The following is a 288,358-nucleotide window of genomic DNA, read 5'->3' as shown; positions in this document are numbered from 1 at the left end:
TACATGTTTCTGTAATCACCCGCGTTGGGGGAACTACGTCTTTAGGCCAAGAATTACCGTCGAAAACTGATACTTCAACCAAATACATTTTCCTATTTCGTTTGCCAAGTTAGAATGTAACCTGGGTGGGAGTCATAACGCGGTGAGAGGACAAGTGAGGTCTTTGAAGATAATAAACATCTTCGTTTTCATTTCCCTTTCTCTTTATCAATCCCATCTTTTGGTTTTTATGGCATAAGGTACTTGAGAATTTAGTATTTTTGTCTTGCATTCTGTAAAGTAAGAACATTTCCTATGGTCACTAAGTACTGACCGGTGTCTTTCAATCTACACCCATCCACACACATACATGCACACACACACACACACGTTAATACAGATATTCAAAAGCGAATATATGCTGTTCGTTTTATAGGAAAATGTATTTGGTTGAAGTATCAGTTTTCGACGGTAATTCTTGGCCTGAAGACATAGTCCCCCAACGCGGGTGATTACAGAAGGTCTAATCAAGGTTTGGTAGTCAATTATAAACAAAACCAAAATGTAAATTATCTGTTTACAAAGTTACAACTTTTTCTGTATGTAGGATTAAATTTGTTTTATATGTATATAGTATTAAAATTGTGTTAGATGTGTGTGTAGGATTAAAATTGTGTTATATTTGTGTAGGTTTAAAATTGTGTTAGATGTGTGTGTAGGATTAAATGTGTGTTATATTGATAAGGTTTAATTTTTTTTATTAAATGAAAAATGGAAATATTTTCATCCAAAAATTTTCAATACACATTTTTGTTTTTAAATATCTTAAAACATTTTTTTTATTTCCAGGTGAACACCGTCATTTTAATAATTGTGCTCAGTAAAATGCTTGGGACACGAGAGATGATGCAACAGACAATTAGAGAGAGAGTCAGGTTGGAATACTTTTATCATGATATCATATTTTACTTGCAGAACAAAAAGAATTATGACATAATTATATAAGAAACTAGAAAAATACCCGTCCCAAGACAGGTAAAATTAATACTCTGGACAGAACTTTTATGTCTCCTTACAAAAATTAAAATCAAGACATAATGATGCTGAACTTTATGTCTATAATCCCTAATCCAATTTAGTTAAAAATTTATTACTTGATTTTTATTCAAGAAAATGTTTCAAATTTAAAATTTAACAAGTGTTAAGGAAAAATTAAAATTCAAGAAATTTTAATTAATTAGTTTCTAATCACTATAGAACAAATTACATACAACTGGAATTACTGCCCCTTCTTTCCAAAGAACATTCTATGAGGCAGATTGAGACACGTCAAAATAAAACAGTGCCGACAATCCTCTACAAAAAATATAAAAAGAAGTAATAAATCCTCTGATACACAATCATTTTGTAGTAATCATTGTTGTAATCCTTACAAAAACTAAAATTAAAACACAGTGATACGAAACTTTATTCTTGATCAAAATCCATTATATGATTTTGATTCTAGAAGACGTCTGAAATTTAAAGCTTACCCTTAAGAGGTTTTTAAGAAGAAATTGCAATTCAAGGAATTTTACTTAATTGATGTCTCATGAAAATGGATTAAATTTAATGTAAATCTGAAATATTTGTATTTTCAAATGGTAAGTTGCGCCCATATTATGCCCCTAAAAACCCTTTAATATATTCCAAATAAACTGAAATTTGTGAAATTAATTGATGTTTAATACCTATTGTTAAAATTTTACAACAATCGATGTTATCTGAATTTCCACAAAAAGCTACCATCCCTTTGCATAAAAGTAAATTAAACCAAATATAATTCATATCATGATCTCTTACGTCTGGTAGATATGTTCCAAAATTCAAAATGATAGCTTAATTAGTTTAGGAATGAATCATATATACATAAATATATAAACATATACACACACTTAATCTATTATATAAAGAGCAGTTGTCTGTGTGTATGTGTGTTTGTATGTTCAGTTAAAACTCTAAAACAGCAAAAAATACTCACAAAGTTGGTATTTTCTTGATATGGCTGAACAGATTTTCTTTAAATTTACAGAACTTTAGTGTATAAGTCTGGGAGTGATCTTAAGTTTTGTCTCAGAATACCCCCAATAATTACCGATAATCGAAACCGTTATTTTAATTTATCATCGGTAAAGCCATCTTTTTCATGTCGTCGCTTAGCAACAATGACAGAACAACGTGGATAAGTTGATAGCATGTTTTTTGTTTTGTTTGTTGTTTGCATGATGAGGTCTGTAGGTCCAAACTCCGCACGTAAATTCTTAATTTTTTTTTCATTAACTGCAAAGAATTTTATAAGATTTGAAAATTTATGTGTTTTTTTTTTTGTTTTTGTTTTTTTTGCATGGCGTGGTCTGTAGGTTCAATTCCTGCACATAAATTTCTTAATGTTTTTTTTTTTTTGTTAACTGGAAAGAAGTTTATACAAAATAATTTTATAAAAGAAACAGTGGGTTCTCTAGATTGCAATGTAGAATAACATATATTTTGGACTAAGTTACTGCATGGAGGCATGTGAAGCTTCCTCCTAGGCGATTTCACGGATTTCGATGACAAGAAAAATATAGCAGTGTTAAATATTCATTGATCATCATTCAATCTCCGAGCAACATAAGGTCTCTCTGCTAGTATATATATAGCCTTGGAAGTTTTTAACCTTTAAAACTATACAAAAAAAAATATTTTTTATCATTCGTTAGAAAACCATCTAGTCAGTAAGTCATTTAATCACCTGCAATCACTGCATCAACTCGCTCTCGAATTTACTATAATACCAATAATTTATTTTTTAAGGGATCATCAGTTGTTTACTATGAAACACTGTTTCGGGGATTTAAAAACAAAACAGTATATTACATCATGGCTCCCCAGCAGTGTTGATCAAACACCACCACCCTTAATCTTAGGAAGAAGACATGTTTCAAACATTTGATCCAGTTTTCTATTCTTAATTGCAATTACTAACCTTTTCATACTATAAAAATGAATTTCTTACCTGTGCGATTCATCAATTTCCACATTTAAAATGGATACAGTTTTTAATTTTTTAATTTATCAGTCTTGTATTTATAAGATTAGGATGAATCCATTTAACTACTTATCACCCCCACTATGATTAGTATTTAGTATATTGACATTCTTATTTAAAATTATATATATATATATATATATATATATATATATATATATATAGAGAGAGAGAGAGAGAGAGAGAGAGAGAGAATGAGAGAGAAAGAGAGAGAGATCTTATTTGTTTTTGTTTTGCGATACTTTCTTGTGAATGAATTCAATTATTTATATGAAAGTACATTTTTACCTAAATGCGAGTTGGGAATAACTTTCCGTTTTACCAATTTGGTGCCCCTAAATGGAGAGTGGCATATCGTTTTTAACATGTAATTCTCCACTATTATATATATATATATATATATATATATATATATATATATATATATATATATATATATATATATATATAGTCTTTGAAGTTTTTAACCTTTAAAACTATACAAAAAAATATTTTTTTATCATTCGTTAGAAAGCCATCTAGTCAGTAAGTCATTTAATCACCTGCAATCACTGCATCAACTCGCTCTCGAATTTACTATATATATTCAGCACGTCTAATTGAATACGATAGAGTTCTTCTTTTTTCCGATTTTGTTGGATAACTTTTCAATTCTTTTTTTCTTTTCTTTCAGCTGGCATGTTGTATATTATGGTTGTATATTGTTGTTCGGCCATATTCTTCTCAAACACTTTCAATCGATACATCTGATCCTCGCCAGGAGCGATTGTTGTTGTTGTCATTTTATTTATTGAGGCTTGGTGCATTTATAGTTAGTTCTATTTATTTATTTATTTATTTATTGGTTATAAAGGTGGGTGCAGGATGGGTAGGGCGAATTATTTTATTTTTAATTTTGATTTTCTTATTTTATATTTTATTTATTTAGTTATTTATTTATTGTTAGTTATTAAATACTGTTAGTATATTCGTCCCAATATTAAATGAGATCCGGTTAATAAGGGGCTGTAATTTTTTATTAGTATGGCTTCTAGTAATTTTAGTCTTCGTGTGCAATTGTAAAGGTATCGAATTGTAATATTGTTAGTTAAGGTATTTCTAATGTCGGACGATTGTAGGTTTTTATCATGGAATATTAGCTATTGTCTGCTAAATGTTAGGTTAATCGTCTGGAGAGTGTTTTCGTGGTGTGACCTATGTAAGCATTGTATGAGCTTAGAACCAATAAATAAATAGAACTAACTATAAATGCACCAAGCCTCAATAAAGAAAATGACAACAGCAACAATCGCTCCTGACGATGATCAGATGTACCGATTGAAAGCACTAGAAAAGAATATGGCTGCACAACAACTACTGGGCGCCATAATATACAATATGCCAGCCAAAATAAAAAAGAATGCTTGGTGAATTGAAAAGTTATCCAGCAAAATCGGAAAAAAGAACTACTCCATTGTATTAATCCGACGTGCTTGAATAATAACTTGCTGCCAAAATATACAAATATATATATATATATATATATATATATATATATATATATATATGGACATACACTTTTAAATTAGATAAAATAGAAAACTTTCTGGGGAGTTAAAAAACTATATAAATAATTAGATTGCAAACACTGGTAGCTCAATATTCAATGGAATAGAGCTTAATATATACAAAATCCAATTTTGTTTATTCTCACTATTTTCAATCCTCTCATAATATTCTTCAATCGTTCAATTAACAATCCATCTATCACATTAACCTTTATCTTTGAATGGCTTTTGGCTTTGGTAAGTGGACCTTTTAATAAAATAAATCCGCCTTGTCAGAAATACAAACACAATGAAATCAAATTCTCTCCAACAAGTGTTAAGATACGTACATATATGTTGGATAATCCAGATCCCCGGAAATGACGTCAAAAGAAAAGATGCGGGTACTCCCAGGAATGACATTAAAGAAGTCAAAATGGAGGACATATAATCCTCGGAGATTAGGTCAGCGAGATTGGCCGACATTTTCAAGAGAATGCATGTTGGAATGTTCACATCATCTGGATCAATAAAACAGATGTACAGACAACGGGGTGGGGGGAGCGAACATGACGGATGAGCTAAGCTACACACACCAACCCGGCCCTGCGCACTATCTGTATTGTCCAAACGTTTATTCTGAAACGAAAAAGGTTATTTTAAAATAAACAAAATATTTTATAACTAGCTCTGTGTGTTTTTCTTATCACTGCCAAGTGTATATATCGAGACAATAACAAACTTTGATTTTTTTTAGAAATTATATAAACTGAAAAACATTTTGGACCATCAGCTTCAGCGAATATATAACGTATAGAATATTATTTTTTTAAGGAATATTATATGAATTTCATGAATATAATGAATACAAAAACATGTTTTTTCATTTTCTTTCCAGGTGTGGAATACGAGGTATTGTTTTACTTTCTCCAGTTCTTGGATTCACTTGGATCACAGGAATTTTACTCATCCACAAGAATCCAGTAATGGAATATCTTTTCATCATTGGCCATGCTTTCCAGGTTGGTCAGATGATTTGTTCTCTTTAGTATTTTGGTTTTTGTATACTACCGATTATATGGTGCAACAAGAAATATCTTCTTACTCATCCTGCAACTCAGAACAAATGAACACAGTCATCTGAGTTGCAAAAAGAGTACATACGATTTAGGAAGTGACCTTTTTCATTTTACTGATTTCCACCCCAAATAAGGTGTAACATTGTCCAGGAACCAACACGTTGTAGCCTTAGTCACAAAGTAGACAAAGAATAGAAAAGAACTTCAACTCGTGTTTTCTTTGTAACAACGACATTTATTTTTCATTGTTATGGCTGTGCTATCACCAAGATTTTCTTCACAAAGGTCATCCACCGCCTCTCACGTGATTGTCCTCCTCCTCCTTTTTGTAGGCTTTTTTCCTTAACTGGTGACGTCATTTCGCATGCATTTGCTTATAGCCGCCTGCGCTGTGTTAAAAAGGCATACTGTCACTTGGATGCAAAGGGCTACTATTTAAGGCCAAAGCTATAGTGACACTATGTAGAGAGTTGAGCTGCAAGATGTCTGTTAACATTAGACTTGAACTTCTGCATGTCAGTACAGTCAGGGAAGCAGGGACCTGGGAGAGAATTCCAACGTCTAACAGTTCGATGGAAGAAACATTTAGGGATCTCTACAGTGTAGAAGTGGGACGTTGTTGCTTTTTGGGTTAGTCAAGGTATTTACTTCGAGGGAGTACAAGTGCTTCCAGTTTGTCAGAGCACATTCCATTAAAACACTTGTGAAACAGGTATAGGGATGCAATATTTTGGTGATGAGACAGGGGTTGGAGTTTGGTTGATAGTGCAGGACCTATTTGATTGGAGACTCTTTTTAAGAACCTGTCTAAGAGTGAAAGTAGTGCATTCAACAGTGCAGACGTGACAACAATACTCCATGCATGGGTGAATGGTTGCTTTGTTTGTTACTCTCAGGTGTGGGTATATTTTTTTCCTCTTCTCTTTCTTTTAGATCGCTCAAGAAAAATTAGAAATAGTGATCAGGACTAAATATAAAAATCGAATAAAGCACTCAAAGTATTTTTTGTTGTTTTTAGATCAATAGGCGGTGTTATTTGCCAGCGAAGCAGATTTGTAGAATATAAAGACAAAATTTCATTCTAAAATTTAAAACAACTTTATTGAATCATCTTCATTAATGTGTAAACAAAAGAGGAAACAGAGAGGAATGTAGGTAATAATTTCATAAGTATGGACGGAAACAAAAGGTCAGGAAGTCCGGATGATGTTAAACAAATGTTTTGTTAGTTCATGAGAAGTTTTGCATACAGTATACTAAAGTGCACACGTGTTGAAGTTAGGGCATGTGTAAGTAGTTATATATACGTGGGCGTGTTACATTAATTAAGTTCACGTGCATCCGGCAGTAGTCATGAGAGATTATTGTGTCATCTTGGCCAAGTCGAACCCAGGTCCAGAGGCAGAGTTGGGGTTGGGTGGTTGTGTTGCATACCAAGAGAGAAGTTTGGTGGTTGTTCTGAGTCTCGTGGAATCGTTGAGTAAAGAGTAAGCAGAACGTATTTATTAACTTCGGTAGTGTCCTTAGTTTGTCTGAGAGCTGGCTTCTGATTGGGCAAGCCAGAAAGAAAGTTGAACGCTTGCACGAATCAGTGCTGAGCTTAAAAACCAAACACAGATTCAAATTGGTAAACTGTAATTGATGCTGTCGTGGTTGTCAGTAATCGTTACTACAGTTACAGATTTATGTACACGACTTTTGCTATTGAAACTATCAAGCGAAAAACTCACGTTAAGTAAAAGAGTACTCATTCCCAAATGAGTAAAATTCATTTCCTGAACATGAACAGTTTGGCATCACTATTATGTCCTCTTACAAAGATTAAAATCAATATATAATGATAATAAACCTTATATCTAGATCTCTCATTCTAATTTTGATCAAAATCCATGATATTTTCATTCTAGAAAATGTCTAAAATTTAAGGTTTAAGGGTTCTTAAGAAGAAATTGAGATTCAGAGAATCTTGTTTAATTGGTATTTCATGACTATGGATCAAATCCAATGCAAAACTGATATATTTGAATCTTCAAATTAGAAGTTGTGCCCATATTATGCCTTTAAAAACATTTTAAAATACTCCCCACCCCGAAACCCTCCTGAAATTTGGGAAATATTTAATTGATGTTTAATACCTATATGATTAAAATTTCACAAACGTATCAGAGTTGTTTGAATTTTCATGAAGGGCTTCCACTTCCATTTTTGCCCATTTGCATAAAACTAAATTAAACTAATTATAATCGACATTTGGACTCTTACACTTAGCAGCTGTGTTCCAATGTTCATAATGATCGGCTAATTAATTTATAAATGAAACCTGTACTTATAAATATATAAATATACCTAACTTAAAGATATATTATTTTCTGTGGAAGTTTTTCAGTGACAAAAGACCACATATTATTTTCTTATTGGTTTTTATTGTTAAATACAATTATAAAATTACAAAAAAAAAATCACTATTTCTGTTCTCTCTTCTATTTCCAGGGTATATTTATCTTCGGTTTACACTGCATTTTTAGCAGACAAGTAAGTTTCATTCATTTTCATTTCGTTTGTGTAAAACAAATAAAAAAAAACTTTGTAAATCAAACTCATTTTTCAATATCATCACACACACACACACACACACACACACACACACCTTCACACCCGAAGATGACTAGTCAGAGTTTCAGTGTTCTAGAATTTCACGTCCAGTATTGAGTTGATAGCCAGAAAATAAAACGAGTTATTTCTACTTAAAATTTATTTTATTTTAAGCGTCTAAATTTAGGTAATATTGTTTTTTTTTAAACTTTTATTTAAAAAAAAAGATCTTATGTACATGGGGATCCACAAGAAAAATTGAGCTCATCAGAGGATTTGCACCTGTAAAAAGATTGAAAACTGTTGCTCTCAGGTGCCAGAATCAATATCAATCAATGAACCAAAACGACAAAAATAAATTAAATTTTATTGATGGCAGATAATGGATTTGAAGAAATAGCCAAATATATAGTAACTAATAAGAAACGAGTCTCACATTGACTCTGAAAAGAAAAAAAAAACATTTTGGTACAAGAAATAGCTCGTTAAGCAAATGGGGGAGATGAGCAGTAACCAGATAGCAAAAAGATAATGCGCCGTGGAAGATTTGGGGCAGATTGTTTGGGTTTAACTTAAGTATCAATTTAATAACTTCTAGTACAATGTTCCAATGTCTATTTTTTAAAAGGTGTGAATGTGTAGATTCTTTTTACGCTTTGATTGGCTGAAATAAAATTTCTGTATTAACATTTGTGCCCAATCAATATTAGTTGATTTTTTTTTTTTTTTTTGTTGACAAAAAGCGTTCGCTTTTTGATTGCCTGAAATAAAATTCCTGTATTAATATTCGTATCCAATCAACGATTGATATTTTGACAAAAAAGTATTCGTTTGCTGCTGCTGGTTGAACAAAGTTCACAAATTTGCTTCCTCTCTTTCAGGTAAGAGACGGTTTTAGGCAGTGGTTACACAAGAAAAATTATTTCACTGAATTTTCAAATTCTACTCTCAAATGTGCGGTAAGTGTTCTATTTCCTTTATTTCAATTCTTTTGATGTGAATACAATCGGATTGACTATTCTGTTCGTTTGCCAATGTATAGGTTCTTTATCGCAACCTGTACTATCTCTTGGATGTGTACGTTGTGTACAAACGCTCAAACTAGCATAAACTTTTACAGACAATCAAAACGCTGAAGCAAGGCACATTTTATGCATAGGTTTATAGATCATCAACATAGGTCAAACTAACAAAAGAATGAAAACACTTTCAAAAACACACATAGATACAAAATGAAAACGTAGCAGAAATAAAAAAAAAAAATACTAAAATTAAAAGAGGTCAATAGACTTATTAAAGTTACAGAATATAAAGTATTTTATGTTTCTGAAGTTTTGAGATGAGTATTGATAATTTGTATTATTTGGATTATTCGAACTACTGTTCTTATCTTGAGTGTTACTCCCACAACGCTCCGTCCGATATAACTTCTGACTTGGTTCAAGTATATCTTGTCGAGCTTAGAAATCTTGCTGTCAAACTCAGGAATCTGGATGGAATTTTGAACAGAAATCCTTATTTAATTAATGGGAAGTATCATACTCTCATTCTGTCAGACATGATCAGGTAGAAGTCTTAAATAATCATAAAGTATTTTAAGCATAAAAATAGTGTTGCTTCACAAGCAAAAAGAGAGCATAAAACAATATATTTATTTATATCACACGTGACAGCATGGTTCTGAACAAATTCGTCCACGCAATCCTGATCAATACCACCGAATCGACACACTATACCATCGAACAATATCATGGAATTGACACGCCACATTCCCGAGCAACACTGTCGACCGACACGACACGCCACTGAACAATCTCATCAAATCAACACATCACTGAACAATATCATTGAATTGACATGCCATGTTTCCAAACAACATCGTCGACCGACATGATACACCACCAAACAATCTCGTCGAATCAACACAATATGAAATGCAGTAATGTGAGACACGTTGTCAGAGCAATATTTTCCAACTACTCCTGAATGACTAATCGGCCCATTTTTGTAGTTGTCATGCGAAACTCAATCATCGCTTTGGGGTAAGATGGATGCAGCTCATTAGCAGACTTTTGATTTGCAATCTAAAGGTCCTGGGTTCACTTTTCGCCACAGGTAGGCCCGACTCATACACTGGCACACAATTCTTGTGCACTTCCGTGCATGCTGGTCACACTCCTCCTTGATCTCGAGATCACATAAATGACAATGCTTGGCAGGTCATTTCCTCCTGGTACTTTGCCTCAATGATACAGGTTCAGGAACTGCCTCAGTGGTGCCTTCGTTTACTGCATCATCAAACTCTTCCTACTCTGGATCCTTGGGTGCATCATCTTCCGAGGAACTTTCTTCATCTGGTTGTTCATACAGCAGTGGGACTTCGTCATTCATCACTGATTATGCAATTATGTCAGCATGCTGGACGTACGTCCTTTATGTGGTGCGGTGTTCCATCAACTGAGATCAAGTGTTGGCTATTTATTTTTGTTATTATTCCTGTGCCAAACTGCATCGTACATCTTCCCCACGGACTGTTCACCCAAACCGCATTTCCCTCCTTGTTTGGATTAGCAACTGTAGTGTTCGACACCATCACTTCATCAATACTCTTGACATGGATCTTATAATTGTAAGCACATTTGCAGGTGCCGTCATGGCCGTCCTGTCATCCTTAAGTGTGACCTTGTACCAGTACACTGCATCTAAGATCATGCACTTTGTTCTTGACGCAATGTGTTTTATTATGTGATGGAACCTCTCAATTATTCCGTTTCCAGAGGATACATGGCCACACTGAAATCAATGTGCACGCCCCACATCTGTGTAAAGTCAGCAAATGGCTTTCCACAAAATGCAGCACCATTATCCGTGAGCAATTCAGTCGGCAGCTCCCTTTCACAGAATATACTCTGCAACTGCTTAATGATGCTAGCAGAATCCTGTTGGTGCAACTGCCTCGAAATAGCAAAATGGCTAGGGCCATAGTCTATCAACGTCAAGTACAATTGAGTGCCAAAATGGGTTATATCCATAGCAGCCCTACCCAAGGTTTCCAGGACATGCAGCCTACCTGGCTTCCAATGTACCTGGACTGGATCTATGGACTGGCATTCTTTACAATCCCCAACTATCGACTGCACTTCAATTTCAGTTATTAGTGGGTTGACTAACTTCACAAAGTAACATGTCCTTTTCACACTGGGATTTCCACTAGACCAATGAATTGTCTGTATTTGAGATACGTGTTCATGTTCTGCGACCAGAGCACACACAAGTTCTCTGGGTTCTGTTGCTTTACGAATCTCATTTAATTACTGCTGAGTAAGTTGGTCAGCTCTGTTATCATGAGCACTACATCGATTGTTAGGGCATATTCTGAGGCCAAATCTTGGAGCATGGAGCGCCAATGCCTAATTAACAGTTCCAAGGCTGCTTTGGTGTGCACTCTTGTCTGTCCGGACAAGGTGTCAGTTATTCACTGATGCATACATTCATAAATGTATGGTTTTTGGCTTTCTACTTAATGCCTCGCAGCACAGAATCAAGCTCAGCTAAATTTATGTGCTTGTATTCATGCACTGTTCAGAGCCAGCTTGCGCCCTCTGCCTTGGAACCATTGCTTTCCACAACCACACCTGTAGCAATGGAGCTAGCGTTCACTCACACTTTAACATCTTCTCCACAGATACACCAGTCACCTTTCACTGGATCATTCTGGGCTGCTCTCAAACAAATGTCTTCGATCATCCATGTGAGAATAGGGTCTCACACTTTGTTATTCTGTCCAGTTATCATCATATTTGCCCTTTGTTTTACAAATGCTGTGGTGACGTATAACCAGCCACACACCGGGAAATGGCCAGTCAGTTTCCCGCACACTGAAAATACAATTCGGTGAGTAAATCTATCAGGCACTGCTGGAATGTCACTTCCACACCACCATAACAATTTTCAGTGCTCCTCCTGGATACGTAATTCCAATACGTATGAGCCTAGTCTCAGCTGTTCTGGGAACTTGCTTTCCAGTCCAAACATGGATTGTAGAACACACACTTTCATTCACAAAAATGTTGTGTTTATAGTCTTATCCTGGCTGAGGACAGTATTAACAAGGCTCGTAATATTAAAGGGGCAACATCAGCTCAATATCTCTGTCCATTCATCTCTACTGTTTGGAATGACCACAGAAATCGCTCCCAATAATCTATACCGAGCCGCACTTTCTGTTTGTTCTCCTGCACAACAGCCATGAGAGGGATTAGATCTTTTGGAGGGCCAAGTTCATCCTCAGGATATGGCAGCAGCCAACCATTATCGATCCACACCTGCAGTTTGCGATCATATTCCTCACGAAGTAGATATTCTGCAAGTCTATTTCTCAACGTAAGTGGAGGTTAATCAGCAGCCCATTTGACAATGTGGTCCCCTTCCGAACGTTCTGTTTATACTCTACGGAGAAGTCAGGCTTGGTAATGGTGATAGTAGCAAAATTGGTCTTGTCACCTCACCTACAGTAGACACAGTTACTCCTCCATATAGGTTGATGCATGTGGAAAAGTTTGTTAGATAAAAGAAATATTATATATATATATATATATATATGATTAGTTTTTTTGGAAAAAGAATTCCAGCAGAGTGCTCAATTAAAAGGAAAATCCAAATTTTAAGAGCGTACTTATATTTTGTGTACAGAAAGTTGTTAGTTGAGACAGGTCATTGGTACCGTCGGTTTCAAGCCCGATAATAAGGCCCGTTTAAGGTATCCTTATCGAGCTCTCTTCAGCCAATATTCGTCTATCTTATAACCGGAAGTGTGAAGTATATATACCTCGCGAGTCCACGTTCAAATCTCGTTTTGTTTAATACCCCCCCCTTTTTTTTTTTTTTTTTTTTTTATCTATCTATATATATATATATATATATATATATATATATATCGGGTAATGTAATACCTAATTTTCAACTTTGAATTATTTAAATTTAAGATCTAATTTCGAAAAAATGTTTTTTTTAATATATGAATCGATTTTAATTTGAACCCCATTTAATTTTAAAATCTCTTTCCTTATGTATAAAAACTTTAAAATCTGTATTGGTATCGGTTAAAAACTTAAAAATTCGTTTAATTATATCGAACATTTAAAAATTTCCAAAAATACGTTTAAAGTTTTAAAAAATATATTTTTAATTATATCGAATCACGTTTAAAAATTTCGAAATACGTTTAAAAATTATTTTTTAAAAACCCAAATCTTTCAAGGTTTGGGGAAGTGAGTATTTATCTATCCTAAGTGATTTCCCTAGTTTATTAACATTATTATATTTTTCTATAGTTTTAAATTCGAAATAGATTATAAATTACATTTATAAAATATAATATATATATATATATGACATTAATTAAAAATCTATAATATAATTGCGATTAAAATCCAAGTTTACCGACTAATTATTTATGTATTTACAATTTTTTTTCCTTAGCCTTCTAGACAAACATTTTCCAAGAACACATAGACTACATAAACTTTTTAATAGAAACACGGTGAAAGTTAGTTACTCGACAGCTCCATCAATAAAGTCGATAATATCCAAAGAACCAAAAAAGATAGATAACGCAGGCTGCTCTTGCAGGACCAAAAATAGCTGTCCATTGGAGGGTAATTGTAAAGCTGAATCCCTTGTCTATGAGGCCACAGTAACGGAACAATCCACAAATATACCGGAAATATATATAGGTATGACAAAAGGCCAATTTAAACAAAGGTATTATGCACATATGAGCTCCTTTAGAGCTAAAACAAGGATGAATACAGCATTAGCTACCCGCGTGTGGGAGCTTAAAGAAAAAAATACACCCTTTTCCATAAAATGGAGAAAAATAGAGCATAGACCAGCCTACGTCCCGGAATTAAGTCAATGCTCACTCTGTAACGCAGAGAAATACTACATCCTCCGGTCCATTCATGACCCAAAAATAAAATGTTTAAATGTGAGGAGTGAAGCTTTGAAAAGTTGCATACATAGAAGGAAGGGTCTCCTAATAAATTGGATCAATGAAAAGAACAACACTTAGATGTTGTTTTTATATATATATATATATATAAGGAAAAAAAATTGTAAATACATAAATAATTAGTCGGTAAACTTGGATTTTAATCGCAATTATATTATAGATTTTTAATTAATGTCATATATATATATATATTATATTTTATAAATGTAATTTATAATCTATTTCGAATTTAAAACTATAGAAAAATATAATAATGTTAATAAACTAGGGAAATCACTTAGGATAGATAAATACTCACTTCCCCAAACCTTGAAAGATTTGGGTTTTTAAAAAATAATTTTTAAACGTATTTCGAAATTTTTAAACGTGATTCGATATAATTAAAAATATATTTTTTAAAACTTTAAACGTATTTTTGGAAATTTTTAAATGTTCGATATAATTAAACGAATTTTTAAGTTTTTAACCGATACCAATACAGATTTTAAAGTTTTTATACATAAGGAAAGAAATTTTAAAATTAAATGGGGTTCAAATTAAAATCGATTCATATATTAAAAAAAACATTTTTTCGAAATTAGATCTTAAATTTAAATAATTCAAAGTTGAAAATTAGGTATTACATTACCCGATATATATATATATATATATATATATATATATAGATAGATAAAAAAAAAAAAAAAAAAAAAAGGGGGGGGTATTAAACAAAACGAGATTTGAACGTGGACTCGCGAGGTATATATACTTCACACTTCCGGTTATAAGATAGACGAATATTGGCTGAAGAGAGCTCGATAAGGATACCTTAAACGGGCCTTATTATCGGGCTTGAAACCGACGGTACCAATGACCTGTCTCAACTAACAACTTTCTGTACACAAAATATATATATATATATATATATATATATATATATATATATATATATATATAATATTTCCTTTTGTTTTTTTTGGAATCCTTTAAGATGAGGCTGCATAGTTTGTGTATTTATTCTTTTACAGACTGTTATATTCATCTTCATAATTGTTGTTGTTTTACTACGTTTCGGCCAACTCATCCTCTGGCTTTCTTCAGGTGATTAACTGCAATGGGATAGGAATGCTGAGTCGTGTATCTGTGTCGGGCATTGAGTCTTTACGGTTCCAGATGAGCATTGTCTGAAGATAATGGTTTCAAGCCTATCCAAGCAAGCTAGAGTGTTAGTTTTGGTCAAAACGTGGTGAGACGACAACTATGGAAGGCAGTGATTACTGGAGACACAGTTACAAAACTCAGCATGCCTATCCCGTCGTGGTTAATCTCCTGAAGAAGGCCAGAGGATGAGTTGGCCGAACTGTGGTGAAACAACAATGCCTATGAAGAGGAGGATAACAGTTTGCAAAAGAATGAATGCATAAAAGAAATAGTACTAAAACATTGACACTATTAAATTCTGTTCTAAGGGAGAAGAAAGGCAGTATTTTGGCAATGCTCAAGTATTTAAAAAGATAGAACTCTCCATGAGGGTTGTGCAGTAGGTAACTGCATAGAGCAGAGGAATGGCACTGAAAAGAATTTGCTGGTAATGAGTCTGATGGAACTCCTTACGAAAAAATGGATTGCTAAGGGAGATAAATGCTACATAACAGAATGCAAACCACATTTGGGATTTATTTCTTTTCTTCTTTATAACAACAATAAAGTTGTTTCTTTTGATTAAAGATTTTATACATTTTCCTGCTCTGGTCTCAAGGTTCTCTCATCTTGATCTCAAATTATTTAACCCCACCCCAAAATAAATCGTTTTGTTTGTCGTTTTGGTATTTTTAGGGACTGGACCAAACTAATGTGACACGGACCATGAGTACAGCTCAAAGTAAGTTTGTCACATTTTTTTTTATTTTTTTTATTTTTCACTGATATTTCAGTTTCTAAAAAGGAGTGACACAACTTGGCAGATAAAACATTTTTATTTTCTCTTTATTCACGTCAAACAATGCTTACTCCTGCTTGAACCTAAGCGGCTACTATTTGTGATTGTTCTAACAGGGGCACTATGTAGGAAGGTAAACAATGAGATGTCTGTTCATATTAAATTGAAATTTCTGCATCTTGACATAGTGAGAGAAGAGGGAAATAGGGAGGGAATTCCAAAGTTTAGCAGTTCAAGAGAAGGAACTATTAGAGTAGAAGGTTTGGCATCTCGGTATCTCTACAGTGAAGAGGTGAGATTTTGCTGCTTGGCAGGTTTGTCAATGGGTTTTATCGAGGGGGCACAATTTACTGCTACTTCATCAGAGCACATTCCATTAAAGCACATGTAAAATAAGCACAAAGATGCAACATTGTGGTGATGAAACAGAGGTTAGAGCTTGGTTGATAGTGAGGGGCCTATTAGATTGGAGACTTTTTTGGACCCCGTCTAAGATTGAGAGACTAGTGGTAGATGCACCAGCCCAAATGTAGCAGCAATACTCTATGCATGGTTGAATAGTGGTTTTGTAGAGGTACAGGATACAATCATGTGTGAGTAATTTTCTAGCACAGTAGAGGTAGCCTTTGCAGCAGCCTTAGCAATGTCTTCAATGTATCTATTCCAATTGCAGTTGCTTTTTTCCTCATCAATATTAGCGATTACACTAGCCAACACATTTTTTTGGTGCTCAAGGTTTCTAAACTGATTTAGACTAATTTGGGGGTGCTGATTCCGAAAATCATATTAATATTTTCTCATCAGGTCAATTTGTCGAGGTATTTGCTATTTGAACCCCTTTTTATCTTAAAATTAAGTGTTCTGCCTCCCTATTTTGAACCCATTATCTCCTGTTAAGTTACTTTCTTTCTAATTTCCTCTTCCGGTTAGTCTTAACTTTCTTTTTACAACCATTGGCAACACAGCATGCCTCTTTATTCTTTATCCGCCTCCATCCCCGGCATCAACGGCATGTTTTACTTATTTCTTATTCTTAACGATGTGTCTGTTTACTTTGTCATGCAATGTGACATTTACGAACTTATTCAGTTTTTCAATTTCTTTAACTTCATTTTCCTACCCTCGTTTGTTGTTATTGATTTTACTTTCTCATATCCATCATTTTTTCTCTTTCAGTATTTGCTTTTTCTCTTTAAATAAATATACCTGTGCATTATGCACTAGTCTTCAGAGTCGTTATTTTTTAGCATATTTTGCCTGACTGTGAAGTGTAGGTGCGTGCGATGACAGTACATTAGGCATGTTTCTATATGCATTCTAGCTTCATGATTAAAATTGTAGGTTGCTATTGTGATGTATGTTAATTGATTATGACATCACAAACCTTAAAGTAAAAGTCAAATTTGCTATACAATGAGGTATGTAGTTGGTAAGAAGTAGACACTGAGTAGTAAATAGGCCTATCGATTGTGGCATGTTTTTGTTGATTTCTGGGTTAAAGTAAGTATTCTCTTAATGTTAGGAATCCATACAGGAAATAAGTAAGCCGCATTATTTTACTTTCGTTGCAGATTTTTGGAGCAAAAATTAAGCATGGTTACATCATCTCTTAGGTGACATTGTTGACACAATCCAAAAGTGTTTTGCTATTTTTGCAAGGAATATACATTGCAATCCAACAGGAAATGGATCAGTGAATTTGTTAAGTGTGCTTATCTTGCTTACTTCAATATAATGCTGACTGATCGATAAGACATGGGCACCCCATATTGTATGCAAGCAATGTGTTGAGCATCTTCGATAGAGGATAAAAACGATAGAAAGTCTCTTTGCTTTGGTATTCTAATGGTCTGGGGTGGACCAAAAACCATTTCGATGATTGCTATTTTTGTGCAGTCAAAACGAAGGGAAGAACAGGAATTTGTTGGTTTATCAAAACCTGAAGTTTGTAAATAGACCAATTCTACATTGCAATGAAATTCCTGTTCCAGTGTTTAAATGCTTGCCAAAATTGGAATTGCCTGGTTCTGAAGAAGACCAAGCATCTGTTCTGTCCACTGACAATAGTGGAGCCACTGTTTCAGATATCGGTTTTCCTCCTTCTTCACTACCACAGCTTTTTTCTCAAAGAGAACTTAATGATCTGACTAGAGATCTCAACCTTTCCAAAGAATCTTCTGAACTTTTAGCTTCAAGACTCAAAGAAAAATATCTACACCAGCTTGGAACTCTCATAACCTTCTACAGAAAACACCATATTGAATTCTTGCCATATTTCACCCAGGAAAATGGCAGAATACGTTGTCGGCTTGCTGCAGCATCTTGGTGTCGAACAGTATTATTCTCAAATTTGGTGCCTTTTTATAGACAATTCCAAAAGAAGTTTAAAATGTGTTCTTCTTCACAATGGTAACCTTATATGGATCAGTTCCTCCAGGCCTCAAAGAAAAATATGATGAAATCAAATTTATTTTGGAATAGATTTTATACAGACAGCACCAATGGATCATATGTGTCGATTTGAAAATGGTTAGGTTTTCCTTGCACTACAAGGTGGCTACACAAAATTTCCTTATTTCTTGTATTTGTGTGATAACAGGGCACTGGGTAAAAAAAGATTGACCTGTGTGCAGTGCACTGATAGGTGTATCAGAATTTTTGTAGGAATTTTTGACACCCCTAACACAAAACTGCGAATAAAATATAAATACTCGTAATTTCTCTTTTAAAAGTGGGTTGTTTATTTTCTTTATGGATTATACTTCCAAAATAAACTATTGAAGTTGTATAAAATGTAATAGAAATATTATTTTTTATTTTTTAAAAAACTGTTATGAAATTAATTGATTTTATGAGTTCAGTATTTTTCAATTTTTAAACTTTAAAAATTTATCCAAATTTTTCTATTAATTCTATTTTTACGATATTTTCAGGGTCAATGTGAAATGTTATGCTCTTTCCAATAAACCGAATATGATATTTTAGACAAACGTTTTTTTTTAATTCACGCCTCCCCCATTTTAAAATGTCTATTAAAAAGTAAATAATTAATTTACTCACCAAAGGTTTATATATCACAAATTGAAGATAAAAGATCAATAAATAATATATTCAAATTTAAAACAAAAAAAAAAAAGAACAGTGTTTTTTTAGAAATTTATCTTGGAAAGACAGGGGGTCAAATTAATTCACGCCCCCCCCATTTTGAAATGTATATTAAAAAGTAAATAATTAATTTACTCACCAAAGTTTTATATATCACAAATTGAAGATAAAAGATCAATAAATAATATATTCAAATTTAAAACAAAAAAAGTAGTGTTTTTTTTAGAAATTTACCTGTAAAGTCCGAAGTTTAAAACCTTTTTTTTTTAAATAACTTTTTTTTTTTTTTTTTTTTTTAATGAAACCTTGGTCCTTGTCCATTTAAATAAAAAAAAAAAAAATTAGGGTTTGAATTACATTTTTCGAGTAGTTATAAGCTTGGAAAGACAGGTGGGTTGAATTATTCAATATTTTTCACAAAGTTTCGGACACACCTAGCGCACTGATTCTTAGCTCTCTTAGTGTTCTGGCTTTTCCTTTGGTGGAGCATCCCAAAATTGTGTTTCCTCCTCTTCACATAAAACTTAACATCATGAAATAGTTTGTGAAGGCTCTTGAGAACGATGGCGACTGTTTCAAATATATTTACATGAAATTTCCAGACCTAACCATAGAGAAATTAAAAGTTGGAATTTTTTATGGACTCAAGATTCAGAATTAAATCAATGACACAAATTTCTGTAATTTTATGAATCCTGTACAATTGAGTGACTGGACGGCGTTTACAAATGCAGTAAAATTAACGACAAAGCGCTTGTTGAAGCATTACTAATAAGTTTCCGTCAATTGGGTGCAAATATGAGCATCAAGTTACATTTTTTGCACAGCCATCTTGCCTGTTTTCCAAAAAATCTAGGTGATGTGAGCAACGAGCAAGGGGGGCGCTTCTAAGACATATAATTTAATATATGAGAAGAAGACGAAAATAGAGGGACTGAAGTTTGAACTATTCTTGTTTAGCTGTTATGAATAAAACAAAAACTTACTTTCTCTCGCGAATCAATGTCCCTGTTGAGCGATTTGGCCACACACTGACCAATCAACTTGCAGGGTTCATTGATTCCATCTGACTCCTAAGGAACTAATTCAGCTCCTTTGGGAATCACGGTCGGTCAGCAAAGAGAACCTTGGAAGCAGTGAAGAAATACCCTTTCTCTTTCTCTCTCTCTCTCTCTCTCTCTCTCTCTCTCTCTCTCTCTCTCTCTCTCTTGTCTCTGTCCAGCATTGACGATCTTCACCAGTAGATAACTGCTGGCCGACCTTCAACAGCCCAAAGAACTTATAATTTTTCCTTTTCCTCACTCGGACATAATTCAACCTTCTTCCACGTAAATAAATCCTTTCGTTTTTTTTGTTTTTTTTAAAGAGGTTTTGTTTTATCTTTCGTGCAACGTTTTCATTTACTACTAATATATAGAAATACATCTCACATTTCTAAACCTCATCTATTTTCGAACGTCTGTCTTTGCATCACATAGTTAAACCTATATTTAATATTTGGCGCTTCTACACTATTAGGACGAAATTTCACAAATCTAATACTGAATTTCACATGAAAACAATGACATCTACGTATTCCTCATATTTTTAAGATGATCATATCCAAAAATTATGAAAATCGATAAGGTAGAAAATTATTTATTAAAGAAAATAATTAAAAAAATATTTGATGAAAACGATCGTAAGACACAGGAGAGTTCAAAAAGGGAAGTGATTTTCCGTTTCGATTTAAACAAGATGGCCGCAATTTTTCACATGCTAACACGATTAAACTTTTTTTTAATAATTCAGTAATATGCAGGTAATTTTTACTGCATAATTTGGAAGCTACCATTGTAATTTATTAGAACTGACAAAAAAATCAGTTGGGACTATTGTTTTTTATCTGAAGAGTCCATTTACCGACTACAAAATTTCGTACTAATAATGTAGACTATTCTATACATATATCTCTATTGTCACTGCTGATTTAGTGTTATTAAATTGAGTTAGCGTTCAGGAGTAGTTAAGAAAAATTTTAAGTCATTTGGATCATCCAAGGATCAGGGACTAATTACTTAGATTGGAGAAAGAAGTACAATGTTTATGAGACCTAATTTTTGGCGACCCCCACCCCCCACCCCCAGGAAGACACCACTATCCCAACCTCTGTCCCGGTGCATTGTTCAAGTGTATTTTGATAAATCTCGTTAGGGAAGATGAGAGAGAAAAATTCCTTTATAACTGTCTTTCTCTATTCTTTCAATAAATAGGAAAAGTTAAAGAGGATGAGGATGAGAAGAGTATATCAATAAAGGTGGAGGATTTTTAAATGTATCCAAGCATCTCTATGAAAGAGGGTCTTTCGATTAGGCATGGTTAAGTTTGAAATTATAGGAAAAAAATATTTTTACTAAAATTTCGCTATTTGTTAAAGTTAAAAAATAGTAAGAGTAAAGACCAACGGTGTAAATGTAATTGTGATAACTTTTTTTTATAGGGAATAAACATTTTTTATAGGCAATAAAAAAATTTTATAGGCAAGAAAAAAATTTTATAGGCAATAAAAATTTTTTTATAGGCAAGAAAAAATTTTTTTATAGGCAATAAAAATTTTTTATAGGCAATAAACATTTTTTATAGGCCATAAAAAATTTTATAGGCAATAAAAATTTTTATTAGCAATAAATTTTTTTTATATGCACTAAAAATAATTGCTTTTTTCTTAAATATCATTAAATGAGGAACCATTTCAAGTTAAAATCTATTTAACATTACGAACGTAATCTGAAGAAAACACGTTTAAAATATGTAAATATGTTACAAAATTCGTGCTTGTCACAAAATGGAGTTCTATGGGATGCCGCCATATTGTTTTTGGTATCTCTCAAGACAAAAATGTATTAAAAGTTTTTTCCCACTATTACTATATAATCATGCGTTGATTTTAACTTGAAAACGTGCTTTGTGTCATAATCTTTAAAACTTTCACGAAAAACACTCGTCTGGCTGAAACCACAATCAATAATTTCCCCCACTCGTTATCTGTGCCGAAACCTAAATTCCATGAACAAAGCTTCTTTCTTAGAACTGCACGCCTGTAAAACTCTCTTCTGTTTGCCTGCTTTCCAGCCTACTACAATATGGTCGTCTTCAAGTCCAACGTAAACAAGTTCTTGATGAACCATCTCCTTAAGTAATCCAATTTACCAAATTTCCACTACTAACGATTACTACAATATTTTCCCATTGACTACTGTATACCCATTAACCCTTATCCTCGAATGGCATCCGGACCTTGAAAAGTGGTAACTCTTTATATACATATATATATATTAATGCTTATATGCTAATTTTATTCGAATTTTTTACTTTCTTTTATAGACATGTGTGTGTGTGTGTGTGTGTGAGAGAGAGAGAGAGAGAGAGAGAGAGAGAGAGAGAGAGAGAGAGAGAGAGAGAGAGAGAGAGAGACTTATTCTTTAGTTTTACCGTTCGTCCGTATATTGTAATTCATTTTCTCTTTTGTTTCAGGTTTGGACAACTTGGATTCTTACCAACCTAAACTTTCCGATTTTCAACCACGGAAATCTTGTGACTATTTAATTCCCGGGAAATGAACGCAATCCCATTAAAGTGCAAAGAATAAACGATTGGAATATATGTATATGCTTTATTTGGGACAAACCTCACCGTAATAATTGCCAAAATCAACAGAAAATGTGTGTATGCGGGCTATTTCCCAACTTTTATTAAATGAACCCTGCCAAGAGAATTCAATTTCTTTTCTGACTTTAAGGAATGATTTGTGTTATTAATAAACTTCGCGGAACTCGATTAATTTTATATATTAAAAACAATAATCTCCATCTCTCAAATTGGTAAAGGGTAGGTTTTTGTTTTCTGCCTAGATTTTTTATTTATTTATCTCTCAAATATTTCGTCTCATTCACTTCTGCAATCTTGTTACCTACAATTTGAACTTTCACAATGATAACAAAAATGAACATTTTTAGAATCTGAATGCAAATAGCAATAAATTCAATTTATACAAATTGAGAAATTCGAAGTGCTGGTTAAAAGTTGACAGATCGATTTTCTTTTTAAATATATGGTTTTAAGCAAAAATTAATGAATAAATAAAATCGGTACTTACTTGTCATTGCGAAAATAGTACTATATCTAAAAATTGCGAAAATTCATCGAATAGAACAACTGCTATTGTGTTTTTAGTAAAAAGTCTATCGCTATGGTTTGAAACACTATGTCAGTCATTGAAGTGGCGAAAAGGGAGATAAGTATGTCCCCTGCATTTTTTAATTTTCACATCTAGTGAAAATGCAATTTCCCCAATTTTCCATGAAAATCACTTTTAACTGTAAATATTTTTCTATTCAAATTTTCGTATTTTTAAAAAATATATTACTATTTTCGATATGACAAGTAAGTACTGTTGATTTTTTGCTTAAAACCACATATTTAAAAAAAAAGTCGATCTGTTGACTCTATCTTAACAAGCACCAAATTCGACAACAGAAAAGAAAAAAAGTTCAAATTTCAAATGCAACTGTAAAAAAAAAATAGTTAAAAAAAAAAAAAAATCAGAGATTATTTTTATGGTGCGGTAAAACGATGAGATACAACACTCTTACTATTGATTACAACACCATTGTCTTTAAATCTAATGTCAACCTATTCTTGCCATAAACTTTCCCATGAATAATCAAATGCAGTTCATACCATTGATCAAGGTTAGTACTTTCATAGTGTTCCTCATCTTTTGATTGAAAATCATTCAATCTTATTAACTCTAATCCTCGAATGGCTTTTGGACTTGATAAGTGGTGATGCCAAGATTAAAAACAACAAAACAAACTTGAAAACAATACCATTTCTTTCAAATGCAATGACTGATTTTCAAGTTATAAAATTCATTTTTTGGGGTTTGTATTACTGTATACATAGATTCGAAAAAGTTGTCAAAAAAACAAATATATAACAAATAAATGTTATCAAAGGCAAGATAAGTTACTTTTCTACCAAACTGGATATATTTTTCGTGTTTTTATTCAATGTAACATGTTTATTCAGCTCGAAAACCATACAGTGTTTACCGATGTATTGGAAAATTCAAGATGGCGTCTAATTTTCTCTTTAACACGGTAAGTTTCGGAAAAGGTGTTATAAATTAAAAAAACTGGATAAAATACTGTTAAAACTCGCTCAATATATGTTACCGTGACATAGGTTGACATATATTCGGCGGGTTTTTAACCGTATTTTGTCTAGTTTTTTATTTATAGCACCTTTTCCGAAACTTACCGTGTTAAAGAGGGAGTGAGGCGCCATCTTGAATTTTGCAATATATCGGTAAACACTATATGTTTTTCAAGCTGAATAAACATGTTACATTGAATAAAAACACGAAAAATATATCCAGTTAGGTAGAAAAGTAACTTATCTTGCCTTTGATAACATTTATTTGTTATATATTTGTTTTTTGACAACTTTTTCGAATCTATGTGTACAGTAATACAAACCCATTTTTTTTAATACTGATCTATCATGATTTACCAAGGCGAAAAGCCACTAGAGGTTAAAGGTTAATGAAATGGATAGATTGTGAGTTGAATGATAAAGAACATTATGAGAGGATTGCATATGATGTTTAGAATGGAAAAAAATTGATTTATTAAATTTTCATTTTTCACCCTTGACTTGGATTTATGAAAAAGGTTTGATCTAAAGCTGATTTAACAATTGTCAAAATTCTGATCAACACAAATTGAACTATGAAACTACCTCAACTATTATTCATACCAAGTAATTATAATTGATATTATTTTATGAACTTGAATAGATACACACATAAAGACACATCCACAGAAATGTATTTTGTTTTTTCAAGACTCATCAGTGTGGCTAGACACAGCAGGCTTACCATCCCCTAGATTCGAACTATCTCTAATGACAGTCCAAGATTATACCCCCTAAGCTTACTTGCCTACTGGTAAATGGAAGAAATGCACATTGCTTATAAACAAATTATTTTATACATTTGTTTATTTTATTTACAATGTTGTTACCAGAGAGGATTCAATTATTCTTATCATAGCATTTTACTTTTACGTTTAAATGGAAACTTTCATTTCTGCCATCAGAGTGCTCTATCTATAGAGGAGTGTATTTAAAATATAGTCATTCATAATTATGTTTCGTCTATATATATATATATATATATATATATATATATATATATACTAGCAAGGCTACCCCGGTATTGCCTTATTGTAAAATACGCATGAATATTGTAATTCATGCAGAATTCTTATTTATTATAAACAGAAATACCGTAGGTATTAAACGAAACGTTAAATTCCTTTAAGAAAAAAGGAAGTAAAAGAAATAAAAACGGAAAAAAACCGAGACATGTGCATGCGAGTATTGTTTTTTCTAAATAGTTCACTTCTTGTAAGTAAAAAAAAAAGTACTCAGGCTGAGATCGAAACCAAAACCTAAAGACATTGAATAAAGTACGACAGCCATTAGGTCAGCTTAATACGATCTTTAAAATGTGTTTTCAAATCTACTTATTCTTAAAATGTGAACAATTCACGCATGCAAACAGATTGTAAAACGTTGACAAACAGATAAAAATTTGATGAGCCCCCCTCCCACATACCAATTTTTCAATTTTTACTCCATAGAAACCTTTTTTCTGGATGAAAACCGATTAAAAAGTTTTCCACATGTCTGAATTCCCTATATACCAAATTTCAAGTATGTAGATCAAAAGTTTATTGAGTATAAAGGCTAAGAAGTGTCTACACGCGCACACACATTCTCACTTATAGTTAACAAACTAAAATGAAAAAGAAAACTAACCACTGAAGCTATTACACACACACACACACACACACACACACACACACACACACACACACACACATGTCTATAGTATTTACCATCACCCCACTCCCTGAAAGCCTACATGCAAAACACAGTCGATGGATGGACACTAATCCTCAGCCAAAGTGCTGATTCATCTTCTTCTTCAATGGTTTATTTTATTAACACACAGGTCAAGGAGCATTATGCAGTGAGGAGAGGGGGATTCCAGGAAGCTGGCTTGCCATATGCATGGAAATATCGATGAAGGTTTATCTAAAGCAAAAGTTATACAAATGATGCCCTTCCTTGCTCAACGTTTTTCATGATCGGCGCTAAGTATGCGTTTTATGGAGATATACCACATGCACATTCTGAGTAGACTGCTAGTTGATTCAGGTCAGCTTATTGGTATTTATTTATAAACGTCATATTTGAAGGCTATTCCTCTATCTGTCACCTAGAGACCAAGTTGATAGGAGATAGTCAGGTTCTTATTCAAGTTGACACTTATGGCAGCATTTAAAATTTAAAAAAATACAGAAATGTCTGTATTTTGTATGTACCAGTTACGGGACAAAGATGAAAATTTCCAAAAATCATGTAATTTGATCATATAGTTTGTTTTTTTATCCGAGAAAATCAAATTTTACTCTGTTTCGATGAAGGTGAAAAAAGCATCCAATGAATCGAAGAACAAGAGCAGACAACCCTAATGCAGAAACTGATGGAAACTGTCAAAACAATCACTGATTATTTCCTCTTATATTCTCTATATGGCCACATCTGTCACTTATTGGTAAAAAATGGCAAGTTTGTTTTTCATAAAAAAAACAACCACTTGATCAATTTTTTTGATTTTTGGAATATAAAATCTTCAATCCGTGACAAGTGGGTACAATATAAAAGTTTTTCTTCGTTTTTGTTTATCGATATAAGTGCAAATCTGAATAAGCACCGATAGTCATTATATACCAGAAAAAAAAGAAGAAAATTCAATAAGCTTTTATATGTAAAATAAAGATTGAATTTGTAGCAGTGGTACTACAAAAAGCAGCAACAACCCGCCATTACAATTTTAAATCTATGCTGAATTTCTATACTTTGCACTGATTGATGCAAGTATTTCGCTTCTTTTCTGGCTTGCCCAATCAGAGGCTGCCTCTCAGGTGAACTGAGTACACAAACCAGATGATAAAACAGAGTGCCCGCTAGATTCTTCCTCTTTTCTTAGCCAGGACAAGGCACTCCAGAAAGGAGAATGGAAGCTATATTGGAGAATTCCTTCGTAACAAAAGATATTTTGGAATGCTAAATCTTAACAATTATAAATTCTTTTTTCTTTACTAGGATCTCAAAGGCTTTCGAATGTTTACACATTATTTTACCGTGTGAGCTATTTGTATCCAAGACAAACACCAAACTTTTTCAAATCTGTTGACAGTGTTTTCTTAAGTATTACCCATACTGTAAACATTAGGGAGTGCCTGGATTTATTTGCATAAAGCACTTGCAGTTGTGTGGGTCGATTCACTCCACTTTGATAATCTTGCTTGAAATATAGAATGAAAAGCAGGCCTTTGCAAACAGAATGGGAGAAACAGGACTTTTGATTGGGAAAACAGAATTCCCCAAATTCTTCTAGTTTGGAAAATTCTGGGGTTTTACTAATTATGTTTGACAAATTAAGGCACGACAGATGTATGACAACTACTATTACTGATTCTCTATTTATGTGATATTTAGGCATGTCATTCGAGCAATCTGGGATTCTCGTGTCAGGAATAGGTAGAAACTGATTTTAATTTAGATGAATTTGCATGCTGTTTTTTTTTTTCACTAAAAATATTTATAAAAGTATTTTGTCATTTTTTTTCAGACTAAAATGCCGAGATTTGGTGGAATTAAATAATTTGTTGATATATTTACTTTTCATTGTCATTTTTTGTTTCGTAAACATCTACTATAAAAAACAACAAAAAAACACACTTACTCTACAAAATACAAAAACATCTATGATTTAAAAAAAAGCATAAAAAAATAAGTTTTTCCTTTTAACTTAAAGGAACACTTTTTCTTTTTATGTTTGATTCGTATTTTTTTTATATTCTCCTTTAGTTCTTGTTTACTTTTTACGAAGATTTCTATTGAAAACAAAACAAAACAAAAAAGCAAGAGAATTTGTGCCTTAATTTGTTTTGCATAAATTTGTTGTGCATAGATTTGTCGTATCTAAATTCCTTGTGCCTAAATTCGTCATGCCTAGATTTGTTTTGCCTAAATTTGTCATGCCTAGATTTGTTGTGCGTAAATTTGTCATGCCTAAATTAATCATACCTAAATTTCTTGTGCCTAAATTTTTCCAACCTAAATTTGTCATGCCTAAATATCATATGAATAGAGAATCAGCAGGAGCAGTTGTGCCTTGCAGTACATTTTTCATGCCTTAATTTGTTGTACATAAATAAACCATGTTATTTATCATATGAAAAATGTACCATTTATAGAGAAGTGTATTACAAAAAATTGACTCCATTCTATCAGACAATTTCTTATTTTAAACATTCCATCATTTTTCTTTTTATTTCTAATATATTTTTACAGCAATTCTACAATAAAGATTTTGTCAAATTATTGTTGATTATTCAATACTTAATGAGTATGTTCATAGGAATGAACTCGTTGTAAATTTCTTGCCATGTGATACATTCAAAAGTTGATGAAATCTTTTGCAAATTTGTATTTAAATAAAAATGATTCAGTTGATTATTTGTTTTATTTCTTTTGTTTTTTCAATTTGGTTTTACTGCATATCAAGCATTTATTTATAATGATGAATCCAGTATTTTTGGTAAAAAATTTTTATCCTTCAAGTTTTCATTATCACAATATTTATGTGCATACCAAGTGGATGCAATTCCATGTTTAACTCAGGATAAATTATACCTCATCCGGAATGGTAGTATGGTTAGATGACCTGTATATACTGAAGTCTATGATGACACAGTGATTGCCTCCTTACAAACTAAAGTATAAGAAAAAATACATTGTGTAACACCATTCAGGAGCTTCGGGAGAAATAAAACAAATACACTAGATGACAATCTCTTAATGAATATAAAAAATGAAATAAAAGAAAAACGCAGACAAATCTCAGAAATGTATTCCATTGTGATGAATGATTATTCCTGGAGCATCACCTTAAAGAATACAAAAAATTTCATGTCGGTCACTCGAGATCCAGTTATTTTGGTAACATATTTTACGGTTCAAGTTCTTAGTATCTTCAAATATTTATATATGGTGTTTGGTTTTATGTGTGTACTAATTTGATGCAATTCCATATTATATCGAGGACAAATTAGATTTGATCTGGAATAGTAGTATCTGTGATAGTTCTATCTACATGTTAAATGAATTATGAGGATTCCATCTGAGTTGGATGACCGTTGAGGGTTCCATTTACATGTTGGATGACCTGTAAAGGTTCCATTTACATGTTGAATAACCTGTAAAGGTTTCATCTACATGTTGGATGACCTGTGAGGCCTCCATCTACATGTTGGTTGACCTGTAAAGGTTTCATCTAAGTGTTGGAAGTGTTGGATGACCTGTGAGGGTTCCATCTACGTGTTGGATGACCTATGAGGGTTCCATCTACATGGTAGATGATCTGTGAATGTTTCCTCTTTTTGGATGACTTGTGAGGGTTCCATATGCATTTTGAATGACTTGTAAGGGTCCTATCTACATATTGGATGACCTATGAAGGTGCCATCTACATGTTTGACTTCTATATATTGTATAATCTGTGACGGTTCCATCTATGTGTTGGATAACCTATGAAGTTTCCATTTTTTTTTTGCACCATATAGTCACTGCTTATCGAGGCCCAGAGGCCATTCAAGGATAAGGGTTAATGGATACCATGATGGTCTGTGATAATGGAAATTGCATAAGTTAATTTATTTTAGAGGATGGTTCATCAAGAACCTGTTTTCATTGGTCTTGAAAACGACCATGTTATAGTCAGCTGGGAAGCAGCTCTGCAGTATTGTGTTACACAGACGATCATTTCTGGGAAAAACTCTGCTCATGGAATTCAAACTAAGAAAAAACTCTGCTCATGGAATTTTCACTTAGTTTTAGGCACAGATAAAGAGTAAGGGAAATTACTGGTAGTTGTTGTAACTAGTCGAGTGTTTTCTACAAATGCTTTATAGGGGGGCATATAGTGAAGCTCAGTCAAGTACCTGTCATGAAAATAACAATAGAGCAGAGATAGGCTCACAGCAGCTATTCTTTGAGAATGAGGTTGAAGAGAAGAGAAAAGGACATCACCCACTAGATTTTGAAGTCTGTTTTATACCTTGTCCAGGCAAAAAAGGATGCTCTGAGCAACTCCTCTCCAGATGTGGCAACAGTGCTCCATCCTAGGACATGCTTGGCTCTCACACAAGTAGAGGATTGTATTGGGAGTGAAATACTTACTGGAGCAATAGAATGATCCAACCATTTTTTCTGACCATCTTGTCAATGGATTTGATATATGTGTTCCATTTCAGATCAGGAGTGAAGTTCAGTCCCAGAAGATCGTCAAAACATGGTGCTTTCCCAAGACGAGAGCCATTCATTTCAATTAGAGAGAGATGGGGATCAAAGTATTGGTGATGGAAACTGTGAAGTGTGGTCTTAGATGCATTAAAATTAACCACCAATTTTTTTCATAATTGCACCACGTGCTCGTGGTCAGAAGAGAGAGAATCAGAAAGTTCTTGGCTTTTAAAATGTTGCCATAGGTATAGATGGTAGTGTCGTCTACATAGAGGGAGAATCAGAAGGTTCTTGGTTATTCCTGGCTTTTGAAATGTTGCCATAGATATAGATGGTAGTGTAATCGGCATAAATGTCTACGAATGATCTAAGAATGTGATTTGGGTGATCATTGATGAAGATCAGAAAGAGAGGTGTGCCCATGACGGAACGCTGAAAGTGTCATGCATTGACATTATGAGCGTCTGATTTTTGCCCATCGATGACTACTCTTATAAACCTATCAGAGAGAGAGAGAGAGAGAGAGAGAGAGAGAGAGAGAGAGAGAGAGAGGATTAAATAGTTGGGAGGAAATTTCTAGATATCCTGTAGCTGAAAATCTTGTGAAGTAGACCTTTCTGCCATACTCTATCAAAAGCCTTTAATATGTCAAGAGAAATTTCTCTAGAAGCGAAGCCCCCATCAAGAGATTCACCAATCCTGTGTGATATTACAATTAGCACACCAGCAGTAGATCTAGAAGGCAGAAACCATAGTGAATATCACTGAGTAGGTTGTTTTTGGTGAGGTGGTTGACTACTTTTCTATTTATCACAGATTCAAGCAACTTACTCATGATGCACAGGAGACTGATTGGTTTGTACTGAGAGGCAGATGACCGCTCTCCAAAATTTTTAAATACAAGGAAAACTGTGGAGCATCTCTCCTTAAAGCAACATTTAAACTGCTTTGCAAGAATAGGAGCTAGTTCCAGTTAAAGCTTTTTGAGCACCATGATTGGAATGCTGTCAGGGCCAGTCGCTTTACTGGAATCAAGGTTTTTGATAAGTGGGGCAACATGATGGACATATACATGGATGTTGTACAGCATATTTTCAGTCATGGGCGAAAATACGGAAGGTAGGCAGCCCTAATTGCAAAGGGTGACAAAATTGATAATGGTTTGGATAGAGGACATTCATCTGTTCAGGACCCTGTTTGTTATTCACCAAAACTCGTGGGAGCTAAGCTGCTGCTCAGCTACTTGAGACTTGATCGACTGAGCATATGATTCTCTTGTGCTCTTTATTACACTTTTGCAGTCGTTGCTGGCAGTTCTAAAGGCAGCTTTAGCTTCAGAAAATCTATTTCATTGAAAGCAATAGAAATAGTAATTTCTGTGAGTAATGGTGACAGCACATTTTGGAGTGAATCATGGTTGGGTGTTTAGTATTTGGTGGAGTTTTGTGAAGGGTATGAAGGAGCCTATACCAACAGTTAATCAATCAGTTAGGTCTTATACTATAGAAGAAAATATTTTAAAATTTATAACGCAGGGGTATATCAGATATAAACGTTCAGAAGCTATCCCAGTCAGCCATAAAATATTGATACACTTCCCACTAATATGGCATCGAGAGGCCCCACCAAATGGTTCAAATCCATTCACCAAATGGAAATGCAGCAGTCCTAGTACTTTACAATTGCTGAGACGATGGTCTCCTTTAGGGTTAATTCAAGGTTCAGGTCCCTGACTATCAGGCGGGTAATATCAGCCCAGGTAAAAACGTTTATCTCTAGCATTCTTATTAGTAGGGCAAGACAATATTCTTTCATTATATTCTTTTCATTATTTTGACTCTCGACTATATATCAGTTAATATCTTATATGTTTTTAGATAGAGTGATGTGGTTCTCAATTGATTAATTGTGTCGGATATATACTCGAGAGTCAAAACAATGATAAGAATATTCTCTTGTCATAGCCCTACTTATTAGTGATATGAAAACAAGCACTGAAATAGAAAGAGAAAATTAAGTCATCTTAAGCGACTACTCAAGGAAAAACTACTGACTGAGTATACAGTTTTTTCTTCTCTTTTTGTCAAAAACATCACTCACGGTTAATGAAGACTGAGGGATAAATAGGAGAAGCGAGAGTTATGAGAACTGCCGAGAACACATACACATACGTTTTCTGCTCTCCATTAAAAAAAAAGAACTAAGTATTTTCTCTTTTTTAGGAGGAAATGGTGATAAGTCCCCCTCCCACTCACAGTCTATTAAAGAGAATAAGAAAGGACTGTGAAGGTTCTATCTGTATTGGATGACTTGAGAGACTTTTATCTAGGTGTTGGATATGCTGTGAAGGTTCTACCTACATATTGGATGACCTCTGAGGACTCTCTCTATGTGTTAGATTACATGTGAGGGCTCTATCTACCTGTTGGATGACTTGTGAATAATTACAATTAAGTGGTGACTTCAGACTCCCCAAAGCCTCCAAGTTGAGGCTTCATCATTCTTTCAGCATATCTTTCTTATTGCAAGTGGAAATTAAAGTTGTAGAGAGTTTAGAATTCTTGGTTTAATTTTAAAAATATTCTGTAAATTAAAATGTTAAAAATTTTTTAATAAACAGATTTATTGAATCTTTGACTTTGTGTAGAAGCAAAGTCACTTATTATTTTGTCAATTTTTTTTAAGGACCTCACCAATAAAAAGGTGAGATTTTGTTGTTAAGTGTGTTTATCTGGGGTATATATGTTTTGTTTTTTTCTTGCTTTTTACTCACATTCACCCCAAACAAGGCACATCACGATTTAGGCTACTATTTGGGACCATGTTTAGGGAAGATGAGCAAGATGTTGGCTTACGATACATTTAAACTTATGCATATATATATATATATATATATATAGATATATATATATATATATATATATATATATATATATATATATATATATATATAGATATAGATAGATAGATAGATGGATAGATAGATTCACCTGTCATTCTGTTTTTTGAGAGATGGAATTGTACAATTGTCGAAGACAAGATTCAGGCAAGCAAGCAAAGAAAGACTCCTGGATGGTCCAGAGTTTTATATTTATACAAATTTGTCCGATTTAGTTTTATGCTCAATTGATAAGAGCAACAAATTTAAAAGGCGATCTTGTAACATGTTTGATCTTAAATGAGTTTTAAGTTATGGTGCGCTGATGATCTAGCCTATTTTGATTCTTCTACACGTATAGAGGAGCTTACAAAAACGTCTTGAAGCAGTCTCAGAGAAGTCTTTCTATAACATACTATTCTCTACTTCTGTAAATACACACTAAAGCAAATATATTACCGGGGTTTCTTATTTATTATTGTCCCTTCAAGGTCACAACAATTTAATAAGCTTTCATTTTGAGAAGTTTCTCTCTGTACTGGCAAAAGAAACTATATGACTCAAAAATAGCCGCAGAACAATCACAATATCTGACACTATATCTTGCCATTGCCTCTGATGGATTCATCTCAACCATTCAAATAGCACATAAGTTAGTTACCACTGTTAAAACTGGCCAGTCAAAATCAAAGCTTGAATTGTCAGCTTAAGTGCTATTTAAGTCTAATTTTTAAAATCCAGCAGACATAATTTTAGATGAGATTTCAGGTGTGTAGAAATGTATTGGAATTTAAAATAACTTGATCATTAAAAATGCAAAAAGGTGAAACTTTGCAATCTGATAATTTACTTTTACCTAAAGTGTAAATGTTAGCTTTTTATGTTGAAAGTGGTTTGCAAATATTTGAAGTGCAGGTTGTTTTTAAATGTTGCTTATTTCAAGATAGTTAGTAATTTGATTGGAGAAGAAGTTAATGATATTGTGCAGTTTGCATTCATGCCAGGCATCCATAATCCAACGCAAGCAATTTTTTGTTGAGTCTTAAATGATCAAAATCGATCCAATATATATATATATATATATATATATATATATATATATATATATATATATATATATATATATATATATATATATATATATAAAATAAAAAATTGCAATTAAATTTACCAAAATGATCCAAGATGGTAAAACTAAAGTATATTATAAATATTAAAGAATTAATATTTATAAAGTTATCTCAACCAGATGTAAAAGCTTGATAAAACTAAATAGGAGATAGAGCTTATAATACGAGCAAACAGTTAATAAAACATGTTAAAAAACACTTTGAAAAAGAGTTAACAACATATTTAATCTGAAAAGGAAACACTTGATAAGTGGATAGTCCTTAATCCGCAGAGTTTCGAAGAAATACTTTCCTTCTCATCAGAGGGTAGGAATTAGCAAAATGCGGGATTGGATTTTGCATACAAAAGTATTTGATGAAACAACAAGTAAGTCAAAGATCTTACTTGATAACAAAAAAGTGAAGCAGAGGGAATATGGTGAAGAAAAAGGTGATTACACGTGAATGGATAGTCTGGTGAAAGATAAATAATCCAATGACGGTAAAATCCAAAAATATAACTTCAAGAAATTTATGTCTCCGTAGCAGTGTGAAAAGCATATCTTATTTTTCTTTTATTAATATTATTGGAATTTTTCCTCTTTTCCCTTGTACATATTTGTGAATTATTCCATGAATTTCGGCCTTTGGATTATTTTGGACCATCTTCCAATTACGGGATTTCCTTGGATTTAACTTGTGCAAATGGAAATTCAATTAACTTTCTTGAAGTTATATTTTTGGTCTGTTGCACAAGAGAAGGTGCTATTGTTTTGCTACAACAATCTAAAGTTTGAAAAGTGGAACAAGACATCAAATCCTGGCTGAGAAGATCAAAGAATCTGAGCTCCTTGAATAGAAAATATATTTCGTTGTACAGCATAAACTCCTTAACTAATGAACTAATGAACCAATCATTATGAATTTTAGAATATATACATTCAGCAGCCTGGTAACATAGGGGGCGTTTTTTTTTTTTTTTTTTTTACATAGGCATCACTACTTATCAAGGCCTTGAGGCCACTCGAGGATAAGGGTTAAAGAGTGTATAGTAGAAATTGGACAATATAGTAATCGTTAGTAATGGAAATTTGGTAAATTTCTTAACTTATATGGAACGGCTCATCAAAAACTTGTTTACATTAGACTTGAAGACAACCATATTGTAATCAGCTGGAAAGCAGGAAAACGGAAGACAATTCCATAGGCGTGTAGTTCTAATAAAGCAGCTTTAATCATGGAATCTACGTTTAGGTTTAGGTACAGATAAAGAGTGGGGGAAATTATTGATAGTGATTTCTGCTAGATGGGTGTTTCTTGTGAAAGTTTGGTGAGGGGGGACCATAGATTGGAGTTCAGCCGAGCACTTGCTATGAAAATAACGATAAAGCAGAGACAAACTCGCAACATTTCTTCTATGAGAAAGAGGTTGCAGGAAAGAGAAAAAGACATCCCCTATGAGGTTACGAAGCCTATTTTGAACTCTATCAAGGCAGGATAAGTCCTTTCTAGCAGTTCCTGCCCAGATGTGGCAACAGTACTCCATCCTTGGAGTAAACTTTATTATTTAAGGGATGCATCCAACTAAACACTTAAAACGAATTACTCTACATCAAATTTGGAGTTATATTAAGTAAAAAAGATAAGTTTAAAAAGATTTATGTGTATATGAGATTGTCAATTATATGTATGTGCTTGGTAAAATCCTAAACTATTAACCTAATCATTATGAAATATATATTCTAGGCAACACAGTGAATAACGTGGGTATATAGAACAGGAGAGGGGGGGAGCAAAACAGTACCATACCCCCAAAGAAAGAAAAAAAAAACTAATACTATATTGCTTATAATAGTCCTGTGTATTCTTCTAGTAATATATAAAATAAAGTCAGTCTCTTTATTGTTTCTTTGTTCTCAATAGTTTTATTCTGACAAAATCAATACTTGATTCTTGTTTGTCAGTTTTGTTTGTGGATCATTGAAGCTTGTTACCAAAAATAAAATTTAATTGGATTTAACTCCCTTTTGAATATACTTTGTCTGGGTTGGAATCATTTTCAAATGGTTGCTATTATAAAAAAGGGATGTAATTCTGTATTACTCCATACAGAGCTACAAAAAATATTTTAAAAAACATGTTGCATAGTTTAACAACAACAACAAAAAAAGCAAAACAAATTTCAAGTACCGAGCAATACTGAGTCAGGACAGCTAGTTTAATATAAACCAACTAAAATATGTTGTTTTCTTATTTGTTATTGAATGTAAATAAAACATTCAGAAATGGTGATATGAAGTTGCTTAAAAGATGGCAGATGGGAGGATAAGAACAAAAATGTCTGATTTTTTTTCTTTCTTTTCCTGTTGAGATTTGTTTTCACTCTGTAAAGGCACCATTATAAAAGCCTTATGATGTGGGCAAAAGGATTTCGGGCTTGATTCTATCAGGAAATGATATCTGCAAACGCAGACGAGAAATTACAAACTGGTCAAAAAAGGAAATCCTGAAAGGAAAAACAGAAATATTTTTTCACACTTGAGGTTTATTTTTAAAACTTTTAATTTCTGAATGTCAACAATGACAAACCTAATTGTGTTACGTTACCCCCCCCCCCACCTCTCTACGATGGGTGGAACCTGCTGATTTTTCAAGTAACAAGATGATTTGTCAAAGAGAATTAACTATTCTTTCATATTTGCAACAGTCAATTTATTCTATTGCTTACACAGTTATTTTTAAATGAGTTAAGTATTTGTTATCTAAGTGAATAAATGTGAAATCTATGGTCACCTCTTGCCAAACTTTCACACACACACAAAAATACTCGTCTAAAAAACGTGATAAAGAACACAAAAGAGTTGTATGCTCAGTCCATCAAGTCCAAAGTAGCTGAGCAGCGGCTTGGTTCCCATCAGTTTTGGCAAATAGCAAACAGAATCCTGAACAGGAACGTGTGCTCTATTCCAACTATCATAAATGTACCTGAGGTAATCTTGTCAGCATCAGACAAAGTCAAACTCTTTGCCAAGAACTTTGCAGCTAATTCTACCCTTAACGACCAAGGCCATCAACCCTCAGCATTTCCTCATGTAACTGAAAACAAACTATGCGACATACAAAGATCTGTACGTGATGTTGCCAAGCTAATCAAAAACCTTGATTTCAGTAAAGCAACTGACCCTGATGGCATTCCAATTATAGTGCTAAAAAAAACAGAACTAGCAAAGTTTTTTAAGCATTGTCGTAAGGAGGAATGCTTCTCAACCCCATGGAAAATCTCATCAGTATACCCTGTATTTAAGAATTCAGGTGATCGTTCATCTCCCTCTCAGTACAGGCAAATAAGTCTTCTAGGTGTCATGAGTAAGTTACTGGAATCTGTGTTAAATAGAGAAGTAGTCAACCATCTCAGCAAAAATAACCTTCTTAGTGATATGCAATATGGTTTCCATTCTGCTAGATCTACAGCAGATGTGCTTACAGTTTTATCTCACAGGATTAGTGAATCTCTCGATGGACACTTCCTCTCCAGAGCAATTGCTCTTGACATATCAAAGGTCTTTGATAGGGTATGGCACAAAGATTTACTTCACAAGATCTGTAGCTATGGTATAGCTGGAAAGGTCTTGTCAATTATTAAATCATTTCTCTCTGATAGGTGACGGGCAGAAATCAGAAGCTCTAGGTATTAACACTGGGGTCCCCCAGGGGTCCATTCTTGGCCCAACTCTCTTCCTAATCTACATCAATAATCTTCCAAATCACATCCTTACATCATTTGTAGACATTTATGCTGATGACACCACCATCTATGGTAGCACATCAAAGACCGTAAACGACCAAGTTCTCTCTGATTCTCTTTCCTCTGATCTTGAGCGTGTGGTACAATGGGGAAAGAGGTAACTGGTTACTTTTAACACATCTAAAGCCAAGCTTCTATCTTTACATCATCAACGCTCTGATGCCCCCTGGCATCAATTGAAATGAATGGCTCTTGTCTTGAGGAGGTTTCCTGTTTTGACAAGCTTCTGGGCTTGACCTTTACTCCTGATCTGAAATGGTACACATATATCAAATCCGTTGCCAAGGTCGCTGGGAAAATGGTAGGATCCTGCTACCGCTCCAGTAGATATCTCACTCCTGATGCAATTCTCTACCTATATAAAAGCCAGGTACGTCCAATGATGGAGTACTGTTGCCACATCTGGGCTGGAGCTGCTAGAAGCAGCTTATCCTGCCTTGACAGAGTTCAAAACAGACTTCGTAGCTTAGTGGGGGATGCCCTTTTCTCTTCCCTGCAACCTCTTTCCCACAGAAGAGACATTGCGAGCCTGTCTCTGCTTTATCATTATTTCCATAGGTGTTCATCTGAGCTTCAATCTATGGTTCCCTCTCGCCGAACTTTCACAAAGAGCACTTGTCTAGCTAGAACCACTACCAATAGTTTCCCACACTCTTTATCTTTGCCTAAACCTAAATGTAGATTCCATGAGCAGAGCTTCTTTCTTACAACTGCACGCCTGTGGAACTCTCTTCCGTTGGCCTACTTCCCAGGTGACTACAACCTGATTCTCAAGTCCAATGTAAACAAGTTCTTGATGAACTGTCCCCTATGTAATCTAACTTACAAAAATCCCAGTACCTATGTTAAAAACGCTATAATCACATTGACTATTGTATACCCATAAACCCTTATTTTCCTAGTGGCCTCCGGGCCTTGATAAGTGGTGATTTCTGTGTAAAAAAAAAACAACAAAGAACACTATCAACAATTTCGCCCACTCTCTATCTCTGCCTAAACCGAAATGCAAATTCCATGAACAAACCTTCTTCCCTAGAACTGTCCCCCCTGTGGAACTCTGTTCTGCTGGCCTGCTTTCTAGATGACTACATTGGCCTTCGGGACAAGATCAAAGTGTAGTATCTGTTCCGGCAGATACTGCACTTAAGATAATTTGTACCAGTCAATGGAGGGGAAACCCTCTATACTGGGACAATTATTATTTTTGGTAACCAGAGTGCCCCCTTTTAGGGGAGCTGGTTTTTACCTCACATTAAAAACGGCCTTGTGCCTAATTTGCTCAGTGGGGGAGCAAATAAATACCATCTGTTCTTCAGATGCTGCACTTCTATTTCTTGTTCTCTTTCGGTGGAGGAGAAATCCTTCACGACTGAGACAATTTTTATTTTTGTACCTTTTCTCCACGTTAAAAAACGACCCTGGTGTCTAACTCTGTCCCGTGGGGAGGCATAGTAAATAGGTACAATATGGTTGTTTTGAAGACCTATATAAACAAGTTCTTGTCGAACAAGCCCCTCAAATAATCAAATTATACCAAATTTCCACCACATTATTTCTACGTTGTTGTCCCGGTGACCACTGTACATTCATTAACTCTTATCCGTGAGTGGCCTTCAGACCTTGATAAGTGGTAACTCCCTTATTAAAAAAAAAAAAGGTTTTTCATTTATCACACCTATATCATCATAAAATGGTTCAGTATTTAAAACAATAGTACAATGTATAGTTTTTAAAATACTGTATATACAGCAGCAGGCAAAAACCAAAATACAGCTATTTGTATGCATAATTTACATATGTTTAAACAATTCATAATAAACTAGTGCGATCTGTGAAAATTCCACAGGGGACTTATTCATATGCAATATATGATGCTGGCATTCTTTTGATATTCAGCATAAATGGAGACATATTGTAGCTCTTTTGTTAAAACTGCAAAAGTATTTATCCAAGCTAGCAGGGATGCCTGGCGTAGCCAGGTCGTAAAATATGCTTAAATATGATTCTTGCAGATTTCGTATATATTATTATAGAGTTAATGTTCTATCAATTTTTATATATATTAATGTTTTGATTTCAAAAATAAAAAATATATCTATATGACTTGGGTTCATCAGCTTGAACCGAAACCGACTCCCAAATTTTATATATATATATATATATATATATATATATATATATATATATATATATATAAACTTTAGTTCCTTCAGCTATAAGTGAAACCGAAACCAAAACTTATGAAGAATTCTTGATAAAATTATTTATAAAAAAATAGATTATTAAGCTGCCATTAGCTAAAATCGAAACCAAGACTTATGAAGAATTCTTGATAAGATTATTTTTAAAAAATAGATTATTAGAGTGCCATTAACTATAATCGAAACCAAAACCAAAACTTATAAAGTTATTTAATATATTCCAATGTTGAGGAAATTTAATGTAGATGAACATAGGCACTTAACTTTTTAATCATTTAATTTCAACCATTCTCATTTCTCTGCCTTCGTAGTATCGTGGTAAGTTATAAGGCTAATCACCTCAAGGCTTTGGGTACGAGCCTATCTACCTACCAAAACTTTTTTTTTTTTTTACTTTTGCCCCCCTGCTCGTCTTTTATATAAATCTCACTTGTCTGTTAGTGTGTGTGTATGTATATATGTTTGTATGTCTCGCTAAAACTTTTGACACATGTAACCAACACTGACAAAATTGGTATCGTTTGAAAGCTCAGTCTCTTGGCCGACAAATATCCAAAAATTGGCCAAAAACATTCATTCTTTTACCATCAACTGGGCCATTTTCTACAAGGAGGTGTCAATTTTTTAGTCGACACTTTTGCAAAGTCATTCATGCCTTGTGATATCGACGTACGGATAAAACATGTTATTTCGAACACCTGTGACATCACAAGTAACATGAGCAAGACAATAAAATGGTTTCCTTTTGTTCACCTCCTTTTTCTCTTAGCATTACAGGTTCGTGCCTGCCTGCTTGCTTACTACTGTTTTTTGTGCTTGCACGGGTACTCTCTGCTATTTTCATTTTTCTTGAGGGGGGGGGTTGAACCATTTTTTTAATGCTCTGTTTATCAATACCCTTACCATAAAACCTCTCCACACCCAGGCTATGCCGGGTACCCCTGCTAGTCATCTATTAAAGTAGAGAGATGAGGGATAAGTCATTTATCAAAGCAGAGAGAGGAAGAGTTGGGATGTATTATTATGTCTTATTTCATTTGTTAATAATTTTTGGTGAATACAATTATTATAAAGTTAAAGACTTTCATGAAGTCAAAATACATTATAGCCTTTTTTTTTTTTTTTTTTTTTTTAAAAACAAAGTTGTCACCACTTATGCCACTTAAGGATAAAGGTTAATGACTACAGTCATTGAGACAATAGCATACTAATCGTTAGTTGTGGAAATTTGGTAAAATTTGATTATTTAAGGGAACAGTTCAACAAAAACTTATGGTCAGTTGTCTGTATAGTCGTCTTCAAGTCCAAAATGTTAGATTTGAAGAAAACCATCTTGTAGTCAGCTGGAACGTAGGCCAGCAGAACAGAGTTTCATAGACAGGTAGTTCTAGGAAAAGTGGGGGAAATTATTGATAGTGGTTTCAGCTAGACGACTGTTTCTTGTGAAAGTTTTGGCAAGGGGGCAGGGACCATAGATTAGAGCTCAGACAAGCATTTACCATGAAAATGATAAAGCAGTGATAGGCTAGCAACCTTTCTGTGGGAAAGAGGTTACAGGGAGAGAAAAAGGCATCACCTAATTATTCACATTATTCTATTTCTCTCAACCTTTATTTTATCATTCATCCATGCTGTCTGCCCTTCATCTCATTATCTTAATGTAGAGATTAACTGTGCATGATTACAAGCAAGCAAGATAACAAAATACTCAGTTTTAGTGATATACTAACGTTGGGTCAGTATGTTATATTTGCTATGGAATTCATGTATGAGCGTGACACTTGTGACATAAAGAAAATATTTTTTTTTACATAACAGAAACATTTCTATGAGAATATATTAAAATGAAAAAAGAATAAAGATAGATTTCTAGGAGTCGTTCTGTTTATTATAATTGATTATTTTTGAAAAAAAAAAAAAAAAAAAAAAATTACAGTTACTGAATTATAAGTGGTTGGCCATACTTATAGGTAAATGTGCACTGAGCAGATACCATAATATAGTTAAATTCAAATTTTGATATATATCTGCTTTTTTTTTTTTTTTTTTATATCGTTCATTTCTGTATTACGTTTAAGTTATTTTAAACCCCACTCTTCGCATGTTAAATAATAATTTCGAAATAATAGCAGTAATATTTCAGTGTGCAGGTCATGCGCGCATGCGCAACCAGATGTCGTAAACCAGAAAGTGGGTTACATACATCGTTACAAGGTCATTTGAGTTTTATAATTATATAGATTAGTAAAAACTATCTAACTCCCACCATTAGAGGCAGCAATTAATCTATTTTCATTTTACATTTTGATAATTTGGAGAAAAACATAAAAAAAATGTTTGTCATAAAGTTATTTAATACATTCCAATGTTGAGGAAATTTAATGTATATGAACATAGACACATTTTATTAATTAGGAAAAAAAAGGAACAAAGTGCTTATTTTATATGTTTTTTATGATATTCAAAATCATTGGATTTCATTTTGTATAAGCATAAGAATGAAAATATTGAATTTAAAATAAAACTAATGTTATCTAGCTAATTGTCATGTCACAGTAATGAAAATATCCCAAAATTAGGAAAAACAATAAGGTTGAAAATTAATTATCAATGAAAATAACTTTCAAAGACAATTAGCGAAAATTGAGTTTTGCTAAAAAATAAACAAAAGAGTTTGCATTGTACCAGGGGGGGGGGTAATTATTTTCTGAAAACTTAAAATCTTAGGCCACTTTAACAAAACTAAATTTTTGCTAATTCGATTTTTGAATTTTTCTCCAATAATGAAGAAGCACCAAAACTTATATGATGAAATGAATAAGCAAAAAAGCGTAATGTCGATTGGTTAAATAAAACAATTATTTATTACTGAGTCATTTGAAATAGTTACTTTGTGTTTTTCACTTTTAATACTTAAGATAGGAAAATGAAAATAAATTAAATGATGATTTTTAAAAATATAAATCTATTTTTGTTTTTGTAATTTAGAAAGATGTGAGGAGGAGGGGCTTTTCTGTTTTTCTTTTCATGTCAAATGGCCATCATCAACGTTATCATCACAATCACTAACAAATTTACTTTAAAAAATAAACATGTTTATTTAATTATTAAATGAAATACTTTGTTAGTCATTGCATTCAATTCAGAGTTTATATTTTTAAAAATAAATTATATTAAAGCAATTGAAGTTTTCAATATTCATGAGTAAACATAATCGGAAGTTGTTCATAGGATTTCAAAATAATGTGAAAATTATTTTTTTTGAAAATTTTTAACTTTTTAATTAAATCACTACAATTTATTACTGACTAGCGGTGGGGTGGGCTCGTTCGGGCATAAAATACACTTAAATATGATATTTTAATTTGTCCAGATTTCATACATATTATTATAGTCATGATTTCAAAAGTAAAAAAAGAAGTATTTAGGTGCCATCAGCTAGAATCGAAACTGAAACTAGCATTCAAAGCTGGTGATGTTACCAGTGTACCAACATGACATGCATATAAACCGATTAAAAATTAAAAATAAACTAAGATAAATGCAAAAAATGTTTAACGACCTTTTCAATTTTTACCCATTTTTGACACCTTAAAAACAATTTTAACCAGCTAAAGACCCATAAAAGAATAGCCCATAAAAAATCCAATCATTTGAGGCCCCTTGCGCCACTCTACAACTTTTAGTTTCCGGAAGAGATAGAGTTTGAAAATATGGAAACAGACAGACAGACTAACAAACATATAGCCGTTTATACATTAGATAATAATATTATTATCTACAAAAATATTGCGTATACATAAGAGAATAAAATTATAAATGAATTGCACTGGATATTAATTTATTTGAAACTGCTTATGAAATAAATATGCTGTTTCAATATTTTGGGTATAATTAGAAGGTATGATTAAAGGAAGTTGAAAAGTTCTATTTATAGACACGATAAAAACTGACCAATCAAATGGAGCCATGTTCTGCTAGCAACCAATTAGAAACCGGAATCACTTCATAAAAATACTGGATCTTTTAGAATTCCTTGCACATAATTTTTTGTGTCCACATGAAAAAGATCATTGCTTTTCATCTGCAAACTTTTAAAGTTTAAGACTTATGCGGATTAGCTACCTATCAGAAACCTTTCTAAACTTAAACATGGCTTTCAATGGGTTTTCAAAAGTTTATATATATATATATATATATATATATATATATATATATATAGCATACTTGAAAATATTTCGTTGTATCATTGAATTAAATAAGTCTAAGACGTTTTGATAGAAAAATAGTTTGGAAAAAAAATGGAAAACCATTTATTCATTTAGGTTACCATCAAATTATTAACAACTGTGAAAGAATCATCTAACAAAGTTGTATTATCAGATTTTTAAAATCAAACCCAAATAGCATTTATGCTAACACATTGATATTTGATTCAAACTAGTTTTTTTTTTCTCTTGACTATGTATTGCCACAAATATATTTTATTTCATTTTAGTTTTTCTGAAAATACTTATTCCAGCCAAGAAAATTGTTAGAGAAGAGACATTTTGCTAACTTACTAAAACAGATTAAAGAGAAGTTATCATGTGCAATTATACTGAATTCTCTCCCTTGAATTCTCTATCTATCTCTAAAAACATTAAATGATTCTATCGATTAAAAAAAAAAAAAATTACGAGCAGGATGTTTTCAATGATGTGGCCAATAACTTTGATTCAAAATTGTACCAACTGTGCAATACAGATCAGTTCGAGTGGGCTAGCCCTTGTGATTAATACCAGCAAAATGAAAAGAAAACAAAAAGAAATAGAAAATATTCTTTGAAAAAGACGTATAACATTGAAAGTCTTAGAAAAGATTTAAATAAATGATTCTATTCATTTAATATAATCAAAAAATTATATAAAATTATTTAGTGTTCTAACTTTACAAAAATGTTTTCAATATGACCAATCTCTTCTAATATATTAATTAAACCATGCAACTTTGAATTGGCATATGCATTTATTTCTCGACTTCTTCGTATGTGTGTATCTGTATTTCTCAATTTGTGTGTATGTGTGTATATCTCCATTTCTTTGTATGTGTGTGCATTTCTCAACTTGTGTATATCTATATCCGTATTTTTCAACTTTTGTGTATGTGTGCATATCTGTATTTCCCACCTCCACATTAATTACACATTTGCTCGTTACTGTTAATTTGTGTAAAAAAAAAAAAAAAAAAAAAAAGAACAAAAGAAAAACAAAACGAACATAATAAAAATTCCTATTCCACAAAATAATTTGATTATGAAATTAAAGAAACAAAAACTAATTTCCACTTTTCCATAAACAAGCCATTTTCCTATTACTCTGAAATGTTAAATATAAAATTGTATTTTGTCAAAATTTAAACACATCACATTAGAACTTGTTATTTCTGTTTCCTCATGGATTATCAATGCATTTTCAACAGACCCATTTTGGATTTTTCCTGTTCTGGATTTTACCATCTTTCCCTTTGGATTTTTATTTTTATATTCTATTTTTTTTTTTTTTCGTTTCTTGCTTTCTCAATCTCCTTGAATCCCTATAAACTGTCTCAAACTGTTAAATGACTTTTTTTATGCAAATATGATAAACTTCATATTATTTGTTTCCCGTAATGCATTAACCTGCAAAATTTATTGTTTATTTTGCAAACCTCTTCCCTCTGATGAGAAGAATTGCATTCTTCAAAACTCCATGGAATAAGGTTTTTCTTGTTTTATTCGTACTCCTTGAAGAATAATTAAAATTTTGTATATCTTCCTTGCAGGTTTATAAGTATTTTTGTTGTTGAAAATTTGAATAAATTTTCAATATCAGGATTTATATATATATATATATATATATATATATATATAGGAAATTTATTACTGTGAGTCCAGAATGAGTTTACAAATTGTTTCAACTAGAGGAAAATCCTCAAAGAGAGGAAAAATCCAACTAGCATCATCAGAATTCATAGATGGACTCCATCTATGAATTCTGATGATGCTAGTTGGATTTTTCCTCTCTTTGAGGATTTTCCTCTAGTTGAAACAATTTGTAAACTCATTCTGGACTCACAGTAATAAATTTCCTATATACTGCTCTGACTACACATTGAGCACTTTAGTCCGGTTTTTTTTTTCACCACTGGTAAATATATATATATATATATATATATATATATATACACACACACACACACACACATTTATGAACAATGTATAAATTCAGTATCCAAGACAGCAACACAAACGTATGCAAAAAATAGAACACATTCAATCTGTTTTAAGAATGAATAAAAGAATTCACATTAGATGCATATTTGTCTATAAAACATGTATAATTGAAAATGACTTTGAAGAAGAATAAAAAAAAAAAAAAAAACTTTTTTTTTTTATATAAAAAGATTTTATGAAAGACTGAACAGGAATTCTTCTGGTTAGAAAACAACCAAACCCATATTTGGATTTTCTGTTCTGAATTAAAAAGAAAATTTATACAAAGATAGAAATGGTTAATGAGATTTGTGGATTTTAGTTGAATATAAATATAACACCTATTATGGATTATCATGGACGGAGGATTATTAGTTAATTCACAAGATAGGATTTACCAGATCATTGTTGGAGTCAGGAACCATTGTGGTTCATTGACAGGATTTTTTTTAACATTAAACTCTACTAGATTAAATGCTACCAGGATATATATATATATAAGTTAAAATCAATGCATATGTTGAAAATAAAACCAGTTAACAAGTGGTTATTATACTTTTAAACAACATTTTAGAGTAATAGCTCTTTATCAAGTTATTTAGAATAGTTTTTTTTGTGATTTTTTTTTTCTTATTTTTCATTTCTACATATCTATTTTTTCTGGATTGAACATTTTGAAAGCTGATTTTTTTTCCCATTGTAGAAACAATTCTTCAAAGATAACAGTAAACCAGCTTTGGCTAAACTGAGATAATAAAATGTTATGGTTTACATTGTGGAACTGGACATCATTTAAAAAGATATATCGATACATATATTGAAAATGGAACCTCGTAACAAGATGTTATATGGTTATCACTATATTTATTCACCTTGTTTGTATTATTCAGACTACAGTTCTCATCTTGAGTATTACTTTCATGTTTCAACAGATGTAATCTCCGACTTTCTTCAGGCATATTTTTCTGAACTCGGCTATCTTTGTGTCAAACTTGGGAATCTGTATGGAATTTTGAAGGGAATCTTTTATTGAATCTTATTTAATTCATAAGAGAGTAGTATGCTCTCATTCCATCAGCCACAACTTAAGTAATTTGCAATCGTATTCTTAGCATCACCCGCAATAAGGATTGATGATGAGAAAAATGATGCTTACAACTGAAATTTATCAAGTACTTTTTAACGCTTCTACACTATTGGGACGAAATTTTGAAAATCGTAAAACTGAATTTCACATGAAAACAATGACATCTACATATTCCTCGTATTTTTAAGATGATTATATCCAAAAATTATGAAAATTGATAAGGTAGAAAAATGATTTATTAAATAAAATAAAAAATAGAATTTGATGAAAATGATCAGAAAACACAGAAGAATTCAAAAGGGAGATAATTTCCCGTTTTGATTTAAACAAAATGGCAGCAATTTTTCACCTGCTAACCCGATTAAAGTTGTTTTGTTTAATAATTCAGTCATATTCAGGTAATTTTGACTGCATAATTTGGAAGCTACCATTGTAACTTATTAGATTTGACATAAAAAATAAACAAAAAAAAAAAAAACAGTTGAAACCATTGTTTTATTTTCTGAAAACACCATTTATCGACTACAAAATCTTGTCCCAATTCTGTAGAAGTGCCTACTTTTTCTGTTAAGCAACAGGACCTTGCAGTGGAAACATGAAAATTACACTAAAGATAATAACAGTAGTCCAAATAATACAAATTATCAATCCTCATCTCAAAATTTAGAAACAAATTATTATATTTAAGTTGTTAAAAAATGTAATAATGACATAACATCTGCAAACCAGATTTTATTATTATTTTTCAAAAATATAATACCAATTTCCACAATAAACCTTTTATTATTGTGTATGTGAAAAGTATATTTGGCAGTCAACCCTGCTTCATACATATTTAGTTGGAAATAATGAGCAAAGAATGATGCACATGTCATCATATGAATCTTTGATAAATTCAACAAGACAATACTTTCCCTTCACAGGATTGTTCCTGTCATGTTGGGCATAATTGTTCATAATGTTCAGGTCAGAACTAAAGTATAATATCCGTCTTATTCTTGATTGGAGAAGGAGAAATCATCCTCAACTAGGGTGGTTTTTATTTTTCCATAGCCCTTGAGCCCCTGGAGGGGCATAAACCATCTACAACTTTTGTAGATGTTTTTGTAGCGAGGATTTTCTTTTTTTTTTTTTTTTTAACAGGGTGAGGGTGCTGGCCCCATGCCCAACCTTCTCAGAAGGTACATACAGCACCTAGCCTTCTCATCTGGTACTGGCCAGACTCAACGTTGCTTAACTTCAGTGATCTAGCGAGAACCAGTGTGTCAACGTGATTGTGACGTACGGTTTTTATTTTTACCCATCTTAAATTCCCACATCTTTAGAGTTGAACATCTTCCACATTGAACTGACCTTGTTTCATATCCAAACTTCATGGCCAGGTGATGAATAGAAAGTGTATTTGATTTACAAAAATAACAGTAAGAAATCGTTAACTCATGTATTCTGTAAGCTAATCTTTCTTATGTATTTAACATAAGGGGGTATAGGGAGCTCTGGTAGAGGTAGCACCTTTCGATTCCTAGCTGCTGCGTGCAACAGGACTGACAGGGGTCACTGGTCCTCACTTATTCCCTAAATCTCTCACATGTTAGCTCCAAGAGCTATACCCTGGGTACTGGCCTCAGCAGGCCTGCCAAACCTTATGAGGGGACGGTGCTGGTGCAGCACTGTTGGGCAGAGAGTTCACCAGACTGGATTAACGGCCAGGACTGAACTTTGTTTAGAGTAACTTCCATGCATCCGTGACCAGGGCAAACCATCAAGGAGGAGGAATTTGGCTGTGGACCTTGGAGTGGAACCCCGTAGGCGGTTGGCTGGCATACTCATCTCCTTCTGGCAGCTCCTGCATCCCTACCTGGCCCTCAGCTGTCTCGACTCTGTCTTGCTGCTGGATCAGGCTGGTTTAGGACAAGAGAGCGAGGCTGGCTCTGCGCAAACCAGCTTCACTTTAAACAAACTCTCAGCCCATGTCATCCCCCCCCTCACTTCCTCCAAGTCCTGCGGCTTTTGGTGAGTGACAAAGCAATAGGTGTAGACACATTGGAAGTTGTAGCCACAAACCTGAACACAGGCGGCTCATGCCATAGGGCCGCTCTCCACTAACGGGAGCAGAAATGGAGTTCGGCAGCCGTCTGAGCAGCCTTCTTTAGAAATACAATATTGACATTACTGCTCTAACTGAAGACTGGCAGGTGAAGGTGAAATTAATGAAAGAGGTCAGTGCTATACCTTCTTCTGGAGTAGCAGAGGACCTGAGGAGAGGTGTGAGGCAGGAGTTGGCTTGCGGTGAAAAATGCACTTGTGAGTAAACTGGCTGAACCTCCAAAAGGAGTGAATATCCATCTACTGTCACCGAGACTCCCTCTCTCCAATGGAAAGAAGTTTGCTACTCTTGTCAGTCCATATGCTGCTACGATGCCAAACCCTGATGACATCAAAGACAAGTTCTACGAAGACCCCAAAAATGTCATAGGTGCAATAGTAAATCTGGACAAACTCATCATATTTGGTGATATGCAAGAGTAGGCTGTGACATTGCTGCCTGGGAAGGTGTGATAGCAAAACATTGGATTAGAAAATGTAATCGCAATGGTCTTCTCCTTTAAAGCTGCTCTGAGTATGACCTGCTGATAACAAATCTGTGTTTTGCCTCCCTATTTGCAAAAAGACATCATGGATGCACCCTCACTCAAAACACTGGCATCTAATTAATTATATCATCATCAAGAAATGGGACAGGCAGGATATATGCATCACCAGGACCATGTGTGGAGCAGAGTGTTGAACAGATCATTGTCTCATATTTGATTATCCAACCAAAGAGAAGACCTCAAGGAAAGAGAGCTCCCAAAACGATTTAATATCAACAAGTTGAAAATAAAAACTGTCAGAGGGCCTTGAACCTGCTGGAATAGACAACCGAGATGTGGAAAAATTATGGAAGACAATCCGCGAGACAGTGTACAAAGCCATGGAATGTCTAGAACCAGTCTCCAGGAAACACGAGGACGGGTTTGATGAGAATTGCCTGGAGATTACCCAGTTGCTAGAGGGGAAGCATTCTGCATAGAAAATCCATATTGAAGATCCATCCTCCAAACTAAAGAAAGACATATGGAAGAATTTGTGTAGCAATTTTCAGTTGAAGCTCAGACACATGCATGATTCTTGGCTATGCAAGAAAGCAGACGAAATTCAAATTTATGCAGATAGAAACGACATGAAGAATTTCTACGATGGTTTCAAGGAAATTTATGGTTCAACTCCATCCAAATCATCACCTCTCCTCAGTGTAGACGGATCCACGATCCTCACTAACAAAGACGTGATCCTGAGAAGATGAGCGGAGCATTTTAAAAGTGTACTAAACCGACCCTCTACCATCATTGATGAGGCTATTGACTGCCTCCCCCAAATTACCATAAATGAGGAATTGGATGAATTCCCAACCCTCGAAGAGATTGAGAAAGCAATCCGCCTGTTGTCCACTGGGAAAGCGCCTGGTTCAGATTCTATCCCAGCTGACACATATAAAGAGGGTGGCAAGACCCTGACTGAAAAACTCCATCAGCTTTTCCACATAATCTGGCAGAAGGAGTACTTCCCTAAGACTTCAAAGATGCCTCCATCATACATCTATACAAGCATAAAGTTAACCACCAGGCCTGCGACAACCATTGGGGAATATCCCTGCTACGCATTGCAGGCAAGGTACTGGCCAGAGTAATGCTGAACAGGCTCATAGTTCAATTGGAAAAAGACCTCTTGCCAGAGAGCCAATGTGGATTCTGTAATGATCGTGGTACTACCGATATTGCGTTTGCCGCCAGGCAGCTCCAAGAAAAGTGCCAAGAACAAAATGTAGACCTTTACTCCACCTTTGTTGATCTGACCAAAGCCTTTGACAATGTAAGCAGAGAAGGTCTCTGGAGAATAATGGCAAAGTATGGTTGTCCTAGAAAATTCATTGCCATCATACGTCAGTTTCATAATAGAATGATGGCCAGAGTGCAAGATTGTGGGGAGACCTCTGACCCTTTTGAAGTCACAAATGGAGTGAAGCAGGGGTGTGTTTTGGCTCCCACTCTGTTCAGCCTCATGTTTTTTGCAATGTTGATGGATGCTTTCGGAGATGCTGATGTGGGCATTGGAATCAGGTACAGATTTGATGGATCAATTTTCAACCTCAGGAGGCTACAAGCAAAATCTAGAGTTACATTAAACACTGTATATGATCTTCTGTTTGCTGATGACTGTGCCTTTAACGCTACCTCTGAGGCAGGCATGCAACACAGAGCAAACATTCTCAGAGGCTTGTGAAACTTTTGGTCTCACAATCGATACCAAGAAGACTGATGATGCATCAGTCTGCACTGGGAAAACCATATGCAGAACCCAACATTTCAATCGGGGGACAAAGACTCAATGCAGTTCACAAGTTCACCTACCTTGGCAGTACGCTCTCCCGCAATGTAGTCATTGACGATGAAAACAACACCAGACTCACTAAAGCAAGCGCTGTTTGGCAGACTCCACAAGAATATATGGGACAGAAAAGGCATTACCTCCATCAAAGATCAAAGTCTATAAAGCTGTCATACTCACCACCTTAATCTATGGATGTGAGTTGTTAACTGTCTATTAACGGCACGCTAGAAAATTAAATCGCTTCCACACCACCAGACTTAGGAAACTGCTTGACATAGGCTGGCAGGAAAGGATACCAGACACAGAAGTCCTCACTCGTGCTGAACTCCCAAGCATCCCCACTATTCTGATGAAGGTTCAGCTTTGCTGGGCTGGTCATGTATCCTGCATGCCAGACTACAGACTACCCAAGAAGCTTCTGTTTGCTGAACTCCAACATGGCAAGCGCTCTCATGGCGGCCAGAGAAAATGATTTAAAGACTCTGAAGGCATCACTGAAGACCTTCAACGTTGATGTCATCATGGGAGCAGACAGCTTTAGATAGAGCCAAGTGGTGGGCCGCTGTTCATGACTGTGCCTGCAAATATGAAAGCAATCAAAAAGTCGCTGCAGAGAAGTGCAGAAAAGACAGGAAGAATACTGTTTTGAAGCCGTCAACATCTGCTATGATTCCTTGTTTTTACTACAATAAAACTTTTCAAGCAAAGATTGGGCTTTTAACATAAGACCCATAAAATGACCATCTTGGCAATCTTTAATCATTAACTTCAACCAAATATGTATATGAAAGAGAAAATTATTCCTTATGAATGAATATAAAAAATCTGAAAACAAATTTCCAAAATAATTTCAGCCAATGAGTTTTTTTTTTTTTTTTAATGTGAAAATTATGATGGATGAATATTTTTTGTGGTTTGAGAAATTGAAAAAATAATGTTGAATAAGTAAAGTTTATTTTTGTCACTTGGACCAAGTAAAGAATAGATACCCTGTAACAGGAGATGAGAACCGGTGCACATTTCAAGTGACACCGGTGGTTCTACCTTGACATTGGCGTTGGTTGTTTGTAAACACGTCAAATAACATGGTCGAATGTTCTGCGAATAATATTTTTTTAAAAATATATTTACAAAACTTTAATTTAAAAGAAAAAATATATATTTACAAAACATTTTTTTTAATATTAAATATTTACAAAACTTTTAAGGATTTAAAAAAAAAAACTTTTTTCTATTTACACAAAACTTTTTACTGTAACAAAACGGACGTATTTAAAAAAATATATTTAAATAAATGGGTATCTTTCTGAGTGCATGTTTTTAATATATTTATGGAACTTTTAATAAAACTAATAATTATTATTAGTTGTAATAAAAATAAATAAATAATAAAAAAAAAATAATGAGCTATATGAATTACAAAACATTAAAAACCAACGTTATAACTGAGAATTTTGGACACTAAAACTTACTTATATTTAATTTGCCCTTGTGGAGAAGTAAGCAAATAGTAAGTTTTTTTAATAAAAATAAAAATTATAAAACGTTTGTATCATGTGATACTACACTTTATCTTTATGAAAATAAAAGTTATAAAAAGATATGTGAATAAAATATATATTTTTTAAATCTCAATTGTTTATACTTGTGATTTTATTATGCATAAAAACTGCCTCGGTCTACAAGGATTTCTCCTTCACTGACCACTGACATACATCACACTTTAAATAAATATTGAATTGCATTAAAAATGCACACAGAAAGAAAACAATTAAAAAAAACACACTGTGTATAAAAATTAATCTTGCTTACAAAAAACTGTGAAACATTCGCAAAAATCCAAACAAATCAGTTATTTTATATTTGTTTCTGCCATTAAAAAGTTTGAGTTAAATAATTTTATTTAAAAGTTTTTTAAAAAATTATGTATTTTTTAATAGACAGGAGAGATCAGTGGCCGAAATTCTCAGTTACAACATCAATTTTTAATGTTTTGTAATTAATATAGCTCATTCTTTTTATTTATCTTTATTATAATTATAATTTTTATTATTATTATTAGTTTTATTAAAAAATTCTGTAAATATCTTTTAAAAAAATCTTGCTTGCAAACATTCGACTATATCTGCTATTTGACGTGTTTATAAACAACCAACGCCAATGTCAAGATTGAACTACCAGTGTTGCTTGAAATGTGTGCTGGTCCTCATTTTCTGGTACAGGGTCTCTATTCTTTACTTGGTCCTGTCATTTTTATGACATATTAAACTTTTTTGAATATATAATGGCAAAATATGAACTGATTCTTTGGAGAGGAGATTCATATCTTCCCCCTCCTCATGGCATGATGGTATATACAACTGATTCAACTAGATTTGAATGCGGCAAAGCTGATATCATAGTCTGTGTTGTATTCATTGCACCATTGGTCAAGTCTTGTAGCTGTTTAATCAATTTCTCCATCTTTAATGGATGACTAGCATTGACTAATCAAACAACAGAAATACTCCATTGCTTGATTCCAAAGTCGATTCAATTTTTAAGTGGATCCAAAAGGAAGTTTTTACCTTCTTACATAAATCCAGTCATAGAGATTTCGATGAAGACAGAATGTTGCTCAAATTAAAAAAAAAGACGTTTCAATTCTTTCCCATTGTATTTAAAAAGGAAATTGCAGAAAATCTCCTGGAAGAAATCCAGATTCCATAATAGCAAAACTGACCAAAAAGACCGTTGGTACCAAGATTTAGAGATGGACGGTTATCCTAGTAAAAAGGTTTTGTTATCGACGCTTTTCAAATTCTTCTCTCAGCCACTGAGATTCTTGATAGAATTTTGGATCTCCCAATTTAAGGGCACTCCTTTTATAAAAATAATAGTACAGTACAGAACCTGCAATAAGAAAAAAGGAGAAATTTAGATTAGAAAAAACAAAAAAAAAAAAGAAACAATTTTTTTGAATAAGGAATTATTGCAGAGATATTTACAATAATAATAATAATAATAATAATAATAATAATAATAATAAACTAAGGAATTTCATGTTCAGATGGACATTATCACTTTTTACACACATTTAAAATATACAAGATCATCCGATATGACTCAAGGTAAACAATTCCAACTTCACCTATTTCAAAATAAATTGTTCCAAAATCACATTTACGCCATCCTGTCACATAAAACAATGAACTTTTTGTACAGTTGCATTTTAAGAACTGGATTCTCATAAATATCTGCTTGGTTTGTCTGAAAGCTGATGGAAACTGCCGGAATATGCCGAGCACTGATCCAGTTGACCAGCCAATCAAAAAGCAATAATAGACGTGGTTAGTCAATAATGAGCAAAGTAAATGACTTTTGATAAATTGGAAGGAAAAAAAATTTAAGGTTTTAATTTTAATCAGTCATAACACATGATAATGAATTTAACCAGCCTAGATAGAATATTACATATGCAGGAGCAAGTCCTAAAATATTGTCAAAAAAACAAATTAATATCATTAGAATTGAATTGAAGGAGATGTGGCAGGAAGTGTAGCATACCCCCCCCCCCCCAATGAGCTTCTGTTAGCGATGGTTCCGCTTAGAAGTGTACAAGCCTCTCCCGCAAACCGATGCGTAAGGTACAATAATAACTTAGTTTTTAAATCACATGAAAAAAAAAAAATGTTTCTACTTATTTACACAAAACAGAAAACAATATTTATTCACAAACTTGTTAGATTTTATTGTTTTTCCAGTTTGTTTTTGTTTTAATTGTAATTAGTCTCTGATAAACGATCTTATTTTCCATTTCCTAGCGTTTTTTTTAAATTTTGATCGATGCTTGGCATATTCTGGCAGTTTATGGTAGTTTCTGGTCAATCATGAGTAGACAGTTACAAGAATCCGGTTCTTAAAATACAACAGTATAAAAATTTTAAATACATTTAAAAACGTGACATTCATTTTATTGATTTGAAAACTATTGAGCTGACTATTATTTTTATAGTAAAAATATTTGTCTTTTTTTTTTTTTTTTTTTTTAATTACATTTCTACAATTGTAAATTAAGAAAGAAAGAATGTGAAATGTTTTTGACTCCTGATGGGGGGGGGGGTATGAGACCAATGATTTTGACGACCGTTTTTATAACCACAAGTCATGATGAGCAACCAATGAAAAGCTTCTAAAGTTACTATAAAAATTGTCGAATTTTGGATTCAATCAGTTTGCGCCATCTTTGTTACTGGCAATTACACTGAGGATCATACTACACTCTGTTCAACATAATATCTCAACACTTAACACATATTTATTTATTTAAAGAATAAATATGTCTATTTATTTATTTTAAGAATATTTAGCTCACAATGATAGTATTATAGTATTGACACTGAGAGACATTTATTATTTTGGGTTCTGCAAGTATAATAATAATATACAAATTTTGTTTAATATGGTAGAATAGAATTGTCAAATGAAGAAAATGTAATTTTTGTAAGCTAACAAATTAAAAATTCTTCATTTAAACTCATTTTCAATACCAGATTCTAAACAGTTAATTCTAAGCCCAGGATAACAATTTTCAGCTTTCAATTTTGCTTAGAAACAAAGATATGCTCTTTCAAAACCCTAAACATTTTAGAAGTGTTTTGTGTAAGCAAAAAAAAAAAAAAAGGACACAAATTTCTAGGTCCATAGCTTTTTTGTTTTTTAAACAAGGGAGTCACCACATATCAAGGCTCAAAGGCTATTTGAGGATAAGAGTTAAAGATTACTACACTACCACCATCTATTCATTAATTCTTATCCTCGAGTGTCCTCTGGGTCTTAATAAGTGGCGACTTCCAAATAAAAAAAGAAAAGAAAATACTTCATACAGTACTGCCCAGATAAGAATTTGGTCACTCCCTGCATTATCAGGTAGAGGTATACAGTTTCATGATTGACTTGTTCGTGTTTTATTTTGTAATAACTAGGTGACAAATTTTAAATTGACATCTTTTTTTTAATTGCAGATTTGACAACTATCGGTTATTTGGAGTTCAACTTGATTTGGCAATTCATCATGAAGAGACAAACACTCAAGTAGCAATTGCAAATGGCAAATGATACAATCAATTTACTGAGAGAAACATTTAATGAATGAATAATTTCACAAAATGGACCTGTCGATTGACGACCTTGCTAATGCAATTTAACCTCATTAGATCATTTTCTTTGAATATATCTAAAGTCCCATGTCTATGCTAATAAATCAGACCAATAGACTATTTTGAACACAGCATTCGATTCGTAGAGTTTGTGAAAATTCGACCTCTTAGATTATGCCATATATGTACAAGGCACAGAGCATATTCCCAAAATTGTATTTAAATTATGAATGGTAAAAATTATTCTTTGAAATAAACCGCATATCTATATAATAATAGTATTTTTTTTGCGATTTATTTTAATTTAAAGTTCATTACCTCTAAAAACACCTTATATAAATTAAAAATGTTTTATTTGTTTTTGTTAGCGATACTTTCTTGAATGAATTCAGTTATTTATACGAAAGTGCATTTTTACCTAAATGCGTGTTAAGAATAATTTTCCCCTTGACCAATTTGGTACCCCCTAAATGGGGAGCGGCATATATATATTACTTTTTTAATATAATTATCCACTGACATGTGTTTCGTCGTCTACGACTCATCAGAGTGGCTGAATCTAGCGAGATTCGAAATCGGGAGCTCGTGATAAGAAGCCTAAAGCTCTACCATGCGGTTAACCTAAAAGTTTGTATAGCAAGGGAGATAATTTTGTTTTAAGAATTATTTCCCTTGAAAAGAATTTGTTGATTATTTGATTTCCTAAGTATAAATAATTACTTGTGAGAATAAAAGAAAATATTTATGCAAGTTTTTTTTAATATATAAATAAATCAGTGATATAATTAAAAAATTTTCTTATCTATCTGGCGATAGCGCAAATGGTAAGGAACACGTCTGGAACGCTAAATGTTTTGGTTTTGATTCTGATCGCACCCAAGCCATTTTTTTTTTTTTAACCTTTTGAAATCAATACTACATATTATATACAATATAATATTCAAGATAGAATTTGTTCTGTAATAATAAATACTAAATCTGCATGAATTTAAATATATTTAAGCATATTTTATGACTGGGCAAGGCACAATCATAATTTTTATTTTTGTGAAGGTCTATATTTTTTTCTTTATGATCTTACAGTTGTTTCACAACTTATAACAAACAAATATGGATGACAGCTTGAGAATCTCCCATTGTGGTGTCAGATATTTTTTGTTTTTTTACAGGGGGAAGAATTTTCTCTGATTGTCATCTTTAGAGTGAGTTTTTCGCGTTTGCAACTTGCTGTTTTTCTCATCTTTTGTCATCACCTTGCTCTCTCTGTTTTGGAATACTGTGTCCGTTTCTTTTTAAATATTTGAATTTGATAGTCTCTGAAGAGTGTCCAAATAAACCAAAGACAGTATTCTTTGTATGCGTTGCGAAATATAGAAATATGTGTAAAACAGTAAAGAAAAAACATAGGTATTTACCAAAATAAAAATTACTATTGTGGACAGATTCTTTCCTTTGGTCAATGGGATGCAAACAACTAGAATATATATACGTGTGTATGAGTGTGTGTGAATTAAATCCATAAACAGAGGATGAAAGAATATAAATACTTACTACATCGTTGAAATATATATAGTGCTTGGATTCCTTTCACATCCCAGATATAGATTTTAGGATTATCCCAGCGTAGTGTCTACAAAAGAAAATCAATAAATCAAGTAAATAATAATAAAAAATTCTATTTTTGACTTTGGAAACTGTTCTTTTGATCGATGGTGTATGGGCAAAGCATAGCATCTGTTTTATTAGCATTTCATTCAATTTATGTTGGCACTGTACATTTCATTCAATTTATTTTGGCAAAAATAAAAGAAATTAAAATACAAGAGAAAATTTAGACTTGCTCAGATATCTAAATTTCTAAAGATTTTGAAAAAAAATTATGAAAGGATGAAGCTAATTATTCGAGTTTTATATTTTTTTAATTTTATTAATCATATTTATTTGTATTTACACACATTATCTATGATCAGATCATTTTATAGACGTAATCTATATAAAAAAGTTGGGAGCTTCTACACTATTGGGACTAAATTTCGAAAATTGTAATACTGTATTTCACATGAAAACAATGGTATCTAGCTATTCCCCGTATTTTTAAGATGGTTATATCCAAAAATTACGAAAATCCATAAGGTAGAAAATTATTTACTAAAGAAAATAAAAAATAGAATTTGATGAAAACGATTCACAGGAGAATTCAAAAGGGAGATAATTTTGAAAATATATTACCAAAGTAATAATGGATAATAATGGATAAGTAGATTTTATTTTTGATCAAAGAGAAACTAATAATATTGTATGAATCTGGCATTTGAACGAGACATTTTCTATTTTATTGTATTTTTAACTTTAAAATTTCTATCTATTTGATAAAGCTCGAGTTACTGTCTGTTCATAAATATTTCCAAGTGAAAGTGAAACAAACGTAAAATTACTGACTTTAAAAGTTTAAGATAATACAACAAAAGAAGGTAATAAAATATAGACAAGTCCTTTAAAACTAAATTTTTCCAAGAAACAAGTCTCATCATCAGAAAGCCCCCCCTCCTCCCAATTATTTAACAATAAAAGATTTGGTTTCAATTATTAATTTGAAAAAAAAGTTTATAAATCATGGATGAATTTTAAGTGAAAAAATATAAACATATACTTGAATAGCAGGTAAAAATATTTTGCAGTAATAAATCCACGGATATATTGTGAGATGCATTCATTGAAATATTAAATCAGAAATTGTCCAAAACGGATATATCTGAATCCGAGCAAAATTAGTGAAACAGTCAAAGTTCAATATATGTAAATATTTTCTGCTCCCAACATCTTCCTTAGTATTATGTGCAAAGTAAAAGAGGAAATAAAAGAGAAAAACCAACAATTAGAAAAAAAGCTAAAATTTAAAAGAAAAGAGGAAAATTACTATTAAAACGGTGTCTCAAATATACATATTAATTCTGAAAATATATTACTCCAACTACTTATATAAATATATACATATTTGATGCTAATTCCCAAACTGAACATTATGAAATATAAAAAAATAAGAATAAAAACGCATACAAATTTCTCCAACAGTCATGGTCTCCTGATCTCACAGGAGACCTTCAACAGTTTAAATGTTACAGTGGCTCTCTTTCTGTCATTTATAGTTATCCAATGTTTACAGATTGTATTGTTCCTACTTAGCAAAAACAAAAAAAGAAAGAAAAAAGGCAGTCTTTAAATGACTGCATTTGGGGCATTAAGGCATTAATTGAATTAAATCAATAACCAGTATTGGTCAAACATAGACACAGATATTGAACCATGTAAACATGTAAAAGGACATGGGGTTTCCTTACTCAATTCTGAGCAATGCTGGATAGCCTTTCTAGTTGTATAATAGTACTATAAGATCTTGAAAATAATTTCTACCATGGTACATTTCTTCGGGTGGACAAAATTTGAAAAAAGTTGCTTACAACACACACACACACATATATAAATATATATGGTACTTGTTAGCTGCTACCTAAAAATAATTAAAAAAAAAACGGGGTTCATCCGCCCTTTGGAAGATCTGGTTTTTAATCCTTCTGGAGACTAGCCACCCTCCTCACCAAACAAGTCTGGTGGGGGAACCAGGTTAGTCACCGGTGACCCGACTTTGAGACAGGTAGTACTGTGTTACATGGTACCAGTAGCACATGACATGACCTGACATAAATGTGTGTGTGTGTGTGTGTGTATATATATATGTCTCAAAGTCGGGTCACCAGTGACTAAACTGGTTCCAGACCAGACTTGTTTGGTGAGGAGGGTGGCTAGTCTCCAGAAGGATTAAAAACAAGACCTTCCAAAGGACGGATGAGCCCCCTTTTTTTTTTGAGTCAACGGCTAACAAGTACCATATATATATATATATAAATAAATAAATAAATGTCAAGTCAGGAGTCCCACTCCTGCTACTGGTACCAAGTAACCCGGTATTACTGGTGTCATGACATGCCAGAAGTGTTGTCCTCTTCACTAATACAGGCCTGGTACCCGGTGCTGTGCTGGACCTCTCAAGGGTGAGTTGTCCCTTCTGTGTAATACTAAACGGCGGATGAGCTACTTGACCAATTAGAGGCTATCACTTCACCACACGTTACCTGCATGAGTGTGCAGGGCACAACATTCAGTTATTCACTCAAGGAATCTAAGCTTACCTTTGCTACATGGAATGTCCGGACAATGACCACTGGAATGAATACCGATAATGATTCTGACCTTGATGATGCTCAAAAAACTGCTGTGATTGATCGAGAACTGCTCAAGTGTACTATTGATATTGCAGCACTGCAAGAAACGAGGCTCTCTGCAAGTGGCACCATCAAAAAAGGAAAATTATATATTTTACTGGTTTGGAGAGACCAGAAGGAGAAGTAAGAATGCATGACACTGGGTTTGCTGTAAAGAACAATCTCATTCAGAGCATTTGGCCTCCATCAGCAACATCTGATAGGCTCTTCTATCTGAGGCTCAACACAGAGCAGCATAGTGTTCTTGTCTAATTTGCTTACACACCAATTCTTAATACCAAAGCATCAGTGAAAGATGTCTTCTATGAGCATTTTGGTGCCTCGAATGGTGCTTCAGCCAAAGCCATACCATGGTTTGAATTCTTGTAATGCAGAGCCAACCCTCTTTTCAAGACCCGAAGAATGTTGATGGTTTCAGCGGCCGAAACGTTGTGCTAATAACACCTAAGATGAGAATAGTAGTCCGATTAATCAACATAACACATGTATTCACATCTCATCTCAAAAATCCAGAATTGCATTATTGAATAAGTAGACAAACAAGTATTAAATTTTTCTTAAACGAATTAATTATTGAAAAATCATCTGCACTATGGTGACAATAAAACAAGAAAAATATGGTACATAATTTTTTTGTGCAGAGATTCTCAGGATTGCTCCACTTACCTTTGATCCTTGTATTATAATGCTGAGTGTTTAGCGAGGGAGCATCAAGTATTATTTTTTAAGCATTTGGCATGATCTGACTGAGGATTGAACCCTGGTCTCTTGACTCATTAATGTACCCTCTTAGCATTATGCCATATAGACAGGTTAATAATTAAAAGGAATATATTATATGATATTTACCACCTGAATAATAAATGTAAAATGTGAAAGTTATGATATATAATTTTTTTTTTAAACAATTTATTTTAAGGGGCCCATACGGTTAAGAAGGATTGAGAAACGCTAGATTAAAAGATACACAATAATATTGTGTAAGTTATTAATTTTCTTTATTTGCTTATATTTTATTTTAAACTAGTTGCATCTAATTAGTATTGTATGTCTTTTTACTTTTAGTTTTGTTTCACCTGTTTTACACAGAAGGTAAGCTATGGAGGATCTGAAAGCAATTAGTGAAAAATCGTTTCATGTTAAAAAAGGACTGAACTGGAATAAATGATTTTTGAAAAAAACTCAAAATACATGTTTGTATATAAAAAACACTCAGTCCAAGGAAAAAAAAAATGTTTGGCTAGTTAGAATCAAATATTGATTTATTAGATTAATTGCTATCAATGACAAATCCAAAAAATTTAATAAAATAACTTTATATATTAGATGATATTCAAATGAGTGCAAGATGAAAAACGAACTTACCAATGCCCATCCATGCAATGTAGCACAAAGAATAAGATAAAAAAATGAGACAGCAATGGTAATGCGAAACTTTTTGACCAAAATGCTGACGAGGCCCGCTTGAAAGATATATGTGTAGAAAAATAGTAGGAATAGAACAATGAGAGCAAAAATAATGCCAATGGCTTGAAGTCTGAAAAAAAAAAAAAAAAGAAAAAATGGAATGAAAATTTGGATGTTATTTATTTTCAAGACAAGAAAGAAAAATAGTAAACAGATAAACTTATTTTTGGTAAGAATCTTTAAACCTTACTTTAAAGAATAGTATTTTGTATGCGATAATATTTAAATAATTCTAATAAAACATTAGTTGTAATATAAAAAGAAAAATATTTTCATCTGAATTTTTTGGATGAGAAATGATCATTAATTGCATAGTTGTTTTTTTCATTTATTTTTTTTTATTGTGTTTTGTCAATGTGACCTTTTGGCACAGCTATGGAATTGGAGACACATTCATTGGTCGGAATCAGAATCAAGCATTTTGACTAGACTCAACAAATCCATTAATGTGTATAAAAAATCCTGAAGTAACATAGTGAGGTGCATTCAATTCAGTGGTGGGCCTGGATATGACCTTAAACTATATCCAGTGGTGAGGTCCCAGCTTGCGGGCTTTGGGGAATGTGAAGCCACCCTTTCATTACTATTGCTCCCAGGTCCACTCTGACCCGGAGTGGTAGTACCTGTTAGGGTCCCAACTATGGGTTAAATAGAAACCGACTTGAAAACAACAAATATATTCTATTAAAAAATATTTCTTTAAAATCTTTGGATTCAGCATTAAATAACCTGAAAACGGTTAATATGCCATAAAACCCAACCAACCATCAATTCAGCGGCAGAATCAGTTGGCTGTATTTCTGTAGTTGCAGTTGTGAGATGGTAGCCAAAGCTTCTGATTGTTCTTCTATCATTTATCATCTCACTAACCATTTTTAAGGACAACATTAAAAAAAGAAAATAAAAAAATCCATTTAGTCTCTACCTCCAACCCCATGGGAGAGGAAGACGAGTACTTCTGGCAACTGTATTTATATCACGGCTAAATTATCAGCTACCATTAAAAAAAAAAAAAAAACAGTATCAAGTAACATATGTATAGGAAATTTGAGACATAACTTACTTGGACGGGATTTTATCAAGTTACTGTATCTTCGATATAACTTTGAATGCTGCACTCAAGCAGAGGCCAAACCATCTTCTAAGCCTGTTTTCAGAATCAAATTCCCTGATGCCATATACTACATTACCATTGGAGGACCAGGAAATAAAATGACTTAAAATGATGGCTATCATACTGGTAACATATTCACATTGTAATGATAAAGAAAGATGATAATTCAGTTTGTTTATGTGCTGATTTTTCAACTGGTCTTAATGCAGAATAAGAGGATCATAAATACTCATTGCCAATGTCAGATGATATCTATGATATTTACACCATACTCAATGGTGGCACTTGGTGTGAAAAATTAGATCTCACAGAGGCCTATCTGCAAATCAAAGTGACAGTAACCTCCAGAAAACTGCTTACCATAATTAGAATCGATATAAAACACAAAACAAAATCCAAAAGCATACAAATTTCTCCAACAGTCATGGTCTCCTAATCTCACAGGAGACCTCCAACAGTTTAAATGTTACAGTGGCTCTCTTTCTGTCATTTATAGTTATCCAATGTTTACAGATTGTATTGTTCCTACTTAGCAAAAAGAAAAAAAAAGAAAAAAGGCAGTCTTTAAATGACTGCATTTGGGGCATTCAGGCATTAATTGAATTAAATCAATAGCCAGTAGTATAGTCTATTGGTCAAACATAGACACAGATATTGAACCATGTAAAATTTGCTACTCATATCAATGGTTTTAGTTTCCTTGTGGCCAGAAATTTTTACTTATGCAATAGACTGACACTCAGATCTCACCAATTCTTCAAATTGTGTTTTTAATACATGTCTGGTCATCACTGTATCATCCCCAATCAAATGGGCAAACCAAAGGGGTTGTGGACATTAAAATAGGAACTACTTAAAGCAAGGGGAGAGGGAACAACAGAGGAGATATTAGTCTGGTTTTTCACGTCACCAGAAATCTGATTCTGAGAAACCATTTTGTTTATATCAAAATTGTATCAACATTTTATTTCCAATAGAGCATTCAAGTTACATACGAGTGAGTGCTGTTTTCTCGCCATATTTTCCAAAGTTTTGTTCTTTGAATGAGAGTTTGTATGTCGGAACAGCAAAGTATCTGATCATTCTATGGATGATGCACGATGCATGCTGAAAGTTAGTTTAAAGCGAAGCTAGTTTGTACAGAGCCGGTTTCACTCTCTTGCCTCCAACCAATCTGGTCCGATGGCAGGACTGGGTCAAGACAACTGGAGGCCAGGTGGGAGATGCAGGAGCTGTCAATGTCCTACTACATATAGCACCTGGTATTCCAAAAAATGGTCACCCATGTGATACTGCCAAAGCTCAATGTTGCTTAACTAAATGAGAACCAGTGAGTGAACATTATTATGCCATATTTTGTTTAAGTACAACTTTAATGTCTTCCAAGATTGAAGGATGTCAATGATGATACAGGAGAGAAACTAAAATCATCCAATTTACTTACATATACATGATGAGCAAGACAACATTTTCCAAACGAAGTAATTCCACAGATATATTAAAGAAGAAGTCTGCGATTAACAAAATGTGTTGCAGAAAGAGAATCGCTTTATATCGTGTAAGCAACATGGCCGAATGTACCTAAAATAAACAAGAAAACAAAGTTTTAATTAAAATAATAAATGGTTGATATAATGAATATGAGTACATCCGGGTCTTTCCGCCTTACAAAATGGTGATTGGTTGAGCCATAAATACTGACTGGGAGAGCCATCTATGAGAGGCATATAAAGGTACACAAGCTTCACATTAGGAACATCTGCTTTGATTATAATACTTGTGTGACACTTACGTCACCCGCGCATCGTCCAGTGGTGGAATGACCCCGGTTGTCGGTTCTGGTGTTTCCTCGGCGATGATGTCAACGGCCGGTTTCCTGAAACAGACTTGTCATGCAAAACAATTGAAAGGACCAAGTCAATAAGCGTTTCTTTTTGTACAAACTTCCTTGTATTTCAATCAGTACAATCGCAGTTAGCTGTTCAGTTAGGGACTGGCCACTTGTTAACTGCAAGGTTTTCTCTTCTCTCTCCGACAGAAAACTCAATTATCTACGTGACAGGGTCAATCGATGGGGGAATCTTCGTTCGTTGGACCCAAGGAAGCAAAGCTCTCTCTCTAACTAACTGTCAATCTTTCAAGGCTCGCTGCTTATATTGTGGGGGCGTGGACGGGGTCTCTTCCCGTTTCGGGTCGTTGGCCAATCAGAATTAAGGGATCGCTGTCCGTCAAATCTTCGCCAGGCGGCCTATACCCAAAAAAGGAGCTGTCTTTCTTCCTCTGTTGGCATTCGGGCGTTCTCAATTTCAGGGGCCTAATGGAACTTGACAGGTCGTAAAAACAGAGATGTCTTACTTAATTATTTTTGAGAGGACATAAAAACAGCTGAATCCGATTCCACAAAGGCCACGTGTCTTTTCAATAGGGTCACTTATCGCCCAGCTGTTCGTCGACACTGTTTGCTTTGTACATCGGAATTTTATTGGTATCCTCGCCACCCACGGGCTGTCATGGCCAATTTATCGTCATCATGTTCTCCCACCATAAGCTATGATCTTATCTTTTTTTTCCTGTCTTTCTTTCTCTTCCTTTCGTCGTTTACAGCTACCTTTTTTCCCTTTCTTTTTCCATGCCCGTTGTTCGGACTCACCGCTACTCTTGGCCTTTTGGTCAGGATCAAAGTGCAGCATCTGTTCTTCGGATGCCGCACTTCCATTTCTTGTTCTCTTTCGGTGGAGGAGAAATCCTTCACGACTGGGACAATTCTTATTTTTGTACCCTTGAGCGTCTCTCACTTGTTCCGCATGACAACTTACTAGATTTATTAGTGAAACGGAAGCAAAATCACTCAGCTACTTCAAACAATATATATTCCTTTCACGTGATCATATCAGGATCGTATGCCAGTGGTGATTAAGTTAGCTAGTGCTAATTTTGACAAGAGTCAAACTGAGTGCATTATAACCCAGATCTGTAAAACAGAATTGTCCCCAGGGTTAAATGAAGAATGTGCGACATAAAGTTGAGGCAGGGAGAAACAGGTCAAACGGTAAACTAAACAGGAGTCGAACAATAACAAATGACATGATGTTTTTTAAGTAGAGATAAAACTAAAGTTTCCAGATCAGTCTCTCCATGGAAGCTGTGTGAATGAGATACCGCCAATAATGTAGAACACTTGTGATTTAAGACAAGTGTTATAGTCCGTGTATGTCACTTCATTTCAGTAAGTTAGAAAGTAAAGTAAATAATTAGATAAAATAACATTAGTTTCTTTCTCTCCTGTGTAAATTCTTTCCAAATAAAACCTTGAAGAAAACTCAGTGAATGTCTCCTTGTGTCATCTTTCTTCATGAAAAGAAGCTTATTTCTGTAGCAAACACTAGATGAAACGGTAACAATGTGAGAGCATCATACAAGGATGCATCTTCTGTGTCTACTGGCAACAGTTTATCCTCAATAGTACAATTTTCACTTACTGCAAGGTCCATTCTCTCCAAAAATGTTTCCTTGCCAGATACCTTTGTTGGTTCAGTCATGCCCTTTGATTTTGATGACACCCAGCTGACTTCCTCTGTAAAGTCATCAACTCAGCACCATCATCAGGCTGGAAGAAATGTTGTGGTGGAAAACTCAAAACTTGGCTCAAAACAATGAAGCAGAATGCTGCATTGATTCTAGGCTTTTATCTTTATGGGGTCCTTTACTGAAACTGCAAACAGCTTGCACTTAGTCTTGGATCATTGTGCCTGGTCAGCCGGTGTTCAGGATATAGTGAACTTGTTCTAAAGTGCTGGCCCGACCAACCCAAGGTGAATGCCACAACCATTACCATGACATAAACACCCTTTCACGTGAGTAGAAAGAATTACAAGATGGAACGATAAATTTGTCAAGTTAAAGAAAACAACACTACAGCTTTATTTTAAAACTTTTATTGAAAAAAATCAATTCAGGTAACTTGATTATGCAGTAGAGCTACCTTGATATGGGTCCAGAACTGGGAGTATGCCTTTTCCACAAGTGTTGGCAGGAGCTTGGCAAATACTAGGTGGATGGTGGCAATCAGGCTGACTTTGGTATTGTGGGAGGTCATGTTGGTGATGTTCTTGATGTATGACCAAACAAAGTAGTCCAGTGGGTTCAGATCAGAGGAGATGGGGAGCGCCAGTGAGAGACAAGTACAAAGTCGTAGCACTCTTTCTGAAGCCATGCCTGGGTCTATTTTGACGTTTGACCAAACAAGTCATGCCTGTCTATTTTGACATATGACCAAACAAAGTAGTCTAGTGGTCTACTTTGATTTCTGATCAAACAAGCCATGTCTGGGTCTATTCTGATGTATGACCAAACAAAGTAGTCCAGTGGATTCAGGTCGGGGAAGCACCATTGAGAGACGAGTACAAAGTTGTAGCACTCTTTCTGAAGCCATGCCTGGGTCTATTTTGACTTATGGGCAGGCGCTGTCCAGAAACTTTGTTTTCATTACCCTGGGCACATCCCTGTTATTCATGGCAATCCAGTGATACATTTTGAAAGTGCTGGCAATAGAAATAACAAAAAAATAAACTAAATAAACTTCCGGAAAGAACCATGAAAAAAGAAAATAAAGAAAGTGAAAGAGAACATATATCCATAACTGTTTAATTGGAAATGTTTCGATTTAATTAATGAAAACGGGAAAGTTTTTCATGGAAACGTGTATATATATATATATATATATATATATATATATTTTTTTTTTATTAAAAACAAAAAATGAAATGACATATTCATAATTGGGTACTCTTGCATAATTTGACACGAATTTTCATGAATTCCCGTCAAGCATGGATCGGGCGAGACAGGCAATTAGCCGAACGTCGTAACGGACGCAGACTAATGAAAAAACAAAACAAACCGGAAAAAATAAAAATGCAAATAATTAAAAATAACAAAAAAAAAAAAAAACCTACCTTGAAAAATGAAAATATGTTTATTCCGTTTTAGAATTTTTTTTTTTTTTTTTTGCAAAATATTTATCAACAGAAAGTTTTTTTTTTTTTCTCCAAGACAAGATTTTTTTTAACTGTAGAAGTGTTAGGTAGTGTAAGTACAAGTTTTTTTGTTTTCTTTTTTGTAACCATATTTTTTTTCTTGCTTTTTATTTTATTTTCAAGACTTGTTGCTCAGACAAGTTCTTTTGGTGGCACTGTCCATTTGTACATTTCCAGGAGAAACAATCCTTTACACACAATCTTTTTTAAAGTAAACATTTGTGTTTACAATTGTTGCACCTCATTTTTTGGGGACAGCAATTTCTTCTGACAACATGAGATTGTCTGCATCGATGTTTTCATTTCTTTTTCTAACATGTATAGATTTATTTTCTTGCCTGTCATTTTTCTGTTTGGCGAGTTTGAAAATTTGTTTTTCAGCTTTTTTTTTTTTTTTGGTTTAGTTGCTTTCTTCCAATTGGAATGTCATCTGCTTCCATTTAGATAGCGCTTTTTCATTGGCTAATCAAACTCCCAAAAATTCAATTAAAAAATAATAATAAATGGTACTCCTTGGGCGTTGAGTTCCATGGCGACCAGCAGAAAAATTATAAAAAAAATCCTCCCCCTGTCCCTCCACCGCCATACCCCCAATGTAAACAGAATTTTTGCTAAAAATTAAACAATTCTTCTGCTCGGTGTATGTCGGCGCGTTACTTACGGAAAAACGGTAAGTTAAACTGCAGAAGCAGAACTGGTTCATTTTTCTGTACTTGTGCACTTATTGAACCGTGATGAAATAACGCTATTATTTCGAAAGCCATTCTTAACATGAGGAGAGGAGGGTGTTTTGTAACTATTCTGTACTTTCAGTTAACAAATTAATAAAATAAAAATATTGTAAAACTTTAATTTAACTTGAAAATACTATTTAAAAATAACACGGTTGAATAAATGCTGTGTTTTGCTGTGTTACGGAGTTTTTGATGCTTTTTTAATTGATCTAAAAAATTAAGTTTTCATGAGCGGTCTACAAAAGCATTTTTATTTTTCGTTTTTTTTTTGGAGGGGGGTATTTCAATTATAAAACTTGTACAACATTTAACAGGTGCTTAATGAACCACATTTTATTTTTGAAAACTTTCTTGTTATTTTAAATGTCTGCTAAAAAATTCTTCCGCGATGTGACACGTAACCTTACTACGAGCGTCCATGCGCGAACGCATCATGTAAGAATAGCATAAACGATGGCGGTGAGTTGGCACAAAATAGTGCGAGGGTTCAGGGGGTTAATACCATGCAAACGGTAAATTTGCGACGGATTTGAATATCAGATTCGTTGTCAGCGACCCCGAAAACCTCAAAAAAAAAATTATTGGTTGGTGTTCTGTTGTAGTTAAAATAAACATTTAAACATTTACCCATTAAATTTTTCTGCTGGTCGCCATGGAACTCAACGCCCAAGGAGTACCTAATAAATAACTAATCAGAAAATAAGAAGTCATCCCGCCCCCTTAATATCACCTAAAAAATTACTAAAAACATAACAGGAAAAAAAATTAAATGAATAAAATAAAAAGTCGAGTTAGCGTTTCAACATTTTAACAACGCTCGCCGCTCGGCTGACACCGATGATTGCCGGTCTCGCCCGATTCATGCTTGACTGGAATTCACGAGAATTCGGGTCAAATTATGCAAGAGTACCCACAATCGTTTAAACTGGCGACGAGCGCCATTTGAAAACCAAAACATTGTATAAAACTTTATCAAAATATAATTGTAAAAACATTTATATTTGTATATATTTTTATACAATAAATGTTTTGGTTTTCAAATGGCGACCCCCCCCCTCCAGTTTATGAATGTAATTTCATTTTCTGTTTTTAATAATATATATATATATATATATATATATATATATATATATACACACACACACACACACACGTTTCATGAAAAACTTTCCCGCTTTCATTAATTAAAATCGAAACATTTCCGGAAGTTTATCTAGTTTAATTTTTTTGTTATTTATTTCTAACTTCGGCCATAGTTTAAACTACTGATTTCTCCCTTGCATTTTAATGGCAGGTGCGTGAAATAAAATGGCGTCTCCAGTTTTGGCGATAACGTGTAGAACTACCGAAGTACCGTTCCCGGCGTTTGCCGAGCGAGACTCACGAAAAACGGGCACAAGTACTAAAATAAATAAATAAATAAATAAAAATAGAATGGTTACATATTTCCTTAAAACGCTATTAGGTTAGGAATTGGATTAATCCAAGATTATCATCACCACAGAGTCGCCCGGAAATGGTTGATTATTTTACGTTAAATCTGTATATACATATTTATAAAGGTTTTTCCACCAAGATTTTCATGGTGTTTACATGTAATCTCTAAAAAAAAGTAGAATCTTATTTTTACTTTTTGGTTGGCTTGTAAGAGAAAAAAATTACTAAAATTTAAATAAATGCAACCAAATTGAAAGTTTAAACTTAATAAAGCAAACAGTTCGTTCGTAAAGCATTTACCAAATAGTAAGTTGATTATTATAAACTTACCTAACAAGCCTCACAGATTCGGAAATAATTTAAAATCAAACTTTCAACCAACAGGTTTGCACTTCATGTTGTTTACGCTAACAACCAAATATACGGTGTTTATCGAAAAATGTTCCTTACCTAAAAAATATCCATCAAGAAAATATACAGAGGGGAAAAAGAGAAATAAAAAGAAATAGAATGGTTTAAATTCATCAATCCTATTAAAAAATGTATAATAATATTGATAAATTATAAATTCCTTTTATAGATTTTTGGTGTTTGTTTCATTTCATTACAAACGTTTTGATCAACAAAAAACAAAAAACGGCACCGTTTTCATCACGTGACCAAACATGGTTCCATTAAGGCGCGAAGGGGAACGGCCAAAGAAAACTAATTTTGAATTAACTTTTTCTTTCTTTCCATCACGAAGACTCTATTTTTTATGAAGGAATACCATCAACATTTCGACATTTTCACTATAAGCATCGAGGTGAGAAAATAATCTTAAACAAAACTTACTTTGATTGTATATATACTTTACTTCAGGTCAATAACTTTCTTTTTTTTTTCAATGTGTTAAAATGTCATTGTGAAAAGTAAAAAAAAAAAAAGAAAAAAGAAAGAAAGGATAATTAATAAGTTTTATGGGTTAAATTCAAGATGAATTCCCCGATGTTTACAAAGGTTTTGCCCGGAGCTGTCATCTGCAAAAATTTTCCGTTCGTTTGCTCATTTAAAAAAATATAATTTGAAAAAGAAAAAAAGCTCCTTCCATTTCGCACATGACAGCTAAAGAGCAAAACCTTTGTAAACATCGGGGGATCAATCTTGAATTCAATCGTTTTATTTTTAACTAGCAGCAAGTTCCGGCGCTCCCGCCGCTCCCTGTAGCTTTGTTGCAATGTTGCACCGAGTTCACAACAACCCTTTGCAATTCTGTTTTATTACAGTTACATTATTGTTCACTGTTCAATTTTTGAGGTGGAGCCTAAAAATGTATTTTGCATTGACTGGGTGGGAGATGTAAGTCAGGTAAGATTAACGGAAATGGATTTCGGTGAATTAATTTTCCCAAGCACACCCGGCGTTTCTGAAGACTTCTATACACTCCAGCTCTAAGTACTGATTTGTGATTTACATATGTATTCTTATTTTGTCATTTGGGTACTTGTGTAGTTTACGAACCGTTCTGAAATAAAAACCTTACTATTTAGAAAGCCATTCTTGACATGGACAGGAGGGCTTTGTTAACTATTCTGTGCTTCCAGTAACAATCCACCAATTGGTATTTTTTCAGATTAGGTCCACCTCCACAATTTTCTTTTAAATGACAACTTTTAAAGGTTTTCGACTATGCTGAATACGAAAATCGCATGGAAATTTTTCAGAAATAAGTAGTTATCGAAATATAAAAAGTTGTATTATGCATTGTATTCTTTGGCGGCCATCTTATTTACGCGCGTGTGCGCGCTATAAACAAATCTACTCATCTATGACTGACACTGCACGCACGTAAAAAAGATGGCCGCCAAAGAATACAATGCATAATACTTTTTATATCTCGATAACTACTTATTTCTGCAAAATTTCAATGCTATTTTCGTGTTCAGCATATTCGAAAACCTATTGTGGAGGTCGACCTAATCTGAAAATTTACCCACCAATTAAATATCAATATGACATTTATTTGAGTGAATTTCTATCAGTATTTTATTTTCGAGTTTTGAGCGATTATCGGGACTCCAAATGTGAGAGCCTCATGTCGCTATCTTTGTTTTCGTTTTAACGTAAGCGCTCAGGCTCAGCAGGCAGCACTACTACTTAGGTTTTAAACTTAAAACACACTTTAAAATAAGTTAAAGCACCAACATTTATCCAGCTAGGTAGGAGAGTAACTTTTCTTGCGTTTGGTAACATTTATTTGTTATATATATATTAACCAATTTTTCGTTCTGTCGTGTATTTTAAAACATACACAGAAATTGTGTCGTGTGTGCCTCTAGACTTTCTGGACGACTTTATAAAGATAGCGACTATATTTTCCGGCCCAGTTTCCATTTCGACGTTTCTTACGATTAAATTTACTATAACTTCATAAGTTGCTTGGGAGTAATGGCGAAATACATTTTACGTTAAATAATTTGACATAAATTATCTAATGTCTCTTAAAAAACAAAACAAAAAATCTGTATTAAAAAATCACGTAAATTGATCAAGTAATTTTATTTTTAACTAAAAAAATGAAATTTTATGAGTAATTAAAAAAGACTGTCTCCTGTCGCTAATCTTGAAAAAAAAAAAAAAAACACAAGGGCAGATAAATCCACAATAATTTTAATTTGCGAGATCAGCCTTGTAATGCTAACGATTTCCCATTAATCACTTAACATCGTTTAAAAATGATTTTCTTATTCAAAAACAAAACTATTTGATCAGTTTACATGATTTTTAGAATGTTATCTTTCCGTTCTATTACTGGTACCTACATTATACAGATTTAAAAAAAAATTGTTTTTAATATAGAAGGAATTCTGGACAACCTCCTTATTTAGAGTGAAATGTAAATCTTACGTGACTGAAATTGGAATTAACCAAGTTTGGAACAAAACAAATGACAATCTTGACTTAGGTTAGCGAACATTTCAAGTTGAAACACGATACGGTGAACTTGTTCGTCTTGATTGTCATTTTTGTTCTTTTAATTTGTTTGCTCGTTCTTATTTACTTAATTTGCATTTAGTAAGAAAAAATGAACGTATTTTGGAGTTGCTTTATTATATAAAAATAACGTAAAATGATCATCCACTTCCTGAGCAGAAAGTGTTATTAATCACCCAGTTCTTGCCCACAAAGCGTAGGATAGAACAAATAACCATTTTTTTTTGTATTTCCAAAATGGCTGCCAATTTAACCTCAACAATAACCTTATGTTTAGGTTGGCAATGAAAAAAAAAAAAAAAAAAAAGAAAAAAAGTGGGGTGGCAATGAGTGGGAGGAGGAATCTGACAGTTCTGAAAATTTTTTATTTTTATGTAGTTAAGAAATGGGGTGGGGTGATCATTTTAAGTTAAATTTATGTAATAAAATGAACCTCATTCTAAAATATTTAATTTTTTAAAAATATATTCTAGGTATTTCTAGGGTGTTCACATGTCAAAAAATAGGGTATTTTTTTTTGTTTTTTTTTTTTGTTCCATTTACAGCATTGGGATAACGAAGAAAATCTACAGAGATGCAAGACTCTTGAAGACATAGAATTTGCAAATCAGAACCCTTACCTTTGAATGGATTCCTTGATTCGATCTGTAGTTGCATAAGTGATTTGCCTTGTGTGCCCTCAGGGCTATTAGTTACCTTCTCCATGTAGTCCATCCTTCTTGACTGAAGCAAATCAACAATTTGGAAGAGTGATTATTCGTATAGCTGCATTGGTTGAAAATCTGTAATTTAAAAAAATTCAAATTCCCCACAATTAGGAGTCATCCACAGAAAGCATGCGTTTCTGAGAATGCTTTCTGCAGGAATAAGGCGAGAGAAGGCCCCTTGAATTAGACACAAATGTAACACATTCTTTCATTTCGAAATATAGCGGGAAACTAATTTTGGTGTGTCTTTTTAAAATGAAACAGTTCATGTCGCCGTGGCTATCGTAATATATATCGATGTCGGCATGGCTATCGTAATATATATCGATGTCGGCATGGCTATCGTAATATATATCGATGTCGGCATGGCTATCGTAATATATATCGATGTCGGCATGGCTATCGTAATATATATCGATGTCGGCATGGCTATCGTAATATATATCGATGTCGGCATGGCTATCGTAATATATATCGATGTCGGCATGGCTATCGTAATATATATCGATGTCGGCATGGCTATCGTAATATATATCGATGTCGGCATGGCTATCGTAATATATATCGATGTCGGCATGGCTATCGTAATATATATCGATGTCGGCATGGCTATCGTAATATATATCGATGTCGGCATGGCTATCGTAATATATATCGATGTCGGCATGGCTATCGTAATATATATCGATGTCGGCATGGCTATCGTAATATATATCGATGTCGGCATGGCTATCGTAATATATATCGATGTCGGCATGGCTATCGTAATATATATCGATGTCGGCATGGCTATCGTAATATATATCGATGGCCTAGCGACGACTATAATTTAGTCTGGTGACGTCATGAACATCGGTCTGTTGAAATTTGGTCACATGTCTCATGACTAAACCGGAAGTTGGTTTAAAGTTTTGGAGGGTTAAATAAATTTAAACATGCCGTCGAGATGTATAGTTTCAAAATGCTAAGGTAACTACGAAAATGGACCAAAACTTACTGTGTTTTCATTTCCCAAAAAAAGGAAATAATTTACCAGTGGATTAATGCTATAAAAAGAAAGGATTTTACTCTATCTAAATATAACAGAGTAAGTGTTAAAATGTTTGAGATATTTAAAAAAAAAAGTGCCTTTTTTTTTTTTTTATTTATTTTTTTAGAACATATTTTAAAATAAAAATGAAAGTATGTATATAAAAAAATGAATTTTACATATAATTTAAGTTATGTGCTGAAATAATAAATTATTATTTAGAAACTTATTTAAAATGGGGAGTATGGTGAAAATATTATGTACTTTCACCTCACAATTTAATAAAAGCGATATCGTAAAAACAGGATTCCTTGTTTAAATAATTCTAAATAAGAAAAATCATTTATCTTTTTAGTTCAACTATCTTACTGTGCAATATTTATATCAGCCTGAAATAGATTAAACTTTTTTTTTTAGTTTATGACCATTTTTGTCATCCCAAAAGCTTATTAATAATTATTTGTGGTAAATGTCGTGGCCCCTGTAGGTGTCAGAATTTTGGAGAATATACTTCCAAAATAAACTATTAAAATTGTTTAAAAAAATAATAGAAATATTATTTTTTATTTAAAAAAAAGTGTTTACAAAATGCTGGCAATAAAAAAAATAATATTTCTATTATTTTTTAAACAATTTTAATAGTTTATTTTGAAAATATATTCCATAAATAAAATAAACAACCCACTTTAAACAGAGAAATTACGAGTTTTGTATATGTTATTTGCAATTTTGTGTTAGGGTTGTCAAAAATTCCCCCAAAATTCTGATACTGCTAGTGGCGCTGTAAACAAAAATAACGTTTAAAATTACGGCAAACAAGTAGTTTCCAAGATATGAAGAAATGTTAGTTTAAAAAAAATGGGGAATCACTTTTCTATGAAAATTTAACATAAAATGAGCACCCACTTTATGGCCATCGTTATTTTTTTTTTTATTTTTTTTTTTTTAGGGCGCTTCTTTTTAACAAATAAAAGCGAAGAAAAATGAGTATGGCCACCTTTATGTTAGGGGTTGGGAGTCAACGTGCAATGAACACAGTTTACGTAAAATTAGCACCCCCTTTCAAAAAGTGTAAACAGAATTTTTGTCGGGAAGAGGGGGTCAACCGTAGGTGCTTATTTTACGTTTAGTTGTGTTCATTCCTACATCAAAGAAGCACTTCGCCATGTTTGAGACGAAAATGTAATTTTAAAAAAAAATTGCTCGTTGCCCATGTGAAAAAAAAAAAAAAAAAAAAAAAATAGCCATAAAGTGGGTGGTCGTTTTAGGTTAAATTACCCCCCCCCCCCGCTTTTTTTTTTTTTTTTTTTTTTTTTTTTTTAATCTAACATCTCTTTATATCTTGGAAACTACTAGTTTGCCGTAATTTTAAACGTTATTTTCGTTTTCAGCACCCCCGAAAACCTATATAAGTGGTAATTTAAAAGGATTTTTCGAGGGTGAATTAATTCTGCACATTTACCTTATTTTTTTTATTTTATTGTTTTTTTGTCATGTAATTTTCTTTTTTTTTTTTGTATTAAGTCAAACATGGTACGATTTTCTTTGAAATTATTTCTTTAGGTATGTGAACTTCATTTTCGACCTGAAGACATACAGCAAGAGGCATCAGCATTTGATGAAAGGACGTGAAAGACAATTAGTGTTAAATTAAAAAATCCCTATCTTAAGGATGGTGCTATTCCTCAAATATTACCGAACTGTCCCTCCTATTTATTGTCATCAACCACTTTTAAAGAGTCTCCTAACGCAAAGAAAATGCATTTAGAAAATTCTGCTCTTAAGCGTGCATTATATGGAAGTGTTGCTGACGAGTTAGAGTTATGGAAACGTAAAACTTTCCATAATATTGATGATTTAGAAAAAAAATTAACGTGTATAGATAAAAATTATTGGACTTCTATTAGGCAAGACAATACCATCATTATATTCCATATAAAGAGATGCCCATGCCCCAAAATAAAAATGTCTATGGTGATTGAACCGGACTTGGCCGTTAGAGTATTCTGTAGTGATGTGGAAATGAGTGCTATAGGGGAGTATAGAATTCCTAAACATGTAACAGAGGAAAATACTCTGCAGATTTTGATGGAAAACATGAAAAAAAAATGGACATCAAAGAACAGGAAATGAAAACTTCTAATATAAGTTCTTTATTAAAATTAATCTTATCGTTTTTGCTATTAGTGTAAGATGAATCATTCAAATATTTTAATGCCATTAAGTTCATATATGAACAAATTAACATAATGACAATGAATAAGGTTAATTATTCGAGTGAAATGATGGTATTTTCTTCCTTATTATATAACTGCTCCCTTAGAGGGTACAGACTGTTAAGAGACACTAAAAATGTAATTTTACCATGCTATTCAACCATTCGAAGATTAACCTTATCAACTTCTATGAGTCCTGTCATTGAACAACATGATAACAATTTTCTCATGTATATTAAAAGTAAGTTCAAGTTACTAATGCAGAATGACATCATAGTATCTTTACTTGTTGATGAAATACATCTCAAATCTTATCTTGATTATAAAGGTGGTAATATTGTTGGCTTAGCTAACAACACCAATGAACCTGCCACAAGTGCATTTGCTTTTATGCTTAGCAGTGTATTCTCAAAATATAAGGATGTTGTGCATGTTATGCCAACTAAATGTCTTCTAGCTGAGAACTTATTTGACATAATTAAACGTGTAATAATTGGCTTAGAAGATATAGGGTTTAAGGTATTATCTGTTATAACAGATACTAATGCAATAAATAAAAAAGCTATGTCTTTCTTTTGTAGCCCATCAAAGCTTTCAATTGTATATCCCCATCCAATTAGAACGTCTAGCCCTCTTTTCTTCTTATTTGACTCAGTGCATATATTAAAATGCATTAGAAACAATTGGCTTGGCCAAAAAAATGGACGTAAATGCATGATGTTCCCAAAGTTTTGTTATAATGGAAATCATGAATTAGATAACATCCAAAATGCTCCATTTTCTAGTTTACATAAACTTTATTCCCTAGAATCTCAATCACTTGTGAAATAAGTTGGTTTCAAAAGCTCTTTCTCCGACTACTTTTGAAAGGCAAAATATTAATTTGGTTTTGCAAATTTTCAACGAATATACTATTCAAGGTTTGCTAACCTTAGGAAAACAGGAATGCTTGCCAAATTATGCAGAAATCGCAGAATACATTCAAATATTCTATATTTGGTGGACAATACTGAATGTGAAAACACCATATAAAGGTTGTCGACTTCGTAATAAATATGCTAATCCACTTACATTAAATAGTGATAATTATAGTTTCCTAAATGTGTTCTGTGACTGGTTAGAAACTTGGAATAGCATTCTTGGAAGAACTGGTAAGTTAACAAAGGAAACATATACTGCTTTGCACCATACTACTTACGCAATTTTAGAATTGATTAAATATTGTAGAAATGTACTGAACATGGTGTATATATTACCAGGAAAGTTTCAGAGAGATAACCTTGAGGCAAGGTTTGGCCAGTATCGATAACTTAGTGGAGATCAGTATAATATATCAATATGTCAGGTGTATGAATGTGAAAAAAAACTCAGAATGTTGTCAGTTTTAAAATTGAGCTTACCAGTTAATAATCAAACTATTGAATTGAAAAATTTAAAAGAAACTAACTGGGATGGAATGACAAGGGAGCAAGAGTTACATGTTTATAAATTTAACATAGATGTAACAGAAGATGATGTTAATCAATGCAAGGAAGTACTTCCTGTTATATTATACTTAGCAGGTTATTGCTGTCATGCAGTTTTCAAAAAACTGAAATGCAATAGCTGCAAAAATTTAATATCCTGGAGAGAGGCTGTTAAAGAAATAGCTGAATTAAACAGCTACTTTCAGGGTATTAACAGAGGTTCTCTGCTATACCCAAATGATATAACTAATAATTTTGTCTTGTATAATTATACTAGCGAGGGGTGCCCGGCGTTGCCCGGGTGTTTGTAGGTGTGTGTGAAAAAAAACGGGTGCCCGTGAAAAAAAAAAAATCCTTGACGATACGCAGTTGGAAAATAGTAAAGTGTGAAAAAAAAAAACAGGTGCACGTTTTTGATTGACGTGACGGCGATAGCTATTTAGCAGTTACTATTTTGTGCGGGACAGTTTTTAATGAGGTCAATAAATCGGTTTGTTTTTAAAAACCCGCTCCCTCGTCTCGAAATGAAAGCTACCGTCTGATATGACAAAGTCGACATTGACCAAACGTTACTTAGCTCTCTAGAGACCACTGGCTCTGGGCCTGTGATTAGAGTCGAGTTTCGCTTTTTGTTTATACCGAAAACCGAATGTAACGCGTGCCGATGCGGGAAATGTGGAATAATTAACGTTTGAAAGTCAATAAAATTAAATAGACAGGCGAGCTCCGTGGTTAAGTGTGAGATATTACAATTTATAGATGATATAAAAAGTTTTAAGAAGTTGTGAACCGAGCGAGCGCTTCTCTGAAAGAAGCCTTTTGTGGACATTGAGGAAAAGCATACATACATACATACATACATACATTTTCGCTTTTATATTTATAGATAGTTATAAACAAACTTACGAAATGTGATTTTTTTTTTTTTACATTCGATTCATCAGAGAAAATTAGCCATATACATAACTTTAAATATTTTGGCTCATCAAAATCGATTATTTCATGTTGACTCTTGTGATGAGGGTCACACTATTCAGCAAATTGAAAAGATGCTGATATGGAGTTCATCGAATTCCCTTATAAACAATTTTTGTTGCAAAGAGAATGACAATATTAGTAAAAAAAATATCAGAAAAAGAAAAATTCAAACTTTTAATTAAATTCTACAACAGATTTTTGAAAAGTTTTAATATTCAATGTTTGAATATTTCTGCCTTAGTAACTTTATTTATACTAACATTTGTTTGAATTTAATTTTTAACTTATTGTTCGTTATTCAGTTAAACCAATTTATTGTTCGTTATTCAGTTAAACCAATTTATTGTTCGTTATTCAGTTAAACCAATTTATTGTTCGTTATTCAGTTAAACCAATTTATTGTTCATTTTTCAGTTAAGTAATTCATTGTTTGTATGGCTGTTAAACTAATTTATCGTTTGTTTTTCAGTTTTGATTTTTAAAATATTATTTTTTTGATTGAAAAAATATTTATTGTTCATTTTTATTTATTTCTATTGAATAAACTTCAGTTTCATACAAATCAAATTGTATTCCTTTTCTTTTTAAACTTCTTAACAACTTTTCTCCTTTCAATTCGTTTTTTATTAATATTTTTATTATTAATATTGGATGAGTTTCAGTACAAAGTATCATGTTTATCTTTTTTAATCCAATTTTGAAGTTTTCTAACGCTTTCTGTAAAAAATTTCTGCTCATTATCGACAGCCTGTGTTCCACTTATCTTGCTTGCTAGGACCTATGGCAATGACGTCATAGATGGCCTGTCAGCTGAAAAGCTGACAGGCCATCTATGACGATGGTCACGGTGTCGCGCATACGTATAAAAAATGCAAAAAAAACCAAAACATTCAAACTCACGAAATGCAAGTGTTCCAGATGATGTGGATTCCAACAATAAAAATTAAAATATTTTTTGTAGAGATTTTTTTTCTTCCCCTTTATTTTAATTTATTCAAATAAAAACAAAACTAGAGCAGCAACCATTATTTTGTGCTTCTTGACATAATGCTGGCTAAACGCATGTAAATCTAATATGTAAAGTAAAGTCAGTCTGTTTTTTATTTCATTGCTGTAGTATGAATAAAATGTAATTCAATTTATTTCCTTCGAGAAAATATGTTTTCTAGGGTGGTATTTTTTTCAAATAATTGCCATCTTTTAAAAAGCAAAGGGGATATAATTTCATATTCGGCGATATTTAGTTGTTTCCCTTTTATTGGAACAAAAATTAAAAAACAAAAATGTCTTCTTTTTCCTTCCAAAAATAAATTCTTTTGTTCCTATAATGGAACTGAACCACATTCCATCGGTTCCACAGAGATAACAAAATAGGATGGGCACAAAAGAACCGCTCTCATTCAAACCTGGAATCCGTCCAGAAGAAAGAAAAGAGAGATATTCAAATTGTGGTACTGTCGGGATTAAAAGTGACTGCATATAAGGATTGTTTTTTTGTGAGAGAGACGGAATGTAATCTTGTTGATGCAATCAAACTTAATTGTGATTTTGTGAAGAAGAGAAGAGTATGACTGTTGACTGTGTGGGCGGCGAAAGACTAGCAAGGAAAAGTTCTGACCCTTTTTTTTGTCTTCAAACTATTCTGGCACTATCAGTATGACGTTACGACAGTTCAACAATCAGCTGAATTCTGTGATGTGGTGACGGACACTCTAATAATGGAATGGTTGGATTCCACTTGGAAGATCTGGAGTTGACGTGTGAGCTATGCTAAATGACTAAGGTGAAATGAGTTCTGCCACTAAAATTGAAGGGTATGGCTCGAGAAATGTACTGGCAGCTCTTGGTAGAACAACAGAACGACATAGAGGAAATAAACATGCTCTTATAAAAACCTATGGACCTAACCCATTTGCGGACTTTGAACGATTCACCACTCACCGTCCATGTTCGGCAGAGACTGTAGACTAGTTTCTGACAGACTTGCAACAGCTGGAATGGTTGGTGGGCAAAATGCTACCAGAATGCTGGATGAAATATGCCTTCATTAGTGAGCTATCATGCCATATCAGAGGACTTTTGCAGTCGTCAACTAGAATGGGTACCCTGTCATTGTAAGAACTGCTCAAAAGCGCATGTGCTGTGTTAGTGGACAACAGGTGCGAGGATCTTGCCGCTACATTGCAAACTAGATAGGCCCCATGACACACCAACGCCTGGCCAGGGTAGCAGGAGTGGCTGTGTTAACTGCTTCAGATGCAGAGACCCATACCATCTGGCCAGAAACTGCATGCAGCGCGACAGTGGTAGCAATCAGAGATAGATCGACTATGTACTGTTTTTTTTTTTTTTTTTTTTTTTTGCAACAAAACAGGACACCTGGCAAGAGAATATCCGGGAAACGGAAACAGGGGCAAGACGTCAGCACCACTCTCTCCCCATCCAAATTAAAAGTGATGGAAGTCATTGTTTATGACAAGAAGCATGTGGTGTTGGTAGATTCTGGATGCTCTCGGTCTCTCGTGATTAGATCAGTGTGCGACCTCTGAAGTCTGTCAGCATCGGAGGTCCTAACAGTCGTTGGTGAAATCCTCCACATCAAGGGTGTTGAGACTATCGCATTGGTAATAGAAGACGCAAGTCCCATGAAAGTTGATGTTCTGGTCATGAACACATTGCTGTTACGCTTCAATATGCTAATCAGAATGGACGTAATTAAAATGTTGGGTGGAGTTTGCATAAACCGATTCGGTGATGCTACTTTTGCTAAAGTGGAGCTTTGTGTCTGCGCCGCAATCAGAATAGAGGAACCAGACTTCAGTGTTGAGTTCTGAGCAAACCAAAGCTTGGACGGCGTTGTGGCAATGGTCAAGCAATCAGCCACCCAATGGACTTACCAAAAATGCCAGAGTATCTGATGTCCGACTGAATTCAACAGGAGTACTGTTGTGAATTGGAAACGTGGTTTAGCAATGGATGGCTACTTCCCTATCCTGAGGAAAAGTCCTCTGAAAGGCCTGATTCCATTCATAGCTGGTTTCCAAAAACATAAGTCCAAGGTCTACCTGGTGTTGGACTTTCATGAGCTGAATGAACACGTCGAGGCTTACTTGGTGCACACCGATGTCTGTGCATAAAAGCTAAGAGAGTGGAGGAGGAAAGGCTCCAAAGTGTCGTTACTTGAGCTTCAAAGGGCATATCTACAAGTGCGTGTGGATAAATCCTTTTGGCCATACCAGACTATGATCTTCGAGCAAAAGAAGTACTGCCTAACGCGCGTGGGTTTTCGGCTCAATCCGTCATGCAAGCTATTGTTGAAGCTACACTCTCAAAGAAGAACGATATACAGCAGGCAACATCGATGTACATTGACGGTGTGTTTATCTACAAGGATGATGGTTTCCGTAACCACAGTGAGACAACATCTGGCTGCAGAACATTGCGAGAGTGCTTGGCCTATCAGCTTGGGAAAAGGGCAGTATGGGAACGAGAGAATGAGGTCCACAGTGTACCCTGTGTTCTTACCTGATGAAGTGTGTACTCATTTTGTGGAAAATTAGTTTAGCACTTCCCAGTGGTTAAGTGGCTCAGAGTGGCTGCAGTGTTTATTAAAAGGAGAGTAGTTGATGTGACAAAAGGCTGAGATGGCAAGGCGACTAATGGTCCTTTAACAACAATGTAGTTAGTTTGTATTTTGTAATTTGTGTTATTCCGTTGGTTATTGACACAGCTGAGCTGGAGCTCCACTGCACCCAGGCTTTCCAGTTGTATCTTGAAAGTGTTGGGGGACACTCTCCTTATATTTCTTATTGCGGCTGAATACAGTTGAATGTTCTTGTACCACTGTAGGTGAAGCTGTGGTGGATGAGGGACTTGATCCTCCGTGTAGTCTTAGGTGTGGTTTTTATATAGCAGAGCTTTCCTCACTGCTGATGGGTTATTTCTACTATTGTTGTTTGGGATCCTTCCTTCCAAGATTTTCCATATGTAGATGATACTATATCGTTCTCTTCGGTGTTGTAGTTACCGTTGCAGCTCCTTCAGCCTTCTTCAGTAATTCATTTTGTCTACTCCACATATTTTGGTGATAAATGTTCTCTGGGGTGTTTCTGTTTTGCAGAATTCTGTTACTTTATGCCGCTGATGACCTTACTTGCCTCTGATAATCTCCCTCAAATGGTTACTTTTTGTGTCCTATCCGATAGGAAGCTGTGTATCCATGTCCCAAATTTTCCACAAATTCTGTGCGAGCGAATTTAATGCAGGAGTATGCTGATGTCTACTTTGTCAAAAGCTTTTCCATAATCTATATAGATTATGCCTATGTTATGCCCAGGATTGAAGAGATTGCTGCCAGAGTGCACCAAGAAAACTATACGAGGAAAGTGGTGTATAAATCTGGCAGAGGTTGATGCTGTGCTAAAAGGAGTGAACATGGCATTGATGTGGGAAAACAACCGTGCTGCATTTTCACACTAACTCTGCCTGTGTGCACAAATGGATCACGGACACCCTCACGAGGAAGGCTAGGGTGCGCACCAAAGTGGCAAGTGAAATGCTTATCAGATGGTGACTTGACGCACTTGCAAGTTTGATTAAGGAATATAAACTGTCTGTAGATGCAGTTCTAGTGAGATCAGAACATAACTGAGCGGACGCTCTAACGAAAGTACCACAACAATGGCTTTATCTCGGCAAAAAAGTGGTTGAACCTTCGTACTGTGCGGGAGCCGTGTTGCCAAGTAAGTACGACCTTGACTGAATGAAGTTTATCCATCACCAAAGTGGCCATCCCAGCATAAGATGTACATTATACTTTGTCAAACAAGTGGATCCCATGATTCCCAAGGCGTTGGTTAGAACTGTGGTAAGAAATTGCAAAAAATGCCAGTTGATTGATCCACCACCCACACATTGGCAAAAAGGGAAATTAGACGTTAGTGACACTTGGTTCTGAGTAAGAATGTATGTAACTCACTACTAAAGAAACACTGTTCCATAGCGGAAACAGTCTATTAGTACAATGTTACCTCTAAGGATGATATGTCACCACTTACTGCCCTAGCTAACCTGATTCATCACTATTGCATTCGACTGAAGGACATCAACGTACCCTCTCCAGGCAAGCTCAAACAGCAGCAGAATAGATACAATGTGAGTGATCATGTCTGGGTGAAAACCCTAATTGGACGGTGCGGGACCCCGTTTACATGCAGACACATCACAGGAGTGAAAAGCCCCAAAACGTTCTTGTTGACCGGTTGCCTTGCCATGTAAGGGACTTGCGTCCCGTCATAGGCCTGGATACCACAGAAGATGAAATTAACAAAGTGTGAGGTTGATTACCATTAACGAGGCATGTGGCGATTCCTCTGAAGAAGATGACATGTCTGCGCCAAATAACACTTCTCCAGATGAATCATCCGAGGAGGAAGTACCATTACCTTGAAGGAGTGCTAGACGGAGAAGACCAGCTCCGAATCGTCATTTATGTGATCATAAGATCACTGTGCGGGGGTGTAGAGGAACTGAACAGCAATTTGTTGGTTCTGCAGAGATGACAAAATATGATTCACAAAAGAACTGTTCTCATTTAACCTGGAATCCGTCCAGTAGAAAGAAAAGAGAGATGAAAATTGTGGTACCGTCAAGATTAAAAATGACTACATATAAGAATTTTTTTGGGGGGGGAGGGGAGAGAACATAATCTCGTTGATGCAATCAAACCTAACTATGATTTCTGTGGAGAAGAGAAGAACATGACGATTGTGCAAGGAAAAGTCCTGACCCTTTTCATTTTTGTCTTCAGTTACAATCAAAGAAGTAACTCTAGACAAATGCAAAATCATCTTCCTCACCTCCATTTTTTTTTTTTCTTTTTGCAAGATAGTGGGCGTGTGAAAATAATTCTGATCTGGACATTGTTTTTTTTTTTTCTGGAAAGAATAATAAAAAAAATGCAAGTAAATTACACTAGCAAACTATGCCGGGTATGTAAAGTTAGTAAAATTATATTTTTATTTTATGCAGATTTGTTATTGTATAGCCAAGTAATTTAATTTATTTGACAAAAAATAAGCATACTTCAGTCGCCATGTAAGAAGAGGGTAGTAGAAATTGACACAGAGGAGGCTAGAGTAGTTGAACACCTGTCCAAATCTATCTTCAATTGTTGTATTGTCGGTGCATTTATTACCTCACTTGGAAGTTTATTCCAAGGATCTTAACTGAGAAAATGGCCCTCCATTGGTTTAACCGAAATCGTAGTGTCTGCATAGATCTTTTTCTGGTGCAAGAGTGAATAAGACCTGAGGTATATCATAATACTGATCACTACCAACCAACATTCAAAAGATTGGATTTCCAGTAGAACTATTGAACAGATGGATAAAACTGAGAAGAAAGATTGCAGTAACAATTCTGAGGCATACAAACGCCTATGCCAAGAAACCACTCACTAAGTCCCAGCGGATCACAACACCTACTGGTGTTCACTTGCTGATGATATGGAATGAGTGGCGTCAGTTGGCGACGCCCACAAGCTCTATAAACTTTTGTAAAATCGTGCATGGGAAACAACTTTGCCATCAATGAAATGATCCTCGCTCTGACTAGCAATGTTACCACTGCCCCTAAGGACCGTTGGAAAGGTAATTTTGTGACCTTACTCAAACATTGGTTTGTGTTTGCTCCAATGTCGTTTCATTTGAGTCTTGCACAGATACTTTCACCGTCGATGAAATGAAGCAGTATAATTGCTAAATTGAAGAATGGTAATGCACCTGATGAAAACGGTCTTCCTGTGTAAATTTTCAAGCACTGTCAAGACAGCATCACCTCTTATTGCATCATGTCATTGCACGTGTATGGAGTACCGAATCTCTCCCATAAGACTGGAGTGATATGGTTCTTCTTCTCTTTTTCACGAAAGGTGGTCAACACCTGTGCTACAATTACAAGGCATCAGTCTCATTGATATATCAAAGATCTTTGTGTGCTCATACTGCTGAGAAGATTCCAACTCAAATGTGACCGTAGAACCCGTGCAAACTTATGCGGAAAACACTTGAACAACACTAGTGCTACCAACAGTGTACAGCTATTTGTGGATTTTGCTGCAGTATTTCACTCTGTGAACCAAATCGCACGATGCGAGATGATGTATGCAGATGAATTTCCGCCCAGGCTGCTTAACTTCATCAAAGCGTATTACTGCTTCACGTGCACAAAAATTTGCTGCTATGGCCAGGAATCAGAGTTCTTTGACATTCACTCCGGAGTTAGATAAGGTTGTGGTCTTTCGGCCACACTTTAATTATGCCATTGACTGACTCAACTGCAATGCACTTGTGGAGTTTCCTGGTGACTCTAGTGATTGGAACTTTGTTCTAATTGACTTTAACTATGTTGACCATATAGCCATTCTTTGAGAAAACTTTACCGACATCCAGTCAGTCATAGACAAAATGCAACACTTTTCATCTAGGATTCGTATGAAGGTAAATGCTATGAAAACAAAAATCCTCTTTGCAGGATTCCTATCTTCTGAGAATAGCATGATTCTTGTCAATAGGGAAACTATAGATGAAATTGATCATTTTTTTTTTTTTTTTTTTTTTTTTTACATGAAAGTCACCACTTATCAAGGTCCAGAAGCCACTCGGGGATAAGGGTTATTTTGTGTACAGTAATCAATGGGACAGTGTTGCAGTATTCATTAGTATTGGAGATTTGATAAAGTGTCATTACTTGGGGGGGGCATCAGGAATTTGTTTATGTTGTACTTGAAGACATCCATGTTGAAGTCAGAAGGGAAACAGGCAAGCGGTAGAGAGTTCCACAAATACCTTGCCTCAATGTTTGTTGCCACAGGTCAGGAGTTCGATAACATCACAGCCCTGCTTTCAGTTTTGTACCACCCTGTCTGGTCTCATTCTGAGATTACGAATGGTACAAAAGTCCTGATTTATCAGGCACTTGTTCAGACAATCCTGTGTATCTCAAAAGCTTGGTAGTATACTGTCTCCGCTGAATTCTGCAGATCTGCTGGCACCATTTTGTCTCCAACAGACAAATTTGGATCCGATGCAAGACCATCCCTCTTAGCTAATCTCTTTTAAAGAGATTTCATTTAGAACACTTAAAAAAGAAAAAAAATGGTGATCTCCCATCTTGACATTCAATTCCTACAAACAATATAATGGAATAATCTTTCACGATAAACACCTGTCTAGTTGAAACCACTGTCATTAATTTTCCCCACTCTTTATCTGTGCCTAAATCAAATGTAGATTCCATGAAAAAAGCTTCTTTCTTAGAAGTGCACGACTGTGGAACTCTCTTCCGTTTGCCTGTTTCCCACCTGACTACAACTTGGATGTCTTCAAGTACAACATAAACAAATTTCTGATGAACCGCCCCCTTAAGTAAGACATTTTATCAAATCTCCAATACTAACGATTACTACGATACTATCCCATTGATTACTGTACATGCAATAACCCTTATCCCCGAGTGGCTTATGGGCCTTGATAAGTGGTGACCTCCATGAAAAAAAAAAAAAAATAATTATCAGCATAACATGTTTGTATAAAATTAGGATTTTATTTAAATTTTTAACAAAAATACTTTGATCTATTAATAGTGTCTTGCTGCACTAGTTGGGGAGAGTTTTGGAGAGTGCCTAGAGGTTGGTGAAAACCAATCCCTTGGATTCACTGGCCAGTTGCTTTTTTTTCAATCTCGCTTGAGCCCATTAATGTTACCTTAACCCATCCTAGAATTTTGACAACACATTCAATGTAACCCCCCGCCCCCGTGTTCAGTGCTGAGTCTCCTTTACCTGTAAGGTGGGAGATCATTAAAATTAATGCAGGTTTCTGGATCAGGTCATAACATCTTATCAAGACTAAAATTCATGAGAGGATTGAAAATGATGCATGTAGTGAACAAAATATGAGGACAGTTTAGGTTGAGTATTTGACGACATTCAATTTGAAGATGACCATGTTGTAACCCACAGAAAAGCAATCTAATGGTAACCTGTTCCATCCCATATTAAAAATAAAAAATAAATCTGTATAATGTACGTATCTGTGATATTTAAAAAATTATGTGGATTGATTAAGTTTTATTTCTATGAAGGAAATCGTTTTTTAATGGGAATGTGTAGGCATTACAACATAACTCAGTACGTGATATTTATCTCCCTTGTTTTTTTAAAAATTTTTTTCAGAATGTTAGACAAGATAGCCGCTCTCCTATTACTCATAAAATTTTATTTTTATATTGAAAAATAACACTACTTGATGAATTTATATGATTTTTGGAATATGATATTTTTGTTTTGTTATGAGTACGTACATCATGCAGATTTTTTCTTATGTTTTTTTTTTTAATATAGAAGGAATTCTGGACAAGAACAAAAAAAAAACTATTCATAAAAATTTTAGTAGGATTAGTGTTTTTTTTTAGGAGAGGTGAATGAAAATAAAAAAAATATAACCTCTGTTAGCCATCCATAACTATAAAAGTCCTATATTCATAAATAAATGCTAGATAGTTTTTTTTTTTTTTTTTTTTTTAAAGTCAATTTTATGTTTTGCTTAGTCATAGCATTTTTATGTTAATATCATATACTCTGACTCATTTTGTTTCTATCTTTTCTAGTAAGATTTGCTTGCCAATTATTTATTTTTTTCTTTTTTATTACTCATGTTCATCCCTTACAAAGCATATCACCACTTGGACGTAAGGGGCTACTATTTGGGGCCATGTCTAGGAAAGATTAACAAGATATTTGTTTATATTACATTTAAACTTCTGCATATCAGTACAGCCAGGGAAGCAGGCAGCAGGAAGGGAATTCCAAAGTCTAGCTGTTCGAAGGAAGAAACTATTAGAATAGAAAGCTTTCTGGCATTTAGAGACATCGACACTGAAGGGGTGAAATCTTATTGCTAAGCAGGTTTGTCAAGGATATGTACATCGAGGGGGTACAAGTGAAACAAGTTCATCAGAACACATTCCATTAAAATATTTGTAAAACAGGTACAGTGATGCAACATTGCAGTGATGAGACAGGGGCTGGAACTTAGTTGATAAAGTGGGACCGATTAGATTGACAACTCTTTTTTGAACTTTATCTAAGAGGAAGAGACTAGTGGTAGATGCACCAGCCCAGATGTGGCAATAATACTCCATGCATGGGAGAATGGTGGGCTTGTTAAGGTACAGGATACTCTCAGGTGTGAGTAGTCTTCTAGCTCGATAGAGGGAACCCACCTTCTTTACAGCAGCCTTTGCAATGTCCTCAATGTATTTGTTCCAGTTCATATTGTCCGCAAATGTTAGGCCAAGGAGTTTGAAGGTAGAATTCTCCAGTAGAATGCTATTTGTCATGGATATAGGCGGCTGGAGAGATGTATTGTAATTGTTAAAGGAGAGCAGCTTAGTTTTACTAGCATTAAATGTTACCATCCATTTGCGGCTCCATTCCGCTATAGAGTTTGGGGGTCATTTTCTAACAATTCTGCCATTGTCTTAGATTTATATACATATGTCCTTCCCTGATGCATATTATAGAGCGTTGTATTATCAGCAAATATACCCATCTCAGACACAATATTATCAGGGAGGTCGTTTATGAACATTAGGAATAATAATGATCCAAGGATCGACCCCTGACGCACTCCCACATTAATGTTATGCTGCTTGGATGTATGTCCGTCAATGACAACCTGGATGGTCTTATTGTCTAAGAAGGATCTAATTATATTTAGTATATGTCCAGTTATACCATAGGATTTAATTTTCATTAGTAGCCCTTTATGCCAGACTTTGTCAAAGGCCTTGGATATATCAAGGGCTTCACCCGCCTTATCCAATACATGGTAAATATGTTCAGAGATGACTGTTAAAATATCTGCAGTAGAACAACATTGCCTGAATTCATACTGCTTATCAGAGAGAAGATTTGCTTTTGCAAAGTGGTGAACTAGTGCTTGATAATTAAGGTCTCAAAGATTTTAGCGAAGAGTGGGAGGAGACTAATGGGGTCATAATTGAGAAGGTCTGTCCTTTCACCAGAATTCTTGTAGACATAAACACCCTTTTTCCTTCTTTAACTATGTATGATATTTGGTGGTGTCTTCTGAGTCTTTGGCTTATAAATTGAATTGAAATTTAGTTTTAATATCATTCATCCTGTTTTGCTGTATGAACAATCTTTGGAAGATTAATTATACACATTATAAGAGAAATTCTTATGTACATGCACTATGGGTTACTTCCCTTGATTGTAATTCTTCATTAGAACTTCATGCTATTATTAACTTCTCTATATATGTTAGTATGGAAGTGACGTAGTGTAGGTGTTGGGTTCAAGTTCTGTCAGGGCTACTTCATCATTTTTGCTAATACTCTTGAGAAAGATATGAATCCTTATATTTTCCCCTCAGTTATGGATTAAATAGTAGGGCAAGTTAGATTCTCAACCATTTTGGTTGTGCAAAAGAGAAAGAAAACTTTGAAATAATTGCAGTCTTCTGCTTATTTCAGCACTTCAGCACTTGTGACATTTTGCCACTGGACTTGAGTGATATCGGTTCAGAAGATGTGTGGTTGGTGATTGTACAATCCTTGCTTCACTATAAACTCTCTATGCAGACACCCTTACATCTCAAGACTCAAAAATGACCTGTATGTGTGTTAAAGAAACAATTTTGATTTGAGTTAGTTCTTGTCATTTTGGTGTATGTACTGTCACAGCCAACTTTGTATATAAAGACCTTTGTTAAAATATATTCTGAGTGGACATAAAATCAATATTGTCCATTTTTATTTACAACTTCAAATAAAATGAATAATGGGTTTATATATATATATATATATATATATATATATATATATATATATATATATAAATATTTTATAAAATGTTGCAATTTTTATCAACCTAAATTTATTTTGTTTAGTTTTCATAACATGAAATATAGGGGGAGGGGAGATACTACAAAAAAATTCCCCTCAGGTATTTAGTGGAAACTGTCTTTAGAATATCAGTTAATTTATAAATGAGTAAGTATAAAAAATTTCATGAAAATCTGACCATTAATTGATTTTTGCAAAATTTTTTAAACGTGGGTAGTTTTACGCTTTCATATTGATAATTAGATAGGAAGGTTGTTTTAAGGCGTTGATAATGCAAACACAATTTTAATCTCGCATTTTCATTAATTTCATATGTAGTAAAAATTTTAAATAAAATTACTAGTTTATTTAAAGCTTTTTTTAAAATGGTACAGAACTTATGATATTGAATTAGATCACAGTTACATATGGGGAGGGGGGGGGCTAAATCTTTCGCATGCTTTGGGGGGGTATCTATTGAATACATTACATTTTGAATCAATTGTAAATCGTCTGATTGAAACATGCCACACACCCACAAAAAATTTTTGCTTGTTATGTAAACAAAAATAGAAAGAAAATATTGAGGAATCCGTTCAAAGATTGGAATTACTAGCCAAGGAATGAAACTTTCAGACAAATAACGCTTGGTAAAACTGAAATGACTGCATTAGATATACATTCGTAACCGGTCCACATTCAAAATACATTTGATAGCACTTATTAGAAAATAAATCTGTTGACTTAAACACAACAGGTAATCAAGTCATATCTTCTTGTTGTATGAGGTTCGTCTGTCTGCAGATATTAGCCTTCTAATCTAAAATGCACGAAATACTGATATAACAGGGTGGAACAATAAAAGTGTCATCCTAAAGAAAATAACACAACATTATTTTAGAACTTTTATTGAAAAAATCAATTCAGATAATTTGATTCTGTAGTAGAACTGACATCTATTCAATGTAGTCACTTTCAGCTTCAATCGCTGCCTCAATATGAGTCCAGAACTGAAAGCATGCCTTTTCCACAAACACTGGTGGGAGCTCGGCAAATACTCAGTGGATGGCGGCAATCAGGCAGCTTTGGTGTTGGAGGAGGTCATGTTGATGTTTTTGACAGATGACCAAACAAAGTAGTCCAGTGTGTCCAGGTCGGGGGAGGAGGGGGCAGTGAGAGAAGGGTGCAAAGTCGTAGCACTCCTTCTGAAGCCAAGCCTGGGTCTATTTTGACTTGTGGGTCAGCGCTGACTCCTGCTGCCACACCCAGGGTCTGCCAGTGGCCACCTTATTGCATCAGGGGATCACAACACTTTTCAGTACATCCAGATACACTTTAGTGCTGACTTTCAAGCCGACTTCAAAGATGTAAGGTGGCATGATGTGGCCCTCGCTTGAAATCACACTAAAGACTATATGCTGAGCACATCCCTGTTATTTGTGACAATCTAGCGATGCATTTTGAGAGTGCTGGCAATGGTCCTGTCATCATAATTTGGATCGGTAGAGAGCATGAGTTGTACAGTGGTGCATCTCTGATCTTGCTCATTGAACATTGTGTCACTCCTATTGCTCTTGGGATTTGTACACAACTGGCTAACTAGTAGATGGTCTGCAACAAAAAAAAGAAAACCGGTTTTCATCAAACGGAAATGGAATCATGTCCTATCCACACACCCTCACTTTGCAATTTCACTTTGTAAACCTTGTAACCAAATGACATTTATAGTCAATAAATTATTGTTTTTATAAACTCTGGTGTGAAGCAGTTGTTATTAGAAATATATGTTTGTAAGATCTAAAAATGCAACTGAAATTTTTATTTACATTCAAAAACTCAACACTACCATCAACATGTGCAGTATTAAACAATTTGGTTGTATGCAACACATAGAGATATGTTAACTGCCCAATAAACTAGTCTGGCAGCAATGGGATTAAGTTCTCTTTTGCAATTTTGCCCAGATTAATGGAGGTGTAGTAAAAATCAACATTGCACATGTATTTACGAAATCTCTTGAGTAGAAAGCCATTATTGTGATAAAAAAACTTTTTAGAAATGATTAAAAAATGGATGGTAAAAGAAATAACTATCATAGAGAAAAAAAAAATTATCCAATTGCAAATATTAGATGTACTTGTCCCAAGCAAAGTTTAGCAATCCAGTCAGAGAGGGTTTGAATTGTAAAGAATTTCAAGTAAAGAATGGTAGTGAGACGACCTATATTTGCATATGGCCATTGAAATGTAAGGGATTACTGTGAACTAGGGGTTATACTTATACCTACAGGGGCATTGGCATCCTAAGTGGAGAGTTGTGCAGCAAGGTGCTTATTAACATTACATTTAATGCTGACAAAAATTGACTATAAAATATATATCCTATACAAAAATATGCAAAGTTTTTGGCATAAAATAACAAGACAGCTTGGCCTGCCTAAAACCAATAAGCAACCAATTAGTGAAAGTGGAGCAATAACCCTAACAGAACTTGAACATGGCATTCAAGTGAACAGGCCATGCTAGTAAAAGTTATGACTGAAAAATATTGATATATTTTATACAGTGATTCTATTCGACTGGTTTGTTCATATTATGAATATAAACATCCAAATTTTTGTGATTGTACCTAATATGATTGCTAAAAATGTTGCAACAAATAGCAATAGTTTCTACTATGCATTACTGTTGATAGATTGTGGAAAAGCCATGATAACTGATGTCTACAAGTTTGGCAATTAAAAAACCAGCAACAGTCATTTTGTAATGTGTTCATAATTTTCTTTCTTTTCATTATAAAGCATTAATAATTGAAGCAATTAACACCGTAATTAATTTGAGCTGAAGAACATTCCAGAGAAATACTTTTGTTTTTAACCCTTTTCATTCACTCCCAACCCACTTAGCATTTCCTTTCATTAACAAATAAAATTAAGTATTTTTCATCTATTAGGAACTAGTTGTACCTACCTAGCATTGTCAGTCTTTGGATTTTTATGGCTTTTTTCTTTTACCAAAGAACATTGTTTGGCCATTAAATTATGAATCTGATAATCATTTTTTATTTATTTTACACATCATGCTTATTCAAACACACACACACAATATCATTAATATAGATAAATAACTTGAATTGCAAAACAAAAGCGAAAATCAAAATGTATGTGATTTTCTTTTCACTTTTTTTGGGGCAGGGGGGTGATCACTCCAAACAAGGCACATTACCATTGAGACGTAAGGGATTACTGTGAACTAGGGGTCACACCTATAGGGACATTGACATCCTAAGTGGAGAGTTGCGCAGCAAAGTGTTTATTAACATTACATTTAAATATTGGTATAATCTGGAAAAAAGTGAGCAGGGAGGGAATTCCAAAGATGAGCAATATGAGGAAGAAAGTTATTAGAGAAGAAAACCTTCCGGCATTTAGGGCTCTCTACAGTGTAGGGGTGGAAGCTTGCTGATTGTTGAGTGAGTTAGGGGTATTTACATCAAGGGAGCTGAAGGGGGTATTTACATCAACTAGTGCAGTAGTGATGTTCCTTTTAAAACAAAGACAAGTGTCCATTCAATACGTCTGCTTAGCAAAGAATATGTTACCAGCTGAAGCACAACTGACCAAACTGACAGAAGTTAAATAGAATTTATCCATGACACTAAACTGCCTTGGACATCCTCGAGCAAAATGCTTATCTTCATCCCATTTTTCCACTCCAAAATCTTTCCGAACCCTTTCTATCTATAATCTGCCTATTCTATTTCTCTAACTCCATGAACTAATCAAGCTCCAACAACCCTGATATGGCACAAACTGTATCCAGTAATGAGGAGCCAATTTGGGAGGGAGCTTTTTGGATTGTGTATCACCTGTCAGTCTGATATACAGGTTTAGAATCTATCATTTATAGACTATTTGCTGACAAAAAATGACTACAAAATAAATTCTACATACTAATCCTATACAAAAATATGCAAAGTTTTTGGCAGCTTGGCCTACCTAAAAACCCAATAAGCAACAAATTAGTGAAAGTGAAGCAATAATCCTAACAGAATTTGAACATGGCACTCAAATGAACAGTTCATGCTAGTAACCACTGTTTTTTTGTTTTTTTTTTAACTTAAAAATTAAATAAAGCTATCAAGAAAAAATTGGAATATATGGATATTAGGTGCTTCCATAAGTAAAGTTAATAATAAAGTAGCAATTCAGGTTTTGTACATTTTGTTCACAAATGCCGATGTTTTAACAGGTGCCCATTTTTTTGTTAGTATAAGGCAGTTTTGCTTTTTGCAATTTTTCTAACAAGGCAAGGGATGGGGGAGCAAGAAGCTTTTTTTAATTATACATTAACACATTTTGTTTTTTGTACAAAAGTTTCGTAGTTGGTCAGTCTGTCACACTTTAATTTAGTGTCAACAAGATTGAATGTATGAATATTGTTTTAGCTGCAAAAGTGTGTGTCGGTTGATCTGTCATGCTCAAGTTTCAAATAGCATTTTCATTGATCTGTAACTCCAGTCGTCCACAACTGTAGTTGTTGATAATCATTTGTTGTTGGTTCTGGTTAACGATTCCTATAATGTGTAATCTCACACTAAATGTTATTCTAGTACAGTTGATTGTTGAACAGACACAAACAAGGTATCACCAAAATGAAGTTTCAACACAAGTATAATATTACAGTTGATTCATTTTATTGAACTTCAATATAACTTGTAAGAAAATAAAGAAAATTCCTTCCAAGACTTTTTATCCAATTTCTTTCAAAGTTGATGTTAAAGAATTTAAGTTTTTTCAGCTGTCTCTTTTTTTTTTCCACAACTTCAACAAGCAAAAAATAATTGTTTAGTCAGGGTTAATGATTATGAGAAAAAAAAATCTACTGGAACAACTTGATTTATACCGGTGACAGTTAATATATCGGAAGCATCAGTTTTAAGTACTAGGGAAATCTTATCTTTGATAATGTGAAGTAAAGCGTTTGAGATTTATTCCTTAATGTTTTTAAATGCCTTCACTGACTGGGAAATTAAAAGTGAGCTTTGATTAAGGATATAATCTTGGCTGAAAACTTGGATATCTATTAGGTTTGTTTCATGGCATATCAACCATCTATTATTACACTGTGCAGCACTCAAAAAAGTACAGAACATCTGTAGCCATTTTTTATATGCACAATGGCATAGAAAATCTATTTCTGGCCTTCTTTTTGCCGAATTAGGTAGTTTTTTTTTTTTTTTTTTTTGTAAAATTGTCACTTTTGAGAATTTTGAGGAGAATCTTACTGATGCGAGTGATGAATATGGTGAGATTCCATAGGATTCAGAATATTTCAGTGATGACAAAAAAAAACGTTTTAAAGAAAAATGGAACCCTGACACATGCTGGCAGACTAATGCTAGTATATAAAATAAAGGAAAGATGACACTTAACACACACTAGGGTGAAGAGGACAAATATTGTTTGAACTGACAATTTTGTGTTTTTCATTAATAACCAATCGAATCTAGAGAAATAAAGATCAGACTTAGTGCCAGGATACTTTTCTTACATGAAACAGGTCTTATGTAGCATGTACATTGTTTTAACTTTAAATTTATTGCAGTTTTATTTAATCTCAAATCAATTTGTCAAATATAATTCTATAAGTAGGATAATTATTTATATTCCTAGAGTACATTGATCTTAAACTTCATTGCTCTTTGAAATCATTAATCTTTGGTATTGGTGATTTTTCTTTGTTCTCAACACGACTGCCCCTCAGCCACCGCCTTCTACTATCTATTTGGAATGAAAATAAAAAGGAGAAATAAAGTTTTGATTTTTAAAAAATCTGATTGAATAATAAAGTTGAGAATGAATTTATAGATACTAAGGCACGATGTGACCAGTCAATTGATCATATCTATTAGGAGTAAGAGGAAAACAAATCAAGAACTCCGTGTAGAGCAGCTTCATCATGAATGATTAGTTCTTTAAGTGAACATAATCGTTCTGCACCAGTTTTGAGTATCTTACGAGATATAGTGTAGCTAAAAAAATTGAGGTCATCAATAAGGAAGACTTGTTTCTATTGAAAATGAGATTACATACTTTAGCTTAAGAAGTTTCTATTTTCTTCCTGTCTTTATAACAATATTATCTACATAAATGATATACGAGTTATCTTAATAATGTTGTCCATATTTACTGGAAGCAATGAACATTGTTGTTGCCTCTGAATTAAATTTGATAAAACTCGAACAGTTAACCATTTTCTTTAAATATGGTCTTTCCCTCAATTGCGAACACTTGGTGATAAACACCCTTCAAATCTAAAGTATAAATTTTATATTCAACGATTTCCAAAGTCAGGTTGTCCATTCTTATTAGTAGGTAAATGTCTCGTCAAGTGAATCTATTTACAGTTTTGCTATAATGTGGATAGGACGTGCTGGCTTTTGCAGGTGATGGTAAAAATGTAATTCATGCTAGCTGCTGGCTCTCTAACTGTTTGTCTCTTCAGGTTTTGCTCTTATATTGACATTCTTCATAAATCGGAATTTTAGTGTTTTGCATTTTTAGCAATTCCAATCTAGGTTAAAATACAGGTCATCCCATTGTTTCCGTTTTTAAGTCATTTTTCATGACTCCAACTCTTTGATCACAATGTTGATTGATTTTCTTTATTTTAATTGAATTATGTCAGCAATCGGATTTAACATCAGGCTTTGCCCAGATCCTGTATTTGCGTGTATGCAATACATATGATGTTTTCCCGGCATCGCCCGTCACGGTAGTTTTCCTTTATTTTTATATTAAATCTTATTTCGCTAAAAGTGAACTCTACTTATGGTTTCATAGGCAACTTCAGATAGAAACTAGGGTGTTAAACGAAAATAACATTCTATTTTTATCAGATAAGATATTTTTTTATTTATTTTCTTTGGCTCTTATTCATCCCAAACAAGACATATTGCCACTTAGAAGTAAGTGGTTACTATTTGGGATCATGTTTACAAGGGAACTATGTGAGAAATTGTGCAGCGAAATGTCTCTGTTCGCATTACATTTCAACTTCTATATGTTTGTACAGTCAGGAAGCAAAAAGACAGGGAGGAAATTCCAAACTAACAGTCCGAGAGCAGAAGAAGCTATTAGAATAGAAGGCTGTTTGGCATCCAGAGCTATGAGTTCATCAGAGCACATTCCATTAAAGTACTTGTAAAACAAACACAAGGATACAACATTGTGGTGATGAAACAGAGGTTGGAGCTTGGTTGATAGTGAGAGGCCTATTAGATTGGAGACTCTCTTTTTAAACCCTGTCTAAACAGAAGAGACTAGAAAATGCACCAGCCCAGATGTGATGTCAATATTCCATGCATTTAGCGAATGGTGACTTTGTAGAAATACAGGATACTCTCAGGTGTGAGTAATTTTCTATCATGGTGGAGGGAATCAACATTCTTTGCAGCAGCCTTGGTAATTTCCTCAATGTAATTATTCCAATTCATGTTGCCCTTGAAAACATTGAATTGCTGAAAAAACCTGACAGTGTTATGGTGTATAAGCTGTGCAATGATTGTTATATTGGTTCATTAATTGTTTATGATGAATTATTATTATGGGTCTATTGAATGGTCTGGCAAAATGTTTAAGACGCTTCCAACAATTTCCCCTAAATAAAACCAGTTTTTCTAAATCCCAATGCCTATTAATATGATTGATAAATTGGACAGGGTGGAACGATAAGTGTTGTCCTAAAGAAAAAAACACTTACAGCTTTAAAACTTTTATTGAAAAAAAAATCAATTCAGGAAACTTGATTATGTAGTAGAGCTGACATCTATTCAATGTAGCCGCCTTCAGCCTCAATAACTGCCTTGATATGGGTCCAGAACTGGGAACATGCCTTTTCTATGAGCGCCGTCAAGAGCTCAGCGAATACTCAGCGGATGGTGGCTATCAGGCTGGCTTTGATGTTGTATGAGGTCATGTTGGTGATGTTCTTGATGTATGACCAAATGAAGTAGTCCAGTTGGTTCAAGTTGGGGAAGAGGGGCGCCAGTGAAAGAAAGGTACAAAATTGTAGCATTCCTTCTGAAGCCAAGCCTGAGTCTCTTTGGACACACCCAGAGTCTGCCAGCAGCCACCTGATTGCACGAGGGCATCACCACACTCTTCAGGTTCATTCCATGGGAAGTTGTTCAAAATCAGAGAATTTTAAATCCAATATTTTCTAACATTGTTTTTTTTCTAAAAGACAACACCCTAAACTAAAAAATTTTTTTTAAATTTCAATTCTGATTTTTTCTGTGTTGTCTGTGCTGAGGCTATAAACATCGGCTATTTATCAAAGTCAGAAAATGAAAGAATTGCCTATTTTTCAGTCATTCATTTTTACTAATAAATAACATAGAATTATGTTTAATTATATTTTTCATGATTGAGACCTATATAGATTTCAAAATAATTGAGGCCCTGAGTTTCCGTTGTTAATCATTTTTACATCAAATTTTCATGAAGTTAGCCCCTATGTCTATGTAGCACACGTGACACTTAATCAACATTTTTTTTCTCATTCTTCAATAAAACCCCAGAGAAAAAAATCATTTCTGGTTATAAGCTAGTATATTACTGCAAACAAAGTAATAGTAAAAACAAAAAAAAAGATCTAGCTATTTTCTTCTACTTGAAAGAACACTTCGAATTTGTGTAACACACGTGACGTCACATGTGTTACATGCTAAAATATCATTTCAAAATCTATAATAATCAATGGATTTAAACATATATTCATACAATGCTATAAAATATATTTATTTATTGAGAAATTTCAGGGTGAAAATAATAAAGAACATTCTGATTTCTTCCAATATCTACCATTTCCTACTGAAACTGGACTCAGTTTTCTGATCACATTCTCGGGCTGGTATGCAATTACATCAGCTTTATCTGGCCAGTACCATTGGCCTTTTCTGGAATACTTCATTACTGCTACTTCTATGTCAGTATATATAATTGATAAAACTTCACTAGGAAATAAACTTTCTATTCAATTTTTTTTTTCTAATTGAACATTTAAAAAAAAAATTCCACGCTAAAATAAAACATTATTGAACATATATATATATATATATATATATATATATATATATATATATATAAAACCATGAAATTTGGACAAAACATGTGACTTTTCATTCAAAATGTTAGAACATCATAAAGTTGAGACTTTTTAGTACAAAAATAAATCAAAATAGAAACTTTGTTCAAAAGGTATATAATAGCCAATATACATTTTCTTTTTCTTTATATAATCACACACTTGTAATGTTTTCTAAATAGTTAAAAATAAAAATTTAAAAATGTGTAATTCATTGCTGTAAACCACTTTGTAAACAGACATTTTGTTAGGAATTAACTTGTGTGAAAAGTACTTAATCAATTCATTTCAAATTTTATAACAAGAAATAAATTGTTTTATTTGCTGATGATTTCAAACAGCAGCATTTGATAACTAGTAGCTTTGTTGATATGAAATGTTTTTATTTTAAATAGGTCCTTGTCTAAATGTTAAAAAATTATCGAAAAAAATTTTTTTAATTTAAAACTTTTCTTTTCATTACAAGTTAAAATATTCAAATGTTGAGAAAAAAAATGTCTTTATCAACCTTATGGAAAACTAAGCTGGCTTTGTTGATTTTTTGCACTAAGTCACCAACGTGGATTATTGGTGCTTGCTGCTGCTTGAAAAATAAACGCTCTCTGAAAAATTTCTATTCCAAAATTTTTATATATATGTGTTCGTTCAAACAGTTTAAAAAAAATACTTGTGGGAATACTGTTCATATCAGACACTGCTGGAGGCCCCCACCCCACCCTCTTGGGGGAGCTGGAAGCTGAAAGCTTAACTGGCTTACAGCCAAACAAGTGCGTGATTTCATTTCTTTACCTGGCTGAACTCATTCATTTTCACTTTCTGCATGTCAACTATTTCATCGCTAAATTAGAATACTTTTCAATTCTTCCCCTTCATTGCCGAGCGGTAAAATGTCACATTTTCTTTCACTTTCTTTTCACTTCCTTTTCCGCCTTCAGGTTCGAGCCTGCCTGCCTACTACCACTTTTTTTTTTTCCTCAACATACACCTCCAAACACCCGGAAACGCTGGGCACCCCTATATATATATATATAATGAGGGTCATTCCAAAAGTAAAGTATCCTATATATTTTTTTGTTTGTTAAAAAGTTGAACTACGGAGATGCGAGTGATACTATTAAAACTAGTGACCTTTTGTACCCCAGAATTTATTTTTCTACATAGTCACCACCATTCTCAATGCACTTTTGCCAGGAATTCAATGACACATCTCTGCTTCTGATGCATGTTCATAACAGGGGTGCTTTTTTAGAGTCTGACACTGTCAATATCTTATAACAGAAAGGTGAAACTTTCAGGTGATGAATGTATAAGTTCAATCATCATAACAATGCAATTTACAATTGCCTCTGATGAAAAAAAAAAAAGATGTCATTACTTTTGGAATGCTCTTTGTATTAAAAAAAAAATTGACCCCAAAATGGATGTGAACATTGGAATGTCTTTAAACTGAAAAATAAAGACATTTTCAAATGTGATATTTAAAAAAGGATAAGAATCTAACGGGACTGTGAGGGGGGAAAAAAAAAATCAAGAATTTGATGTGGATAAGATCATAACTGCCAGTAAAAAAAGTCTGACTCCTGACTCTGGAGTAAGTTATAAAAGACATGACGTATGGAATGATGTAAATACTTAAGGGAAAGAAGACATAACATCACAATGTATTCTGAAATCCTTTGACAGGTGCACTCGTTGAAAGATAGAAATTTTATTCATTGTCAGGGTTGTGGAGTTGGATGGTAAAAGTCTGACTCCAACTCCTAGAATTCTTAGGATGCTGACTCCTTTGATATCTTTGACTCCCGACTCCTTGACCCCTATGTGGAAATCTATTCTGAAGATCCATATACCAGCCTCCCACACCTATTCAGCAAGCATTTTATAATTACTTTTCATGTCTATTATTTTTTACGTTTAACATTCACAATAAGTTAAGATAACAAAGGGATAAAAAATTTACAATTAAATTTTATTATACTATCAGTTCAAAAGGGAATACAGTATTTAGGGAAAAGGAAACCTCTTTAGGCCATGGCATTTCGAAGTCAAACGCTTCTCATCAGAAGGGAGTAAAGACATTTATTATACAGAGAAGAATTTTTTTAAAAGACAATATTGCCTTTATGGAAAGAAGATCAAAGGAAAAACAACAAAAAGCTATAAAGGTCTATAGTAGCATGGGTTGCTTCTTATTGATTTAAACCCGTTTTTTTTTTTTTGATAAGATTGTAATTATGGATCAATTCCAGACTAATCCAATTGTCAAATTCCATTTGATTCAGGAACTGGGTAACTTTCGGATTACAATCCAATTGTTATCCGATATAATCCACAATGATCCTACTCAGACAGAATTTTCATTGATCCTGTGTGGCGTCACAACCAAAACAAAAACAGCTGTCCAGACAGGATTTGCAGGGATCCGATGGACCAAAAGTACAGTACAAAATATATCTCCCAAAATAAAAGCAAAACAATGCAAAAACTGCTAAATTGTGCAACTGAAAACCAAACAGGAAAACCATGTAAAAAAAAAAAAAAAAAAAAAAAAAAAAATTATTGGACTTAGGGAGTCGGATAAAAAATTCCAACTCCGACTCCTAGTACTCTTAGAAATCCGACTCCGATTCCAGCTAAAACCTCCAACTCCCTCTGACTGACTCCGCAACCCTGATTCCAGTAGTTTAATGAATGATGTTGTTAAACTTGTCTAACCTTCCACTTTTCTTTTTTCATCTATCAATTTAATGTAAAAATGTATCTGTGTTTGCCAGATGAGTCTTATTTAATAATCTTTAAAATCTTTCTTTCTTTAATTCCAGTGATTGTGGCTGAAAGCCACATCTGCCATTATCATCATGACAGAATACAGACTACACCACAATGTCAACAAACTCATTGAGTTGCTTGAGTAAGTAGAGTTTTTCTTTTATCTTACTCTTAACCTTTTTTGCTGCCTTTCAATCTCATAATTGGGTCTAAAACACTTATCGGGGGAGGGGGGGAAAGAAAAGGAAGTCATTCTAAATGCTAACACTTGGGTTAGTATAAAATATTCTGCTTTTGGTCTGAAGGAAAAAAAAAATTATTTTTGTTAATTGGAAAAATGTTACTTCATGAAGATGGATTTGATTATTCAAGGAATGAAAGTAAAAATTGAAGAATATATATATATATATATATATATATATATATATATATATATATATGTATATATATATAAACATACCCCTTCCTCCTCCTCTCTTTAGAAAATTAAAAATGGCATGTGGTCTTTTTTATCATTCCTCAGTTGGATGTGGAAAATCTTGACTAGCTCTTTCATTTGAAAAGACCCTATTGAACTGAAATAAATTTAGGAAATTGGCCAAAGTATATTTTTTCTTTTAACTTATATATTTGGGCAGCATTTTTTTCTTTGATGTATGTTTGATTAAACAAAAGTAAATGTTTCTGTTTGTTCCTTTTTCAATCCAATTTTTTTACTTGGTAGGCCAACAATCTAATGTTGTGCTCTAGCTTGAATAAGAATTCATCATATTTGCAAATGTTTTTGATTTGAAGGAATCGTTGTTGGGCATGTGATAAGGTTACAAAATTGAAACTGGTGAATTACAAAAGTTGATTAAGATTGTTTTAAAAACATTTTAACATATCCTCTCCCCTCCTGAATCAAGCTTGGTTGATGGTGTGTTTACATGCTTGAATAAGGCTTTGATGATTGGGAAGAGGAAGTTACAATTTGAAACAACAAAGATAGCAATGTTTTTTGCTAATATATTTTGGAAATCTTATTTGGAATTTTTTGTGATTAGTTGGAGCTGGTAAAAAAAAAAAAAAAGAAATTACAAAATTAAATCCACCAGAATACTTTTCTGTTTCTTTGTAAACGTGTCATCTATTCTGATTTTTAATTTATAATTAAAAAAAAATAAGGAAAACGAAAATGAAAATAAATAGATTCTCAAGCAACATGTTTAGTTTGAAATAATGACTTTTTTTTTTTTTCCGGATGATAAAATGTACTTTTGAGGTTTTCATCTGAGAGAAATCCTCATCATTTTGGAAGGTTATTCTTTTTGTTAGATTGTAGATACTTATGAAATCTTAGGTACCAAATGTATACAAATATTTTCTAATATTTATCCTTTTATCCCGACTGGTGTAAAATTTTATAATAGTGTAAATGACTTGAAACTATTTGTTGGAAATTTATAAACTTTTACACACACAATCGAATTGCATTATGGGATTAATTTTTGAGATAGAATTTTTTAATGAATATTTCTTTTATCTTTATTTCAGTTTTTTTTTTTTAATATTATTACTATAACTACCACTTTTAATATTATTACTATAACTACCACTGAAAAAAATTTATTTATTATTTTCTAAGATTGTTTGTCTCTTTGAATAAATATTTGATTTTGTTCATTATTTTCAGCATTGGCTCTACAGATTCCCTTGGGGCAGACATTTATGCAGAAATGTTGGAAAGTTCCAATGGTGCCACTTTACCTTCATCCGTGAGTAATTGCCATATTTTAAATTCATTATGATGTTGTGTTGGTGTGTCTGGTTATAGTTATATTGTGACTACTGCATTACTTTTCTTAATATCTTTGTAAAAAGTATGAACCCATATATTCTCCCTCTAGCTATGAGTTAATTAACAGGGTAGACGACTCGCAAGAGTTGATTCTGCAACTAGTCTAATAGAGAAGGAAAACTCCAAAATAATACCAGTCTTTTCTTTTTTTTTTTTTCCTGGTTTTGTTTCGAGTTATCTTGGACTTCTACCAGCCACTTAACTTAATTAAAGATGTAGTTAGAGATTATGCAACCCTTGCTTCACTATAGACTTTGCACAGAAAGTATTCATTGTTTTTTGAGAGTGAAAGAGGCATCCCAATAATGTGAAATGAAGAAAACATTTGATTTAAATTTCAGGTTCATATCAAATGTGCAGTTTTTATTAATAATCCGTTTTCAGGCATTTTTAATTAATAATCATATTTCAACTTTGAATGTAAAAAAACAATTGAATATACAATTGTACAGAATATCTAATATTTATTCCTTGATAAGGAATATATTGCAAAATAGAAATTCTGTGTGTTAAAAATTAATGATTTAGACTGCAACCTGATGCAATGCATTTTCAACTATTAATTTGATCAGGTTCGCAATTGAACCAGGATCTGTCGCTTAAGATAAGGAGACTAATAATAATGAAGAAACAAATTTATTTTTTCTCTAATGGCAGTGGAGACTTATATAGATGTTAGCTCTTGTTCAATGATGATGTTTCAGAAGATTTGATAAATTGTTTTTTTTTTTTTTTAAACGCTAAACCTTGCAAAACTGGTTTTAGTAATGTCTTTTACTGATATATGATAATATACATAAGCCATGCAACTGGTAGGAATAGTCTCTTCCCCTAAAGTTATGCTTTTTAGTAAAAAATGTATTGATATATAATTGAATCTGTGTTATTTGAGTATCGTAGACAAACAATACAAAGATCATGACAATATTCCAGCTATAGTACTCAAAAAGCTGAAACCGGAACTAGCACCTATTCTTACAAAACTGTTTGATTGCTGTACTAAGGAAAAATACTTCTCCACACCTTGGAAAACTTCATTAGTTTGCCCAATATTTAAAAATAGTGGAGATTAGTCTTTTGCTTTTTTTTTTTTTTTTGCATTAGTCTTCTGTTTGTCATGAGTAAGTTGCTTAAATCCATGTTAAATGGAGACAGTGTCAGCAAACAATATGGTTTCAGTCGTCTAGTAAGATCTACAGCTGATGTATTGACTAATTTCACATAGGATCAGTGAATCTATTGATGGGGGTTTTCTTTCAAGACTTAGATCAAATCTGTTTTCAAGGTTGTTGGAAAAATGGTTGCGTCATTGAACTGCTCCAAAAGGTATTTAATTCCTGATGCAATCCTCTACCTGTATAAGAGCTAGATACATCCTAAAATGGAGTACTGTTGCCATGTCTGGGTAGGAGCTGCTTGGCGCACCCTAACTTGCCTTGACAAAGTTCAAAATTGGCTTCGAAACCTAGTAGGTGATGTCCTTTTTTTCTTCCCTGCAACATCTTTCCAACAGAAGAGATGTGAGCTTGTCCCTGTTCTGTCATTATTTTCATGGCAAGTGCTTGTCTGAGCTTAAAACTATGGTCAGCCACTTGCCAAACTTTCACAAAAAAAAAACTTGTCTATTTACAACCATGTAAATTGTTTTTGACTACTATTTTTATAACCACTGGCTGTGCTAAACAACAAATGAAAACCTTCCAAAGTTAGTATAAAAATTGTCAAATTCCGGATTCAATCAGTTCGCCGCTAAATACGTCACGGACCGCATTTGATTCTTAGCCGCCATCTTGGTTACTGCCAATTACAGTAAAGATCTGATCTGAACTACGCCGCCATCTTTGTTCAACATAATGTCACAAAACTTAACAGGTTATGCGCCCAGCCATCGTCTTTTCTTTGACGGATCGGAATCTAAATTCGAATTGTGGCCGGTAAAATTTCTGGAATATCTAAGGATTCGAAAACTACACAAAGTGATACAATCTCCAACAGAGAATCCTAACGACCCCGAATTTCTCGAAAAGAATGCGATTGTTTTCAATTCTTAGACGATAGAAGTCTGTCTCTGATTATAAGAGATGCATTGGATGACGGACGGAAAGCATTGAACATATTAAGAGAACATTATTTATCAAAAGGGAAACCGAAAATTATATCACTATATACAGAACTAACGTCTCTGAAACGTAACGAGGATGAAACTATTACCGACTACGTTATAAGGGCAGAAAAAAACGCCGATGCCTTAAAACTCTCAGGTGAAATAATAAGCGATAGCTTGTTGATATCAATGACCCTCAAGGAACTTCCAGCAGATTTTAAACCATTTACAACTGTTATAACGCAAAAAGACAAACCCATAAATTTTAGTGAATTTAAAGCGGCATTGCGCAGTTACAAAGAGACTAATCGTATGCTCGTGGACAATAATAACTCCAGCAATATTATGAAGTTCAAAAATGCTTCTCGAAAACAGACACCACCAAATTACACACCGCACCGCAACGTGTTCCCCAAAAGTAATTTTCCCAAGAAAAAGAATAAAATTATCTGCTATAATTGTGGGTTACCCAACCACAAAAGTTTCCAATGTCGATATAAACGCTCTAAAATAGACTCTGTAAAAAACGTTGAGAACTTTGAGGAAGAACACACATTTCTATTCACATTTGACAATACCACAATGGTAAAAATCTCCTTGTAGACTGTGGTGCTACAGCACACGTTATCACCAAGGAATCTGATTTTATTAATTTTGATTTAAACTTTAATCCACAAAGTCATTTTGTCGAACTTGCCGACGGTAGTCAAATAAATCATATAGTCTTGAAAAGAGGCGATGCTAAAATATCCCGAAAAAATAATAAAGGCAAAATCTGTAACTATTCTAAAAAATGCTCTGTTCATACCTACATTTAAGCAAGACATATTTTCCGTGCAGGCTGCAATTAAACAAGGCGTGACTATAAAGTTTGGCCAAAACAAGTCAAAGTGATATACCCCAATGGAACTGTATTTGACATTAAAGAAAATACTGACTATATTATTTAAAAGCATGGTTCCCTCAAAAACTGCCTGTCACGACTTGGAAACCTGGCATAAAATTCTAGGACATTGCAATACAGCTGATATCAAAAAATTACCAAATGTAGTCGAAGGCATGAAAATAATATCTTCAGATTAGAGGGCGGCAGTACGAGGGGTCTATCTTCAAAAACCATTTGCACCTAGCTTAATCTCTTCATTAGGATGATAATAGATAGAGAAAAAAAGAATTTTTGAAAAAAAGTCATTTTTGGCATGTGGGGGGCTTTTTTTACGAAAGAAGGGCCAAAATGAGCCGAAATTTGCCCAAAATTACCCGAAACTTAAAAAAACGGCTATTTGGCTACTATGTTTCTCTACCCGGGTGGCTGGCTGGCGCATCACGGGTTATCATCATAACTACGTCCACCTCGAGTGGAAGTTTGGCGCCAAATGCATACTTCACCATTTTGGATGATAGCTGTAAAAGAAAAGAAAACCGAACATGATATCTGAAGGATCCAGTTGGTAGAAATATCCATTACAACAATGAAGGACCAAAGAGAAATGAAGGACTACAGTATACTGAAATGAAGAACCTGACAGATATAAAGGACCCAGTATAAAAAAGGACCCAGCATAAATGAAGACCCCAGTAGAAACACAGTGTCCTAGGGGGTTAGGTCCCCCACAGGTTTTTCCCAATTTTTCAGATCCTGCCCAAAAAGGCTCCCACCCAGCCTTCCAAAAATTTCATCCCCCCACCAGGGACATAAATTCTATCAACAGGCTTAAAAACCATTCACAGAAACTGACTAAGCAATGTAGGTATATGTGACATAACAACATACAATCCCCTGCCTTTAATAAGCCACTTATTCGAAACAAATTTTTCACCTCAATGTTTTTGTGTGCATAATTATTATTTGTCTCTCTGGGAATTTCCCTTAGGGGATTAAGTGAACATTGCATTGCATGGTATATTAACTGTTCTTTGGGGGATTTCCCTTTTATGTGAAATGGAACTAATTCCTTTCACAGTTTTGGTGTGGGGGAGGACACTAAGAGAAATGAAGGACCCAGCAGAAATGAATTTCTGTTGAATAGAATAAGAATCTATTGCAGTGTTATTATGAAGCCATTGCAGTGTTATCAAGAAGCCATTGCAGTGTGTTCTAGCCAACTAAGTCCACTCATAGTCATTTGGAATGTTTTAGGAGTAACATAGTAGCCAAATAGCCGATTTTTTAAGTTTTGGGTAATTTCGGGCAAATTTCGGCTCATTTTGGCCCTTCTTTTTATCCTAGGAACCCAAAAATGCCTCAAAAATGGCTAGACATTATGGGGTAATGTAAGTTTTAACCAACTAAGTCCACTCATAGTCATTTGGAATGTTTTAGGAGTAACATAGCCAAATAGCCGATTTTTTAAGTTTCGGGTAATTTTGGGCAAATTTCGGCTCATTTTGGCCCTTCTTTTTATCCTAGGAACCCAAAAATGCCTAAAAAATGGCTAGAAATTATGGGGTAATGTAAGTTTTAGCCAACTAAGTCCATTCATAGTCATTTCGGACGTTTTAGGAGTAACATAGTAGCCAAATAGCTGATTTTTTAAGATTTCGGGTAATTTTGAGCAAATTTCGGCTCATTTTGGCCCTTCTTTTCATCCTATAAACCCAAAAATGCCTCAAAAATGGCTAGAAATCATCAGTCTCAACTATCTATACCAATTTGTATCCATTTAGGACGTTTAGGTGCATGCAATTTTGCATAATGTAAATTTTTTGCTGCAAATGGTGATTTTGGGCCCCCGGGAGGGGGGGGCAATATCGTAAAAAAAGCCCCCCACATGCCAAAAATGACTTTTTTTCAAAAATTCTTTTTTTCTCTATCTATTATCATCCTAATGAAAAGATTAAGCTAGGTGCAAATAGTTTTTGAAGATAGACCCCTAGTACTGCCGCCCTCTATTCAGATGATCTCCCAAATTGTGATGTGTGTGCACAGGGGAAAATGACAAAATATATAAGCCGAACGCCAGACAAAAAAGCTACAAAAATTCTCTCACTTGTGCATTGTGACTTAACCAACTACTATCAACAATTCCCCCACTCTCTATCTGTACATAAATCTAAATGCAAATTCCATGAACAAAGTTTCTTTCCTAGAAGTGCTTGCCTGTGGAACTCTGTTCTGCTGGCCTGCTTTCTAGCTGACTACAATATGGTCATCTTCAAGTCCAATATAAATAAGTTCTTGTTGAGCCCCTCTCTAAATAATCCATTTCTACCACTAATTATTAATACACTGTTTTCTCAGTGACTATCGTACACTCATTAACTTTTATACTTGAGAGTGGGCCTTAGGCCTTGATTGCATGTAAAACAAAAAAACGAAATTGATGCACACTGATCCCATTAGCATAAATATTGGCTCCTATTTTTAGTTTTAGATGTTAATTAAGAAGACTTTTTTTTTTGTCACTTTCAGTTTGTCTTCTGATTTTTCTTATAATAGGTTTAACATTTTTTTATGACAATAGGCTAAAATGTCCCCAAATTCTTTTTGAAAACATCTAAAATAGGTTAGACACAAGGTCAGGTGTTAAGTTGATAAGCCACTCAAGCACTCGAAAATGCTTGAGCAGCCCCGTCTGACAAAAAGACGGGAAGATGGACCTCCTGAGACTGAACAGGACCACATATCAGCTCGACAGCAATAAAGTCAGTCAAATTGTTGAGAACGTTGCCTCAATGTGTCTGAAATAAGTTGGTTCCATTTATATTTGCTCAAAATCTACCAAAAGTTAAAATTAGATGTTATTTATAGAAATCAATTGCTGCTCCCCCCCCCAAAAAATAAACTCTATTTACAAATTAAAAAAGGAAATCATTAAATTTTTCACAAAATTCAAAAAAATGTTGTGCTGCCTGTTCATACAATTACTCAAGTGGTGCTGACATTTTACTTATTTGTTCTTCAGGTACCGACTTTACAAATAAAGAAGAAGGTTGCAGAAAAGGCCCCAGAGAAACTGTTTTTCTTGGAGAAATACGAAGAACTCAAAAGTCAGAAGTAAGTTTTATACAATATTTTTATCTGAATTCTTTTTGGCTGTTAATGAGGGATATCTTTTTAATGTTTGTAAAATGGACCAGAGAATAACAATCCATTTTGCTTGCTTCATCAGTTTTAAGACACAAAATTTGGTGGAAATGAATTGAGCTTTGTTGAAAAAGAAAACATTGAATCTTTTTCTAAATTAGAAATCGGTTTTCCTGTCAATGTGGATTTAGTTATCTACCCAGGATAAATCCTGTCAGATATTATGTTTCTTCATCTTGAATTGATTAATGATCAAGGTGACATGATATCTATAATAGGTCTTGCTACCTGTGTTCAATATATGTCAACCTAAATTACTACCAAATAAGTTTTTTTTAATAATTTGTTAGCTTTGTTCAAAAATTAGTTTAAAAATCCTATTTTGAGCTTCATTAATATTTAGTCTCTTATCCTTTCGTTTGCACACGACTGACACTATATAGCAAGTTACCTCTATTGAGTTAAAAAAAAAAAAAAAAAAACTCCAAAAAACTAAAGCATGTGATTTTAAAAATAAGATAAGACTCTTGGGTAACGTCATGTATATACAGCTAGTTAGAAAGATATTAATATGAAAATGGATGCAATATGTGAGTGTTAAAGACAGGTTTAATTCTGATGACCTCAGAAGCAAGATTAAATGTGCACAGCATACAGAGATGTGTGCAGAACAAGAGACTTTGATGGTATGGCCATATTGAAAGAATCTCTAAGAGTTCTTATATTAGTAGATGCAGAACAGTTGATGTAGCAAGTTTAATTCACAGGGAAAGGCCAAGGTAAACATAGAAGGAAGTGATACCAATGTATTTGAGGGATAAAGATCTGGCCAGAGATAAGTTAGTTTGGAAATTAATTTCTAAAAGTCGTCCTATGCATGCCAGCATCTGGATTGGATGTTAAACCAAATATGATAATGATCTTTGTGACTTTTTTAGTAAGGCATCATTAATTTTTTCCATGTGGCATTATTTTTATTAATGATCCTCCACAGGCATCAGTTTAACATTTAGTTTTAAATCAAATACTGCTAATGGACCTGGACTATAAAGTCAAAGGTCAAAAATTGTATATCATACCTAAATAACCTTTGGCAATCATATCTATACTTACAAATACTTCCTGTTCTTTTTCAGTGTCCGTGAACTTGGTGCTTTTGTTTATTTTCTTTCGGAAATATGCGAAGATGAACACGTGAGTCTATTTTTGCCCTTTTTGTCTTTTTACTTCATCCGTTTCTGTCACCTTGTGCAATTTCATTGAACATTTTCCCTTTTCTTTTTAACTATAAAAAATGAAGAGATGATGACGAGATTCTCATCTATCAATAAGTAAGCGTCACTGCCGATACCAGAGTTTGAACTTTTCTTTCTGGGTAATGAACTTTCACCATTTAATGTAAATAGAAGTGTGTGCGATTGACAGTAGTGTTGATTAATGTTTGACTATTATGTAACCGAAATAGTTAAGTAACAAAGCCGTCTGGTCAGGATGATTCAATAGTTTTCCAAACAATACTGGGTATGGTCCATTTATTTCTAAATAATCTTTTGTAACAGTGTAAACATGCATATTCATATTGCCTCCCTCCACCCCTCAAGTGTACTTCTATTGCAAGACGTATGCTCATATGCACACATACACACGTCATGGTATGACCCTTCATTTCTTTTGGTATATCATCCTTAGTTAAGAATAAAATCTCTCTGTAAATTTGTTATCCTTATGAAGAATTTGTGGTTTTAATGAAATCTTTTCTCTTGTTTTGTTAAAATCCTTTCTTTTTCATTTTCTGTCAATAGACGCCAGCCATGTTGCATGAGAATTTGTATGATTATGTTACCAAACTCCAATCCCAAAACCCATTGCTGTCAATGTTGCCGCCTTCAGGAAGTGAAGTCTCAAAGATTGAGCTGAATGAGGTAAAAACAATTTTATATCAAATCTTTGAAACTATAAAAAAAATCATTAAAAAAAAAAAAAACTTTTGTTGTTTTTTTATTAATTGGCAGTGAATAAAAAGTATTTTAGATTTTAAAAATTGAGTTTAATGAAATATAGTAATTTATCAGAGAGGTCAAATTTTTATGAATTTTTTTACACACATACATTATGTATGTGTACATATATATATATATATATAATGAATAAATATATAACTATATTCCAAGATGTAAGGTTTTATTTATCTTAACAATCAGCTCTTTCAATATTTTAAAACTTCAACACATTTTACAGACCTGCTTCGTTTTTATGTTAATATTGAATTTTTCCGTATGTGTACTCATCAGAAAAAAAAAAAAATTCATTTTAGAAAGAAATAAGCATGACTACATAATGCTTAAAATGAAGCCAAATAGAAGAACTTGATCGTCTGTTTATTTAGATTGCCATCCTTGTTATATATAACTAGCAGGACCCACTAACCGGCGTTGCCCAGTGGAAGCATGCCACTCTTGTCGTGTAGAAAAATTTTAAGTACAGTTGTTGTTGCCCAACACCCAACCTCCTCATTCTAAGAAAGACTTTTGGAATAGACACCCCCAACCTCCTCATGTTAAAAACGGCTTTCGGAATGGTCACTGGCAACATTCCTATGTTAAGAACGGCTTCCAGAATAGACACCCCATTTTAGTATTTGAGGTGACTGTCAAAATAGTTGTCAAAAATTTAACTTTGATAGTCAGTGTCAAGATCCTCACTCGCAAATACTATGAACCAAGAAAGACGTTAGGAGGTGGCAGTGTTAGTTGGATATAATTAGATTTGATTCTTGCCCGTGTACTAATTTGGCGGCCAGTGATATAGTGTGTATTACAGGCTTTATATGGCGAAGAATACTTGCATCTGCCAAATATAACTCAGATTTTCTTAATCAACATAGCGGAAAACCTTTAAAAGTCATAATTTTAAAGGAAAGTGTGTAGGTGGATCTAAGGTAAAAAAGTATATCCCACCCCCACCTGGGAACGGGAGTAGTACTTTTAATTTAGAGGGAAAAATAAGCTACTTCCGTTGTAGATCTTTGCGGTAGTGATGATCTTTCTCCTTGGTTGGGATGTAAGATTTTAATAAAGCAGATAAGTGTGTGTAAGATGGCGTTCAAAAGTTACATAATATACTTTTTAATAGTCTAGACATAATAAATTTGTATGTGGCCTCTTTTGGAGCAAACCTAGTGTACTTTGGTCCAGAGGGGAATTTCTGCAATCAAATTATTATATATATAGGATATATAGGTTACCGATATTATTTCAAATTTTAGTAAGTTATTATGGATGATAACAACTACCAGTTGTCAAAATGTCAGCTTTTCACAGTTGTTATTTCTAGCAAATATTAGGATGTAAAATTTTGTCCCTTATTTTTGGATGCTACTGTACATGTGACTGGGGACTGATTGGTAATTTGTTATTCCTCTTTCAGGGAAAGCTAGTTCAACTCGCCTACGGTGAATGTGGCTAGTTATTTTTGTTGGTTCTGTTTTGTGGAAAGACCCAAGAATTCTTGATTATTCAATAAAAATGAGTATAATATTTATGAATTTTACAGAAGTTTCAATCACATCCTACCAATGGTTTCCAATTGTTCGCGAAACCTATTCTTACTGACAAATGATGGCCATTTTCAGGGGCACAAATTTGAAGCCACTTTCTAAAGTTAGCCTCCACTTTCACTAAAGGAGAGCAAGGAGCGTTCTGAAAACATCCATTTTCTTGTGACTCACCCTGTATTTAAAAATACTGGGGATCGGTCCTGTCTGTGTGTCATAAGTTAGTTGCTTGAATCTGGTATGAATCAAGAAGTTGTCAACCACCTCAACGAAAATAATCTTAGTGACAAGCAGTACTGATTTAGTTCTGCAATATCTACTGCTGATGTGCTGACTGTGCATAGGATCAGTGAATCTATTGGCCGGGGGATGACTTTCTAGGGCAATAGCTCTTAATATATCGAAGGCTTTCGATAAGGTTTAGCACAAAGTTTTACTTTGCAAGCTTGTTACCTATGGTATATCAATGTCTGTAAATGTTCTCTCAATCATCCCTGATAGGTACATAAAAATAGTTGTTGATAGGCAAAAAGTCAAAGTACATAGCAACATTGTCGAGGTGCCTCAAGAATTGATTCTGAGTTTAGCCTTCCTCATATTAATCTTCCAAATCATATTCTGAGATCATTCGTTGACATCTATGCAGACGACGCAACTATTTATGGCAACACTTCGAAAAGCATTGATGATGAAAATCTGACTCCCTCTCTTCTGATTGGAGTACCATGGTGCGATGAGGGAGAAAAAATGGCTTGTTATTTTTAACACCTCTAAAATCAGGTTTCTTTTTTCCTTCACCAGTTTTTAGATCCTCACTGCTCAACAGTCAAAATGAATGGTTCTCACCTCAAAAAAGCTTCCTTCTTTAAGCTTCTAGTAATGATTTTCACCCTAGGTTTGAAATAGATGACCTACACTAGATCAGTTGCTAAGGTTGCTGGAGCAATGGTTGAATCCTTCTACTGTTCGAGAAAGTACCTCATCATTTACATGTATAAAAGCCAAATGTATCCTAAGAACATCCCATCTATGGAACAGGATACTATGGGGCTGCTTCCCAACCGACTACAACATGGTTGTCTTCAAGTCTAATATAAACAAATACTTAATGAGTTGCTCTCTTGGAAAATAAATTCTTCCTAATTAATCTTCTGCCCATCCCAAATATTGTTTTCGGTCCTTTCGTGTTGGTTGGCAATCATCCAACTGATTATCTCTTTATTCTTGAGCCCCCTCAGTTCTTGATAACTGATGAGTTAAACAAAAAAGTTCCCACAATATTCAATACTATAATGAATTGACAATCCACTTTTTACTGTAACCATATCTATTTTGCTGAGGAAGAGCTATAATTATATTTGTGGTTTCAGAAAAAATATCACTTTTTTACCAAAAGCAAGTTCCAAAGTATGACTTTATTATTATCACTCATGCTGGCTATGAACTTTCCAGAAATATTAATGGTTCAGTTATGTTTTGAGACTATGCAGAAAAAAGGGCTCGTGATACTAAAATCAGATTGTTTATTTGTTTAAAAACTTCTTCAGGCTTGTTATAAAAAAAAAAGTATTTGAGGTGATCTAACAGAGTTTGATCTCCTGGTGAATTATATGAAAAAAATTACTTTGTTGAAGAAGAGCAGGTCGAACCCCCTCTCCCTGTCTTTCTCTCTTCTATACCTCTCTCATCCCTCCCCTTTCTAGTCAAGAAGGATTTCTTTCCTCTGGCTGAAGACAGAACAGATATTACACTTTGATTCTAGTTCAAAGACCACGAAAGTATATTTTAGATGGTTTTAGTTCAAAGGTTGCTGAAAAAAAAATTGACTAATTTTGCTCCTCATTACCTTCAAAAGAATGGATATTAAAAACAAAAATTCTGCCTACATTTTGTCCAATTCAGTACTGAAAAAGAATATATCCACTTTTTTAATTAGACACACAAATATAACTTTCATACAATAATTAAAAAAGAACTGCACTCCTTTTCAATCTCAAATCCTTTAAAACATTTTAGGTTATTTAAAAATAAAATTTTCAATAATTTTTTAATATTTGAAGTTCAACAATAAATTTATGCTCTTATTCTTTTTTTTTTCTTATTTAAAAATTGAATTTTTCTTTTAGTTGAAAGATGAATTATTGAAAGCTCAAGGAACCAGTAAAGTTTATCCTGAACTTCAAGCAAAAGTTTGCAAGAAGAAAAGGCTAAGTAAGAAATCAATTTATTTTCATTTGAAACATTTGATATTTTTTTTTTTTTTTTTTTTTTTTTTTTTTTTTTTTAACTAAAAAAAAAAAAAAAATGAACCGAAATACGAATTAGTGAATTTTCTCTTTTAAAGATTTAAACTTGTTTAAGATCTGGGGTTTGTGTTACTATACACATAGATTTGAAAAAGTGGTCAAAAATCAAATACATAACAAATTAATGTTACCAAAGCCAAGATAAGTTACTCCTCTACCTATATGGAAACGTTTTTAGTGGTTTTACTCACTTTAAAATGTGTAATGTTTCAAAAATCATACAGTGTTTATCGATATATTTGAAAAAGAAAAATGGCAGCCTGCTTGCTGTTGAATACAGTAACTTTGGGAAAATGAGTTCAAACTAAATAATTATACAAAATACTGTTAGAAACCCATCATATATATGTCTACCTCTGTCATGGTAACATATATTCCCAGTTGATTGGTAATTCAATAATTTTGAACAAAATAAACTACGTTTATTTTTATTTTCAATTCAATTCGCCCTCTCTGGCACAAATCTTACAGCTTTAATATCTAGATGCTTCGCTACTGTAGATTTGGACAATTTCAACCCAAACTGGGCTTCAATCCTTTCACAGATCACATTTAATGTGATCCTAGGATTTTCATCCACTAGTGCTTGAATAAAATCCAAATGCACCTTTTTGACCATACAATTTCTAGGCCCTCCTCGTGTATCTTGATTTCCCTTACTAATCCAACGATAGAGGGTGGTTTTTGGAATATAAAGATTTTTCGCTAGGGCTTTCAAATTTCCCTCCATCTCGTATACCTCTAAGATACGTGCTTTTGCACTTCTCTTGTTATCGTGGTTTTCAGTTGACCTAATCATTAGGCTAAAAAAATTTAATAAATCAATACCTTGTTGTAGCACCAAAGATATTTATAAATTAAAATTTTTTTTATTTTAAATTTCTTATTTTGAACTGAACTATTCCCATTTTGAACTGGAAAAGGTATAGATACAAGATTGATTGTTAATGTGAGGAAAATCCAGCTTCCCAAAATGAGGTACTCTTGATTGGAACAAGAATAAAAATTGCCTTAGTTTAGAAGGACTTCTCCTTCCCTAACTAAGGACAATAAATACTAAATTCATCAGAACATATACTACACTTTACTCCTAGCCAAAAGGTTAAAGAAAAAATCCATTATTTTTTTTTTTTTGATTTTGGTTTAATTAACATGTATATTTTTTGCCCTTTCTCTTTTTACAGTGGTTGTCCCTAACCAGCCGGACTGGTTGTTCAAGAGACCTGGATTGTCAGCTGATTTTGTGGATGACACCGAACCATATGCAGAGAAAGTAAGTACACTCAGATCACTATCTACAAAGCTTAGTGCTTATTTTTAATAGAAATACATGTGAAATATCGCAGTTCAAAATAAAATAACAGGAAAACACGCAGATATGTTTATTTGTTGTACACCAAAAATTACGGAAAATTATTGAGTAGAATTTTAATAAAAAATAAAATTTATTTACTATTTGTAGTCTGAACATTTTATCGATTAATTAACATAAATGTAAGGTGAGTAGAAAATGGATCATAAGTTTACTTTTGACAGCCATGTAACTCTTTGCTTCCCTTATTGTGTCCTTTAGTTCTTACATTTCATGAGCAATGTTTATGACAAAGAGAGGAGAATTGCCATTTTCTGGGTCAGAATCTATCCCATTTAATACTTATTATTGGCAAGTTGTTTTACCTTGAAGTAGTAGTATTTTTAGCTCTTTACATCAAGTGGCTTCATGTGTTGTCTGGAGCGATTTCCATAAAAAATCAGAATGGCATTCACATAAAGCCATTATATTTCATAGTTTTTTGATGTTCATTAATTTAAAAATTCTATTCACTTATATTTCATAGTTTTTGATATACATTAATTTAAAAATTGTATTCGCTTATTTTAAGTAGGCATATTCATAAGTTTTCCTTGTTATTTTATTTTGAAGTGCCAGTTTTCAACACCTGTATCTCAATAAATAAATGAGCACCTAAATTCTTTAAGTTGCTATCTATATAATAAATTTCCAATAGAAGCTTAACTGATTTTTAGGCACACAATTTTCATGTATATCTTTGTAGTTATAGAGTTGGGTATGTGTATTTTTTAATAATTATAAAACTCTGTAAACCGTTTGGGTATTTTGCTTGAATCTTGTAATAAAAAAAGTCTGAATTTGCTTGTCACCGTTTCAAATTTTAATGTCATGTCATTTCTTACATACTTTCCAAACTTAATGACTGAGGCTGGAACGCTATATATTTTGGTTTCTATTCTAGCTGATAACACCTAAGTTAGATTTAGTTGGCATCACTACCAGAGTTCGCACAAACTTGAAAAGCCTTTGAATTTTGATTTTTGCCTTGAAAAGGTCTTATTTCTATTATTACGTTGAAAAATCCTTGAAAATAAGGAAAATGTCTTGAAAATGTCTTAAGAGGCCTTGAAAATTGTATTCTTTATGTCCAGTAAAAATTTGTGTTGAAATATTAAAACTAAATTTGAAATAAGTCTCCCTCTATTTTTGCTTTCTTTTCTAATTTATTTAATTTGTTTTGTTTTGGGTGGAGATGGAGGGGTTAATGCAGCCGCCATAAATACCCCCCCCCCTTTAAAAAAAAACAAAACAAAAAAAAATTTGCCTTCTACGGACAGGACTTTCTAATGGTGATCCCCCCCCCCCCCATAAAATGAGGCTGGATGAGCCGAATAAAATCGATAAGACTGTAGTGATCTTAGTTCGAAATTTAAAAGTTGTAAAGAGAGTTAATATTTAAAGTGAAATAAAAAAGCATTTAAAACTACTTTAAAAAACACCAAAAAATGATATAGATAGGTTGAAAAGTAATTTTCATTGGCCATGGTAACATTTATTTGTTGTATATATATATATATATTTTTTTTTTTTTTTACCACTTTTTCGAATCCCTGTGGATTGTAAAACACTCCAAATTTTGTTATGAGAACTTGAATTTTGTTTGGAGATGGCCTTGAAAAACTTTGAAAAGGGACACTGAAAATCTGTACAAACCTTGACTACTATATATTGGATATAATAATCAACAGAGAATTGGCTCTATAATAATAAATATGAAATCTGCATACATTAAAATATAATATTTAAGCCTATATTACAATTGGGTAACGCCGGGTGACCTTCTAGTATTTAAAGAAATGCAAAAGTTGGGTTAATTTCTCTAACAGTAAAGTCAAAAACCCTCCATTTCAAGTTAACTCTATTTTACAAAATAGATGCATTATCTTTTTATATAATGATTATGTATATACGATGTTAGTCGCAAGATTAACGTATTTTCATATTAGTTTTGAAAAAAAAATAACCTATTATATTATGTAAATAATTCAAACTTGCTTATAAAAGTTTGCTTGAAGCTATCCATACAAATAAAAGAAGCTCAATATCAGTTCAATCAATACGGTAGAGTTATTATATAATTGTTGATGGATTTAAAGTATGTTTAAATCAACGATTATGTTGTCCAATTATGTCTATGGTGTAGGGGATGTCACACACAAGTAAATTTAAATTCAGGTCAACATTGTATATTTACTGTTCACCCATATGTGTCATAGCTTAAATCACGTGACAAGACAGAATGAATAGACTTGGCAACAAGATGGCGTAAAGATCCATATCGTTATAAAATATGTTGATTGATTAAGGAAAATAGAAAAAAAAATCTTGACTGAAATAGTCTCAAAATAGAAATATGTTTACATCAGTGTCGCCATGAAAATTTCTATGTTAAACAGTTACATATTTGAGTAATATAATTTTTATGTTTGTTTCACATATTTTGAGCTCATCTAGTCTGAAAGTGTCCAGGTTACAATGCCAATTCGTTCAATTCAGATTTAATTTCCTGACTTCAACAAATGCAAATTGTTGATTTTCTTCTATTATTGAAAAAAAAAAATGTTCTTATTATGAAATGTATTTTTTTTTTTTAGATATCCCCTTTGCTTGGATCCTTGTCTCTTGCTTATCAGCAGCAACTTATTCTAGAAGACCTTTTGTGTATTTTAGAGGTGAGTAGAGGCATCTTTTATAATCAAAGACATCAACTTTTTCAGCTGGTGTGTTTTTAATGGCTGTTTATGTCAACCCAATTACCATGAAAGGAAAACAGATTTCTTCTTTATCAATTCATTATATTCACAAATAATTGTGTGTTTATTAAATCAATATTATAACAAGCTTTCTTAACAATGCTCTTTCTTTCCATCATCATCATCACCACCACCACCACCACCACCATCATCATCATCATTATTGTTACATCCAAAGACACTGTCATAACTGATTTACCTTTTACTGTTTAAATTTTACTTTCTAAAACTTATTTCAATATGAATTTTATATGAATTTAGATAGTCTCCTCACATACCCAAACTAATTGCTCCTTTGAAAAAAAAATGACTTAGAATAAACGCTGTGAGTGAACCAAATAAGAACATTTTACCATTTTTAATCCAGACATAGTGTTTGCATGAATGTCTAAAAAAAAAAAAAAACAACGAAAAGAATCTGCATCATATCAGCCACATCATATTTTTTCTTTTTTGCTACATATTGTTCTACATGTGAGAAATTCCAAAATCCGATAAAATCACAGACGGCTTCATTTCTGAGCAAATCTAATGCCATTTTTGGATTCCTTGGATAAAAAAAATTACCCGAGTGAATTTTCAAGATCACAACATGTTCCAAACTGAAATCTGAGTTATCGGGTGAATGTTTGGCATCTGGTAGGATGCCCCATCCCCAGCTTGAACAAAATGATAAGAAAATTGAAAAAAAAAATGTCCCAAAAAATAAAATTATTAAAATCTGTACCAGGCAATGGTTTCACGCAATGAAAAATGCTGTAAATCGGAAACCACTTGGAGGTACATACTTAAAGTTTCAGGTTTTCTTAGGTTTTATTTGTGATGCAAGTTACAACAAAATTTGAGGGTATGCGTTTCTGGATGATTTGACATGGATTGCCCGTATGTATCAGGTTGACAAGAAAGTTCTTGCGATTTTTAACTTTTAAATTCAGATGAACATATCTCGGCTCAAGCAAAATATTATTTATCGAAATAAGCATCATCAGAATCAACACACTTTTACCAACGCAAAACAAATGTATTTTTGCCAGTAACGTAAAAGTCTTGCGTTCTGGTGGTGATGAAGTCGATGATATCACTTAGGTTTTTGAAGCAGTTCTCATACAGAAAGTTGTCAAGATGCTTGAAAAAGTGGTAGTTAGTAGGTGAGAGGTCTGGAGAGTATGGTGAATGAGGCAGAGTTTTGTAGCCAAGTTCGTTCAACTTCTACAGGGTCGGTTTAGCAACGTGCGATTTGGCATTTTTGTGAGGAGAATTAGGCTTTTTCTGTTGACTAACGGTGAGTGTTGTTATCGAAGTTTCTGGTGCATTTTATCCATTTGTTGACAGTACTTCTTCGCTGTAATGGTTTCACCTGTATTCATAAAACTGTAATGGATGAGACCGGTCGCAGACGACCAAACAGTCAACATGACCTTCTTTTTGTACAACTCTGGCTTCAGGAAATGTCGTGGAGCTTCGTCAGTATCTAATCACTGAGCTGAGCATCGCTAGTTGTCATAAAGAACCCACTTTTTATCACAAGTCACAATCTAGTTGAGAAACTGGTCATTCTTGTTGCGTAAAAGAAGGGAAGATAACACTTCATAATATTGTTTCTTTTGATTGTCGTTCAATTCATGAGGCACCCATTTATCAAGTGTTTTTGTCTTTCCAATCTCTCAAGTGGTTGGAAATCATTGTATACATTACGTATAATTCAGAGACAAGTTCTAGAACAGTTGTGCATGGATTGGCTTCAGCTAAGTTGATTGTTGTGAACATCCGATGGTTGACCTCTACACTTATCATTTTCAAGACTTTCATCACGGCAACAAAATTTCTTGAACTACCATTGTGCTATGCATTCAGTAATGGTTCATGGGCTAAACACTTGTATATCGGGAGCTGTTTCAGCAGATTTTGGTCTAGTTTGAAATAAAATTAAAAAAAATTGTGCGTATTTGCTTTTCTTTCATCCTGTATTCAACATTCTGAAAAGAAGACACAATTGTTTTAAAACAATTCTCATTTAAACGATTAGATAGAGCAAAAAATGTTTTTTAAGATGATATATAAAGTAAAGGTATTATAACAAAAACTTATTTAAAATATATCAAAATGAAGAATTCCGCATTGAAATCAAAATGAAGAATTCCGCAAGAGCTTTCTCGTCAAACTAATATAAGTATTGTCATGTCTGAAGCTGATTTTGATGAGTATGATGTAAATGTGTTTTTTGATTTTTCAGGGTGTGGAAGGCAAATATATTCTTGCTAAACGATTAGCTGATAAATTTGCAACTAAAGAATTTACAATTGACCCAAGTCTTGGTGAGTTAAATTGTTCTATCATTTATTTTTTACTGGATTTGTTTCTCAGGATTTTCCACTGAGATTTTTAAAAATTTTATTTCCCATTAATTCAATACGTAAAATAAATAATATCTTTTACATCTGCAAAACGCATATGTTATTTTAATGACAAAAATGTTGATCGTTATTATATATATTATTTGTGTTAATTCTCATGTCCAACATACTGATTCTGTGTTTGAATACTATAACTGTTTAACAGGTACAAAATGTGTGTATGCATGTAATATTACATGTGAAGTTATGAGATTTTTAAAGTTAGACCTAAATAACATTCAAGCTGACAAACCAAACTTTGCTTCTGACTACCCAATTTTTATTTGTTATTGTGCTTTTATTAGCAACATAATAAAATACTTTGCAACAATTAAAAACAAAATTAGTCTTACAAAGACAACTTATGATATGAAATATTTTTAAATAATTAAAAAAAAGATCAACAAGAGGCAGAAGTAATTTTAAATAGAAGAATATTATAGAAGTTGTCTACCTTCTTAAGTTGAAAAATATGCAAATGAATAAACATTTAAAACTAAGATGACTTCATGTCAGGCTATTCTGGATAGGTATAACTAGCAATATATATATTGTGACATGATCTTTAAATTGGATTATGTATTTAAATCAAAATTTAAATAATTTTAGGCTGACGAGATATATCGTTTTCTGTTTTTATATTTTGTCGCCGAGGTAAAATAAAACATGATTCCCACAAGATAGGTTAATACAGTAGTTGTTTTGAATTGTGCGAAAGTCTACTAATGTACCCCCCCTTTAAAACTTGCAGAGATTTTACCGGCTGAAGATTTCGTCAACTCTATTTTTAGACCGGATTGTGAAGCAGAGAAGAAGAGGGAGGGAACCGGAAGTGGTATCGCTTCCCCTTTTCCTTTTTTTAACTGGACACTATCAGAAGTCGCTATCTTCGGTTTGAGTCGCCGATCTGTTAAGAGGTCTCTCTCCTCGTGGGAGGAGGGGGGTGACTTCTTCCCCTCATACGAAAAGGATACGGATATATGACCTTCTCCAGTCATGCGAGAGAATGCGATTAATTTACTTTCTCACAAAAGAGACGATGACCTTTTTCCCATCATGCGAAGGAGATGTGTATATACTGACGCGGATGATATGACCCCTTATCCCTCACGAAAGAGACAGATATATAACGTGCGAGCAAGAAAAAAGAACACGTGAATTTTCTATCCAAACTTTTTCTCCACCGAGTTGGGAAACATGCCAGCAAAAGAAACGGAAAAAAAAGGAAAAAACAAGAGACCAAGAAAAACAAGTGCAAAGACTTTGGTTACACCCCTCCCCCTCAAAAGGACTTTCGTTCATTTCAATACGCATAGATACTTCAGATTCCATAACTTTGAATACATTTCTTTTTCTTTTGTTAAACTCTTCCTTTTTTATCTTAAATAAATCTATTTTTGTATCATTTGGGAAAGTGTCTGTTATCTCGTTATTTCATCACATTTTTATTGTGTTCGTCCTTGTGTTTCTTTCCACTTGTTTTATTTTTTCTTTGCCGTGTCACATATGCGATAAAGAGAAAATATTGAAATGTTGAAATTAGTACCATCTGTGGAAGAAAAAATTCATACAGACTGAAAAGACTAATATTGAAATAAGACAAGCGACGAGTATCGAAGAAATAAACAAGATGATAGACGAACATATTTGTGCAATAGTCATGTTTGCAAATAGCTCTACAAACTTTCGACTTTAATTAGTTTCTCCCAACCCAGTTAAATTAAGGACAACGAGTACTATTTTAACGTCACCTAAAAGTCAGGAGTCCCACGAATGTAATACCGAGCCTAAGGTAGATGCAAAGATGAGTGAAACGGATATGGAAGTTTATCCAGGCGTAGTTACCGAAATGAAGAATGACAGTAGTTTGAATAAATTAAGCAATAGCGAGGATGGAATAAATAAACTAAACTACCGAGACGGTGATATTAGTGGGAATAATTTGAAAGAAAAAGCTAAAAATGACAGTAAGGAGAAATTAGACGATAAAGGTGATAAGGACCACGATAATACATCAAAATACAAGGAGGACGACAGTTATAAGCTAGATGATACTGATTATGATGGCGGCAGTAGTAAAAGAATATCTGAGGGGGAGAAATTCATTAAGGAAGCCAGTGAGACTAAAATTTCCTGTGTTGGAAAGAAGGTTGGTGAAGTCCACGTAAACGATGATAATGTTGACGGTGAAGGCGACAGTAATAATGATTACGACAATGATGATAGTGATGTTGATGAAAATAAAAGAGAACACGTGAATTTGCTATCCAAACTTTTTCCCTACTGAAGGAAATATCTTGGATTAACTGTGTCGTTGACGATTTGGGAAACACACCAGCAAAAGAAATGAAAAAAAAAAGGGAAAAACAAGAGACCTGTAAGTGCAAAGACTTTGATTACCCCCCCTCCTCCTAAAAGGACTTTCACTCATTTCAATATACATAGATATACCTCAGATTCCATAACTTTGAATAGATTTCTTTTTCTTCCTTTTTTTATCTTAAATAAATCTATTTTTGTATCATTTGGGAAAGTGTCTGTTATCTCGTTATTTCATTGCATTGTATTACCACATCTTTTATCGCGTGTGTAACAATATATATATATATATATATATATAGGAAGACATGACATTGCCCTAATTTAATGAGGAACATTCATAGTGACTTAGTCACACCACATTGTAGTCTACATTGCACTGTAGAGAACCTACTGTTGATTTCATAAAATTATATTTATATAATAGTTTGAATTAAAGTTAAAATCCAAAAGTCAAGTATCATGGTTTAGTTGTGCTCTGAGCTGGTCAAGCGAACAAAAAAAACGTTCTGGACATGAGAAAAAGAGAGCTTTCGCATTATTTATACACACACTAGCAAGTTTACCTGGCATTACCTAATTTTTGTGGACAAAAACAAAACAATCTGCTTAAAAGGCCACACTATTAATTATATCAAACAAGAGTCTTGCACTCATCACTGATGTCTTTTAATGTACGTTCGATCATCTTTTCTTTTCTTCAATATTTTCATGTCTAAACATCAGCGTTAGCATTTTTCTTTTTAATTTTTTAATTTTTTTTTTTTACAGTTAATAAATATCTAAGAATTAATGGTTTTTCCATTAAAATGCAACGTATCAACTTTAAGAATGTTTAATTGAAAAATATGCTGGATTTATAAATGGATAAAATGGTTAATAAATGTAAACCAAATTGTTATGAGTATAAGTATTTAAAAAAAAAATCTGTAAATTTCTTTCTTTTTTTATAATCTTTTAGATCCTTCTCTAACTGAACTTGTTCTTCGAGTATTACCTGTTTGTTCCAGTTACTCTGCAATTGTCAGATTTATTGAAGGTAAATCAAGTTTTGACTAATTTTTTTTTCATTTTTTCGTTTCTGAAAGGAAGATGTGATTTTATAGAAGTTTTGTTTCTATGTTGCATAATAATTTTCAGTGAAATCTTGCTTCTTTTAAAAAAGCAAAGTAAAACTCGCTTTAGGGAAATGAAAAGTAAGTCTTGGAAAATTTCAAAGAGAACTAGTACCTATTTACAATGTCTCCCCACAGGACAGATTTTAGACACCAGGGTCGTTTTTTTTAATGTGGAGAAAAGGTACAAAAATAAAAAAATTGTCTCAGTTGTGAAGGACTGCTCCTCCACTGAAAGAGAACAAGAAATGGAAGTGCAGTATCTGAAGAACAGATACTACACTTTGATCTTGGCCAAAATGGTAAACAAAGAGGAGCACAAAATCATTTGCGGTTTAACAATCTTTTTGGAGGTTTATTTTTCTTTATACATGTTTATGCATAGAATACTTCAACCCATCTATAGGAGGAACGAGAAGCTAAGTCAAAATTGACTGCTTTCTCTTGTAATTTGCTAAAAAGAGCAAATTCTAATCGGTGACAGAGTTGCTTAGACATAAGTCTAACTCTGTTTCTTATGGAAAATTCCACTCTATTTAATTTTAACTTTATATGGAAAATTCCAATTCTTACCTAATTCTTATACATCTGCATCTAAATATGCATCATAAGTTACCTTTCTATGTTTCTTGAGTTAAAGTAACTTCTAAGTTACCTTAACTTCAGAAACCTAAAAGGATGTTAAGAATTAAGTAAGCATCACGATCATCTTTATCTTCTTTGGACAGCAACAAATGGCTGGGATGCATGTAAAAATTGTGTGTATTGTTGACATGTCAGACATTGTTCTAATAATTGTGATGGTGGCAATTAGTGAATGTGTAGAGATGAACAGAGTTGCATCTTGTCTCTTCTCTCATCCTATAATAGTAGCATTGGCATAGAATTGCATACAGTCTCTCTTATCATAACTGTGTGTTGAGATTGTTTCTCGCTTTCTCATGAGTATAGAATTGTTTGAATTACACCTCTTCACTTTCAGCTGTGTGTAGATTGTAGCAGCAGCAACAGATATAATGACGCATTTATCTGCTCAGTTTCATCTGAAATTTTTTACAGCTGAAATTAGTGCATTCCTTATAGTATACATTAATATTACATGAGAGGAGGAAATCTCTAAAACATGTTTATCGAGATAAGCAGTCACAAACTCAAGAATCTGACCAGCTTCCATATTCCTATTTTGACTTCCTGGTTTCTTATGTCATTTTCTTTTAACTTGATTTCCTAATTTAATTTGAAGCAAAATTTTCCTTCCTATGTAATTTATTTTCAGAATGGAAATTTCCTTTCTACACAATCCTGTGTATAATCTTGCCACATTAATAAACCTCATCTGAAACATTTCCTTTTAAAAAAAAAAGATGGTCATTCATGAAAAAAAAGTAAAGTTCTGTAAGGTTGCTTACTAATATGTTTTATCCTGTTAAACATATGTTATATATAGGAATAATTTAAAAACAAATTTCAATCAAAAGTTTTTAATCTTTGAAATTTTTTCATGCTTTTTATTGCATGAATCTGTTTTATAATGGTGGGAGTGGAAGAAAATAAGATTTTTATTGATTTAAATTATTATAGTCAAGGTAGTCTGCTCTTTTTTGATTTCTGGTTTCTGCTCTTCAGTTGGCTGGATAATTAGACATTGTCAAGCAGACAAGAAAGCCATTCTGAACATAGAGAAAAGAGAGAGCTTTCACATTATTTTAGAGGAAGATAATTATTAACTAGAAGGAACCATGTCTCCCTTGTCACCATTATCCAATCTGTGGAGTAGAAACTGTAAGTCAAAAATGCAAACAATCTTAACTATAATTACTGTGATTTATTATTATTTATTATTTCAGTTTTATTCAGAATATTTAATGCATTCTAAAAAAAATTTGACATCTTTTTGATCTAAATTCTTTTTTGTTTTTGTTGAATTTCAGAAAAATCAGCGTATGAATATGGCCTTGTTAATCATGCTTTGGCGGCAGCGATGTGGTCACTCATCAAGGTAATGAGGGAGCGGGTACTTTTTCTTTCACATTTACAAAGAATGACTTAAAAAGTTCATGAATATTCACTTGTATTGTCGAAGTATAGAAGATGAAGACAAAGTTTATTTTTATTTGGATTCAAACTATTAATATATATTTTTATTTTATTTATCTTTTAATCCTTTCAAATAAGTGTCATAATTTGTGTATTCATTCTTTAGCAGACTTATACTCATCTTCATAATTGTTTTTGCACCACGTTTCGGCCAACTCAAATATAAAAATAAGTTTATGAATAGGACTATCTTATGGATAAAATAATTTTTAAATATTTTTAATATAGGGGGAATTCTGGAGAAGCACCTTTTTTTTTCTAATATTTATGCTTATAAAAATTAAAATTGTAGTTTGAGAGTTTTTCTTTTAGTATCATGTTTCTGAATAATTTCTTTGCCATTATATATTTAATAAAAATATAAGACACCACTTGCAGACTAAACATTTAAAAATGTCGTTTTGTAACATCTCATTTAGTAGTATGTCACATGATGTTGCTAAATTCTAAACAAGCGATGATTTGCTTCAAAATGCCTTTAACATGTCTTTTTTGAATGAATACACTAAAGCTAATTTGGTACAAACTGATTTTAATTTGAGGGAGAAATGAAAATTCTTTTGCTGTTCTCGAATCAAACATTTTTAATGTTGAAAATTTCAGTAAAAAATTCAGTTTTTTGGTCGGAAAAAGATGCCAACAAAGATAAAATGTCTGCCAACAAAACAATTTTATTTCTTTGTTTTCCATCATGGAATTTCTTAAAAAAGATTAATTTGTACATTTTGGTTCAATGAATTTCTTCTACTGGTTTCTGTTACCATTTGTTTTTTGTTTTTAAAGAATTTGTTTCTGTCTTTTAGGATTACACTCTTCTGGTGGCACAGCTTGAATATGAATACCGGCAGGTAAGCGTCTTTCACTTTGACTCTTGTTTATTTGTGTGATGTAGGCGGGTTGAACAAATAAGTTTTTGTCAGCCAACAAATCAACTCGCAACAAAAAATCTAAAACCCTCATTTATTTCTTGCTCTCTGTTACACGCTTCAGTTGGTAAGCAGGAGGTGGGAGCAGGAGGTGGGTGGATTTCAACAATACGGTGCAGTAACGTGACTCATGGTTCACCGTTGCTCTTTGACCGTCTTCTCTCTGTAGTCTCACTTGTTTATATTGACCTGTTCTCTTGCAGATGTTTAACCCCAGCAGCTATGAGGTCAACTACTTGACCTATTCACCTCTGGCAATGTCAGTTTGGACAGATCTTCACTCATTGGTCAGTTACTTTACTCTGCCGACCGTGTGTGTGTGTATTCACACTCTCAACATGCAACATCTGAAAAGAAACATTTTTTTGTTCTTTACATAAAAACAAAATGGCTGGGCTACCTGGCATTGCTTGGGGGAGGGGAAAGGGGCATAAATAATAAAAAGAAAAGTTAAAAAACAAAAAGTGTGTGCATGTGTAACTTCTTTTTTTTTTTTTAAATTTCTCTCTTTTCCTTCAACTTCCTTAATTTTCTCTACCTCTCTCATAACTAGTAATAGAAAGAAAAGCAAAAAGAAAGCAAACTGATCTAGTTTCAGTTTTTTTTTTTTTTTTTTATAACTACTATATGAATGAAAAGAAAAAAGTATTTTTTTTAATTACACCAATTTGGTTTCTGGTCACATTACAGTATTTTTAATTTTACCATAACTGAATTGAAGTTATACTAGACCCAATGATGTAAAGTTTATTAAGTGTATCATATGTTATTTCTGACTTTACCCCTACTCTTTTTTATATACAAGATTATGCTATTTTTGTTTGAGACCGCAAATAAAGTATTAATGTGGATAGCATTTTTAGTATTTCAACCATGTTAAAATTGCTGACATATGCAGATGCATCAAAAGAGTGTTAAATATATGTTTTTAAATTTCAGAATTTTTTGGATGAGGATAATTTGCATCACTATTCTCATCTTGGTTCTTACATTTTAATATTTGAGCTGATTGATTTGAAGAGGGCCAAAAAATATATACTTTTGAAAATGGGAATCTGTATGAAATTTCAAATTGAACCCTTTAATCCATTGATTGTTCTCGTCTCATTAGCCATAACTGGCTATTAGTATTATGTAATTCTTAGTCATTGAACTTGCAAGATCAAACCTCTGAAAGTCACTTCGAACTGCTTGTTTGCTATTAGGTTGTGGATCCATGTGGATTAAGTTCCCTCCAAGTTCATAAGTTTGATGAGATTCACTTGCAGATGGTCAGAGGTTATATCGGTCAAAATGTTTGAATATGACAACTAAGATAAAAGGATGTGGGACTTTTGTTTTTTTGTAAATCAGAAAAAGCAATTTTACTTTTTCTTAATTTTTTAAAGCAACATCTGATTACTGCTGAATTGCTGTCCCAATTTTTATCTTTCTTTCTGTCTTCCTCTATTTTTCTCTTCTTCTTTCAGTCTCAGCTTGATTTGTTTCGTTTATCTCATACTTCAAAACAATCTGCAATAAGAATCAAAGGAAGACTTTAATTCCTCAAAGAATGACCTCCTCCTCCCCTCTCTCCCACATAAATACATGGCTTTCTGGGTTGGGAAATTGCTAAGGGTGGGGATGCTTCCTACCCCTATTAGGTTGTGAGAAAGTCATCTTCATTTCTGTTTTTTCTTTTCTTTTTTCTTTTTTTTGTCATTGGTCACTCACATTGCTGAAGATGAAAAGAGTAAAAATAATATAAAGAAATTCTAAGAAAAGCTATTTTCTTTACCTAACAACTTTCCAAAGAGTTTGAAAAATCAAATAGAAATCTGCAAGTTACATTTTCAGTCATAGTCAAGATTGCTTGCTTCTTTGATTTCCAGTTTCTGCTATACAAACTGAATGATGATGACAGGATATAGTGCCTTTTGATTAATGATTATCTTCCTCTCAGATAATGTGAAATCCCTCTTCCTATGTTAACAATGGCTGTCTCATCTGCTTGACCATATCTAAGGATAGCAAAAACCGGAAGTCAAAAAGAGCAGGCAATCTTGATTATAATCACATTCTCTTTATACTTGAGAGTTTTAGAAAGTATTTGTCAGTCCGGTGTAAACCAAAAGAATGTGTGTTTATGTTTAAGTTATTCAATTAACTTGCTGAAAATATTTGTTTCCCTTGAAAAGTTTTATGATTAAATTTTATTTTTAACAAGTTGTATCTTGTCTGTGTTTCCTGGGAGTCTTCATACTTTTAGTTTTATTTCACTTCTTTTAAAAGCTATGCTTTTTTTGACAAATTATTATTTTAAATAAGATTTTGAAAAGTTAAATTTAATTGTTATGGTTTCACTTTGTTATTAATTTATTAATTGAACCAAAGTTTTTTTTATAAAACTATAACTAATTTTGCTAAATTAATGTTATTGTAATATTTTATTGATAAAATTATTATATGTAAATTGCTTCCAAAACTTAACTTTTTAATACATGAGAATTTGCTAAAAATATTTAATCCAGAAATGATTTTCTATTTGATAATTTAAATTCTTTCAATTTACTTTCAGACTTCAAAGAGTCACAAAGTTATTATCTTTTTCAATTATAAACAAAAGATTAAAATTACCGACTCGTTTACATAGAAATCAAAATGCACTGTGGTGGATTTAATTTTGTTAAAATTAAAAATAATATTTTAAAAACTGTTTTATTTTGTTATACCATTTTTTAAATTTCAATAACTAAGCGATTTAATGAATTCGAAAAGTATATACGTCATGTAGAAATAAGAAAAGCACATGAGAAATAGTTTCATAATTTTATTAAGATATTTAATTTGAAAAAACAAAACGAAGCATGTGTTCAGGTAATGTTGATGAGTTTCATTGGTTATAAATGTGAATATAAATTAGGGTTAATACCTCATGACTTTCCATTTGTACATTTCCTTGAATTTTCTTTTTTTAGGGCAGACTTTCTCTTCAGAAATTGTGGTTTTATCTCCAGCCAACAATGAAGACTCTTGAAATTTTAGTTTCAATTGTTAATTCTATTAATAAAGTAAGTTAAATTTTTTTTATATTTAAAATTTTGCAAAAATAGATTTCGGAATAGAATTTATAAAGAGTGTTTATAAAAATTAATTTCAGACAAGTTGTATTGACCTGGTGCTTGGTGAAAACATTACCCAGTAGAGGGCGGAGAAAAATAATTAAAAATGTAATCATATTTATAATAAATAAAAACAGTTTTACAAATTTATTTTAGTTTTCCTACATTTTATTTTTGGTTTAAATAAATATTTGATCAATTATAAGTTAGAAAATTTAACTAAAAAAATTTTTTATTTTTTATTTACACCACTTGTCAAGGCCTGGAGGCCACTCGAGGATAAGGGTTAATGGTTATACATTAGTCAATGTGATTATAGCGTAGTAAACATAAGTAGTGGGAATTTTGTAAATTGGATTACTTAGGGGGACGGTTCATTAAGAATTTGTTTATGTTGGACTTGAAGACAATCAAATTGTAATCAGCTGGAAAGCAGGCAAACAGAAGGGAGTTCCACAGGTGTGCAGTTCTAAGAAAGGAACTTTGTTCATGGAATCTACGTTTAGGTTTAGGCACAGATAAAGAGTGTGGGAAATTATTGATAGTGGTTTTGGCTAGACGAGTGTTTTTCGTTGAAGTTTACTAAGGGGGAATCATAGATTGAAGCTCAGATGAGCACTTGCCATGAAAATAACGATAAAGCAGAGACAGGCTCACAATGTCTCTCCATTCATTTCAACTGATGCCAGATGGGGATCAGAGTATTGATAATGTAGAGATAGAAGCTTGGTTTTAGATGCATTAGAAGTAAAAGGAATTAAAAGTAGCCACCTCTTTCCCATTGTATCACATGCTCAAGGTCAGAGGAGAGAGAATCGGAGAGAACTTGGTCATTTACGGTCTTTGATGTGCTACCATAGATTGTAGTGTCGCCAACATAAATGTCTATGAATGATGTAAGGATGTGATTTGGAAGATCATTAATGTAGATCAGGAAGAAAATTGGGCCCAGGATGGACCCCTAAAGGACTCCAACATTAATACTGAGAGCTTCTGATTTCTGCCCATCAACCACTACTCTTATGAACCTATAAGAGAGAAATGATTTAATAATGGAGAAGACATTTCCAGCTATACCGTAGCTGGAGATCTTGTGAAGTAGACCTTTATGCCATACCTTATCAAAGGCCTTTGATATGTCGAGCAATTGCCCTAGAGAGGAAGCCTCAGTTGAGAGATTCGCTAATTCTATGAGATATAACTGTAAGCATGTCTGCTAATGGATACTATGTTTAACAATAAAGCCAAAATGAATAAAAACGTGTTTAATTTTACATAACCAGAAGCTAGCCATATTTACATTTTTTGAAAGAATTTTAAAAAATTCATTATAGTGTTCTTATATTTTAATAAATATTGATTAGTAAAAATAAATTAAACATATATGTGTAATTATCAAAGTTATGTATAGGCAAGAAATCCATGCAAATAAATGAGATTGTATCTCGTAATTACTTTTAATCAGTTGTTGGTTTTGTTGATTTTTATTTAAAACTTGTAAAAAAATAATCTTGTCAGATTTTCATGTCTATCAACAAGCTATCAAGTCATCAACTTTGGTATTGTGATAAGCTTAATTGTCTAAAATAAGGGAAGACCAGTTCATGTCTTTTCAATACTTACTGCCAGTTCTTCAGCAGCAATTTATTTCTATGCTTACCTTTGCTACCTTGGGCAAGATGTTCGCTGAAAGCATCAACATAAAATCTATCTTTCCAAGCCCTTCTGTGTTTTATTTTTGTGCCTATCTGATTTCCAACCCCATCAATTACTCAAACTCTCTTTCTCTCGCTCGAATCAATCTGGATGTGATACAAAACTAAACTGCATCTAATGTTGAGTGACTCATCTGTTGACATTACTTACAGATCCACTCTGAGCCAAAATGTTAGAATTTGTCAACATTTCATTCGTATGTGAAATAAAATCATCATTTATGGATTATTTGTTTATAAAAGTATGTGTACATAAAAACAAATTAACTTACAGACCTATCGTATACAAAATATATTTCCATCATCAATAAATATGTGTAAAATACTAAGAATTTGAAGCATAAGATCTTTTAACCGAATCAGCATTAAAATATTAAGAATTTGAAGCATAAGATCTTTTAACCGAATCAGCATTAAAATATTAAGAATTTGACGCATAAGATCTTTTAACCGTATCAGCATTAAAATATTAAGAATTTGACACATAAGATCTTTTAACCGAATCAGCATTAAAATATTCAGAATTTGAAGTATAAGATCTTTTAACCGAATCAGCATTAAAATATTAAGAATTTGAAGTATAAGATCTTTTAACCAAATCAGCATTAAAATATTAAGAATTTGAAGCGTAAGATCTTTTAACCGAATCAGCATTAAAATATTAAGAATTTGAAGCATAAGATCTTTTAACCGAATCAGCATTAAAATATTAAGAATTTGAAGCATAAGATCTTTTAACCGAATCAGCATTAAAATATTAAGAATTTGAAGTATAAGATCTTTTAACCGAATCAGCATTAAAATATTCAGAATTTGAAGCATAAGATCTTTTAACCGAATCAGCATTAAAATATTAAGAATTTGAAGCATAAGATCTTTTAACCGAATCAGCATTAAAATATAAAGAATTTGAAGCATAAGATCTTTTAACCGAATCAGCATTAAAATATTAAGAATTTGAAGTATGAGATCTTTTAACCGAATCAGCATTAAAATATTCAGAATTTGAAGCATAAGATCTTTTAACCGAATCAGCATTAAAATATTAAGAATTTGAAATATAAGATCTTTTAACCGAATCAGCATTAAAATATTAAGAATTTGAAGCATAAGATCTTTTAACCGAATCAGCATTAAAATATTAAGAATTTGAAGCATAAGATCTTTTAACCGAATCAGCATTAAAATATTAAGAATTTGAAGTATAAGATCTTTTAACCGAATCAGCATTAAAATATTAAGAATTTGAAGCATAAGATCTTTTAACCGAATCAGCATTAAAATATTAAGAATTTGACACATAAGATCTTTTAACCAAATCAGCATTAAAATATTAAGAATTTGAAGCATAAGATCTTTTAACCGAATCAGCATTAAAATATCAAGAATTTGAAGCATAAGATCTTTTAACCGAATCAGCATTAAAATATTAAGAATTTGAAGTATAAGATCTTTTAACCGAATCAGCATTAAAATATTAAGAATTTGAAGCATAAGTTCTTTTAACCGAATCAGCATTAAAATATTAAGAATTTGAAGCATAAGATCTTTTAACCGAATCAGCATTAAAATATTAAGAATTTGAAGCATAAGATCTTTTAACCGAATCAGCATTAAAATATTAAGAATTTGAAGTATAAGATCTTTTAACCGAATAAGCATTAAAATATTAAGAATTTGAAGCATAAGATCTTTTAACCGAATCAGCATTAAAATATTCAGAATTTGAAGCATAAGATCTTTTAACCGAATCAGCATTAAAATATTAAGAATTTGACACATAAGATCTTTTAACCGAATCAGCATTAAAATATTAAGAATTTGAAGCATAAGATCTTTTAACCGAATCAGCATTAAAATATTAAGAATTTGAAGCATAAGATCTTTTAACCGAATCAGCATTAAAATATTAAGAATTTGACGCATAAGATCTTTTAACCGAATCAGCATTAAAATATTAAGAATTTGAAGCATAAGATCTTTTAACCGAATCAGCATTAAAATATTAAGAATTTGAAGTATAAGATCTTTTAACCGAATCAGCATTAAAATATTAAGAATTTGAAGCATAAGATCTTTTAACCGAATCAGCATTAAAATATTAAGAATTTGAAGTATAAGATCTTTTAACCGAATCAGCATTAAAATATTTAGAATTTGACGCATAAGATCTTTTAACCGAATCAGCATTTAAATATTAAGAATTTTAAGCATAAGATCTTTTAACCGAATCAGCATTAAAATATTAAGAATTTGAAGCATAAGATCTTTTAACCGAATCAGCATTAAAATATTAAGAATTTGACGCATAAGATCTTTTAACCGAATCAGCATTAAAATATTAAGAATTTGACGCATAAGATCTTTTAACCGAATCAGCATTAAAATATTAAGAATTTGAAGCATAAGATCTTTTATCGAATCAGCATTAAAATATTAAGAATTAGACACATAAGATCTTTTAACCGAATCAGCAATAAAATATTAAGAATTTGAAGCATAAGATCTTTTAACCAAATCAGCATTAAAATATTAAGAATTTGAAGTATAAGATCTTTTAACCGAATCAGCATTAAAATATTAAGAATTTGAAGCATAAGATCTTTTAACCGAATCAGCATTAAAATATTAAGAATTTGAAGCATAAGATCTTTTAACCAAATCAGCATTAAAATATTAAGAATTTGAAGCATAAGATCTTTTAACCGAATCAGCATTAAAATATTAAGAATTTGAAGCATAAGATCTTTTAACCGAATCAGCATTAAAATATAAAGAATTTGAAGTATAAGATCTTTTAACCGAATCAGCATTAAAATATTAAGAATTTGAAGTATAAGATCTTTTAACCGAATCAGCATTAAAATATTAAGAATTTGAAGCATAAGATCTTTTAACCGAATCAGCATTAAAATATTAAGAATTAGACACATAAGATCTTTTAACCGAATCAGCATTAAAATATTCAGAATTTGAAGCATAAGATCTTTTTACCAAATCAGCATTAAAATATTAAGAATTTGAAGTATAAGATCTTTTAACCGAATCAGCATTAAAATATTCAGAATTTGAAGTATAAGATCTTTTAACCGAATCAGCATTAAAATATTAAGAATTTGAAGTATAAGATCTTTTAACCGAATCAGCATTAAAATATTAAGAATTTGTAAGTATAAGATCTTTTAACCGAATCAGCATTAAAATATTAAGAATTTGAAGTATAAGATCTTTTAACCGAATCAGCATTAAAATATTAAGAATTTGAAGTATAAGATCTTTTAACCGAATCAGCATTAAAATATTAAGAATTTGAAGTATAAGATCTTTTAACCGAATCAGCATTAAAATATTAAGAATTTGAAGTATAAGATCTTTTAACCGAATCAGCATTAAAATATTAAGAATTTGAAGCATAAGATCTTTTAACCAAATCAGCATTAAAATATTAAGAATTTGAAGCATAAGATCTTTTAACCGAATCAGCATTAAAATATTAAGAATTTGAAGCATAAGATCTTTTAACCGAATCAGCATTAAAATATTAAGAATTTGAAGTATGAGATCTTTTAACCGAATCAGCATTAAAATATTCAGAATTTGAAGCATAAGATCTTTTAACCAAATCAGCATTAAAATATTAAGAATTTGAAGCATAAGATCTTTTAACCAAATCAGCATTAAAATATTAAGAATTTGAAGCATAAGATCTTTTAACCGAATCAGCATTAAAATATTAAGAATTTGAAGCATAAGATCTTTTAACCGAATCAGCATTAAAATATTAAGAATTTGAAGTATAAGATCTTTTAACCGAATCAGCATTAAAATATTTAGAATTTGACGCATAAGATCTTTTAACCGAATCAGCATTTAAATATTAAGAATTTTAAGCATAAGATCTTTTAACCGAATCAGCATTAAAATATTAAGAATTTGAAGCATAAGATCTTTTAACCGAATCAGCATTAAAATATTAAGAATTTGACGCATAAGATCTTTTAACCGAATCAGCATTAAAATATTAAGAATTTGACGCATAAGATCTTTTAACCGAATCAGCATTAAAATATTAAGAATTTGAAGCATAAGATCTTTTATCGAATCAGCATTAAAATATTAAGAATTAGACACATAAGATCTTTTAACCGAATCAGCAATAAAATATTAAGAATTTGAAGCATAAGATCTTTTAACCAAATCAGCATTAAAATATTAAGAATTTGAAGTATAAGATCTTTTAACCGAATCAGCATTAAAATATTAAGAATTTGAAGCATAAGATCTTTTAACCGAATCAGCATTAAAATATTAAGAATTTGAAGCATAAGATCTTTTAACCAAATCAGCATTAAAATATTAAGAATTTGAAGCATAAGATCTTTTAACCGAATCAGCATTAAAATATTAAGAATTTGAAGCATAAGATCTTTTAACCGAATCAGCATTAAAATATTAAGAATTTGAAGTATGAGATCTTTTAACCGAATCAGCATTAAAATATAAAGAATTTGAAGTATAAGATCTTTTAACCGAATCAGCATTAAAATATTAAGAATTTGAAGTATAAGATCTTTTAACCGAATCAGCATTAAAATATTAAGAATTTGAAGCATAAGATCTTTTAACCGAATCAGCATTAAAATATTAAGAATTAGACACATAAGATCTTTTAACCGAATCAGCATTAAAATATTCAGAATTTGAAGCATAAGATCTTTTTACCAAATCAGCATTAAAATATTAAGAATTTGAAGTATAAGATCTTTTAACCGAATCAGCATTAAAATATTAAGAATTTGAAGTATAAGATCTTTTAACCGAATCAGCATTAAAATATTAAGAATTTGAAGTATAAGATCTTTTAACCGAATCAGCATTAAAATATTAAGAATTTGTAAGTATAAGATCTTTTAACCGAATCAGCATTAAAATATTAAGAATTTGAAGTATAAGATCTTTTAACCGAATCAGCATTAAAATATTAAGAATTTGAAGTATAAGATCTTTTAACCGAATCAGCATTAAAATATTAAGAATTTGAAGTATAAGATCTTTTAACCGAATCAGCATTAAAATATTAAGAATTTGAAGTATAAGATCTTTTAACCGAATCAGCATTAAAATATTAAGAATTTGAAGCATAAGATCTTTTAACCAAATCAGCATTAAAATATTAAGAATTTGAAGCATAAGATCTTTTAACCGAATCAGCATTAAAATATTAAGAATTTGAAGCATAAGATCTTTTAACCGAATCAGCATTAAAATATTAAGAATTTGAAGTATGAGATCTTTTAACCGAATCAGCATTAAAATATTCAGAATTTGTAAGCATAAGATCTTTTAACCAAATCAGCATTAAAATATTAAGAATTTGAAGCATAAGATCTTTTAACCAAATCAGCATTAAAATATTAAGAATTTGAAGCATAAGATCTTTTAACCGAATCAGCATTAAAATATTAAGAATTTGAAGCATAAGATCTTTTAACTGAATCAGCATTAAAATATTAAGAATTAGACACATAAGATCTTTTAACCGAATCAGCATTAAAATATTCAGAATTTGAAGCATAAGATCTTTTAACCAAATCAGCATTAAAATATTAAGAATTTGAAGTATAAGATCTTTTAACCGAATCAGCATTAAAATATTAAGAATTTGAAGTATAAGATCTTTTAACCGAATCAGCATTAAAATATTAAGAATTTGAAGTATAAGATCTTTTAACCGAATCAGCATTAAAATATTAAGAATTTGTAAGTATAAGATCTTTTAACCGAATCAGCATTAAAATATTAAGAATTTGAAGTATAAGATCTTTTAACCGAATCAGCATTAAAATATTAAGAATTTGAAGTATAAGATCTTTTAACCGAATCAGCATTAAAATATTAAGAATTTGAAGTATAAGATCTTTTAACCGAATCAGCATTAAAATATTAAGAATTTGAAGTATAAGATCTTTTAACCGAATCAGCATTAAAATATTAAGAATTTTAAGCATAAGATCTTTTAACCAAATCAGCATTAAAATATTAAGAATTTGAAGCATAAGATCTTTTAACCGAATCAGCATTAAAATATTAAGAATTTGAAGTATGAGATCTTTTAACCGAATCAGCATTAAAATATTCAGAATTTGAAGCATAAGATCTTTTAACCAAATCAGCATTAAAATATTAAGAATTTGAAGCATAAGATCTTTTAACCAAATCAGCATTAAAATATTAAGAATTTGAAGCATAATATCTTTTAACCGAATCAGCATTAAAATATTAAGAATTTGTAAGCATAAGATCTTTTAACCGAATCAGCATTAAAATATTAAGAATTAGACACATAAGATCTTTTAACCGAATCAGCATTAAAATATTCAGAATTTGAAGCATAAGATCTTTTAACCAAATCAGCATTAAAATATTAAGAATTTGAAGTATAAGATCTTTTAACCGAATCAGCATTAAAATATTAAGAATTTGAAGCATAAGATCTTTTAACCGAATCAGCATTAAAATATTAAGAATTAGACACATAAGATCTTTTAACCAAATCAGCATTAAAATATTCAGAATTTGAAGCATAAGATCTTTTAACCGAATCAGCATTAAAATATTAAGAATTTGAAGCATAAGATCTTTTAACCGAATCAGCATTAAAATATTAAGAATTAGACACATAAGATCTTTTAACCGAATCAGCATTAAAATATTCAGAATTTGAAGCATAAGATCTTTTAACCAAATCAGCATTAAAATATTAAGAATTTGAAGTATAAGATCTTTTAACCGAATCAGCATTAAAATATTAAGAATTTGAAGTATAAGATCTTTTAACCGAATCAGCATTAAAATATTAAGAATTTGTAAGTATAAGATCTTTTAACCGAATCAGCATTAAAATATTAAGAATTTGAAGTATAAGATCTTTTAACCGAATCAGCATTAAAATATTAAGAATTTGAAGTATAAGATCTTTTAACCGAATCAGCATTAAAATATTAAGAATTTGAAGTATAAGATCTTTTAACCGAATCAGCATTAAAATATTAAGAATTTGAAGTATAAGATCTTTTAACCGAATCAGCATTAAAATATTAAGAATTTGAAGTATAAGATCTTTTAACCGAATCAGCATTAAAATATTAAGAATTTGAAGCATAAGATCTTTTAACCAAATCAGCATTAAAATATTAAGAATTTGAAGCATAAGATCTTTTAACCGAATCAGCATTAAAAGGGTTTATGTGCTGTAAAATAAAACAGAACCATAATTATTTTTTGTTTTCTTTTCTTCCTCCACAGGGCAAATGTGTTGGGGATGCGGTACTTACTCTTCTTCATGAAATGACATCTGGTTTTGCAGGGTGAGTAATAAGATCCAAACAAATTCCATCAAAATGAGACGTTCCATATTCATTCCGTTTTAGATAAGATATTTAAAAAGAATGTATACTTACTGGAACTAGAAAAAAAAATGAAACAACTATTATTAATGATGTAATCAGTGCTTTTATTTTCCTTTTTCTTGCATGTACTGTTTACACTGAGATGCCAATGAAGACATAATCAAAAGCAAAACTAGAATGCCCACCCAGAAGTAATGAATAACAACTATTGTGCTTTGTTTTTCATATTATCATTCAGGTTTTAGTCTTTATAATTTTCAAGTTCTAAATAAAATAGAATATGTTTCTTCAAATGAAAAGATATTACACGTTTTCAAAAATCTCAATTGAGCATTGATAAAAATAAAAACAAAAATAAAAACAAGCAACATTTTTATAACAAACTATCATTCACATTCAAACAATGAACTGTTTCTTATTTGGTCAAGTGAGGTAACTTCAATAAATAATTTCAATTTTTCTGACATGCTACAATGTCTTCAGAGTTTTAACATTATATAAATAGATCTGCTATTTCACTGTGGGCCAAGATCGCCGATTTGTGTAAATAAAGACAATGAGAAGTCCTCAAGTAGTGATAGAGGGCTTTTTTTTTTTTAAGGTAAAACGAGTCGAATACAGAAAATTAAAATATTTAATAAATTTCAAAACCTAAATCTTAATTTTGCTCCCAAAAGTGCAAATTAAATATTTGGGCATATCTTAGTGAAAAATGATCCACTGGCAGTTGTTACAGTATATCAATCAAGTAAAATATCTTCAACAAGAGAAACAAAATTTCTTTGGTAGGTTGTAAAGCCTTGCATGAGATCTAATAGTGTGATCAGTTGCACCACATTCAGTGCAATACTTATTAGGATGCAATTGATTGGACTGTTTCACAACACCAGGGTCAGAACATTCAAGCAGTCTACACATAACATCAGTTAACTGTTCAATTAGTGATTGTTTTCTTGAAAGGAATTGCAAATAATTATGGATGTCTTTATTATTGGACTCCAAACATTCCTCTGACAAGTTTTTAAGCTGCAGCCATCATTCATCAACTTGACTGAATGTTGAATTATTTCATGAAGAGTAATTTCTTCACCCATTTAAAATGATCACACATATTCCTAATTGTACTTTGGCAAAGAATTTTCATCTTTTGAAAGTTATATTGTCTTGAGAAAGATACAACACTGATGATTGTTGACAACTGCCAATACAAAAGCAACAAATTATTCCTGTGTTCCACACGAGTTAATTCTTGTATGCAATCAATAACCTCATCAGAGAAAAAAAATGTCTTTCTTGAGGGCCATTTGTTGATGTCTCACCCACCTTTTTCACCAGCACAATTACATCTATCCAGATATAGACCAGTTTCCTCATAAATTTTGTCAAGGACTCTTTCTCTGGAGACACGAATTGAGTCACCTAAAGGCCCTGACTTCTAATTTAATTTAGGTGATGTATCTACAATCTCAATAAAAATATCATGACCAACTTTAGCAATCATTTTCTGTGACTTAAAATTGATCTGATGGATATGGTAAGCCAGAAATTGATGATGGACAATTCTGGACATCCAGCACGAAATCATCGATATGAGAAAGTAAACCATCAGTTCTTTCTTTCATCATTTAAGGATGCTTTCTTCTTTTCTTTGTTGTTATAACATCTTCACTCTCAACAACAACAGCAGCAGTAGCATCAAACAACTTTACTTCTGTAGCAGCAAGTTCGAGCACAGCTGAATTGCCTGTCCAAAATGTAAATATAAAACAATTACTGCAATAAAAAAACATTGAAGAAAATTTAAATGATAAAGAAGAAAGATTATTCTGCAACCGGCTTAATCTCACATAAATCTGTTTATTGCATCAGATAACCCATAAACCAAAGATTTCAAGAAGTATATACTTTAATATGTGAGCTTTTTTTTTTTTTTTTTTTGCAATTTATACGAAAACTAAAATCACGCGACTTTGGTAAAAAAAAATGTACAATTTTGGCATGTTGTTTTTTTTTTTTTTTTACAAGAAAGAATGAAAATTATACTCAATTTTTTATCAATTTTATGAGTTGATAAGTAAATTTTCAACATTAACAAACTTAACAAAATAAGTAAGGAATGTGTTTTTTAGGATTTTTTTCTATTTTTTGAGAGGTTTTCTGATGTTGGTACAAGTTTGTTTATGAAAAAAAGACCTTGACCAACGTTGTTGACTACAGATTGATTCCTACAACTTGAAAATCTTATAAAATCACTAAAAATGATGCAATTGACTCTATTTTTTTGTTTTGTCAAAAATTTATTTTACTTTTTATTTATTAAATTCAGAAAGTTAAGAGATAAATTTGTTGCCTATTTTCACCATTGGGTCCACTATGGCAATTAATGGTAGTGTTATTTTTAAAATCAAATTGCAACCAACTGAGTCTTTCATTTTTAACCAAATTAGCTGCAAGATTCCAGTTTTGAATTTACTTTATTCAAAACATTGAAAACTTGATGCTTTTTAGAACCAGTTTTGAGAACAATTTGCAAACCTTTTTGCTTTAATTCATTTCTTATTAATAAATTTATGAAACAACTTACTATGTGTGTGTCTGCTTCTTTTACCAACTTAACTTTAATTATTAAATATTAAATTATTTTATTTACTATTATAAAAGGTTAAAGTAGTTTGCATGCTGAAGCATTATTTAATGTGTATAGAAAAGAAATTTAGGTTTATAGGAGGCAATACTATGCAGAGATGTAATGGATAGACACAACCTGAAGCAACTTAAGATATAATTGTGGAACAAGCTGTGCAGTTTTATTTATTCAATACATGTGTGTTTATATGTACAATTAACACAACCATAACTATACAATTAGACATATATATATTTTATAGTATTTTATGCGTAATTTGTTCTTACTTGTGTTAGGTGGTCAGGTAATATGTTAGTGTTGCAATATTTTGGGAAATACTATTTACTATTAATTGAATATTGTAATCAAAATTGCAATAGTGTAAAATTAACAAAATTAAAAATATCCTATTAAAAAAATGTAATTACAAAATTAAATCTACAAAAATGCATTTTAGTTTCTTAATCAAATCAGTTGTATTAATCTATTACTAATTGATAAAAGCAATTAATTATGTCAAGACCTTTTAAAATTGTAAAAGAATTTGGAAGCCTTTTAATTGTTGAATAACAAATCATTTCTGGCTTTAATTTTTTTGTATATTAAGATTAAACATTTTGGAAATTATTTATATCCGATAATTTTATCAATAAATATTAAAACATTAAATCAACAGAATTTCATGACACTTTGGATTGATTAATGAAATTTTGTTTAAAAAAATGAAAGAAAAACGACTTAATTAAATTTATTTCAGAAATAAGTTAATGAATATGACTACCTTATGGGTAAAATAATTTGGAAATATTTTTCTGAATTATTAATGATGAAAATATTTAATGAAAATATCAAAGATTTTAAATTTTAGATGAAAATGAAATGTGTTGAACGTGGAGTTATATAAATAAAATAAAAAAGAAATAACTGCAAAATAAATATACTTTAAAATTGGGTCTGATTGTTGATATATTTTTGTTTTTGTGTTTTCTAGGGATACAAAAAGTCAAGAACTTTGTCTTTTCTTAATCCAGTCGGTAAGTTGAATATGATTTTAATAATTTTTGTATAAAAATCCAAATTCTCTGTGCTTTTACTAAATATTTTAAATGAATCCCTTTTTCACTTTTTTAATTATACAATGTAAATTAACAAAACTTCACAGGAATAATTTATAGAATCCATTTATTTAATACCAGAATGTATTCATGTCATGGTTGTGAAAGGTTTCAAAAAATCTTTTTGATAAACCTGTTGTATTTCATAATTTCTATCCTCAATGAAACAGTCTATCTATCCCCCCGCCTTTTTTTACACAGGCATCACCACTTATCAAGGCCAAGAGTCCACTCGAGGATAAGGGTTACAGTAGAAATTGGACAATATAGTAATTGTTAGTAATGGAAATTTGGTAACTTATATGGAACAGCTCATCAAAAACTTGTTTACGTTAGACTTGAAGGCAACTATATTGTAGTCAGCTGGAAAGCAGGAAAACGGAAGACAATTCCATAGGCATGCAGTTCTAAGAAAGAAACTTTGTTCATGGAATCTACGTTTAGGTTTAGGAGCAGATAAAGAGTGGGGAAATTGTTGATAGTGTTTTCTGCTAGACAGGTGCTTTTTGTGAAAATTTGGTGAGGGGAGGATCATAGATTGGAGTTCAGTCGAGCACTTTCCATGAAAATAACGATAAAGCAGAGACAAACTCGCAACATCTCTTCTGTGAGAAAGAAGTTGCAGGGAAGAGAAAAGGACATTCCCTACGAAGCTACAAAGTCTATTTTGAACTCTATCAAGGCAGGATAAGTCCTTTCTAGCAGTTCCTGCTCAGATGTGGCAACAGTACTCCATCCTTGGATGTACCTGGCTCTTATATAGATAGAGAATTGCATCAGCAGTGAGATATCTACTCGATCGATAGAAGGATCCCACCATTTTTCCAGCGGCCTTGGCAACGGATTTAATGTATGTGTTCCATTTAAGATCAGGAGTAAAGGTCAAGCCCAGGAGCTTGTCAAAACTTGAGGTCTCCCCAAGACGAGAGCTATTCATTTCAATTGATGCCAGATGTGGATCAGAGCGTTGAGGATGTAAAGATAAAAGCTTTGTTTTAGATGCATTAAAAGTAACAAGCCACCTCTTTCCCCATTGTACCACATGCTCAAGATCAGAGCATGTGAGAATTGGAGAGAACTTGGTCGTTTACTGTCTTAGATGTGCTACCATAGATAGTAGTGTCATCAGCATAAATGTCTATGAATGATGTAATATGTGATTTGGAAGATCATTAATGTAGATCAGGAAGAGAGTTGTGCCTAGGATGGCCCCCTGGGGGACTCCAACATTAATACTATGAGCTTCTGATTTCTGCTCATCAACTATTACTCTTATGAACCTATCAGAGAGAAATGATTTAATAATGGAGAAGACATTTCCAGCTATACCGTAGCTGGAGATCTTGTGAAGTAAACCTTTATGCCATACTCTATCAAAGGCATTTGATATGTCAAGAGCAATTGTCCTAGAAAGGTACCCTCCATGGAGAGATTTGCTAATCCTATGAGATATAACTGTAAGCACATCTGTTATAGATCCTGCTGTTTCATAAATAATTTCATGCATACTGAAGAGAATATATCATCTGTTAAATTTTAAATGAAAATCACTTGCACATGTACATAGCTACAATGTGTGATTGCTGCAGAAAATTTAATGACGTTTAAGGTTTATATGTCCATAAGGCCTACTGGTGTGAATAATATAATTCCCTATTTGTGAATGTAAATCAAATGATAGAATTATCAATCCACATTGCTGCGTCAATTTTCAGGATTCCATTGTTGAATGCTTTTGGAGATATTGTAATGTTTAGGTGATATCAAGCAACTCTAACCTCACTTCAATAAGACCTTATAAAATTACAGATGAACATGAATTATTATCTATATTTTTCATTGTCCAGTAGCAAAAGCTACTGTTGGTAGTTATAGATATGACGATAACACATTAGACATTGAAATTGTTACCATTGCTGGTTGGTAACTGAGCATTAGTAGCATCATCTTCAGCATCATTTTCTTAACATTTGTTTTACATACTGAAATGTGTTGGATAGCTTTAAGAAAATGAGTTTCAAAATTAACCTACTTTTGGCCACGTCTTCATTCATCTCTCTTTTACTTAATTTTTATCATTTCTCTCATGGTTTCTTTAATCTTTCTCTGTGAATTGGACCTGCTAATTTAAATGTGCTACATCTAATCCATGAAATCTCATCCATTCTTTCAATGTGGCCATAATATCGAAGTCTCTTGTCCTATGTATGCTGGATAAATACCTCGAATTAGACTGGATTTCTATTTAGCCTCAGCAAGCTGATGGAATTATTATTTTAAGAGACGGTTTTTAGTTCTCTAATTTGAACCGATTTGAATCGTTAACAGTTTATCTGGGCATGAGCAGTCAATCTCTTCCAACTTTCTGTCCAGAATTTTTCTGCAATTCTCTCCAAATTGTCTGGCTTTGATTGCAGGACATGTCTTAACTGTCAACTTATGTCATCAGCACATATCCATGAAAATAGGCTTGAAATTATCAACAATCTTGCAATATCACATTTATTTAACATTGTTAAAAAAAACAATTTATTATTCTAATCTCATACTCTTTTGTAATACAAGAGCAATCAGCACTATCTAGGCACAAAATATACATGTCTTGACAGTGTAATTTGTCATATTTGGAAGTACCAAGTTATTTTTTTAATATCCTGGACATGGAAATGGATAATGATCAGATCCTTTGATTCTATTTCCATCCATGGTGGGAAATTTGAGAGGGAATGGTTTGTGGAATCCAAAGTGGAGTTTAAGGCAAATTGCTAGGCAAGCAGTTCAGCTTTATCCATCGCTGTGCAAGGGACATCCTAGTGGTTGGATAGTAGGGGAATTGTTGACTGTCCAGTATTTACCACTCTCCAACCGTGAGAGAATTTGACACAAGGTTGGAAGTTGGGAAAATGAGCTAGCGCCCCCAGAGGAGAAGCTCTGCAAAACTGGCTCCGAGTTGCCCCATCAGCATTCCCTTGCAAGGCCGTCTTAGCCACCAAGTGATAAACTGAATTATATTTTCTTTTCTCTTTAATTTTAATTTATTTTTTGCCAATGTATATTAAGTTTGTTTTTCACAATATCATTTTCCAAATTTGCGTTCTAGTGAATTTCTGAAAAGAGCATAACATATTGAATGTAATTTTTTCATTCATCTTTTTATTTTACCCATGTTTTCTCTTTTAAATATTTTCAGTCATAGACTTTTTTCATACATATATATCTTTTGCAGGCTTGTGCACCATATTTTGAAATTCTTGAGCTGTGGATATATAAAGGGATCATTTCTGATCCTTATGAAGAGGTAAGAAAAATTTGTTGAAAATGAATAACTTTTGTTGTTTGAATTTCAATTAATTTTCAATAAAATCTTTTTAGAAAAAAATTTTCTCATGTGAAATGTTATGAAAAATCTGACCAATAGAAGAAAAAGTTTGGTATCTTTATTGATGAACAGTAAATAACACTTACCCTTAGTCTTCAAATGCATATAGTTTTATTGAATTTTGATGCAATGGGAATATGAGCAACTGACCAAGAAATCATCAATAACTTTAAAGTATAATAACTATAGGGTTTGTATTACTGTACACATAGATTCGAAAAAGTTGTCAAAAAACAAATATATAACAAATAAATGTTATCAAAGGCAAGATAAGTTACTTTTCTACCAAACTGGATATATTTTTCGTGTTTTTATTCAATGTAACATGTTTATTCAGCTCGAAAACCATACAGTGTTTACCGATGTATTGGAAAATTCAAGATGGCGTCTGACTCTCTCTTTAACATGGTAAGTTTGGGAAAAGGTGTTATAAATAAAAAACTGGATAAAATACTGCTAAAAACTAGCTCAATATATGTTACCATGACATAGGTTGACATATATTCAGCGGGTTTTTAATAGTATTTTGTCTAGTTTTTTATTTATAACATCTTTTTCCAAACTTAACGTGTTAAAGAGGGAATGAGGCACCATATTGAATTTTCCAATACATCGGTAAACACTGTAAACATGTTACATTGAATAAAAACACGAAAAATATATCCAGTTAGGTAGAAAAGTAACTTATCTTGCCTTTGATAACATTTATTTGTTATATATTTGTTTTTTGACAACTTTTTTGAATCTATGTGTACAGTAATACAAACCCTAACTATAAAATCAATATTTGATTCTAGTTTTTCAGCTCTTTTAGTGTATTCTTGCAGCTTGATGTGAAAAACAATAAAATGTGATTTGATTTAATTCCTTCCAGAAAATTCTTTAACTGAATTGGAATTATTTTTATACAAATGTTATTTTAAGAAAAAAGGGGAATTATAAGCAATTCCAAGTAGCTTGATATTTTAACAATAGTATCTAGTTTAATATGTTCAGCCCCTGTGTTTCTACTTAAGGTAATACATTTTTTAGATTAAATTATTTATGAAGTTTAAGGATAGTCTTGAAACCTGGACATTAGAAATTCATGAAAACATTCCTTGTTTGTTCTTAATTCAGCCATAGTGACAGGAAATAAAGCTGATGACCTGATGGCAATTTTAAAAATGTTTATTCTTTATTGCAGTATCATATTAAAAATGATGAATCTAGTATAGATATAGGTCTAATCTGAACATTTTCTTGTTAAATTAATGGAGAAATTATGTTTCGATTAAGATGAGGCATCAGTTTTTTCTTACATCATTTGTTCTTTCTTTTTTTTTGTCAACTAGTTTTCTGTTTTTATTGCGTTTTATAAATGTTTTAAAACAAACCTGTTGTTTTTTCTTTTCAGTTTTTTGTAGTTGAAAATGAAGACATCAACAAAGAAAAGTTGGATGAATATCCTTTTTTGAACTTTAGATAATATTTTCCTCCATTTTTTTATTGATAAAATTTTGTTCATATTAAAAAGATTTTGATTTGTGGTAAGATTACATGTTACAGAGAAATTTTGTTAGAAGATATAGATAGACTAAGAGCCTTCAGACAACAGAGAATGATAGAGAAGCAGTCTTTGGGATTATCCTAGTAGCAATACACATTAAAAAATTGAAATGGCTTAACATATTTCAATAATGGCATACATAGAAAGAGCTTGATAAGCTAAGAAAGAATCTTTAAAATTTTTAAAATCCAATTAAAATTAAGGAAGTTATGACTATTTTTGTGCCTTGCACGTTTGGATATTTTCCCTAAGACCATATGCGTTTTGTCACATTTTTTACACTACTTTTTCAGTAAAAATGCTATATCTTTGTTAAAACACAAGATTAAGCAACAAAATTTGCTATGTAAGTGTATTTCTGTGCAAAGAACCAGAATATGGTACTGAAAATCTCCAGAAATTAATGGTTTCCAAATAATCTGCAGTAAATGCACATAAATATGCTGCAATTTCTTAAAAATGCCATGTATCCATTAAAAGAAAAGAAGTTAGAGAATGCAAAGCTGAATTGTAAGGCATTTTATGCACAAAAAACTGAAATCAAAATTTAGGACTGTTTAAAAATGAATACATTGCAATATTTCTTTGGTATTAATGTAGATTAATACCTTCCGTTATCCGTCCCCATCTGACCACCTTTCCAAAATATGTGATTCTACCTTTTATAGACAATTACGTGAGAACACTTTGAAAAAATTTAATGAAAGATAAACAAAAATTATTTTAGAATTTAATGTAAAATGATTTCCCATCTTAAACCATTCCAGTGTTTTAGGACATTTAACCCATTTCTTTTTTCTATGGTAGATAAATCCTGGGAGTTTATTTTTTTTTCTAAAAGGCGATTATGTGTGGTTTTAAGAGTCTTTATGCAATTATGAGAAGGTGGGGAGGTTGCCACTCTGACTTTGGGTTAATGATAGGGCTAAGGGAAATTATGTGTGAACATCCTGAAGACTTAATAGAAACAAAATAAAAACAATTTTAGAATTTAGAACGGGGGTTAGTTTCACAAAAGTTTAATGTAAAATAATATACCATTTTGAGTCAATTCTAGCGTTTTAGGACTGTTAACAAATTTATTTTTTATGGGAGATTAATCATGTCCACTTTTCTTTTTGATGCTTATATGTAGCTTACCAAGAAATTTTGTTTGGTGAGGAGCTCTGCCACTCGGACTTAGCGTTATTGTTAAGGCTAAGGTTTTAGGAGGCTTGCTACTTGTACCTAGGGTGAGACGTAAGATTAACAGAGGTGTTTTTGATTAAGTGTATGACATCTATTGTGAAACTTTACAAGAATTACAACAAACAGTCAAAAAATAAATGTTATTTAAAACAAGTGACATCACTAACAAAAAACGTGACCTTTGGTAAAGTACGAAGTATTTTTTGTCTCACCTATTTAAATATTAAAAAAAAAAAAAAGAAAGAAAAAAAAAGTTTATTGCCGAAAATAGAGAAGCCATTTTTTCTGGCACCTGTCATTAAAATCAGGAAGAAATCAGTATTTTAAACTATGGCCGAAGTAGGAAATAAATAACAAAAGAATTAAACTAGATATTAATTACTTCTGGAAAGAACTAGAAAAAAAAAAAAAAGTAAATAAAGTGAAAGAGAACATATATCTGTAATTGTTTAATTGGAAATGTTGGGATTTAATTAATGAAAACTGGGAAGTTTTTCATGAAACGTGTATATATATATATATATATATATATTTTTTTTTTTATTATTAAAAACAGAGAATGAAATATAATTGTTTAAACTGAGCAAGCGCCATTTGAAAAGCAAAACATTTATTGTATAAAAATGTATGAAAATATAATTGTAAAGACATTTATTGAAAAGTCTTTTAGAAAATACAATTTTAATAAAACACTTTTGTAATTTTTTTGTTATTTATTATTTATTTCTTACTTCGCTCATAATTTAAAATACTGATTTCTCCCTCTGATTTTAACGACAGGTGCCTGAAAAAATGGCGTCTCCATTTTTGGTGATAAACTGTAGAAGTACCAAAAAAACTTTTTGCCAAAGTTGAAAAATTATTCACAAATTTTGAATGAATTTGATTTTGATTTTTAATTACATTTTATGTCTTTTTCTGTTTTTGTTCCTTAACTGAACACCGACAAATATTTAAATATCGATTTTGCATTTTTTTATTTTTATAATCGAATAGATTAGTTTCCATTCAATAATAATCTGCTGAAAACACAAGATGAAAGTTAAAAAATATATAAAGGGTTGTACCGCTTGTACACGCGAACCAAAAAAAAATCATATTTCACATCTTCTGTTGTTCAAAGTGAAACTCAATATTTATTAAATTTGACTACTATCCAAATTTTTTAAATATTTATATGGTTGATAACAAAATAGCGAAAGTACTTAATGAAATAAGGGAACTAATGGAAAAATTTTAAAAACTATAAAACAAATCAACATTAAATAAAGATTACAAAACTGAACAAAACTACCAAACCAAACTTTCATTAAAAAAGCATGCAATAGCTATCTTTTTTGATTTAGATAAGACTTACAACATGGCAACAGGGTATAATAAAAGACTCTTGGATTAAAGAGCAGACTACCCATCCTGATAAAAGATTTTCTATCTGATAGAAGTTTTAAAGTAAAAATCAGACTAACTCTATCAAATGCAAAAATACAGGAAAGAATCCCACAAGGTTGTATTTTATCAGTCACACTCTTTAATATAAAAATTAATAATATTGTAAATTGTCTAAACCATGAGATAAATGGCTCCTTATATGTGGATGACCTTGTAATCTGCTGTAGATAAAAAAATATTCATACCTCAGGACGCCAACTACAGATGTGCATAAAGAAACTAACACAATAGACCACAAAAAATGACTTTAAATTTTCAACAACCAAAACTAAATATGTCCATTTCTGTAATCATAGGAAAATGCATAATGATCCCCACTCTCGACCTAAAAGGAACAAAAATCAAAATAGCTGACCATCATAAATTTCTGTGATTTATTTTTGACAAAAAACTCTCCTTCATCCCTCACTTAAAATAGTTAAAACAAAAATGTTTCAAAACCCTACAACTATTAAGGGTTATAGCAAATACTAAGTGGGGATTGAATATACCCAGCGAAAATCATCTCCAAAAGCCTCTAAAAATTTTAGATACAGCATTAAATGACTTAAAGAATGTCGATATGCTCTCTCATATATAATATGTACATATATGACCAAAGGAAAAACAAATTACACACAAATAAATCATCAAAAAAAGCAAAAACAAAAAACAAGAGCTTTACCAATTCTTGGACTAATGAATCCAGTGTCCACAGCATTTCATTTGATGTGATACTAGCTATACACACCTGGTGTTGCCAAGTCTAAATATATTCCCAGGCAGAGGGATCAGTCACATGCTATTTGAGATACACTGAATATCCTAACTTGTTACGATTTTCCTGCAGTTGACCATGTGTTAGGTTTATGGAAGCATAAAACACATTCATCTTCATTTATGAAAATCAAAGAGGGAAATAACTTTCACAGCTTAAATAAAACTTGGTTCCATTTTTAAATGAAACTGATGTCGGCTAATAATAATTAAAACTAAACTAAATCAAATAAAAAAAAAATAAATTTAATAAATCAACTTGAAATGATATTTCTAAATAAAACAATGAAAACAATTTTATTGTAACAAACAATAACATGGAACTAATTATTAAAGTAGATTTTCTTTAATGTAATATGCAGATGAGGTTACTTCTTGAATGTAGATTTCCTTTGAATAATAGTATGTATAGAAGTCATGCTGAATTAAAAGTGTATAAAAGTTTGTTTTCAGTATGGAGATTAATTTTTGAAACAGTGTAATTTTTGTGCATATTAATCAAATTGTGAACAAACAGACAAATATGATTTTATTGTAATATATTGTGTATTTTATCTTCATATTGATTAGATTGTTAGACATCACCCGCAAAGGGCTCAATTTAAGTGTTTAAGAGTGAAAATAAGAGAATGATATTAATTTATTAGTAGTGCGCAAAGTAAATTTAATACGATACCATTTGTTTCAAGTTGATGAATTTGTTGATCAGAAAATAACTGATAAAAGATGGTGAAATTTTCCAATTTGAAACCAACAATATCATGTTGCATTGACTTATCTTCTGTAAACTATTATTAAATATGTATATAGTCGTGAACATCAAAAGACATTTAAATCAATACTTCATAAATGTGAGATGAGATGTACAAAAACATTTGCATATATTGATGAGATTATTAGATTATTTTTTAACTTGCAAGTTTAATTAATTCTGTAATCTAATTTATAAAACTCACTATGTCTGTCTGTGCCCATATTTTCAAACTCTATCTCTGCTTAAACTAAAAGTTACAGAACAGCGCTAGGGGCCTCAAATGATTTAATTTTTTTTATGGACTGTTCTTTTATGGGTCTTTAGCCGGTTAAAATAGTTTTTAAGGGGTCAAAATTGAAAAATAAAAATCATTATGCATTTTGTACATTCATTTTAGTTTATTTTTAATCGGTTCGTATGCGTGTCACGTTGGTACAGTGGTAACGTCACCAGCTTTGAATGCTACAGTTTTGCTTTTAGTTTTGATTCCAGCTAATGGCACCCAAATACTTTTTTTTTTTTTACTTTTGAAATCATGACTCTATAATAATGTATACGAAATCTGGACAAATTTTACAACCGGGCAAAGCCCCCCCCCCCTAGTTTTAAATTTTTTTATTACATTTTCACTCCAAACAAGGCACATTGTCACTTTGATGTAGGGGGCTACTATCAGGGACAGAAGCTACAGGGGTACTATGTGGGGAGTTGGGCAGCAAGATGTCGGTTCACGTTACACTTGAACTTCTGCATGTCAGAACAGTTGGGGAAGCAGGAACCTGGAAGGGAATTCCAAAGTCTAGCTGTCCTGGGGAAGAAACTACTGGAGTAGAAGGCTTTCTTACATCTAGGGATCTCTACTGTGAAGGGGTGAGATCCTGCTGCTTGTCGGGTTTGTCGGGGGTATTTACGTCGCGGGTGTAGAAGTGTTTCCAGTTTGTTGGAGCATTCACCATTAAAGTACTTGCAGAACAGGCAGAGGGATGCTACATTTCGTCGATGGGACAGAGGCTGAAGCTTAGATGACAGTTCAGGACCTATCAGGTTGGCGACTCTCTTTTGAACCTTGTCTAGGAGTTAGAGACTAGTAGCAGATGCACCAGCCCAAATATGACAGCAATACTCTATACATGGGCGAATGGTGGCATTATAGAGGCACAGAATACTTTTGGGCATTAGTAGTTTTCTAGCATGGTAGAGAGAACCTACCTTCTTCGCAGTGGTCCTAGCAATGCTCTCAATGTAATTGTTCCTACTCATGTTTCCTGTGAACCTTAGACTGAAGAGTTTGAAAGATGTACTTTCAGATAAAGAGTCTTTGGCCATTGCTATTGCTGGTTGAGAAGGTTTTTTTGTAATTATTGAAGGAAACAAGTTTAGTCTTGGTAACATTGAATGTGACCATCCATTTTTGTCCCCCATTCCACTACAGATTGAAGGTCATCCTCTAGAGTTTTTGCCATTTTTTTTTTTAGATATGTGTTCATTTGTTTTCCTGTCGTGTCTGTTATAGAGCGTGGTGTCATCAGCATATATACCCATCTCATAGACAGTTTTGTCAGGGAGATCATTTATGAATATTAGGAATAATAGAGGTCCAAGGATAGACCCTTGAGGCACTCTCGCATTTATATCATATTGTTTAGATGTATGACCGTCGAGGACAACCTGGATTTTTCTCTTATCTAAGAAGGATTTAATTATGTTATGTATTCTTCCAGTGATACCGCATGATCTGATTTTCCTGAGAAGACCTTCATGCCATACCCTGTCAAAAGCCTTAGATATATCTAGAGCTACCACTCTACCCTCCCCTGCTTTGTCCAGTGAATGGTATATATGCTCAGAGATTACAGTTAGGATGTCTGCTGTTTAGTATCTATAAGGTGATGGACTAGAGCTTGATTAATTATGGACTCAAATATTCTGGCGAAAAGTGGGAGGAGGCTAATGGGGTGATAATTTACTGGGTCAGTTCTTTTGCCAGTATTCTTGAAAACTGGTACCACAGAAGCAGTTTTCCAGCAGGCAGGAAAACAAGATTCATTAAGGTATGTGTTGTAAAGTTTGGAGAGAACTGGATCTACTTCTGCGGAGCACTGTTTTAATAGCACAGCTGGGATAAGATCAGGTCCACATGCTTTTGAAGTGTCGAGATTTTTTATGATAGCATACACCTGAGAAGGAGTGATTTTTCAAATCGTCTAGTATGACGTCTGTCCACAAAGGAAAGTCAGGGAGAGGGTGGTTAGCAGGGTCCAGTGTGGAGTTAGAGGCAAACCGACTGGCAAGCATGTTAGCCTTCTTGGTTGCTGAGCAAACAACCTCATGATTGTTGTATAGTGGGGGAATAGTTGATTGCCCATTATTTACTACACTGTTGTAGATTTTCCAGAAGTCACGGGTTCCTAGTTTCTGTGCTTCAATACGTTTTTTGGCAGTTTCAGTAAATTCCCTCTTAGCTGTTGCTATTTCTTTCTTACGGTTACTTCTGGCTTCTATGGTTTTTGTGTTTGAGTTTTTGTATTTCTTGCAATTTTTCTTAACTTGTTCATCTATTGGGAGCAGCATTATGTGAACAGACAAGATCGGACACCTGTGTTTTTGGCTCAAGTTTCCCAGAAAGTCCTTAATACAGGCAAATACCTAAATGTTGTACGTCAATGTGGTCAGTATATTTTTTGTTTGACTATAAATGTATTCAGTCAAAAATATTTTTTGTTTCCTTGACAATTGATCTAGTAATTTAAAAAAAGAAACAATTTGAGAAAAAATAATTTTTCTTGTTAATATTAACTTCTCTTTATCTGATTAAAATATATAATAGCTGTACCTGGCCACACATTTCTGTGGCTCAGTTTGATTAAATGGAAACAACTAAAAAAGAAAATGCATTCTTTTTATATGCTTATGTTTTCAATACTTGTCGCTACACAATATTTTGTTGTGTTCCATTTCTATGCAGATATAAAGAGTGTCTGTTTGCCAACTGTAAAACATACAACATGTGAAAAGCAATCAGTGTGTAGATGTAAGTTACACAAATGTAAAAATCGTCATTGAGCTTTGTTGATGGTTATTGCAAAGGCCAAGCAAATTGTGAAGTGCAATGTGTTAAAATGGTATATCCATTGAAATCATTCTATGCATGCTCACTGATGCTCATTCTTCATGAGATTGACAGAAGGAAAAAATATGAGGGCTTAATTTTACTATGGACATGTATGTGAGCACGCACTGGAAAAATGTTAAATTCCAAAATTTAGCAGTTTTTTTTAAATTTTTTTGCATGAAAGTATTATCAGTAATAAATTGATGGAAAAAATGAAAAATTTTTAAAGAATAAACCAACAAAGTTGGAGACCGATGATAATTTAGAAAGAAAAAAGAAAGAAAATAATGTAAAAATATTGTAGGATAAGTTTAAAAAAGAAGGAAATACTTTGGCAAACTGTTGTTTTTTTCATTCAAATAAATATACTTATGTCTACACATAACGTTGCGATGTCACAGTAATGAAAATATCCAAAAATTATGAAAAACGATAAGGTAGAAAATTAATTATTAAAGAAAATACTTTTGGAAGAAATTAGAAATTTTAGCTATTTTCCTTGTGTTTACATCACATGTCGCATACAAACAAACATGGCTGAAATCATTTTTTTGTTGAATCATGGAAGTAAATGTTTTATGTAATATTCCAGAAATACTTTACTAATTGTGACATGCCAATTAGATAGATAACATTGCTTAATGTTGAAATTGACAAATAATGTAAGTAGTTATCATTGTTTTTTAATTAAAAATCAACTTTTCAGTTGTCAGATTTCGCTACAATAAATGGAGAAGCACCCTGTTTTATCAGTTGGCTTGTACAGTAAACACCTCATATATATATTTTATTTTTGTATTTTTTTTCAATTTTTTGAGGAGACTATCAGCAATTGGGAACTAATCTTCTAGTGTATCCAAAACAAAATGCAAAAAATTCAATATGTAAAAATTTTTAGGGGGTGATCAGTTTCTGATACAAAGTTCTAGTCTATTGATTCGCTTATTGGAAAAACTCAACAGAAACCCGAGACCAAATTATTGCCTGTATGGTTGAGAGGTTCTTTTTCAATATTTTCAGTAGATTATTATATTCTAATTTAACATCCAAATCTGACCCCCAAGATCGACATTTGCATGGAATATGTTCCTACATTAGAGGTGGCTTTCCAACGATGGAGTACTTTTTCCACATCTGAGCAATAGCTGCTAGAAACAGCTTATCTTGCTTTGACAGAATTCAAAGTAGACTTCATAGCTTAGCGGAGAAAGCCCTTTTCTCTTCTCTGCAACTTCTTTCCCACAGAAGAGACATTGCGAGCCTGTCTCTGCTTTATCGTTATTTTCATGGAAAGTGCTCATTTGAGCTCCAATATATGGTCCCTCACCTCCCGGTCTGACTTTCACAAAAAACACTTGTCTAGCTAAAACCACTATCAATAATTTCTCCCACACTTTATCTGTGCATAAACCTAAATGTAGATTCCATGAACAAAGCTTCTTTCTTAGAACTGCATGCCTGTGGAACTCTGTTCCATTTTCCTGCTTTCCAACTGACTACAATATGGTTGCTTTCAAGTCCAACATGGACAAGTTCTTGATGAGATGTCCCCTTAAGTAATCCAATTCACCAAATGTCCACTACTAACGATAACTACAATATTTTTGCATTGGCTACTGTACACTCATTGACCCTTATCCTCGAGTAACCTTCAGGTCTAGATAAGTGATGACTTCTTTGTAAAAAAAAAAAAAAAAAAAATTGATTAGACACTCATTTACCATATTTTGCAAAAATAAATAAATGCTAAAAATTCAATATTTACAGATTTTTTGGGGTCGCTTAGTTTCTAATATAATGTAAGTAAAAGTTTGTGATGATTTCATGATGAAACTTGTTGTAACTTAGTGTTTTAATGTTATTTTTTAAGTAAAATGTTGTTTGGGTGTAAATTCCAAAACTCATTCGCTCTAAAGAATGTAGGTGACTAAAATAGAAATTAACCACATTTAGTAAAATTGTCCTCAAACAATTAAACAGATTTTAATAAATCGGTTTCGCGTATCCGTCGAGTAGTTCCAATATGGAGGATAGATTTACCAGGTTTTATTAGAAACTGAGCACACCCTAAAAGTCATTAAATATTGTTTTTTTTTTTTTTTTTTTTTTTTTGGTTGATTAAAAAATTGAAAGAAGACAAAAAATATAGGTAACCTCTTAATTTAATTTTTAATGATTATTATGTCAAATATTAGTACCTTTGCATATTGTGAACCAAATGTATCTTCGCATTCATTCAGCTTTGGCTGGAACATTGGTGTCACGTGACCAGTGAATCACTGATGGTGATAGTTCCCCATATAATAAAACGTCAACACTGTTACACAGACAACCACCTAATTTATTAAATAAAAATTAAGTAGAATGTTATAATTAAAAAGAGATCTATAAAAACACGCATGGGTACGATGAAAATGCTATACCAAAATGTTGAAGCAATCAGTCTAGTAGTTTTTTAGATAGGTTACTTAACAAACACACATTCCCATTTTTATTTATATAGATGTAGGAGTTTGGTTACATTTTTGATAACATTTTGTAAACTTAATTTGAAAATATTAGAAAACCAGAAAAATTGTGAAATATTTTATTCTGAACCTTTTGGTAAATACACACATATTTATATATGTGTATAACGAAAATGCAAAACAAATATTTTAATCGATATATGATTTATTTTTATTTACTCATAAGAGAAAAATCTCTTAGCAGCTAAATCGACTTATTTAAGCTTGTTTATGAAATTATTTTTGTATTTTCTGAATACATGAAGCATTTCAGTTTTTCTGTTAACAGGTTAACCATTTTAATCTTTTGCTAATAGTTGAATTTGTTACTCTTTGAAATTTAGAAGGAATTTAGAAGCATTTAAACTGTCAAATAGAAAGTTATTTGTGTATTCATTCTTTTGTCGACTGTTATCCTCATCTTCATAGTTTTTGTTTCACCACGTTTTGACCATCATTTCAAAGGATTCCAAAAACAACAAAAAATGTGTAGAAAGTCATTTAAACTGACTTTAAAATTCTTATATATTGATTAAAAGTTTTGGAAGCTATAGCAAATAATTTTAAAAATAGAGATTAAAACAACATTAACAAAATTAGTTATAGCTTTATAACAAAATGATACTATAATAAATATTTAACTTCTAAAATCCTAATTTGTAAAAAATAGAACAAAACAGAAAACAAATGATATATTTAAAAAGAAATTAAAAAATTAAAGTAAAAACAAAAAACAACTCCCAAGTAACATTGGGTAGTACAGCTATCTTTTTTTTTTTAATTTCTGATCAAATCTTTTTTTTTTTTTTTTACACAGGAATCACCACTTATTAAGGCCTGGAGGCCACTCGAGGGTAAGGGTTAATGGGTATACATTAGTCAATGTGATTATAGCGTAGTAAACATAAGTAGTATGAATTTTGTAAATTGGAGTACTTAGGGGGACAGTTCATCAAGAACTTGTTTACATTGGACTTGAAGACAATCAGATTGTAGTCAGCTGGAAAGCAGGCAATCGGATGAGAGTTCCACAGGCGTGCAGTTCTAAGAAAGAAGCTTTGTTCATGGAATCTATATTTAGGTCTAGGCACAGAAAAGGAGTGTGGAAAATTATTGATAGTGGTTTCGGCCAGATGAATGTGTTTTGTGAAAGTTTGGTGAGAGGGGATCATAGATTGAAGCTCAGATGAGCACTTGTCATGAAAATAACGATAAAGCAGAGATAGGCTCACAACGTCTCGTCTGTAGGAAAGAGGTTACAGGGCAGAGAAAAGGGAATCCCCCACTAAGGTACGAAGTCTATTTTGAACTCTGTCAAGGCAGGATAAGCTGTTTCTAGCAGCTCCTGCTCAGATGTGGCAACAGTACTCCATCGTTGGCTATACCTGGCTTTTACATAGGTAAAGAATTGCATCAGGAGTGAGATATCTACTGGAGCGGTAGAAGGATCCCACCATTTTTCCAGTGACCTTGATAATGGATTTGATATACGTGTTCCATTTCAGATCAGGAGTAAAGGTCAAGCCCAGAAGCTTGTCAAAACATGAAGCCTCCTCAACACGAGAGCCATTCATTTCAACCGATGCCAGATTAGCATCAGAGCGTAGATGATGTAAAGATAGAAGCTTGGTTTTAGATGCATTAAAAGTAACCAGCCACCTCTTTACCCATGGTACTACATGCTCAAGATCAGAGGAGAGACAATCGGAGAGAACTTGGTTGTTTACGGTCTTTGATGTGCTACCATAGATTGTAGTGTTGTCAGTATAAATGTCTATGAATGATGTAAGAATGTGATTTGGAAGATCATTAATGTAAATCAGGAAGAGAGTTGTGCCTAGGATGGACCCCTGAGGGACTCCAGCATTAATACTATGAGCTTCTGATTTCTACCCATCAACTACTACTCTTATGAACCTATCAGAGAGAAATGATTTAATAATGCAGAAGACTTTTCCAGCTATACCATAGCTGAAGATCTTGTGAAGTAAATCTTTATGCCATACCTTATAAAATGTCTTTGATATGTCAAGAGCAATTGCCCTAGAGAGGAATTCTCCATTGAGAGATTTGCTAATCCTATGAGATATAACTGTAAGCACATCTGTAGATCTAGCAGAACGGAAACCATATTGCACGTCACTTAGAAGGTTATTTTTGCTGAGATGGTTGACTACTTTTCTATTTAACACAGATTCCAGCAGCTTACTCATGATGCACAGCAGTCTGTACTGAGAGGGAGATGAGCGATCACCTGAATTCTTAAATACACGGCATACTGATGAGATTTTCCACTTTATTTACACTTAAGCAATACAGAAACTTTATGAAGAAAAGGGCTTGTCTGGAAGTCTTTTATTGTTTGCTGTCAGAGTTAAATGTTTGAATATATATTGGTGTGAGTGATCTAGATAGGAGGCAACATACTCCAACCAGATCAAACAGCAGATGTTTGTGGCTATTTTCAATCTTGTAATATATAATAATCAGTTGGTTTTATATTCTGTCAAGGCAGGGAAGGATACTCTGAGTAGCATCTCCCCACATGTGGCAACAGTACTCCATCTTAGGACGTATTTGACTCTTATACAGAAATAGAGGATTGGGTCAGGAGTGTGATACTTTTTGGAACAGCAGATTGATCCAACTATTTTCTTAAGTGATCCTAGCAATGAATTTGATATGTCTTTCATTTGATGTCTGATGTAAAGGTCATTCTTAGAAGCTTACTAAAACTGGGGATTTTTCAAGGAGAGCCATTCCCTTCAATTCAGACTAAGTGAGGATCCTAGCATTGATGGTGAAAGGAGAGAAACTTGGTTTTAGATACATTAAAAGTAAACAATCAGTTTTTTTTCCCACTGTAAGATGTGCTTCAGGTCAGAAGAAAGAGAATCAAAGATTTTGATCATTCATGTTCTTCAAATTTGTATCATCGGCATAGATGTCGACGAATGATCTAACAATGTGATTTGTGAGATCAATAATAAAGATCAGGAAGATGTGTTATGTATCTTTTAGTATTCCTATTACTAAAAACGTTTGTCTTTATTTATGTGTCTTAATAATGATGTGGGAAAAGTCAAGGGAAGAGTCAATAGGAATATTCTAAGAATCACAGATTTAAAACTTCTCTCACTTTACTTATTTAAGGAGACAAAATGTTGTTTTTGGAAACAATAGAATTCTAAAGAAATAGATTTATTTGTTTTTTGTTTTTATTTATTTTTTTTATCAATTTTTTTATTTTCCCTTGTCAGGCCGTGATGTGAAATGTCCGTATGCTGAAAAGGTGATTTACACCTTGAATGAAAAGGGCTACTTTGACCAGATTGAACGAGCCTACGATTATGCCTCGAAACTGCTGTTGAATTTATTAATGGATGAAAAAGGATTGATGGCACGTTTACGGTGAGTCATGCTATCTTTTAAACTTTCTTTTTTTCATCTGATAATTTTAAAGGTAAATAGATTCACTTTTGAATAAATGCCCTTTTTAAAAATTTATCAATATAAGTCGAATTTTGTCAGAATTTACCAGGATTGTCTGTGGAATTGGCAAATGACACAGAATCAGACTAATTTCATTGTGATATTTTGTTTCATTTACAAAACTTTGTCAGGAAAAAAAAATGTCTTAAAGTTTTGTAAATCAAAGGAAATATTGAAATAAAATAAATATGATTCTGTTTTAATTCTCTTCGTTCTAGAAAGTTTATCTTTTGAGAATTACCTTTATTCTTTGTTTTATTTGGATTTTTCGGACTATTCTTCCTGAGTGTTATTTTCACAACATTTCAGTCGATGTAACCTTCACCCTTCTTCAGGTGTATTTTGTTGAACTTGGTAATCTTTCTGTCAAACTCGGGAATTTACACATAATTTTGAACAGAACCCTTTATTTAATCCATGGGGGTAGCATGCTCTCGTTCCATCAGTCCTGACTGAATAGAAGTCCTAAGTAATTCGCAAGTGTATTTTGAGTGTCATTTGCACTGAGGATTGAATCTTCAACCTGCAGAAGAGTATAACTTTACAACTGAATTTTACCAAGTGCTACTCTACGGATCCTAGCAGAAGAATCCAAATAATACAAATAATCAATCCACATCTCCAAAATCCTGAAATCCTTATTCTTGTTTATTCATAGTAATTATATGCACAAATGTTTTCAGTAAAGAATATGTAGAGGTAATTTTGATCTCTTAATTAATCTTGTAATCTCACATTTTATACACCATTTTTAAGCCAAACTTTTAATGGGAATATGTGATAAACCTTATGGATGTCATTGTAGACTATGGAATTAGTCATGCAGAGTTCAAATCTAATTGGTTCTATTTGATTCAATTAGGCACTAATTCTATTGGGAAAAGATTAATTCATAAGCTTACCCAGTTGTGGTTAAAATATCAACTTGCGTTGAATTTATTATATACAATGAATAGTTTCCAATAAGCATTGTATTTTAGCATTAAATAACGCTTAAAAGTTGATATGACATAGGGCAGACGCACCAAAGCAAATTTACATTTTTAACATGTGTACATCCTCACATTGACCTCATTAGTTTTGAATCATTCATGTAAAACAAAAATGCCTCCAGCACTTTTGCAAAAAACTGTCATTCTAACATGCCCTCATTTTAAATGCCATTGTCTCCAATTATTTTGTGGGTAACCTTTTTGTCTATTTTTTGTAAATTCACTAACTTAATATCTTTTTTATTTTTCCATCAGGTCCATTAAACATTACTTCCTGTTGGACAAAGGAGATTTCATTGTACAGTTTATGGATATGACAGAAGAGGAGATGAAACAGCCTTATGAAAGTATCCTTCGGAACGGATTATCATTTTATTCTCAACTCTTTGAGAACTTCCCTGCTTTCCATTTTTTTATAAATTTAAAAAGAAAAAATTCTTTATTATAGAAAAAAATGTTTATTTTTTGTGCATCAAGTGACATGTTGATTATTCTCTAGTTTAAAATAGCATTTTTAAAGCTGTTCATGAATCTATGTAAGAGATTCTGTCCATATATTGATTGGTCCATTAGTTTGTCTTTATTTACTTGCCTCTCCACAAGGTCAGTATTAGAAATAAGTTTTTTTTAATGTGAGTGAAAATTTAGTTTCCCCAAAAGAAGCACTCTAGATTGGGACAATATTAAAAAATTGCCTCTTTCTAGCAGTATTGTAATTTTAACTCATTTTAAATTTTATTGAAGAATATGATAGGAGTTGTCTACCTTAAGTTTAAAAAATGTGAAAATAAATACAAATCAAAAAAATAAAATGACTTTATTCATGGCAATGCTGTGGGTAAGTTCATCCCTGGCAATGCTGAATGGGTAGGTTATAAAGCAATCCAAGGGAGAAACTAATTCAATGTTTAAACACTTTAAAACTCATCATTATGCATACTGTCACTGTATATACAGGGATAATGTTGCATATACAGCAGTGTTTAGTTTCCAACTTTCCTTACAAAAATGCCATTTGTTTGTTTGACAGTAATCCCATGTCTAACCTTAAATGTAACTCCTGGGTCTGATGACTCTATCAATACCTTACTGTATTCAGCAATTCATGAATAGTCAAATGTAGCATTATATTGGCTTGCCGTCATCAAAATTTTGTCCATTGATATATATTGACATGTACATGCATAAATATATCTACGTACATATGTGTGTTGTTTAGAAACGGAAGCAAAAGCAGCAGCATCATCATATGAATCCAAAGATTCTATTCTTGGCATTGGTTTTTCTGGATATTCTTCAGAATTATTCTACTATTATTATTATTATACAAGTACTTATGTGAAGTCAACATCCTATGTGAAAGTGATTTTTGTGGAAGGAATTGGATTTGAACTTGTGACACCCAGGTTGTCAGTTTGTGTTGTTAATCACTGAAGCACTGTCACCACCTAAAAGCAGCATCGGCTGTATATGATGGTGTAAAAGTACTAGCACTAGTCGCAAGTATGTGTGACATTAATATGTATATTAGTTTTTATATATTTTTTGATAAGTCACTGCTTATCAAGGCCAAAAGACCACTTAAGGATAATGATCAATGAGTTTGAGGTGGGTGTTGAGATAATACCATGAGGATTAGTAACGATGATTGAAACTGGGCAGAATTTGATCATTTAAGAGGATGACTCAAGAATTTAATAATGCTGGCCTTGAAAACGACCATGGGAAGCAGCTCTGTGGTATTGTGTTCCACAAATGGATAGTTCTTGGAAAGAAACTTTGATCATGGAAGTATTGTTTAGTTTTAGGTACACAGGAAAGAAAATTAATTACAGTGGCTGGAGAAAGATGAGTTTTTTGGTTGTGAATGCTCTAAAGAGGGAATACCATAGATTGGATCTCGATCAATTACCTAACATGAAAATAATGATAGAAAAAAAAACTTTTTTGAAAAGAGATTGTAAGAAAAAGAAGAGAATGTCCACCACTGAATTTCGAAATTGGCTTTGTATTCTGTCAAGGCAGGAAAAGATACTCTGAGTAGCACCTCCCCACATGTGGCAACAGTACTCCATCTTAGGACGTATTTGACTCTCATACAGATATAGAGTATTGGGTCAGGAGTGCAATACTTTCTGGAACAGTAGATTAATCCAACCATTTTTTTCAGCGATCCTAGCAATGAATTTGATATGTCTTTCATTTGATGTCTGACGTGAAGGTCATTCTTAGAAGCTTACCAAAACTGGGTTTTTTTTTCAAGGGGAGACATTCACTTCAATTTGGGCAAAGTGAGAATCCTAGCATTGGTGGTGAAAGGAGAGAAACTTAGTTTTAGATACATTAAAAGTAAACAGTCAGTGTTTCCCACTGTAAGATGTGCTTCAGGTCAGAAGAAAGAGAATCAAACATTTTAATTATTCATGTTCTTCAAAGTTGTATCATCGGCATAGATGTTGACGAATGATCTAACAATGTGATTTGTGAGATCAATAATAAAGATCAGGAAGAGGATTGGACCCAAATGGGATCCTTAAAGCAGATTGGCCTTGTTGCCTATCAGTGACTAATTTGATAAATATATCATATATATATATATATATATATATATATATATATATATATATATATATGAGAAAAATGATTTGTGGTTGAGAGGACATTTCCAGGTATTCTGTAGCTAGCAAACTTGTAAATTAAACTATTATGCCAAACTATCAAAAATCTTTGATATGTGGAGTGCTATTGCTCTAGAAACAAAGCCCTCATCAACAGAGTCACTTATCCTGTGATATTACAGTCAGCACATCAGCTGTTAATCTTGTAGGCTGAAATCTATATTGTTTATCACTGAATATGCTGTTTTTGCTGAGACTGGTTGATTGTATATAAATACTAGCAGTATACCCGTCTTGGCATGATAAAAATAATTCTTCAAACAATGGTTTTACATCATTTTTATGTTTTTTATGAAAATTAAGATCAAGGTATAAAACTACTATTTAATGAAAATCTGAAATATTTGAATTTTTAAATGGGAGTTTTCTTTTTAAGGTGGGAAAAATCAAGCTCCAAAGGGGTGTTTTTGGTTGGATTGTCTTGGTGTAGGGTTTTTCTTTCCTGACAAAAGATTGAGTGTTGTATCAAAACAGATGCTACACTTTGTTCTTAACTAAAAGACCAAATCTGTCTGTTATTTTTACGTTTTGCAATAGCATTTTCATCAATAGGAACATGGGTTGAACAAACGCTTAATACTTGCCTTCGGGACAAGATCAAAGTGTAGTATCTGTTCTTCAGATGCTGCACTTTCATTTCTTGTTCTCTTTCGGTGGAGGATCAGTCCTTCACGACTGAGACAATTTTTATTTTTGTACCTTTTCTCCACGTTAAAAAACGACCCTGGTGTCTAACTCTGTCCCGTGGGGAGGCATAGTAAATAGGTACTTGTTTTTAAGATACATCCATTCAATTTGTGAATTTAGAAAAAAATGAAAATCCTATTACGAACTTAAACATAATGGAGTGATGATCTGACTGAGAGACAGAAACAGGATCTTACAAAGATGTATGCTTTATCTAAAAATGCTTTTACGAACTTTGTAATCTTAAAGATATTAATTCTTGTTTCTTAGCAAATGATCTTTTCAAAGGTTCTTCTGTATAAGACCATCTTTTTTTTTTTTTTGGAAGATTTGTTGCAGAAAGGTCTGCATCACGAGTTAAAACTTTTTGCTTTCTTGTTTACCTTAATTGAACATGGATTTGAACAAACGTCATATGCAAAATAATCCCCAAAGAATCGCAACTTTAAGGTTGATTAAATTGAATAAAAATGCACAATATTTCAGAAGAAACGAAAATCAGCGAAGAATAACTTGCATAAATAAATGATTCAACAAACAACAATGTTTATTTATGTAAATATGTGAAATGTAGGCATTTATATTTCAAATTCATTGAGTAGATAAAGTAGAAAAGAGTTCAATGTTTTCTCAGTGGATTTATAGTTATTTCATACATTTTTCTTTTTTTTTTTTACTGGGGACGGGGAGCACCACTTATTAAGACCTAGAGACCACTTAAGGTTAAAGTTACTGAGTGCTAGGTAGATGATGAGACAACACTATGGTGATCAGTAATGGTGGAACTTGGGTAGGGTTTAATTGTTTAAGAGGACAGCTCAACAAGAGCTTGTTTACATTAGACTTGAAAATGACCATATTATTGTTAGGTAGGAAGCAGCTCCACAGACTTCCGGTTCTAAGAAAAGAAACCTTATTCATGGAATTTTTGTTTAATTTTAGGCACAGATAGAGAATAAGAGAAATTGTTGACAGTTGTTGTAGCTAAACGAGTATTTATTGCGAATGCTTTACTGGGGTTTGTAAGATAATATGTTTGTGATCTGATAGGAACGAATGTGTCAATTTTAGTCAGAATAAAAGAATTTATCTCTTTCAATAATGAAACTCCCACCTTAATACTATAAGCGTAACAACACCTGCCATCAATACGCTCACATTTAAGAAAAAGTTGTTATAACAACAAGAGTGATATATACATTTGTTACACATGTAGGTATAGAACTGGATATATAAAAACTCCATTGTTTTCATACAATGCACAAGTAGTTAAAAGTAGAGATATCACAATGCAAAATGTTTCATGTTAAAAGCACATTAACATCTGATGTTAAAACTATTTTTCCAGCATAGATGTTAAAAGTTTAAATTAAAAAAACATATTTTAATGTGTATATATATTTTTTCATTGTGTGTGTGTGAGAGATTATAATTGCTTCATCTTCCTAGGTGAAAGCCCTTCTATCATATGCATTTTTTACACCCATAAGTTATAATGCGATTAGGATCAGCTGAAGAACTTCATTCCTTAAAGACCATATGATAGATTTTATTTGAAAGCGTCTATGAGTCAACCTTCTTCAGATGTATCCTTTTGAAGTTGGAAATCTATATGTAATTTAGTATGTGAATGATTTATCCTGCAGGGATAATTTTTTTTTTTTTTTTTTTTTTGTACACAGGTATCACCCCATTATCAAGACCAAGAGGCCACTCGAGGATAAGGGTTAAAGAGTGTACAGTAGAAATTGAACAATATAGTAATCAATTCGGTAAATTTGTTAACTTATATAGAATGTCTCATCAAGAACTTGTTTACGTTAGAGTTGAAGACAACCATATTGTAGTCAGCAGGAAAACGGAAGACAATTCTACAGGCGTGCAGTTCTAAGAAAGAAGCTTTGTTCATGGAATCTACGTTTAGGTTTAGGCACAGATAAACAGTGGGGGGAATTATTGATAGTGTTTTCAGCTAAACGAGTGTTTCTTGTGAAAGTTTGGAGAGGGGGGACCATAGACTGAAACTTAGTTGAACACTTTCCATGAAAATAATGATAAAGCAGAGACAAACTCGCAACATCTCTTCTGTGAGAAAGAGGTTGCAGGGAAGAGAAAAGGACATTTTCTATGAGGCTACGAAATCTATTTTGAACTCTTATCAAGGCAGAACAAGTCCTTTCTAGCAGCTCTTGCCCAGATGTGGCAACAGTATTCCATCCTTGGACGTACCTGGCTCTTATATAGATAAAGAATTGCATCAGCAGTTAGATATCTACTGGATCGATAGAAAGATCCGACCATTTTTCCAGTGGCCTTGGCAACAGATTTGATGTACGTGTTCCATTTAAGATCAGGAGTAATAGTCAAGCTCAGAAGCTTGTCAAAACTTGAGGCCTCCTGAAGACGAGAACCATTCATTTCAATTGATGCCAGATGTGGATCAGAATGTTGATGATGTAAAGAGAGAAGCTTGGTTTTAGATGCATTAAAAGTAACTAACCACTCCTTTCCCCTTGTACTACGTGCTCAAGATCAGAGGAGAGAGAATCGGAGAGAACTTGGTCGTTTACTGTCTTAGATGTGCTACCATAGATAGTAGTGTCATCAGCATAAATGTCTACAAATGACGTAAGGATGTGATTTGGAAGATCATTAATGTAGATCAGGAAAAGAGTTGGGCCCAGGATGGACCCCTGAGGGACTCCAGCATTAATACTGTGAGCTTCTGATTTTTGCCCCTCAACTACTACTCTTATGAACCTATCAGAAAGAAATGATTTAATAATTGAGAAGACATTTCCAGCTATACCATAGCTAGAGATCTTGTGAAGTAAACCTTTATGCCATACCCTATCAAAGGTCTTTGATATGTCAAGAGCAATTGCCCCAGAAAGGTTGCCTCCGTCGAGAGATTTGCTAATCCTATGAGATATAACTGTAAGCACATCTGCTATAGATCTAGCAGAACAGAAACCATATTGAGTGTCACTAAGAAGGTTATTTTTGTTGAGATGGTTGATTACTTCTGTATTTAACACAGATTCCAGCAACTTACTCATGACGCACAGGAGACTTATTGGCCTGTACTGAGAGGGGGATGAGCGATCACCTGAATTCTTAAATACAGGGCATACTGATGAAATTTTCCAGGGTGATGGGAAGCTATTCTCCTTAAGACAGCGTTTAAACTGTTTTGTAAGTATGGGCGCTAGTTCTGGTTGAAGTTTTTTGAGTACTATAATTGGAATACCGTCAGGGCCTATTGCTTTACTGGAATCAAGGTTTTTGATTAGCTTGGCAACATCACGTACAAATATATGTATATCACATAGCGTGTTTGATACAGGAAGAAATATTGGAGGTTGGCAGCCTTGGTCGCAAAGGGTAGAATTAGCTGCAAAGTTCTTGGCAAAGAGTTGGCTTTGGCTGATGCTGACGAGATTTGTTCTCGCTCCGTCAATTCAAAATTCTGTATCGGTTTCCAAGTTCGAAAAGATGCATCCGAAGAAAGTCTGAGGTTACATCAGCTGTCATATTGTGAAAATAACAAGATGAGAATAGCATTTGAATAATCCAATTTTTACTGTTTTATTTGATGATTTGTTGTGTTCCTTAACTCGGCCTCAGGCATTGGTACGAGACGAATGGAGACGTTATTGGAATTGGCACTTCGCACCAGCACTGCAAATGCAGACCCTTTCAAAGATGATTTAAGGTGAGTTTATCATTTCTCGTTTATTGAATTTAAAATTCAATGGGACATTCTTTCAGATCCCCACACTGTTTGCAGTGACAAATTGAATTTAATAGTCGGTGCTTAACTGTCTGATTAGTTAACCTACAAATAAATGAACTGAAAAGAACTAGAAAGCTAATTTGTAAGAATTTTGGGATGTTCCATTATGCTAAGATGTTCAAGTTCATTCTTTGAGTTCTGATTAGCTGCTAGTTGATGATTGGGTATTTTTTTCTGTAAATATTGCTTCGTTCAAGCAAGAATTTTCCTATCAGAGTATTGGAACCTTTTTATGTAGGTAAGTGTCAATTTAATTCTTACTCTTTCTTTCTTTTTTTTTATTTAAAAAAATTTTTTTTTTTTACAAAGGAGTCACCATTTATGAAGGCTCAGAAGCCACTCGAGGATAAGTGTTAATGGGTATACATTAGTTATATGATTATAGCATAGTAATTATAAATAGTGGAGATTTTGTAAATTGGATTACTTAGAGGGACGGTTCATCGAGAACTTGTTTACATTGGACCTGAAGACAATCAAATTGCAGTCAGCTGGAAAGCAGGCAAACGGAAGAGAGTTCCACAGGCGTGCAGTCCTAAGAAAGAAGCTTTGTTCATGGAATCTACGTTTAGGTTTAGGCACAGATAAAGAGTGTGGGAAATTATTGATAGTGGTTTTGGCTAGACGAGTGATTTTGTGAAAGTTTGAAAGTTTGGGACCATAGATTGAAGCTCAGACAAGCACTTGCCATGAAAATAACAATAAAGCAGAGACAGGCTTGCAACGTCTCTTCTGTGGGAAAGAGGTTGCAGGGACGAGAAAAGGGCTTCACTAAGCTACAAAGTTTATTTTGAACTCTGTCAAGGCAGGATAAGCTGCTTCTAGCAGCTCCTGGCCAGATGTGGCAACAATACTCCATTGTTTTTTGAAAATTGCAATCTCTTCTTTTATTGACAAAGAATACATGCATTTAAACTATGATATTTAAAAGTATACCATATTATATTACTATATTACATAAAACATAAATATTACAATGACAAATTGGTATTGTTTGAAAACTCAGTCTCTCGAATAATATTAAAAAATTGGCTAAAAACATTCATTCTTTCACCGTAACTGGACCGTTTTTTACAAGGAGGGGTCACTTTTTGTTGACATTTTTGCAAAGTCCTACGCCTTGCAAGGACTAAGATTAATTTGAATCGTGGTAATGTTGTATGTTACAGTGGGCGAGGCAACTAAACTGTTTGCTTTTTTGTCACTTCCTTTTCCTCTTAGCATTACAGGTTCGAGCCTGCTTGCCTGCTACTTTTTTTTTTCACTTGCACGGGTATTCGCTGCTATTTACATATTTTTTTAGGTGGTTCGTTAATATTTTTTTGTTTGAAACATTTTTTTTAGGGCTTCGTTGATCAATACCTTTACCATAAAACCTCTCTATATCTGGGAAACCTCGGGTACCCCTGCTAATTATTGATAAGAATGGAAATCCTGTAAATCAGGGGGAAATAACTCAGTCTGTCATTTAATCAAGTAATGAATAACTAGATTGGCATAGTACAAAAACTGATTTTTATTTTTAATTAAAATTCTACTCAATAAATTTTCCTAATATTTATTGCATGATATGTCAATATATAAAAAGAGTTTTTATTTGGAAGGCAATTTCCACATGTGCCCCATACTGTAGAAGCACCAACCATTTTCATTAAGGTTGAAATAATATGCATTTATTTTCTGTTATTCTTGCATTTTTTGTTTAGATGTTGATGGAAGAATGAATAAATCTTTCTCTATTCTTCTCTCTTTAATTCTATAAATGTTTTCGCGTTGTCAGGATCCAATTCCAAAAGACTGATCTTATCTCTCAACTTTATGACATTCTTAAAGGTAAGATGAATTTTATCCAATTGATTTCTTCACTTTTCATTTTCAACTCTTGTTAATTCCTTCTATTGCTGCAGTTTTCATATCCTCTCCTTCAACTTTCTTCATTGCAAATCGTCTTTTTTGTTCTGGTCTTTAATAATTTGACCTGATGTTGATACGTTGTACATTAGCATCTATATTTGTGACTTTAATTGATGGCAAAGGTAAATGCATGGATATTTTAAATATACCTCGAATGTTGAAGTTTAAATTTAAGAGAGATTATTGAGATTTCATGTAGAAATATTGGAAATAGTTACGATGAAAAATACACTGTTTTACTGTCTCAAACGATGCTGCTGCTGATTGTTGTTGTTGAGCATCATTCATTCATTTCAAATGAATCAGATGATTATTGTTGGCATACATATTTTTGTCGATATCTTTTTTAGATAAAATTCTTTCTAAAAGACATCAGGTTCTTAGAGGAGCGATCGCATGAAAATTGCCAACGTATCCCTTAGTGAAATAATGAAAGCGTTTCTGTTGAAGGAACTAAATTTAAATTTCACACACTTGAGTTGTCAGTCCGTGTCATGTACCACTTTATCTTCTCCTCCTTGCTTCTGCTAAATAAAATTGTTTGTTATCTAATCAAAACCCCTCTTGCTATGGTGACTGAGTAGATGGAACAACTATTTAAGAATTAACCTATTTTTTGCAAACAAACAAGCGACGTCCACAGAATTTTAAGTGCTTGTACAGAATTTCCTCAATATTCAAAACTAAAATTAAAGAAAAATCTGATGTACATACTAGTGACAAAAAATATTGTATTCCAAAAATCATATAAATTGATAGAGTAGTTTTATTTTTAAATAAGAATATCAAATTTTTTTGCTATCTTTTTAAAATTTTTTTTTTTTATTCAATTTTCATCCAAAACAAGGCACAGTGCCACTTCGAAGTAGGGGGCTACTATCGGGGACATTATGAAGAGAGATGAGTAGAAAGATGTTTGTTAACATTACACTTGAACTTCTGCATATCAGTACAGTTGGGAAAGCAGAATCCCGGAAGGGAGTTCCAAAGACTTGCAGTTCTGGGGAAGAAACTATTGGAGTAAAAGGCCCTCTTACACCTAGGGATCTCTACTGTAAAGTGGTGGGACTTAGTTGCTTGTCGGGTTTGTCGGGTGTAGTCACATCGAAGAGGTACTGAGGAGTGATTGTCTTGCAACGCCATTTTTAAAATACCCAAGAAACGAGAGATAACTCAAAATAATTCAATCTCACAAGATTTTTACTGTAATGCCTACAAATTACCATTAATCACTTAAAAATGACTTTCTTTATGAAAATAAAACTACTTTATCAGTTTACATAATTTTTGGAATATGATATTTTTTTATTACGAGTATGTGCATTATACAGATTTTCTTTATTTTTGTTTTTTGATATAAGTGAATTTCTGAAAAATCATCTTTTTTTTTTAATATATAAATAAATACATGATAAAGACCTATTGAAATTTCCAAATATTTAATGAGAAAACAATTACTGATTCAATGAGTTATGGGTGATCGTCTATAGAAAAGAACATTAATTTATGTCGTTCAGCTGATCAGAATTGTTATTGCGGACATTTTCTCTCCTTTTTTTGTTCACTTTTGCTTGTTATTTCTTCTTTTCACTTTTCCTATTTTTTATTTTGTAGCGAAGCATGGCAGCCCAGCAGAATTCAATCTGTCTGGTTTAGAGGCTTTCTCCTTTGACTACAGTGTCAAATGGCCCCTTACATTAGTTCTCAATCGAAAGGTAAGTGGCTTTAAAAAGAAAAATTTGTCATAGGCAACATATATATATACATATATATATGAGTATAAAGATTATTAATTGTAAATTATGAATCAGTTTCAAAAGAATGAACAAACAAAATCAAATTGAGTGTACGATCGTTTCCGAAATGATATTCATTTTATTAAAATTGACAATAAACATTGGCAATAATTGACAAAGAATGTTTTTTTAATATAGTCTATTCATCAGCAAAAAAATGTAAATGATGAAAATAGAAAATTAGGAGGAATAAAAAAAGAGAAGGAAGAAAATTCTTTAAATATCTTATTGAGTTGCACGCGAAAATTTGTTTTAAAGTTCGTCAGTACATATGTGGGCATGTTTTTGTATTTTGGCTACAAATGGTTGAAATAATTATTTACTGTTTATTTTTAAATTTAAAATGCTGGATAAATAAAAATAGTTTAACTGTCTCATTTATGGATGCTAATTTTAAAATGCAAGGGAGAAAATGTTATTTAAAAAAAAAACTTTTAATGATCTATATATATATGTATATATGTATATGTATATATATATATATATATATATATATATTTGAAGATTATAAAAATAACATTTTGGAGTTAAAGTCAATTTAGTATTATGTAGTAATAGGGGAAAAAAGTTCTCATTTTGAGAAAAACAAAAAAATGATACAAAAAAATACAAAAGAAAATACAAAAAAAATACATGGTGTCATTCCATAAGATTCCATTTTGTGAAAATCATGTTTTTATAGCATATTTTTTAAGATTACATGTGTTGTACTAAATACATTTTAAGTCGAAATGGTTTTTCAAACAGCAACATAAAATTATTTTTATCATCTATATACAACTTTTATTGCATTGTATTTACCCTTTCAAACTTATTAAGAGAAAAAGACCTTAATTAAGTGTGTGGGTACTTATGGGGCATGTGTCTTTTGGAGTGATTGTATGACAATATACGTTAACCCGTGGTGGGTTAACTTGATCAAGAAATGTCCTGGAGCCGGCAATCAATATGCTAATATACATTTGCCAGCAATTTATCAATTTATTTATTCCAATAAAAGCCAATTAAATAATAAAGGTGTTACCTGGTCGTCATTGGGACTTTCCTGCTTCACCAGTGTTACAAATGATCGCTATGGAGAGCCACTTGCTTCATCATGCAAATGACTCCAGGCCCCGTCAGTTTTAACAAACTGTTTTCCAAAAACAATAAAACATACCTTAGTCTGTTAGACTTCTTCTTCTTTGTTGTCCATCTCTGGTCATAACGGCAACAGCTTCTTTAGGGGGAAGGAAAGAGATTCTTGGTTTTTCAACCAGCTCCCTTCTATAATTCTTTTGAAAATTAAATGTAGACATACCTCTTTTGTTGGGCTGTCTACAACTTCTTAGTATTGGTTTTCTGGCTGAAATGGCTGCTGGCACAAACGGGCTCGGTGGTGGACCCGCAACACAGTTTATTTGAAATAAAAGAATCTTAACTTTTTGTTTTACAAAAAATTACAATATGTTACAAATAAAAAAATGATGACAATGAAACTTTTAACAGACTTAGCTACCCTTAACTAGCTCATTGTGTTGGGGAAAGATGGGGTGCCTCCTCCTCCTTTTCAGAGAGACAAAATTATATGTGTTCATCCCATGCTAGTCAGTTGAAAATAGGGAGAGAGCTGTAAGAATGGGATTATGGGATATCTATTTCCTAACTCTTATGTGACAGGCTTCATCATACAGTAAGAATATTCATGTTACTATGCTGAAAGTGGCAACTAAACAAATAGTGCCACAATTGTGTAAATTTAGTGATGGAATCTAAGTATTCATATATGGTACAAAACTTCATCCATAGGTGTGGCACCAGTTGAGGAGCTTTGAGTCACCCCTTAGTTACCACTACTCCCAGGTGAATGGTTTTCCTCTTGGGGAGGCTCCATGTTTTGACAAACTTCTAGGTGTGATCTTTACTCCTGATCTGAGATGGAACACATACATCAAATCTGTTGCCAAAGCTGCTGGAAAAATAGTGGGATCATTCTACTGCTCCAGTAGATATCTCACTGCTGATGCAATTCTCTATCTGTATAAGAGCCAAATACGTCTAAGGATGGAGTACTGTTACCACATCTGGGCAGGAGCTGCTAGAAGCAGAATTCAAAATGAACTTTGTGGCTTAGTGGGGGATGCCATTTTCTCTTTCCTGCCATGTTTTTCCCCACAAAAGAGATGCTGCGAGCCTGTCTCTGCTTCATCATTATTTTTATGGCAAATGCTTGTCTGAGCTCCAATCTATGCCCCCCCCCCTGGTCTGACTTTGATGAAAATCACTCATCTATCTGAAACCATGATCAATAATTTCCCCCACTGTGCCTAAACCTAAATGTAGATTATATGAACAAAAGTTCTTTCTTAGAATTGTACACCTATGGGACTTTGTTCCATTTTCCTGCTTCCCAACTGATTACAATATGGTAATTTTCAAGTCCAACATGAACAAGTTCTTGATGAACCATCTCCTTAAGAAATCCAATTTACCAAATTTCCACTACTAACGATGACTACAATATTTTCCCATTGACTACCATACACTCATTAACCCTTATCTTCGAGTGGCCTCTGAAAAAAAAAGTCCACTTTGATTTGAGAATGATAGTGCCGGTCAGGGCTCTGACTACAGGTGTAACAGAAACTATCATTTACAACCTATTGGTTTATGATATGTATATATAAAATAAATTAATATACAAACCAATTGTATACAAAACATGTTCAGTTTTAACATAAAATGACCCAACAAAAGTTGGTTGTAAAACTTAATGAGTTCGTTAAATTTTAAAATAAGTATTTTGTTTTTACTTTTTTATTATATTTCATTTTGAGCCACCACAAACTGAATGAAAAAAAAAATATAAACTCTGCACACAAATTATAAATACTCACTTCTAAAGAATATGTCTCAGCCACAGGAATGGATGGAAACCCTATTTAATATTACATTTGGTAGATATTTCCAAATGCACTTGTGATTTTAATTTATTTTCTTTGAAAATCGATCACTCTGATAAAGTCCCTCTAAATAAGGAGGAAACATTGTTAAACTCATTACTGTTTTAGGCTTTCCTTATTCCCATAACCTTGAAATATAAATTCTATTTTTATCATTTGCTATTGTGCATCTTATGTAAGACTGACATAATGACCAACCAACAATGCTTTTTAAGACTGTAATGATCTAAAATGAGAAGCTTTCCTTTTAATAATCTTGAATCATTATCAAAATAATTGTGTTTTGTTTCTCTTCTGTTTTCAGACGTTAATGCTCTACCAGTTATTGTTCAGACAACTCTTCTATTGTAAACATGTCGAAAGGCAGTTGTGCAAGTAAGTTTCTTCCTTCACATGTTTTCTACTGCAGATTTGCTCAGCCATTTTCAGCCAATTCTTGAATTCTCTGAGTGGTTTTGTCTGTCTGTCTCTCATGCTTCAGTTTAAAGTGGCATTTTCAGTGCAAGTCCAGAGCTAATTAAAAACAAAAATTCAGAAAAATCTTTGATATATGTATCTGTCACAAAACAAACATATCATCTTCCAAAAATCATGTAAATTGATCAAGTAGTTTTTTTTATATAGAATATCTTTTTTTACAATTTTTAGTGATTTTAATAGTAAATCGTAGCCATTACAAAGTTGATTTTTATCTCGGTAGTTTGAATCGAGTTGTTTCCCTTTATAATATCCCTTAATATATTAAATATGGCAGATCAAGACACATTATCACTTATTCATAAAATTTGATTTTTTTTAGTTAAAAAAACTTACTTGATCAATTTATGTGATTATTGGAATATGACACTTTCGTTTCCTGATGGGTACATGTATCAAAGATTTTGCTTTATTTTTATTTTTTTTTTTTAAATTGGGTTGAACTCTGAACTTGAATCAAATTTTCAACTTTAAATGCACAAATTGAATGACTGTATCTTATTTTGGATGTATTTAAGCATCTCTATAAGAGGTCTTGTCAGTCATGTTTAAATTTGACCAAGCAATTTTTGAAAGCAATTCTGTTTGTAGGTTTGTCAGTCACACTTAAGTTTGAAATAACATTTTCATTGCTAAGCATGCAAATTCAATGGATATATTTAAAGAATATCCGTTCTTGTTTTTTTCTGAAAGAAACTGATGCTAAAAAATGTTTTGAATTGTAAATTTATTCACTTACTTATTTGTAGTTGAGAATTAAGATTTATACGATATGAAAAATACAATTGCAAATTACGTGGGACTTTTACCAGGTCATGGCTGATGGAACGAGAGCATGCTACTTCTGTAGATTAAAATAAAGGGTTCTGTTCGAAATGTTGTTCAAATTTCTGAGTTCAACAAAAAGATTTTGGAGTTTGGCAGGATACATCTGAAGAAGATCGGACGTTACATTGGCCGACACATGCAAATAACACTGAAGACTGAAGAAATTTGTCGGAATTATCCAAGATTTATTTTATCAATGTTCTGTTTTGGCATGAAAAAATAAAATGGCTAAAATAAAAAAAAAATAGTAAAAAAAAAAACTAAAGTATTAAAAAAACAAAACACCAACAAGGAAAACATAAAATAATCAAAAAGGGCTAAAATAGCTAAATAGAAAACAAACAGCTAAAAATGGCTAAAACAAAATGACTAACGCATTATAAAGCAAACTAGTTAAAGCATAAGAGAGCAATAGTTCTAATGTAAATCATTTTTAGAATTGATGTTAAATAGATGAATTTAGATGTTATCAATCTGATGAAATATTTGATAGAATAATAATAATATATTCATATTATATATTTAAAAACAAGTTTTTCATTGTTTCAAATGTGATTATTGTCTTTATATTTATAAAATAGAGATGATTTTTTTATCCTCTAGTAAAAAATATAGCAATACATAGATGCCATATAAAAATTCAATATGGTCACACTACCTGTCTATGCCTGATGGATATTTTCTGGATATTATCAGTCGATTTTATTCAATATTGTACATTCCTATAATATTTCTGAGGAGAGTCACTGTCATAAACAAGTTATATTTACAGGTGGTAGCAAGATACTTACTCAGTCATTATTTTCTATTCTTACTCTCTCAAATGAAACCGGGAACTTTAATACATTTGACACATTTTTCACAACCATGCTGCCTGTGTCTACTTTCTTATTCTGCACATTTAACATTTGCTCATCACGATTACGCTAAGTAAATACAAACACCTGCCATCAGAAACCATTATTAAGTTCCGGTCAATTTGCCTGACTGTTCACAATGGGTTATCGAGTTAAGAGAATTTCGAACAGCTAAAAAGGCCTACTAAGAACTAAACAACATGTTGTTAACAATAACTTCAAGTCTAACCAACACTGAAAAAAATATTTACTTTAAAACGCTTACTTCTGTCTCAATGAAGGAATCAAATATCATAACTGACATTTCCAACAAAAACAATTCTTTGTCATCTTTTTTCTTTTTATCGTCATTGTTATCATCATTTGGAATTTTCTGCAAACTTATTAAAATATGAAAAAAAATGAAACACTAATTAACATTATGTCATGGAAAGGAGCCGATAGTTGAGGACATCCATTTACTTTATTCTTACATTTCAGAGTTCCAAACATTACAAAAAAATAAACATCCTATTTCGGTCAGCAAAATTATTTCATATATGATACGCATTGCATATTTTTCTTAATACGTGTGCTATATTCATGTGCTTATCAGCTAACAAATGGTTACTTGGACAGAATACGGACTGTGGTAAAATAATATTATTTAGAAACCATCCTTAACATGGGAATGGTAGTACAAAAACGTGTCTACGTCGTAATCAGCAAATCAGGATTGCGTAGAACGAAGAATAAAGTGCTTCTTGCTTTACTCAAACTTGGAACAAAATATGGCGTTGGTCATGGCTATCTTTGGCTGACTGTTACCAAGGCAGCCAGTGCCCACCAGTCACTGCAAGTAAACGTCAATGGTTCAAGTAACTGTCTCAAAACAGCAGTAGTGCTCGCCAGCGCCATGAAGTGATAGTAATCATCTTAAAAGAGCACTGACTACCATTGATGACAAACGATTTGTCTACCACTGCCTGACCCTGTTGAGAAGTGACAGTAACCACTTGAAAAGAACACTAATCACCTGTTACTGCCAATCACCAACAGTGCCTGACAATTGAAGACAGGTGATTTCATTTTAGAGAAGTCGATTTGAAGCCAATACTGGTCATGATCGACTGTGACTGACAATGACTAATAGTTGCAGAGAAAGCAAGTACCCATTAGGTGCAGCAAGTAATTCCCTAAAAATGCAACTAAACATTGGTGACCACCAGTGCTTGCTATTGAGGACAATTTTATTTTAGAGCAATCCAATGGAGGCTGATACTGGCCATGGCTATCAGTGACTTACAGTGAACACTGATCACCAACAGTGACAGCGGTAAAGGTAGTCAGTGTCCACCAGTAGACTCAAATCACGGTTGGATTGACTTCAGTTAATTTCAATCGCGTCATGGAGACATCGGTTAAGATGTCAGATTTTCTTTCATTTTCTTTTCTGCCTTCGCAGCATGGGTTCGAGCCTGCCTGCCTAATACCACTTTTATTTTTTTTATTTTATTTTTTTTTTTTTGCTCAACACACACCTCCAAACACCCGGGCAATGCTGGACATCCAGCCTAGTAAATAATAAAAAACAAATGTATTTGCAAAAAAAAAAAAAAAATCAAATTTATTTATTATTGAAAATTTGATGAAAAAAACAAATGGCTCTATTTTAGATTTATCATTCTGCTATTTTGGAAAATTGAGCACTTTCACTCTAAACTTTTTGGTTCTCATTCATAATTCCCCCATAAACAAAAAGAAAAAGATCTGGATGATGATTTCACCCATGGTGAAATGAAGTCATATTTCAAAAATCATATTAATTGATCAAGTAGTTTTATTTTTAACTAAGAAAATCAAATTTTATATGTAAGTAAAAAGGACTGTCTTGCATCTCCATTTTGAAGAAATAAAGACTGATAACTCGACAAATCAAACTTGCAAGATAAATTTTGTAATGCATATGATTTTGTATTAATCTCTTAAAATTGCTTAAAAATTATTTTCTTAGTTAAAAAAAAAAAACTACTTGATCAATTTACATTATTTTTGGAATATGATATTTTTGTTCAGTCATGGGTACGTACATCATTAAGATTTTTCTGTATTTTTTATTTTTTAATATAGGGTGACCTCTAGACAACCACCACTTTTTTAGTTGTAAAAATTCAGTTTACTTTTTGAATAAAAATATATATAAAAAATATATTTCCTTTCTGATTCTCTTCAATGTCTTCATTGGTCCTGGATATGACCTTAAACTATATCCAGTGGTGAGGCCCCAGCTTGCGTGCTTTGGGGAGTGTGGAGCCACCCTTTAATTACCATTGCTCCCAGGTCCACTCTGACCCGCAGTGGTAGTACCTGTTAGGGTCCCAACTATGGGTTAAATAGAAACCGACGTGAAAACAAATATATTCTATTAAAAAAATTTCTTCAAAATCTTTGGATTCGGCATTAAATAACCCAAAAAGGGTTGATATGCCGTAAAACAAAAACAACCAACCAATCAACGTCTTCATTTCCAAAATGTATCAATCTTGAAGTAAACTCTATCACAAAATTCCTTGTTAATTTGGAATGGAAAACCAACTTTTTGGAAAATAAGAAGAAATTAATTTCTTTCTTTTTAAGTCATTTTTTTCAAAAATATCTTCTTAGCATAAATTCATTTAACTATTTCTAATTCAAAATCATTTTTTTCTTTCTTTTTAAAGCTTATGGTTGCAAAATAAATCTGTAAAGTTCTTCCCAGCCAAAGGTTACTCGACAGCATTTGCTCTCCGACAGCGAATGTTGAATTTCATCCAAAATTTGGAATATTACATGATGATTGAAGTCATTGAGCCAAAGTGGCACATTTTCTTGAATCGAATGGAAACGGTAAGTTTCTTTTTATTTTTGCCTTGACAAACATATTGAAATATAGCTCATATATGTTCATTCCATTCAGCAGTTTCATTCCTCTCTATTAATCATTTCAACTGACAATGATTCATTTCATTATCCCCTTTCCTCGAGTGACTTTTTTGGCCTTGATGAATAGTGACTCATTAGTAAAAAAACAAAAATGCTCTCTTTGGCAATTTGGTTAAAAAAACAAAAACAATCAAAATGATTGGATCAGTTAGGTTTCAAGGACCCCACAAAATAAGTAAACAAAAAGGAAGCCTTTAGGTTGACACTGGTTGGCTTTTGACGCACAAATTATTCCTTTTTCAAAGAAAAAAATGTTTATATTTATTAGAATTACAATATATAAATCGTAGAGAATGAACTTATTTTAAAATAACAATTTAGGCTATGGACATGTTTATTAAAAAGTTTTGTAAATGAAAAATAAAATAATATATCTTTCCCCTTTTCTTAAAATAAATCATGCCTTACATTAAAAATCGATCTGGTGACTGAAAACCAAACAATTCAGGTTTTCTTACAAGTTTTTTTACACATACTATATGTGTGAAAAGTCAACCAGTGATGATGCAAAGGTATTCCTTTTGTTTTGCTTATATTTGTGGGTCCTTGAAATCTAATTGAACCAAATGATTTTATATAAAAATCTTTTTAAAATTTCTAAAATTTATAGTTTTTAACATCTTTAGGCCACACCTGGTATTTCCTGACAGTGAAGGACACACTGCCTTTCCTCGTGTACTCTAGCTTCAAACCTTGAACAGTATTAGTGTTTCCATTTTTTAATTTCTATAATTTTCAAGTTATAAATCAAGTAAAATAAAGTCATATTTTGTTTTTATGGATGTCTCCTGTGAATGCAAATCATACAATATGTATAATCGTGTGTGTATATATATATATATATATATATATATATATATATATATATATAGTTGCACAAAACTCCTGTTCAGGTCAACTTTGCACCTATTAGTTCGAACCAAGCGATCTGTTTAACATGCAGCAAAGTTTGCAAGTCTACTGCTGGTTTGAGGAGACGTGATTGTTCATAGGAATACCCTCTAACCTTCAGAGGAAGTCAACTCAATGGAGATTGCTCAATTTGTATGTCACATCTGCTTCAAGATGTGCAAATCTGCGGCGGGAGTACAGAGTCATCTGAGATGACATGAACGACAAGATTGGGAGAACTCAATGTGACAGCGATCATCTGGAAAGAGGCAGCAATCATTATATATATATGTGTGTGTGTGTGTATATATATATATATATATATATATATATATATAAAACATGAGGTTAGAAAGAACGACCACATGTGCATATTTTTAAATAAACAAAAAAAAATGTGCACATGGTCGTTCTTTCTAACCTCATGTTTTGAATTTCATTTTCTCTGTGCTTCTAAAAAGTGGATTACTTCTCTTTGCTATATATATATATATATATATATATATATACACTAGCAGGATCCGTTAACTGATGTTGCCCGTTGGAAGTATGCCCTCTCCCCCCTCCTCTCGAAGAAAAAGTAAAGTACAGTTGTTGTTTTTGCCCAACCCCTGACCTCCTCATGTTAAGAACAGCTTTTGAAATGGTCACTCGCAACATCCCCATGTTAAAAATGGCTTTTGGAATAGACACCCCATTTTGGTAGTGTCAAAATATTTGCCACAAATGATAATCGCTGTCAGAATCCCCATGCCAACAAAGAAATCGGAGGGTGGGGATGCAGTGTCAGTCGGATATAATTAAATTTGTTTTTCACCTGTGCATACTAATCTGGCAGCCAGTAATATAAAGTGCCTAATATAGGGCTTTATATTGTGAAAACTACTTGTATCTTTCAAATATAAATGAGATTTTCTTAATCAGCATAGTGAAAAACCTATAAAAGTCGTCATTTTAAAGGAAAGTGTGTAGGTAGATCTAAGGTAAAAATTTATCTTTATTGTTAAAAAAAAAACAAAAAAAACAATCGGTTTATAATCAAACATGCCCCCCTTCCTCGTAAAAACAATAAAGTACAGTTTTGGTTGTTGTTGTTGCTCAATCCTCAACTTCCTCATGGTAAGAATGGATTTTGGAATAGACACCCCCAACCTCCTCATATTAAGAATGGCTTTCGGAATGGACACCTCCCAACCTCCTCATATTAAGAATGACTTTTGGAATGGTCACCTGCAACATCCCCATATTAAGAACGGCTCCCGGAAAAGACACCCCATCCTGTGAGTGGGGATGAGGTTTGCCAGAATATTTGCTCCAAATTTAACCTTGATAATCGCTGTCAGGATCCCTATGAACAAAGACTCTGAACCAAAAGAAAAAAAGTTGTCATTTTTAAGAAAAGTGTGTCTATTATTTGTCTATAATCAAACACCTGCATGATATATTTGGGCGTCAACTTAATTCTAAGCAGTTAATGCAGAAAATAAAAAAATAAACAATGGTAACTGTAAGTAATAATTTTCTGTTTCAGGGTTATTTTGTGTGTTTGTTTTTTTTGTGGGGAGAGGGGATATCTGCGCAATGTTATTTTGCATAGGCATAGATATAGAAAAAAAATGTAAATAATAAAAAAAAATTATAAAGAAAACGTCCGTTATAAAACAAAGGGAAAATAAATAAACCAAAAAATTGGTTTAATATTCGTAAAACTAATGCTTTGTGTAGAGAGAGCGGCCATATTTGTAAAGGTGTAACGTGTTTGTTATTTGTAAGAAGGTGTTTAATTCGGAATAATAGATTTGTAAGCTCTCAGCCAATGAGAATTGCCGGAATTTCAAAAGGGAGAAAATATTTTTGAATCGGGAAGTGGAAAGATAATTGTATGTCTATAAGTGTATGATCCTGTTACAAAGAGTGCCAAGACAATATAGTTATGCGTATATTTCTTCCCAGTTTTCTGGGAGCGGTGGGAGGACTTTAAATTTAGAGGGAAAAATAGGAACTACTTCGTCTGAAGATGTTGCAATTGTGATGATGTTCCTAGGATGAAATGTAGGATTTTATTATAACGACTAAATGTATGTAAAATGTTGTTCTAAAGTTTCGTAAGATAGTGGCTAATATTCTAGACATAATAAATTTGTATGTGGCATGTGTTGTTGCAAACCTACAGTATTTTTATCCAGAGGGGAATTTCTGCAATCAAAATATTATATAGGAGATATATATAGCATGAACTCTCCTGTCGATACGGCACATGAGGTTCCGACAATCCATATTTTTAAATTCATATACATATATATACAGGATGGAACAATAAGTGTTGCCTTAAAGAAAACAACACTATACCTTTATTTTAAAACTTTTATTGAAAAAGTAATTTAGGTAACTTGATTATGTAGTAGAGCTGACATTTATTCAATGTAGCTGCCTTCAGCCTACATTCACTGCCTCCGGAACTGGGAGTATGCCTTTTCCACAAGCGCCGGTGGGAGTTTGGTGAATACTTGGCAGATGGCGTCAATGAGGCTGGTTTTGGTGTTGTGGAAGGTCATGTTGGTGAAGTTCTTGATGTATGACCAAACGAAGTAGTCCAGTGGGTTCAGGTTGGGGGAATGAGAGAAGGGTACAAAGGCGTAGCACTCCTTCTGAAACCAAGTCTGGGTCTCTTTGGACTTGTGGGCCAGCGCTGAGTCCTACTGCCACACCCAGAGTCTGCCAGCGGCTACCTGATTGTACTAGGGGATCACCACACTCTTCAGCACATCATGTACACTTTGGTGTTGACTTTCAAGCTGACCTTGTAGATGTGAGGTGGCATAATGTGGCCCTTACTTGAAACCACACCTAAGACAGTAACTGTGGTCAGAAACTTTGTTTTCATCACTCTGAGCATGTCCCTATTATTCATGGCAATCCAGTGATACATATTAAGGGCGCCGGCAGTGGTCCTGTTGTCATAACTTGGATTGGTAGAGAGCATGAGGTGTACAGTGGCGCATCTCCAATCTCGCTCGTTGAACATTGTGCCACTTTCAGAGATGGTAGAAGGCTTTAATTGCTCTTGAGATTTGTACACAACTGGCCAACTAGTAGATTGTCTGCAACCAAAAAAGAAAACCGGTTTTCATCAAACGGAAATGGAATCATATTGTCTTTTCTAGGGCGATAATTTTATCGTTCCACCCTGTATGTATGTATATATATATATATATATATATATATATATGCATTTTCATGGGGGCCCTATCACCAAAACCCTAGTGTAAAACTTATAAAAAATAGTTTCCAAGATGTAAATCCAATGAAAAAGTGCGCATTGAATTTATATTAGGTTATATCAATTCCATTTGTCTGAATAGATAAGCATCTTATAAAATCATAAATGAGAAAGAAAAATAAAAATCACCCAAAGTGATACGAATCATTACAAAAAAGAATTATGACCTCCCACGTTTACTGGTAAGTATTTCTTCTCTCCCCTTCCCTTTTATTTTTCTTTTTGCCTTATTTTTATGTTTCTCTTTTAATAACAAAGATTTCTATTAAAAGAATTATTGTTTACATTTTGATGTTGGATTTCTAAAGAAATTGCAACTGAAACATGTCTGCAGTTTATTGCAATTAAAAATGCAATAAGACCTTTTTTTTTTTTTTTTTTTTAAAATCATATTTAAAAATTTAACTTAATTGTTCAATTAAATCGATCAGAATGCATTTGGTTTATTTGTAAATGACAAGTCAGACATTTTTAATATTTTGTTAATAATTTAAAAAAAATAGAATGAATTTGTAATGCTTAGAAATTTGAAAAAAATTTGGTAGCATTTAAGTAGTCAAATTGAAAATAATTTCTGGCTTTAAAATTCTCAGCAATAAAAGTTGTCAATAAATACTCGTCATAAACTTTCTTGATGTCATCCAATTTTTATTTATTCCATCCTCTCTTAATATCATTGAACACCTTTCTATCTCATTAATCCTTGTCATTGAGCCACTTTTAGCTAATTAGTAACTCATTAGTAAATCAAAAATAGCTTTAAAGTTCTGACAAAATTCCTTATCTATTAGGTTCTGAATATGACCTTAAACTATATCCAGTGGTGAGGCCCCAGCTTGCGGGCTTTAGGGAGTGTGGAGCCACCCTTTAATTACCATTGCTCTGACCTGGAGTGGTAGTACCAGTTAGGGTCCCAACTATGGGTTAAATAGAAACTGACTTGAAAACAACAAATATATTCTATTAAAAAATTTTTCTTCAAAATCTTTGGATTCGGCATTAAATAACCCGAAAAGGGTTGATATGCCGTAAAACAAAAACAACCAACCAACCTTATCTATTAAGATTGAAATTTCTTGAAGTTTTTCACACCCAATCACTTTATAGAGGTTAGAACAATATCACCATAACAAAATTATAGTATAATAACAATTTGATTCGATTAATTTAATGATCAAATAATAAAGTCATTAAACTTCAAAATTCTATTAAAAAATTAATTTGAAACAAAACAAACAAACAAACAAACAAACAAAAAAAAAAACTGCCGACAGATCCGTGTGTTTTCTTGTATTAATAAATAAAACGTTCTTGTTCAGAATTCTCCCTATATGAAAAACAAAAATAAAAATATGTATGATGTATGTACTCATGCTGAAACAAAAATATCATTAAAAAAATCACATAAATTGATCAAATAGTTTTAATTCTAAACAAGAAAATCAAATTTTATGAGTAACTGAAGAACAGCTGTCTTGTCCACCATTTTGAAACAATCTAAACAAAACAAAGGGAAATAACTCAACAATAATTAAAACTTGCAGATTTATGTCATAATACTGATGAATTCCTATTAATCATTTAAAGATGATTTTTTTTTTTTAATGAAAATAAAACTACTTGATCAATTTACATATTTTGGAGATTTCATCATGACTACAAACATCATAGAGGTTTTTTAAAATTTTTTTTGTTTTTTTTTTAATATGGAAGGAATTCTGTACAAGAACTCAAAAAAACAAAATAAAAACTTTGGCATGATGTTTAAACTTGACTGAATTGTGAATGAATGTTTTTTCTTTGAATTTATTTGAGAAAATGTTGTCAAAAATTGTTCTGTCAATTTAGGAATTGAAATTGTTCTTTTTTTTTTTAGGATAAAACATATATATATATATATATATATATATATATATATAAAAGATTTTTCTTAATTTAGCCTTGCCCTGGCAGTTGAGTTTTAAATTTCTTCCATTTCTTTTTTACACACATTTTATCTTTCTTTTAATAATATTATTGGAATTCATTCCCTTTTCCTTGTACCTATTTATGAATTATTCCACGGATTTATGCCTTTTGGATTGGATCATCTTCCAATCATGCAATTCCCTTGGAATTTACTTGTGCGAATGGAAATTTAACTAACTTTCTTGGATTCTGCATCTTTAGATTTTACCGTCATTGGATACTTTACCCTTCACCAGACTATCCATTCCAGTGAAATCACTTTTTTATTCACCCTATTCCCTCTGCTTCACTTTTTGTTATCAAGTAAGATCTATGACTTACATGTAGTTTCATTAAATACTTTTGCAAGCAAAATCCAATCCTCTGATGAGAAGGAAAGTATTTCTTCAAAACTCTGCGGATTAAGGACTATCCACTTATTTAGTGTTTCCTTTTTAAAATTATGTTTAACATGTTTTATTAACTACTTGTTCTGATATATATATATATATATATATTTTTTTTTTTTACTATAGTAATTAAATACCTACAGACACTAGTGTTTCATCCTTTCGGGAATCTTCAGTGCAGGGTGTCACGATTAATACCAGTCGAATGATTCAAATCCCGCAACACAAGACATCTCTGGGCCGATTAGCGAAGACCGTATTAATTTGGCTACCATTAACCGTGTGAAATAATGTTGAATTTAAACATTTTAATTTAAAATGTTTATTTACATCAGTTAGACAGTGATCTCATCGTTATACAATGATCTATGCATAAGAGCTAAATTGACCGACTTTAATTCAACTGAAAGTGTTCAACAATAAGAAATAAATTTCTTAAAGGGGCTGTCATATATATATATATATATATATATATATATATTATCGTTATTGGATATTTTACCCTTCAGCAGACTATCCATTCACGTGAAATCACCTTTTTCTTCGCCATATTCCCTCTCCTTCACTATTTATTACCATGCTGACGTAAATACTGAAAATCGATACATAAAGCATCATATATATATATATATATAATTATTTTTTTACTATAATGATTAAATACCTACAGACACTAGTGTTTCATCCTTTCGGGAATCTTCAGTGCAGGTGTCACGATTAATACCAGTCGAACGATTCGAACCCCGCAAACCGAGACATCTCTGGCTCGATTAGCGAAGACCTAATCAATTCGGCTACCATTAACCGCGTGAAATAACGTTGAATTTAAACATTTTAATTTTAAATGTTCATTTACGTCAGTCAGACAGTGATCTAATCATTATACGATGATCTATGCATAAGAGCTAAATTGACCGACTTTAATTCAACTGAAAGTGCTCAACGATAAGAAAGGAATTTCTTAAAGGGGCTGTCATAATTATTTTTTTTACTATAATAATTAAATGTTAATAATTATATATATATATATATGTGTGTGTGTGTGTGTGTGTGTAGAAAATTTAGTTGGGATACATTGAATTTTGCTGGAGACTTCTTCAAATCACCACTTATGTATTCTAGGAATTTGCATCATTAAAAACCTATTTGCTTGGATGTATTTGTTTATTATCTGCTTAGTTATTTGCAAACTTCTAAGATGTGAGAGATTAGCCTTCATAACCATATAATTTATGACTGTAAAATATTATTCCAGATATTAAGCTAAGTTTATTTCATTTTGATGTATTATTATAGAGACTGTGTTTGCATCTGAAATCCATAAAAAGTTTTACATTATTTAATTTTATGTATAATTTGGAAATGGAGATAACTATGAAACTACATTAGTCAGCATGCTTTATTTTTATCATAGCGGCTGTAAAAATATTGTGCTTGATTGATTCATGTTTTACTATGTTTTATTGATAACATGAAAATTATACAAAAAAATAGAAATGTAAATATGAGATTGAGGGCTTGTAGTAAGAGTGCTTGGAAATGTCAGATGTGCCTCAAGGAGAGATAAAGACTATAAATTTACCAAAATTTATTTCAATTGATGTCACATACATCCCCTGTCTCCCAATCAATTCCAAATAGTTATTTTAGCCCTAAAAAATAATAAAAATGATTACATGGTGTTATTAACTGGATTCAAAAAACATAGTTCTTGCTACTGTATCATTATTTTTCATTTGTATCTGTTTTTTTTTTCCATATTTCTTTGTTTTTGTTTTTTTTTTAGTAAAAATAATTTATTTTACTACCTATTTCAAAAATGAAATAATTGCAAAAAAAATTTAAAAGAAAAAAAAAAAAATTTATTTTACATGTTTGTTTGTTTCCTTTAGGTTTCTAATATTGATGACGTGTTGAATCATCACGGTGACTTTTTACACAACTGCCTCAAAGTATGTATGATGACGAATATCGGACTCCTTCACATCATTCACAAGTTGATGGTGGTTTGCATCACGTTCTGTAATTGTGTCAAGGTGAGTAGCAATATTTCAGCTAATCAGTAATATCGGTTATAAGACGGCTCCCTTCTGGGGAGCATGTTAAATTCCCATTGAGAACTATATTTTCTATAGTAGTTTTTAAAAAGGTTTAGGCTGTCGAATTAAATTAATAAGTGTAATCTTTGTCTGTTTTCTAGGAACACTCTAAAATAAGAATTGTTCGACTAAAGGACAGGATATGGATTAAATTTGTTAGCAGTATTCAACTGCTAATTTTATGCTTATTTTAAAAACTTTTGTTGTCAATCACATCTCATACAAAAACAATAAGTGCTTGTACATTATAATTGGATATCTAAAAACTATTTTAAATAAACACAATTGTAATTAGTAGAAATTCCCAAAATTATGAAAAACGATTAAGTAGAAAAATAATAATAAAAAAAAGCTAGCAGTTTGAAAAAAAAAAAAATTGTTTAAGTAGAAAGTCTTTCAGTATCTGAGAACCTTAACAATGAAAAGGTGGGATTTAACTCCTTGATATATGCAAATTCTCAATCCTCATCAAAAATATTCTGAAACAGCAGTACAAAATTATATAAATTGAAGTTAATATTTGCAAATTCATGAAACAAATTACAGAAATTACCATGATTATAGGAATTTGAAGTATACAAAGTTTTGTCAAATTGACGAGATTTGAGATTAAATAATCTGGTAAGGGTTCAAATGCGCTAATAAAAAAAAATTATTTTTGTTCAGATTATTTTGTTAGGTATTTATTAGAAAAACTTTTTGTCAGTATTTTACTTTTTTCAGAGGTTAAATGATTTGTTGGAGGCAAAATCCAAAGAAAGTTGGGTGACCGTAACCAAATTGACGAGATTTGAGATTAAATAATCTGGAAAGGGTTCAAATGTCAAACAAAAAAATAATTTTTTTTTGTTAGGATTATTTTGTTAAACATTTATTAAAAAAAATTTTTGTTAGGATTATTTTGGTAGGCATTTATTAAAAAAAATTTTGTTAGGATTATTTTGTTAAACATTTATTAAAAAAAAAAAATTTTAGGATTATTTTGGTAAACATTTATTAAAAAAAATTTTGTTAGGATTATTTTGGTAGGCATTTATTAAAAAAAAATTGTTAGGATTATTTTGGTAGGCATTTATTAAAAAAAAATTGTTAGGATTATTTTAAACATTTATTAAAAAAAAATTAGGATTATTTTGGTAAACATTTATTAAAAAAATTTTTTGTTAGGATTATTTTGGTAGGCATTTATTAAAAAAAAATTGTTAGGATTATTTTGGTAGGCATTTATTAAAAAAAATTGTTAGGATTATTTTAAACATTTATTAAAAAAAAATTTAGGATTATTTTGGTAGGCATTTATTAAAAAAAATTGTTAGGATTATTTTAAACATTTATTAAAAAAAAATTTAGGATTATTTTGGTAAACATTTATTAAAAAAATTTTTATTAGGATTATTTTGGTAGGCATTTATTAAAAAAAAATTTTGTTAGGATTATTTTGGTAGGCATTTATTAAAAAAAATTGTTAGGATTATTTTGGTAAGCATTTATTGAAAAAAAAATTGTTAGGATTATTTTGGTAGGCATTTATTAAAAAAAATTGTTAGGATTATTTTGGTAGGCATTTATTAAAAAAAAATTGTTAGGATTTTTTTGGTAGACTTTTATTAAAAAAATTTTTGTTAGGATTATTTTGGTAGGCATTTATTAAAAAAAAAATTGTTAGGATTATTTTGGTAGACTTTGATTAAAAAAAATTTATTTTTCACTCTTTTATTTTTTTCAGAGGTTAAATGATTCGTTGGAGGCAAAATCCAAAGAAAGTTGGGTGACGTTGACTAATTCGTTGCAAGCCACACAAAAACAAGATGCAAAAACTAAGAAGATGGAAGCAAAGGTAAAGAAAAAAAAATTAACAAAAATAAGACAAAAAAATAATTTCACCAAATTTTTAATTTATTTTTAATAAAAGAGCTTGGAATTTTTTTTTGTTCTTTTGAACTAATCACTAGAACTTTTTGCCATTTTAGTAGCGTATTTAAATTCATGATGCTTTGGTAATATTTTAATGATTAGTTAAAAATTATTTGCAGGAATCAATGAATGAAATAAAAAAAAGTATAAAAACTTCCAGAAAACGTTAGCTACAGTTTATCGATCCAAATGTCTGTATGTCCAGCTAAATCTTAAAAAATACATAACAAACACCCACAGAGTGGTAATTTTCTAATCGATGTAATCCCAGATGTATGATATTTAAAAAAATAAATGAATAAAATCATTATTTGGATGTCAAGATATATATGTATATTTTAATGTTATCATGTATGTCTTCCAGCCACTAAGTAGAATTCAGCATAAGTGAAATGAAACCAATCATCTAGTAAGAAACCATAAAAAAATGAATAAGTAATTAATTTACACATGTTTTACAAAGGAATATACAAATTAATTAACCTTCATGCAATTTCTTGCATGTTTATAACTGAGTACATTAAGAAGTTCGTTTTAATAATTTTTGAATAGAAAAAGTAGGCTTTTAATATCAATGTCAGAGCGCAAAAAAAAAGCAAAAAAAAACTCGTCTTTATAGGTGTATAGATTTGATTAGCAAGATAAAAACGTGGTGAAAAAAAGTTGAGAAAAGTTTTCCTTTTCAAGAGTTATCTCCCTTACATTTGATAAGATTAGAATTGCAGCAGTTTATAACAGGATGGGGGGGGGGCAGAGTGTATAGGTGTATCGCTAATTCAAATTTTAACAAAATAATAAACCTGTTTAGACAAAATTTTCTCATCAAATCTATATATCTATAAAAGTGAACATGGCTGTCTGTATTTCTGTCTGTGTACATTTCCCTAGGCAATAACTCTGTCAGTTTTAAGTCTACAGACTCTAAATTTGATATACAGGGTACTGAGATTTGGGAAAATCTTTGTAATCCATTTTCAGCCAGAAATTTGGCTGTTAAGGGGTCAAAGTTCAACGATTTGACCTTTGAGAACTCTACCAAACTCCTCCGCCAATTTTGTGTATAAACAATTGAAATTTTAGATATAGGTTCCTTGGACATAGATCTAACTAAATAACTTGATTTGAGCCCAAAACAATAAATTTTAAGGGGTCATAATAGAGGTCAAAGTTAAAAAAAATTTGAACTCTGCGGTCTCTACTAAATTACTCAGACAATTTCTGGTCTAAACATTTGACATTTTACATAAAGGGTATTCAGAGATAGGGCAAGCTTTTTCATCGGTTTGGGTAGAAAATTTGAGCTACCAATATACAAATGTATGTATGTATGTATGTTTGCATGTCTGCCTAAAACTCTTTTCGATTGTCTAGCCTTAATTTAAGCCTACGTCACTTCCGGTTTGGCGGTGGTCGAAGCAACAAAGATATCATTTTTTTCCCGTTCTTTTTCTCCTTTGTGGTACGGGTTTGAGCCTGCCTTCCTACTGACCACTTTTTTTTTGCTCAACACACACCTCCAAAAACCCGGGCAATGCTGGGAACCCATGCTAGTCAAATTTATTTGTGCTTTCAACATGAGCAGTCTTCATTTATATACCTATAAATTTTAGTTTTTGAAAACTATAGTTTACCTTGGCAGGGTAAATTGAATAAAACATTACTCCGGCTGTTACTTTTGGGCATGTACAAAATTAAACATTCATAACTTATCTTTCGTATCTATTTATCTATATGGTAACTCAGATGGTAACGACATGGGAGAGATAAGTAACGACTAAGGCTGGAGCATTAAACATTCAGGTTTTAATTCTAGCAGATAGTACTGGTACCCAAGTCAAATTTTTTCATAACTTTTGAAATCATTACTATATATTGGATAATAATCAGTAGAGAATTGGCTCTATAATAAATAAGAAATCTACAGAATTAAAATATAATATTCATGCATATTTTATGAACAGGCATGGCTAGGTGGCCTGCTAGTATATGTTAATTATGTAATATTATAAAATTTATTTAATAAAATATGAACATTAACATTTTAACTGTACCAACCGAGCATTCTTTAGGAGTCGCTTTATTTTCATTTTTCTTTAAATTTCTTTTTATTTTGACCTTATATGTTTTAGCTAACAAAAAAAAAAATTTTTTTATAATAGAGTTTTGAAAGTTAAATTTAATTATCATATTGTTTTGGTCATTAAATTATTAATTAATTTTAAGGTAAAGCAGTTCTAACCTCTAATCTATGACTTCTATAATGCCTTGTGGATAATTTTGAAGCAAGGAAATATTTTCTATTTAATAATTTGCTTCTAAATTCCTTTCAAATTTCAAAGAGTTACAAAGTATTTCATTCTTTTTTTTTTTTCAATTATGAACAAAAGATTAAAATGGATTATTATGAAAAAAAACGCATTTTGATGAATTTAATTTTCTAAATATTTTTTTAAAAATTGTTTTTTCTTGCTACTTATTTTTAAATAAATATTAAATTAATACTAAGTTAAATAAATCTAAGTCACATAGACACAAGAAGTGGGTCACACTATTTATTAATATATAAAGATTAAAAAGAAAAAAATATCTACAATCTAGATGTTTTTGTAACCGGCTTTGAAACCTAATAGGTGATGCCCTTTTTTCTTCCCTGCAACTTTTTTCCCACAGAAAAGATGTTGCAAGTCTGTCTCTGTTCTATCATTATTTTCATGGCAAGTGCTCACCTGATCTTCAATCTATGGTCCCTCTTTGCCAAACTTTCACAAAACACCTGACTATCTACAACCACTATCAATAATTTACCCCATTCTCTATCTGTGCTTAAATCTGAATGCAAATTCCATGAACAAAGCTTCTTTCCTTGAACTGCCTGCTTGTGGAACACTTCTCCACTGGCTTGCTTTCCGACTGATTATAATGTAGTAGCCTTCAAGTTCAATGCAAACAAGTTCTTGTTGAGCTATCCCCTTTAATAATCCAAACTCTACCCAATCTACACCATTAATGATTACTACACTACCACTTTAACCTTCATCCTAGAGTGGCTTTTGAGCCTTAATTGGTGACTCCCTTGTAAAAAAAAAAAAAAAAAAAAAAAAATGTAAACTTAATTTGTTCAATATTTCTATCAGTTTGTTTCACAAACGAAATTTTACCTTTTTTTTTTTTTTTCAGATGTTTAAATAGTTTATATAAAAAAAGAATAGAATGAAAATGACAGTTAATAACAAAAACACAAACTGTTTTGTGGAAGACTGAGAAAGAACCGTGGAACCATGACAACAAAGAAATCAGAAAGATGTCTATGACACCTTTTTGAAAGCTATCTTTAATTGATCTTTGGCTAGAGAGTATATCCAACCAATTGGATAGTCACATCATGCCATAGTATCTATAAGTTCATCCCGAATAATATTATGCAATCTGATTCTTCTAAAAATGGAAACCTTATTTCTCCTTTTCATTTTCCTCCTAAATAGATACTAGAAAGCGATGGTTGAAAGTCAGTCCTTTGAGAATAAAGAAAACTGCCATTGCCAAGGAGTAATGTTTTCTAAGAGTAATAATTCCACTCTCACAATTAAATTTTCTTTTGAGTTTTCTGAGGATATTAAATAATTATCCTTCTTATAAGATTCTGTTTGATAATTTTATTCAGCATTAAATAATTCATAGATGGTTGATATACCATAAAACAAAACAAACCAGACAATCTGCGAACTGACCTCGCTGTCTCAACCATTTTATGTCTACTTACCAAAGAATTGTCATCAGTTCTTTCGACTCTAAGAAATACATTTTAAAGGTTAGTTATCTTCCTTGTAAAATAAAACATTACTGTAGGATTGTTTTTTTTTTTTTTTTTTTGTTAGATACAAAGTGTAGTATCTGTTTTGCGAAATCCTTTTAGATTGAGGCAAATTTAATTTTTGTACCAATTCTGTGTGTCACTTTCTGGGAAACTGGATTTTCTGCATATTAAAAACAGACCGCATGTCTAAGTCTGCCTTCATGTAATCAACTTGTTAGAAGATTCCAATGAAGAAATAATCTTGCATAATTTTCATAAATAAACATAAGCTGTAAAATTCCTTTTTATTTTATTTTCTTCCATTTGTTTCATGGCCATATAAAAGAATTCTTTATTTATTTTTATTTTCCAGGTTGTGGCTGAAGTGATGGATGACGAATCAAAAGAACATCTCGGCACCATGATTGGCCAGTTTGAACAGAATTTCACCCAACTTATGTTGCAGTTATTGGAGAGAATCATGAAGATTCAAGAAAATGAAAAACAGACTCTCCTCTGTCGGTCAGTTTCTCTTTCATGCTTTTATCCTCTCTTTCTCTCTCTCTCTCTCTCTCTCTCTCTATTTTTTTTTAAACATTGTTTAGTTATACCTTTTTTTATTTTTTCAATTGGTCTGATGTTTTTTGTGTATAAAACAAAGGCATTAATAAATGTCCCATACTTAGATCTGTCTCTTCGAAGCGTGTCGCGATTTTGTTGCTTTTCGTTTTTCATCAAGACATCGTCAGAAATCTGTAAGATTTGGTTGTAATGACATTGTTGTATTTATATATGAATCTTTTTTGTGTGCTCTCTGTCTTTGTCTCAATTATAGTACCTTCTACCATAGCAAAGCAACACTCATCCTAGGTGGGTGGAACTAGCTTCCTCTGTAGGAGGAAGTTTCATAAGAATATTAAATTCACAGGGAGATGTCAACAACGTCCTACATTCAGTGCTTGATATTCCTGAATTGTCACGCATCTGGTACTGGTCAGATTCAATGTTGCTTAACTTTGGTGATCAAACAAGAACTGATTTTACAAATCAGTTCTTGTTTGATGTTTACAACATGATTTTACTGTGTTCATCCGTCTCATTTGATAGAATTGAAGTTTGGATCACATATGCATTAACTTTAAAAAAATGTTATTGTCAGAAGCAAATAACTCGTTTTTTAAACATTTTCATTAAGGTAACAAAAAAATAAGGAGTCATCTAGAAACAATCTCTTCTGGAGGTTCCTTGCACGTGTTGCTATAAAAAAATATCTGTAAAAAATATATATAAAAATTAAACTTTTTTTTTTTTTTTTTGTTTTTCCTAAAAAAAAATGTTGCCAAGGAATGAGTTGAAGGAATGAATAAATATTATTTTTCAAAGATTTGAAAAATTTTTTTGCTGATTTATTCAAATTTTTTTCAAAATGTAATAATATGATGCAGACAATGGACGAGAGGGAAAAGTGATACAAAAATAAACATTTGAGTCGAATCATGAATTAAAAATATTTCTAAAATTGAAGTTTTAACATCTGACGTAACATGTTGTAGATGAGTGTTGTATAAAACGGGGAAAAACAACAAACATTGATTAGGTCTGTGAGTTAAGAGAGATTGAGTACTCTAGTAGGAGAGACAAACAAGTGGAAGTTTACGCATTGTACTGGAAACGATTTAGTCAATACGCAGGAATTTTTAGCTAACAACCACTGATGAGATGTACAAGCAATTAAGTTTATAAGAGATTATTATCAAAAGATTAACATGAAATAATTAAAAGACAACATTTTTGGTACACTTCATTAACTCGTATGTCTGTTATTGTTTAACAGCTGATGAAGGAATCTATAAATAGGAAACAACTTTGCAACAAACGAAAGTATGAATCGAGTTACCTCCCTTACATCCTAATTGATTTTATAATTTACGACAATTAATTCTCAGTATATTAAAAAAAAAGAAAGAAAAATCTGTATGATGTATGTACCCATGACGAAACGAAAATATCATATTTAAAAAATCATGTAAATTGATGAAGTAGTTTTATTTTTATAAAGAAAATCATTTTTAAGTGATTAATGGAAATGTGTAGGTATTATATAACAAAAATCTATTATGAAGTACTATTGAGTCTTGAAATATTTTTCAAAATGGCGGGCAGTACTCTCACTATTCGGATATTCATAACATTTGGTTTTCTAATTTAAAAATAAAACTACTTAATCGATTTACTTGAATTTTGGAATACAATACTTTCGCTTTGTCACAAGTGCATATATCATACATATTTTTCTTTATTTTTGTGTTGGGAAATTCTGGAGAAGAACACAAAATCTCACCTAATATTGTAACATCGCAATTTCTACTATGTGAATAATTAATCTGGTTAAAAAATGGTTAAAGTTTCAGATATGAACAAAACTATCAATAAAAGTAAATGGGGAATAATGATATGAATACAAGTAACCGCTACCATCGCTATATTAATATCTTTCACGTGTTATGTTTGGTGTCTAACGGCAATAGCATCCATTCTTATTTTTATATATAACATATATCTATTTTTTATTTTCATTTTTTTACAAGGGAATCACCACTTATCAAGGCCCAGAGGCCACTCAAGGATAAGGGTTAAAGAGTGTACAGTGGTCAAAAGAACAATATCTTAGTAATTGTTAGAAGTGTAAATTTGGTAAAATTGGATTACTTAAGGTGAAGGCTCATCAAGAACTTGTTCACATTGGACTTGAAAGCGGCCATATTGTAGTCAGCTGGAAAGCAGGTAATCGGAAGAGAGTTCCACAGGTGTGCAGTTCTAAGAAAGAAGCTTTGCCCATGTAATCTACGTTTAGGTTTAGGCACAGATAATAAAGAGTGAGGGAAATTATTGATAGTGGTTTCAGCTAGACGGGTGTTTCTCGTGAATGTTTGGCGAGGGGAGACCATAGATTGGAGCTCAGACGAATACCTGCCATGAAAATAACGATAAAACAGACTCACAATGTCTCTTCTGTGAGAAAGAGGTTGCAGGGAAGAAAAAAGGGCATCTCTCACTAGGCTACGAAGTCTATTTTATTTTAATGATTTTAGATCTATCACTTTATATGTGACAGCCACCATCATCATATTTAATTTATTATCCATTTTACATGTTGGTATGTCTTGGACAATGTTTAGAAATTGACTTCTAAACTATCCTCTCTCTGGCCATGTTTTGATTTATCCCTTTAATCCATTCTTATTACTTTCTCTCATGCTTTCGTTGGTCTTATTCTACCATCGGACAGTTATTTTAACTGTTTGACATCTATTAACCCAACAAATTTCGTCTATTGATCTATCAAAACATCGATGTTTTATCTTCATATTTAAATAAATAGAAAATTGTCGCACTTTACATGAGCACCCACAGACAGGCAGACGAGATGGTGATGGGATTGGGGTGAAAAATAAGGTGCAAGAGATGCGTGCAGATGAAAAAGAGAAAAGAAGGTAATTCACACGTGTTGATATAAACTTGTGTTGGGGTGATTTATGGGAATCGGAATCAGGTATTGAAAAATTAGAATCTTGGGGGTATTGGAATCAGAAACATTTGAACCTATTTTCAGATTCAAAAACGATTCTTTTAATTTTTTGAATTTGTTTTTGTTTAAAACTTAATTTTTCATTGAAAATTGATGAAATAATAAATTAGCAATACACATGAAAAAATTTAAATGGCTTAAAATATTTCAATATTGTATATATAGAAAGAGCTTGATAAGCTAAGAAAGAATCTTTTTCAATTTTTAAAATCCAATTAAAATCAAGGAAGTTATGACTATTTTTATGCCCTGCGTGTTTGGATATTTTCTCCTCTTTAAGACCATATACGTTTTGTCACATTTTTTGCACTGCTTTTTTAGTAAAAATGCTATATCTTTGTTAAAACACAAGACTAAGCAATGGAATTTGTGCAAGGAATCTGAATATGCTACTGAAAATCTCCAGAAATGAATGGTTTCCAAATAATCTGCAGTAAATTCACATAAATATGCTGCGATTGCTTAAAAATGCCATGTATTCATTAAAAGAAAAGAAGTTAGAGAACTCAAAGTTTAGTTGTAATGCATTTTATGTGCCAAAAACTGAAATCGAAATCTAGGATTAGTTAAAAATGAATATATTGCAATATTTCTTTGGTATTATTGTAGATTAATACGTTCTGTTACCCCTCCCCATCTGACCACCTCTCCAAAATATGTGATTCTACCTTTATAGAAAATTGCATGTGAACAACTTGAAAAACTTTAATAAAAGATAAACAAAAATTATTTTAGAATTTAATGTAAAATGATTTCCCATTTTGAATCATTCGAGTGCTTTAGGGCAGTTACCCCCCACCCCCTTTTTTCCTATGATAGATAAATCCTGGGTGTTTTTTTTTGTTTGTTTTCTAAAAGGTGATTATGCGTGGTTTTAAGAGGGTCTTTGTGCAATTATGAGAAGGTAGGGAGGTTGCCACTCTGACTTTGAGTTAATGATAGGGCTAAGGAAAATTATGTGTGCACATCCTGAAAACTTGATAGAAACAAAACAAAAACAAATTTAGAATGGGGGTTGGTTTCACATAAATGTAAAATAATTCACCATTTCAAGACAATCCTAGCGTTTTAGGACAGTTGACCAATTTATTTTTTTTGGGGGGGGGAGATTAATCATGTGCACTTTTCTTCAAACATTTTTATGCTTTTTTTTTTATTGTTAAGGCTAAAGGTTTTAGGAGAAGGCTTGCCACTCGTACCTAGGATTAGACATAGAATTAAGCGAGTTTTTTGAAGAGGGTGTTTGATACCCATTGTGAAACTTTACAAGAATTATGACAAACAGACAAAAATAAATATTATTTAAAAAAGTGATGTCCCTCTAACAGAAAACATGATGCTTGAAAAAATATCAAGTATTTTAATTCTATTTAAATATAAAAAAAGAAACAAGTTTTTGCTAAAGCTGACAAATTGTTAAAAAATTTGAATTAATGTTATTTTGATTTTTAATTACATTTCATGTCTTTTCCTACCGTTGTTATTTTTTAACTGAGCACCTCCTACAAATATTTAAATATTGATTATTTAAAAAAAAAATATGTTTTTTTAATAATCGGGTAGATTAGTTTCCATTCGATAATAATTCACTGAAAACATTTTTTAAGGGATGAAAATTAGAAGTGTTACCGTTCGTAATCGTACACGTGAACCAAAACATCATATTTCACATTTTTGCTTGTTAAAATATTTAAAAATTTACTACTACCCAATTTTTAAAAATATTTGTACGGTTGATAACAAAATAGCTCTAACATGTAAGAATTTTTTTTATTACCAGATTTTCAATTAAAAAAAATCGATTTGGAATAAAAATAAACAACAAAAACAAACGTCTGTTTATGCCATGTTATCGCTGCTGCTGCTGATACAGCTACTATCACTAATACTACAGAAGTCTTGATTCAAATTCATAACGATTTTTTCGGATATTATGTTTTTAAATTGCTAAGTACCACTAGAGAAAATACTGTCCAATCATCTTTTTAATGAATAAACATAGTAAAAAGATTGTTTTATTTAATAGTGAGTGTCTGAAGAAATTTATTTTCAAAATTTTCAATACTCACCATTTTGAAATCTTTTTTTTTTAACACAACAAAAAAACGAATGGTCAAATGAATTTTGGACACTCGAAATTATTAAAAATGACATTTCTTTTGGCTAATTTACAAATTTCATTAAAAAATTCTTTACAGAAACACGGTACGAATGTTTAGAAATCAGGGGGAGGGGTCGTTACAAAATCTTACCAAAAATGCTGTTTTATGATGTTCACATTTTTATCACTTTATTTGCTTAAAACTCTAAAAATATATAATGTATGTTATTATTTACTAATCCATTTGAAAGTATATATTCATTTCTGAACAAAAGGTGGTATTTTGAAGACTTAAAGTGCTTTGGTTTTTAAAATATGACTATTTTAGCAGAAACCCCTTGAAATCGTTTTGATGGCCATGTGTATTGCTAAATAAATATTTATTGATTTTAAACTACCAGTAAAACTAAAATGTATAGAACATAGTAACAAATGTAAGCAAAAATGGCACCAGAAGTAATAGCATGGTAACAATTGCAGAATCAAAAATAATAAAAATTGGCACAGTTGAAAAATACAAATAAAAAAAAAATCAAATCACTATTTTCTATCAATTACAGATGCAACATTTTGAGACAAAAATCGTTGGAAAGATTAACCTGTTTTATTTACGCTCTCCCATTTTTGCAAAAATGATATGTTGTTTTTTACACTAATACCAGAAATACAAAAACAACAACTCTATAACTAAATATTTACTAATTTGTAAAGAATTGGAATCAGTAATTGTATTGGAATCGACGAAAAAAAATATTGAATAGTCTTGTAACTAATATAAACAAATATTTTTTTTTTCATCTATCTCTGTACTATTAAAACTCTATGGATCTTATTGTTTGTTTGTCCCCGTGCACACTGGATGACATCATAAAGGATCTGTTAAAATAGAAATCAGGAATAACCATGCATAATTGATGACATCATAAAATGATGACATCATCTATCAAATTAGAGGATGATGGGAAGAAATGCACAGATATTTTATCTAGACAATTTCAAATTAGTGTTAAATAGATTCCAACTCAGCAAACAGCAATTCTTCCCCTTTTGTTAAAAACATTACTCATGGAATTTAAGGACTAAAAGACAAAATGAAGGAAGCAAGAGTTTCAAGGTTAACAAAAGTAAACCGAAGGTGTGCTTTTTACTCTTAAATAATATACATAATAAATAATCACTCAACAGGTCACGAGTGGTCTAGTATTTTATTAAAAGGAAATATATATATATATATATATATATATACTAGCATTTCAGCCCGGCGTTGTCCAGGTGTTTGGATGTGTATGTTGAGCAAAAAAAACAAAAACAAAATGTGGTAGTAGGAAGGCAGGCTCGAACCTGTACCGTGAAGGAGGAAAAGAATGGGAAAAAATCCTGACATCTTTGTTGTTACGACCACCGCCAAACCGAAAGTGACATAGGTTTAAATTAAGGCTAGACAATCGAAAGGAGAGGATAACTTTAAAAAATATCAGCGAAAAAAATTGGTAGAGTTCTCAAAGGTCAAACTTTGACCCCTTAACAGCCAAATTTCTGTCCAAAAACGGATTACAAAGATTTTCCCAAATCTCAGTACTTTGTATATAAAATTTTGAGTCTGTAGACTGAAAATTGACAGTTATTGCATAGGGAAATGTACACAGACATGTTCACTTTTATATATATATATATACACATATATATATATATATATATATATATATATATATATATAACATCTAACATATAAATTTATTTGGTCAGATTTTCATAATCAGACCCAAATAGCATTTAAGGTAACAAATCAAACTTTGTTCCTGACTAGCCAATTTTTATTTGTTATTGTTGCACTCTGTTATTGATAACCTAATATATACTTACTTACAATTTCTTCTCTTGGTTGAGGTGTTAATGCTCTGTTGATTTTTAATGGCAGAATGTCCCTGAACTTATTCACCCTTGATTTAAAAAAAAAAAAAAAAAAAAAAAATGTGCAAACAAATAAAAAATAATAATAAAATGATTTCACTGCACCCTTGGGCAATGCTGGGTTTGTTGTGTAGTACATTAACTGGGCTGCATGTTGGGGACTTATAATGAGTAAATGTAATACATAACGATAGTGATGATGAAGGAGAGAAGACATTTATGTATCAGTTCTTATAACACATCTTGGAGAAATGGAGATATTTCTTTTATGATGATGGAGGAGATGGGACACATAACTTGGAAGGCGTTACACAATGTTCATTATAAGATGATAAACACAATTACCTTTCGTTTATGATGAAGGATGACACAAGACAACACTTACAAAATATAATGATGGCTTCTTTATTCATTGTATCAACCGGTCGATGACGTCAGGAATTCAAATGGTATGGCTACATTGGTATACTCCCCTCGCCTCCAAGGGCTCTGACTCCAACTCATCAACTCTCTCTGACCGACTAAAATCTGAACCCATAATATGGAGAAATGTCCTTTGTCTATGACGTCAGAAGTGTGTTTTGCAAACGTGACCGATTTCACGTGGCTTTACATATGTTTGTCCAACACATTTTTGACAAACAAAAGAATCCTCAATATATAACTCTAACCTATTTTTAAACAATATAATTTAATTTGCATTGTTCATTCTTTTAGCTGACATATTTAATATTCATATTTCTAAAGAATGGACAATCAACTCTTTTTCCCGATATAAACAATATTTAACTATTCTAATAGAATTTAACAATAGACTAGATTTCTAACATTCCATTTCTTAACTTTGCCTACAGGGTTCGATTCTAGGCTTATTCTAATCTCATTTTTACTTATCTAATATTCTTCTTATTTACATGGGAAGGGGACAGCCCTTCCATGTAACGGGTTTATACAGTTAGTGAATAGATAAAATCATTAAATTAAAACTTATTTTCTTTAATTAACAGTAACTTCAACAGACCCTGTTAGTAAGAATAATAAAATACCCCCCCTCAAAAAAAACAAAACAAAAAAAAAAACACATACATAATGTGATAGCACCAGTGTCAGTTAATATCACACAAAATAGTTGTGACAAGTGAAGGAGGATGGAAAGACCAATGAAGGAGAGCACTAACCAGACCTCCACTGGAAGGGTGTGAAAAGTACCGAGACATTGGAGAGGTTTATTGCCACCCAAATCCCAGTGAAGAACAATGGCCATTGCCAGCGAGGAATCAATGGTAAGCAGCTGCAATACCAGTCATTTGCAATGGTTATTGAAAGAGGTGGAGAGTACTGAGGAAACTTTTTGTCACCCAGACTCCAGGGAATACCACCGATTATTGTCTAAACAATCACTGATGATGATCTGTATGAGTAAATAATTGTGTTTTCATAAAAAATATTCTTTTTCTCTCATTTTATTTATTTTATTTTTTTATTTCTACTTTTTAATTTTTTTTGTCTTCCTCTATTCAGTTCTCAGATTGAAAACTTTTCTTCAAATAAAATAATATTGATGACTGAAAATCTAATGAGATATTAGATATATTAGAAAGGAGATTTTTTATGTTTCAGTGTCTAATTTAAAATATTGTATTAATTTAATTAATATTTTTTAAATTCACAAAATAAACATTTTTATATTTTTAGGTGAATTTGACTTTTGTTATGAAAATCTGAAAAACGATGAAAATTGCTTAAATTATTATTTTCTAAATCATGAATTTTCTTTGTTTCCAGATTGGACTTTAATGGATTTTACACCAAAAATTGTGCTCAGTTTGGAATGTTCGCAAAAAGTTCCTTGTCATCTGGTAAGAATCAAGACAGAATGAAATCCATTTCTAATACTGAAGCTTTTTTTTTGTTTTTAACCATTATTAAGCAGGTTATGTTTTCGATCGAATTTGTTAATTTATTATAGTATCTGCATTGCTTGACCAAATATTACAAAACTTGGTCATAATATCAATCATGGTCTGATTTAGAAATAATTTAGGGATATCATGAAAAAGGTGAAAATCACACTTTTGCCGATAACTCAAATTCTATTTATTTTAGCCAATCAAATCCTACATCTTATTTGACCTTTACTTTAAAAGGTTCAGTCATAATCAAAATTTGTGGAATTTCTGACTTTTCCAAAGTTGATGTGTGAATGTAATACTCTTTGATAACAGTAGTTACCATGCAGCATTTCAGCATGGTAAGATTAAATAATTTTGAGTTATCAATGTTTATATGGCATAACTATGGGAATACTTTATATAAAATGCAAAAGTAACACCTAGATAAGATTTTGAGCTCTCTTTACATTGTCAAGTAGAGATACGTAGTTTTATTACTGACATGTGTTTGCTTATAGATGCATTCACTCTAGGTATGTATGATACAGCAAGGTCACAATAAGTATTGTTATATGTTGTGTATTACATAATAAAAAGTAAGATTTGTTAATTTATAGTTTGAACAAAAGAATCAGAACATCTAACATAATGGCATAATTTTGAAATATCTAAAATCAAATCATCAAATGTTTTTTTTTTTGTTGTTTATTTATTATTCACTAGCGGGGGGGGGGGGGATACCCGGCGTTGGCCGGGTTTTTGTATGTGTGTGTATGGAGGGGGGGGGTAAGTAATAACCCTGAAACGATGTTAAAAAAATTGGAAAAACCAAAACCAAAAAAAAAAAATAGCGAAAAAAAAACCAAAAAAAAAAACGCTGTATGTATGGGGGGGGGGGGGGGGGGTATGCTAAAGAATAAGCGAAGTAAAAAAAAAAAAAATGTTGCCCGGATGTTTAAAGATGTAAAAGAAAAAAAAAATAGCTTTGGTTGGGAGGCGGGATTGAACCCTGATGCTTTGACGCGGTGGTGAAACAAACGCCAACCACTTAACCGGCTAGGCAAGGAGTAAGAGGAATTGATTAGAGTGTTAAAATAAGGCTTATAAAGCGAGTGAAAGAGGTTTGATTGTCAGATAGTCGCTAAATGAGGTCGTCGTGGGAGCGTTACGAGATGACGTTGCAGTATTTTATTTAATGCGGGACAGCTTTTTGGGGTTTGTTTACTTACAGGGCAGTTTTCGCTTCCCCAAGATGATTGTTCCCCAAGATGATGGTGGAGGTGGGGGAAACCGGCTCCCCAAATGAAAGGGGATTAGCAATTGTTTGATATAAGGAGTTTAGCCCCACATTGATCAAAGCTGATTGCTTGTGGACGTTCCCGGCGTGATGCCGAGACCAGTAGTATTTATTTGCTTCCCCACTGAGCAAATTAGGCACAAGGCCGTTTTTTAATGTGGAGAGAGAGGGAGGGGGAGGGAAAAGGGGACCATCTCCGAGAGGTGGGAAATGGGAGCTGGATTGTAACTGTTGGTCTGTAGGGTCATCCTACATTGACCAAGGTCTGATATGTGGGGTTGGTATTTATTTGCTCCCCCACCGAGCAAATTAGGCACAAAGCCAATTTTTAATGTGAGGAGTGAAGGGGAAATGGGGACCAGCTCCCCGGGGAGTAGGGGAGATGGATAGTGAAAATTAGTATGAAGGGTTGCCCCTACATTGTCCGAGGTCTTATATGTGGGGTTGCTCCCACATATGGTCTTTGCTTGCAGTATCTGCCGGAACAGATACTACACTTTGATCCTGGCCAAAAGGCCAAGGATACTACACTTTGATCTTGTCACCCGGGCCGAGAACAGGGTTAGCTTTGAATTAGTTTCGCTTTTTATACAAAAAAGCCGAATCAACACGTGAGAAGCCAAAATAGCAATAATTTTGTAAAAATTAACGTAAATAAATCTAGACGCTACATGCGTTCCCAAACCCTAGATATTATTATATAGGGGGTATATAAACAGTTCTAAGCGATAGTAACGACCCCGGGAGTGCGTGCGAGAAAAGCCTTTGCGAGACCTACATGAAATGGTCACACACATTTTGCCTTTTATATATATAGATTAGTGGGGGGTACCTGGCGTTGCCTGGATGTTTGGAGGTGTGTGTGCTCGGGTGGGGTGTTTATCAAATCATAAGAATAAGCGAAGTAAATATTTAAAAAAAAAACACAAAAAAAAACTAACGTAAGGCAAACGAACGATGTTAAATGTAAAAATGGGAAAAACAAAAAAAGAAAACAGAAAAACGAACGTTAAAACTTCTTTAAAAAATCTGAAGAATAAAAAAAACCCAAAAAACATGTAAAAAATTTTTCGATATTTGTTGGGCGAAAGTTGGAAGTTTAAAATGATACCAATCTGGCAAAAATCCGTGACCCGTGTGGAAAGTTTTTGCGAGACATACAAACAAACACACATACATACACACATTTTCGCTTTTATGTATATAGATAGATGTTGTTCAATATGCTTTGCTCAAATCACTTTGTCTTTTTTTTCAAATATAATAAAACTTCATTAAAATTACAGATTCATCAAATTTTCAAAGAGATCAAATTGTTGGTGTTTGTATGGTAGGTGCTAGTATAAAAAAAAAACAAAAACAAAATGTTTAATGTATCAAGAAGTAATGTTGAAAATATGGGGAAAAAATATTTGTCACATTTAATGTACAACAATTCTTTTTCTGATGTTTGTATTTAAAAGATTTGATTAATATTTGTGGGAATTATCCAGGTAATTTCATATGGGTTGTCCGGTAGAGGTGGTCTATGCTGATGCTTTCATACCTGCCTGTAAAACAATCGAAGATCTACTTGTTAAAGGCGTGAAGCAATCCTACGCAAAGTAAAGGTATGAGATTGAATGTGACCAAGACCAAAATGATGATCAATGGTTGGAACAGATGGTAATTCGATTACACGAATTAAGAGTAGATAAGTTCCAAGAATTTGTGCCATTACAAACCAGCAAAGCATTACTACTGTCAACCAGTCTATCAGACGTGTATACGGTGTGATGGTGTATGCAAGTGAAGCCTGACTAGTGAGTGCTAAGAACATACATTTCATGGAGAGAAATGATACGAGAATCATACAATGGACATGTTATGTGAAGGTTAAAGACAGTCTTAAGTCTGATGACCTCGGAGAAAAATTACATGCGGACAGTACAGGGAGATATGTGCAAAAGGGTAAATTTTGATGTTGTGGCTTTGTTGAATGAATGGATGAGAGGTCTTGGCCTATTAGATGTAGAACAGTTGAAGTAGCAGGTTCAGTTCACAGAGGAAGGTCAAAGAAAAGAAGAAATTGATAGAAAGAGGGATACATAAGAACCTGCCCAGAAATAAGTTTGGAAGTTAATTTTGAAAAGTTGTCCAATGTATACTAGCATGTAAAATGAATGTTTAACTGAATATGATGATGGCGTGAAAGGAATTTATCGGTTAAGAGGAACGTTACTGTCACAAAATTTTATCAGTGTTTGTAATATAATCATATACATTTGATTCAACATTTAGCAACACAAGATATTCTTATGATTATAGTGTTTGTAATATGTACAGGTATCTTGAGAATTTTTTTTTTTATAAATAAACTCATTTTTAAGCAAATAATGGAGTATTGTTGCCACATCTGGGGCAGGAGCTGATAGAAGCAGTTCATCCTACCTTGACAGAATAAAAAATAAACTTAGTGGGGGGTGCCCTTTTCTCTTCCCTGCAACCTCTCCCACAGAAAAGACATTGCGAGCTTGTCTTTGTTTTATCCTTACTTCCATGGCAAGTGCTCATCTGATCTCCAATCTCTGCCCTCCCCCCTCTCCTTGCCAATCTTTCTCGAAAAACACCCGTCTAGCTGAAACCACTGTCAATAACTTTCCTCACTCTTTGACTGTGCCTAAATCAAAACGTAGATTCCATGATTAATGCTTCTTAGAATTGCACGCCTGTGGAAGTCTCTTCTGTTTACCTGTTTCCCAGCTGACTACAACTTGGTTGTCTTCAAGTCCAACATAAACAAATTCTTGATTAACCGCTCCCTTAAGTAATCCAATCTGCCAAATTTCCATTAATAACGACTACTACAATATTATCCCATTGATTACTGTACATTCAATAACCCTTATCCTCGAGTGGCCTCAGGGCCTTGATAAGTGGTGACTCCTATGTAAAAAAAAAAAAAAAAGAAAAATTAAAGTTTTTCCAATCCCCCACCACTCCCCATGTTAAGAATTGCTTTCTAAAATCTCGATTTTAAGTTGTTATCCTTGTTCCTTCAGGCTGTTTTCAAAATGGCACTGTGAAATAATTGCTCATAAGTTTAGCCATGAAATTTTGATTTTCTTATTTTAAAATAAAACTACTTGATCAATTTATGTGATTTTTGGTGTAAAATACTTTCTGTCACGGATATGTAAATCATACAGAACTTTCTTCCTTTTTTCTTTTCTTTTTTTTTTTTTCTTAGGGAGAAATTCTCGACAGGTACTTTAATTCTTCTCGTAATATATATAGTAATGACCCCCCTTCCCTTCCATTACATTTGTCTTCAATAGCGTTTTTACTACCAGCTACAAAAAAGAACCTTTTCAATCAGTCACAAAACTCATATTTGTCTCCGTTGTTATCAACAAAGATTTTACTTTTACTCACTTTTTACAATTTAGTTTAATATTTAATCTGATTAATAATTTCTGTTTTAATTATTAATGTCGTAGAACAAGTTGGAGAAGATAACCCTCTCCATGTCTGAAATCCTCTTCCTGTCACCCAAATCATGCATGCTAATTTCATAACAGATAACATTTTATTTAACACCGATTTTTCAAGTATTTCCTTCGTTTGACTGCTCAATGACAGTCATGGTAAAAAAAAAAAAATGTATAGAAAGACAAAGATGGTGTTGATATACACACTTTCCTTTCATTTTATTTTTCTATTCTCCCTGCAAAATAATATGCAAAAAAAAAAAAAAAGGGTGAAAGATTCAAGTTGATTTTTGTACTTTCAAAATACTCTTAACAAATTGCTTTTTATAATTGTGAATTCTTCTGTCATACAATTTGTAAATACACATATCTTCCTTTTTTCCTTGCACCTATTAGTTCTTTCAATGATGAGTTAGGATTTTTTTACATTAATTTGGCTGATATCTTTTTTTTGCAAAAGGATGTAATTGGCAATGCTTGGGCAGGAGATGGGTGTAAATAAAATCACGTAAATTGAAATAAATGTAAACCTTTAACCTCTTCTTGGCAAACCTTGTATTTCCTGGGAATCAATTATTATGAATTATGGGATGGTTTGTGTTATCTAAATACTGTTTGTTACTGTGTCAAGCATAAAACTCTAAAAATATGGAGTTGAATTTGTTTGTCTTTTAAAATTTCATAATTTATTGATTTTTTTTGTCATAATTATTGATAATTTAGAAAATTTATTAACAAATAACCTTCCTGATAAAATGGTCTCTGAGTATATTTGTTGATGACACCATAGACATGAGGAGAAAATGAATGTGCACATATAGCTGAAACCTTAGAGAATCATTTCTAATCTGTAGTGGAATAGGGACATAAATTGATGATAGCATTTAATGCTGTTAAGACTAAACGTCTTTCCTTTAACAATTACAAGAAACCTTCTCAACCACTGATTGCCGTGACTAATAATATGCTACTGGAGAACTCTTCATTCAATCTCCTCAGCATAACATTCACAGACAACATGAATTAGGACAAATACATTAAGGACATTGACAAGGTTGCTGCAAAGAATGTGAGCTCCCTCTACTGTGCTAGAAAATTTCTTAAGCCCGACAGTATCCTGTATCTCTACAAAGCCACCATTCACCCATGCATAGACTATTTTTACCACAACTGAGCCGGTACATCTATCACTAGTCTCTCCCTATAAGACAGGGTTTAAAAAAGAATCTCTAACCTGATAAACCCTGCACTATCAATCAAGCTCCAACCCCTGTGCCATTGCCGCCATGTTGTATTACTGTGCCTGTTTTACAAGTATTTTAATTGAATGTGCTCTGATGAATTTGTAGCAGTTATGTCCCCTTGATGTATATATTCCTGATCAACCCGACGAGCAGCAAAATTCCACCCTGTTACGATAGATGTCCTTAGATGCTGGAAAGCCTTCTACTCCCTTGAACTGCTAAACTTTGGAATTCCCTCCGTTTCCCAGCCTATACTAACATGCCAAAGTTTAAATGTAATGTGAACAAACATCTCATTGCTCAACTTCCTACATCATATTTCTTTAGATAATGTCCCAAGGAGTAGCCCCATACATCCAAGTGGCAATATACCTTGGTTGGGGTGAGATAAAACAAAAAAATAAAAAATACACTGTCCTGTTTAATTCTGAAAGTCTACCTATAGATTAATTATTTGACAGTTTAATTTAGCATTGAATAATAGATAGATGGTTGATATGTCGTTAATTAAACCAATCATTTGTGTTTAAGGCCATTAAAAGTTAATGAAAATTTGCAAATACAACTAATATATTCATATTTGTATATTTATTTTCTATTATTAAAATTGTTAAAAAATTATGTGGCAATTCAGACGCAAGATTATATATAGATGCAACTAATATGTTTCTATGATTTATTGTATTAATTAAAATGTTCTTGTATATCATGAATATATGATGGTTTGTTTTTCCCTCTAAATTATCACCAATACTACTTGTTCTCGTTTCAAGCATCAAATATGTTAAAAATTGTTATTTATTAAATCTTTGAAACTGTTATAGAGAAAAAGCCACATCAGCCCATATCCAAAATTATAAACTAAAGATAGACTTCGTTATGACATGAGACTATATATAGCTACAAGTAATGCATTTATTGGCGTTTTTACAGAATTGGGACAAGACTTTTGGAAATCATAAAACTGTATTTCAGATGAAAACAATGGTATTTACGTATTCCTGGTATTTTTAAGATGATTATATCCAAAAATTACGAAAATCAATAAGGTAGAAAATTTTTTAATAAAGAAAATAAAAAATAGAATTTGATGAAAATCATCGTAAAACGCAGAGTTCAACAGAGGTAATTTTCCATGGTGGCAGTTTTTCACCTGCTAACATGATTAAAGTTTTTTTAATAATTCAATAAAATACGGGTAATTTTGACTGCCTAATTTGGAAGCTACAATTGTAACTTATTAGAATCAACAAAAAAAAAAAAATCCAGTTGAAACCATTGTTTTTTTTTAACTGAAAACTCCATTTATCTACTACAAAATCTTGTCCCAATTCTGTAGAAGCACCTATTTATATTATTTATTTATTAGTTGTTGCTTTTTCTGTTTCACTTTGTTTAAACAAGTTACAAATAACAAAGGTAATTTATTCATAATAATTTGATTAGAAATTCTTTTAAAAAATTTGTTTGGGATTTGAAATTCATAATTTTCTATTTTTTCTTTGAACATAATTTATAATTTGTATTATTTATATTACAAGGCTGCTAATTTTAAGGTTTCCCAATTAATATTACTATTTATGTTCCCATATATTTTTAGATAATGTATTATTCCTGTGTTTTTCATTTTCAAATGCCATCGTATGGTAAATATATCTACCATTAAATGAATTTTCTATTTGTCCTACAAATACCTTTTCTTTGTTATTAATAATGTTATTTACATTTGCTTTTTATGTTACATTAAGTGTTTAACATTTGTGTATCATATTTCTGAATTTTTCAGATGAGGATTATTTATTTGTATTATTTGGATTCATCGGACTACTGTTTTCATCTTGAGTATGATATATATATATATACAGTAATATATAGTAATAATAATTAGTAATAAATAATGATATTTACAACTAGAAATAAAAATAGGTTTAAGGCCCCTACAATTCATACAAGAATTGTCTGCAAGGACCTGTGATGCAGTGGTTAGAGTACTTGGAAAAATCAATTGCAAAAGTGATATTCTCCTGAAGGTTGAAGATTCAATTCTCACTTTGGGCGACTGAAAAATACAATTGCAAATTATTTAGGACCTCTATCCAGTCATGGCCGATGGAACAAGAGCATGCTACTCCTGTGAAGTAAATAAAGGGTTTTGCTCAAAATTCCGTCCAAATTCCCGAGTTAGACAAACATTTCCAAATTTGACAAGATGATGAAGGTCAGAGATTACATTGACCGAAATGTTGTGAAAATGATACTCGATGAGAACAGTAATCCGATGAATCCAAATAATACGAATTTGTGTATCAATGGTGAAATTTTCTAATGTTTATTTTAATATCTACATAATTGCAATCTAGTTGCAATCATAGATCTCAGTTGACATATATCAAAATTTCATTATCTTTTTTCTTCTGAATGCAATCCAAAATTAGAAGAAACATATTAAGTTGGGTTTAAAAAGGGTATAAAAATGTTAAAGGAAATCTGTAATTGAAATAGGATTGCACTTTTGCCACCATTCAACATATTTCTTTATTATCATTATATAATTTTGATTATTAATTACAAATTAATTGTATAATTCATATTTTTGTGTTTATTTTGCTTTTCAGATGACCTTCTTGATCAAGGAATTTCTTCATTAAAACTAAAAGAGACACTGTCAAACATCTTTTTTTAATAACCCTTCAGATCGAAGTGACTCTTTCCATTGGAAAACAATTCTTCAACAAAATGGTGATTCCCTTTTGCAAGCAATGACTTTTGCCAAATAAAGTAGCCACAACTAATCTCAAACAGACCAAGGGGATGTTTTAGTCCTGCTCATTGCATTATATCCCTAGCTGTTACTGCCCTTTGTGCAAGAGAAACTTGATTCTCTGACCTCATAAAAAAAAGGATCCACAATCTCATTGTCTAAACAAGTTTTGGATAAATTCATCTACAATTAGAATCCCTCTACAACCAACAATTTGTCTGCAAATACATTTCAACTGTGCTGATTCATCTATTGTTGTAATTTATCTATAAATTTAATTTTTTTTATCAGTCTGAAATGTGTTAATAGAATCCAATGCAGAAAAAATATGACAATACTACATTTTCAGTTTTTAAACAATTTAAATTTTGCGTATTTTAGGCATTAAATATCTTTAATAATGATGATAAAAATAAATATATTTAACTTAAACAATGAGGTTGGAAAAAAGTTTGTGTGCCATGCAAACATAATGATGTATTATGGGAAAATTATTAAAAAATAACTATTCTTCAAAATAAAGACCATCTTTGCTCATGACCTTCTGCCAATGATAATGTCAAGCTTCCAGAATTGATTAAAGTACCAAAATGATGATCACCAAACATCTTGCTTTGAATGGGAAAATTCTTGACAAGATGATTCAAATCAGCAATTTTTTTTTTTAATGAAATTTTGCATTGATTGGAGAAGATTGATTAGATTAGGCAATTTTTTCTTGCAGTTTCATGTGCCTTTGCATGAAGTCATGCCAGTTTAAGTTTGCAAACAAAGTCAAAGAAGCTCTTCAAGATTATTTTGATTGAAAACCAAAATATTGGTACTTTTATTAAATACAAAAGCTTGCAGTTCATTTGCAAAAGATTGTCGATAATGATGATGTTTATCTTGAAGAATAGTTGTTTTTTTAAATTCTTTTTTTAACGTCGCTATACAAACTTTTTTCTTAAACAAATAATTGTACTTGATAAATACTTTAATATTTTGTTATCTGTTTCTATTTACTCCTGAAAAATCTATTAATTTCATTTCTTGTTGTTAAAACTATTTTTTGTCCAATGCATTTTATAATCCTGTCCCCTTTTTCACCCCTTGTTTATAGGTGAAATATTTCCAGAAACTGATATAAGAAAAATGGCTAAGTAACAGGGTTATACAATTCTCGAAGCAACTCATGTATGTATGTTAAAATGATACTGCCAGCTGGAAAACTATAGGGTATAAAGTTAAGTTTATTTTATAAGACAAGTATTTTCTGGGGATATTGCATACTTTTCCTGAAAAAACAAAAACGAATATGAGATATCTTGATTGGGAGGAGGTCCCTAAAGTTGGGAAAAGTATTTTTGTTAAAATTCTAAATTTATTATTTTGTGAAATAAAAATAATTTTAATGACTCTACCTTTTATCTAAATCTTATAGATGAATTTGCATAGTTTAATTGTATTTGTAGAGGAATTAATTGGACATTGTCTGGAACCAACAGCACATAGTGAACCCCTCTCATATTTTCTAATTGCCTCTTCTTGCCCCCTCCTTCTCCCCGATACCTTCTTTCCCAACATCCTTCTCCTCTCCCCCCTCTCTCATTTTTCTTTGCTGTTGGTATTATTTGTGAGCTGTTCTATGAATTAGAATCCTACACTTTTATAAAAAGTGAAAACCCTTTTCTTTTTTTTTTTAATCGATTGCAACCCCTAATCGATTGGTGGGCTAAAGGGAAACAGTAGATGTGATCCAATGTGACATTGAATTTTTTCGAACACCCACCAGAACATCCAATGGAAGATGAACTCCAAAAAATCTAAATTTTTCTAACCTGGATTAAAATTTATTTTAATAATGTTTCGATTTGCTCCCACCTCCTTTATCCAATTCAACCTGTTCACCTTGTTTATTTTAAAAAAGCATTCAAATTATAAAGAAACAGGAAGAATATTTACCTTTCCACACCCACCCACCTCTAATTCTTGTGTGCTTGTTGATAAACGTTGATGATTAAGAATGTTGACCTGAAAATATTTAATAATAGCTTCATTTTTTTTTCTTCACAAATATTTATCTTGTAAAACAACAAAAAAAATATTGCTAACGTTTTATTTTTGAAGTGTTTTAATTTTCTTTTTTAGGTATTTTTACAATTTTAAAAGCATTTTGCCATATTTTTAAAGGAAAGTTTATCTAGACATTTAAATCAACTTTGTATTTTTTTATATTGAATCTCAATTTCTATTTCTTTTGTCCAAAGAATTTTTCTAAAATCTAAACTTGATTTTTGGATCTGTGTTGTTAATTTGCCATTCATTCTATGCAAATGTTTCGTTTTGTTTGGTTAAGTCAACAGGATTTTTTTTCTCTATTTGAAGTCTGAAGTTTTCTTCAGTTCAGCCATTTTGAAATATTTTGCTGCAAAACTTATTTTAGTTTTGTATTGTTGATTTTCAAGACATTTATAATGGCTGAGTATTTAATTGTATTTTTTTTTTCATCTGAAAATACAGGTGTGCTCTTAGCATTTACAAAAAGTCGTAATTTGTGCCAAAAAAGTTTTTTATAGTCATGGAATGAATAAAAAGATTTAAACAAAAAAATGCACTCTTTACATCCAACCCACCTCAGTATACACAATCTAAAAATAAGACATTGTACAATTATGGCGTCTGTTCTTTTTTTGTTGTTTCCAATATTTGGTTGCAAACATTTGTGACTATCCTCTTCCAGTTTGGCATACCATTGACTACATTGTCCCATGTACAAGATACGCTTCCATACTTCAAAATGTTTTTTGTGCTGTCCTTAAATCTCAAAACTGTGATGATTTCTTCTAATTCTTTCTTCTGCTTGTACATCATACAGAAATATCTTCACTGATCACTGATTGGTCAATGTGTGCAAACTTGACCAATCAAAGGTAATCAATTTCTGACAGGATTAATCTGGAGATCTGCAAGTCTTTGTTATTATGGAGTAATCTCATCTGATTTTGTGTATCAAGCTCAGATGTTATTGAACTATTATAACAGTCACTTTAGCAGTTGTATATAGTAAGAGGGATGATACACTAATTGTATGTTTTCGTATTTCTTCCTATTAAAATCTCAATAGTCATAAACACCCATCTCTTAGTCTTATCGCATGCAAAACACCCTAAACCCCCCCCCCCATTCTACTGCATAAACAATTGCAAGTTTCGTTTATGAATATAAAGAAGCGTGGTGGTGTCATTTTCTTGGATTCAGATCTGAAAATAAAATTTTAAAAGTGCCTTTTCACTAAGGAAATTAGAAAATTGTGGGAAAAAAATCTTCAAGGAATTGTTTTGCTTTTCAGATTTGTGTTTGCAAAGAGAAAAATTGCAAAGTTTTGAAAAGGCAGCAAATTTGTCCTTTCCATGAAAGGAGTTTGTCACAAAAGTTTTAAAGAATTATTTTGGACGGATCTTCTGCTTGTTAATAATAAAATAAATTCACCAGTTTTGCACCACTTTTATGTCTTCCTTCAAAGATGAAAATCAAAATATAATACTACTAAACTTTATGCATAGAATTCTTATTCCAATTTTGATCCAAATCGGTTAAATGATTTTGATTCTAAAAAATATGTCTAAAACTTGTGGTTAAGGAGTCTTAAGAAAAAATTTGAATTAAGAAAATCTTGTTTAATTGGTATCTCATAACCATGGGTCAAATTTAATGCAAATCAGAAATATTTGAATGTTCAAATTGTAGATCTTGCCCATGTTGTACCTCTAACAACGCTTTAAGGTTCCCTAAAGTGAAATTTTGAAAATATTAATTAATATTTATCCATGATTTAAATATCAAAATATGAGATCTTCATGATGATACATAAGATGTTAAACTAAATATAAGCTACATTAACCTAGTAGCTGTATTCTAAAATTCATAGTGATCCATTTATTAGTTTAGGACTTTGTCTGTCACTGTTTTATGGGATAAACAGAAATTGGTGACAAGCACTTTTGAAGTGTTGAAACAACAATGTTAAATAAAAAAAATGATTTGTGATTTTTCTATGTGCAACTGTTTATATAGTAATTGGTTATGAAATGGTTGCATGTTTTTGTGCTGTTTTTAATTTTATCTTTTAATAAGATTATCTCAAGTTTGCAAATAAGAAACATAATAAAACCATTAGGTTTTAGCAAATCAGATAAAACAAAACATTTTAATGCTAATGGTTGAAGAGTTGAGCACATTACGATTATTCAAGTTTTTATTCCTTAGATTCTGATTTCATTTTTTCTTGTATTTAGTTTGGAAAAATACTCATTTTGCCCAAAGTTACAAATATTTCAGATATTAGCAGAGGTTGCAAAAAAAAAAAAAAAAAAAGAAAAAAGACGAACCATCTAATATGAAAGTAAAATAAAAAAAATATGTTTTAGTTACAGTTTTTACTTAGTGATATTTCATTTTCAACAAATTCATTTTTCTTTTTATGTTGATCACTAAACAACTCCTAAAAAAAAAAAAGAAAAGTTCCACATGTAATAAGAAAACCAATTTTTGTTGACATGTTTAACATTTTTAATTGTTTTTTTTTTTCTCCTGTAATTTTACAGCTGGGTTTCCTTTTCTGATGTTTGTTTCGACTTTTTCGTTTCAGCCTCTTTCAGATTGCATCCCTCTTGTTGCTTTAAAACAACAAACAAACAAAATGCATGCAACGCCTGCAAAATATTTTATTTAAAAATTATTTAAGAAAAATCAAAACTAATTTATCTTTTATTTTTTTTTGTTTTTGCTCGATTTTTCTCAATTTTTTTTTTTTTTTTTTAAACATATGCATGTGTTTATCTTCATGAAGTTATCACTAGGACTATGACAACAGCATATTCTTTCCCTTGTTTTGATTCTCAGGCATATATCGATTGATATCTTATATGTTTTTATGTAGAGTGATGTGATCCTCGGTTGATTGTGTCTGTGTAGGATATATACTAAAGAGTCAAAACAATGAAAAGAATATGCTGTTGTCATAGCCGTAGTGATCACTCATGTAGATTCATCACAAAACAAGTTTTCTTTTTCATTTTGGACTCATAGTCATCCCAAATAAGGCATATTAACATTTAGATATAAAGGGGCTACTGTTTGGAACCATCTCAATTGAACACATTTAAATTTCTGCGGGTTAGTACAGTCTGAGGAACAGAGGGATTTTTTTTTTTTTAAATGGAAATCACTCTAGACAAGGCATTGTGCCACTTGATGTAAGGAGCTAACAAGTACAAAAGCTGATTATTGTAAAGACAGGAGATGCTTATTGACCTTTTCTTGAAAAGACCAGGGCTGTTGGTAAAAGGAAAACAGTGAGCAGAGAGAGATTTCCACAAGCTTGCAATGTTGGAAATAGGCAGCTGTAATTCAATGAGGTATTATAAGACCGAATTGATGGAGACCACTAGACCAATGAGTGAAACGAGCTGGAACAAAGGAAGTAGGAAATAGATGAGACAATTCTGAGGAACATATGCCATAATAGTTTTTGTAAAAAAGACTGAGACTAGCAACATCACATCTGTGAATAAGAAAGAGCAATGGATTTAATATATGGACTCCAATTTCAAAGTCTAGCATTATCTACTATTAGAGTGTAAGGTTTTTCAGCATCTAGGGATCTTAGCATCTACAGTGAAAGAGTGTGTTGCTGCTGCTAGACAGATTTGTTGGGTGTATCTACGGTGGAGGGATACAAGTGCCATGAGTTCATCAGAACATATTTCATTATAGTATTGTAAAACGGACACAGGGATGCAACATTTCAATGATGGGACTGGGGTTGGAGCTTGGCTGATAGTGCAGGACTTAATAGATCGAGGACTTTTTTTGCACCAGCCCGGATGTGGCAACAATATTCCATGCATGGGTAAATCGTGGCTTTGTAGATATATAAAATACTGCCAGGTGTGAGTAATTTTCTAGTATGATAGAGGGAGCCCACCTTCTTTGCAGCAGCCTTGTTATTGACCAGATTCTGTAATTTTTTTTCTCCAAATTGTTTTCATTATTCCAATGCAAGTTACATAATAATGTGTGTCTTCATTTGTGTATGTGTTATTATCTTTGACACCTATTTAAAAAAAAATGGAATCATTTGATGACTACAGATGAAATACCAGCTACTCTCCTGGGTGGGTAGTTTAAATATGTGTATATTATAATTGCACCCCCCCCCCTCGCAAATGCATTTTAACTAAAAATACGACTGATGTGTCATGCTGAAATTTGTAAAACAAATTTTTTAAAATACAAAAAATGATTTAGTAAATCTGCTAGAATTATTTTTTTAGAAAAAAAAAAAAGATAATTATTAGCTATTGTGTATTCAATTTACTATTTTCTAATTTGAAATCACAAAAGTTAACTGAAAACAAGGGAGATAAGTCAATTTGTCATACACAATCGTCCACACTAGAAGTATCTGATATAACTGTTAAAACTGCATTATTCAATAAATGTTATTATTTTTTGTAATGATTTTTTTTTCTTAACTAATTTTAATATAGCATATTAGAAAAATGCTGACTTTGCATAAAGTTATTTATAGACACCAATGTTTGAACAAGAAATACTTGTCATGAAGAGCAGGCGGTTTGGACTGCATTGAAATCAACCATGCAAGCCTCAACAGTAAGTGAGAGGCAATACATTAAAAGATCCAGTGATAAAAAGAAAAGAATGGTAAATGAACATCACAACAGATGCCAATGTCAAAGTAGTTTAACCACATAACTTGCACAAAAACTTCAGTGGAACACTATATAGATTAGTCTACACCAGAAAAGAGAGAAGAATCCCCAGCTGGAGGAAGCTGAAGAAAAGTTGACAAAGGATGGCAACTGTATAAGAGAGAAAAAAAACTCATATAAGAAACTTAACAAGAATTTTTGCAATAGCTCAATAGTGTTTATTTACCATCACTCTCTAGAGGTTTAGATACAAGGTCAGGTGTGATTTTCGCCTATACCTCTACAAAGCCATTTCTCGCCAGCCTTGTTGGCATTCTCCAATAGGGGCACCTCAGGTAATTAGCAATCAACTAACCTCTACTCCAAAGTAAAGCCTGCAAAAGTAGACCAAGGGCTAAGCAGAACCATACTTTTGGGTCGGTCAGGCTAATCTAACCTTTTCTATCAAAGAAGCCATTGTAATTGTACAGAGCTAATCTAACCTTTTCTATCAAAGAAGCCATTGTAATTGTACAGAGCTAACCTAACCTTTTCTATCAAAGAAGCCATTGTAATTGTACAGAGCTAAACTAACCTTTTCTATCAAAGAAGCCATTGTAATTGTACAGAGGTAATCTAACCTTTTCTATCAAAGAAGCCATTGTAATTGTACAGAGCTAATCTAACCTTTTCTATCAAAGAAGCCATTGTAATTGTACAGAGCTAATCTAACCTTTTCTATCAAAGAAGCCATTGTAATTGTACAGAGCTAATCTAACCTTTTCTATCAAAGAAGCCATTGTAATTGTACAGAGCTAATCTAACCTTTTCTATCAAAGAAGCCATTGTAATTGTACAGAGCTAATCTAACCTTTTCTATCAAAGAAGCCATTGTAATTGTACAGAGCTAATCTAACCTTTTCTATCAAAGAAGCCATTGTAATTGTACAGAGCTAACCTAACCTTTTCTATCAAAGAAGCCATTGTAATTGTACAGAGCTAATCTAACCTTTTCTATCAAAGAAGCCATTGTAATTGTACAGAGCTAATCTAACCTTTTCTATCAAAGAAGCCATTGTAATTGTACAGAGCTAATCTAACCTTTTCTATCAAAGAAGCCATTGTAATTGTACAGAGCTAATCTAACCTTTTCTATCAAAGAAGCCATTGTAATTGTACAGAGCTAATCTAACCTTTTCTATCAAAGAAGCCATTGTAATTATACAGAGCTAATCTAACCTTTTCTATCAAAGAAGCCATTGTAATTGTACAGAGCTAAACTAACCTTTTCTATCAAAGAAGCCATTGTAATTGTACAGAGGTAATCTAACCTTTTCTATCAAAGAAGCCATTGTAATTGTACAGAGCTAATCTAACCTTTTCTATCAAAGAAGCCATTGTAATTGTACAGAGCTAATCTAACCTTTTCTATCAAATGAAGCCATTGTAATTGTACAGAGCTAATCTAACCTTTTCTATCAAAGAAGCCATTGTAATTGTACAGAGCTAATCTAACCTTTTCTATCAAATGAAGCCATTGTAATTGTACAGAGCTAATCTAACCTTTTCTATCAAAGAAGCCATTGTAATTGTACAGAGCTAATCTAACCTTTTCTATCAAAGAAGCCATTGTAATTGTACAGAGCTAATCTAACCTTTTCTATCAAAGAAGCCATTGTAATTGTACAGAGCTAATCTAACCTTTTCTATCAAAGAAGCCATTGTAATTGTACAGAGCTAATCTAACCTTTTCTATCAAAGAAGCCATTGTAATTGTACAGAGCTAATCTAACCTTTTCTATCAAAGAAGCCATTGTAATTGTACAGAGCTAATCTAACCTTTTCTATCAAAGAAGCCATTGTAATTGTACAGAGCTAATCTAACCTTTTCTATCAAAGAAGCCATTGTAATTGTACAGAGCTAATCTAACCTTTTCTATCAAAGAAGCCATTGTAATTGTACAGAGCTAATCTAACCTTTTCTATCAAAGAAGCCATTGTAATTGTACAGAGCTAATCTAACCTTTTCTATCAAAGAAGCCATTGTAATTGTACAGAGCTAATCTAACCTTTTCTATCAAAGAAGCCATTGTAATTATACAGAGCTAATCTAACCTTTTCTATCAAAGAAGCCATTGTAATTGTACAGAGCTAATCTAACCTTTTCTATCAAAGAAGCCATTGTAATTGTACAGAGCTAATCTAACCTTTTCTATCAAAGAAGCCATTGTAATTGTACAGAGCTAATCTAACCTTTTCTATCAAAGAAGCCATTGTAATTGTACAGAGCTAATCTAACCTTTTCTATCAAAGAAGCCATTGTAATTGTACAGAGCTAATCTAACCTTTTCTATCAAAGAAGCCATTGTAATTGTACAGAGCTAATCTAACCTTTTCTATCAAAGAAGCCATTGTAATTGTACAGAGCTAATCTAACCTTTTCTATCAAAGAAGCCATTGTAATTGTACAGAGCTAATCTAACCTTTTCTATCAAAGAAGCCATTGTAATTGTACAGAGCTAATCTAACCTTTTCTATCAAAGAAGCCATTGTAATTGTACAGAGCTAATCTAACCTTTTCTATCAAAGAAGCCATTGTAATTGTACAGAGCTAACCTAACCTTTTCTATCAAAGAAGCCATTGTAATTGTACAGAGCTAACCTAACCTTTTCTATCAAAGAAGCCATTGTAATTGTACAGAGCTAATCTAACCTTTTCTATCAAAGAAGCCATTGTAATTGTACAGAGCTAATCTAACCTTTTCTATCAAAGAAGCCATTGTAATTGTACAGAGCTAATCTAACCTTTTCTATCAAAGAAGCCATTGTAATTGTACAGAGCTAATCTAACCTTTTCTATCAAAGAAGCCATTGTAATTGTACAGAGCTAATCTAACCTTTTCTATCAAAGAAGCCATTGTAATTGTACAGAGCTAATCTAACCTTTTCTATCAAAGAAGCCATTGTAATTGTACAGAGCTAATCTAACCTTTTCTATCAAAGAAGCCATTGTAATTGTACAGAGCTAATCTAACCTTTTCTATCAAAGAAGCCATTGTAATTGTACAGAGCTAATCTAACCTTTTCTATCAAAGAAGCCATTGTAATTGTACAGAGCTAATCTAACATTTTCTATCAAAGAAGCCATTGTAATTGTACAGAGCTAATCTAACCTTTTCTATCAAAGAAGCCATTGTAATTGTACAGAGCTAATCTAACCTTTTCTATCAAAGAAGCCATTGTAATTGTACAGAGCTAATCTAACCTTTTCTATCAAAGAAGCCATTGTAATTGTACAGAGCTAACCTAACCTTTTCTATCAAAGAAGCCATTGTAATTGTACAGAGCTAATCTAACCTTTTCTATCAAAGAAGCCATTGTAATTGTACAGAGCTAATCTAACCTTTTCTATCAAAGAAGCCATTGTAATTGTACAGAGCTAATCTAACCTTTTCTATCAAAGAAGCCATTGTAATTGTACAGAGCTAACCTAACCTTTTCTATCAAAGAAGCCATTGTAATTGTACAGAGCTAACCTAACCTTTTCTATCAAAGAAGCCATTGTAATTGTACAGAGCTAATCTAACCTTTTCTATCAAAGAAGCCATTGTAATTGTACAGAGCTAACCTAACCTTTTCTATCAAAGAAGCCATTGTAATTGTACAGAGCTAATCTAACCTTTTCTATCAAAGAAGCCATTGTAATTGTACAGAGCTAATCTAACCTTTTCTATCAAAGAAGCCATTGTAATTGTACAGAGCTAATCTAACCTTTTCTATCAAAGAAGCCATTGTAATTGTACAGAGCTAATCTAACCTTTTCTATCAAAGAAGCCATTGTAATTGTACAGAGCTAATCTAACCTTTTCTATCAAAGAAGCCATTGTAATTGTACAGAGCTAATCTAACCTTTTCTATCAAAGAAGCCATTGTAATTGTACAGAGCTAATCTAACCTTTTCTATCAAAGAAGCCATTGTAATTGTACAGAGCTAATCTAACCTTTTCTATCAAAGAAGCCATTGTAATTGTACAGAGCTAATCTAACCTTTTCTATCAAAGAAGCCATTGTAATTGTACAGAGCTAATCTAACCTTTTCTATCAAAGAAGCCATTGTAATTGTACAGAGCTAATCTAACCTTTTCTATCAAAGAAGCCATTGTAATTGTACAGAGCTAATCTAACCTTTTCTATCAAAGAAGCCATTGTAATTGTACAGAGCTAATCTAACCTTTTCTATCAAAGAAGCCATTGTAATTGTACAGAGCTAATCTAACCTTTTCTATCAAAGAAGCCATTGTAATTGTACAGAGCTAATCTAACCTTTTCTATCAAAGAAGCCATTGTAATTGTACAGAGCTAATCTAACCTTTTCTATCAAAGAAGCCATTGTAATTGTACAGAGCTAATCTAACCTTTTCTATCAAAGAAGCCATTGTAATTGTACAGAGCTAATCTAACCTTTTCTATCAAAGAAGCCATTGTAATTGTACAGAGCTAATCTAACCTTTTCTATCAAAGAAGCCATTGTAATTGTACAGAGCTAATCTAACCTTTTCTATCAAAGAAGCCATTGTAATTGTACAGAGCTAATCTAACCTTTTCTATCAAAGAAGCCATTGTAATTGTACAGAGCTAATCTAACCTTTTCTATCAAAGAAGCCATTGTAATTGTACAGAGCTAATCTAACCTTTTCTATCAAAGAAGCCATTGTAATTGTACAGAGCTAACCTAACCTTTTCTATCAAAGAAGCCATTGTAATTGTACAGAGGTAATCTAACCTTTTCTATCAAAGAAGCCATTGTAATTGTACAGAGCTAATCTAACCTTTTCTATCAAAGAAGCCATTGTAATTGTACAGAGCTAACCTAACCTTTTCTATCAAAGAAGCCATTGTAATTGTACAGAGCTAATCTAACCTTTTCTATCAAAGAAGCCATTGTAATTGTACAGAGCTAATCTAACCTTTTCTATCAAAGAAGCCATTGTAATTGTACAGAGCTAATCTAACCTTTTCTATCAAAGAAGCCATTGTAATTGTACAGAGCTAATCTAACCTTTTCTATCAAAGAAGCCATTGTAATTGTACAGAGCTAATCTAACCTTTTCTATCAAAGAAGCCATTGTAATTGTACAGAGCTAATCTAACCTTTTCTATCAAAGAAGCCATTGTAATTGTACAGAGCTGTGCGCTCTAGCAAGCTAGTAGGTATGTCTCTGATTTATTTTTTTTCAAAATTTAAGAATATAAAAATAAGCAGAGGAGTTCAATTAACTAAAAAAAACGTACCATTTCTATATGGAATGGGAAGTTGATTTTTTTTTTCACTGTCATTTTCTAAGTGTGTTTGCCTCATCTGCCATTTTGAAGTCGCTATACTGAAAACGGGAAATGTGGAGTGGAATTTTCAGACTGTCCATAAAAATTATGACACTGAATTTCCACCAAAAAGCGAGCTGAGAAAGATAAAGGAAAAAGAACTGAAATCCCAATTGTCCGAACAGCAGACATTTTTCAAACAGCTAACTTCAAAAGCAAATGCAGCCACCGAAGCTTCATTCCTGGAGACTCATTTAATTGTTAAGAATAAGAAATCTTTCCAAGATGGAGAAATGTTAAAGCTGCTGAGTCGTTCAAAGATTTAAAAAATAAAACAGCAAGAATCACAGTTACAAGACACAGTGAAACCATGGCTCAGGATTTAACCAAGCAACATTGGAAAGACATTTTAAAATGTGAGTTTTTCTCTTCAGCTGGATGAGTCTACTGATGTGAGTGACACAGCCCAGTTGTGCATTTTTATTCGGATGGTGTTTACTAATTTGAACACAAAAGAGGAGCTATTAACAATGCTGCTTCTGAAAGAACACACGCAAGAAGACATATTTCTGTCCTTTAAAAACTTCATTGAGAATAACCAGTTTCCAGTGTACAAAATGGTGTCCATCACCACTAACGGCACACCTGCAATGATTGATCACCTGAATGGGTTTGTTGCCAAGTGCAGGGAGAACGATTCTTTCTCAGACTTCCTTAATTACCACTGCATGATATACCAACAAGCTTTATTTTCTAAAATGCTCAACATTAAAAAAATAATGGAGGTAGCAATAAAGATCACCTGTTCTATTTGTGCCAAATCTCTTCAAAGGCGGCTATTGCATTCATATCTGAATAACAATGATGCTGACCACTCTGAGTTATTGTTGCACACTAATATCAGATGGCTTAGTCGAGGAAAATTCCTACAAAGATTTTGAGATCTCTGTCCAGATATCAAGGTTTTTTTTCAGGAAGCCAAGAGTGCAGAATATAACCAAGTAAGTGATGATCAGTGGCTGCTAGACTTAGCATTTTCATCTGATCTGACCAACATGTTGAATAACCTTAATCTAGAGTTGCAAGGAAAAGACAAAACTGTGATTAATATGATAAGCTCAGCTTATATTTTCAAACGAAAAATACATTATCTCTTCTCAAAGCTTCAACACCATGATTTAGCAAACTTCCAAAACCTCACATCAGAGCTGAAGATGCAGGGGAAGTCATGTCTGCAGCTTGATAGTGTGCGCTACACAAATCAGTTTGCCTGTACAAATTTGATAAAAGATTTCAAGACTGGTTTATTTGAACCTATTGTTACATTCATGTGCTACCCTTTTCAGGAAGATGCTGCGACTATTCCACTTGCACCAAAAAATTGTGACATTGTTCCACCTGAACTCATCTCGAGTAGACGATGAAATTTTGACACTACAAGCTTACATTGAGTTGAAGTGTAGAGTGCATGGACAGTTTTGGAACTTATTTACAAATGAAAAATATCCAGAGAAAATGTGAAACTTCATTTACTGCATTGTATTCACCTCTACTTATCTATGTGAGTCAGCCTTTTCCCACATGAAGATTATTAAATCCAAGTAGCGTTCTACCATAACTGATGATCATTTAGAAGTATGCTTGAGGCTGGCCACTTGGCCTTCGGGACAAGATCAAAGTGTAGTATCTGTTCCGGCAGATACTGCACTTAAGATAATTTGTACCAGTCAATGGAGGGGAAACCCTCTATACTGGGACAATTATTATTTTTGGTAACCAAAGTGACCCCTTTTAGGGGAGCTGGTTTTTACCTCACATTAAAAACGGCCTTGTGCCTAATTTGCTCAGTGGGGGAGCAAATAAACACCATCTGTTCCGGCAGATGCTGCAAGCTATGACTAGCTATGACTAGCAAAGACCAGATGTGGGGGCAACCCCACATGCCTGACCATTAACCAGCTCCCATTTCCCACCTCTCGGGAGCTGGTCCCCTTTTCCCCTTCCCCCTCCTTTCACTCCTCACATTAAAAATCGGCCTTGTGCCTAATTTGCTCGGTGGGGGAGCAAATAAACACCATCTGTTCCGGCAGATACTACACTTAAGATGATTTGTACCAGTCAATGGAGGGGAAACCCTCTATACTGGGACAATTATTATTTTTGGTAACCAGAGTGCCCCCTTTTTGCCTACTTTTAGGGGAGCTGGTTTTTACCTCACATTAAAAACGGCCTTGTGCCTAATTTGCTCAGTGGGGGAGCAAATAAACACCATCTGTTCCGGCAGATGCTGCAAGCTATGACTAGCTATGACTAGCAAAGACCAGATGTGGGGGCAACCCCACATGCCTGACCTTTAACCAGCTCCCATTTCCCACCTGTCGGGAGCTGGTCTCCCTCTTTCCCTTCCCCCTCCCTTCACTCCTCACATTAAAAATTGGCCTTGTGCCTAATTTGCTCGGTGGGGGAGCAAATAAATACCATCTGTTCTCTGATACATACACAGCGATAGGCAGTGTTGTTCTGGCGACACATTCTCGTGCCCAGCGAGCTTGTTGGGTAGCGTTCTGTCCGCACCCCCACTTGGTCTGTCTTTCTCTGCTCTCCCCCCTCACGGGGGGATCCGAGCTGATAATTTACGACCTTCACGCGAGGGAGGGTCGGAAACACTTTCTCTCTTCCCTCCACTAACTTCCCACTCCCTCTCTCAGTTCTATCTCCCCTCTTGCCGCCTTTGGCGCCACTTCTTTTTTGGCGCCAAAGTCGGCTCCCACTTTGGACGCCGACTCCACGTCACTCATTTTGGTGAATTATACAGGGAAGAGAGAGATTTTTTCAAAAATGGACACCCCCAGCCCGGGGACCACCAATACCGATACCCCCAGCCAGGGGGCTACCACAAGAAAAACTGCTCCCCAAGAGGACGACTCCCCAACAGGGGAAGCAAAAAGCAACGGGGCATACCGCCCGGACACTAAACCGAAGGACGCCCCCCAGAAGGGAGAAAACTCACCAGCAGCTCCCCAAGAGGGCGACTCCCCACAAAGGGGAGAAAAAACAATGTTGGACGGGGCATCCCGTTCCGACAACAAAAATCAAGAGGCAGTAGCCCCAAAGGACGATAAGGGAGACAGTGCTCCCCAAGAGGGCGACTCCCCACAAAGGGGAGAAAAAACAATGTTGGACAGGGCATCCCGCTCTGACAACAAAAATCAAGAGGCAGTAGCCCCAAAGGACGATAAGAGAGACAGTGCTCCCCAGGAGGGCTACTGCCACAAAAGGGGAGCAAATCAAGAAAACGAGGGGGCATACAGCCTAGACCTCCCCAAAACAAAAAGGGGCAAAAGCTCCCAAGGACAATAAAGAGGACAATGCTCCCCAGGAGGCCGACTCTCCGAAAAGGGAAGTATTTCCTGGAAGAAGTATAGAGCAGGGAGAGTCGGTCCCAAAGGAAAGCGGAAAGGGAAATGCCCCTCAAAATAGCAACCCTTCCGCCAAGGAACAGCAAAAACAGTCCAACCTCACCAAAGATCCAACACCAACAAGAGGGTCGGCATGGGGGAAGACTGTAGAGAAGCAACTGTCCCCTCAAGAGTATAGAGACTTGTACTTGACCAAGTACAGACAATACATAGAGGGGGCAGAAATTAAACCAGTGCCAGGCGCTTGGGAGGCAATCGAAGACAGAGTGCTCTCCCTCATCATCTCGGATATGCCGGAAAACCGCCTCCTAGGGATGAAAAAGGAAGACATGGCAGGGCTCCTACACAAGCTAAACATACCGGTATTATACCTGTACCAGAGGAGCTACGCCATGTGGGACATCCTCCTACCCACCAAGGAAGATGCGGAGAGACTCTCCCTACAGGAAATTAAGTATGGGAGAATAAAACTAAAGCCCGAATACCAGGGCAGGACAAGGACCCGGGTGCAGGTATTCAATGTACCTATGCAAATATCAGCAGAAATCCTGGGATCCTTCTTCACACAGTTCGGCGAGGTGGAAAAAATAACCCCATTGCGGTCGAAAACCGGCATGCACTTGGGCAGCTACACTGTGGCTAAAGAAAGAAGGCTTCCAGGCGATACCAGCACAGCTGACATTTAAGGAGGCAACTATGACAGTAGTAGTGGAGGGGCATCGTCCGCACTGCTGGATCTGCCAAAAACAGGGTCACATGGCCAAGAGCTGCCCTCAAAGGTCAACTCCTACTCAAGTGACACTAAAGGCGGTCCCAACCTCTGAGACAGCACCAGTGTCCAAACAGGCTGTCACAACTCCTGCAACCGGAGCACCAACCCCAGCACCGAGGAAACCCAAAACTGTGCAGGAGGCCAAAGTGGAGGAATGGATCACGGTAATGAGGCGGAAATGGAAGCCCACAATCCCACCTGCCACCGTCCCACAACCAACCCAACAACTGAGGCAGCAACAACAACAGCAGCCTCCACAACAGCCGCAGCAACAGCCATGGCAGCAGGCACAGCAGCAGCAGCCAAACCAGCCATTGAACCAGCCGCAGCAACAACATCAGCTGCCACGGCCAATGCCACAACCAATGCCACGAAAACAGTGGCAACAACAAAAACAGCAGCAGCAGCAACAGCCAGAACAGCAGCAGCAGCAACAAAAACGGCTGCAGCAACCAGAAAAGCAACAGCACCAACCGGAGAAACAACAACTAGAGGAGCAGCAACAATCAACGGTCCCCACACCAATTGAGACGGATGAATCTGCTAGTGAGAGGGAGAGGAACTCAACCTCACCACTCCCTGGTTCATTCAAAAGAATAAAAAAGAAAAGGAAAGGGGAAGAAAAGGCAGCCCCCACTCCCTGTGAGCATACACCACCTCTAACAACAACACAACCCACTTCCACCCCCATACCACATACTGCACCAACACTAGACACCGCACTAACACCAACACCAACATCAGACACCGCACCAACACCAGACACTGCACCAACACCAGAAACTGCACCAACACCAACACCAGACACCGCACCAACACCAACACCAGACACCACACCAACACCAGACACCGCACCAACACCAACACCAACACCAGACACCACACCAACACCAGACACCGCACCAACACCAACACCAGACACCACACAGGCACTCGTCCCCACACCAATGCAAATTGAGCCGCCATCCCAGAAAGAAAAGAATGAACCCGGGAGGGGGAGAGACCCTTCAGATTCTCCCACTTACGGACTCACTCCAACAGGGACTCTCGCCCTCGAAACGAGAGAGGAACTTTGTTTTGTAGACCCCCTGTCTGTGGCAATGGGCTTACTACACCGGCAGAGAAAAAATTTAAAACCTCTGCTGGACTTCCAACAGATAGGGGGAAAAGACGTTAATGTCCCCTCTAATTTCCCGGACGCCCCACGGCTAACAACTTTCGTCAGGCTTCCTGAGGCCTGCAAAACCAACGTGTGGACAATGCTGGAAGCCGCGGAAGGGGCTGGTCCGGGAATTGAACTGATTAGGAAAAACGACCCTTCCCTTGAGGAACTCGCAAAACAATGCAAGGGAAGGGTCCCAGTGTTGGTCCATCCGTCACTCTATAGGGCCCTTAAATTGACTTACCCTTTGGATGTCGGCGGCATTGTGAGAGAAGGTCAGGACATGAAAAATCTGACCACCTTGAGCATTGCACACAACGTCGGTGTCCTTTCCCCGGCTGACTTCGGAGCTGAGTGTAACACACCTTAAGGTAGGTACCATGGCTTTGAATTTGGCTAGTCTGAATGCGAGGGGCTTGAGATCATCGGGTCGGGCGGCTCGCCTCCGGCACGACCTCTTGTCCCTGGGAGTGGATGTTGCTGCGATTCAGGAGACGCATTTCGTTTCCTCTGTGGACTGTCAGGTGCTGGCCCGAGACTTTGAGGTTTTCTCAGCATATGGCAGCCCGCGGGGGAAGGGAGTTTCCGTGTTGGTTAAACGTACCCTGTCGGCGACGGTCGACGTTGTCCATAGAGATGCGGTGGGTAGGCTGGTTGTGGCCGATGTTGCCGTAAAAGATTCTGTGTTTCGGGTGATTGCGGTTCATGCGCCCAGCACCGCTCGTGAGAGGGTCTCATTCTTCAGTCAGCTTGGCGCGTTTGTAGATTGTCGGAAGCGGGTAGTGCTAATGGGGGATTGGAATTCCATCTTAGACCCCGACATAGATAAGGTAGGAGGCGGAGCTAGAGGATCGGAGAGGTGCGAGTCCAGCCTGGCTGATCTGATGGCTAGATGCGGTCTGGTCGACAGGTTTCGGTTCGAGCATCCAGGGCGGGAGATGTGGACGTGGACCAATAGTGTTTCCTCCTATCCAAATACTTATTTGGACAGGATGTTAGTTAGGAGAGGCGAAGTAGACTTCTTATCTTGTCCCACGTTCACTTGGCTAGGCCAGACGGACCATAAATTAGTTATGGCCCGGCTGAAGCTAGGAAATAGGCCTAAGTTAGCGGGGTACTGGAAGTTAAACACCTCCCTTCTGGAGATACAAGACTTCCAAGATCAGTTAAGAGAATTGATTAAAAAGGCACTAGTGGGGGCGGTTACCGGGAGTAAGTGGTGGTTAGGTCTCAAAGCCAAGATCAGAAGCTTTTCCGTCAAGTATGCCCAGCGCCTTGCACTAGATAAGGCCAAGACGAAGAAGAAGCTAGAGCAGAAACTAGCCCAGGCTACGGGGGAGGGTGATAGGGTTAGTCAGGAACTAGCTAAGCAGGACCTTCTACGCGAGACTAGCGAGCGTTACGAAGGCCAAGTAGTTAGAGCTAGGCTTAGAAAGATAGGCAACGAAGCAGTCAATTCTGATGCAGACGTGCGCCGTGAGGTTTCTAGGCGTGGCTCGGACAAATACATTGCAAAAATCAAACATCCGAATGGACGCACCCTGGAATCGACTCGGGAGATCTGCGAGGGGTTTCGAGAACATTTCGAGGAGCGTTTTACGCAGCAGCCCGATCTTCCGGTCCTTGAGTTTAGCGACTATTTGGCCGACTCTCCCCGCCTCGAGGCGGCTAGAGCGGCTGGTTGCGAGGGCCGGGTGACGGAGCAGGAGGTCTTTACTGCGCTGAAGCAGGTCAGCTGTGACAGATCGCCAGGACTTGATGGTCTGCCATACGAACTGTACTTGAGGCTGTCGCCCATGTTTCTGCCTCTTCTGACGGATATGTTCAACCATTGGTTTGCTCAGGGATCCATCCCAGGGCAGGTGACCAAGGGAGTGATCACATTGCTGAAGAAAGGTGACGGGCATGGAGGGGAAGAGTTAGACGACTACAGGCCCATAACTCTGCTAAACACAGAGTTGAAGATTTTGGCCAAGGTCCTGTCGAATCGGCTGCAGGTTGTTATCGACGAGTTGGTTGAACCGGAACAGAACTACGCTGTGAAGGGGAGATCGATTCAGAACAACTTGCACCTGATCCGCATGATCCTAGAGGGGGGAATAGATGACGACACGGAAGCCGCGCTGATAAACTTAGATCAGTCCAAAGCTTTCGATAGGGTCGACCATCGTTTCCTGGCATCTGTCTTAGAGGCCGCCGGTTTTAAACCGGACTTTTGCAAGTGGATCTCCATAATGTATCGACAGCCCATGGCTGTCGTGCAAGTCAACGGAAAGCGCTCAAAACCCTTTGTTATCTCTCGGTCGGTTCGTCAGGGTTGTCCGCTGTCGCCCCTGCTTTATGTCCTGGCTTTGGAGCCTCTTCTCCGCAAGCTGAGACATGGGGAGGCAAATTCGGCCCTGCGCGGAATGGCTCTGCCTGGCGGCTCAGCTGCCAAGGTATCCGCGTTCGCCGATGATGTCACGATCTTCGTGTCGGGCTTCAGAGACATTGAGGTCGTGTCGGAGGCACTCACACAGTACGAAAGAATTACAGGGGCCAAGATAAACCGCAACAAGTCGGTAGGACTGCGGTTGGGCGCATGGAGTGGCAACGCAAACCTCCCTGCGCCCTTCAGCTGGACAGATGGCCCGGTCCGGATCCTCGGCGTGTGGTTCGGACCGGGTCTCCAGCTTGACAAGAATTGGTTGGAGGTACGGTCAAAGGTGGAGGCTGCAGTCAATTCGTGGCTTCCTAGGAAACTTTCCTTAAAGGGTAGAGCTGAGGCGTGCGCCACTTACGTCTTTCCTCTCATCCTTTACTGACTGGCCGTACTTCCCCTGCCTGCACAACACCTAAAAGCTCTTGTCGAACTCTTGTCCTCGCTCCTTTGGGACAGAGGAAGACACTGGGTGAGCAGACAGGTCTGTATTCAACGTCCGTGTGAGGGAGGCTTGGGAATGCCGGACTTGAAGTGTCATCGAGATGCTGAGAGGCTGGCCTTCCTGAGCCACTATATGCAGGAGGACCAACCATGGCACCCCGTGGTTACTGCCGCCTTCCCCGACCTCGTTCTCGACCCTTCCATCGAGAGCCGTCGCAGGCCGCGGGGAGAATCTGCCTACATGAAAGAGTGCCGAGCCGCGCTAAAACGACTACCAAGGTCCAGTGACCTTGTGACTGCTACCCGTAGGGAACTCCACAGGGATCTAGTGAAGGGGGCCGCTGACGACCCGCTATGCGCGCGTTTGGGGTGGCAGCAGAGTGAGATCCGCTCCGCGTGGAGTTGGGCGCCAGGTTCGAGTCATCTGAACAATTCGGAGTTTTCTCTGACCTGGCGATTGGCTCGAAATGCACTTCCACTCAACAACATACAATGCAGTTCTGGGTTTCTGGAGTCGCCTGATTGTCCCCGTTGTGGGACAACGGCTGTGGAAACTACGGATCACGCTTTCTTCGATTGCCGCGAACTCCGCCAGTACTGGTCGTATGTCAGTGGGGTGACGGCTCGCATCGATCCTGAGCATCCTCGCCCAATTACTGTATCCAATGTTGTGGACAACGTGAGGCTGCCGTGGGACCGGGAAAGACAAATGGTCTACGTTACGATTCTGGCCGTGGCGAGAATGGTGATTTGGACGTCGCGTCTGCAAGGTTGCCGGGGGGTGTTGTCTTTTTCTGATCAAGATCTGATCGCGTTCTTTAAACACCAACTACGGGTGAAGATCAGATGTGATAGAAGAAGGCTGCATCGCGCAGCATTTGACAGAAGATGGATACATGTGGCAAGTCTGTGTGTACGAAGAGGAGCCAAATTTGAATACGTGTTCCCCGCCTAGGTGTGGAACGCGCAGTTCTGTAAAGTTAAATTAAACAAGTAGTCTCTCAGCTAGCTGAGTGTGTGTTCCATCCCTCCCCGATTAGGAAGCCTCCAAGATCCCCATCCCCTCTTACCTGCAATTTTTGTTTTCACCCCTTCCTCTAAATTTTACCCATCTTGGAGAAAAAGAAATACAAACTAACCTCCATCCCTTACCCACAAAATTTTCTTTTCTCCATTCACCCCCATCTAGAGGGCATCCCCACCTAGAGACTGACCCGCAGAAGCGAGGTTCCTTTTACAAACCTAGTGGAACGGGCAGTCTATCAACTAGACGGGGTTGGGAGGGTCCTACTAATCACCTTTTGTTTTTTCTTCCCCCTCCCTCGACACAAATGAATTATTGTTACCATTTTATTGTTATCTTTTTTTGTTTTTACACGTCAATAAAAAATGTTTTAAAAATTGGGAGTTACTAGGACGTCCCCCAATATGAAAGGGTGAATGCGGTATTATGGTGAAAGAAGATACTAGCTGGGAGAAACTTTTGACTTTGTTTAGTTCTGGAGTGACAAGGATGACCAACGACCCCCAAAATCCCCCCTTTTGAGTTGGCCATGTGCCTAAGTTTTTTGTTCATCGTTGATTTTTTTCTGTATTTTTTTAACATGAATAAAAGATTTAATATCTCAAAGTGTAGTATCTGTTCCGGCAGATGCTGCACTTAAGATAATTTGTACCAGTCAATGGAGGGGAAACCCTCTATACTGGGACAATTATTATTTTTGGTAACCAGAGTGCCCCCTTTTTGCCTACTTTCAGGGGAGCTGGTTTTTACCTCACATTAAAAACGGCCTTGTGCCTAATTTGCTCAGTGGGTGAGCAAATAAACACCATCTGTTCCGGCAGATACTGCAAGCTATGACTAGCTAGGACTAGCTATGACTAGCAAAGACCAGATGTGGGGGCAACCCCACATGCCTGACCTTTAACCAGCTCCCATTTCCCACCTCTCGGGAGCTGGTCCCCCCTTTCCCTTCCCCCTCCCTTCACTCCTCACATTAAAAATTGGCCTTGTGCCTAATTTGCTCGGTGGGGGAGCAAATAAATACCATCTGTTCCGGCAGATACTGCAAGCTATGACTAGCTATGACTAGCAAAGACCAGATGTGGGGGCAACCCCATATGCCTGACCATTAACCAGCTCCCAATTTTACTACCTCTCGGGAGCTGGTCCCCTTTTTCCCTTCCCCCTCCCTTCACTCCTCACATTAAAAATCGGCCTTGTGCCTAATTTGCTTGGTGGGGGAGCAAATAAATACCATCTGTTCCGGCAGATACTGCAAGCAAAGACCATATGTGGGGGCGACCCCACATATAAGATCTTGGTCAATGTAGGGGAAACCCTTCATACCAATTGTCACTATCCAGCTCCCCTACTCCCCGGGGAGTTGGTCCCCATTTCCCCTTCACTCCTCACATTAAAAATCGGCCTTGTGCCTAATTTGCTCGGTGGGGGAGCAAATAAATACCATCTGTTCTTCAGATGCTGCACTTCTATTTCTTGTTCTCTTTCAGTGGAGGAGAAATCCTTCACGACTGAGACAATTTTTATTTTTGTACCTTTTCTCCACGTTAAAAAACGACCCTGGTGTCTAACTCTGTCCCGTGGGGAGGCATAGTAAATAGGTACTCTCAAGACTATGCAGCCCTGGCAAATTCACGTCAGTGCAAGTCATCAGAGTAATACAATGTCAAAAAATGAACAGTGTTGTATTGAGTAGTTGAATTTATATAATTTTGCAAGCACGCCTACATTTATGGATCTTAAAAATTTTCAATATATTTTTAAATAAATGCATCACAAATTTGAATTAGTTATATTCTACTTACTAGATCATTTTAACATGGTCATTTTAAAAGTAGCTTACGAATTGCACAAATATGTGCACCTCTGCTCTAAACACTTCACTTCTTGTAAGTAAAAAAAAATACTTGAGCTGAGATCGAAATCAAAACCTAAAGACAGTGATTCAAGTACGATAACCATTAGGCCAACTTCACATGATCTTTAAAAAGTGTTTTCAAACTTACTTATCCATAAGATAAGAAATCTGTCATGTGAACAATTCACGCATACACATTCGTGAAACAGTTGACAAACAGATGAAAATCTGATGATCTTCACGTACCAATTTTTCAATTTTTACCCCTTAGCAGCCCTTTTTTATGGTTGAAAACTAATTAAAGTTTTCCACATGTCTGAATATCCTATTTATCGAATTGCAACACTGTAGATTAAAAATTCATTGAGTATATAGGTTGAGAAGTGTCCTCACATACACAGTCTCACTTTTATAAATATATAGATTTTGTAAGGACAGAATTATCTGCGTTATCTCCCTTGAACTGAGATCGAGTTATCACCCTTGAATTTATTCTGCCCAATATTAGAGCATGTGCTCTCCTTTTTTAGAAAGTAAAAACTTGATGAAATAGACTTTTCATAAAAATTATTTTGTTTACATATGTCTCTTTTTCTTTAGTCAACTTTCTCATCTTTCATAGAGATTTTATTCCAGGCTGAAAAAAAACAAAAACAAAACATAGTCTGACTTCACTTAAGTGTTTCAATTATTTAAAAGCATGACCTGGTGCTCATATCTGCACTAGACAATAATTAATGGCCTCCTTAATTAGTATTAATATTTAATTAAAACTAATTAAATTCATTTTAATTTCTCCCTTATCTCTGAATAATTGGCTTGCGTGCCAGTCAATCCATACAAATTAGAAAATTAAAAAAAAAAATTATGACTTGAATTTTTGTATGAGAGTCAAATCACATGAAGGCATGATTGGATTTTTTTCAACAAATAAATTTTTTTTTTCTTTTTTTTTCTTCATTCATTTTGCTTTTAGAATTTCTGTTTGATTGGCTGGGTTGAAATGATGAATTGGATTATAAATGAATGTTTGCAATCTCTTCTGTCTGTTTCTGTTGACACGATTAAAAGGAAAGAGATCTAAGAGATCTAAGGATAACGTGTTTGCTACGTCAAAAATAAAATAAACCCTTTCTGGGTTATTTAATGCCGAACCCAGTTATTTTGGTAAGTTTTTAAGCACTGAGTTCTTTATATCTGTTTTTTTTTTTATGTTTTGCTTTACGATATATCAATCCTCTTCAAGTTATTTCATGCAGAATCCAATCATTTTGCTAAAAGATATTATGCTATAATGTAAGCTTATCTTTTTAGAAACGAAAAGAAACTGAAGTAAAAAAAAAAAAAAGTGAGGCTAAACCAGTGGAGAAGAAAAGGCAATAATCTATTTTGTTTTTTTCATCTTTCATTGAGCCACTGAGAAAAATCATTATTTAAAGTATTATCTATATATATAAAAGCGAAAATGTATGTATGTATGTATGTACGCTTTTCCTCGATGTCCACAAAAGGCTTCTTTCAAAGAAGCGCTCGCTCGCTTTGCAACTTAAAACTTTTTATATCATCTATAAAATGTAATATCTCACACTTAACCACGGAGCTCGCCTGTCTATTTAATTTTATTGACTTTCAAACGTTAATTATTTGACATTTCCCGCATCGGCACGTGTTACATTCGGTTTTCGGTATAAACAAAAAGCGAAACTCGACTATAATCAATGGCCGAAAGCCAGTGGTCTCTAGAGAGCTAAGTAACGTTTGTTCAATGTCGACTTCGTCATATCAGACGGTAGCTTTCATTTCGAGACGAGACACTCCCCCTAATAAACAGGGAGCGGGTTTTTAAAAACAAACAAACCGATTTATTCACCTCATTCAAAACTGTCCCACACAAAATGCTAACTGCTGAATACCTATCGCCGTCACGTCAATCAAAAACGCGCACCTGTTTTTTTTTTAACACTTTACTATTTTCCAACTGCGCGTCGTGAAGGCTTCGTTTTTTTTTCACGGGCACCTGTTTTTTTTTCACATTTTCGTGTTTTTTTCACACACACCGAATAACATCCGGGCAACGCCGGGTACCCCTCGCTAGTTTATAATATAAAAGCCAGTTGTATGTTTGTATGTCCAGCTAAAAGTAAAAAATGACGAAACAAATACCCACAAAGTTGGTACTTTCTTTTTCAGATTTGATTGTTTAAATAGGGCATATAACGATTTAACAAAAGGGAAAGATAATAGTCTTTTAGGGTTTACATCGGCCAATGGAGAAATGTACTTTATCCATCTGGATTGATCTTGGTTTCGCGGATCCTTAGGAAAACTGCAAATGAAGATTCATATACCCCAAAGTCTTGGTGTTATTCCGGATGTTTCCCCATTTGGAAAGCTGCAATGCAAGTCTTAGATTTTTACTATTGACATTTTTCAATATTCGGAGCAATTATGGTCTGTGGAACGTCTTTCTTCCTCTGGGTCTGCTAACTCTGGCTCCCAACTTTTGACTATCTCGTTACATCATTTTCTAAATGTTCTAACATATCCTTTTCACCAAGTTAAGATGTTTATTTGTGCTAGTTATGAAAACTAACCGTCTTTTCTATTAAAACATTGTAACATAAATAATTTTATATGTAAATATTATTTTCACTTTGCTAAAATTCTTTCTGACATTCTATTTTTACAAATATTAATAACGATCATAATAATAATCCTTGAACTGCACACCTTTTTGCATTCCCTGGCCAATATCTAACATTAATTCCCTTATACTGACTTATTGTGTGTGTGTCCAGAGAGAGGAAAGAGCTGCACTGAGAAAAAAAAAAAGGGAGGGGCACCAGAGAGGAAAAGAAAGATAAAGAATAAATAGAAGTTTTAATAGAAGTATGTTATTCGTTTACTCTGAATAACGCCAAGTACTTCTGTTCATGAAATTTAAAAAAAAATAAAGACAAGTTAGGTGAATAGGAAGTTAGAGGAGTTGAGATAACAAAACACTATGGCAGGAGAGAAGCAGTTACAAAAATTGGTGTTACATATTGACTATCAGTTTTGACTGAGGAGAAGTGTTATTCATTATAGTTTATTGTTAAAGTTGTAATTTGAAACATAATCATTTTCTTAATAATGTTCAGGTTGAGAGTGATCATGTGCACTAATGCATCATCCTCATTAGGTAGCTGACTAGCTGCACACATAACAAATCTAATTCTACACTTCTATCATGAAGAAAAACTGCAAAGAACGTTCATGCTATATGTTGTGGAGACACCTACTAATTAACATAGGCGGGTGAGTGAGATATATAAAGGTATCAATCACCAATACTGGGGAAGTCCAGCAACGACCGTCAAATAGGCAAGACGTTTATGCTGCCTCCAGTAAGACATACAACACGCCACCTGCCGGAATATCTCCAACTGAAGTATATCTGAAGACATGTAAATATGTATATAACTTTTCTTCCTAATATATTATTGTATACCTTTACTTTCGTGTTCCTGTTAATTATTTGTACAGACACAACACTATATCATCTCTCTGCAGCAGTTCCTTCCAAGGCAACTTAGGTTAACCTATCCTCCATCTACTGAGAACTTCCTAATTTCGATCTATCTTGATGGCACCACTCAAACGTTCCACATATCCATATTAATTGAGCCGTTATTCTTAACAACTTGCAGAGATAACCGGCGGTGCCTGGGTAAAGTTGTAACATATTTCTATTAAAACTTCTTACCTTTCTCTATCTCTCTCTTTCTTTCCTCTCTCCTGCTTCCCACTCCACTCTTTTCCATCTGCTAGCCCATTCCTGTCTCTGAACATACACATGCATATTTACACACAGTTACTTAACTTTGGTTAGTACATGAAATGTCTAGAAAACAGATCCATCCCACCATCCAGACAAACTCTGCACTTGCTTAGGATCAAAGAATAAATATTTTTTCTAAATTTTAGATCTTCATCCGGGAAATGCTGATCAAAAAAGTATCTACTTTGTGGCCATTTCTTTTAAATTTTTCTACTTTTAAATGAATATACATATACAGACAGTTGCCCTTTATTATTTAAAGAGGGCTACCCAGCATTGCCTAGGGCAAAAGTGTAATATAAGTTCTGTCCCTCTGTCTTTCCCCATTTCCCCACCCACTGTTCGTTGCCCAGCTCTCTAGACATACACACATTTAACTCGAGTTGATGTAAAGTAAATAACTGTAGTTTCCTTTATATGGAAACATTAAAATATATGAGTATGCCTTGATAACATTAAATGATCATTTAATACCCATAGAATGAAAATTGTGTATTCTAAATTTTAGATACTAGCATGGGTGCCCAGCATTACCCGGATGTTTGGAGGTGTGTGTTGAGCAAAAAAAAAAAAGTGGTAGTAGGAAGGCAGGCTCGAACCTGTACAGTGAAGGAGGAAAAGAATGTGACGTTTTTGCTGTTATGACCACTGCCAAACCGGAAGTGACGTAGGTTTAAATTAAGGCTAGACAATCGAAAAGAGGGGATGACTTTTGAAAATATCGGCGAAAAAAGCAACCCCTCCCTGTAAAAAAGTGGCCAGTTGAGGGTGAAGTAATTAATGTTTTTAGCCAATTTTTCGGTATTTGTCGTCTGAAGGATCGAGCTTCAAAACGATACTGATCTTGTGAAAATCCGTCGCCTCTGTCGAAAGTTTTAGGCAGACATGCAACATACATACATATATTGGTAGCTCAAATTTTCGACCCAAACCGATTAAAAAGCTTGCCTTCATTATATTAAAGCTTGCCTCGCATTATATATATAGTTTTAGGCAGACATGCAAACATACTTAGATAGATTTATATATTTATAGCTCAAATTTTCGACCCAAACTGATTTAAAAGCTTTCCCTATCTTTGAATATCTTTTATGTAAAATTTCAAATATTTAGACCAGAAATTGTCTTTAGTAATTTAGTAGAGACTGCAGAGGTCAAATTTTGTTTAACTTTGACCCCTATTATGACCCCTTAACATTTATTGTTTTGGGCTTAAATCAAGTTATTAAGTTAGATCCATGTCCAAGGTACCTATATCTAAAATTTCAAGTGTTTCGACCCAAAATTTTCGGTCAAAGGTCAAATCGTTGAACTTTGACCCCTTAACAGCTAAATTTCTGGCCGAAAACGAATTACAAAGATTTTCCAAAATCAGTACCCTGTATATAAAATTTCGAGTCTTTAGACTGAAAGTTGACTGAGGTATTGTGTAGGGAAATGTACACAGACAGACAGATAGACAGACACTTTCACTTTTATAGACATGCTAGCAGTTCCCCCCGGCTTTGCTTGGGCCCTATGTACTGTTCATAACTTTATGTGCATAGATATTGGACAAAATATATAATAATGATTTAAAAAGTAAAAAAAAAAAGAAAAAAGACTCGTGCATCATCACCGAGAATTGAAACCAAAACGTTCAGCTCATGATTTATTTTTGCCTCTGTCGTCAATGACTGGGCTATGAAGACATTTATAATGCAAGGCAAAAAGTTAAAACATGAACCAATAGCTACTACATTGCATTCGTAATGCCGGTGTTCGACCGTAACCTGCAAATTTCTTTTTTTTTAATTTTCACATTTTGCACCGAGTTTCGCATGGATTCAAATATCTTATATATGAAGTTTCATGTCTGTAGACCAAAATCTCTAGGAGGAGTTTGGTAGGCAAAATTTGTTAAACAAAAATATATATGTATACATAGATATATATGGAAACAGTTTTGTGTTTACTATAAACTTTTTACGCAAATATTATGCAAGTATAAATTATGTAGAATATCTGCATTAATATAATTACACTTAATAGTTAACTAAAGATGATCATCCCATAAGAAAACCGAATAAACTAATACAGAATTAATTAAAATGAATGTTTAAAAGAATATGCAAATAGGCTAGATCTTTTGCTAGTGAATGCAATTCCACAACCCATACATAAGAAAGTTGTATTTCCTTTTTAAAGAAATAGAAAAGAGGGGTTTTAATATGAATATCAATACACACAAAAGAAAACCGAATTTATAGATAGATAATTTTTCCATTATCACATTGCTTAATAAAAATACCAACTTTTTAAACAGACAACTGACCAAGATATAATCTACTAGCAGGCCACCTGGCATTGCTTGATCATAAAATATGGTGAAATAATTTAATTTATGCAAATTTCCTATTTATTATTATAGAACCAATTCTTTATCGATTATTATATTGTACCCAATAGATGGTAATGATTTCAAAAGTTAAAAAAAATATATATACATATGGCTTAGTTGCCATCAGCTAGAATCGAAACCAAAACATACAGCTTTTCCAGCTTTGTCCGTTAGCATACGACCTAAATGCATACATATATAGAGGCAGCAAAATAAAATGTTGTTAAACTTATAACTGTCTGCATATGAAGTGAGGATAGTCACCTGATGGCAGGTCAGGGTTAATTTTTTTTTTTTAAATTTGGACCGCTTAGTAGCTATTTTACTGGATAAAAACAAAATCGAAAGTGTTTCACAAGTCCAAATACCTTATATATCAAGTTTCAAGTCTGGAGACCAAAAATTCAGAAGAGCTTCATAGAGATTTTCCACACACATATGGGCAAAGTCACTTAAATATATACATAAACATATGTGAGTTTTCTAGAGCCGTTTCATCCTAAATGCTATACAATTATGCACAATGTAGAAAATATGCATAAATAGAACTGAGCATAATAAAACTGAGCATAATAGAACTGAGCATAATTGTTAAATGAAACTAATCATGTAATAAGAAACCATAAAAATGAATAATTTATTAATGAACGTTCGTTTTGCAAAATGTTGCTTCCATATAAGTATATTAAGGAGTTCATTTTGTTAATTTTTAAATATAAAAAGGGTGTTTGTAATATTAATGTCAGTGCTACAAAAAAACTCAATATAACTATATGTGTGTGTGTGTGTGTATATGCTACCATGTTCTTTACCTGCCGATTCCCTTGTTGGATGAAACGCGGAAGATTCGGTGTAGCTTAATTTGCTATATATTTTCATAACATATTACTTTCATAACTTACTATAAATATATATGTATAATTATTTCATTGAACAAACTCAAAGGTATTGAAGTATAAAATAATTTTTTTTTCTAAAGTGTTCAATACACACACACACACACACACACACACATATATGTATATATTTGAAATTGGTATATTTAGGCAGCATTTTTTCATTCAAGCAGATATTATTTCTAGAGCTAAATGCTATGCAATTATCCACAATGTAGAAAATATGAATAAATAGAACTGAGCAGAAAAGTTAAATAAAGCAATCATCCAATAAGAAACCATAAAGAAATGAATAATTAATTAAAGTTCGTTTTTCAAAGAATATACAAATAAGTTTTCTTTTATTTAGTGTCTCACATATCTATGACTGAGTATATTAAGAAGTTTGTTTTAATAATCTTTAAATAGAAAAAGTAGGTTTTTAATATCAATGTCAGTGCGAGATAAACACTCAACTTCATAGGTATAATGAGGCTAGATGATCTTGCGACTGCCTTATGTTCTGGCTATATATTGCAAATCTGTCTAATCGTTGACATTGATGACAGTAGCAGTTGACCCTAATCTCTATATGCCCCCCTCCAAATGAACTATAGAGGCAGAACTCCCTTAAAAGTTTGAATACGTATATCTGATTTTAATGAAATTTAAATCATGTATTAGATAACAATTGAGAGAGTTTTAGAAGGCAATAAAAAATGATCTATTATATAATTCTCAGCCGTCTGTGTTTGTGTGTTTATATGCCTGCTAAAAACTTTTATCATTTACATCAAACTGGTACAAACTTGGTATCGTTAGAAAGAGCAATCTTTTAATTGTTAATCATGCATGCGTGAACACTCGATTCTTTCTTTCATTTTAAATAGCTAAATTTGCAACATCATAACATCTGTGTCGTGACCTGATCGATAAGAGTGTTTGCTTACGAACTCAACTTTTGCAAGTTTGCGTCCAGAATGCGGCATTTTTTATTTTTTTTTATTTTTGCTTTGGTTTTGTTTCTGGCTGATGGCATCCAAGTCCCATGTTTTTTTTATTTTTATTTAACTGTATTTTACGACCGGACAACGCCCCACCCCCATCCGCCAATATAACAGAAAATGACATTCCTCACTCAATTCCAAGTAACGCTGTGCCTTCTTGAAAAAATAAAAAATAAATAAAAGATTCGCAAATAAAAATACATGGTTTGTTCACTTCACAAGTTTGACAAATGATTAGTTTAATGTAGGTTTTCGATATCTTTCTAATCTCTCCAATCTCCTCTTGACTATAGGCAATGAATCTTCTCCCCTGATGCAACGGAGGTGAGTATTTTCTGTCCATCGGAAGGATTTGAGACTGAGATATATAATTTTGTTGCCAATACTGCCACGAATGTCAAAGGCTTATGTGCAAAAACATGTCAGCCAGGTTAGGGGTCAAATATTTGAGCAGCTAATCATTTTGCGATCAGAAAATAATCGTCATTCAATCAAGATAAGAGGAAGATTCATCACTAGTTTCGTATATCGAGACAACGATAAAATCAGGTTTGGATTATTCGAATTGCAGGTTGAGTGGCATTCACACAATACAAGTACTCATAACGTAATGGATAAAGTACTATGTACATTCAGTTCTAAATTACACTCTTCTGGAGGTTGGAGGTTCAATCCTCAGTGCAGGTGATACTAAGAATACTATTATGAATTACTTGAGACTTCTACTTGGTCATGGCTGACAATGAGAGCATGGCACCTTCGTCGATTACATACAAGGTTTCGTTCGAAATTGCAAACAGATTTTCGAGAATAGCAGAAAGATTCTTGTGTTTGACACACACACACACACACACACACACACACACACACGCGCGCACGCACACACACCCTATTTTTATTTTGTTTGTGAATGATGCTTTAGGAAGGAAATAAAAAAAAGGGAAACCAAAGAAAAGAGTAAAACAAAGCATTAAAAAAAAAACAAAAACAACAAAAAAAAACAAGGCTTAACTTGCCAGTAATTTATTTCGCTTTCTCTTATTTTAACACTATTACACTTTTTCAACTCTAAAATAAAATCATAAAAATCAAAATCAAAATTCCAAACCAATTATTGGCAGGTTCATTCTTCAGATTAAAAACCTGGAATTCTTTTCAAACATCCTGTTCAATTTTAGACGTCACTAAAAAAAAAAAAAAAAAAAAGGTCCGAATTGCATAATCGCCTCATTTACATCCAATTATGATGCACTCTTTAACAAAACAGAGGAAAAAAATAAACATCTGTCCGCCATTTTTTCATGTGTTATTTCTTTTATAGAGCCTTTTAAGAGTTTTCGCTGAAAAAGCTGAAGTAATTAGATAAGCTTCATTTAATTAGTGGCTTGGAGAAAATCCCTGCTGAGTAAATCTTAGCGGTTTAAATAATCAGCAGAAGATCAGCAGGAAATTGAAAACGTTCATCTTTTAAGTTGAAGCAACAGCAACAGCTACAGCAGGAGGTGATAGTGACTTAGTTGTTAACAACATGGGATGACAACCTTGGTGTGCCAAGTCCAAATCCAGGTCATTCCATGCAAGCACGTTTTCTTAGGGACGTTGGTAAAGTTCCCGTAGTCCCTCCTATAAAAATTCTTAATGAAAAGATTACACAGAAACGAATGCTAACAAGTTATGATGATGATGATGATGATGATGAACAAAACAACAACAACAACAACAACGGCGGCTTATCCAAATCAATCCCACATTTTTCAGTGGCTCACCTCACAACTACCAACGATGGGTTTTCCAACTAATATAGGCTGATTGGTTAACTAGTCGACCTGCTGCACCCTAATATTTGCAGAGGTTTTTGGTTATCTATGCCTTTCTTTGCAAATTACTTAAAGTAGTGTGCAGTTGCTTTTTGCAACACTATTTAACCGATATTTGGTTTACTTTCTAGCCCCCAATCCAAAGCAACACTTACGGGTTGAACTGGTTTTCTCGAAAGGAAGAAGTTTTATAGGGTTATCAAATTCACAAACCGTTACCAGTTGCATGTATATCTTCGTCAGGAGAGATAACAACGTTAAGTATTTGCAATTCTTGCAGGGAGGTGTTGATGTCCTCTTACATACAGTGCTTTGTATTCTAAAATGGTCACCCGTCTGATACTAACCAAGCTCAATGTTGCTTAACCTCGGTTATCTAATGAGAACTGGTGTGTCAACATGATTATGTCGTTTGTATAGTTGGAGTAGATGACTAAGTAATTCTACTATTTTTACAAATCTTTTTTAAAATTCTGCAGCTTGTCCGCACCCCTCCGATCTTACCAGGTGTGGTTCTCTTCTTGCCATCCCCCATGGTTAAACAAGAAAGACCTCCCGGGGGTTGGGGATAGGCCTAGATAGGTGACACAAATTCTTTATTTGACTACGTTTTAGTAATCCATATCAGTGTGTATTCTGAGAATAAAACCACTTCCCCATTTCGTTGTTCTCTGAATGTTTCATTTTACTAACGTTTTGGTTGGCAGTAATCAAGTTGTATTTATCGCCCTACCACGGAGTGTAGATGTGACACAAGGGTCGGAAAATGGGATTGAAGAGCTAGTGCACCCAAAAAGGAGTACTCTGGCTGCAAAACAATACTTGGGAAACCCCATCGGCATTACCCAATAGGGGTGCCTCAAGAGATTTACAATAAATAAACCCTTTTTCAAAAAGAGAAGGTAAAGCCTGGTAGGGTGAACCTCCTAGAACTGCACAGGGCCAACATCATGCCACAATCATAAGGAACCATCCTTCCTATGTTGTGTGTTTCTAGTTCTTTGATTTCAGTACTGAGTTCTTCTTTTGTTCAGTGTATGGAGTATCAAGTATTTATTTTATTAAGTCCATACTATACTAGCAGGCATTGCCCAGTCATAAAATATGTAAAATATGGATAAATATTATATTTTGATTCTATGCAGATTTCTTATTTCTTATTATAGAGCAAATTCTCTATCGATTATTTTCCAATAATTTCAAAAGTAATGATTTCAAAAGTAATGATTTCAAAAGTAATAATTTCAAAAGTAATAATTTCAAAAGTAATGATTTCAAAAGTAATGATTTCAAAAGTAATAATTTCAAAAGTAATAATTTCGAAAGTAATAATTTTAATACTAATGATTTCGAAAGTAATAATTTCAAAAGTAATAATTTCAAAAGTAATGATTTCAAAAGTAATAATTTCAAAAGTAATGATTTCAAAAGTAATGATTTCAAAATAACAATTTCAAAAGTAATGATTTCAAAAGTAATAATTTCAAAAGTAATGATTTCAAAAGTAATAATTTCAAAAGTAATAATTTCAAAAGTAATGATTTCAAAAGTAATAATTTCAAAAGTAATAATTTCAAAAGTAATAATTTCAAAAGTAATGATTTCAAAAGTAATAATTTCAAAAGTAATAATTTCAAAAGTAATAATTTCAAAAGTTATAAAAAAAATGTATCATAGATACTATCCACTAGAATCAACACCAGAATATGTAGCGCTCAGGCTTTAGTTGTTATTTATTTCTCCAGTATCGTTACCATCTGAGCTACCGACAGATGGATACAAAAGGTTAAAAATTAAGAGAGTTTGAACTATAAATGTTTCATTTTGCGCATGTGCAAAAGTAACAGCTGGAGTAATGCTTTATTCGACTTACACTGCCATGATCAATTGTTTTGTTTTCAATTTTGACTCCTTAGCAGTAATTTTTGCCAGCTAAAACACAATTCGAAAGTGTGCCATATGTCCAAATATCCTATATATCAAATTTCAATTCTGTAGGCCAAATATTGAGAGTAGTTTCGAAGAGACTTTTCACACACATACCTACAAGGTAACTTTCATATAGGCATATATATATATATATATGTATATAAAAATATTTCTGTGTGCTAAAACGTTTTCATCTTAAATTCTACGCAATTATACACAATGTAACAACTATGCATAAATAGAATTCAACGTAACAGTGAAATGAAACCAATCGTCTAATAAGAAACCATAAAAAATGAATAAGTAATTAATTAAAGCGTGTTGTTCAAAGGGATATGCAAATTAGTCAACTACTAAAGTCTGATTATCACAGTTGGTGAATTTCAAAAATGAATCTAGATGTGAGGACGCATTAGAAGAACTATATGCAATAAAATTGTGTTTAAAACTTACAAAATGACACAAATGAATATGGAATACTTCAGACTGCTTTTGGACCATCTTGCATAATAAATAAATAAAAATAATGACAGAAATCCACAAAAATATAAATTTAAAGTGGGTGCTCTGTTAGCAGAATGATACCAAATTTAAAGGTGAATTTACAATGCTGAAACCTACACAACCGAAAAATGGTCTTGAATCCATCATCTAATTTCTTAAAATACCGACCTTGTATCTAACATTGCCCTCATAAGGAAACACACAACTAGTGTCAGTATGATTTCATTTGAACGTCGTACCCATTTATAGTCTGGCAAAAACTAGCTAAGGTTCAACATTTTTTTTTGTATAATTTAAACTCCCTAATTTCTAGGAAAAACCTTAGAGGCTATCGTTATGAGACAACTGAGGAGATGAAAGAGGCTGTGATAAGGATCATTGACATACTCACACAAGAGGACTTCTATGGGTCCTTTCAAAAGTTTTTGGAACTGTACAACAAGTGCATTGCGGCCGGAGGAGATTACTTCGAAGGGAACTAGAGTGTCATGGGTGTATTATCAATATAAATGCCCATAAGAAAAAATCTGGAAACTTATCGAAGGCACATTGAGAGAAAATCTAATTTCAAGGAGTTTTCTTGTTCTTATCGGGTATTTGTTTTTAATTATCACCATTTCCGTTTATTTGCTGATGTCTGCTTCCATAATGGTGTTCCCTGGAGACAATAAGTCTCTCCAGGTTTTCACCATCACAACCTCTTCTGATAATCACTTTGCATTATTGCAACCTCCGTTTGTCATTGATTTTTCACCAATAATGACCATCGACTTAATCAGGAATTTGAGTAGAAATAATCGTGCCTACGAAATAAGCATATCTCTCTGCACCCTTCTAATGATAATCTGGATGGTGCTCTCTCTCTTTGGTCTTTCATCCTCTTTGACCCTTTACGACTATTTTGTGTAGTATCAATTTGGACTGGTGCCACCAATTAAAAATTCTTTTATATTATAGTTCTCTTACTTTGTCTATTCCATTTTTTCTTGGAAACTACTAGGCGATTTGCCTAAAATTTTGTATGGGCCTTTGTTATGATGAGGTGTCGTGAACTAAGTATTATGATATTTGTTCAATACTCAGAGATTAATAGGAATTAATATTTAATGCACAAATGAGTATAAATTTAACCACATTCAACCATTAATATGGTATAAGCATTCATTCTATAACTTTGCCCGTCGTTAAACGACTAAGAAGTCTATTTACTCACTAGGAGTAGTCACACAAGCCATAATCAAAAATTTGTCTTTGAGAACAACTTGTGGCGTTCTCTGTAGTCTGAGTGAGAACAAGTCTTTCCAGATCGCCACCTCTTTCGATAATCATTGCAGATGATATTGTGCTATCGTAACAACGAGTTACGATTGGTTTCTTGTTGGCGGCGACCATTGGTTTTCACTAGAATTTTAGTGGCAAAAAACTTCCTCAAGGTCCAAGTCGCCTTTGCATTCATCCAGCGGAAGTCAGGTTTGTGCTTTCTTTCCTCGGCTTTTCCATCCACCTTGACCTTCCTTGCTTATTTAGTGTGGCGTCAGTTTTTGGTGACACACACACAAAAAAAAAAAAAAAAAAAAAAAAAAAATGGGAGAAGATAGAGGCGCAGAGGGATAAACTACAATTATACAGTTTTCATTTTCAGGAATCAATGTTATGCTCGTTTGTGTTGTTGTTGTTAACAACAACAACAATAATAATAATAATAATAATAATAATAATAATAATGACAATAATAATAATAATAATAATGACAATAATAATAATAATAATAATAATAATAATAATAATAATAATAATAATATGGTCGTGTGTGTGTTTGTTTGAGTAAAAATTTCAGACTATTATTTTAAAGTTGCAAACTGGATTAGAAGAAAACTTTATATTTCTACGTTGAAGAATTTTCACATGATTTTCTAAAGAAACTCCACCTTTTAAGACAGGAAGTAGATCATTTAAAAACCGAAGGACATTAAAACCCTAAAAATAGTTTCGCTGTCTCTTCTTTACAAACAACGGTAGTCAAGTCATTCACTTCTTCTTCTTCTTCTTCTTCTTCTTCTTCTTCTTCTTCTTCTTCTTCTTCTTCTTCTTCTTCTTCTGTCTGTCTGTCTGTTTTTCCCCTCTGTTTCTCATCAATCCCCCGTCCGTTGCGATGGAATCTTTTAAAATGGCGTTTCCGGTCGAATAGACATTTCGGTAGAAAAGGCGAAATCAAAAGACACCTTTAAAAAGGATTTTTTTTCGCTAACCGGAAATTCGAGTAAAGAATTCGAAGAAGCCATTTTTGTTTCTCTGTTGATTCTCGAAATGAAGACACATGGAACAGACAATAATGATTGCTTTCAGCACTGCCGCCGTCGCCGCCGTCGCCGCCGTCGCCGCCGCTGATAATGCTGCTGCTGATGCTAATGATGATCTCAGAAATAAAAAAAAAAAAAAAAACTCCGACTTTAATTCTTTGTATATCATCTTCAATATCGATATAAGACGGGGAGTTACCAGCCTAGCAGAGATCATAAAAGCTAACAGTGATAACCACAATAGACATTTAAAAATCCGGCTCAACACACTCAACTATACTCAGCCTCTAACAACGTCTCAGGAAAAGACTAGACTGGAACTGTGAACCAGAAGGATGCATAACTGCCCTCTTCTTACTGAGATAGTCTTCCTCCAGATTCAGATGAACTGTGAATTCAGTGGAGGACATTCAAACGCCTTAAGACGGGAATGGATCGATCAAAATTTGTTATGGTCAAATGGCGCTACAAACCTAACCCAACCATATGCGAATGTGGACAGGAGAACTATATGATGCAACACTGCTTTATCTGCTATCTGCTGCGTGAAACATGTTAGCTGTCTCTTCTACTCAGTTTGACAGATTTCCCAACCATCTCACGTCTTTTCAATCCAGCGGCCCAATGCTAAATAGTTGTTTTTTATTTTCGACTTCCTGTCGAATATGTTCTCAAATACTGTTGTTCTTAACTCTTTTCAGGCTTTATGCTAAATCCTTTTCAAGCATTTAGTTGAAAATCCATTTCCTCTTAAGTTTATTACATGTTGATGATATGACGATAGTCCAGCGACCGGTATAAAAAAGATAATACTTAATGATGCGAAAGGTAATGTTGTTAGTCTTGCGGATGATATAAAATACTATTTAATGAAGCGAAACTTAATTTTGGATGGCCTCTGTGAGAAGAGGGCAGTCCATGCATATTTCTATAAAAATGTAGGTATGGACTAGTGTTGGGACGATTAACCGGAATCAGTAATCGGAAAAATCGGAAGATTTGGGAGTATCGGAATCGGTATCAGAATCGGAAAAATTAATTCCTATTTTATGATGCCAAAACGATTTTTTTAATTGCCCCCCACCTTTTTTTGATTTTATCCAAAGCAAAATCTTCCATTGCTGGTAATAATAATAATAATAATAATAATAATAATAATAATAATAATAATAATAATAATCAATACTTATTGATTTTAAAATAACAGTAAAGTCAAAATTGATAAGTGTACGAACTCTATAATAATATATACGAAATCTTCAAGAATTAAAATATCGTATTTAAGCGTAATTTACAACCGGGCTTTGCCGGGCATCATGCTATCTTAGATAAATATTTTTGCAGTTTTAACAAAAACGCTAAAATAATATCAGAGCATTTCCATTTACACTGAACATCTACAGAATGGCAACATCAACCTATTACATATGAATAAGTCCCCTGTGGAATTTCCACAGGTCCCGCTAGTCTAGTTATTAATATTATTTTACGAGAGTTACCGCATATCAAGGCCTGGGAGCCATTTACAGATAAAAGTTAATGGGTGTCAGGTGAGGCAGCACCATGATAATCAGTAATTATGGAAAAATTATCCTGCCTCGACAGAGTACAAAATAGACTTCGTGGCTTAGTGGGGAATGCCCTTTTCTCTTCCCTGCAACCTCTCTCCCACAGAAAAGACGTTGCAAGCCTATCCTTGTTTTATCGTTATTTCCATGGTAGGTGCTCGTCTGAACTCCAATCTCTGGTCACCCCTCGCTAATCTTTTACGAAAAACACCCGTCTAGCTGAATCCACTGTCAAAAAATTTCCCCACTCTTTATCTATGCCTAAGTCAAAACATAGATTCCATGAACAAAGCTTCTTTCTTAGAACTGCACGCCTGTGGAACTCTGTTCCGTCTGTCTGCTTCCCACCTGACTACAACCTGGATGTGTTCAAGTCCAACATAAACAAATTCCTGATGAATCGCCCCCTTAAGTAGACACTTTATTAAATCTCCAGACTAACGTACTGTACTTACAATAACCCTTATCCCTGAGTGGCTTCCGGACCTTGATAAGTGGTGACACCTTGTTAAAAAGACAAAAAAAAAAAAGAAAACTGAATAGAAATTGATTGTTTAATAAGACGTGTGTTTATGTTGGACTTCAAACTAATATGTTGGACTTCAGACTATTTTATAGTCAGCTGAGAAGCAGCCCAGAGATATTGTGCTCCGCAGAGGGACAGGTCTAGGAAAAAAAAACTTTGCTCATGGATTTTTTTTTTGAGTTTTAGGCACAGATAAAAAGTAAGGGACATGACAGTTGCTGTAGATAAACGAGTATTTGTCATGAAGCCCAGTCGCGCACCTGTTATGAAAATGACGATAGAGCTGAAATAGAGTCACAATGTCTTTTCCGGAGAAGAAAGGACTTTATCTATTAGATTTCGAAGTTTTATACCCTGTTCAGACAAGAAAGGATAGTCTGCGCAACTCCTCCCAGATATGGCAACGAACGTTTTCTATAAATTAAAATATAACCAAAGGGGATCAATAATTTTATAACCAGAAATGAAATCCGGTAAAAATAAAGAATTTTTCTAATAAAAAAGAAAGTTTTTTTTTTTTCTAATTTCTACTGGAACAAACAAATATTTATTGAGGATGACAGATTTTGTTGTTTAAAAAGAAAAACAGAACCAGTAATAGTCTGGTTAACCTCTCATCAAAGACCAACGTAAGTTAAAGTCTTTGTCTTCGATATTCCACCGGTCAATTATTTTAGGACCCGGGATCTTTCATCTTTCTCAATTTTGCTTTTTAATTCCCGCCCCTCGCTCCAGACGTTTGACTCACTCGGAATCCCAACCAACCTAACTACCCTTTCACCTTTTCAAGTTTTTATTTTTATTATTTTTATTTTTTTAAATCCATCATTCTTGACATCTGTTCATCTTTGGCTTTCATCCCAACCAGTAAGAGCATTGGCGCCCCCATAAATCGATGGTTGGCTGCGTTGATGGTGAAGGGCGTTCAACTAGCTGCTACATCCCAACTTTCGGCAGCCATTTTGGACGCCAGTTAAGGTGAAACTCGTTTTCTCTCTTTTTCTTTATTCATTTCCCTTTTCGTTCTCTCTTTTTAATCATCTTTCTTTTCTTTTTATTCCACTTTCTTTTTTATCTTTTTTTCTCTCCGTTTTTTTCTCTCTCTCTTTCTTTTTTCGTTCTTAAACAATTTCTTTCCTTCTTTTTCTCATATTTCGTTTCATTTTGTTTCTTTCTTGACCTTTCTTTCTTTTTCTTTTATGTCCTTTTTTTTCTTTCTCACTTTCTTTTTTCTCTTTATTCTCTCTCAGTTTCTTGCTCTATTTCTTTCTATCTTTTTCGTTTCCTCTCTTTCTTATATTTCTTTTCCGTATTTCTTTTTCTGTCTTTTTTTCTTTCACTTTCTTTCTTTTTTATCTTTCTTATTCTGTTTCCGAAGTTAAGCAACGATGAGTCTGGCCAGTACCAGATGGGTGACCACTTGAAAAGGCTAGGCGCTGTATGCACTGCGTCGACTTGTAGAAATTTCCAGGTTGGTATGTGGGGACGCATTTAAATCACTGGGAGAGATGTAACCCCGAATCAAGGCGGAAAATAACGAGAAACTACCGTATTCACTTGTCTTCCCAATATTACCATGGCTCTACAATTTGGAGTGTTGTGGTCGCCGACGTTCTTAAAACAGCAAGGCTGCTGCTGATGACAATGATTCTGTCTCGTTCTCCTCTTTATATCCTGTTCTCCTTTTTCTTTTTCTTTCTCTCACGCAGCCTCTCTTTCCATTTTTTCATCTTTTCTTACGTTTTCTTTCTCGTTTTATTTTTCTTTCTATCTCTCTTTCTTTCCGTCTTTTTAGTTGTCTACGTTTCTTGTGTTTCTTTTTTAACTCTTTCTTTCTCTCTTTTTTATTTTCGTTTTTATCTTCTTTGTTTTCACCATTGCTTTCTATCTTTTCACCCTTATCTCTCTTTCTCATCCTCTTTCCCTTTTCTTTATTTCCCGCCCTCCCCCTTCCTTACTATTCCCCTCTTCCCTTTCTTTCTTTCTTTCTTTCTTTCTTTCTTTTTCGCCATATTTCTTTGCACTTTCTTTCTCCTTTCTTTCTTTTTTTCTCTCCCACTTATTTTTCGCCTTTTCTTTTTCTTAATTCTCTTCGAACCTCTAACAGTTGCACCCTCTTCCCCTTGCCTCACAATCGTTCTTGTCCACCACCCAAAAATACATTCTAAAACAATGGCGTATACCTACATTTTGATTGTTGACTGATATTTAATTCTCCCAGTCTACATTAATCTGCATCAAGATTTCAAACAAATAGCCAAGAATTTTGACGACGACATAATCAATTACGACTAAACACTAAACATCACATGTGCAAAAAATAATAAGAAATAAAAAAAAAATAAATTGATAAAAACACAATTATGCCTTCACAATGTATAATTCTAAATAGTTTACTTCAATCTTATAGTTTTGTTTCTTAAAAAAAAAAAAATGACGTTATTTTCGCCAATTCGTTGTTCCATGTTATTTTGCGTTCGAATTTGAACAAAATAAAATTATGGCCGCCTTCAAATTCTAAAGTTCTGCCCATCAGACGTCTTTTTTTTTTTTAAATAAAAAGAAAGTAATGTGCATATGTTTATATACATGGTGCTACTAAAAAGATGTATACACATGTAACGCCTCCGTGCAGCTCAGCTCAGGTGCATAGGCTCGTGATTGAAATGCACCTGTAGCCGATACCTGTGGCGCCACCCGTGGTTTCGTCTAGTGGTCGAATTCGTCTTCGGGTCGTCGTCGGTCTCCTTCCGGTTCTGCTTCAAATCAGTTTCCAACCGTCATCTGGGCTATCGGAGAAATATATTGCATTCACAACGGCGTTCCAATCAAAGAAAAGAAAGTCAAAACTTAATTGGTTTTCTTAACATAGAATTGATTATTGTCTTTGACTTTACAATATAATAGTTACACACTGCCTAGTCATGCAACTTAGGGGGCTGGCAGTTTTGTTTCTTTTACCAAGCTCTCCGTTCTTCATCTACCGTCAGTCCACGGGAAGGGATCAGCGAAAAAAGACACCAATTAGCCAAGTGTTTTGTTTTTATCAAATTAGTAATTCCTCCGTCCACCTTTTTGGAGTTATTCTTTCTTTCTTTCATTTCCCTCTCTCCGTTTCCCTGATTTCTACTCCTCCTTTCGGCTTTATCTATCCCCATCTTTAACCCTCATTGCACTGAAGTGTTACTTATTAGGAACTATTAGTCACTCCCAGGTCGACAATGCCTGGCGGCGACCTCTCACCCCCGATTCCCACCCCAAGCTGTCAGCTTAAGAATCTGGATTTTTTCATATCGCTCAACAGAGGGCCCAAAACAACCTTTTCGTTGTTACCGGATTTCCAACAATAAGATAAGAACAATTATTTGTTTTTTTTTCTCTCTCTGACAAAATCCCATAGACATTTCTGTTTAAACAACATCAAACCATCATCATCATCATCATCATTAGAATTCAGCCGTGCGAATTTCTCTGAATTCGTGTCGACTAGCAAGGTCACTCGGCATCGCTCAGTCCGCATCATGTCACACACACACACACACACACACACACACACACACACACACACACACACACACACACACACACACACACACACACACACCTAAACTGTCTTTGCACTGTAACAGCGTGTTCATGTTTTCAGTAGCATTTTAGAATGATTTTTTTTCTTCAAAGGTTAGCCTGGCTGCCATCATTAAGATCGATGAGTTTAATCTGCAATAAAAAAACAAAAAGAAAACATCTGGATTAAAATGATTTAAAGTGTGTATACATCTTTTTTTTACATAGGCATAACCACATATCAAGGTCAGAGACCACTCGAGGATAAGGGTTAGGAGTGTAGTCAATTGGACAATATAGTAATCGTTAGTAATGGAAATTCGGTAAATTTGTTAAGTGGAACAGCTCATCAAGAACTTGTTTACATTGGACTTGAAGACAACCATATTGTAATCAGCTCGAAATCATAAAAACGGAAGACAATTCCACAGGCGTGCAGTTCTAAGAAAGAAGCTTTGTTCATGGAATCTACGTTTAGGTTTAAGCATAGATAAAGATTGGGGGGAATTATTGATATTGTTTTCAGCTAGACGAGTGTTTCTTGTGACAGTTTGGAGAGGAGGGACCGTAGATTGAAACTCAGCCGAGCACTTGCCATGAAAATAACGATAAAGAAGAGGCAAACTCGCAACATCTCTTCTGTGAGATAGAGGTTGCAGGGAAAAGAAAAGGAATCTCCTACGGGGCTACGAAGTCTATTTTGAACTCTATGAAGGTAGGACAAGTCCTTTCTAGCAGCTCCTGCCCAGATGTGGCAACAGTATTCCATTCTTGGACGTACCTGGCTCTTATATAAATAGAGAATTGCATCAGCAGTGAGATATCTACTAGAAAGATCCCACCATTTTTCCAGCGGCCTTGGCAACGGATTTGATGTACGTGTTCCATTTAAGATCAGGAGTAAAGGTCAAGTCCAGAAGCTTGTCAAAATATGAGGTCTCCCCAAGACGAGAGCCATTCATTTCAACTGATGGCAGATGGGGATCAGAACGTTGATGATATAAAGATAAAAGCTTGGTTTTAGATGCATTAAAAGTAACCAGCCACTCCTTTCCCCATTGTACCACGTGCTCAAGATCAGAGGAGAGAGAATCGGAGAGAACTTGGTCGTTCACGGTATATATATATATATATATATATATATATATATATATATATATATATATATTGATTATAAAGATTAATAATTATAAATTATGAATCAGTTTCAATAGGAAAAACAAACAAAATCAACTCGAGTATACGATCGTTTCGGAAACGATGTTCATTTTATTTACAATTGACAAAAATCATTGAGAATAATTGCATTCGAATATTCATCTCCTCATCAGCGCAAAAGGGGTGTGTGTGAGGAAATTTAAGACACCAAAATAAAACTAGCATTTTGTAGTAAGTTAGGTGGATGGTTCTTATTGAGATTCATTAGGAAATTTGTTTTACGTTGTTCAGTAAAATTTTGTGTGTATGCTTCCGTGTTTTGGGTCAATTAATCTCAATAAGGACGATCCATCAAAATGACTACTAAATGCTAGTTTTATTTTGGTTTCTAACTGTTACTAAGTATCTAAGGACTGTTATTAAGTATTCAGAAGCTGGGAATATCCCAGAACATTATTTTTCAACATGATAATGCCCCTGCACATACTGCTAAAGTTACAAAAATTCAATTGATGTTATATTTTGGCCAGGTGAAAGCCCGATTTAAACCCAATTGAGAATATTTGGTCCATAATATCCCGTGCATTGGCCGGAAAAACTTTTGAGAACAATGACAAACTGTTGGAAGCTGTGCAAAGCGAATGGAATAGCATCTCCTCTTCACAGTGTTCCACTTTGGTTGAGAGCATGTCTAAAAGGATTGATCTTTTAAAGAAATCAAAAGGGAATGCGATTTCATCCTAAGCATTTATTTAAGTAAATGTCTTGTTCTGTGTTATTAGTCTCGTTTAAGTTTCCTTGTTCAATTGTTCTTTGCTCAATATAGCTTTTAGTGCAATAAAATGTATAAAATTTGTTTGCCCCATTTTCTTTTTGCTCACGAGTGTGGTCTTAAACCTTCTCATGTAACCACATCCAAATTCCACAAAAAGATTCATTTTTATTGTAAACATTGTCTGCACTTACCTTCCCCTGTTTTGATTACTATGAACCATTTTTGAATTAGTTTAATTAAATTTAAATTAGTTAATTTAATAAAAAATATTTATTAAAGACATTTTGTTTCTTTGCATATCTTTCTAATTTAATTTAATATTGAATTACTTCAATATTGAGATACCTTTGAATATACTTACCTTTATAACTATAACAATCGTTTTTATAATGATAAATTTAGATACGTGGAAATATTTTGTTTATTTTCATTCTCCTTAACATTTTATTCCAATCTTACACCACAATATTATCATGAAATATAGCTCTTCTATAAATCTAATCTAATTAAAGCTTATTTACAATCTTTAATTTTATTTAAATTATCAATTTCAATTCAAAAAATAAAACTTTTATATACCCGTTGGTTACTTATATTGTTTATTGCAAATTAAAAAAAAACAAGGTAGGAAAATATCAGATAGTCAGGTTTATTTTTCTATGGATAAGTTAAATTATGTGGATTTGCATATCATAATATTATAAAATTGTGAATACACGTACATATCTAAATAACAAGTTGTTGAATATATGTGCTTTTTTTTTTTAATTTTCTTCCTTTGAAGATTGTAATGCTGGGTATGGGGCAGCCAAACCAGCTGCCAACATTGCCCCGCTTTTTTATTGAAACCAACCAGGAGTTCTTTTTAGTATCCTCGCTGTTCCCTTATTCATGTGCTTTTTGACGGGCATGCAATAGCGCCCCCTTTCAGTTTGCGTAAAATTATATTTTAAAATTTTAAACTTTTTATTAGCGACTTCTTTTCCTTTCTTTCTTCAGTTTTTCTTTCTCTCTCTTTTTCTTTCATTTTGTTTATCAACCGGGTGTGTGATGCCTAGGTAAAGTTGATCTCTATAATCTAATTACCATTACTAATTAGTCTAGAAAAATTTCGCATGTTTCATTTATATGTTAATATTTGATGGGACCCTAGGGAATTTTGTTCTCTCTCGTAGTGGGTCAATATTCTATTATAATTTTAATATTTTTAATATATTAATTTAAAACATATTAATTGTGTAAGAAATCTGCAGCAAATATCATCTAACAAGCTTTTCAGAAAAATATTTCTTACAGTACGCTTGTGGAAATATTACAATTTGCAATGTATTTTACCTCATCGTGCTTTATGGATTCCATCATATGCAAACATTTGAACATTAAAATCCTCTCCACTTGATCTGGATTATACCATTCTTGATTGCCTTGGCTCTTACGACTGCGTCTATTTTTTATTCAATGACCCCAACACTACCACGGAATATCCTTTTTAATCTTGGTCGCTTTCGAACTTTTCATGCAAGCTTTTTAGTTTTTCAATATATCTGCTAAATAGCAAAATATATGACTGCCTATGAACATTATTTTGTTCTGATGAGATGAGCCATTTATTGGAAATTCATGAATTAAGGTAAAAAATTTTTAATTTTTTATTCCTTGTCGAATAATAAATTTGTCGTAAATTTTTAATTTACATAATTTAATTCCAAATTTTCATTTGATAATAGAGAGAGAGAGAGAGAGAGAGAGAGAGAGAGAGAGAGAGAGAGAGAGAGAGAGAGAGAGAGGTCTAAAAAATGTTGCACAGCCTTTTTAATTTTTCTATTTCGTTATCGTTGTCCCCGGCACTCCGATTAATGAAGATAAGCACAAAAATACAAGATTCTGGCAGAAACCTTTATGTTGAATAGGGAATAAGTTGAAAAGTCTTTTAGTCCATGGAATAAAATAGAAATTGACAAAAACGAATTTCTTACATAGCCTTCTACCCCCATCCCCACCACAAGTATCCGCACTGCAAACCAAACGTTTTTTTTTTATGTTACGTTGAAATGCACTCTTTGAACCCAATTATCATTTGGGAATAAATTTCTTTCTTTTTCAAGATTTCGAATTTGTATTTCCACGCTTTCTTTTTCGGAAGATTTTTTTCTTCGTTGTTCTTCACCCCTTTACATAATCAATAATGATTAACGATTGATATTCACGTCATTTCTTTTTTTTTTTACTCGAAAACATTCGAATGCGTATCTTGAGCCAAACAAAAATCGTTATGTGTTACACAAAACGAAAGAAAAAAAAAATAAAAAAATAATAATAATAAAAAAAAAAAAAATAAAATAAATAAATAAACAAATAAATAAAAAATTTGGCAGATTGTCAAAAAATTCGAATGAATTCAAAAATATTAGTTCACCCAACAAATTAACAGAAACAAAATAGTGACTAATTTAATAATAAATATGACACATCGGGTCAATGAATTATGGAAAAACGGACGCGAAAGAGAAAGATGAGAATTGTGAGCCGTCGCCTATTTTAAAAACAATCATTCGAGAAAACAATTGGACATTTGTTGTTATAATTAAATTTGAATTAAGAAAAAAAAATGCTTTATTTTTTTTTATGAAACGTAACGAGCGAACTTCAACGACTTAAGACAACTAAAACGTCAGCTTTGTTGATTTTTTTTTTTTACCTCCAAACGAAATCGATTTGTCTGTCATAATCAAAGGACATCTAACTTTATACACAATCTTTAATCTGATATTCAACAATCTAGAATGCATACATGTCTCTATTTATAGTTGGTTTTGCATATATTTGTGCATTTATTTCTTTTAGCGGACTGTTATTCTCATCTTCATTATTGTTGTTTCACCGCGTTTCGGCCAACTCATCCTCTGGCCTTCATCAGGTGATTAATTGCGACGGGATATGAGTGTTGAGTCTTGGGGATAATCAAAGAGTCAATTAGATGGAAAGTACCTAGCGTAGGACGTTTGCTGAGCCAAGCAGAACTGACTTCTGGAGTACGGTGATCTTATATTTGATTTCCAAGGAGTTTAGCTGTTTCATAAGATCATCAGGAATTGAGCCAAGCGCACCTATGATTATTGCCACGATGGAAGTTCCACAATCTAGCAATCTCCACCCTCAGTTTTTGAGAGTTCCGTAGTTTCTCATTCATCTTGTCTGTAAAGTTGATGTCGTTTGGGCAAGCCAAATCAATAATTTGGAATTCGTTGGTCTTTTTTTTCACAACTGTAAATTATTTATTGGTCAAACTGAATCATGAAATCCAAGAGAATCTTAACGCCCTTATTATCCACTACCCCTTCTGGGTGATGTTGGTACCATTTGTCCATCACTTGGATTCTGAATTTCCAAAACTCCAGTGCAGATTTTTACAAACTTTGTCATGACGACGTTTGTACTCTTTTTGAGCAAGTATAGAACACGAACTCACAATGTGTGACACTGTTTCAAGAGATATACCACACAACCTGCACTTATCAGAACACCCCTTCCCATAGATGTTTTTATTTATTGCATTTGTCGTTAGTGCCTGTTCCTGAGCAGCAAATATAAGATTTTCTATTTCTCTTTTCAAGTAACATTTTGACAGAAAATTCCACATAAAGTTTCGTTTTTATTAACTCAGTCACTTTTTCTGCTTCGATTCTTTCCTTGTACTTCTGCTTATCTTCCAATGAATCTTTATCTAGGTCTTCCTCTTTCGCAACTGCTGCGAGTAACACTTCATGACTGTTAGCCAAGCAGTGGTGAACTCTTCTAAGCTCTCTCCCGAAATATTCATCAATCGCAAGCAGCCCTTTTCATCCTTTCTTGTGATATACAGACTGAACACATTAGAATTTGGGCGAAGTGCTTCATATTTGACCAGCTTCTTGTGTCCATCCTACAAAAGCTGCACCGTATCGAATTACAGTAACCGACCATGAATTTATGGCTGAGCACAGGTTCCTATCATTCAATTTAGATTTGAGGAGTAGTTTGAGTCTCCTTATATACACCTCTTTCGTCTTCTCTTTTATTTCATTGCTTGAAGCATTATGTGAGTTATGTATTTAGTGAAATGCTAGAAGGCTATCACAATGCACGGAATGAAAAATTGTCAGTGTTCAGGAAGGTAGGCAAAAACAAGTGCTATTATATTAGTTTCTGTCTGTCTCTCTCTTTCTCGACACACACACACACACACACACACACACACACACACACACACACACACACACACACATATATATATATGTGTGTGTGTGTGTGTGTTGTTTTAACAAAACCAAGACATCAAGGAATAGATTGATAACAACAAATAGTGTATTTTATTGTTAGTTACAATTGTTTCAATACTATTCGGACAAATTCCAACCTTATGTCGTTTGAAAATTTTCACAAGAACAGCCTTTCGTCAGACATATTGAATAAAAAACACTTTAACAATGAATAATATGGAATCCATTTTCCTTATAAGGAAAAACATAAGAAAATATTTTACTTATATCTCATCCTTCCAAAGTTTTTTAAAGATTTAGATATTTACCTATTTTCGTTTGCCTATTTAAAAAAAACAAAACAAAACAAACAAAACATTTTCAATCAAATTATCATACAACGTTACCACTAATTACCTATGTTCACTTAATATGTTTTACTAATACTATTCATTGATTTCTTAAATTAAATTTCTTCATTTCTTTGTTTAATTTAAATCATTTTTTTAATCAACTAAATCTTCAGCTTTATTGTTTCGATTCTATATTAGTTTCGTATCTATATGACACTATTGGTGTCATGAATGCATGCAGCGAGGTGCATATTGCGGTGAGAAGGGGTGTTTGACCGGACGGGATGGGGTGGAGGAGTGCAGAGAAATGCAAAACCTTAGCTAGGAAAATAGGACCAACCGCCGATATGTCATTATGAGCTTCTGATGACTCATTTAATTTAGATCAAGCGAAAATTATTAAATACGTGATAGATAGAGCTAAAAGAAGACTTTTAGAATCAGCACTAATATTAAATACTAATACTATTACGCAAAGAAAAGGCTTCTACCATTTAACCCCTAGCATAGGGAAAATAATAATCAAAGAACAAAATATCAAAACAGATCCTGGCTAACCGTTTTTCCTGAAATATTTCAACAAAATGAATAAGTTTACAGGAGAAAAAAAAATGTACATATTTATTTTAACGCATTTTTAAAAGTGTATATATAGACATCGATAATCCAACCTTCCCATACGCACACACATGTTTGTCCTTCCCGACATGGGTAGGATTCAAAAACTGTTCTCTTTTTCGTACGATCTATGACTTTTTCTTTTCTTGCATTTTTACTTCTATATCCTGAAGATGTCCTCTGAAATAAGGACGAAACATTGATTATTTTAATAATTTCATTCGGTTTTTCTATTTTTCTCAAAACATAACGTCAACCACCGCTGGTATTTTTACATTTCTTATACATATATATATATCACGAGGTTGTCTCCTCAGCCACTGACAAGGCTAACATGCTTGCCAGTCGGTTTGCCTCAAACTCCACACTGGACCCTTTCAACCACCCCCTACCTGACTTTCCTATGCGGACAGACGCCACACTAGACGATCTGAAAACCATCCCTGCTCAGGTGCATGCTATCATAAAAAACCTTGACACCTCAAAAGCATGTGGACCCGATCTTATCCCAGCTGTGCTATTAAAAAAGTGCTCAGCCGAAGTAGCTCCAGTTCTCTCCAAACTCTACAACAAATGTCTTAATGAAGCTTGCTTTCCGGGCTGTTGGAAAACTGCTTCTGTTGTACCAGTATTCAAGAATTCTGGCGAAAGGACAGACCCATCAAATTATCGCCCCATTAGCCTCCTCCCACTTTTTGCCAAAATATTTGAGACCATAATTAACCATGCTCTAGTCCATCATCTTACAGATGCTAAACTACTGACTGACAAACAATATGGATTTAGACAAGCCCGTTCCACAGCAGACATCCTAACTGTGATCTCTGAACGTATATACCATTCACTGGACAAAGCGGGGGAGGGCAGAGCGGTAGCTCTAGATATATCTAAGGCTTTTGACAGGGTATGGCATGAGGGTCTCCTCAGTAAAATCAGATCATACGGTATCACTGGTAGAATACTTAACATAATTAAATCCTTCTTAGATAAGAGAAAAATCCAGGTAGTCCTCGACGGTCGCACATCTAAACAATATGATATAAATGCGGGAGTGCCCCAGGGTTCTATCCTTGGACCTCTATTGTTCCTGATATTCATAAATGACCTCCCCGACAACATTGCCTCTGAGATGGGTATATATGCTGATGACACTACACTCTATGGCAGACATGACAGGAAGACGAATGAACACATTTCTAAAGAAATGGCAGAAACACTAGAGGAAGACCTCCAATCTGTAGTGGAATGGGAACAAAAGTGGTTGGTCGCGTTCAATGCTGCCAAGACTAAACTAGTTTCATTCAATAATTACAAGAAACCCTCTCTACCACCCATAGCAATGGCCAACGACTCTTTATCTGAGAGTCCATCTTTCAAACTCCTTGGCCTAACGTTCACAGGAAACATGAGTTGGAACAATTACATTGAAGGCATTGCCAGGGCCGCTGCAAGAAAGGTGGGCTCTCTCTACCGTGCTAGAAAACTACTAACACCCGAAAGTATCCTGTACCTCTATAAGGCCACCATTCGCCCATGTATGGAGTATTGCTGCCACATCTGGGCTGGTGCATCTGCTACTAGTCTCTCGCTCCTTGACAAGGTTCAAAAGAGAGTCGCAAACCTGATAGGCCCTGAACTGGCATCTAAGCTTCAGCCTCTGTCCCATCGACGAAATGTTGCATCCCTCTGCCTTTTCTACAAGTATTTTAGTGGTGAATGCTCTGACGAACTGCAATCACTTGTGCCCCCACGACGTGAGCACCCTCGACAAACCCGACAGGCTGCTAAATCCCACCCCCACACTGTAGAGATCCCTAGATGTAAAAGATCTTTTTACTCCAATAGTTTCTTCCCCAGAACCGTTAGACTCTGGAATTCCATTCCAGGTCCCTGCTTCCCCAACAGTACTGACGTGCAGAAGTTCAAGTGTAACGTGAACCGACACCTTGCTGCCCGAATCCCTACATAGTACCCCAGTAGTTGTTGCCCCTGATAGTAGCCCCCTACACCAAAGTGGCAATTTGCCTTGTTTGGGGTGAAAATGTAATAATATATATATATATATATATATATATATATATATATATATATATATATATATATATATATTCTTATATATATATAGTCTTTTATATATATATATATATATATATATATATATATATATATATATATATAAAATATATATGGCGATTAAGCTACACTGACTATTCTGCGTTTCATCCACTATAGGATTCGTCAGGCTTATGCGCGAATTCTGTGGTTGCTTCTTGTTTTTATATATGTTGAGGATTTCTAGTTAGCCAATCAGCTTTCTAGTATCCACCGCGCCCCTTCCTATCAGCCAATGGGCATGCATTTTATCAAACAAAGGATCTGTTTTAGAACTAGGTTAGTGGTTTAAGGTAGATCTTTTCCCTCCTTTTTTATATATATGAATATACCTATGCGTACACACATACATGCACATATATATACACACATATATATATATATACATATATGTGTGATCGTTTATGTATATTCATGTTTGTTTAATTTATTTATTTGTTTGTTTTCTATTGTTATTGTTAGTTTTAAAGCTATTTTGTATCGCTATCCTAGAGTAAGTTTTATTTTGTGAACACAGTTGTTTGCTATTTCTCGTCTACAGTTTAATAGATTTTGAGGTCCTTTAAAGTACAGGATAGCAAATTTTTCATGGAGGCATAATTTACATGAGTCGTCTAAATGTCTGCACATGGTGGCTTGTCTCATTATTTTCCATTCGACTACCGACGAATGTCCGCTTTCTTTGAGTTCCCAGTATTTATTCGCTAGTGTTGTTTTTATACGGTGTTTTTTTATTTTTGAATGTACTTTTGTGGTCATAGTATCGGGTTTTGAAATCTAAGGAAGTCATGCCTATGTAATATTTCTTGTTATTCGGGTTTTCTTTCGCAAATATTGTTGCTTGATAAACTACACTTTTTGTTAGACATTTATTTTGGACTGGGCAAAGTGTACGGTGTCTACAATTGCATTTATCTTGTTCGTTATTAGTATTTTTATATATGCTATGGTTATTCTTGTCCGGGGTTGGTTTGTTATTATTATTATTGTTATTATTATTATTATTATTATTATTATTATTATTATTATTATTATTATTATTATTATTATTTCTGCTAGTGTTGGTTTTATTTCTGTCATGGTGTCTACTTTTTATTTTGTTGTTGTTTACATTGTTTTCATTTAGTATTTTGTTATTATGTGCTTTAATTATCATCTTTAAATTTTCGCAACAACTGTAAGATAACTTCAAGGTATTTTTATTGAAGATTTTGTGTAAGGGGTTGGTTGCGGGAAAGTGTTTTTCAATAAGATCTAGAAATTTCTTGCCAAGTTTTGTTTTTAACATTTGATTGTATGGGGCCGTATACCAAATTATAGTTCTTTTTCTTCTATTTTTAATTTTATTATAGTTGTTGGTGTTTTGTTGCTTATATTTGAAAAAAAAAAAAAGAAAAAAGAAGGAGGGAAAAGATCTACCTTAAACCACTAACCTAGTTCTAAAACAGATCCTTTGTTCGATAAAATGCATGCCCATTGGCTGATAGGAAGGGGCGCGGTGGATACTAGAAAGCTGATTGGCTAACTAGAAATCCTCAACATATATAAAAACAAGAAGCAACCACAGAATTCGCGCATAAGCCTGACGAATCCTATAGATGATGAAACGCAGAATATTCAGTGTAGCTTAATCGCCATATATATTTTATAAATTACTTACTAGCTCTACCTACGTATTGAGCACTTTTGAAGTAAATACTTAAAGTTTACGCATAAATCTATACTTTCGTATATTAAATTTATGTGAGTAAATGAAGTATATATATATATATATATATATATATATATATATATATATATATATATATATATATATATACACTGTATGAGTAATAAAATCGGTCCCTGACTTTCGGGCAAAGGTTGATTTGTAGCTAGATTCGAATCTTCCGACCATGAGCAAAGGTCACTTCATGCACTTATGATTACATAAGCATAAAACATTAGTGTCTGTAGGTATAAAAGTAATTATTTGTGATTATTTAGGCTATTGACGAAGAAGGTTCTTTAAGTTGAGCACTGTCTGGGAAATAAAGTCAATCGGCTGGCCTTGTGCGAAATCACAATTTACGATTGTTTGATCACTATTGACTGTCTTAATGTGTTTGGCATTTAAAGTTATTCATTTCCGGTATTTATTGTATCGGTTGATGGTGGCCGAGAGATGACGTCCCTAGCAAATAGAGACAAAGGTGGCTTATTAGATGGGTTCGAATCTCCCGACCAGAAGGAATGGTCATTTCCTGCACTTCCTTCACTGATTGCAAAAGCATGATAAAATAGTGTCTGTAGTTATAAAACAATTATTCATAATTATATATATAAACACAAACACTCATATATATTTATTTAGTTGCTATTATTTTGTTCTTGATAAAAATTTTACCTGAAAAGTCAAACTGATCTATTGTGTGCGATAGTATTTCATGATATATATCGAGGAAAGTGCTCTTCGTCAAATGTGAGAGTTTAAAATCTAAATCGTGTGAACCGGGAATTCTAAGTTATACCTAGGTCGCAGAGCACATCTCAGCAGTAAATCGAATAAAGATCTATTTATTTAATTAAAGTTGAGTGTGAATTTGAGTGTTAGATTTTTTATTATTATTTCATTACTTATTTTTCATTGTCAGAGTTATCTATTTCTTATTTCTTTTCTATTATGCTAATTATTTAATGCTTTATTTATTTCTGCATACTAATTAAGCTCTGATGAGAACACAAGTGTCTTCCAGAAATGAGACCGAATCAAACCGAGGTAAATTAAAAATTAAATGATGAACTGGTTATATATATATATATATATATATATATATATATATATATATATATATATATATATATATATATATATATATATACACAAATTTACAAGGTCGCGCGACACTGGACATGCTAATGTTTCGGACAGATGGTTGATTAAAAACCCAAGTCCTCGTCAGGCGACTTAATAAAAGGGAGACCTGGCTTTTCTCTCTGGGAGACATTTTTGAAGCCGCCTAACGAGGACTTATGGTTTTAAGTAAACATCTGTTCGAAATATTAGCATGTCAGTGTCGCGACCTTGTAAATTTGTCTATATCAATAAAAATATATCTGGCTCTTCTTTTATTGAGCACTCTTATAAAACTCTTGAACACTATAACTTTGTATATATATATTCTTAAATAAGGTTGCTCTCTCCTCTTTCTCTCTCTCTCTCTCTCTCTCCCTCTCTCTCTCTCTATATATATATATATATATATATATATATATTAGCAAAAGTACCAGTCGTTGACTGGGTTCAAAAACAGAAAATGGACTCTGATTTATTAAATCATGATAGGTTATGAAAAGGAAGGGTTGTAAAGAGATAGCTTCGAATTTGGGGGTATCAAAACCAAAGCCAAATAATATGAAAGTAAAAAGAAAATAGATAAACTCCATAATTTATTATACCATGCCTGTTCACACTAAAACACTTATCACAATATTCTGTGTATCTATATTAAAAAACCTGGTTAAACTTTGTAACATATTTCCATTCTATGGAGATCAGGCGCGAACGAACACCCCATAATTTTATTATACCATATTTCTTCAAACTGTAACATAATTATCAAAGTATACTTACGCAGATAGTTATGAAAAGTCTTTATTAAATTTGTGCTTATTTCCATTCTATGAAGGCCAGGCGCGAACGCAGATCCCACAATTTAATTATACCATCCCTATTTAAGTTAAAACATACTTATCAAAGTATTATTATGTACATCTATATCAAAAACACTTGTAAACGTTTTTTTTTAATTTTTAAATTTTTTATTTCCATACTTTGTGGACCAGATCAAACATACCCATTCCTGTGTCTCTATACATCTTCTATCATTATATGCAATCAGTTTTTAAAAATAGTCAACCATATAGGAGCCTATTCGTGACCAGACACACACACAGACGTTCAGCTTTATATTATAGCTTTACTAAGATGATTGATAATTTATAATTCAGATTTAGTAAGATGATTGATAATTTATAATTCAAATTCAAATTAAAAATTAAAAATCTGTTTCATAAGAAGGAACACAACAAAGACAATAAATTGTACGATCGTTTCGGAAACGATGTTTTTTTATTGCGATAGACATTAAGTCATGGACAATAAGTATATAGTTTTTTTTAAAACAAAGTCTTCTCATCAGCAAAAATATTGGGTGTGTTTGTTTTTTTAAATATATATAGAACATTTCCTTCAATTTGAAATGGGAAATAATAGGATCATATAAAGGCAGGGGGACAGATTCTGTGCTCTTTGTAGACATGAAGCCCTTAAGATGTTTAAATATGATGATACCAAAAATAAAAGCACTTTCTTAAATTCAAGGGATGAGCATTTCTCCCCATGCATTCATAAAGTTGGTTTAGATTTAACAAATATAAACCACCATAAGTCATTAAAAATGTTTCTTATTAATAATCTATCCTATAGCGGTAACTAAAGGGGAGACGGAAAAATCGGGTATAGTCAACCATGTCTGGATGGAGGGGGGGACCATCGCCCCCTATGGGATGAAGTAAAAATAATAAACAGAGAGACCCACTGGAAAGTGAGAAAACTTAAAGAAACAGCTCACATGCTCGGACATAACAACCTACTGAGCAAACCAAGCATAGAGCTGAATGCAATTTGGACACCTCTGATAGAGAGAGAGAAAACCTTGAATAACAGCATAGGTTTAATAGTAACAAAAACCAACTAAGAATTGTCCTAGTGACATATGGCCGAGTGGTCCTGGACGTTGTATCAAAGTTTACAGTTACCCAAAGGTGCTGAGTTCAATCCTGAACGAAGGCAGTGAAAAAGTAACATTCAAAACAGAAAATCAGCAACTATGTCCCAAAGCCTAGGTTCGAGACTCCTAACAAACGGTTCCCCAGTTCGATAAATAACACCTGACGAAGGCCGGAGGGCAAAACGGCTGAAACGTTGTGACAATAACAACCAAGATGAGGAAGTCAGTCCGACAATCTTAATCAATGAAAACACCTCATCTAAAAAATACAGACACTTACAATCTTTATTAGTAAAATTTCGATTATTATTATTATTATTATTATTAGTTTATCTGATACATTTACCATTATTTTATATCTTATTTAAGTATATATTTAAATTTAACCATTGAATGTTATTAATTTTATTTTATTTTTTTAGTCCAATAAATAAATAAATGATTAAAATATTATTAATTTTATTTAGTTACTTTCAATAAGATTCTTTTATATTATATAAAACAGCATAAAGGATGATTATCTCCCTTTGATCATTTTCCTAGCCAAATACGATTATCTCCCTTTATTTTTAAAAGCTATTATTTAATTTAAATTAGGCGTTACTAACGTATTCTACCCTGTGAAAATATTCCATTGGCGTTCACTTTGAAAATTCAACATGTCAAGCATTTATAAGCTACATTTAACATTCAAATGTAATGCTTTGACTATAATTACGATTTTCAAAAGGCGAACAATTAGAAGGTAAATAAATATATATATATTTGATAAATTTTCTTAAAATCATCTTATTATAACCTTATATTTCAACAAATTCAACTTTATAATTTTATTCTAATTTTCATTCTCAACTTATCTTACTTTGTTTATCAATATCAATAAGTAACGATTTTCTATTATATTTTAATATTTTTCAGATACATCTGCCTTACTTAAAAATGATAGGTTTATTTATGGTGTCTTTTATTAAAAAAAAACAAAACAAAAAAAACACCCAATATTTTTGCTGATGAGGAGACTTTGTTTAAAAAAAATATATGTTTAAATTATTATTATATAATATATGTTAAAATTATGTTTATCTCAATGAAAATATTGTTTTCGAAACGATCGCACAATTTATTGGCTTTGTTGTGTTCCCTCTCATGAAACAGATTTTTGATTTTAAATTTGAATTTGAATTATAAATTATCAATCACCTTACTAAATATTAAAGTAGCTCTAGGATACATGCTTATCGAGCTTATTATATATCTGCATTACACCGAGCACGTTTCTTTTCTTGTATTTTAATTAAATTACACTCTGCTCTTTAGACTGCTATTCTAACCCCCTTTAAACGCGGAATATTCAGTGTAGATTAATCGCCATATATATTTTATAACTTACTAACTAGCTCTACCTACGTATTGAGCACTTTTGAAGTAAATACTTAAAGTTTACGCATAAATTTATACTTTCGTATATTAATTTATGTGAGTAAATGAAGTATATATATATATATATATATATATATATATATATATATATATATATATTTATTAATGAACTCACATGGATGCAGTGTTTACCTGATATATGCAATGGTAAACTTCAAAGTAATGTAAATAGCAGTATTTACATATAGATAATTTATATATATATATATATATATATATATATATATATATATATATATCCGTGTGCTAGAACATTTTCATGTTAAATTCTACGCAACTATGCATAATGTAGCAACTATGCATAAATAAAATCCTGCCTAATAGTGAAATAGAACCAACCATCGAATAAGAAGCCATAAAAAATGAAAAAGTATTTGATTAATACTCGTTTTTCAAGGAAAAAGAAAATTAAGTTAACCTTTATGTAGTCGCTCGCATATCCATGACTGACTATATTAAAAGTTTCTTTTAATAAATTTTAAATAGAAGTAAGCTTTTAACATTAATGTGAGAGCGAGAAAGAAACTCTAATTTAAAGGTATAATAGATTTGGTTTAAACATGCTGTAATATTAGCATCTGGATTAGTTGTTACGCCGGTATGTTGCACAACATTATTTTTTATTTTATTTTCATATTTATTTAATTAAAAATTATTTGAAATTTATACAGTTTGGTTTGTTTAAATATATTGTTCTCTATTCTTGTTCTGTCATTCATTTATTTATCTATTCACCCATTCTCCTTTCAGACCGGAAACAGCAACAACAACAACAACAACAACTGCTACTGCTACTACAACAACAACTACTACTACTACTGCTTGTATATAGTGTACTTCCATTTTTTTTATTTCTCTCTGCTCCCAGTATTATGATGTGAGAGAAACGACACTATAATCTGTTATTATGTTTTTATTATTTACTAGCATGGGTACCGGCGTTGCCCGGGTCGACGTAAAGTTCCGTTTTGAACACACCTACCGTACTAAGAATATTAATCATTTTCATTGTGGGTACCGTCGATACCCCCCCCACACATACATACACAACAATTTAAAAAAAAATAAAAGAACAGATAAAAACATGTAAATGTAATCGGTCAAAAAAAGAAGTACGTGATACCCACTCCACCAGGTGAGATTCTAACAATAGTAAAAATCATATATTTATGGCCGTCCGAAATGGCTACCCTTAAAAATATGCGAAGGGAATGAGGTATTATGTCGGAGCACACTTACAAATTTTCTGTACTCTATTTCCTCCCTCTTTGCCGTCGATGGCCGTTAACAGTCAAATGGAGTAAAAGATTCCCAAGAAAATATCCTTATCTCGGGAAAGTTCTTCCACCGGCAATGAGCAGTCGTAAGAAAAAAGTAATAAAATAAAGATAAGTTTTCTTGGAAAAAAAATCCTGTACTTTCATCTAACAATTTACGCTTTTCGTAAATATATTTTTACATATTTTCTTATATATATATATAGTAAAATTTCTGACTGGACAAACAGTTGTAAAAAGAAAAAAAAATTATATCTATGAATTTACGACGAAAAAAAGTAAAACTTTTATCTTTTTGTGAAGGAAACAAACAAACTTTTTGTTGATAAATATTTTACAACCCCCCCTCCCCCCCCAAAAAAAACAAACAAAAAAAAGCAGAACAAAACAAAATATGTAAAATAAAACAAATAAAAATATAATCAGTCCTGCAAAGGTTGTTTTTTGTTAGTTTTGATTATTTACATTTGTATTTTTTCCGGTTTGTTTGTTTTTAAAGCATCTGAAACAACGCTCGGCTTACACCGATGATTTCCGGTCTCGCCCGATCCATGCCTTACGGGAAATCGCGAGAATCCGGGTCAAATTATGCAAGAGTATAGAATATTTAGAAGTAAAGCAAAAAAAAAAAAAAAAAATTCAGTCTACATGAAATTATTTTTCCACGCTGGAAACGTATGGCGTTTACCAAATGAATTTAATTGGCAATATATTTTTTTTTAATCTTTCGAAATTCGGAAATTGTTTTTATCTTTCGAACTTCGGAAAAAAAAAAAAACTAATCAGGGGAAATAACTATACTCGTTTCATTAAAAAAATCGATGTCGGAAGTAATAGCTTGAGGCTTGCATTTACTAATATCCGGTGGGCTTTCCTGAGGCCACAATCCTGTGGGTGAGGACAGCTGATAGTCTACTTGTATTGCATGTCTGGTATTCTGCACAGCTACTTGTTCAGCACCCCCTCACTCACTCACCCTAACTGAAACTTTTAAATAAAATGAAATGACAGCTCAAGCAAAAGTTACGTTTAAACCAGGACCAAACTCAAAGAAAACCAACCTGCCTCCTCCCTTGAGACTTGCATTTACTAATATCTGCGAGCTTAGAACTAACTTAGATGATGTTGAGTCATTTCTCCTTGTAAACACCCCGGATATCTTAGCATTAAGTGAAACTAACCTTCACTCCTCCATTCCCTCTAACAACTTTAACATGCCTGGTTATCTTCCACTCTACCGTAAGGACTCGGACAGACATATGCATGGACTTGGAGTCTATATTCGAAACACCGTCCCCCTAACTAGAGAAATAAAACTAGAATCAGAGGGGCAGGCCTTTATGTGCTTCAGACTAAATATGCAACACAATATTAGCTACTTGTATTTTCTCTACCGCTCTCCCTCAAACCAAGACTGTACCCTAATAAACAAAGTCTCAGACAGCATACATATAGCATTCTCCCTCGATACCAGCGCACAAATACATGTATTTGGTGACTTCAATGTCCACCACAGTAACTGGCTAGGATTCTCAAATCACACAGACGTAGCTGGTAGCGCCACATATAGCTTCTCTATATCTCATTCCCTATCTCAGTTGGTTACATTTCCGACACGTTTCCCAGACTAGCACGATCAACATGCCTCACTTCTAGATCTCTTTCTGACAACGGTTCCCAATGACTGTACAACAAATGCCCACAGCCCACTCAGGAATGCTGATCACGCTGTGATAATGGTAGAAATCAGCCTAAATTCTCGCCCTAAAACTGAAGACCCACTACTCAAAACAACGAGGTATTACAAAAAGGCTGATTGGGAAGCCATCAGGGAGCTCATCAGAGATGCCCCATGGCAAAATATCTTTACTCTTCCAGCGGAACAGTGTGCAAATGAGACCACTGAATGGTTCAAAACTGCTATTGAAGCACATGATCCCGCACGGAAATACTATAGCAAGCCCCACTCTCCCCAATGGTTTACTTCTGCTTATGCAGCTGCCATTTGTCAAAGGCAGCGTGCGTTCCGCAGATTCAACCGACATAAGTCCAGCTCAAATAAACAGAAGTTTATAGAAGCTAGAAATAATTGCAAGAGGGTGATAGACACAGCTAAGACAGATTACTCTGAAACCACCAGAAAGCGCATCAAAGCACAGAAATTAGGAACCCGGGATTTTTGGAAAATCTACAACAGCGTAGTTAATAATGGATAGTCAATTATTCCTCCACTAACAAACAATCATGAGGTTGCTTGCACGGCAACTGACAAGGCAAGGCTAATCTGCTTGCCAGTCGGTTTGCCTCAAACTCCACACTGAACTCGGTACACCACTCACTCCCTGATTTTCCTCTGCGAACAGACGCCACTCTTGACGATTTGAAAATCACCCCTTCTCAGGTACATGCTATTATAAAAAACCTAGACACCTCAAAAGCATATGGACCAGATCTCATCCCGGCTGTGCTATTAAAAAAATGCTCTGCCGAGGTTGCTCCAGTTCTGTCCAAACTTTACAATAAATGCCTTAACGAATCTTGTTTTCCCGACTGCTGGAAAACCGCCTCTGTGGTACCAGTCTTCAAGAATTCTGGTGAAAGAACTGACCCACTAAATTATCGCCCCATTAGCCTCCTCCCGCTGTTCGCCAAAATATTTGAGTCCTTAGTTAATCAAGCTCTAGTCCAGCACCTAACAGCTGCTAAACTCCTGACTGACAAACAATATGGATTCAGGCAAGCCCGTTCAACAGCAGATATCTTAACTGTAGAGAACTGCAAACACTTGTACCTCCCCGACGTAACTACCTCCGACAAACCCGACAAGCTACTAAGTATCATCCCTTTACAGTGGAGATCCCTAGGTGCAAGAAAGCCTTTTACTCCAATAGTTTCTTCCCCAGAACTGCGGGTCTTTGTAACTCCTTTCCGGGATTCTGCTTTACCAACTGCAATGATATGCAGAAGTTCAAACATCTTTCTACTCTTCTCCCTTCATAATGACCCCGCTAATTAATTCCCTAATAGTAGCCCCCTGCTTCAAGTGGCACTGTGCCTTGTTTGGGGTGAAAAAAAAAAGTATTTTCTTAAAAGAAATGATATAATTTTATGTAATAATAGATCAATAAGGTTTTTTTGTATGCATGCAAAGATTTGTTATGAAGTTCAAATAAACAAAGACAAGTGTTTGGGGAATATCATGCAATGTGTACGGGGTTTTTTATGATGTTTGATTAAGTACGTGAGAAATATCAATAAACAACAACTTTTCGTTAAATATATTTCACAAAAAATTATTATAAATTAGCTATAAAGTTTATTTTTTATGTAAGTAAAAGTGTGTTGGAAAGTTCAAATAAAGTTTATAATGTAATTGAAGAAAAAACACCTCGTTTTTTTAAAAATTAAACTGACTTTAATTTCAAAATTTCGATATTGGCGTTTACCTAATTTTTATTATAAATGTTAGGTAAACATTCATAAACATATTAATGGGAAAAGCAGTTCATTAATCTAATAAAAAAGTCATTTAAGTTCAAATAAAGACTGTATAAATAAAACCTATAAAAAAAGGTTCATTCTATACAGGTTTGATCATTCGTAGCTATAAGTATGTTGGGCGTCACTTCCGACAAATGGTTTTGTAAACAAAGGAAGGCGAATCTTCAAGATTAACGAATTTGTTGTTGGTTGTAATTTTCGGTAATCGTTAATTAACAAAGTCAGTTAAAAAAAATGTTATAAAATATTAAATAAAAGAGAAGTTCAAAATTAAAAATAATATTTCTTGTGTGCGTGTTGCCATAGCAACATGGCGGTTCATTTGGCGTAAGATTTGGATGGTAATGGCAAGTTTCGTATATGCAATGTCTTTTGGGGGTAGTTTCGTATAATGTTATTTTTGTAAATGGTTACTTATAAAAAAATTAACACCCAAGATTAACAATAAATTATTGTCTTTCATTTGATGCTAAAATTAAGACCATTAGAATCATTGTTGATGAGGAGTTTTGATTATTAGATTAGCCAATCAAAACTGTTCCTAGTGTCCACATACGTTTTTGCTTTTATAGATATATAGATTTAGAGTATTTTATCATTACGATGTGGGGGCAATATTATAACACTAGCCAACACATATTTTGGTGCTCAAGGTTTAGACTAATTTCTAAGCTGATTTAGACTAATTTAGGGGTGCTGATCCCGAAAATCATATTCATTTTTTCTCGTCAGGTCAAGTTGTTGAGATATCTGCTATTTTATACCCGTTTTTACCTAAAAAACTCGGTGTTCTGCCTCCTTGTTTTGAGCCTATTATTACAATAAAGTTACTCTTAACTAAAAAGTTACTTTCTTTCTAATTTCTTCTTCCGGTTGATATTTACTTCCTTTTTGCAACCACTGGCGACAAAAAGGATAAAAGTCAGTTCGCTTTAGTATTCAAATTGTTTGGCGTGAACCCCCCCCCCAAAAAAAACATTTAGATGACTGCTATTTCTGTGCAATCAAAACGATGGGAATTAACAGGAAAAACAGGAATTCGTTGGTTTAATCAAGTCTGAAGTCTGCAATTAAACCAATTCTACACTGCAATGAAATTCCTGTTCCAGTATTTAAAGGATTGCCCGAATTGGAATTGCCTAGTTCTGAAGAAGACCAAGTAGTGAAGCCACTGTTTTGATGTTAGTTTTCCTCCTTCTTCACTACCAAAGCTTTTTTCTCAAAGAGAACTTAATGATCTGACTAGAGATCTCAACCTTTCCAAAGAATCTTCTGAACTTTTAGCTTCAAGACTCGAATAAAAAAATCTACTTCAGACTGGAACTTTCATAAACTTCTACATAAACCGCCATATTGAATTTTTGTCATATTTCACCCAGGAAAACCACATGGTATATTTCAACGATGTTGCTGGCCTGCTGCAGCATCTTGGTGTCGAGCATCTTGGTGTCGAATAGCATTATTCTTAAGATTGGTGCTTTTTTTATAGACAGTTCCAGAAGAAGTTTCAAATGTCTTCTTCACAATGGCAACTTATATGGATCAGTTCCTCCAGGCCATTCAACGACCCTTAAAGAAAAATATGATGAAATCAAATTTATTCTGGAAAAGATTTCATGCAGACAGCACCAATGGATCATATGTGTCGATTCGAAAATAGTTTTGGTTTCTCCTCGGGCTACAAGGTGGCTACACAAAACTTCCTTCTTGTGTTTGTAGACTAGCAGGGCAAGAACAGAGCACTGGATAAAAAAGAAAGATTGGCCTGTGCGCAGTGAACTGATTCCTGGCTTCCTCAATGTTCTGGCTTCTCCTTTGGTGGAGCGTCCCAAAATTGTGTTTCCTTCTCTTCACATGAAGCTTGGTATCATGAAACAGTTTGTGAAGGCTTTTGAGAAAGATGGCGACTGTTTCAAATATATTTGCATGAAATTTCCAGGCCTAACCATAGAGAAATTAAAAACTAGAATTTTTGATGGACCTCAGATTCGAAATTTAATGAATGACGCAAATTTCTGTAATTTCATGAATTCTTCAAAGTTGAGTGCCTAGGCAGCATTTACGAATATAGTAAAATTATTCTTAGGAAAAATAAAGGCGTCCAAGTACAAAGAGAAATTGTTGAAATATTACTCATAAGTTTCCACCAACTGGGTGCAAATATGAGCATCAAGTTACATTTTTGCACAGCCATTGTGCCCGTTTTCAAAAAAATCTAGGGGAGGACTTCAATGAAGACATCAACGACATGGAAGTTTGCTATCAAGTCGTTGAGATGCCACCATGCTTGCAGACTACTGTTGGTCTATCAAACGCGACGATGCCGGAGCCCCCCCGCCACTCCCATTCTAGAAAATCAGCAAAACATCAATTTATGAATGATGATTTTTATGCTTCGCATTTTTTACAATTTCAAGTTTTAATTGTGAATATTTTGTGTGATTTCATGAATATGTGTGTTAAAGTTACATAAAAATATTGTTTCTTTGATTCGCGTGCTTTTATTGTAGCTATCGGCTTTCTACAGCATGGTATGCCATAGCAGCAAAAACTAGACCTGATAGAAAACAAAAGTGACAGCATTTCTGGAATCAACCCCCTTAAATTAGGTAAAAACAGTTTTAACATCTTAGGCACTGTGACAACTTTTTTGTTGTCTAGTGTAATCTGTTATAATTAATTAATATAGTCTAAATGGTACTTGTAGTTCATTAGTTTGTTTGTCTATTTTATTTATTATTATATACTTTTTAATAGTTTATGTATTTTTACTTCCTTATTATTTTCTAATAATTAATTTATTTGTTTGAGTAATATCTCCTCCAGGAAAATAATTAATGTTGTAAGTTTGAAATCAAATTATAAAAAAAAACTTCTGCAAACCTTGCATAATACTTCGCGATTACCATCACAAGATGTAAACAAACTTTTGAGATGTGTTGAACATTATTTGATTTCAAATCTAAAAATAAACATGTGTGTCGGCCAAATTTAATTAAATAATAATATTGAAATTTGACAAAGAAAAAAATACTGCAAATTGCCTGAAAATGAATTTGGATGAAAAGTTGCTGCAAACCTTAAATTAAACTCTGAAGCTGCTATTGGATAACAGAAATTGAAAACTGAAGCATGCTCAAAAGCAAGTAAATAGAAATATGTTCTCGTACAGGTGTTAAAGGCATGTAAAAGGCAAGTGTGCTTTATTACAAAATGTTGATAATATTTGCTTGACACATTACATATATTTTGCGGATAAAAAAATGAATACCGCCATGTTAATAAGAGAGTTCTATTCATAGGATGCGGAACTTTGGAAAATTGTTTTTTTTTCTATGTGCTGATGAGCTTCTGTGTAAAGTTATAATTAATGACATATTATATACTTATATACCAACATTGAGCCGGGACAATTGTACGTAAATTGTTACCAATAAAAGTCTAACATTTTGAAAATGAGTAACGAAATGAGTGTCTGTCCCTTGTAAAACAGTAATTTCAAGAAATATATATATATATATATATATATATATATATATATATATATATATATATATATATATATATAATGCATCCGACATCAGTTCATCAAGGCTGGTTGTGGTCTGATGTTCGACCTTGGAACATTAGGGTTAATGTCCCCACTATGTCTCGTCACGCAGATCATTTGTGAAAAGACGAAACAACTGTATGTGAATTTCCTGCTCTTTCTACCCTCCCCCTTTGTCTAATCTCCATATTTTCTTGGAGTGAGTGTCAAATACATTTATTCAAAATACGCCTGTTATATGTACTTGGATATAAGTATTGCAATTCATCATCTCTTTCTGGTTGTTAAGCACATCTTCATAGTTGGATGCCCAACCCGCATCGCATGAGGAAGTCCCCAATTGCGTTCCCTTGGCCCCTCGTCGCAGTGGGCAACGCCGATAAAAATGTCAACGAGTCATTAAATAGAAACAGTCGTTTCACCCGACTGATGAAATTCCAAAACTTATTTTGTTTACAACATTTTCCCATAAAAAATGTTTCTCTCGATTCTGTTTCGCCCAGACGTGGCCGATCGATGTTTTCGTAGATTGTGAGTCGGTATCTAAGTTATAAGTTTAATTATTCCGAACTGTACAAGAGTCTGTACGATTGAGATGATGAAATGTATACGACGAAATAGGGAGATCGATTATAGCAGGACGGCGGACATTACAAACAGCAGTGAAACAATAAAAAATAAAGTAGAAATAAAAAAAGACTAATAATAATAATAATAATAATAATAATAATAATAACAACAGATATTTATTCATTTCCCCACGAAAACAAAATGTGACACAAGGTCGTGTTTAATGTGGCCGAGAACCAGCTCCCCCAAAAGCGGGCACTCTGATAGTGTGCAAACATAAATAATAATATACAAATATAATATAGAAATATATGATATAATATAATATAGAAAGGTTTCTCCGTCCATTGACTAATAACAATTAGACTAAAAATGAAATGAAATATAGAAAGATTTCCCCTTCCATTGACCATTTTGGTGCAGTGTTAGAGATTACACCACACCCCGGCCACCAGGCTAACCCAGCAGCGAATAATAATAGTATTAGAAATGAATACATAAGAATGACAAGAAAACTCATTCGACAATAAAAATGAACTTTGAAAGGAAGCGGAAGTTGTCTAAAACGGAAGTGGAAGAATCGAAGTTAATCCGTAGTGAAAAAGTCGGGAAAGTAGAAGACAAAAAAAAAAAAAAAAAATGTAGAGATTGTGATAGCAATGCAGGAAACGTTCACCATTGCGGTTTTTTGCATTGCATATCTACATAATTATTTATAATTATTTGATAAAACACGGCAGCTGTGTTTAATGAAATTATCAAAAACGAAAAAGAAAAAAATGCCATTAATAACTAATACATTAGAAGTAAATATTGCGATCCTATCTTACATACCTGATTAAGTAAATAGCAATATAAGTAACAGTATAAAAAATGATAACGGAAACGGTAGCAGTTGTATAGTATTCGCTAATAGTACTAGACACCTAGACAAGGTTAAGTTTAAAGAACTCACAATTAGTACTAGTATCATCAATATGGTATAATGATTATTTCCCCTTGTCTCCTAAAATAAATTATCTCCCTTTATTAAGTCAATGAATTACCTCTCTTGTATTGTAAAATAGCTCCGTCTGATTGGGTAAGATAGTTCTCTGACCAATCACTAGGCATCTAATTTCCATGAGGGCGAAAATATTCCTCTTCCTGTTTTAAATGATGTCTTCTTTCTGTCCATATGCTAAAAGAACTCATCTTTTTGAATTAATCTTTACTTGAATCGTACGCATTTAGGGAGCCGTTTAGTTCAGCCGTTAAAAGGAACACATTTTTACAATCAATTGATTTTTTAATTGAGTTGGAAATACACTTAGTCTTGCAAATACATTTCTTATGTGATAACGTAATACATATATATTATCGTTTACCACCTTCACTATGTTCTTTTCTTTTTACTGCAATTCAGCTTATTTTTCTAACATTCGGAAACAACAACCAAACGTTTGTCATCAAATCTCTTCAACACGGCTGAGGCTGACTGAATGAGAACGATCCACTCTCCTGTATTAAATAATAAAAGAAAGGTATTATTCGCGCAAGCAACCGCGCCTCTACGCTGTTAGGTAACGGGATGGGGGAAGGAAGAAGGAAAAGAAGAGAAACGTAATTTTGTAGCTCGATTTTTTCTTTTTTTTAGGAATGCAGGTGCCAATAATTTGCATATGAGGCGACGTGTGGTCGATTAAAAAATACTGAGAAAGAGAAAAGAACTCGAGTTTAAGACAGCTGAAAAAAGAGCAGAGACGGCGGTCTACGTTGAAAAGAGTGCTAAATTCCGAGATTTTGTATCTATTCAATGTTGGATGTCATTTCGTTCTTCGCATGCGACTTTACGAGAGAGAAAGAAGTAAAAAAAAAAAAAGCGTGCTGCAACCTAGATGAATAAACGAACGTTTGTTCGTGGGAGAAATACAAACACAACGTTGAAATCATTTGTTCTCAACTCGAAAGAATTTACGTGACTAAAATAGGAATTAATTCGCGGAAAAATATCGTTCAGTCACGAAAAACTAAAGACAATTATTCAGGCTATCTCGGCTTTCTTTTATTTTATTTTTACATATAACCCTTATCTTCACATGGCTTTGATAACCGGTGACGACCCCTCCCCCTAAAAAAATAAAAAACAGATTCAACATCTGGTTAATACCAGAGTTTTATGGATCTGTAACTGGACTGTCTATTGTCGAATGGATTGAGAAGGTTGAGAAAATTTGCACATTATTTTGACACGACAGGATATATCGAGCATTATACGCCAATTAAGATGCGTCTTT

At 33.3% G+C, this 288,358-nt stretch overlaps 4 protein-coding genes across 5 annotated transcripts in view; 3 read left to right on the top strand and 1 right to left on the bottom strand.

Moving 5' to 3' along the window:
* The window catches only part of LOC145292117 (adhesion G protein-coupled receptor L1-like), a 108,655-nt gene extending 85,269 nt beyond the window's left edge, over positions 1-23,386 (top strand). Inside the window, exons 25-30 of one of the 2 annotated variants that reach the window (XM_080138221.1) lie at positions 829-914; positions 5,471-5,594; positions 8,142-8,183; positions 9,125-9,202; positions 16,072-16,117; positions 22,793-23,386. In XM_080138221.1, coding sequence (XP_079994347.1) covers positions 829-914; positions 5,471-5,594; positions 8,142-8,183; positions 9,125-9,202; positions 16,072-16,117; positions 22,793-22,878 — 462 coding nt within the window. In that variant the 3' untranslated portion in view covers positions 22,879-23,386. The remainder of the gene's footprint in view (positions 1-828; positions 915-5,470; positions 5,595-8,141; positions 8,184-9,124; positions 9,203-16,071; positions 16,118-22,792) is intronic. The other variant, XM_080138222.1, reaches the window with a different exon arrangement.
* A 31,688-nt stretch (positions 23,387-55,074) lies between these two features.
* Positions 55,075-72,118, bottom strand: LOC145292116 (transmembrane protein 138-like). The gene is made up of 5 exons (XM_080138220.1): positions 71,980-72,118; positions 65,887-66,023; positions 63,227-63,398; positions 59,133-59,211; positions 55,075-55,335 (listed from the first exon to the last, which is right to left on the bottom strand). The coding sequence occupies exons 2-5, from the start codon at positions 66,009-66,011 to the stop codon at positions 55,226-55,228; spliced, it is 486 nt and encodes a 161-aa protein (XP_079994346.1). The 5' UTR covers positions 66,012-66,023; positions 71,980-72,118; the 3' UTR covers positions 55,075-55,225.
* A 181-nt stretch (positions 72,119-72,299) lies between these two features.
* LOC145292115 (gamma-tubulin complex component 2-like) lies at positions 72,300-218,730 on the top strand. Its single transcript, XM_080138219.1, has 31 exons — positions 72,300-72,454; positions 104,901-104,989; positions 106,523-106,604; positions 112,697-112,788; positions 113,955-114,012; positions 114,621-114,740; positions 118,498-118,582; positions 119,862-119,950; positions 122,626-122,703; positions 125,018-125,099; positions 128,458-128,535; positions 130,543-130,610; positions 131,512-131,556; positions 134,592-134,684; positions 143,756-143,817; positions 147,477-147,519; positions 150,827-150,898; positions 152,376-152,422; positions 159,231-159,343; positions 165,555-165,705; positions 167,034-167,125; positions 173,771-173,858; positions 175,720-175,772; positions 177,468-177,568; positions 180,896-180,966; positions 185,453-185,618; positions 194,135-194,278; positions 196,068-196,178; positions 200,422-200,570; positions 209,435-209,508; positions 218,168-218,730. The coding sequence occupies exons 2-31, from the start codon at positions 104,937-104,939 to the stop codon at positions 218,233-218,235; spliced, it is 2,628 nt and encodes an 875-aa protein (XP_079994345.1). The 5' UTR covers positions 72,300-72,454; positions 104,901-104,936; the 3' UTR covers positions 218,236-218,730.
* Positions 218,731-230,860: 12,130 nt separating this feature from the next.
* LOC145292303 (general transcription factor II-I repeat domain-containing protein 2-like) lies at positions 230,861-231,271 on the top strand. The gene has a single exon (XM_080138631.1). The coding sequence runs from the start codon at positions 230,861-230,863 to the stop codon at positions 231,269-231,271; it is 411 nt and encodes a 136-aa protein (XP_079994757.1).
* Positions 231,272-288,358: the final 57,087 nt, after the last annotated feature.

This window comes from Euprymna scolopes, chromosome 13, assembly GCF_053919585.1.
Source record: "Euprymna scolopes isolate OS-2025 chromosome 13, ASM5391958v1, whole genome shotgun sequence".
NCBI lineage: Eukaryota > Metazoa > Mollusca > Cephalopoda > Sepiida > Sepiolidae > Euprymna > Euprymna scolopes.
Note: the sequence above shows the minus strand (reverse complement) of the source record. Positions and strands in the feature narration are given on the sequence as shown.

Bases quoted from the DNA above. Each gene is read 5' to 3' on its own strand.
- LOC145292116 (XM_080138220.1), bottom strand. From the start codon at position 66,011: ATGTTGCTTACACGATATAAAGCGATTCTCTTTCTGCAACACATTTTG. The intron at 63,399-65,886 runs GTAAGTAAATTG...TTTTTTTTTCAG, and splicing joins GTCTTGCTCATCATGTATAT to ACTTCAAGCCATTGGCATTA. The intron at 59,212-63,226 runs GTAAGTTCGTTT...TTTCTTTTGTAG, and splicing joins CATTGCATGGATGGGCATTG to ACACTACGCTGGGATAATCC.
- LOC145292303 (XM_080138631.1), top strand. From the start codon at position 230,861: ATGCTGCTTCTGAAAGAACACACGCAAGAAGACATATTTCTGTCCTTT.
- LOC145292115 (XM_080138219.1), top strand. From the start codon at position 104,937: ATGACAGAATACAGACTACACCACAATGTCAACAAACTCATTGAGTTG. The intron at 118,583-119,861 runs GTAAGAAATCAA...CTCTTTTTACAG, and splicing joins TTGCAAGAAGAAAAGGCTAA to TGGTTGTCCCTAACCAGCCG. The intron at 147,520-150,826 runs GTAAGTTGAATA...TATCTTTTGCAG, and splicing joins GTCTTTTCTTAATCCAGTCG to GCTTGTGCACCATATTTTGA.